Source organism: Hoplias malabaricus, chromosome 5, assembly GCF_029633855.1.
Source record: "Hoplias malabaricus isolate fHopMal1 chromosome 5, fHopMal1.hap1, whole genome shotgun sequence".
Lineage (NCBI taxonomy): Eukaryota > Metazoa > Chordata > Actinopteri > Characiformes > Erythrinidae > Hoplias > Hoplias malabaricus.
Window position 1 is genome coordinate 497,501 of NC_089804.1, and position 255,000 is coordinate 752,500.

The window sequence follows — 255,000 nt, forward strand, 5'->3', positions numbered from 1 at the left end:
CACACAGCACACAGATCACCCTGTACACACACACAGAACAAAGACCACCCTGTATACACACACAGACTACCCTGTACACACTCAGCACAGAGACCACCCTGTTCACACACACAGCACACAGACCACACTGTACACACACATAGGATACAGACCACACTGTACACACACACCGCATAGAGACCACACTGTACACACACAGAACAGAGACCACCCTGTACACACACACAGCACACAGACCACTCTGTACCCACACAGCACACAGACCACGCTGTACACAAACACAGCACACAGACCACCCTGTACACAAACAGCACACAGACCGCCCTGTACACATACACACACACACACACACGCACAGCACAGAGTCCACACTGTACATACACACAGCACAGAGACCACACTGTACACACACAGCACAGAGACCACCCTGTACACACACAGCACACAGGCCACTCTGTACACACACACAGCACACAGACCACCCTGTACACACACACAGCACAGAGACCACCCTGTACACACACAGCACACACACAACCCTGTACACAAACACAGCACACAGACCACCCTGTACACAAACAGCACACAGACCGCCCTGTACACATACACACACACAGACCACCCTGTACACATACACACACACACACACGCACAGCACAGAGACCACACTGTACACACACAGCACACAGACCACCCTGTACACAAACAGCACACAGACCGCCCTGTACACATACACACACACAGACCACCCTGTACACACACACACACACACACACTCACACACACAGCACACAGACCACCCTGTACACACACACACAACTAACAGACCACCCTGTACACACACAGCACAGAGACCACACTGTACACACACAGCACAGAGACCACCATGTACACACACAGCACACAGACCACACTGTACACACACACACACAGCTAACAGACCACTCTGTACACACTCAGCACAGAGACCACCCTGTACACCCTGTGTGATTGGCTGGTTTGGAGAGCTGTGTGTGATTGGCTAGTTTTGAGAGCTGTTTTTGCTTGGCCTGTTGGAGAGTTGTGTGTGATTGGCCGGTTTGGAGAGCTGTGTGTGATTGGCCTGTTGGAGAGCTGTGTGTGATTGGCCTGTTGGAGAGCTGTGTGTGATTGGCCTGTTGGAGAGTTATGTGTGATTGGCCTGTTGGACAGTTATGTGTGATTGGCCTGTTGGACAGTTATGTGTGATTGGCCTGTTTGAGAGTTGTGTGTGATTGGCCTGTTGGAGAGTTGTGTGTGATTGGCCTGTTGGAGAGTTATGTGTGATTGGCCTGTTGGAGAGATATGTGTGATTGGCCTGTTTGACAGTTGTGTGTGATTGGCCTGTTGGAGAGTTGTGTGTGATTGGCAAGTTTGGAGAGCTGTGTGTGATTGGCCAGTTTGGAGAGTTGTGTTTGATTTGCCTGTTGGAGAGCTGTGTGTGATTGGCCAGTTTGGAGAGCTGTGTCTGATTGGCAAATTTGTAGAGCTGTGTGTGATTGGCCTGTTGGAGAGCTGTGTGTGATTGGCCTGTTGGAGAATTGTGTGTGATTGGCGTGTTGGAGAGTTGTGTGTGATTGGCCTGTTGGAGAGTTGTGTGTGATTGGCAAGTTTGGAGAGCTGTGTGTGATTGGCCAGTTTGGAGAGTTGTGTGTGATTGGCCTGTTGGAGAGCTGTGTGTGATTGGCAAGTTTGGAGAGCTGTGTGTGATTGGCAAATTTGTAGAGCTGTGTGTGATTGGCCTGTTGGAGAGCTGTGTGTGATTGGCAAGTTTGGAGAGCTGTAAGTGATTGGCCTGTTGGAGAGCTGTGTTTGATTGGCCTGTTTGGAGAGCTGTGTATGATTGGCCTGTTGGAGAGCTGTGTGTGATTGGCCTGTTGGAGAGCTGTGTGTGATTGGCCTGTTGGAGAGTTATGTGTGATTGGCCTGTTGGAGAGTTATGTGTGATTGGCCTGTTGGAGAGTTGTGTGTGATTGGCCTGTTGGAGAGTTATGTGTGATTGGCCTGTTGGAGAGATATGTGTGATTGGCCTGTTTGACAGTTGTGTGTGATTGGCCTGTTGGAGAGTTGTGTGTGATTGGCCTGTTGAAGAGTTGTGTGTGATTGGCCTGTTGGAGAGTTGTGTGTGATTGGCCTGTTGGAGAGTTATGTGTGATTGGCCTGTTGGAGAGTTGTGTGTGATTGGCCTGTTGGAGAGATATGTGTGATTGGCCTGTTTGACAGTTGTGTGTGATTGGCCTGTTGGAGAGTTGTGTGTGATTGGCCTGTTGGAGAGTTGTGTGTGATTGGCCTGTTGGAGAGTTATGTGTGATTGGCCTGTTGGAGAGTTGTGTGTAATTGGCCAATTTGGAGAGCTGTGTGTAATTGGCCTGTTGGAGAGCTGTGTGTGATTGGCAAGTTTGGAGAGCTTTGTGTGATTGGCCAGTTTGGAGAGCTGTGTGTGATTGGCCTGTTGGAGAGTTGTGTGTGATTGGCCTGTTGGAGAGCTGTGTGTGATTGGCCTGTCGGAGAGTTGTGTGTGATTGGCCTGTTGGAGGGATGTGTGTGATTGGCCTGTTGGAAAGCTGTGTGTGATTGGCCTGTTTGAGAGTTGTGTGTGATTGGCCTGTTGGAGAGCTGTGTGTGATTGGCCTGTTGGAAAGCTGTGTGTGATTGGTCTGTTTGAGAGTTGTGTGTGATTGGTCTGTTGGAGAGCTGTGTGTGATTCATTTGTTTGGATGGCTCTGTGTGATTGGCCAATTTGGAGAGCTGTATGTGATTGGCTGGCTTGGAGAGCTGTGTGTGAGTGGCCAGTTTGGAGAGCTGTGTGTGATTGGCCTGTTGGAGAGCTGTGTGTGATTGGCCTGTTGAAGAGTTGTGTGTGATTGGCCTGTTGGAGAGTTATGTGTGATTGGCCTGTTGGAGAGTTATGTGTGATTGGCAAGTTTGGAGAGTTGTGTGTGATTGGCCTGTTGGAGAGCTGTGTGTGATTGGCCTGTTGGAGAGCTGTGTGTGATTGGCCTGTTGGAGAGCTGTGTGTGATTTGCCTGTTGGAGAGTTGTGTGTAATTGGCCTGTTGGAGAGCTGTGTGTAATTGGCCTGTTGGAGAGCTGTGTGTGATTGGCAAGTTTGGAGAGCTTTGTGTGATTGGCCAGTTTGGAGAGCTGTGTGTGATTGGCCTGTTGGAGAGCTGTGTGTGATTGGCCTGTTGGAGAGCTGTGTGTGATTGGCCTGTTGGAGAGCTGTGTGTGATTGGCAAGTTTGGAGAGCTGTGTGTGATTGGCCAGTTTGGAGAGTTGTGTGTGATTTGCCTGTTGGAGAGCTGTGTGTGATTGGCAAGTTTGGAGAGCTGTGTGTGATTGGCAAATTTGTAGAGCTGTGTGTGATTGGCCTGTTGGAGAGCTGTGTGTGATTGGCAAGTTTGGAGAGCTGTAAGTGATTGGCCTGTTGGAGAGCTGTGTTTGATTGGCCTGTTGGAGAGTTGTGTGTGATTGGCCGGTTTGGAGAGCTGTGTATGATTGGCCTGTTGGAGAGCTGTGTGTGATTGGCCTGTTGGAGAGCTGTGTGTGATTGGCCTGTTGGAGAGTTATGTGTGATTGGCCTGTTGGAGAGTTATGTGTGATTGGCCTGTCGGAGAGTTGTGTGTGATTGGCCTGTTGGAGAGTTATGTGTGATTGGCCTGTTGGAGAGATATGTGTGATTGGCCTGTTTGACAGTTGTGTGTGATTGGCCTGTTGGATAGCTGTGTGTGATTGGCCTGTTGGAGAGTTGTGTGTGATTGGCCTGTTGGAGAGTTGTGTGTGATTGGCCTGTTGGAGAGTTATGTGTGATTGGCCTGTTGGAGAGTTGTGTGTGATTGGCCTGTTGGAGAGATATGTGTGATTGGCCTGTTTGACAGTTGTGTGTGATTGGCCTGTTGGAGAGTTGTGTGTGATTGGCCTGTTGGAGAGTTGTGTGTGATTGGCCTGTTGGAGAGTTATGTGTGATTGGCCTGTTGGAGAGTTGTGTGTAATTGGCCAATTTGGAGAGCTGTGTGTAATTGGCCTGTTGGAGAGCTGTGTGTGATTGGCAAGTTTGGAGAGCTTTGTGTGATTGGCCAGTTTGGAGAGCTGTGTGTGATTGGCCTGTTGGAGAGTTGTGTGTGATTGGCCTGTTGGAGAGCTGTGTGTGATTGGCCTGTCGGAGAGTTGTGTGTGATTGGCCTGTTGGAGGGATGTGTGTGATTGGCCTGTTGGAAAGCTGTGTGTGATTGGCCTGTTTGAGAGTTGTGTGTGATTGGCCTGTTGGAGAGCTGTGTGTGATTGGCCTGTTGGAAAGCTGTGTGTGATTGGTCTGTTTGAGAGTTGTGTGTGATTGGCCTGTTGGAGAGTTGTGTGTGATTGGTCTGTTGGAGAGCTGTGTGTGATTCATTTGTTTGGATGGCTCTGTGTGATTGGCCAATTTGGAGAGCTGTATGTGATTGGCTGGCTTGGAGAGCTGTGTGTGAGTGGCCAGTTTGGAGAGCTGTGTGTGATTGGCCTGTTGGAGAGCTGTGTGTGATTGGCCTGTTGAAGAGTTGAGTGTGATTGGCCTGTTGGAGAGCTGTGTGTGATTGGCCTGTTGGAGAGCTGTGTGTGATTGGCCTGTTGGAGAGTTATGTGTGATTGGCCTGTTGGAGAGTTATGTGTGATTGGCAAGTTTGGAGAGTTGTGTGTGATTGGCCTGTTGGAGAGCTGTGTGTGATTGGCCTGTTGGAGAGCTGTGTGTGATTGGCCTGTTGGAGAGCTGTGTGTGATTGGCCTGTTGGAGAGTTGTGTGTAATTGGCCTGTTGGAGAGCTGTGTGTAATTGGCCTGTTGGAGAGCTGTGTGTGATTGGCAAGTTTGGAGAGCTTTGTGTGATTGGCCAGTTTGGAGAGCTGTGTGTGATTGGCCTGTTGGAGAGCTGTGTGTGATTGGCCTGTTGGAGAGCTGTGTGTGATTGGCCTGTTGGAGAGCTGTGTGTGATTGGCAAGTTTGGAGAGCTGTGTGTGATTGGCCAGTTTGGAGAGTTGTGTGTGATTTGCCTGTTGGAGAGCTGTGTGTGATTGGCAAGTTTGGAGAGCTGTGTGTGATTGGCCTGTTGGAGAGCTGTGTGTGATTGGCAAGTTTGGAGAGCTGTGTGTGATTGGCCTGTTGGAGAGCTGTGTTTGATTGGCCTGTTGGAGAGTTGTGTGTGATTGGCCGGTTTGGAGAGCTGTGTGTGATTGGCCTGTTGGAGAGCTGTGTGTGATTGGCCTGTTGGAGAGCTGTGTGTGATTGGCCTGTTGGAGAGCTGTGTGTGATTGGCCTGTTGGAGAGTTATGTGTGATTGGCCTGTTTGAGAGTTGTGTGTGATTGGCCTGTTGGAGAGTTGTGTGTGATTGGCCTGTTGGAGAGAAATGTGTGATTGGCCTGTTTGACAGTTGTGTGTGATTGGCCTGTTGGATAGTTGTGTGTGATTGGCCTGTTGGAGAGTTGTGTGTGATTGGCCTGTTGGAGAGTTGTGTGTGATTGGCCTGTTGGAGAGCTGTGTGTGATTGGCCTGTTGGAGAGAAATGTGTGATTGGCCTGTTTGACAGTTGTGTGTGATTGGCCTGTTGGATAGTTGTGTGTGATTGGCCTGTTGGAGAGTTGTGTGTGATTGGCCTGTTGGAGAGTTATGTGTGATTGGCCTGTTGGAGAGAAATGTGTGATTGGCCTGTTTGACAGTTGTGTGTGATTGGCCTGTTGGATAGTTGTGTGTGATTGGCCTGTTGGAGAGTTGTGTGTGATTGGCCTGTTGGAGAGTTGTGTGTGATTGGCCTGTTGGAGAGCTGTGTGTGATTGGCCTGTTGGAGAGTTATGTGTGATTGGCCTGTTGGAGAGATATGTGTGATTGGCCTGTTGGAGAGATATGTGTGATTGGCCTGTTTGACAGTTGTGTGTGATTGGCCTGTTGGAGAGTTGTGTGTGATTGGCCTGTTGGAGAGTTGTGTGTGATTGGCCTGTTAGAGAGTTATGTGTGATTGGCCTGTTGGAGAGCTGTGTGTGATTGGCCTGTTGGAGAGATATGTGTGATTGGCCTGTTTGACAGTTGTGTGTGATTGGCCTGTTGGAGAGTTGTGTGTGATTGGCCTGTTGGAGAGTTGTGTGTGATTGGCCTGTTTGACAGTTGTGTGTGATTGGCCTGTTGGAGAGTTGTGTGTGATTGGCCTGTTGGAGAGTTGTGTGTGATTGGCCTGTTAGAGAGTTATGTGTGATTGGCCTGTTGGAGAGCTGTGTGTGATTGGCCTGTTGGAGAGATATGTGTGATTGGCCTGTTTGACAGTTGTGTGTGATTGGCCTGTTGGAGAGTTGTGTGTGATTGGCCTGTCGGAGAGTTGTGTGTGATTGGCCTGTTGGAGAGTTATGTGTGATTGGCCTGTTGGAGAGTTGTGTGTAATTGGCCAATTTGGAGAGCTGTGTGTAATTGGCCTGTTGGAGAGCTGTGTGTGATTGGCAAGTTTGGAGAGCTTTGTGTGATTGGCCAGTTTGGAGAGCTGTGTGTGCTTGGCCTGTTGGAGAGTTGTGTGTGATTGGCCTGTTGGAGAGCTGTGTGTGATTGGCCTGTCGGAGAGTTGTGTGTGATTGGCCTGTTGGAGGGATGTGTGTGATTGGCCTGTTGGAAAGCTGTGTGTGATTGGCCTGTTTGAGAGTTGTGTGTGATTGGCCTGTTGGAGAGTTGTGTGTGATTGGCCTGTTGGAGAGCTGTATGTGATTCATTTGTTTGGATGGCTCTGTGTGATTGGCCAATTTGGAGAGCTGTATGTGATTGGTTGGCTTGGAGAGCTGTGTGTGAGTGGCCAGTTTGGAGAGCTGTGTGTGATTGGACTGTTGGAGAGCTGTGTGTGATTGGCCTGTTGGAGAGCTGTGTGTGATTGGCCTGTTGGAGAGCTGTGTGTGATTGGCATGTTTGGAGAGCTGTGTGTGATTGGCCTGTTGGAGAGCTGTGTTATTGGCCTGTTGGAGAGTTATGTGTGATTGGCCTGTTGGAGAGTTGTGTGTAATTAGCCTGTTGGAGAGCTGTGTGTAATTGGCCTGTTGGAGAGCTTTGTGTGAGTGGCCAGTTTGGAGAGCTGTGTGTGATTGGCCTGTTGGAGAGCTGTGTGTGATTGGCCTGTTGGAGAGTTATGTGTGATTGGCCTGTTGGACAGTTATGTGTAATTGGCCTGTTTGAAAGTTATGTGTGATTGGCCTGTTGGAGAGTTATGTGTGATTGGCAAGTTTGGAGAGCTGTGTGTGATTGGCCTGTTGGAGAGTTATGTGTGATTGGCCTGTTGGAGAGCTGTGTGTGATTGGCCTGTTGGAGAGCTGTGTGTGATTGGCCTGTTGGAGAGCTGTGTGTGATTGGCCTGTTGGAGAGCTGTGTGTGATTGGCCTGTTGGAGAGTTGTGTGTGATTGGCCTGTTGGAGAGCTGTGTGTGATTGGCAAGTTTGGAGAGCTGTGTGTGATTGGCCAGTTTGGAGAGCTGTGTGTGATTGGCCTGTTGGAGAGTTGTGTGTGATTGGCCTGTTGGAGAGCTTTGTGTGATTGGCCTGTTGGAGAGCTGTGTGTGATTCATTTGTTTGGATGGCTCTGTGTGATTGGCCAATTTGGAGAGCTGTATGTGATTGGCTGGCTTGGAGAGCTGTGTGAGTGGCCAGTTTGGAGAGCTGTGTGTGATTGGCCTGTTGGAGAGCTGTGTGTGATTGGCCTGTTGAAGAGTTGTGTGTGATTGGCCTGTTAGAGAGTTATGTGTGATTGGCCTGTTGGAGAGTTATGTGTGATTGGCAAGTTTGGAGCGCTGTGTGTGATTGGCCTGTTGGAGAGTTGTGTGTGATTGGCCTGTTGGAGAGTTATGTGTGATTGGCCTGTTGGAGAGCTGTGTGTGATTGGCCTGTTGGAGAGCTGTGTGTGATTGGCCTGTTGGAGAGCTGTGTGTGATTGGCCTGTTGGACAGTTATGTGTGATTGGCCTGTTGGAGAGTTGTGTGTGATTGGCCTGTTGGAGAGTTGTGTGTGATTGGCCTGTTGGAGAGTTATGTGTGATTGGCCTGTTGGAGAGATATGTGTGATTGGCCTGTTTGACAGTTGTGTGTGATTGGCCTGTTGGAGAGTTGTGTGTGATTGGCCTGTTGGAGAGCTGTGTGTGATTGGCCTGTTGGAGAGTTGTGTGTGATTGGTCTGTTTGAGAGTTGTGTGTGATTGGCCTGTTGGAGAGCTGTGTGTGATTGGTCTGTTGGAGAGCTGCGTGTGATTCACTTGTTTGGATGGCTCTGTGTGATTGGCCAATTTGGAGAGCTGTATGTGATTGGCTGGCTTGGAGAGCTGTGTGTGAGTGGCCAGTTTGGAGAGCTGTGTGTGATTGGCCTGTTGGAGAGCTGTGTGTGATTGGCCTGTTGGAGAGCTGTGTGTGATTGGCCTGTTGGAGAGTTATGTGTGATTGGCCTGTTGGAGAGCTGTATGTGATTGGCAAGTCTGGAGAGCTTTGTGTGATTGACCAGTTTGGAGAGCTGTGTGTGATTGGCCTGTTGGAGAGCTGTGTGTGATTGGCCTGTTGGAGAGCTGTGTGTGATTGGCCTGTTGGAGAGCTGTGTGTGATTGGCCTGTTGGAGAGCTGTGTGTGATTGGCCTGTTGGATAGCTGTGTGTGATTGGCCAGTTTGGAGAGCTGTGTGTGATTGGCCAGTTTGGAGAGTTGTGTGTGATTGGCCTGTTGGAGAGCTGTGTGTGATTTGCCTGTTGGAGAGCTGTGTGTGATTGGCAAGTTTGGAGAGCTGTGTGTGATTGGCCACTTTGGAGAGTTGTGTGTGATTTGCCTGTTGGAGAGCTGTGTGTGATTGGCAAGTGTGGAGAGCTGTGTGTGATTGGCCTGTTGGAGAGCTGTGTGTGATTGGCAAGTTTGGAGAGCTGTGTGTGATTGGCCTGTTGGAGAGCTGTGTGTGATTGGCAAGTTTGGAGAGCTGTGTGTGATTGGCCTGTTGGAGAGTTGTGTGTGATTGGCCTGTTGGAGAGTTATGTGTGATTGGCCTGTTTGAGAGTTGTGTGTGATTGGCCTGTTGGAGAGCTGTGTGTGATTGGCCTGTTGGAGAGCTGTGTGTGATTGGCCTGTTGGAGAGCTGTGTGTGATTGGCCTGTTGGAGAGCTGTGTGTGATTGGCAAGTTTGGAGAGCTTTGTGTGATTGGCCTGTTTGGAGAGCTGTGTGTGATTTGCCTGTTGGAGAGTTGTGTGTAATTGGCCTGTTGGAGAGTTGTGTGTGATTGGCCTCTTGGAGAGCTGTGTGTAATTGGCCTGTTGGAGAGTTGTGTGTGATTGGCCTGTTGGAGAGCTGTGTGTGATTGGCCTGTTGGAGAGTTGTGTGTGATTGGCCTGTTGGAGAGCTGTGTGTGATTGGCCTGTTGGAGAGCTGTGTGTGATTGGCCTGTTGGAGAGTTGTGTGTAATTGGCCTGTTGGAGAGCTGTGTGTAATTGGCAAGTCTGGAGAGCTGTGTGTGATTGGCCTGTTGGAGAGCTGTGTGTGATTGGCAAGTTTGGAGAGCTTTGTGTGATTGGCCTGTTTGGAGAGCTGTGTGTGATTGGCCTGTTGGAGAGTTGTGTGTAATTGGCCTGTTGGAGAGTTGTGTGTGATTGGCCTGTTGGAGAGCTGTGTGTGATTGGCAAGTCTGGAGAGCTTTGTGTGATTGGCCAGTTTGGAGAGATGTGTGTGATTGGCCTGTTGGAGAGTTGTGTGTGATTGGCCTGTTGGAGAGCTGTGTGTGATTGGCCTGTTGGAGAGCTGTGTGTGATTGGCCTGTTGGAGAGTTGTGTGTAATTGGCCTGTTGGAGAGCTGTGTGTGATTGGCAAGTCTGGAGAGCTTTGTGTGATTGGCCAGTTTGGAGAGCTTTGTGTGATTGGCCTGTTGGAGAGCTGTGTGTGATTGGCAAGTTTGGAGAGCTGTTTGTGATTGGCCTGTTGGAGAGCTGTGTGTGATTGGCAAGTTTGGAGAGCTGTGTGTGATTGGCCTGTTGGAGAGTTGTGTGTGATTGGCCTGTTGGAGAGCTGTGTGTGATTGGCCTGTTGAAGAGTTATGTGTGATTGGCCTGTTTGAGAGTTGTGTGTGATTGGCCTGTTGGAGAGCTGTGTTTGATTGGCCAGTTTGGAGAGCTTTGTGTGATTGGCCTGTTTGGAGAGCTGTGTGTGATTGGCAAGTTTGGAGAGCTTTGTGTGATTGCCCTGTTTGAGAGTTGTGTGTGATTGGCCTGTTGGAGAGCCGTGTGTGATTGGCCTGTTGGAGAGCTGTGTGTGATTTGCCTGTTGGAGAGCTGTGTGTGATTTGCCTGTTGGAGAGCTGTGTGTGATTGGCATGTTTGGAGAGTTGTGTGTGATTGGTCTTTTGGAGAGTTTTGTGTGATTGGCCGGTTTGGAGAGCTGTGTGTGATTGGCCTGTTGGAGAGTTGTGTGTGATTGGCCAGTTTGGAGAGCTGTGTGTGATTGGTCTGTTGGAGAGTTGCGTGTGATTGGCCTGTTGGAGAGCTGTCTGTGATTGGCCTGTTGGAGAGCTCTGTGTGATTGGCCTGTTGGAGAGCTGTGTGTGATTGGCAAGTTTGGAGAGCTTTGTGTAATTGGCCTGTTTGAGAGCTGTGTGTGATTGGCCTGTTGGAGAGCTGTGTGTGATTGGCCTGTTGGAGAGCTGTGTGTGATTGGCAAGTTTGGAGAGCTGTGTTTGATTGGCCTGTTGGAGAGCTGTGTGATTGGTCTGTTGGAGAGTTTTGTGTGATTGGCCGGTTTGGAGAGCTGTGTTTGATTGGCCTGTTGGAGAGCTGTGTGTGATTGGCCTGTTGGAGAGCTGTGTGTGATTGGCCTGTTGGAGAGCTGTGTGTGATTGGCAAGTTTGGAGAGCTTTGTGTAATTGGCCTGTTTGAGAGCTGTGTGTGATTGGCCTGTTGGAGAGCTGTGTGTGATTGGCCTGTTGGAGAGCTGTGTGTGATTGGCAAGTTTGGAGAGCTGTGTTTGATTGGCCTGTTGGAGAGCTGTGTGATTGGTCTGTTGGAGAGTTTTGTGTGATTGGCCGGTTTGGAGAGCTGTGTTTGATTGGCTAGTTGGAGAGCTGTGTGTGATTGGCCTGTTGGTGAGCTGTGTGTGATTGGCCTGTTGGAGAGCTTTGTGTGATTGGCCTGTTGGAGAGCTGTGTGTGATTGGCAAGTTTGGAGAGCTGTGTTTGATTGGCCTGTTGGAGAGCTGTGTGATTGGTCTGTTGGAGAGTTTTGTGTGATTGGCCGGTTTGGAGAGCTGTGTTTGATTGGCTAGTTGGAGAGTTTTGTGTGATTGGCCGGTTTGGAGAGCTGTGTGTGATTGGCCTGTTGGAGAGCTTTGTGTGATTGGCCTGTTGGAGAGCTCTGTGTGATTGGCCTGTTGGAGAGCTGTGTGTGATTGGCCTGTTGGAGAGTTATGTGTGATTGGCCTGTTTGAGAGTTGTGTGTGATTGGCCTGTTGGAGAGCTGTGTGTGATTGGCCTGTTGGAGAGCTGTGTTTGATTGGCCAGTTTGGAGAGCTTTGTGTGATTGGCCTGTTTGGAGAGCTGTGTGTGATTGGCAAGTTTGGAGAGCTTTGTGTGATTGGCCTGTTTGAGAGTTGTGTGTGATTGGCCTGTTGGAGAGCCGTGTGTGATTGGCCTGTTGGAGAGCTGTGTGTGATTGGCAAGTTTGGAGAGCTTTGTGTGATTGGCCTGTTTGGAGAGCTGTGTGTGATTGGCCTGTTGGAGAGCTGTGTGTGATTGGCCTGTTGGAGAGCTGTGTGTGATTGGCCTGTTGGAGATCTGTGTGTGATTTGCCTGTTGGAGAGCTGTGTGTGATTGGCATGTTTGGAGAGCTGTGTGTGATTGGCCTGTTGGAGAGCTGTGTGTGATTGGCAAGTTTGGAGAGCTGTGTTTGATTGGCCTGTTGGAGAGCTGTGTGATTGGTTTGTTGGAGAGTTTTGTGTGATTGGCCGGTTTGGAGAGCTGTGTTTGATTGGCTAGTTGGAGAGCTGTGTGTGATTGGCCTGTTGGTGAGCTGTGTGTGATTGGCCTTTTGGAGAGCTTTGTGTGATTGGCCTGTTGGAGAGCTGTGTGTGATTGGCAAGTTTGGAGAGCTGTGTTTGATTGGCCTGTTGGAGAGCTGTGTGATTGGTCTGTTGGAGAGTTTTGTGTGATTGGCCGGTTTGGAGAGCTGTGTTTGATTGGCTAGTTGGAGAGTTTTGTGTGATTGGCCGGTTTGGAGAGCTGTGTGTGATTGGCCTGTTGGAGAGCTTTGTGTGATTGGCCTGTTGGAGAGCTCTGTGTGATTGGCCTGTTGGAGAGCTGTGTGTGATTGGCCTGTTGGAGAGTTATGTGTGATTGGCCTGTTTGAGAGTTGTGTGTGATTGGCCTGTTGGAGAGCTGTGTGTGATTGGCCTGTTGGAGAGCTGTGTTTGATTGGCCAGTTTGGAGAGCTTTGTGTGATTGGCCTGTTTGGAGAGCTGTGTGTGATTGGCAAGTTTGGAGAGCTTTGTGTGATTGGCCTGTTTGAGAGTTGTGTGTGATTGGCCTGTTGGAGAGCCGTGTGTGATTGGCCTGTTGGAGAGCTGTGTGTGATTGGCAAGTTTGGAGAGCTTTGTGTGATTGGCCTGTTTGGAGAGCTGTGTGTGATTGGCCTGTTGGAGAGCTGTGTGTGATTGGCCTGTTGGAGAGCTGTGTGTGATTGGCCTGTTGGAGATCTGTGTGTGATTTGCCTGTTGGAGAGCTGTGTGTGATTGGCATGTTTGGAGAGTTGTGTGTGATTGGTCTTTTGGAGAGTTTTGTGTGATTGGCCGGTTTGGAGAGCTGTGTGTGATTGGCCTGTTGGAGAGTTGTGTGTGATTGGCAAGTTTGGAGAGCTGTGTGTGATTGGTCTGTTGGAGAGTTGCGTGTGATTGGCCTGTTGGAGAGCTGTCTGTGATTGGCCTGTTGGAGAGCTCTGTGTGATTGGCCTGTTGGAGAGCTGTGTGTGATTGGCAAGTTTGGAGAGCTGTGTGTGATTGGCAAGTTTGGAGAGCTTTGTGTGATTGGCCTGTTTGGAGAGCTGTGTGTGATTGGCCTGTTGGAGAGCTGTGTGTGATTGGCCTGTTGGAGAGCTGTGTGTGATTGGCCTGTTTGAGATCTGTGTGTGATTTGCCTGTTGGAGAGCTGTGTGTGATTGGCATGTTTGGAGAGTTGTGTGTGATTGGTCTTTTGGAGAGTTTTGTGTGATTGGCCGGTTTGGAGAGCTGTGTGTGATTGGCCTGTTGGAGAGTTGTGTGTGATTGGCCTGTTGGAGAGCCGTGTGTGATTGGCCTGTTGGAGAGCTTTGTGTGATTGGCCTGTTGGAGAGCTGTCTGTGATTGGCCTGTTGGAGAGCTCTGTGTGATTGGCCTGTTGGAGAGCTGTGTGTGATTGGCAAGTTTGGAGAGCTGTGTGTGATTGGCAAGTTTGGAGAGCTTTGTGTGATTGGCCTGTTTGGAGAGCTGTGTGTGATTGGCCTGTTGGAGAGCTGTGTGTGATTGGCCTGTTGGAGAGCTGTGTGTGATTGGCCTGTTGGAGATCTGTGTGTGATTTGCCTGTTGGAGAGCTGTGTGTGATTGGCATGTTTGGAGAGTTGTGTGTGATTGGTCTTTTGGAGAGTTTTGTGTGATTGGCCGGTTTGGAGAGCTGTGTGTGATTGGCCTGTTGGAGAGTTGTGTGTGATTGGCCTGTTGGAGAGCCGTGTGTGATTGGCCTGTTGGAGAGCTGTGTGTGATTGGCCTGTTGGAGAGCTGTGTGTGATTGGCCTGTTGGAGAGCTGTGTGTGATTGGCAAGTTTGGAGAGCTGTGTGTGATTGGCCTGTTGGAGAGCTGTGTGTGATTGGCAAGTTTGGAGAGCTGTGTGTGATTGGCCTGTTGGAGAGTTGTGTGTGATTGGCCTGTTGGAGAGTTATGTGTGATTGGCCTGTTTGAGAGTTGTGTGTGATTGGCCTGTTGGAGAGCTGTGTGTGATTGGCCTGTTGGAGAGCTGTGTGTGATTGGCCTGTTGGAGAGCTGTGTGTGATTGGCCTGTTGGAGAGCTGTGTGTGATTGGCAAGTTTGGAGAGCTTTGTGTGATTGGCCTGTTTGGAGAGCTGTGTGTGATTGGCCTGTTGGAGAGTTGTGTGTAATTGGCCTGTTGGAGAGTTGTGTGTGATTGGCCTCTTGGAGAGCTGTGTGTAATTGGCCTGTTGGAGAGTTGTGTGTGATTGACCTGTTGGAGAGCTGTGTGTGATTGGCCTGTTGGAGAGTTGTGTGTGATTGGCCTGTTGGAGAGCTGTGTGTGATTGGCCTGTTGGAGAGCTGTGTGTGATTGGCCTGTTGGAGAGTTGTGTGTAATTGGCCTGTTGGAGAGCTGTGTGTAATTGGCAAGTCTGGAGAGCTGTGTGTGATTGGCCTGTTGGAGAGCTGTGTGTGATTGGCAAGTTTGGAGAGCTTTGTGTGATTGGCCTGTTTGGAGAGCTGTGTGTGATTGGCCTGTTGGAGAGTTGTGTGTAATTGGCCTGTTGGAGAGTTGTGTGTGATTGGCCTGTTGGAGAGCTGTGTGTGATTGGCAAGTCTGGAGAGCTTTGTGTGATTGGCCAGTTTGGAGAGATGTGTGTGATTGGCCTGTTGGAGAGTTGTGTGTGATTGGCCTGTTGGAGAGCTGTGTGTGATTGGCCTGTTGGAGAGCTGTGTGTGATTGGCCTGTTGGAGAGTTGTGTGTAATTGGCCTGTTGTAGAGCTGTGTGTGATTGGCAAGTCTGGAGAGCTTTGTGTGATTGGCCAGTTTGGAGAGCTGTGTGTGATTGGCCTGTTGGAGAGCTGTGTGTGATTGGCAAGTTTGGAGAGCTGTTTGTGATTGGCCTGTTGGAGAGCTGTGTGTGATTGGCAAGTTTGGAGAGCTGTGTGTGATTGGCCTGTTGGAGAGTTGTGTGTGATTGGCCTGTTGGAGAGCTGTGTGTGATTGGCCTGTTGGAGAGTTATGTGTGATTGGCCTGTTTGAGAGTTGTGTGTGATTGGCCTGTTGGAGAGCTGTGTGTGATTGGCCTGTTGGAGAGCTGTGTTTGATTGGCCAGTTTGGAGAGCTTTGTGTGATTGGCCTGTTTGGAGAGCTGTGTGTGATTGGCAAGTTTGGAGAGCTTTGTGTGATTGGCCTGTTTGAGAGTTGTGTGTGATTGGCTTGTTGGAGAGCCGTGTGTGATTGGCCTGTTGGAGAGCTGTGTGTGATTGGCCTGTTTGGAGAGCTGTGTGTGATTGGCCTGTTGGAGAGCTGTGTGTGATTGGCCTGTTGGAGATCTGTGTGTGATTGGCCTGTTGGAGAGCTGTGTGTGATTGGCATGTTTGGAGAGTTGTGTGTGATTGGTCTTTTGGAGAGTTTTGTGTGATTGGCCGGTTTGGAGAGCTGTGTGTGATTGGCCTGTTGGAGAGTTGTGTGTGATTGGCCAGTTTGGAGAGCTGTGTGTGATTGGTCTGTTGGAGAGTTGCGTGTGATTGGCCTGTTGGAGAGCTGTCTGTGATTGGCCTGTTGGAGAGCTCTGTGTGATTGGCCTGTTGGAGAGCTGTGTGTGATTGGCAAGTTTGGAGAGCTTTGTGTAATTGGCCTGTTTGAGAGCTGTGTGTGATTGGCCTGTTGGAGAGCTGTGTGTGATTGGCCTGTTGGAGAGCTGTGTGTGATTGGCAAGTTTGGAGAGCTGTGTTTGATTGGCCTGTTGGAGAGCTGTGTGATTGGTCTGTTGGAGAGTTTTGTGTGATTGGCCGGTTTGGAGAGCTGTGTTTGATTGGCCTGTTGGAGAGCTGTGTGTGATTGGCCTGTTGGAGAGCTGTGTGTGATTGGCCTGTTGGAGAGCTGTGTGTGATTGGCAAGTTTGGAGAGCTTTGTGTAATTGGCCTGTTTGAGAGCTGTGTGTGATTGGCCTGTTGGAGAGCTGTGTGTGATTGGCCTGTTGGAGAGCTGTGTGTGATTGGCAAGTTTGGAGAGCTGTGTTTGATTGGCCTGTTGGAGAGCTGTGTGATTGGTCTGTTGGAGAGTTTTGTGTGATTGGCCGGTTTGGAGAGCTGTGTTTGATTGGCTAGTTGGAGAGTTTTGTGTGATTGGCCGGTTTGGAGAGCTGTGTGTGATTGGCCTGTTGGAGAGCTTTGTGTGATTGGCCTGTTGGAGAGCTCTGTGTGATTGGCCTGTTGGAGAGCTGTGTGTGATTGGCCTGTTGGAGAGTTATGTGTGATTGGCCTGTTTGAGAGTTGTGTGTGATTGGCCTGTTGGAGAGCTGTGTGTGATTGGCCTGTTGGAGAGCTGTGTTTGATTGGCCAGTTTGGAGAGCTTTGTGTGATTGGCCTGTTTGGAGAGCTGTGTGTGATTGGCAAGTTTGGAGAGCTTTGTGTGATTGGCCTGTTTGAGAGTTGTGTGTGATTGGCCTGTTGGAGAGCCGTGTGTGATTGGCCTGTTGGAGAGCTGTGTGTGATTGGCAAGTTTGGAGAGCTTTGTGTGATTGGCCTGTTTGGAGAGCTGTGTGTGATTGGCCTGTTGGAGAGCTGTGTGTGATTGGCCTGTTGGAGAGCTGTGTGTGATTGGCCTGTTGGAGATCTGTGTGTGATTTGCCTGTTGGAGAGCTGTGTGTGATTGGCATGTTTGGAGAGTTGTGTGTGATTGGTCTTTTGGAGAGTTTTGTGTGATTGGCCGGTTTGGAGAGCTGTGTGTGATTGGCCTGTTGGAGAGTTGTGTGTGATTGGCCAGTTTGGAGAGCTGTGTGTGATTGGTCTGTTGGAGAGTTGCGTGTGATTGGCCTGTTGGAGAGCTGTCTGTGATTGGCCTGTTGGAGAGCTCTGTGTGATTGGCCTGTTGGAGAGCTGTGTGTGATTGGCAAGTTTGGAGAGCTGTGTGTGATTGGCAAGTTTGGAGAGCTTTGTGTGATTGGCCTGTTTGGAGAGCTGTGTGTGATTGGCCTGTTGGAGAGCTGTGTGTGATTGGCCTGTTGGGGAGCTGTGTGTGATTGGCCTGTTGGAGATCTGTGTGTGATTTGCCTGTTGGAGAGCTGTGTGTGATTGGCATGTTTGGAGAGTTGTGTGTGATTGGTCTTTTGGAGAGTTTTGTGTGATTGGCTGGTTTGGAGAGCTGTGTGTGATTGGACTGTTGGAGAGTTGTGTGTGATTGGCCAGTTTGGAGAGCTGTGTGTGATTGGTCTGTTGGAGAGTTGCGTGTGATTGGCCTGTTGGAGAGCTGTCTGTGATTGGCCTGTTGGACAGCTCTGTGTGATTGGCCTGTTGGAGAGCTGTGTGTGATTGGCAAGTTTGGAGAGCTTTGTGTAATTGGCCTGTTTGAGAGCTGTGTGTGATTGGCCTGTTGGAGAGCTGTGTGTGATTGGCAAGTTTGGAGAGCTGTGTTTGATTGGCCTGTTGGAGAGCTGTGTGATTGGTCTGTTGGAGAGTTTTGTGTGATTGGCCGGTTTGGAGAGCTGTGTTTGATTGGCCTGTTGGAGAGCTGTGTGTGATTGGCCTGTTGGAGAGCTGTGTTTGATTGGCAAGTTTGGAGAGCTTTGTGTAATTGGCCTGTTTGAGAGCTGTGTGTGATTGGCCTGTTGGAGAGCTGTGTGTGATTGGCCTGTTGGAGAGCTGTGTGTGATTGGCAAGTTTGGAGAGCTGTGTTTGATTGGCCTGTTGGAGAGCTGTGTGATTGGTCTGTTGGAGAGTTTTGTGTGATTGGCCGGTTTGGAGAGCTGTGTTTGATTGGCTAGTTGAAGAGCTGTGTGTGATTGGCCTGTTGGAGAGCTGTGTGTGATTGGCCTGTTGGAGAGCTGTGTGTGATTGGCAAGTTTGGAGAGCTGTGTTTGATTGGCCTGTTGGAGAGCTGTGTGATTGGTCTGTTGGAGAGTTTTGTGTGATTGGCCGGTTTGGAGAGCTGTGTTTGATTGGCTAGTTGGAGAGTTTTGTGTGATTGGCCGGTTTGGAGAGCTGTGTGTGATTGGCCTGTTGGAGAGCTTTGTGTGATTGGCCTGTTGGAGAGCTGTGTGTGATTGGCCTGTTGGAGAGTTATGTGTGATTGGCCTGTTGGAGAGCTCTGTGTGATTGGCCTGTTGGAGAGCTGTGTGTGATTGGCCTGTTGGAGAGTTATGTGTGATTGGCCTGTTTGAGAGTTGTGTGTGATTGGCCTGTTGAAGAGCTGTGTGTGATTGGCCTGTTGGAGAGCTGTGTTTGATTGGCCACTTTGGAGAGCTTTGTGTGATTGGCCTGTTTGGAGAGCTGTGTGTGATTGGCAAGTTTGGAGAGCTTTGTGTGATTGGCCTGTTTGAGAGTTGTGTGTGATTGGCCTGTTGGAGAGCCGTGTGTGATTGGCCTGTTGGAGAGCTGTGTGTGATTGGCAAGTTTGGAGAGCTTTGTGTGATTGGCCTGTTTGGAGAGCTGTGTGTGATTGGCCTGTTGGAGAGCTGTGTGTGATTGGCCTGTTGGAGAGCTGTGTGTGATTGGCCTGTTGGAGATCTGTGTGTGATTTGCCTGTTGGAGAGCTGTGTGTGATTGGCATGTTTGGAGAGTTGTGTGTGATTGGTCTTTTGGAGAGTTTTGTGTGATTGGCCGGTTTGGAGAGCTGTGTGTGATTGGCCTGTTGGAGAGTTGTGTGTGATTGGCCAGTTTGGAGAGCTGTGTGTGATTGGTCTGTTGGAGAGTTGCGTGTGATTGGCCTGTTGGAGAGCTGTCTGTGATTGGCCTGTTGGAGAGCTCTGTGTGATTGGCCTGTTGGAGAGCTGTGTGTGATTGACAAGTTTGGAGAGCTTTGTGTAATTGGCCTGTTTGAGAGCTGTGTGTGATTGGCCTGTTGGAGAGCTGTGTGTGATTGGCCTGTTGGAGAGCTGTGTGTGATTGGCAAGTTTGGAGAGCTGTGTTTGATTGGCCTGTTGGAGAGCTGTGTGATTGGTCTGTTGGAGAGTTTTGTGTGATTGGCCGGTTTGGAGAGCTGTGTTTGATTGGCCTGTTGGAGAGCTGTGTGTGATTGGCCTGTTGGAGAGCTGTGTGTGATTGGCAAGTTTGGAGAGCTTTGTGTAATTGGCCTGTTTGAGAGCTGTGTGTGATTGGCCTGTTGGAGAGCTGTGTGTGATTGGCCTGTTGGAGAGCTTTGTGTGATTGGCAAGTTTGGAGAGCTGTGTTTGATTGGCCTGTTGGAGAGCTGTGTGATTGGTCTGTTGGAGAGTTTTGTGTGATTGGCCGGTTTGGAGAGATGTGTTTGATTGGCTAGTTGGAGAGCTGTGTGTGATTGGCCTGTTGGTGAGCTGTGTGTGATTGGCCTGTTGGAGAGCTTTGTGTGATTGGCCTGTTGGAGAGCTGTGTGTGATTGGCAAGTTTGGAGAGCTGTGTTTGATTGGCCTGTTGGAGAGCTGTGTGATTGGTCTGTTGGAGAGTTTTGTGTGATTGGCCGGTTTGGAGAGCTGTGTTTGATTGGCTAGTTGGAGAGTTTTGTGTGATTGGCCGGTTTGGAGAGCTGTGTGTGATTGGCCTGTTGGAGAGCTTTGTGTGATTGGCCTGTTGGAGAGCTCTGTGTGATTGGCCTGTTGGAGAGTTGTGTGTGATTGGCCAGTTTGGAGAGCTGTGTTTGATTGGTCTTTTGGAGAGTTTTGTGTGATTGGCCAGTTTGGAGAGCTGTATGTGATTGGCCTGTTGGAGAGCTCTGTGTGATTGGCCTGTTGGAGAGTTGTGTGTGATTGGCCAGTTTGGAGAGTTGTGTGTGATTGGCCAGTTTGGAGAGCTGTGTGTAATTGGCCAGTTTGGAGAGTTTTGTGTGATTGGCCTGTTTGGAGAGCTGTGTTTGATTGGCTAGTTGGAGAGCTGTGTGTGATTGGCCTGTTGGAGAGCTGTGTGTGATTGGCCTGTTGGAGAGCTGTGTGTGATTGGCCTGTTGGAGAGCTGTGCGTGATTGGCTGGTTTAAGAAAGCTTTGTATGATTGGCCAGGCTTGGAAGGCTGTGTGTGATTGGATGTAATAATATTATATGTAAAGTACAGAAATGGTTTGGTGTTGGAGATCATGTGTTTATCCTCTGAACTTTGTTCCCCTTTTAGGTGATTGGAATGCGGCCTGGGAAGGACGGACAGTCTCCGTATGTCTCCTGTGGTGCAAAGGTAACAGAAGCTTTGAGACCTTTTCCTGCGCTCTGTTTTCTCTCACCTCACTAACTCCACCCACCCCCCTTCAACTCCATTAACTTCACCCTCTTCATTACCCAGGGTCCCCTCAGGTGTTTCCCTCATGAATTTCATAGAAATATTGTTTCAGTTCTGGGAATATATCAGTAACACCTGGAAAGATGTTAATTTGGATCATTATGTCACTGATTATTTCTGGCAGTTTTGTAGTATATTAGCCTATGTTTAGCTGCTAATAGTCAGTTTGTACCTTGATATCAGATGGTGATTGGCTGAAGGATGTTCTGTATGTAAATCTGTAAGGAGTTTTTGCATGACATAATTGCTCAGGTGTAATGCATGTTATTTATGTCATATAAAAAAACTAGGGACATTCTACTGGAACATGGTTATTTTCCTAATACAGGATCTCGGTTAATGTTTATACACACCTCCTCCACTACAATTAATGCTGCTTTCAAGAGCTTATCTGAAGGTTGTATGTACCAGGGGGTCAAGGGCGTAGAATTAGCATGGATGGAAGTGACATGTCCCTATCAATATAGAGCAATTATTGAATTATCCCCAAGTATAATTTGATCTTCTCAAAAAAAAATCTTCTCAACATCTCATTACCCTAGAAGAGCAGAAAGTGTTAAATCATGTTCTCTACTCAAGTCCTATCTCCCCATAACACATATGGCCAATCAATCAATGTGGAGTATGGGATGGCAATTTGTTCCACTTGTGCATCTACGAGTTTCACGGTACACATGTGTGAGTGCACAGGGAAGACCCCTGGTGTAAAGCTTTTACCAACTGATGTCACAAAGCAGCTTCATCGAAATCCAGTAAAGACAAGTTCACCCAAAATAAATATAACTTTCTCTACTGTTCAGAAACAAAATTAGAAAATTGGTAAATCCCAGTTTCTTGAACAAAGCATAACTCTTCTGCTTTAACCCCACCCTCTCTAAGCCCCTCCTACTCCATCTAACTGCTTTATATTCAAAACCCCATCAAAATTTCCTCCCCATTTCCTTGTTTTAATCCCTCCCTCTGTCTCTATAAGCCTCTCTTCTCTGGTTTTGATGTCTTCTCTCCCATCATTTCATCCAGACTCTATTTCTTCTCAGAAATATAAAGTGGGAGAGGAAGAATGGGTGAGTCTGGAGTCTGTAGGAAAATTAGACTCTAGTAGACCAGAGTAGAATTCATTACAGTAGACTCCAATGAACCACAGTAACATCCGCTAGAGCAGTGGTTCTCAAACTGTGGTACGCCAAATGTACTACTTAGTTAAGGAATTTATTCCTAACTGGAAATCTAAATTTGTGTAAATTACATAAAGTTTCACATTTCCCATAACTGTGCCCCAATTAATTTGTTTATTAAAAAAAAAAAAAAAAAAAAAAAAAAAAAAAAAAAAAAAACACACCACACACACACACACACCATGCTACGCATTCACCGTAATAGATTATGTCTGTAAGGGAACGGCAGGTGGGATTCAGGGAGGGAACATGATCCCCCAAGTTTTTAGAGAAATCCGTGTAAAGAAAGTTTCAGCTGTTTACTGGACATAGGCAAAGGCTAGAGACAGACATGAGTAATTTGGATTTTATTTTAAAAAGGGCAAAGCAAAAACGTGAATAACCCTAAGACCAACCCCTGAGGAATACTCAGGAGCCCAGAAGGACTAATGTCAGGAATCACGGATGGCGGACTGACAAAGGCGGACGCACACGCTAAAACACAGACTTTATTAACAAAAGACTATAACAAAACAAAGACTTTAACAGAAAGGCAACACACAGGGAGCTAACAAAGACAGAGAAAGGGAGCTAAGCAGGCTAAACTAAAAATACAAAGAGCTGGACAGACTAAACCTAAAACGGAGAACTATAGCAAATGGGAAAGACAGACAGACTAAAGACCTAGACAGAGATATTTGACAGAGACCTAGACAGAGATACTTCACTAAGACCAAGAAAGCTATATAAACACAGATAGCTAACACTAAACATAACAGTGCTAAATCAGAAACTAAACACAGAGGGCTAGAGCAAACAAGACAGACAGACTTAATAACATGACAAAGGAAACGACTGAGACAGACAGACCTGACTGGGCAACATGACACAGCAACATTGGAAGAGGAACATGACTAGAAGAATGAAACGAATGACAGACAAACAAGAAGTGAGACAAGGGAACTTAAATACATGACACAGACAAGACACACCTGAGACAGATAACAAGGAGAGGGCGGAGACTTGGACAATAACAAACAGAGCCATGTGCTAAAAGAGCACATGGCGGGGAAAACAGACATGACAGGACGAGGGCGTGACAACTAAATCCAGAGGCAAATGCAGAGAAAACCTTAGCAAGAATTATGTACCAGCAAGACACAATAGAAGAAAAGAATCGGATGAGGGAAAACGTGGCTGTTCTTTGCATCATTACAGCATTCATTCTTCACCTACTGCTACTACTACAAATGTAGAGAACCACTGTGACCTGCTCCAAATGGAGCCTGTTAAAGCATGATACTGATATTACACTGACCTCTTCTTTTTTTTTGTTTTTTTCAAAATGCGTATTGCCTGTAAATTTTATATGTTCTCATAAATATAAAATTGTATTTAAAACATTCAGTTTTAATGACTCCCTATAGTCATTTGTATTCATGTATTCAGTTATTTTAGATCATTTTGTGTAAAACTGCAAATTTCAGATAAATAAAAAGCAACAAAAACATGCAGGGATTGAAGTAAGATTTTGCCTTATGCCCCCGACACAGTGGGAGAACCAGGGCCCATGTTTCTCTGGTAAAAATCATAGGTGGTACTTGGAGGTTTTGGTTTTATAACGGGTGGAACATGCTCTATAAAGTTTGGGAACCTCTGCACTAGACCACTATAACATCCACTAGACCCCATCAAACTCCACTGCACCACAGTAACATCCACTAGACCCCAACAGACTCCACTGGACCACTATAACATCCACTAGATCACATCAAACTCCACTGCACCACAGTAACATCCACTAGACCCCAACAGACTCCACTGGACCACTATAACATCCACTAGATCACATCAAACTCCACTGGACCACTGTAACATCCACTAGACCCCAACAGACTCCACTGGACCACTGTAACATCCACTAGACACCAACAGACTCCACTGGACCACTGTAACATCCACTAGACCCCAACAGACTCCACTGGACCACAGAAACATCCACTAGACCCCAACAGACTCCACTGCACCACAGTAAGATCCACTAGACCCCAACAGACTCCACTGAACCACAGTAACATCCACTAGACCCCAACAGACTCCATTGGACTACTGTAATATCCACTAGACCCCAACAGACTCCATTGGACCACTGTAACATCCACTAGACCCCAACATACACCATTCGACTAGGGTAACATCCACTAGATCCCAACAGACACCACTGAACCACAGTAACATCCACTAGATCACAGTAACATCCACTGGACCCCAGCAGACACTAGACCCCAACAGACTTTACTAGACCCCAGTAACATCCACTAGACCCCAGCAGACACTAGACTCCAACACACTCTACAAGACCCCAGTAACATCCACTAGACCCCAGCAGACTCCACTAGACCCCATCAGACACTAGACCACAAAAGACTCCACTAGACCCCAGTAACATCCACTAGACCCCAGCAGACACAACTAGACCCCAGCAGACACTAGACCCCAACAGACTCTGCTAGACCCAAGTAACATCCACTAGACCCCAGCACACTCTACTAGACCGCAGTAACACCCACTAAGACAGTGGACTATTTTAGACTACACTAAAGTTGTGAATATTCTTTCCCTCTCTTTCTTTCTCTCTCTCTCTGTGTCTTTCTCTCTCTCTCTCTGTGTCTTTCTCTCTCTCTCTCTCTGTAGAAGGAGGATAGTGAGCTGTTAGGAAACATGGCATACTTTCCTCCAAATGGGAGCTTTAACCTGATGTATTACCCTTATTACGGTAAACGAGCACAGGTGGGTTACACAGATCAGACACAAAACAGATCAGACACAGCACAGATCAGACATTACACAGGTCAAATACAACACAGTCCAGATGCAACACAGATCAGATAATACACAGGTCAAACACAACACAGTTGAGGCAAAACACAGATCAAATACAACACAGATCAGATACAACACAGGTCAGACACTTCACAGTTCAAACAACAAAGTTCAGACACAACACAGCTCAAACACAACACAGTTCAGACACTACACGGTTGAAACACAACACATATCAGACACAACACAGATCAGGCACAACACAGGTCAAACACAGCACAATTCAGACACAACACAGATCAGACACTTCACAGCTCAAAACATACAGTTCAGACACAACACAAATCAGGCACTACACAGATCAGGCACAACGCAGATCAGACACTACACAGATCAGGCACAATGCAGATCAGACACTACACCGTTCAAACACAACAAAAATCAGACACTACACAGGTCAAACACAACATAGTTCAGACACAACACAGTTCAGACACAACACAGATCAGACACAACACATATCAGGCACTACACATATGAGGCACAATGCAGATCAGACACAACACAGGTCAAACACAACATACTTCAGACACAAATCAGACACTACACAGTTCAAACAAAACACAGATCAGACACAACACAGATCAGACACTACACAGGTCAAACACAACATAGATCAGACACTACACAGGTCAAACACAACACAGATCAGACACAACACAGGTCAAACACAACATAGTTCAGACACAACACAGTTCAGACACAACACAGATCAGACACAACACATATCAGGCACTACACATATGAAGCACAATGCAGATCAGACACTACACCATTGAAACACAACACATATCAGACACAACACAGATCAAACACAACACAGTTCAGACACAACACAGATCAGACACTTCACAGTTCAAACCATACAGTTCAAACACAACGCAGATCAGGCACTACACAGTTCAGACTCAATGCAGATCAGACACAACACAAGTCAATCATAACACAGTTCAGACACAACACAGATCAGACACAATACAGATCAGACACTACACAGGTCAGGCACAACGCAGATCAGACACTACACAGATCAGGCACAATGCAGATCAGACACTACACCGTTCAAACACAACAAAAATCAGACACTACACAGGTCAAACACAATACAGATCAGACACAACAAAGATCAGACACTACACGGTTGAAACACAACACATATCAGACACAACACAGATCAGGCACAACACAGGTCAAACACAACACAATTCAGACACAACACAGATCAGACACTTCACAGTTCAAACCATATAGTTCAGACACAACACAAATCAGGCATTACACAGATCAGGCACAACGCAGATCAGACACTACACCGTTCAAACACAACACAGATCAGACACTCCACAGGTCAAACACAACATAGTTCAGACACAACACAAATTGGACACTACACAGTTCAAACAAAACACAGATCAGACACAACACAGATCAGACACTACACAGGTCAAACACTACACAGGTCAAACACAACATAGTTCAGACACAACACAGTTCAGACACAACACAGATCAGACACAACACATATCAGGCACTACACATATGAGGCACAATGCAGATCAGACACAACACAGGTCAAACACAACATACTTCAGACACAAATCAGACACTACACAGTTCAAACAAAACACAGATCAGACACAACACAGATCAGACACTACACAGGTCAAACACAACATAGATCAGACACTACACAGGTCAAACACAACACATATCAGGCACTACACATATGAAGCACAATGCAGATCAGACACTACACCATTGAAACACAACACATATCAGACACAACACAGATCAAACACAACACAGTTCAGACACAACACAGATCAGACACTTCACAGTTCAAACCATACAGTTCAAACATAACGCAGATCAGGCACTACACAGATCAGGCACTACACAGTTCAGACTCAATGCAGATCAGACACAACACAAGTCAATCATAACCCAGTTCAGACACAACACAGATCAGACACAACACAGATCAGACACTACACAGGTCAAACACAACACAGCTCAGACACAACACAGATCAGACACTACACAGGTCAAACACAACACAGTTCAGACACAACACAGATCAGACTCTGCACAGTTCAAACACAAAACAGATCAGGCGTAACACAGATCAAAAACTACACAGGTCAGACACAACACAGTTTAGGCACAACAGAGATAAGACTCTACACAGCTCAAACACAACCCAGATCAGACACAACACAGATCAGGCACAGCACAGATCAAACACTACAGAGGTCAAACACCACACAGTTCAGACACAACACAGGTCAAACACAACACAGATCATACACTTCACAGTTCAAGCACAACACAGTTCAAACACAACACAGATCAGACACTTCACAGTTCAAACATAACACAGATCAGACACTACACAGTTCAAACAGAACACAGATCAGATACACCACAGTTCAGACAGAACACAGATCAAACACAAAACAGTTCAGGCACAACACAGATCAGACACTACACAGGTGAAACACAACATAGTTCAGACACAACACAGTTCAGACACAACACAGATCAGACACAACACATATCAGGCACTACACATATGAGGCACAATGCAGATCAGACAAAACACAGGTCAAACACAACATAATTCAGACACAAATCAGACACTACACAGTTCAAACAAAACACAGATCAGACACAACACAGATCAGACACTACACAGGTCAAACACAACATAGATCAGACACTACACAGGTCAAACACAACACAGATCAGACACAACACAGGTCAAACACAACATAGTTCAGACACAACACAGTTCAGACACAACACAGATCAGACACAACACATATCAGGCACTACACATATGAAGCACAATGCAGATCAGACACTACACCATTGAAACACAACACATATCAGACACAACACAGATCAAACACAACACAGTTCAGACACAACACAGATCAGACACTTCACAGTTCAAACCATAGAGTTCAAACACAATGCAGATCAGGCACTACACAGATCAGGCACTACACAGTTCAGACTCAATGCAGATCAGACACAACACAAGTCAATCATAACACAGTTCAGACACAACACAAATCAGACACTACACAGGTCAAACACATCACAGTCCAGACACAACACAGATCAGACACTACACGGTTCAAATACAACACAGTTTAGACACAAAATAGATTGGACACTACACAGTTCAAACACAACACAGATCAGACACTACACAGATCACACACTACACAGTTAAAATACAACAGAGATCAGACACAAAACAGATTGGACACTACACAGTTCAAACACAACACAGATCAGACACTACACAGATCACACACTACACAGTTCAAACACAACACAGATCAGACACTACACAGATCACACACTACACAGTTCAAACACAATATAGATAAGACACTACACAGTTCAAATACAACACAGTTTAGACACAACTCAGATCACACACTACACAGTTTAAACACAACACAGTTTAGACACAAAACAGATTAGACACTACACAGTTCAAACACAACACAGTTTAGACACAAACAGATTGGACACTACACAGTTCAAACACAACACAGATCACACACTACACAGTTCAAACACAACACAGATCAGACACAGGACAGGTCAAACATAACAGAGATCAGACACTACACAGTTAAAACACAACACAGATCAGACACTACACAGATCACACACTACACAGTTCAAACACAACAGAGATCAGACACAAAACAGATTGGACACTACACAGTTCAAACAAAACACAGATCAGACACAACACAGTTCAAACACAACATAGATCAGACACAACACAGTTCAGACACAACTCAGATCAGACACTAAACAGTTCAAACACAACACAGATCAGACACAACACAGTTCAGACACAACTCACATCAGACACTAAACAGGTCAAACAAAACACAGTTCAGACACTACACAGTTGAAACACAACACAGATCAGACACTACACAGATCAGACACAACACAGTTCAGGCACAACACAGATCAGACACAACACAGTTCAGGCACAACACAGATCAGACACTACACAGGTCAAACACAACACAGATCAGACACTACACAGTTCAAACACAACACAGATCAGACATAACACAGGTCAGGCACAACACAGATGAGACACTACACCGTTCAAACACGACACAGTCCAATCACAACACAGATCAGATACTACACAGTTCAAACACAACGCAGATCAGACACAACACATATCGGACACTACAGAGGTCAAACACACCACAGTTCAGACACAACACAGATCAGACACTACCTAGATCAGACACTACACAGTTCGGACACAACACAGATCAGACACTTCACAGTTCAAACCATACAGTTCAAACACAACGCAGATCAGGCACTACACAGATCAGGCACTACACAGTTCAGACTCAATGCAGATCAGACACAACACAAGTCAATCATAACCCAGTTCAGACACAACACAGATCAGACACTACACAGGTCAAACACAACACAGCTCAGACACAACACAGATCAGACACTACACAGGTCAAACACAACACAGTTCAGACACAACACAGATCAGACTCTGCACAGTTCAAACACAAAACAGATCAGGCGTAACACAGATCAAACACTACACAGGTCAGACACAACATAGTTCAAACACAAAATAGTTCAGACACAACACAGTTTAGGCACAACAGAGATAAGAATCTACACAGCTCAAACACAACCCAGATCAGACACAACACAGATCAGGCACAGCACAGATCAAACACTACAGAGGTCAAACACCACACAGTTCAGACACAACACAGGTCAAACACAACACAGATCATACACTTCACAGTTCACGCACAACACAGTTCAAACACAACACAGATCAGACACTTCACAGTTCAAACATAACACAGATCAGATACACCACAGTTCAGACAGAACACAGATCAAACACAAAACAGTTCAGGCACAACACAGATCAGACACTACACAGGTGAAACACAACACAGATCAGACACAATATTGTTCAAACAAAAAACAGTTGAGACACAACACAGGTCAGGCACAACACAGATAAGACAATACACAGGTCAAACACACCACAGTTCAGACACAACACAGATCAGACACTACAAATTTCAAACACAACAGAGATCAGACACTACACAATTCAAACACAACACAGACCACACACTACACAGTTCAAACACAACACATCATACACTACACAGTTCAAACACAACACAGATCAAATACTGCACAGTTCAAACACAACACAGTCCAGACACAACACAGATCAGACACTACACGGTTCAAACACAACACAGTTTAGACACAAAACAGATTGGACACTACACAGTTCAAACACAACAGAGATCAGACACAACACAGATCAGACACTACACAGTTCAAACACAACACAGATCAAATACTGCACAGATCAAACACAACACAGTCCAGACACAACCAAGATCAGACACTACACAGTTCAAATACAACACAGTTTAGACACAAAATAGATTGGACACTACACAGTTCAAACACAACACAGTTCAGACACAAAACAAACCAAACACTATACAGTTCAAACACAACACAGATCAAAAATAACGCAGTTCAGACACAACACAGGTCAAACACAACACACATCAGACACTACACAGTTCAAACACAACACAGTTTAGACACAAAACAGATTGGACACTACACCGTTCAAACAAAACACAGATCAGACACAACACAGACCAAACACTATACACTTCAAACACAACACAGATCAGACACAACACAGTTCAGACACAACTCAGATCAGACACTAAACAGGTCAAACAAAACACAGTTCAGACACTACACAGTTGAAACACAACAAAGATCAGACACTACACAGATCAGACACAACACAGTTAGGCACAACACAGATCAGACATAACACAGGTCAGACACTAAACGGTTCAAACACAACACAGTTTAGACACAAAATAGATTGGACACTACACAGTTCAAACACAACAGAGATCAGACACATCACAGATCACACACTACACAGTTCAAACACAACAGAGATCAGACACAACACAGATCATACATTACACAGTTCAAACACAACATAGATCAGACACAACACAGATCAGACACTACACAGTTCAAACACAACACAGATCAAATGCTGCACAGATCAAACACAACACAGTCCAGACAAAACCAAGATCAGACACTACACAGTTTAAATACAACACAGTTTAGACACAAAACAGGTTGGACACTACACAGTTCAAACACAACACAGTCCAGACACAACCAAGATCAGACACTACACAGTTCAAACACAGCACAGATCAGACACAACACAGATCAGGCACAACACATATCAGATATTTCAGAGGTCAAACACATCACAGTCCAGACACAACACAGATCAGACACTACACAGTTCAAACACAACACAGTTTAGACACAAAACAGATTGGACACTACACAGTTCAAACACAACACAGATCAGACATAACACAGGTCAGACACTACACAGTTCAAACACAACACAGATCAGACACTACACAGATCACACACTACACAGTTCAAACACAACAGAGATCAGACCCTACACAGTTCAAACACAACACAGTTTAGACACAAAACAGATTGGACACTACACAGTTCAAACAAAACACAGATCAGACACAGCACAGACCAAACACTATACAGTTCAAACACAACACAGATCAGACACAACACAGTTCAGACACAACTCAGATCAGACACTAAACAGGTCAAACAAAACACAGTTCAGACACTACACAGTTCAAACACAACAGATAAGGCACAACACAGATCAGACACTACACAGGTCAAACACAACACAGATCAGACACAACACAGATCAGGCACAACACATATCAGATATTACAGAGGTCAAACACATCACAGTCCAGACACAACACAGATCAGACACTACACAGATCACACACTACACAGTTCAAACACAACAGAGATCAGACACTACACAGTTCAAATACAACACAGTTTAGACACAAAACAGTTTGGACACTACACAGTTTAAACACAACACAGATCAGACACAACACAGACCAAAGACTATACAGTTCAAACATAACACAGATCACAAATAACGCAGTTCAGACACAACACAGGTCAAACACAACACACATCAGACCCTACACAGTTCAAACACAACACAGTTTAGACACAAAACAGATTGGACACTACACAGTTCAAACAAAACACAGATCAGACACAGCACAGACCAAACACTATACAGTTCAAACACAACACAGATCAGACACAACACAGATCAGACACAACACAGATCAGACACTACACAGGTCAAACACAACACAGCTCAGACACAACACAGATCAGACACTACACAGGTCAAACACAACACAGTTCAGACACAACACAGATCAGACTCTGCACAGTTCAAACACAAAACAGATCAGGCGTAACACAGATCAAACACTACACAGGTCAGACACAACATAGTTCAAACACAAAATAGTTCAGACACAACACAGTTTAGGCACAACAGAGATAAGAATCTACACAGCTCAAACACAACCCAGATCAGACACAACACAGATCAGGCACAGCACAGATCAAACACTACAGAGGTCAAACACCACACAGTTCAGACACAACACAGGTCAAACACAACACAGATCATACACTTCACAGTTCACGCACAACACAGTTCAAACACAACACAGATCAGACACTTCACAGTTCAAACATAACACAGATCAGATACACCACAGTTCAGACAGAACACAGATCAAACACAAAACAGTTCAGGCACAACACAGATCAGACACTACACAGGTGAAACACAACACAGATCAGACACAATATTGTTCAAACAAAAAACAGTTGAGACACAACACAGGTCAGGCACAACACAGATAAGACAATACACAGGTCAAACACACCACAGTTCAGACACAACACAGATCAGACACTACAAATTTCAAACACAACAGAGATCAGACACTACACAATTCAAACACAACACAGACCACACACTACACAGTTCAAACACAACACATCATACACTACACAGTTCAAACACAACACAGATCAAATACTGCACAGTTCAAACACAACACAGTCCAGACACAACACAGATCAGACACTACACGGTTCAAACACAACACAGTTTAGACACAAAACAGATTGGACACTACACAGTTCAAACACAACAGAGATCAGACACAACACAGATCAGACACTACACAGTTCAAACACAACACAGATCAAATACTGCACAGATCAAACACAACACAGTCCAGACACAACCAAGATCAGACACTACACAGTTCAAATACAACACAGTTTAGACACAAAATAGATTGGACACTACACAGTTCAAACACAACACAGTTCAGACACAAAACAAACCAAACACTATACAGTTCAAACACAACACAGATCAAAAATAACGCAGTTCAGACACAACACAGGTCAAACACAACACACATCAGACACTACACAGTTCAAACACAACACAGTTTAGACACAAAACAGATTGGACACTACACCGTTCAAACAAAACACAGATCAGACACAACACAGACCAAACACTATACACTTCAAACACAACACAGATCAGACACAACACAGTTCAGACACAACTCAGATCAGACACTAAACAGGTCAAACAAAACACAGTTCAGACACTACACAGTTGAAACACAACAAAGATCAGACACTACACAGATCAGACACAACACAGTTAGGCACAACACAGATCAGACATAACACAGGTCAGACACTAAACGGTTCAAACACAACACAGTTTAGACACAAAATAGATTGGACACTACACAGTTCAAACACAACAGAGATCAGACACATCACAGATCACACACTACACAGTTCAAACACAACAGAGATCAGACACAACACAGATCATACATTACACAGTTCAAACACAACATAGATCAGACACAACACAGATCAGACACTACACAGTTCAAACACAACACAGATCAAATGCTGCACAGATCAAACACAACACAGTCCAGACAAAACCAAGATCAGACACTACACAGTTTAAATACAACACAGTTTAGACACAAAACAGGTTGGACACTACACAGTTCAAACACAACACAGTCCAGACACAACCAAGATCAGACACTACACAGTTCAAACACAGCACAGATCAGACACAACACAGATCAGGCACAACACATATCAGATATTTCAGAGGTCAAACACATCACAGTCCAGACACAACACAGATCAGACACTACACAGTTCAAACACAACACAGTTTAGACACAAAACAGATTGGACACTACACAGTTCAAACACAACACAGATCAGACATAACACAGGTCAGACACTACACAGTTCAAACACAACACAGATCAGACACTACACAGATCACACACTACACAGTTCAAACACAACAGAGATCAGACCCTACACAGTTCAAACACAACACAGTTTAGACACAAAACAGATTGGACACTACACAGTTCAAACAAAACACAGATCAGACACAGCACAGACCAAACACTATACAGTTCAAACACAACACAGATCAGACACAACACAGTTCAGACACAACTCAGATCAGACACTAAACAGGTCAAACAAAACACAGTTCAGACACTACACAGTTCAAACACAACAGATAAGGCACAACACAGATCAGACACTACACAGGTCAAACACAACACAGATCAGACACAACACAGATCAGGCACAACACATATCAGATATTACAGAGGTCAAACACATCACAGTCCAGACACAACACAGATCAGACACTACACAGATCACACACTACACAGTTCAAACACAACAGAGATCAGACACTACACAGTTCAAATACAACACAGTTTAGACACAAAACAGTTTGGACACTACACAGTTTAAACACAACACAGATCAGACACAACACAGACCAAAGACTATACAGTTCAAACATAACACAGATCACAAATAACGCAGTTCAGACACAACACAGGTCAAACACAACACACATCAGACCCTACACAGTTCAAACACAACACAGTTTAGACACAAAACAGATTGGACACTACACAGTTCAAACAAAACACAGATCAGACACAGCACAGACCAAACACTATACAGTTCAAACACAACACAGATCAGACACAACACAGTTCAGACACAACTCAGATCAGACACTAAACAGGTCAAACAAAACACAGTTCAGACACTACACAGTTCAAACACAACAGATAAGGCACAACACAGATCAGACACTACACAGGTCAAACACAACACAGATCAGACACAACACAGATCAGGCACAACACATATCAGATATTACAGAGGTCAAACACATCACAGTCCAGACACAACACAGATCAGACACTACACAGATCACACACTACACAGTTCAAACACAACAGAGATCAGACACTACACAGTTCAAATACAACACAGTTTAGACACAAAACAGTTTGGACACTACACAGTTTAAACACAACACAGATCAGACACAACACAGACCAAAGACTATACAGTTCAAACATAACACAGATCACAAATAACGCAGTTCAGACACAACACAGGTCAAACACAACACACATCAGACCCTACACAGTTCAAACACAACACAGTTTAGACACAAAACAGATTGGACACTACACAGTTCAAACAAAACACAGATCAGACACAGCACAGACCAAACACTATACAGTTCAAACACAACACAGATCAGACACAACACAGTTCAGACACAACTCAGATCAGACACTAAACAGGTCAAACAAAACACAGTTCAGACACTACACAGTTCAAACACAACAGATAAGGCACAACACAGATCAGACACTACACAGGTCAAACACAACACAGATCAGACACAACAAAGATCAGGCACAACACATATCAGATATTACAGAGGTCAAACACATCACAGTCCAGACACAACACAGATCAGACACTACACAGATCACACACTACACAGTTCAAACACAACAGAGATCAGACACTACACAGTTCAAATACAACACAGTTTAGACACAAAACAGTTTGGACACTACACAGTTTAAACACAACACAGATCAGACACAACACAGACCAAAGACTATACAGTTCAAACATAACACAGATCACAAATAACGCAGTTCAGACACAACACAGGTCAAACACAATACACATCAGACCCTACACAGTTCAAACACAACACAGTTTAGACACAAAACAGATTGGACACTACACAGTTCAAACAAAACACAGATCAGACACAGCACAGACCAAACACTATACAGTTCAAACACAACACAGATCAGACACAACACAGTTCAGACACAACTCAGATCAGACACTAAACAGGTCAAACAAAACACAGTTCAGACACTACACAGTTCAAACACAACAGATAAGGCACAACACAGATCAGACACTACACAGGTCAAACACAACACAGATCAGACACAACACAGATCAGGCACAACACATATCAGATATTACAGAGGTCAAACACATCACAGTCCAGACACAACACAGATCAGACACTACACGGTTCAAATACAACACAGTTTAGACACAAAATAGATTGGACACTACACAGTTCAAACACAACACAGATCAGACACTACACAGATCACACACTACACAGTTAAAATACAACAGAGATCAGACAAAAAAACAGATTGGACACTACACAGTTCAAACACAACACAGATCAGACACTACACAGATCACACACTACACAGTTCAAACACAACACAGATCAGACACTACACAGATCACACACTACACAGTTCAAACACAATATAGATAAGACACTACACAGTTCAAATACAACACAGTTTAGACACAACTCAGATCACACACTACACAGTTTAAACACAACACAGTTTAGACACAAAACAGATTAGACACTACACAGTTCAAACACAACACAGTTTAGACACAAACAGATTGGACACTACACAGTTCAAACACAACACAGATCACACACTACACAGTTCAAACACAACACAGATCAGACACAGCACAGGTCAAACATAACAGAGATCAGACACTACACAGTTAAAACACAACACAGATCAGACACTACACAGAGCACACACTACACAGTTCAAACACAACACAGATCAGACACAACACAGTTCAAACACAACATAGATCAGACACAACACAGTTCAGACACAACTCAAATCAGACACTAAACAGTTCAAACACAACACAGATCAGACACAACACAGTTCAGACACAACTCACATCAGACACTAAACAGGTCAAACAAAACACAGTTCAGACACTACACAGTTGAAACACAACACAGATCAGACACTACACAGATCAGACACAACACAGTTCAGGCACAACACAGATCAGACACAACACAGTTCAGGCACAACACAGATCAGACACTACACAGGTCAAACACAACACAGATCAGACACTACACAGTTCAAACACAACACAGATCAGACATAACACAGGTCAGGCACAACACAGATGAGACACTACACCGTTCAAACACGACACAGTCCAATCACAACACAGATCAGATACTACACAGTTCAAACACAACGCAGATCAGACACAACACATATCGGACACTACAGAGGTCAAACACACCACAGTTCAGACACAACACAGATCAGACACTACCTAGATCAGACACTACACAGTTCGGACACAACACAGATCAGACACTACCCAGATCAGATACAATTGCAGTTACATGTTTACATTGCCTTACTTACCAATAACTCTCAATGCCTCTTTTCACTCTCCCTGTGTCCCTCACATCACTCTGCTTCACACCCTGTTTATTTCTGCCCCTGTCCCCGCCCTTCCACACCCCATCTGTCTTTTTCTTCCCCACCCCCACCCCCAGGTGAACTACTCCCAGCCCCTGGTGGCGGTGAAGTTCCTGAACCTTACTCAGAACACAGACGTCAATGTGGAATGTAAAATAAACTCCAACACTATCAGAGAGTTTAGTGAGAGAGACAAGTTTGCCGGCAGGGTCTCCTTCAAAGTGCGCATCAACAACAACGAATAAATCACACACATACAAACACACACAAACAAACCCAGACACACACACACACACACACACAAACAAACCCACCCAGACACGCACACACACACACACACACACACAAACAAACAAACGCAGACACACACACACAATCACACGCAGACACCTATAAAGAGTTCAGCAATAGAGTTGAGGTCACCCACAGGGTCTCCTTCAGAGTGCGCATCAACCACAACGAATAAATCACACACAAATACACACACACGCACATACACACACACACTGACACGTTCTGTACCAGGAATCTGTCCTCTAACGGTTTGACAAAGAATAATGGGTGTTGTACTCGAGTCTGAATCTGTGTGTGTGTGTGTGTGTGTGGAATTAATTCCAAAGTTGAAGATAAATTCCATGGTAAATTTTCTCTGAAAAAGAAATAGAAACATTGCAGTGGTGTGGGGGTGTGGCCTGTTGATACTCTACTCTGATTGGTCACTGAACTGTATTTGTAATATTAATGTATTTATTCACATGTATATGAACTGCACATATCAATAACCAATGATCCACTATAGTATTGAGCAGTGAATGAATGCACTGAGTATAGCCATAGAGAGAGAGACAGAGAGAGAGAGAGAGAGAGAGAGAGAGAGAGAGAGAGAGAGAGAGAGAGGGAGAGAGAGAGACAAAGACAGAGAGAGAAACAGAGAAAGAGAGAGAGAGTAACAGAGAGAGAGCAAAGAGAAAGAGAAGAGTGTGTGAGAACCGAGAGAGAAAGAGAGAACACAGAAAGAGAAAACAGAGAGAAAAAAGACTTAATCCCAGTAAGTCAATATTTCAATGTTATTCTCTAATACCCTTTTGCTCTCTCTCTCTCTCTCTCTCTCTCTCTCTCTCACCCACCCTGATATATCTGTAATCTGTTAAATCTGTAATCCTAATCTGTACATTCTGCTCTTACCCCACCCCCTTCTGTTACACTCCAAACACACTTCTCTCCGTGTTCCCTCTCTCTCTCTCTCTCTCTCTCTCTCTCTCTCTCTCTCTCTCTCTCTCTCTCTCACTCACTCTGTTCTCTCTCTCTCTCTCTCTCTCTCTCTCTCTCTCTCTCTCTCTCTCTCTCTTTCTGTTCTCTCTCTGTGATTGTCTACTGTGTTCCTAAATGAGGTTTACAGATCTGTTTACATCTTTATTCAAACAAGTTATTTGTTTAATGTGTTTGTCCATCCATGTGTATTTATTTATGTATTGTTTTATTTATTTATTTATTTATTTATTTATGATTCATCTTTGCATGTTAACTTAACTTTGTTTTGGTCAGTGTAGATGTGTGAAGAGAGGGACGCTGCATTCGACTGAACCCTCGTAATGTTCAGAGGGGGCAGGGGCCGGGGGTTAGTGGGGTAAGGGTCAGCATGGAACGGAGTGGCAGGGGCTGGGATGGGGGAGGAAGGGACGCAATGACGGGGTCCAGGGGGTGGGGTGGCATAGTGGGGCACGTGTTGGGGATGAAGGGGCAGAGTGGTAGGGGCCCGGGGTGTGAGGGGGTGGTGTTCAGAGTTCCTAACCTCAGCCGACCAGTGCCCCGCTGTTCACTTTCACAGTCCCTTAGCTTTTTTACAAACTTTGGTTCAGGACATAAACAAACGGTGCATTCTCTCTGGGCTGTGTGTAAAAACTGAGAATCAGAACTAAATTTGAATATGGAATATTTTCTGATATGATTCAGGACGAGGGAATAATCACACATTTAAACTTAGATCCAGCTTCAGTCGACTGCAGCGTTTTCCATTAAATGCTGATAACTGATACATCACACACACACTCACACACACACACACACACACACACACTCCAACACTGTTCACAGCTTCACTCAAAGGGGACATATGCAAAACTCACGTTTTGAGTGCTTTTGTATTTCCACTTGGGTCTCTACTGCTCCTATAAACACTCCAAGTGCGAAAAATCCCCCACATCTATCTGTTTTCTGTGAATCAGGTGAAAGATTCGGGCGTCAGGAATCATATGCTTCTATAAGGCCGTTTGTATGGCTCCCTTGCTGTGACGTCACAATATGGAGATTTGCATAAAACCACCTTGGTACCACCCCTCACCTGCATAAACATGAAATTGGTGGGGTGTGGCCAGCAACAACTTATTTTCATAAAAGTGACAGAGTCCTCACTCTTTGTGAGAGTGATTTTGTGCAAAGGACTTCATGAACATGTTTTTTTATTTTAACCTGTTTAAAAGAGGTATAATATGTCCCCTTTAAACTAACACACACACACACACACACACACACACACACACACACAGAGTATTCAACACGGACACACACAACTCATATGCACACACACACTATACAAACACATGTGTGCACACGGAGTGAAAAGTGTAAACCTAAGCAATAGTGAGCTGTGTGTAAATAAAAGGGACAGAAATAAAGGAAGAAGGGATGAGTGACATTTAACTAAAAATGACATGAGAGAATTTGCCAAGATTTTTCAGTAGAAAACTGACAGAATGTTTTCTCTTTTTTTACCAAGCCCTCCATCAATTTACTAGCCTCTGTTAGTGCCAGTCAAATACTTTAATATATTAGAATTTTAATGTTAGTGCTCTCTGCTCTTTAACCTTACTAATTTTGTTTTAAATAATATTTTTTGTTAGATTTAGGATGTTTAGCACAGTGCTAATGTGAGTTAGCATTTGGATGTTTAGCAAATTTCTGATTCATGATTAGCTGGTGGTTAGCATACAGAATGTTAGCACATGGAAGGTTTGTATATGTTATTTTGTCAGTGGCTCCATTGCAGGTTAGCATACAGCCGCTAGCAGCGAGCTAGTTTGCAGACAAATGCTAGAGCAATGTTACTTAATCATTTAGACAAAAATTTAGATTAACAGATTTAGCTTTAGTTAGTCTAACACTGTTATCATAACAACATCAGCCTGCAGTTGCGCAGGTGGCCTGTGTGTGGTGCTGAACTGCGATTTCTCCTCCTTAATTATTTTTGCTACTTTTACCCTGATTCTGTTTTCTCTCTGATTGAGAATGCTGTGCTTTTGTTAAATTATTTGTTTGTTACCTGCAGTGTTTACTTTAACTGTGTGTGTTTCTCCACCTCCACGGGAGGCAGTGTGTAATGTTTACACAAGGCTAATGGTGATTAGCCTGAGCGCTAAGCTGAAGCTGCCAGTAGTTCCTGCAGAGAATTGTCAGGGTTCTCTGTTCTCTCCAGCTGTGGGTTCTCTCCAGCTGTGGGTTCTCTGGCCCCCGGTTCTCTGCCAGTGGGTTCTCAGACTTCTTTCTCTGCCACAAGCCAAACTGCCGCTGATGTGGAAAGTATTTTATGTTTTTATTGTTGAGAACATGGAGCTCTTAAGTATCCCATGGTAAAATGGAGCTCCAGGTTTTTTAGCTTCCCTTCACTAATGTCCCTGTGTGAGTAAACTGGCAGCTGTCGTGTGTAGAACCACATAAAGACCCACTGCATGTGAGCTAAAAGAGTGTGTTTGGGAACATCTAGCTGGGACTTTAATTGTATTATCAGATGGTTAAGAGAGTTTGTTAGTAAGATATATCCAAGCACAGGACACTTCATATGTTAGCAAACAGTTAGCATGGTGTCATTCAGAAGACAGTGGGGGATAGTGGGCTAAGAGGGTTAATGTGTATGCATTAGCAAATGGCAAACTTAGTGGTAAATATTCTAATGCTAACACACACTGCCAATCACGCACACAAACACGGTATATTTCACTGATGAACAAACACACACACACACACACACACACACACACACACTGTCTGTCCATGTGTATTCACAGTGCGAATGTGCATTTTCTTCCTTCCTTTCGGTTCTGTTGCGTAGAAACACTAACGGTAAACGTGTTCCTGAATATCCTGAGTAAACTGTAATTATTGCCTGAGATAAAAAAATGTGGATCCTATAATAAAACAATATCATTATCAATGAAAATGAAAGTATGAAATAAACAATTTGTGTTTTAAGAAACAAGACAAATGTGCTTTTTTTATTTGATTAATGCAATAAACAACCCGGTCTCACTCCTACTTGTGATATAGTCACATATAGAGTAGACTGCAATTTGTGACATAGTCGCATATTTTCAACATTTTATGTGACAATATCATAATCATAAGTGTATATGTAATTACCATAAAAACACTATGTGACAGTAACACGAAAACTCTTCCTCATTACAGGCGTCATTACTCGTAGCATAGAAAAAGCCATAATGTGAATTACGTAACATAGGTTCTTATTCCAACAAAGGCTTAAAGTATTTTATTATAATATTTCTCCTAAGCAATGCTTATTATTGGTGTCCTACTTTAGCTTTAACTCTAACGAGAACATTCCTTTCACTTAACATTTTTTTGACTAATTTTAGCAAATAATGAATTGGTAATATTATATTTTCCGTAATTAAAAATATTACAGTGGTATTAACGGATGATAATGACACCTGTAATAAAGCAGAATTTCCATGTTACTGTCGCATAACATAATGGATATGAGTGTTTTTATTGTAATTACCCATACATGTATAATTGTGATATAGTTGCATAACATTTTGAAAATATGCGACTATGTCACAAATTGCAATCTCCTATATATGTGACTATATCACATGTAGGTGTGATACCGGGTTGCAATAACACACACACACACACAGACAGTTTTTGGCTGAGATTTCTAAGAATCCCTAGCCTAACACCAGCTTGTGATTTGCACCATTCATTGTGAATGCCCATCTAGGGTAGGCTTTGGACCCACCGCTGCCTGAAATGGATAAGTGTTACAGACAATAAATGAATTAATAATAATAGTTGGTGTTACTACATCCTCTATTTTCTTTACACTGATATGATGCCATAAAGTGTATACACAGGCTTTGGTCCGTACAATGTGATATTTACCTGTGCACACATGTAGTTTGGCCATTCCTCTTCCTGTTTGCTGAGTTTGTTTGAAAGAAGCTGTTTTTTCTTGCCCTGGTTGTCTGTTATTTCTGTTCTTACCACATATGAACTGCCAACAAATTTATTCTATAGATTATGTCAGCAGGATTATTTACTACAGAGGGTTAACACTACAACTGCTGCCTATCCCTGCACAAACGTTTCTGGTGTAAGTTCCTAAATTAACCAAACACGGTAAGTACCTGCAATACCATGTCTACTGCTGGTTGTTTTGCCTGATCAGAGAAGGGCATGTTTAGAGAGGTGATTAAACTGGTCCAGAAGATGTCAGATGCAGTAATTTGCTCTGTTCCCATCCCAATGCGGCACAGTGCTGAAGCCTACAGCAGACTTTTGGTGATAACTGCTGGATGTCCAAGTGGTGTTAGGAAAATCAAGTGGGCTTCATAAATGAATGGTTACATTTTGAGGGCAAGCCTGGTCTTATAGGTAGGCATGGTGTCTACCCCACGTGGGAGGGTGCTGCCTTGCGTTCTTGCAGCATAGCACATAGTCTTTTAGTTAGTCAGCAGGGTAGTGTAAACAGCTGCTGACAATCCAGAGCCAGGACCAGGCAGACAGACAGACAGGCTAAACCGACCGTCTGCGAACTGCCTTGAGGCATCACCTAGGTTCAACTGAATTGAGACTGTCTTTCCCCCAAATTAAATGTTAATGTAGAAAAACCTCAATCAGCCCATTTTAACAACCTGATCAATATTAAATCATATTTAGATGATAGAAGAAACACCTCAGATCTAAAGTTTGGGATACTTAATATAAGATAGTTAAACTCAAAAGCAGTCATCATAAATTTATAAGTGATTGTAAATTTGACATTTTCTGTCTCACGGAAACATGGGTTAGACCAAATGAATATTGCACTAAATTAAGCCACCCCTGTAAACCATAATTATGTACATAGCCCAAGATTATCAGACAAAGGTAAAGTATGTGTAATTTACTAAAATACTCTAGATATCAGTCAAACAAACTGACACCTTCACTTCTTTCTAGGTTCTTTCCACTATCATTACAAATCTGGTAACAAAAAAGAATTATTATAAAATAATTTTTATTATGTGACATTAACAGACCACCAGGGCCTTACTCAGAATTTCTAAAATAATTCAGTGATTTCCCTGCAAACCCAGCTGTGTGCAATGATAAAGTTATAATTGTAGGATATATCAATATTCATAGCCAAGGCAGATGACCCATTAAAAAAAGCATTTACTTCAATCCTAGAGTCTGTTGGTATTATCCAAAATATAACAAGGCATACACACTACTGTAGTCACACTTTAGACTTAGTTTTGACACTAGGTCTTAACATAGACAAACCGAATATTATACCACACACCTCAGCAAACTCTGACCATTACCTAATTTCATATGAGCTACATCTTAGCCATAATATATGTATGTCCCCTTGCTGATGAAATGGTGATCAATCAAGCAGGAAGTGTTCTACTCTGCCTGGAAGGACAGCCTTATAGAGTATAGAAATGCCCACATTAAAGCTCGCTCAGCTTATCTGGCCGCGCTGATCTCCAATAATAAAAATAATCCTGGAGTACTGTTTAGTGTGTTTTCATGAATTACAAAAAAATCAGGCAGGTTCTGAACCACAATTTCTGGTGACTCTGTAGTTTTTATGGGCTTTTTTCATAATTAAATAAAAAATATTAGACAAAAAAATCACCACAGTATTAATTACAACTCGATTATCATCTGATGTGGATGATAGAAAACATAACATAGTTGTAGAAGAAAGATTTAAAGCCTTTTACCCACTCCCACAGTTAGAACAAGAGAAGATTATCACCTCCGCAAATTGTACAACTTGCACATGAAGTAATTCCCTCAAAATTACTCAAAGAACTTTCCAGTTAAACCTGGTTCAGCAGCAAAAAATCTTGGCGTCATAATTGACCCGGATTTATCATGTGATCAGCACATAGGCAGTTATCACTAGAACAGCTTTTTTACATCTTCACAACATCGGCAAGTAATGTGCTATCCCTGCAGGAGCAGAAATATTAGTACATGCCTTTATTACTTCAAGGCTTGACTACTGTAACACACTACTGTCAGGACGCACCAGCAGAACTTCAGCTAGTTTAAAATGCTGCAGCCAGGGTCCTTACTAAAACTAGAGAATGTGAACATATCAGTCCAGGTCTATCATCACTTCATTGGCTGCCTTTTAAATTCTGTATTGATCACAAAATTCTGTTATTAACATATAAAGCTCTACATTGGCTCACTCCTGAATACCTTCAAGATAATATTTCCTGTTATGAGTCTCCACGATTCCTCAGATCACAATGTACTGGATTTTAATAGCTCCCAGAATTCAGAAGGCCTCAGCTGGGGGAAGAGCTTTTACTTAGACTTAGACTTAGACTTGACTTTATTGATCCCACATCGGGGAAATTCACTTGTTACAGCAGCACATAAATATTAGGCATTGGACAAGAAGTGGGGAAAAAAAAACAGTAATGCAATAAAAACAATGGAGAAAAAGACTTAAAATCTTTACATACTCACAAACATATAACCCATACAACCAACCATACAGAGATGGTTGCACATGAGAAGTAATTGCACATGATTATTCGCATTGTTGGGAAAGCAAAGACAGATAGTGCAAAAAATATATATTCAGATAATATTATATATTACATATTGTGAGTGTTGTATAATCTAACAGCAGTAGGTATGAGTGACCTTCGGTATCTCTCCTTCCTACACTGTGGGTGTAACAGTCGTCTGCTAAAGGAACTGCTCAAGGGCCCCACTGTTGCATATCAGGGGTTAGAGGGGTTATCCACAATTTATATCAGTTTTGCTAACATTCTCCTCTCCCCCACCTCCTCTATGGACTCCAGAGGACTGTCTAAGACTGAGCCAGCCCTTCTGACCAGTTTATTTAGCCTCTTGTCGAAGGTGAATGAGGACAATTCTCTCCATGGTCTTCATTAGGTGAGAGGTTAGAGCTACTGGCCTGAAGTGGTTAGGTACCCTAGGGTGCGCAGTCTTTGGAACTAGAACCACACATGAAGTTTTCCATAGAAGTGGAACTCTTCTCAGACTGAGGCTCAGGTTAAAGATGTGCAGGAGTACCCCACAGAGCTGGTCTGCACAGTCCTTAAGCAGCCTGGGGTTTAGTGAATGTTTGGAGAGTGGAGGACAGTGAAACAGGATTAAACTCACCAGAAATTAAGAGCAGGGACTGAGGATGTGACGTCTGTAGTTTCAACACTACGGTGTGTCAGCACTCACAGGCTGTCGTAGCATCGGCCGACGGGGGGATGTATACAATTATCGCGATAACATGCGAGAATTCCTCCGAGAGATAATATGGCCGAATGCTAACTGCTAACAGTTAAATGTCCTTACTGCAGTACTGCTCTTTCACCCAAACGTGCCCTGAATTACACAATTTATGGCTCACAAACATCACTAAACCCCCTCCTTTCCTCTTACCACTTTCCTGTCCGCTCTCACAAGTTCAAAACCTTCCAAAGTGACGTGTGAGTCCGGTGTGAATTCATTCAGCCAGGTTTCTGTGAAGCACATAATGCTACACTCCAGCTATTCCCTCTGTTTTAAAATCTCCATGTTATGTTTGTAAGGGTAAATATGACAAAACAATATTTGTTATAATGAATTGCACATGTTCATATATTTTGTTCAAATTGTGAATTCACAAGTGCCCTGTGGATAAACTGGAATATTTCAGAGGAGTTGCTGATATGTTATTGATTAAAGCTTTAGTGGTGCGGCTCGTACCCGATATTGTGTATACTTACACTGAGTGTAACATGGCCAGAGGCCCCCACTGAGTCCAACCCCCCCTGGTTTAGTGGATTTAGCACAAATGCACAGTGGTGCAGTTTTTTTTTCTGAATGCATCAAGCTATTTTTTGTGTATTTGTTACGCACTCACATATTAAAGTAATTTCATAGTAATTTTACGCATGCAACCAACTTATTCATTTTAATACGTTTTAGTAGATGTTTACTATTATAGCAAAGCCCCTCACGGTAAGATCTGATTTCCTTCTGGGTTTGATGAATATTTGGTAAAGATTTTTTTTTTTAATTTCTTGGGGCTAAGCCCAATATCTTCTTGCAGTTTAGGCATGTCCCTGCTGGGCAACACTCATAGTACCACATCTGTCTCTGTGTAGATTACAGTGCTTTACCGACTGTCAGAGTCAATGTACAATTATAAAAATGGCACAAAAACTAAGGAAATTTGTGTTTGTAGATTATTTCTTTCTTGAAACAATGCTTCTTGACACTAAATTTGATCCCATTTGAGGCTGTTAATTTCCCTTTTTAATGGTGCCACATTTGAAAGGAACATGCATTTGTGGGATAAGCATTAGAGCTGAGTATGGAAAATAACAGGCTCCAACGGTGTAAGATTTACTGCCAAGGAGCATTGTTACAACAAAGAAATAATCTACAAATGCACATTTACTTACTTTTTTTGGTATGTTTACTTCAGAGTTTCTTCTAAATGATTGGGCACTGACTAATAATGTATTTATTTAGGTTTACTCTGTGGTGTGGTGAAGGGTGAGGTGGGTTTACTCTGTGGTGTGGTGAAGGGTGAGGTGGGTTTACTCTGTGGTGTGGTGAAGGGTGAGGTGGGTTTACTCTGTGGTGTGGTGAAGGGTGAGGTGTGTTTACTCTGTGGTGTGGTGAAGGGTGAGGTGGGTTTACTCTGTGGTGTGGTGAAGGGTGAGGTGGGTTTACTCTGTGGTGTGGTGAAGGGTGAGGTGGGTTAACTCTGTGGTGTGCTGAAGGGTGAGGTGGGTTTACTCTGTGGTATGGTGAAGGGTGAGGTGGGTTTACTCTGTGGTGTGGTGAAGGGTGAGGTGGGTTTACTCTGTGGTGTGCTGAAGGGTGAGATGGGTTTACTCTGTGGTGTGCTGAAGGGTGAGGTGGGTTTACTCTGTGGTGTGCTGAAGGGTGAGGTGGGTTTACTCTGTGGTGTGCTGAAGGGTGAGGTGGGTTTACTCTGTGGTGTGCTGAAGGGTGAGGTGGGTTTACTCTGTGGTGTGCTGAAGGGTGAGATGGGTTTACTCTGTGGTGTGGTGAAGGGTGAGATGGGTTTACTCTGTGGTGTGGTGAAGGGTGAGGTGGGTTTACTCTGTGGTGTGGTGAAGGGTGAGGTGGGTTTACTCTGTGGTGTGGTGAAGGGTGAGGTGGGTTTACTCTGTGGTGTGGTGAAGGGTGAGGTGGGTTTACTCTGTGGTGTGGTGAAGGGTGAGATGGGTTTACTCTGTGGTGTGGTGAAGGGTGAGGTGGGTTTACTCTGTGGTGTGGTGAAGGGTGAGGTGGGTTTACTCTGTGGTGTGCTGAAGGGTGAGGTGGGTTTACTCTGTGGTGTGGTGAAGGGTGAGGTGGGTTTACTCTGTGGTGTGGTGAAGGGTGAGGTGGGTTTACTCTGTGGTGTGGTGAAGGGTGAGGTGGGTTTACTCTGTGGTGTGGTGAAGGGTGAGGTGGGTTTACTCTGTGGTGTGGTGAAGGGTGAGGTGGGTTTACTCTGTGGTGTGGTGAAGGGTGAGGTGGGTTTACTCTGTGGTGTGGTGAAGGGTGAGGTGGGTTAACTCTGTGGTGTGCTGAAGGGTGAGGTGGGTTTACTCTGTGGTATGGTGAAGGGTGAGGTGGGTTTACTCTGTGGTGTGGTGAAGGGTGAGGTGGGTTTACTCTGTGGTGTGCTGAAGGGTGAGATGGGTTTACTCTGTGGTGTGGTGAAGGGTGAGATGGGTTTACTCTGTGGTGTGGTGAAGGGTGAGGTGGGTTTACTCTGTGGTGTGGTGAAGGGTGAGGTGGGTTTACTCTGTGGTGTGGTGAAGGGTGAGGTGGGTTTACTCTGTGGTGTGGTGAAGGGTGAGATGGGTTTACTCTGTGGTGTGGTGAAGGGTGAGGTGGGTTTACTCTGTGGTGTGGTGAAGGGTGAGGTGGGTTTACTCTGTGGTGTGCTGAAGGGTGAGATGGGTTTACTCTGTGGTGTGGTGAAGGGTGAGGTGGGTTTACTCTGTGGTGTGGTGAAGGGTGAGGTGGGTTTACTCTGTGGTGTGGTGAAGGGTGAGGTGGGTTTACTCTGTGGTGTGGTGAAGGGTGAGGTGGGTTTACTCTGTGGTGTGGTGAAGGGTGAGGTGGGTTTACTCTGTGGTGTGGTGAAGGGTGAGGTGGGTTTACTCTGTGGTGTGGTGAAGGATGAGGTGGGTTTACTCTGTGGTGTGCTGAAGGGTGAGGTGGGTTTACTCTGTGGTGTGCTGAAGGGTGAGGTGGGTTTACTCTGTGGTGTGGTGAAGGGTGAGATGGGTTTACTCTGTGGTGTGGTGAAGGGTGAGGTGGGTTTACTCTGTGGTGTGCTGAAGGATGAGGTGGGTTTACTCTGTGGTGTGGTGAAGGGTGAGGTGGGTTTACTCTGTGGTGTGGTGAAGGGTGAGGTGGGTTTACTCTGTGGTGTGCTGAAGGATGAGGTGGGTTTACTCTGTGGTGTGGTGAAGGGTGAGGTGGGTTTACTCTGTGGTGTGCTGAAGGATGAGGTGGGTTTACTCTGTGGTGTGGTGAAGGGTGAGGTGGGTTTACTCTGTGGTGTGGTGAAGGGTGAGGTGGGTTTACTCTGTGGTGTGGTGAAGGGTGAGATGGGTTTACTCTGTGGTGTGGTGAAGGGTGAGGTGGGTTTACTCTGTGGTGTGCTGAAGGATGAGGTGGGTTTACTCTGTGGTGTGGTGAAGGGTGAGGTGGGTTTACTCTGTGGTGTGCTGAAGGATGAGGTGGGTTTACTCTGTGGTGTGGTGAAGGGTGAGGTGGGTTTACTCTGTGGTGTGGTGAAGGGTGAGGTGGGTTTACTCTGTGGTGTGCTGAAGGATGAGGTGGGTTTACTCTGTGGTGTGGTGAAGGGTGAGATGGGTTTACTCTGTGGTGTGGTGAAGGGTGAGGTGGGTTTACTCTGTGGTGTGGTGAAGGGTGAGGTGGGTTTACTCTGTGGTGTGGTGAAGGGTGAGGTGGGTTTACTCTGTGGTGTGGTGAAGGGTGAGGTGGGTTTACTCTGTGGTGTGCTGAAGGATGAGGTGGGTTTACTCTGTGGTGTGGTGAAGGGTGAGGTGGGTTTACTCTGTGGTGTGGTGAAGGGTGAGGTGGGTTTACTCTGTGGTGTGGTGAAGGGTGAGGTGGGTTTACTCTGTGGTGTGGTGAAGGGTGAGGTGGGTTTACTCTGTGGTGTGGTGAAGGGTGAGGTGGGTTTACTCTGTGGTGTGGTGAAGGGTGAGGTGGGTTTACTCTGTGGTGTGGTGAAGGGTGAGGTGGGTTTACTCTGTGGTGTGGTGAAGGGTGAGGTGGGTTTACTCTGTGGTGTGCTGAAGGATGAGGTGGGTTTACTCTGTGGTGTGGTGAAGGGTGAGGTGGGTTTACTCTGTGGTGTGCTGAAGGGTGAGGTGGGTTTACTCTGTGGTGTGCTGAAGGGTGAGGTGGGTTTACTCTGTGGTGTGCTGAAGGGTGAGGTGGGTTTACTCTGTGGTGTGGTGAAGGGTGAGGTGGGTTTACTCTGTGGTGTGGTGAAGGGTGAGGTGGGTTTACTCTGTGGTGTGGTGAAGGGTGAGGTGGGTTTACTCTGTGGTGTGGTGAAGGGTGAGGTGGGTTTACTCTGTGGTGTGCTGAAGGGTGAGGTGGGTTTACTCTGTGGTGTGGTGAAGGGTGAGGTGGGTTTACTCTGTGGTGTGGTGAAGGGTGAGGTGGGTTTACTCTGTGGTGTGGTGAAGGGTGAGGTGGGTTTACTCTGTGGTGTGCTGAAGGATGAGGTGGGTTTACTCTGTGGTGTGGTGAAGGGTGAGGTGGGTTTACTCTGTGGTGTGGTGAAGGGTGAGGTGGGTTTACTCTGTGGTGTGGTGAAGGGTGAGGTGGGTTTACTCTGTGGTGTGGTGAAGGGTGAGGTGGGTTTACTCTGTGGTGTGGTGAAGGGTGAGGTGGGTTTACTCTGTGGTGTGGTGAAGGGTGAGGTGGGTTTACTCTGTGGTGTGGTGAAGGGTGAGGTGGGTTTACTCTGTGGTGTGCTGAAGGATGAGGTGGGTTTACTCTGTGGTGTGGTGAAGGGTGAGGTGGGTTTACTCTGTGGTGTGCTGAAGGGTGAGGTGGGTTTACTCTGTGGTGTGCTGAAGGGTGAGGTGGGTTTACTCTGTGGTGTGCTGAAGGGTGAGGTGGGTTTACTCTGTGGTGTGGTGAAGGGTGAGGTGGGTTTACTCTGTGGTGTGGTGAAGGGTGAGGTGGGTTTACTCTGTGGTGTGGTGAAGGGTGAGGTGGGTTTACTCTGTGGTGTGGTGAAGGGTGAGGTGGGTTTACTCTGTGGTGTGGTGAAGGGTGAGGTGGGTTTACTCTGTGGTGTGGTGAAGGGTGAGGTGGGTTTACTCTGTGGTGTGGTGAAGGGTGAGGTGGGTTTACTCTGTGGTGTGCTGAAGGGTGAGGTGGGTTTACTCTGTGGTGTGGTGAAGGGTGAGGTGGGTTTACTCTGTGGTGTGGTGAAGGGTGAGGTGGGTTTACTCTGTGGTGTGGTTTTGTCGTCTTGTTAAAAATCAAGATTGAACTAAAACTAATCCGAGAGGGGTGGGGTGGTGGGGGATGGGGGCCTTACTGCACTGAGAACAGAGTGTATTAATCCCAAGGTTTAATCCCATTGGCTTTAATCTGTCTCTCCCTCCCTCGTTCTCTCAGATTAAATCAGTACAGCAGTTAGCCCCTCCCTCCATCATCACACAGTATCCCCATTACAATAGACACCATGGAAAGAAGGATCCTTCCATATTCAGAAAACAGAGGGAGAGAGAAGAAAAGACATGAGTAGAGAAAGAAGACACACCCACATGCACACACACACACACTCATGTTGATACAAACAAACACACATACACACACACAGATACAGACGCACACACACTCATACTGATACACACACATGCACACAGATATACACACACGCACACACACTCAAACACACGCACGCACACACAGATACACACACACTCAAACACACATACTGATAAACACACACATACACACTCATACTGATACACATAAACACACACACACACACACACTCATACTGATACACACACACACACACTCATACTGATACACATACACGCACACACACACACACTCATACTGATACACACACGCACACACACACACTCATACTTATAAACACTCATACTGATACACACACACTTAAACACACACACTTATACACAAACGCACTTACACACACACTCAAACACACATACACACACACACACATACTGATACACAAATGTACTCACACACACACACATGTACACACACACAAACATTCATACTGATACACACACGCAGACACACACTCACACTCAAACACACACATACACTCATACTGATACACACACATACTCAAACACACACACACACACATACACACTCAAACATACACACTCTATGACTGATACACACACACACACACAAACATTCATACTGATACACACACGCACACACACACTCACACTCAAACACACACATACACACACTCATACTGATACACACACATACTCAAACACACACACACACACACATACACACTCAAACATACACACTCTATGACTGATACACACACACATGTACACACACTCATACTGATACACACGCACACACATACTGATACACACACACACACACACTCAAACACACTCATACACACACTCATACTGATAAACACACACATGCACACGCATACATACTCAAACACACACATACATACACACTCATACTGATACACACACACTCATACATACACACACTATGACTGATACACACTCACACTGATACACTCATACTGATACACAAACACGCACTCACACACTCAAACACGCGCACACACGCACTCAAACACAAAAACTCAAAAACCAAATTAACGGTGCATGCTGATGCTTATCTGCAACACATGCGCAAATACAGAGATTCTTTACACACCGCCAAGTCTAGGTATCTCTCAGGTCTTATTAATAGGCCTAATGCTAACCCCCGTAATCTCTTTACAACAATCTCTAAACTTTTCAAAGCCCCCGGCAGCAACATGACACCCTCCTCTGAACTCTGTAACTCCTCTTTACACTTCTTTGAAGATAAAATTTCCAATATTAATAACTCTCTTACGATCATCTCATCTAAATCCACCTTTCCTTTCTCACTGTCTCCACAGCCCTCAGTCTGTTCTATATCCACGCCCCGTTTTTCTGATTTCAGCCCAGTTATTCCTTCTCTTATCAGTGATATCATTACCCATTCTAAAGGTACCAACTGCTCTCTTGATCCCCTCCCTACCTCACTAACGAAAGCCTGCATGACTGCTTTGGTCCCTCATCTAACCTCTATTATTAACCAATCACTGTTTTCTGGCCATGTCCCCTCAGTTTACAAATTATCTGCAGTTACACCTTTCCTTAAAAAACCTGGTCTTGACCCAGCTAATCTAAATAATTTCCGTCCGATTTCAAATCTTCGATTTTTTTCTAAAATCCTTGAGCGTGTCGTAGCCACCCAGCTGACAACAAACCTAGAATCCAAAAACCTCCTCGACTCATTTCAGTCTGGTTTTCGCCCTCACCATAGTACTGAAACTGCCTTGGTCAAAGTTATCAATGATCTGCTGGTGGCTGCAGATATGGGAGCTCTAAGTATTCTGGTCCTCCTTGATTTAAGTTCTGCCTTCGACACAGTAAATCATGCCATCCTCCTTTCAAGACTGCGTGAGCTGGGTGTCACTGGCTCTGCCCTTGACTGGTTTAGATCTTACCTAACAGATCGAAAACAATTTGTCACACTTTCTGGACATAGTTCAACCATTTCATCCATCTCACAAGGAGTCCCACAAGGCTCTGTCCTTGGCCCATTATTGTTTATTGTCTATGTACTTCCCCTCGGCCATATTATCAGTCATTTCAATCTTGATTTTCACTGTTACGCTGATGACACACAGATTTACCTCCGGACCAATTCTTTCAACAACCCACCACTCTCCAAACTGGAACTATGTCTCTCAAAAATCAGGCACTGGATGACACAAAATTCACTGATGCTTAATAGTAATAAAACTGACCTAATCCTCATTGGCTCCAAATCTACCCTCAATAAAACTGGCTCCCTCACACTCTCAATTGATGATGTCACCCTGTCCCCCTCCACTGTGGTCCGAAATCTTGGTGTCACCCTTGACTCTTCACTCACGTTTCATTCCCATGTTAGTTCCATCATAAAAACCTCATTCTTCCACCTTCGCAACATTGCTACAATCCGTCCTTCTCTTCCCCAGTCTGCTTCTGAACGCCTCATCCATGCATTCATCACCAGCCGTCTTGACTATTGTAACTCTCTTCTTTCTGGCATTAGCTCCTCACTACTACATAAACTCCAAATGGTCCAGAACTCCGCTGCCCGTCTCCTCACCCACACCCGGTCCCACCAACCACATCACCCCAGTTCTCCACAACCTCCACTGGCTTCCTGTTAAATATCGTATTCAGTTCAAAATCCTCCTTCTCACCTACAAAGCTCTCAATAACCAAGCTCCCTCTTACTTATCGGACCTTCTTCAACCATACACGCCTAATCGCATTCTCAGATCTTCCTTAGCTGGTTTACTCACCATCCCCCCTTCTAAGCTGCGTAGTCTTGGAGATCGAGCCTTCTCCAGAAATGCCCCCCGCCTCTGGAACTCCCTTATTCCAGAAATTCAACAGTCAACATCTCTATCGCTATTTAAATCCAAACTTAAAACACACCTGTTTGCGGCTGCATTTAATCCCTCTGTTTCTGATTAGCCCTTGTTTGTTTTTACCCTTGTTCCTGTTTTGTATCATTGTATGTTATGTAGTGTTATGGATGTGATTGTCTTTATGTGTTCATCTGATTGTAACAGCGTCTTTGGGTTACTGAAAAGCGCTTTAAAAATTCCATTTATTATTATTATTATTATTCATACTGATACACACACACATACATACACACACACACACACACTCAAACACACTCATACACACACGCACACGCATACATACTCAAACACACACATACATACACACTCATACTGATACACACACACACATACATACACACACACACTCATACACACACTCACTGATACACACACACGCACACACACTCAAACACACACATGCACACGCATACATACTCAAACACACACACATACATACACACACACACATGTACACACATACACACTCGCACACACACTCAAACACATACACACACACTCATACACACAAGCACTCATACTGATACACAAACACACACTCAAACACACACGTGCACACACACACACTCAAACATACACATGCGCACTATATCGAATCGATTTCCCTTTCTGCTCTATGCATCTCGCCTGTGAGTTCAGTGATGTAATTTTCAAAGTCTTTTCTCATTTTCCAATTTGTGTTCGTGATCTAGAAGTTGCACCTGTAATAATTCAAGTCGTATGCGTACGTCTTTATAATTGTATGTTTTTTAGGTTGTATTCGTACAAAACACACAAAACAGACTTTTGTGTACAAATGAAATATTTATGTACAAAAGTATATGAGCATGAACATGTTTATTTTTCACCGTCATACTCCATAATCCCGGCATTGTCAGCCTTCAGCTGCGTAGTCAGGGAACCTGAGGGCTGTCTCTGGTGGGGCCCTGAGAAGCGGTGACTACTGGTTGGAGGTCTCAAGCCTTTTTGTGTACGTCTGCAGTTCTCCATGTGTGTTGTCTGGTCCTTCGGCGCTCTGGACGGTGGACTCTGTGGCTCGAGAAACGCTTGTTCCTGCGTAAATGCCGATGTCCAGGGATATTACTTCTGTTTTAGAAACTAATCTCAGATGTGTTCATTTGTTTGGCCAAACCAAGTTTACAATCCGTGGATCAGTTCAAGCATGGGAGATTTTGTGGAGCAATAAAGAATGAGTAAATGAAAGAAAAGAAAAGAAAAGAAAAGAAAAGAAATAATAATTAAAAATATTAGCTTTCTGCAAAAGGCTCAGTACTTAAAATGGAGTTCTGAGATTTTCTTGGTGGAGGATTGCTGTTGTAGATCTTGGAGTCGATTCTCCTTTGTTGAGGTTATGCCGTTGCAGTTCTCAACTCGACCTCCGACTCTGACTTTGTCTCTGAATCAGACTCTGACTGTAACTGACTGGCTCCATCTGTGTGCAGTGTTTTCATGGGTTACTTAGCTCCCTCTTCAAGGCAAGAGCCTGCACTCTGATTCAACCCTGAGGGTTTGGTTCACAGTGTTTCAGCCACAGTTTAGTCCTGAGGCTCCGCCTTTTGGATTTTGTGGGAACGGAGACAAAGGACCTTAGACCTTCACTAAGTCACTAATTATTCGTCCCATTTATTGAAGATTTGTGGATAAAACATACTTGAGTAGCTTTATCGATAGTCCATCGGTGTGTAATTTCACAGAGCATTGTGCATGGCATGTACACAAAACAGTTTTAGCACAAATACAGGATAACACAAGTAAAGTCATGTTACCAAACAGTTAGGATCTTCATCCAACTGTTTCCAACCAAGCGTTGCCTGTGAAAATAGAAATAAGAACAGGTTTATCTTTACAAATCTAGGTTATATCAGGGGTTTCAAGAATGTAAGGAGTTTGTGAAATGCTCCGACGTTGATTAACAAGATCAAAAGTCATAGGAAGGAAACATATATAAGAATTATTACAGACAACAGAACACCGGACTTCTTTTGATGTTGCGTGCTGTTGTAGCTCATGAATCTATTCTCCATGAATCTACAGGGAGGGCCATTTATATGGATACACCTTAATAAAATGGGAATGGTTGATGATATTAACTTCCTGTTTGTGGCACGTATGTGTAGGGGGGGGGACTTTTAAAGATGGGTGGTGACCAAGGCCATTTTGAAGTCAGCCATTTTGGATCCAACTTTTATTTTTTCAATGGGAAGAGGGTCATGTGACACATCAAACTTATTGCGAATTTCAAGAAAAACAATGGTGCTTGGTTTTAATGTAACTTTATTCATTCATGAGTTATTTACAAGTTTCTGACCACTTATAAAATGTGTTCAAAGTGCTGCCCATTGTGTTGGATTGTCAATGCAACCCTCTTCTCCCACTCTTCACACACTGTAACGGAAATTTATGTTACAACCAAGCACACCATTGCTTTTCTGGTGAAATTCCCAATAAGTTTGATGTGTCACATGACCCTCTTCCCATTGAAAAACAAAAGTTGGATCCAAAATGGCCACCATGGTCACCATCCATCTTGAAAAGATTCCCCCCTCCCATATACTAATGTGCCACAAACAGGAAGTTAATATCACCAACCATTCCCATTTTATTAAGGTGTATCCATATAAATGGCCCACACTGTAGATTGGTTCCATTCAAAAGTGTTGGGGGAATGTCTGCTCTGTGATGTTCTAGAAGGCAGCAGATGATGACTTGACCAAATGATTTGTTTGTGATCCTGGAACAGCCCACTACACACACACACACACACACACACACACACACACACACACACACTGTTCTGGCTGAGCCTCCATGGCTGAGGGAAGATGGACAGATTGATGAACATATAACATTCAGTGTTAGTTTTCTTTTTCATCTGACATTGGAAAGGCATGTACCCTGGGTCTGAAAGGATGTGGAGGGGAGAGAAGAACAGCTTGTGGCTGTGGGTCTGAAAGGATGTGGAGAAAAAGAATAGAAATTTAAAGTTGAAAGCTTTTTTTTAATTTAGTATTGTCCCCCGCTTCCATACTTTTCTCTGTATTGTCTCCCACTTCCAGTGTCCCACTTCCATACTGACGCCTGTACCATCCCCTGCTTTCAGACTGATGCCTGTACCATCCCCCGCTTCCATACTGACGCCTGTACCATCCCCCACTTCCAGACTGACGCCTGTACCATCTCCCACTTCCATACTGACGCCTGTACCATCCCCCATTTCCATACTGACGCCTGTACCATCCCCCGCTTCCATACTGACACTTGTACCATTCCCCGCTTCCATACTGACGCCTGTACAATCCCCCACTTCCATACTGACGCCTGTACCATCCCCCGCTTCCATACTGACGCCTGAACCATCCCCCGCTTCCAGACTGACGCCTGTACCATCCCCCGCTTCCAGACTGACGCCTGTACCATCCCCCGCTTCCATACTGATGCCTGTACCATCCCCCGCTTCCATACTGACCCCTGTACCATTCCCCGCTTCCATACTGACGCCTGTACCATCCTCTGCTTCCAGACTGACGCCTGTACCATCCCCCGCTTCCATACTGATGCCTGTACCATCCCCCGCTTCCATACTGATGCCTGTAACATCCCCCCTTTTCCAGTGTCCCCTGCTCCCATAGTGTCCCCTGTATTGTCCCCCACCTCCATAATGCTTCATGTATCACCCCCTGCTCCCATAGTGTCCCCTGTATTGTCCCCCACCTCCATAATGCCTCATGTATCACCCCCTGCTCCCATAGTGTCCCCTGTATTGTCCCCCACCTCCATAATGCTCCATGTATCACCCCCTGCTTCCATACTGTCCCCTGTATTGTCCCCTGCTTCCATAATGTCCCCTGTATTGTCTCTGCTGCTGTAGTGTCCCCTGCTTCCATACTGTCCCCTGTATTGTCTCCACTGCTGTAGTGTCCCCTGCTTCTATACTGACTCCTGTAGTGTCCCCGGCATCCATAGTGTCCCCTGTATTGTCCCCTGCTTCTATACTGTCCCCGGAATTGTCCACCATTTCTGTAGTGTCCCTTGTGATGTCTTCTGCTGCTGTGAGTAGTGTTGTGTCATCGCTAGTTTGTTTATGGCAAGTTCATCATGTGCCGCTGCTCCAGTTCCCTCTGTGTTCTGTGGTGAACTTCTCTGATGGTGTTAATGATGGTGTGGATGATTGGTTCTGCCTCTTCCTGTGTCGTAACACAGACGATACGCAGCAGCGCCGCCCTGCTGGGCATGGCTCTGAACACCAGGTGAGCCGCCTGCTGCAAGAACCAGGGGTGATGTGGTGCTAAAGCCTCCTCATAGGCCTCTGCACACAACACCCCCAAGCTGCGACCTCCATCACCTCCCTCAGCTCCATCCCCGGGACCTCCTTCCAGCAGCTTTTCCAGCAGCATCTGCAGCCATAACAGTGAACGATGGAGGCGCAGTAATGTCCGGCTGCCAGAGTCTGTTTGTCTGTCAAAGCTGACCACACCCCTCTGTAGCTCCGCCTCCAGCATGGACCGCACTGAGATGTAGGCATGGACCTGGGGATTTTGGGAAATCTTAGGATCATGAGCATTGCGGGCAGATTCCTCTTCCATCAGTCGACGAATCACAACAATCTTCTCCTGAACCTTCCCCGTAAATAAACTAAACAGAGGACCCAGAGCCTCCATAAACCTGGAATACACAACAATCACACAATTCAACACAACTCAGCATACATCAATCACAACACAACAATCACAGCAAACACACAACTCCACACACAATTACACAACATTCATAATACAACTCATACCATGATCACAACTCAACTCAAAGATGAAGCTGTTCCTTATTAAAGGTCAATTTAGCAGTGGACACTGGTGATTTGAAACTATCAGCTTATGGTAATGAGCACATGCTTAATTAGTGCATACTTAATGAGCTCCTCCCAGCAGAGCAGGTATGGCTCAAGCAGGATGTCAGAGGCGGGGTCAAGGGCAGTATTTAAATGAAGCAGCAGATGGGACACCTGGAAATTCTGCCCAGGACACACACCTTTTCCTATTTCATTGACATTATATTCATCTTCACTCCTAGGGGGAACAGGTCCTCTGGGTACAACAGTGTCCACCTGAGAGAGAGACAGAGAGACAGGGGACAGAGATAAACAAAATGTTTGTGTATAGTATCTGTATGTGTCCAGGGCGCCACGGTAGTGTCGCTGTCACAGCTCTAGGGTCCTGGGGTTGTGGGTTCAAGTCCATCTCCGTGTGAATGTCTGTGAGGAGGTGTGGAGAGTGGTGGGAGACTGGGGACCCTCCAGGGTGTGTGAGTGTGTGTTGTGTTGTGTTGTGAAGGACTGGGGACCCTCCAGGATGTGTGAGTGTGTGTCGTGTTGTGAAGGACTGGGGACCCTCCAGGGTGTGTGAGTGTGTGTCGTGTTGTGAAGGACTGGGGACCCTCCAGGGTGTGTGAGTGTGTGTTGTGTTGTGAAGAACTGGGGAGCCTCCAGGGTGTGTGAGTGTGTGTCGTGTTGTGAAGGACTGGTGCCCCCTCCAGGGTGTGTGAGTGTGTGTCGTGTTGTGAAGGACTGGTGCCCCCTCCAGTGTGTGTGAGTGTGTGTCGTGTTGTGAAGGACTGGTGCCCCCTCCAGGGTGTGTGAGTGTGTGTCGTGTTGTGAAGGACTGGCGCCCCCTCCAGTGTGTGTGAGTGTGTATCGTGTTGTGAAGGACTGGGGACCCTCCAGTGTGTGTGAGTGTGTGTTGTGTTGTGAAGTACTGGGGACCCTCCAGTGTGTGTGAGTGTGTGTCGTGTTGTGAAGGACTGGAGCCCCCTCCAGGGTATGAGAGTGTGTGTCGTGTTGTGAAGGACTGGTGCCCCCTCCAGGGTATGAGAGTGTGTGTCGTGTTGTGAAGGACTGGTGCCCCCTCCAGGGTGTGTGAGTGTGTGTCGTGTTGTGAAGCACTGGGGACCCTCCAGTGTGTGTGAGTGTGTGTCGTGTTGTGAAGGACTGGAGCCCCCTCCAGTGTGTGTGAGTGTGTGTCGTGTTGTGAAGGACTGGGGACCATCTAGGGTGTGTGAGTGTGTGTCGTGTTGTGAAGGAATGGGGACCATCTAGGGTGTGTGAGTGTGTGTCGTGTTGTGAAGGACTGGTGCCCCCTCCAGGGTGTGTGAGTGTGTGTTGTGTTGTGAAGGACTGGGGCTCCCTCCAGGGTGTGTGAGTGTGTGTCATGTTGTGAAGGACTGGGGACCCTCCAGGGTGTGTGAGTGTGTGTTGTGTTGTGAAGGACTGAGGACACTCCAGGGTGTGTGAGTGTGTGTGAGTGCGTGTCGTGTTGTGAAGGACTGGGGACCCTCCAGGATGTGTGAGTGTGTGTCGTGTTGTGAAGGACTGGGGACCCTCCAGGATGTGTGAGTGTGTGTCGTGTTTTGAAGGACTGGGGCCCCCTCCAGGGTGTGTGAGTGTGTGTCGTGTTGTGAAGGCCTGGGGACCCTCCAGGGTGTGTGAGTGTGTGTTATGTTGTGAAGGACTGGGGACCCTCCAGAGTGTGTGAGGGTGTGTGTGTGTGTGTGTTGTGTTGTGAAGGCCTGGGGACCCTCCAGGGTGTGTGAGTGTGTGTTGTGTTGTGAAGGACTGGGGCCCCCTCCAGGGTGTGTGAGTGTGTGTCGTGTTGTGAAGGACTGGGGACCCTCCAGGGTGTGTGAGTGTGTGTTGTGTTGTGAAGGACTGGGGCCCCCTCCAGGGTGTGTGAGTGTGTGTCGTGTTGTGAAGGACTGGGGACCCTCCAGGGTGTGTGAGTGTGTGTTGTGTTGTGAAGGACTGGGGCCCCCTCCAGGGTGTGTGAGTGTGTGTCGTGTTTTGAAGGACTGGGGCCCCCTCCAGAGTGTGTGAGGGTGTGTGAGTGTGTGTTGTGTTGTGAAGGACCGGGGACCCTCCAGGATGTGTGAGTGTGTGTCGTGTTTTGAAGGACTGGGGCCCCCTCCAGAGTGTTTGAGGGTGTGTGAGTGTGTGTTATAATGTGAAGGACTGGGGACCCTCCAGGATGTGTGAGTGTGTGTCGTGTTTTGAAGGACTGGGGCCCCCTCCAGAGTGTGTGAGGGTGTGTGAGTGTGTGTCGTGTTGTGAAGGCCTGGGGACCCTCCAGGGTGTGTGAGTGTGTGTTGTGTTGTGAAGGACTGGGGACCCTCCAGGATGTGTGAGTGTGTGTCGTGTTTTGAAGGACTGGGGACCCTCCAGGGTGGGTGAGTGTGTGTTATGTTGTGAAGGACTGGGGACCCTCCAGGATGTGTGAGGGTGTGTGAGTGTGTGTTGTGTTGTGAAGGACTGGGGACCCTCCAGGGTGTGTGAGTGTGTGTCGTGTTCTGAAGGACTGGGGACCCTCCAGGGTGTGTGAGTGTGTGTCGTGTTGTGAAGGACTGGGGACCCTCCAGGGTGTGTGAGTGTGTGTTGTGTTGTGATGGACTGGGGATCCTCCAGGGTGTGTGAGTGTGTGTTGTGTTGTGAAGGACTGGGGCCCCTCCAGGGTGTGTGAGTGTGTGTCGTGTTTTGAAGGACTGGGGCCCCCTCCAGAGTGTGTGAGGGTGTGTGAGTGTGTGTCGTGTTGTGAAGGACTGGGGACCCTCCAGGGTGTGTGAGTGTGTGTTGTGTTGTGAAGGACTCGGGACCCTCCAGGGTGTGTGAGTGTGTGTTGTGTTGTGAAGGACTCGGGACCCTCCAGGTTGTGTGAGTGTGTGTTATGTTGTGAAGGACTGGGGACCCTCCAGGGTGTGTGAGTGTGTGTTGTGTTGTGAAGGACTGTGAACACTCCAGGGTGTGTGAGTGTGTGTCGTGTTGTGAAGGCCTGGGGACCCTCCAGGGTGTGTGAGTGTGTGTCGTGTTGTGAAGGACTGGGGAACCTCCAGGGTGTGTGAGTGTGTGTTGTGTTGTGAAGGACTCGGGACCCTCCAGGGTGTGTGAGTGTGTGTCGTGTTGTGAAGGACTGGTGCCCCCTCCAGGGTGTGTGAGTGTGTGTCGTGTTGTGAAGGACTGGTGCCCCCTCCAGTGTGTGTGTGTGTGTGTGTGTCGTGTTGTGAAGGACTGGGGCTCCCTCCAGGGTGTGTGAGTGTGTGTCGTGTTGTGAAGGACTGGGGATGCTCCAGGGTGTGTGAGTGTGTGTCGTGTTGTGATGGACTGGTGCCCTCTCTAAGGTGTGTGAGTGTGTGTCGTGTTGTGAAGTACTGGGGCCCCCTCCAGGGTGTGTGAGTGTGTGTCGTGTTGTGAAGGCCTGGGGACCCTCCAGGGTGTGTGAGTGTGTGTCGTGTTGTGAAGGACTGAGGACACTCCAGGGTGTGTGAGTGTGTGTTGTGTTGTGAAGGACTGAGGACACTCCAGGGTGTGTGAGTGTGTGTCGTGTTGTGATGGACTGGGGCCCCTCCACGGTGTGTGAGTGTGTGTCGTGTTGTGAAGGACTGGGGCCCCTCCAGGGTGTGTGAGTGTGTGTTATGTTGTGAAGGACTGGGGACCCTCCAGGGTGTGTGAGTGTGTGTCGTGTTGTGAAGGACTGAGGACACTCCAGGGTGTGAGAGTGTGTGTCGTGTTGTGAAGCACTGGTGACCCTCCAGGGAGTTTCAGTGTGTGTCGTGTTGTGAAGGACTGAGGACACTCCAGGGTGTGAGAGTGTGTGTCGTGTTGTGAAGGACTGGTGACCATCCAGGGTGTGTGAGTGTGTGTCGTGTTGTGAAGGACTGAGGACACTCCAGGGTGTGAGAGTGTGTGTCGTGTTGTGAAGCACTGGTGACCCTCCAGGGAGTGTCAGTGTGTGTCGTGTTGTGAAGGACTGAGGACACTCCAGGGTGTGTGAGTGTGTGTCGTGTTGTGAAGCACTGGTGACCCTCCAGGGAGTGTGAGTGTGTGTCGTGTTGTGAAGGACTGGGGACCCTCCAGGGTGTGTGAGTGTGTGTCGTGTTGTGAAGGCCTGGGGACCCTCCAGGGTGTGTGAGTGTGTGTCGTGTTGTGAAGGCCTGGGGACCCTCCAGGGTGTGTGAGTGTGTGTCGTGTTTTGAAGGACTGGGGCCCCCTCCAGAGTGTGTGAGGGTGTGTGAGTGTGTGTTATGTTGTGAAGGGCTGGGGACCCTCCAGGGTGTGTGAGTGTGTGTCGTGTTTTGAAGGACTGGGGCCCCCTCCAGAGTGTGTGAGGGTGTGTGAATGTGTGTTGTGTTGTGAAGGCCTGGGGACCCTCCAGGATGTATGAGTGTGTGTCGTGTTTTGAAGGACTGGGGAACCTCCAGGGTGTGTGAATGTGTGTTGTGTTGTGAAGGACTGGGGACCCTCCAGGATGTGTGAGTGTGTGTCGTGTTTTGAAGGACTAGGGCCCCCTCCAGAGTGTGTGAGGGTGTGTGAATGTGTGTTGTGTTGTGAAGGCCTGGGGACCCTCCAGGATGTATGAGTGTGTGTCGTGTTTTGAAGGACTGGGGAACCTCCAGGGTGTGTGAATGTGTGTTGTGTTGTGAAGGACTGGGGACCCTCCAGGGTGTGTGAGTCTGTGTCGTGTTGTGAAGGACTGGGGACCCTCCAGGGTGTGTGAGTGTGTGTCGTGTTGTGAAGGCCTGGGGACCCTCCAAGGTGTGTGAGTGTGTGTTGTGTTGTGAAGGCCTGGGGACCCTCCAGGGTGTGTGAGTGTGTGTCGTGTTTTGAAGGACTGGGGCCCCCTCCAGAGTGTGTGAGGGTGTGTGAATGTGTGTTGTGTTGTGAAGGCCTGGGGACCCTCCAGGATGTATGAGTGTGTGTCGTGTTTTGAAGGACTGGGGAACCTCCAGGGTGTGTGAGTGTGTGTTGTGTTGTGAAGGACTGGTGCCCCCTCCAGGGTGTGAGAGTGTGTGTTGTGTTGTGAAGGACTCGGGACCCTCCAGGGTGTGTGAGTGTGTGTTGTGTTGTGAAGGACTGGGGACGCTCCAGGGTGTGTGAGTGTGTGTCGTGTTGTGAAGGACTGGTGCCCCCTCCAGGGTGTGAGAGTGTGTGTTGTGTTGTGAAGGACTCGGGACCCTCCAGGGTGTGTGAGTGTGTGTTGTGTTGTGAAGGACTGGGGACACTCCAGGGTGTGAGAGTGTGTGTCGTGTTGTGAAGGACTGGGGACCATCTAGGGTGTGTGAGTGTGTGTCGTGTTGTGAAGGACTGGGGCCCCTCCAGGGTGTGTGAGTGTGTGTTATGTTGTGAAGGACTGGGGACCCTCCAGGGTGTGTGAGTGTGTGTTGTGTTGTGAAGGACTGGGGACGCTCCAGGGTGTGTGAGTATGTGTCGTGTTGTGAAGGACTGGGGCCCCTCCAGGGTGTGTGAGTGTGTGTTGTGTTGTGAAGGACTCGGGACCCTCCAGGGTGTGTGAGTGTGTGTCGTGTTGTGAAGGACTGGGGCCCCTCCAGGGTGTGTGAGTGTGTGTCGTGTTGCGAATCACAGGGGACCCTCCAGGGTGTGTGAGTGTGTGTCGTGTTGTGAAGCACTGGGGACCCTCCAGGGTGTGTGAGTGTGTGTCGTGTTGTGAAGGACTGGGGACCCTCCAGGGTGTGTGAGTGTGTGTTATGTTGTGAAGGACTGGGGACCCTCCAGGGTGTGAGAGTGTGTGTGAGTGTGTGTTGTGTTGTGAAGGACTGGGGACCCTCCAGGGTGTGAGAGTGTGTGTCGTGTTGTGAAGGCCTTAGGACCCTCCAGGGTGTGTGAGTGTGTGTTGTGTTGTGAAGGACTCGGGACCCTCCAGGGTGTGTGAGTGTGTGTTGTGTTGTGAAGGACTCGGGACCCTCCAGGGTGTGTGAGTGTGTGTCGTGTTGTGAAGGACTCCGGACCCTCCAGGGTGTGTGAGTGTGTGTCGTGTTGTGAAGGACTCGGGACCCTCCAGGGTGTGTGAGTGTGTGTTGTGTTGTGAAGGACTCGGGACCCTCCAGGGTGTGTGAGTGTGTGTCGTGTTGTGAAGGACTCCGGACCCTCCAGGGTGTGTGAGTGTGTGTCGTGTTGTGAAGGACTCGGGACCCTCCAGGGCGTGTGAGTGTGTGTCGTGTTGTGAAGGACTCGGGACACTCCAGGGTGTGTGAGTGTGTGTTGTGTTGTGAAGAACTGTGGACACTCCAGGGTGTGTGAGTGTGTGTCGTGTTGTGAAGGACTGGGGCCCGTCCAGGGTGTGTGAGTGTGTGTCGTGTTGTGAAGGACTGGGGCCCCTCCAGGGTGTGTGAGTGTGTGTTGTGTTGTGAAGGACTGGGGCCCGTCCAGGGTGTGTGAGTGTGTGTCGTGTTGTGAAGAACTGTGGACACTCCAGGGTGTGTGAGTGTGTGTCGTGTTGTGAAGGACTCGGGACCCTCCAGGGTGTGTGAGTGTGTGTCGTGTTGTGAAGGACTGGGGCCCGTCCAGGGTGTGTGAGTGTGTGTCGTGTTGTGAAGAACTGTGGACACTCCAGGGTGTGTGAGTGTGTGTTGTGTTGTGAAGAACTGTGGACCCTCCAGGGTGTGTGAGTGTGTGTCGTGTTGTGAAGGCCTGGGGACCCTCCAGGGTGTGTGAGTGTGTGTCGTGTTGTGAAGGACTGGGAACCGTCCAGGGTGTGTGAGTGTGTGTCGTGTTGTGAAGGACTGGGGACCCTCCAGGGTGTGTGAGTGTGTGTCGTGTTGTGAAGGACTGGGAACCGTCCAGGGTGTGTGAGTGCGTGTCGTGTTGTGAAGGACTGGGGCCCGTCCAGGGTGTGTGAGTGTGTGTGAGTGTGTGTTATGTTGTGAAGGATTGGGGACCCTCCAGGGTGTGTGAGTGTGTGTCGTGTTGTGAAGGACTGGGGCCCGTCCAGGGTGTGTGAGTGTGTGTGAGTGTGTGTTATGTTGTGAAGGATTGGGGACCCTCCAGGGTGTGTGAGTGTGTGTCGTGTTGTGAAGGACTCGGGTCCATCCAGGGTGTGTGAGTATGTGTCGTGTTGTGAAGAACTGTGGACACTCCAGGGTGTGTGAGTGTGTGTTGTGTTGTGAAGGACTGGGAACTGTCCAGGGTGTGTGAGTGTGTGTCGTGTTGTGAAGGACTGGGAACCGTCCAGGGTGTGTGAGTGTGTGTTGTGTTGTGAAGGACTGGGGACCCTCCAGGGTGTGTGAGGGTGTGTGAGTGTGTGTTGTGTTGTGAAGGATTGGGGACCCTCCAGGGTGTGTGAGTGTGTGTCGCGTGGTGAAGGATTGGGGACCCTCCAGGGTGTGTGAGTGTGTGTCGTGTTGTGAAGGCCTGGGGACCCTCCAGGGTGTGTGAGTGTGTGTTGTGTTGTGAAGGACTGTGGACACTCCAGGGTGTGTGAGTGTGTGTTGTGTTGTGAAGGACTCGGGACCCTCCAGGGTGTGTGAGTGTGTGTCGTGTTGTGAAGGATTGGGGACCCTCCAGGGTGTGTGAGTGTGTGTCGTGTTGTGAAGGCCTGGGGACCCTCCAGGGTGTGTGAGTGTGTGTTGTGTTGTGAAGGACTGTGGACACTCCAGGGTGTGTGAGTGTGTGTTGTGTTGTGAAGGACTCGGGACCCTCCAGGGTGTGTGAGTGTGTGTCGTGTTGTGAAGCACTGGGGAACCTCCAGGGTGTGTGAGTGTGTGTTGTGTTGTGAAGGACTGGTGCCCCCTCCAGGGTGTGTGAGTGTGTGTCGTGTTGTGAATGACTGGTGCCCCCTCCAGGGTGTGTGAGTGTGTGTCGTGTTGTGAAGGACTGGGGAACCTCCAGGGTGTGTGAGTGTGTGTTGTGTTGTGAAGGACTCGGGATCCTCCAGGGTGTGTGAGTGTGTGTCGTGTTGTGAAGCACTGGGGAACCTCCAGGGTGTGTGAGTGTGTGTCGTGTTGTGAAGAACTGTGGACACTCCAGGGTGTGTGAGTGTGTGTCGTGTTGTGAAGGCCTGGGGACCCTCCAGGGTGTGTGAGTGTGTGTCGTGTTGTGAAGGCCTGGGGACCCTCCAGGGTGTGTGAGTGTGTGTCGTGTTGTGAAGGACTGGGAACCGTCCAGGGTGTGTGAGTGTGTGTCGTGTTGTGAAGGACTGGGGACCCTCCAGGGTGTGTGAGTGTGTGTTGTGTTGTGAAGGACTCGGGACCCTCCAGGGTGTGTGAGTGTGTGTTGTGTTGTGAAGGACTCGGGACCCTCCAGGGTGTGTGAGTGTGTGTTATGTTGTGAAGGACTGGGGACCCTCCAGGGTGTGTGAGTGTGTGTTGTGTTGTGAAGGACTGTGAACACTCCAGGGTGTGTGAGTGTGTGTCGTGTTGTGAAGGCCTGGGGACCCTCCAGGGTGTGTGAGTGTGTGTCGTGTTGTGAAGGACTGGGGAACCTCCAGGGTGTGTGAGTGTGTGTTGTGTTGTGAAGGACTCGGGACCCTCCAGGGTGTGTGAGTGTGTGTCGTGTTGTGAAGGACTGGTGCCCCCTCCAGGGTGTGTGAGTGTGTGTCGTGTTGTGAAGGACTGGTGCCCCCTCCAGTGTGTGTGTGTGTGTGTGTGTCGTGTTGTGAAGGACTGGGGCTCCCTCCAGGGTGTGTGAGTGTGTGTCGTGTTGTGAAGGACTGGGGATGCTCCAGGGTGTGTGAGTGTGTGTCGTGTTGTGAAGGACTGGGGCCCCCTCCAGGGTGTGTGAGTGTGTGTCGTGTTGTGAAGGCCTGGGGACCCTCCAGGGTGTGTGAGTGTGTGTCGTGTTGTGAAGGACTGAGGACACTCCAGGGTGTGTGAGTGTGTGTCGTGTTGTGAAGCACTGGTGACCCTCCAGGGAGTTTCAGTGTGTGTCGTGTTGTGAAGGACTGGTGACCATCCAGGGTGTGTGAGTGTGTGTCGTGTTGTGAAGGACTGAGGACACTCCAGGGTGTGAGAGTGTGTGTCGTGTTGTGAAGCACTGGTGACCCTCCAGGGAGTTTCAGTGTGTGTCGTGTTGTGAAGGACTGAGGACACTCCAGGGTGTGAGAGTGTGTGTCGTGTTGTGAAGGACTGGTGACCATCCAGGGTGTGTGAGTGTGTGTCGTGTTGTGAAGGACTGAGGACACTCCAGGGTGTGAGAGTGTGTGTCGTGTTGTGAAGCACTGGTGACCCTCCAGGGAGTGTCAGTGTGTGTCGTGTTGTGAAGGACTGAGGACACTCCAGGGTGTGTGAGTGTGTGTCGTGTTGTGAAGCACTGGTGACCCTCCAGGGAGTGTGAGTGTGTGTCGTGTTGTGAAGGACTGGGGACCCTCCAGGGTGTGTGAGTGTGTGTCGTGTTGTGAAGGCCTGGGGACCCTCCAGGGTGTGTGAGTGTGTGTCGTGTTGTGAAGGCCTGGGGACCCTCCAGGGTGTGTGAGTGTGTGTCGTGTTTTGAAGGACTGGGGCCCCCTCCAGAGTGTGTGAGGGTGTGTGAGTGTGTGTTATGTTGTGAAGGGCTGGGGACCCTCCAGGGTGTGTGAGTGTGTGTCGTGTTTTGAAGGACTGGGGCCCCCTCCAGAGTGTGTGAGGGTGTGTGAATGTGTGTTGTGTTGTGAAGGCCTGGGGACCCTCCAGGATGTATGAGTGTGTGTCGTGTTTTGAAGGACTGGGGAACCTCCAGGGTGTGTGAATGTGTGTTGTGTTGTGAAGGACTGGGGACCCTCCAGGATGTGTGAGTGTGTGTCGTGTTTTGAAGGACTAGGGCCCCCTCCAGAGTGTGTGAGGGTGTGTGAATGTGTGTTGTGTTGTGAAGGCCTGGGGACCCTCCAGGATGTATGAGTGTGTGTCGTGTTTTGAAGGACTGGGGAACCTCCAGGGTGTGTGAATGTGTGTTGTGTTGTGAAGGACTGGGGACCCTCCAGGGTGTGTGAGTCTGTGTCGTGTTGTGAAGGACTGGGGACCCTCCAGGGTGTGTGAGTGTGTGTCGTGTTGTGAAGGCCTGGGGACCCTCCAAGGTGTGTGAGTGTGTGTCGTGTTGTGAAGGCCTGGGGACCCTCCAGGGTGTGTGAGTGTGTGTTATGTTGTGAAGGACTGGGGACCCTCCAGGGTGTGTGAGTGTGTGTCGTGTTTTGAAGGACTGGGGCCCCCTCCAGAGTGTGTGAGGGTGTGTGAATGTGTGTTGTGTTGTGAAGGCCTGGGGACCCTCCAGGATGTATGAGTGTGTGTCGTGTTTTGAAGGACTGGGGAACCTCCAGGGTGTGTGAGTGTGTGTTGTGTTGTGAAGGACTGGTGCCCCCTCCAGGGTGTGAGAGTGTGTGTTGTGTTGTGAAGGACTCGGGACCCTCCAGGGTGTGTGAGTGTGTGTTGTGTTGTGAAGGACTGGGGACGCTCCAGGGTGTGTGAGTGTGTGTCGTGTTGTGAAGGACTGGTGCCCCCTCCAGGGTGTGAGAGTGTGTGTTGTGTTGTGAAGGACTCGGGACCCTCCAGGGTGTGTGAGTGTGTGTTGTGTTGTGAAGGACTGGGGACACTCCAGGGTGTGAGAGTGTGTGTCGTGTTGTGAAGCACTGGTGACCCTCCAGGGAGTGTGAGTGTGTGTCGTGTTGTGAAGGACTGGGGACCCTCCAGGGTGTGTGAGTGTGTGTCGTGTTGTGAAGGCCTGGGGACCCTCCAGGGTGTGTGAGTGTGTGTCGTGTTGTGAAGGCCTGGGGACCCTCCAGGGTGTGTGAGTGTGTGTCGTGTTTTGAAGGACTGGGGCCCCCTCCAGAGTGTGTGAGGGTGTGTGAATGTGTGTTGTGTTGTGAAGGCCTGGGGACCCTCCAGGGTGTGTGAGTGTGTGTCGTGTTTTGAAGGACTGGGGCCCCCTCCAGAGTGTGTGAGGGTGTGTGAATGTGTGTTGTGTTGTGAAGGCCTGGGGACCCTCCAGGATGTATGAGTGTGTGTCGTGTTGTGAAGGACTCGGGACCCTCCAGGATGTATGAGTGTGTGTCGTGTTTTGAAGGACTGGGGACCCTCCAGGGTGTGAGAGTGTGTGTTGTGTTGTGAAGGACTCGGGACCCTCCAGGGTGTGTGAGTGTGTGTTGTGTTGTGAAGGACTGGGGACGCTCCAGGGTGTGTGAGTGTGTGTTGTGTTGTGAAGGACTGGGGACCCTCCAGAGTGTGTGAGGGTGTGTGAATGTGTGTTGTGTTGTGAAGGACTGGGGACCCTCCAGGGTGTGAGAGTGTGTGTCGTGTTGTGAAGGACTGAGGACCCTCCAGGGTGTGTGAGTGTGTGTCGTGTTGTGAAGGACTGATGACCCTCCAGGGTGTGTGAGTGTGTGTCGTGTTGTGAAGGACTGGGGCCCCCTCCAGGGTGTGAGAGTGTGTGTCGTGCAGTGAAGGACTCGGGACCTTCCAGGGTGTGTGAGTGTGTGTGAGTGTGTGTTATGTTGTGAAGGACTGGTGCCCCCTCCAGGGTGTGTGAGTGTGTGTCGTGTTGTGAAGGACTCGGGACCTTCCAGGGTGTGTGAGTGTGTGTGAGTGTGTGTTATGTTGTGAAGGACTGGTGCCCCCTCCAGGGTGTGTGAGTGTGTGTTGTGTTGTGAAGGACTCGGGACCTTCCAGGGTGTGTGAGTGTGTGTTGTGTTGTGAAGGACTCGGGACCCTCCAGGGTGTGTGAGTGTGTGTTGTGTTGTGAAGGACTGGGGACCCTCCAGGGTGTGAGAGTGTGTGTTATGTTGTGAAGGACTGGTGCCCCCTCCAGGGTGTGTGAGTGTGTGTTGTGTTGTGAAGGACTGGGGACCCTCCAGGGTGTGTGAGTGTGTGTTATGTTGTGAAGGACTGGTGCCCCCTCCAGGGTGTGTGAGTGTGTGTTGTGTTGTGAAGGACTCGGGACCTTCCAGGGTGTGTGAGTGTGTGTGAGTGTGTGTTATGTTGTGAAGGACTGGTGCCCCCTCCAGGGTGTGTGAGTGTGTGTCGTGTTGTGATGGACTGGTGACCCTCCAGGGTGTGTGAGTGTGTGTTGTGTTGTGAAGGACTGGGGCCCCTCCAGGGTGTGTGAGTGTGTGTCGTTTTGTGAAGGACTCGGGACCCTCCAGGGTGTGAGTGTGTGTCGTTTTGTGATGGACTGGTGACCCTCCAGGGTGTGTGAGTGTGTGTTGTGTTGTGAAGCACTGGTGACCCTCCAGGGAGTGTGAGTGTGTGTCGTGTTGTGAAGGCCTGGGGACCCTCCAGGGTGTGTGAGTGTGTGTCGTGTTGTGAAGGACTGGGGACCCTCCAGGGTGTGTGAGTGTGTGTCGTGTTGTGAAGGCCTGGGGACCCTCCAGGGTGTGTGAGTGTGTGTCGTGTTGTGAAGGCCTGGGGACCCTCCAGGGTGTGTGAGTGTGTGTTATGTTGTGAAGGACTGGGGACCCTCCAGGATGTGTGAGTGTGTGTCGTGTTTTGAAGGACTGGGGCCCCCTCCAGAGTGTGTGAGTGTGTGTTGTGTTGTGAAGGACTGGGGACGCTCCAGGGTGTGTGAGTGTGTGTTGTGTTGTAAAGGACTGGTGCCCCCTCCAGGGTGTGAGAGTGTGTGTTGTGTTGTGAAGGACTGGGGACGCTCCAGGGTGTGTGAGTGTGTGTTGTGTTGTAAAGGACTGGTGCCCCCTCCAGGGTGTGTGAGTGTGTGTTGTGTTGTGAAGGACTGGGGACGCTCCAGGGTGTGTGAGTGTGTGTCATTTTGTGAAGGACTGGGGCCCCCTCCAGGGTGTGAGAGTGTGTGTCATGTTGTGAAGGACTCGGGACCATCCAGGGTGTTTGAGTGTGTGTCGTGTTGTGAAGGACTGGGGAACCTCCAGGGTGTGTGAGTGTGTGTTATGTTGTGAAGGACTGGGGACCCTCCAGGGTGTGTGAGTGTGTGTCGTGTTGTGAAGGACTGGGGACCCTCCAGGGTGTGTGAGTGTGTGTTATGTTGTGAAGGACTGGGGACCCTCCAGGGTGTGTGAGTGTGTGTCGTTTTGTGATGGACTGGGGCCCCCTCCAGAGTGTGTGAGGGTGTGTGAATGTGTGTTGTGTTGTGAAGGCCTGGGGACCCTCCAGGGTGTGTGAGTGTGTGTCGTTTTGTGATGGACTGGGGCCCCCTCCAGAGTGTGTGAGGGTGTGTAAATGTGTGTTGTGTTGTGAAGGCCTGGGGACCCTCCAGGGTGTGTGAGTGTGTGTCGTGTTGTGAAGCACTGGTGACCCTCCAGGGTGTGAGAGTGTGTGTTGTGTTGTGAAGGACTGGGGACCCTCCAGGGTGTGTGAGTGTGTGTTGTGTTGTGAAGGACTGGGGACCCTCCAGGGTGTGTGAGTGTGTGTCGTGTTGTGAAGGCCTGGGGACCCTCCAGGGTGTGTGAGTGTGTGTCGTGTTGTGAAGGACTGGGGACCCTCCAGGGTGTGTGAGTGTGTGTTATGTTGTGAAGGACTGGGGACCCTCCAGGGTGTGTGAGTGTGTGTCGTGTTGTGAAGGACTGGGGACCCTCCAGGGTGTGAGAGTGTGTGTCGTTTTGTGAAGGACTCGGGACCTTCCAGGGTGTGTGAGTGTGTGTGAGTGTGTGTTATGCTGTGAAGGACTGGTGCCCCCTCCAGGGTGTGTGAGTGTGTGTTGTGTTGTGAAGGACTGGGGACCCTCCAGGGTGTGTGAGTGTGTGTCGTTTTGTGATGGACTGGGGCTCCCTCCAGGGTTTGTGAGTGTGTGTTGTGTTGTGAAGGACTGGGGACCCTCCAGGGTGTGTGAGTGTGTGTCGTTTTGTGAAGGACTCGGGACCCTCCAGGGTGTGAGAGTGTGTGTCGTGTTGTGACGGACTGGTGACCCTCCAGAGTGTGTTAGTGTGTGTTGTGTTGTGAAGGACTGGGGCCCCTCCAGGGTGTGTGAGTGTGTGTCGTTTTGTGAAGGACTCGGGACCCTCCAGGGTGTGTGAGTGTGTGTCGTTTTGTGATGGACTGGGGCTCCCTCCAGGGTGTGTGAGTGTGTGTTATGTTGTGAAGGACTGGGGACACTCCAGGGTGTGTGAGTGTGTGTTGTGTTGTGAAGGACTGGGGACCCTCCAGGGTGTGTGAGTGTGTGTTGTGTTGTGAAGGACTGGGGACGCTCCAGGGTGTGTGAGTGTGTGTTGTGTTGTGAAGGACTGGGGACCCTCCAGGGTGTGTGAGTGTGTGTTGTGTTGTGAAGGACTGGGGACGCTCCAGGGTGTGTGAGTGTGTGTTGTGTTGTGAAGCACTGGTGCCCCCTCCAGGGTGTGTGAGTGTGTGTTGTGTTGTGAAGGACTGGGGACGCTCCAGGGTGTGTGAGTGTGTGTCATTTTGTGAAGGACTGGGGAACCTCCAGGGTGTGTGAGTGTGTGTCATGTTGTGAAGGACTCGGGACCCTCCAGGGTGTGTGAGTGTGTGTCGTGTTGTGAAGGACTGGGGAACCTCCAGGGTGTGTGAGTGTGTGTTGTGTTGTGAAGGACTGGTGCCCCCTCCAGGGTGTGAGAGTGTGTGTTGTGTTGTGAAGGACTGGGGACCCTCCAGGGTGTGTGAGTGTGTGTTGTGTTGTGAAGGACTGGGGAACCTCCAGGGTGTGTGAGTGTGTGTTGTGTTGTGAAGGACTTGTGCCCCCTCCAGGGTGTGAGAGTGTGTGTTGTGTTGTGAAGGACTGGGGACCCTCCAGGGTGTGAGAGTGTGTGTTGTGTTGTGAAGGACTGGGGACCCTCCAGGGTGTGTGAGTGTGTGTTGTGTTGTGAAGGACTGGTGCCCCCTCCAGGGTGTGTGAGTGTGTGTTGTGTTGTGAAGGACTGGGGACCCTCCAGGGTGTGAGAGTGTGTGTCGTGTTGTGAAGGACTGGTGACCCTCCAGGGTGTGTGAGTGTGTGTTGTGTTGTGAAGGACTGGTGCCCCCTCCAGGGTGTGTGAGTGTGTGTTGTGTTGTGAAGGACTGGGGACCCTCCAGGGTGTGAGAGTGTGTGTTGTGTTGTGAAGGACTGGGGACCCTCCAGGGTGTGTGAGTGTGTGTTGTGTTGTGAAGGACTGGTGCCCCCTCCAAGGTGTGTGAGTGTGTGTTGTGTTGTGAAGGACTGGGGACCCTCCAGGGTGTGTGAGTGTGTGTCGTGTTGTGAAGGACTGGGAACCGTCCAGGGTGTGTGAGTGTGTGTTATGTTGTGAAGGACTGGGGACCCTCCAGGGTGTGTGAGTGTGTGTCGTGTTGTGAAGGACTGGTGACCCTCCAGGGTGTGTGAGTGTGTGTCGTGTTGTGAAGGACTGGGGACCCTCCAGGGTGTGTGAGTGTGTGTTATGTTGTGAAGGACTGGGGACCCTCCAGGGTGTGTGAGTGTGTGTCGTGTTGTGAAGGACTGAGGACACTCCAGGGAGTGTGAGTGTGTGTTGTGTTGTGAAGGACTCGGGACCCTCCAGGGTGTGTGAGTGTGTGTTGTGTTGTGAAGGACTGAGGACACTCCAGGGAGTGTGAGTGTGTGTTATGTTGTGAAGGACTGGGGACCCTCCAGGGTGTGTGAGTGTGTGTCGTGTTGTGAAGGACTGAGGACACTCCAGGGAGTGTGAGTCTGTGTCGTGTTGTGATGGACTGGGGCCCCCTCCAGAGTGTGTGAGGGTGTGTGAATGTGTGTTGTGTTGTGAAGGCCTGGGGACCCTCCAGGGTGTGTGAGTGTGTGTCGTTTTGTGATGGACTGGGGCCCCCTCCAGAGTGTGTGAGGGTGTGTGAATGTGTGTTGTGTTGTGAAGGCCTGGGGACCCTCCAGGGTGTGTGAGTGTGTGTTGTGTTGTGAAGGACTGGTGCCCCCTCCAGGGTGTGTGAGTGTGTGTTGTGTTGTGAAGGACTGGGGACCCTCCAGGGTGTGAGAGTGTGTGTTGTGTTGTGAAGGACTGGGGACCCTCCAGGGTGTGTGAGTGTGTGTTGTGTTGTGAAGGACTGGTGCCCCCTCCAAGGTGTGTGAGTGTGTGTTGTGTTGTGAAGGACTGGGGACCCTCCAGGGTGTGTGAGTGTGTGTCGTGTTGTGAAGGACTGGGAACCGTCCAGGGTGTGTGAGTGTGTGTTATGTTGTGAAGGACTGGGGACCCTCCAGGGTGTGTGAGTGTGTGTCGTGTTGTGAAGGACTGGTGACCCTCCAGGGTGTGTGAGTGTGTGTCGTGTTGTGAAGGACTGGGGACCCTCCAGGGTGTGTGAGTGTGTGTTATGTTGTGAAGGACTGGGGACCCTCCAGGGTGTGTGAGTGTGTGTCGTGTTGTGAAGGACTGAGGACACTCCAGGGAGTGTGAGTGTGTGTTGTGTTGTGAAGGACTCGGGACCCTCCAGGGTGTGTGAGTGTGTGTTGTGTTGTGAAGGACTGAGGACACTCCAGGGAGTGTGAGTGTGTGTTATGTTGTGAAGGACTGGGGACCCTCCAGGGTGTGTGAGTGTGTGTCGTGTTGTGAAGGACTGAGGACACTCCAGGGAGTGTGAGTCTGTGTCGTGTTGTGATGGACTGGGGCCCCCTCCAGAGTGTGTGAGGGTGTGTGAATGTGTGTTGTGTTGTGAAGGCCTGGGGACCCTCCAGGGTGTGTGAGTGTGTGTCGTTTTGTGATGGACTGGGGCCCCCTCCAGAGTGTGTGAGGGTGTGTGAATGTGTGTTGTGTTGTGAAGGCCTGGGGACCCTCCAGGGTGTGTGAGTGTGTGTCGTTTTGTGATGGACTGGGGCCCCCTCCAGAGTGTGTGAGGGTGTGTGAGTGTGTGTCGTGTTGTGAAGCACTGGTGACCCTCCAGGGTGTGAGAGTGTGTGTTGTGTTGTGAAGGACTGGGGACCCTCCAGGGTGTGTGAGTGTGTGTTGTGTTGTGAAGGACTGGTGCCCCCTCCAGGGTGTGTGAGTGTGTGTTGTGTTGTGAAGGACTGGGGACCCTCCAGGGTGTGTGAGTGTGTGTCGTGTTGTGAAGGCCTGGGGACCCTCCAGGGTGTGTGAGTGTGTGTCGTGTTGTGAAGGACTGGGGACCCTCCAGGGTGTGTGAGTGTGTGTTATGTTGTGAAGGACTGGGGACCCTCCAGGGTGTGTGAGTGTGTGTCGTGTTGTGAAGGACTAATGACCCTCCAGGGTGTGTGAGTGTGTGTCGTGTTCTGAAGGACTGGGGCTCCCTCCAGGGTGTGTGAGTGTGTGTTGTGTTGTGAAGGACTGGGGACCCTCCAGGGAGTGTGAGTGTGTGTTGTGTTGTGAAGGACTCGGGACCTTCCAGGGTGTGTGAGTGTGTGTTATGTTGTGAAGGACTGGTGCCCCCTCCAGGGTGTGTGAGTGTGTGTTGTGTTGTGAAGGACTGGGGACCCTCCAGGGTGTGTGAGTGTGTGTTGTGTTGTGAAGGACTGGGGACCCTCCAGGGTGTGTGAGTGTGTGTCGTGTTGTGAAGGACTGGGGACCCTCCAGGGAGTGTGAGTGTGTGTTGTGTTGTGAAGGACTCGGGACCTTCCAGGGTGTGTGAGTGTGTGTTGTGTTGTGAAGGACTGGGGACCCTCCAGGGTGTGTGAGTGTGTGTCGTTTTGTGAAGGACTCGGGACCCTCCAGGGTGTGAGAGTGTGTGTCGTGTTGTGATGGACTGGTGACCCTCCAGAGTGTGTTAGTGTGTGTTGTGTTGTGAAGGACTGGGGCCCCTCCAGGGTGTGTGAGTGTGTGTCGTTTTGTGAAGGACTCGGGACCCTCCAGGGTGTGTGAGTGTGTGTCGTTTTGTGATGGACTGGGGCTCCCTCCAGGGTGTGTGAGTGTGTGTTATGTTGTGAAGGACTGGGGACCCTCCAGGGTGTGTGAGTGTGTGTTGTGTTGTGAAGGACTGGGGACGCTCCAGGGTGTGTGAGTGTGTGTTGTGTTGTGAAGGACTGGGGACCCTCCAGGGTGTGAGAGTGTGTGTTGTGTTGTGAAGGACTGGGGAACCTCCAGGGTGTGTGAGTGTGTGTTGTGTTGTGAAGGACTGGGGACGCTCCAGGGTGTGTGAGTGTGTGTCATTTTGTGAAGGACTCGGGACCCTCCAGGGTGTGTGAGTGTGTGTCGTGTTGTGAAGGACTGGGGAACCTCCAGGGTGTGTGAGTGTGTGTCATGTTGTGAAGGACTGGTGCCCCCTCCAGGGTGTGAGAGTGTGTGTTGTGTTGTGAAGGACTGGGGACCCTCCAGGGTGTGTGAGTGTGTGTTGTGTTATGAAGGACTGGGGACCCTCCAGGGTGTGAGAGTGTGTGTCGTGTTGTGAAGGACTGGGGACCCTCCAGGGTGTGTGAGTGTGTGTTATGTTGTGAAGGACTGGGGACCCTCCAGGGTGTGTGAGTGTGTGTCGTGTTGTGAAGGACTGGTGACCCTCCAGGGTGTTTGAGTGTGTGTCGTGTTGTGAAGGACTGGGGACCCTCCAGGGTGTGTGAGTGTGTGTTATGTTGTGAAGGACTGGGGACCCTCCAGGGTGTGTGAGTGTGTGTCGTGTTGTGAAGGACTGAGGACACTCCAGGGAGTGTGAGTGTGTGTTGTGTTGTGAAGGACTCGGGACCTTCCAGGGTGTGTGAGTCTGTGTCGTGTTGTGAAGGCCTGGGGACCCTCCAGGGAGAGTGAGTGTGTGTCGTTTTGTGATGGACTGGGGCCCCCTCCAGAGTGTGTGAGGGTGTGTGAATGTGTGTTGTGTTGTGAAGGCCTGGGGACCCTCCAGGGTGTGTGAGTGTGTGTCGTTTTGTGATGGACTGGGGCCCCCTCCAGAGTGTGTGAGGGTGTGTGAATGTGTGTTGTGTTGTGAAGGCCTGGGGACCCTCCAGGGTGTGTGAGTGTGTGTCGTTTTGTGATGGACTGGGGCCCCCTCCAGAGTGTGTGAGGGTGTGTGAGTGTGTGTCGTTTTGTGATGGACTGGGGCCCCCTCCAGAGTGTGTGAGGGTGTGTGAATGTGTGTTGTGTTGTGAAGGCCTGGGGACCCTCCAGGGTGTGTGAGTGTGTGTCGTGTTGTGAAGGACTGAGGACACTCCAGGGTGTGTGGGTGTGTGTTGTGTTGTGAAGGACTGGGGACCCTCCAGGGTGTGTGAGTGTGTGTTGTGTTGTGAAGGACTGGTGCCCCCTCCAGGGTGTGTGAGTGTGTGTTGTGTTGTGAAGGACTGGGGACCCTCCAGGGTGTGTGAGTGTGTGTCGTGTTGTGAAGGCCTGGGGACCCTCCAGGGTGTGTGAGTGTGTGTTATGTTGTGAAGGACTGGGGACCCTCCAGGGTGTGTGAGTGTGTGTCGTGTTGTGAAGGACTAATGACCCTCCAGGGTGTGTGAGTGTGTGTCGTGTTCTGAAGGACTGGGGCTCCCTCCAGGGTGTGTGAGTGTGTGTCGTGTTGTGAAGGACTGGGGACCCTCCAGGGAGTGTGAGTGTGTGTTGTGTTGTGAAGGACTGGGGACCCTCCAGGGTGTGTGAGTGTGTGTCGTTTTGTGAAGGACTCGGGACCCTCCAGGGTGTGTGAGTGTGTGTCGTGTTGTGAAGCACTGGTGACCCTCCAGGGTGTGAGAGTGTGTGTTGTGTTGTGAAGGACTGGGGACCCTCCAGGGTGTGTGAGTGTGTGTCGTGTTGTGATGGACTGGTGACCCTCCAGGGTGTGTGAGTGTGTGTTGTGTTGTGAAGGACTGGGGCCCCTCCAGGGTGTGTGAGTGTGTGTCGTTTTGTGAAGGACTCGGGACCCTCCAGGGTGTGTGAGTGTGTGTCGTTTTGTGATGGACTGGGGCTCCCTCCAGGGTGTGTGAGTGTGTGTCGTGTTGTGAAGCACTGGTGACCCTCCAGTGAGTGTGAGTGTGTGTCGTGTTGTGAAGGCCTGGGGACCCTCCAGGGTGTGTGAGTGTGTGTTATGTTGTGAAGGGCTGGGGACCCTCCAGGATGTGAGAGTGTGTGTCGTGTTTTGAAGGACTGGGGCCCCCTCCAGAGTGTGTGAGGGTGTGAGAGTGTGTGTTGTGTTGTGAAGGACTGGTGCCCCCTCCAGGATGTGAGAGTGTGTGTCGTGTTTTGAAGGACTGGGGCCCCCTCCAGAGTGTGTGAGGGTGTGTGAGTGTGTGTTATGTTGTGAAGGGCTGGGGACCCTCCAGGATGTGAGAGTGTGTGTCGTGTTTTGAAGGACTGGGGCCCCCTCCAGAGTGTGTGAGGGTGTTTGAGTGTGTGTTGTGTTGTGAAGGACTGGTGACCCTCCAGGGTGTGTGAGTGTGTGTCGTGTTGTGAAGGACTGAGGACACTCCAGGGAATGTGAGTGTGTGTTGTGTTGTGAAGGACTGGTGACCCTCCAGGGTGTGTGAGTGTGTGTCGTGTTGTGAAGGACTGGGGACCCTCCAGGGTGTGTGAGTGTGTGTCGTGTTGTGAAGGACTGAGGACACTCCAGGGAGTGTGAGTGTGTGTTGTGTTGTGAAGGACTCGGGACCTTCCAGGGTGTGTGAGTGTGTGTCGTGTTGTGAAGGCCTGGGGACCCTCCAGGGAGAGTGAGTGTGTGTCGTTTTGTGATGGACTGGGGCCCCCTCCAGAGTGTGTGAGGGTGTGTGAATGTGTGTTGTGTTGTGAAGGCCTGGGGACCCTCCAGGGTGTGTGAGTGTGTGTCGTTTTGTGATGGACTGGGGCCCCCTCCAGAGTGTGTGAGGGTGTGTGAATGTGTGTTGTGTTGTGAAGGCCTGGGGACCCTCCAGGGTGTGTGAGTGTGTGTCGTTTTGTGATGGACTGGGGCCCCCTCCAGAGTGTGTGAGGGTGTGTGAATGTGTGTTGTGTTGTGAAGGCCTGGGGACCCTCCAGGGTGTGTGAGTGTGTGTCGTGTTGTGAAGGACTGAGGACACTCCAGGGTGTGTGAGTGTGTGTCGTGTTGTGAAGCACTGGTGACCCTCCAGGGTGTGAGAGTGTGTGTTGTGTTGTGAAGGACTGGGGACCCTCCAGGGAGTGTGAGTGTGTGTTGTGTTGTGAAGGACTGGGGACCCTCCAGGGAGTGTGAGTGTGTGTTGTGTTGTGAAGGACTCGGGACCTTCCAGGGTGTGTGAGTGTGTGTGAGTGTGTGTTATGTTGTGAAGGACTGGTGCCCCCTCCAGGGTGTGTGAGTGTGTGTTGTGTTGTGAAGGACTGGGGACCCTCCAGGGTGTGTGAGTGTGTGTCGTTTTGTTAAGGACTCGGGACCCTCCAGGGTGTGTGAGTGTGTGTTGTGTTGTGAAGGACTGGGGCCCCTCCAGGGTGTGTGAGTGTGTGTCGTTTTGTGAAGGACTCGGGACCCTCCAGGGTGTGTGAGTGTGTGTCGTTTTGTGATGGACTGGGGCTCCCTCCAGGGTGTGTGAGTGTGTGTCGTGTTGTGAAGCACTGGTGACCCTCCAGTGAGTGTGAGTGTGTGTCGTGTTGTGAAGGCCTGGGGACCCTCCAGGGTGTGTGAGTGTGTGTTATGTTGTGAAGGGCTGGGGACCCTCCAGGATGAGAGAGTGTGTGTCGTGTTTTGAAGGACTGGGGCCCCCTCCAGAGTGTGTGAGGGTGTTTGAGTGTGTGTTGTGTTGTGAAGGACTGGGGACCCTCCAGGGTGTGAGAGTGTGTGTCGTGTTTTGAAGGACTGGGGCCCCCTCCAGAGTGTGTGAGGGTGTGTGAGTGTGTGTTATGTTGTGAAGGGCTGGGGACCCTCCAGGATGTGAGAGTGTGTGTCGTGTTTTGAAGGACTGGGGCCCCCTCCAGAGTGTGTGAGGGTGTTTGAGTGTGTGTTGTGTTGTGAAGGACTGGGGACCCTCCAGGGTGTGAGAGTGTGTGTTTTGTTGTGAAGGACTGGTGCCCCCTCCAGGGTGTGAGTGTGTGTGTCGTTTTGTGAAGGACTGGGGACCCTCCAGGGTGTGTGTGTGTGTGTTTTGTTGTGAAGGACTGGTGCCCCCTCCAGGGTGTGAGTGTGTGTGTGTGTGTGTTGTGTTGTGAAGGACTGGGGCTCCCTCCAGGGTGTGAGTGTGTGTGTCGTTTTGTGAAGGACTGGGGCTCCCTCCAGGGTGTGAGTGTGTGTGTCGTTTTGTGATGGACTGGGGCTCCCTCCAGGGTGTGTGAGTGTGTGTGTGTGTGTGTGTCGTGTTGTGAAGGACTGGGGCTCCCTCCAGGGTGTGTGAGTGTGTATCGTGTTGTGAAGGACTGGGGCCCTCTCCAGTGTGTGTGAGTGTGTGTCGTGTTGTGAAGGACTGGGGGCCCCCTCCAGGGTGTGTGTGTGTGTGTGTCGTGTTGTGAAGGACTGGGGCCCACTCCAGTGTGTGTGAGTGTGTGTCGTGTTGTGAAGGACTGGGGACGCTCCAGGGTGTGTGAGTGTGTGTCGTGTTGTGAAGGACTGGGGGCCCCCTCCAGGGTGTGTGTGTGTGTGTGTGTCGTGTTGTGAAGGACTGGGGCTCCCTCCAGGGTGTGTGAGTGTATATCGTGTTGTGAAGGACTGGGGCCCTCTCCAGTGTGTGTGAGTGTGTGTCGTGTTGTGAAGGACTGGGGGCCCCCTCCAGGGTGTGTGTGTGTGTGTGTCGTGTTGTGAAGGACTGGGGCCCTCTCCAGTGTGTGTGAGTGTGTGTCGTGTTGTGAAGGACTGGGGACGCTCCAGGGTGTGTGAGTGTGTGTCGTGTTGTGAAGGACTGGGAACCGTCCAGGGTGTGTGAGTGTGTGTTGTATTGTGAAGGACTGGGGACCCTCCGTGGTGTGTGAGTGTGTGTCGTGTTGTGAAGGACTGTGGACCCTCCAGGGTGTGAGAGTGTGTGTCGTTTTGTGATGGACTGGGGCTCCCTCTGGGGTGTGTGAGTGTGTCGTTGTGTTGTGAAGGACTCGGGACCCTCCAGGGTGTGTGAGTGTGTGTCATGTTGTGAAGCACTGGGGACCCTCCAGGGTGTGTGAGTGTGTCGTTGTGTTGTGAAGGACTCGGGACCCTCCAGGGTGTGTGAGTGTGTGTCGTGTTGTGAAGCACTGGGGACCCTCCAGGGTGTGTGAGTGTGTGTCGTGTTGTGATGGACTGGGGCCCCTCCAGGGTGTGTGAGTGTGTGTTATGTTGTGAAGGACTGGGGACCCTCCAGGGTGTGAGAGTGTGTGTCGTGTTGTGAAGGACTCGGGACCCTCCAGGGTGTGTGAGTGTGTGTCGTGTTGTGAAGGACTGGGGACCCTCCAGGGTGTGTGAGTGTGTGTTGTGTTGTGAAGGACTGGTGCCCCCTCCAGGGTGTGAGAGTGTGTGTTGTGTTGTGAAGGACTGAGGACACTCCAGGGAGTGTGAGTGTGTGTTGTGTTGTGAAGGACTGAGGACACTCCAGGGTGTGTGAGTGTGTGTCGTGTTGTGAAGGACTGGGGACTCTCCAGGGTGTGTGAGTGTGTGTCGTGTTGTGAAGGCCTGGGGACCCTCCAGGGTGTGTGAGTGTGTGTCATGTTGTGAAGGACTCGGGACCCTCCAGGGTGTGTGAGTGTGTGTTGTGTTGTGAAGGACTGGGGACCCTCCAGGGTGTGTGAGTGTGTGTTGTGTTGTGAAGGACTGGGGACCCTCCAGGGTGTGTGAGTGTGTGTTATGTTGTGAAGGACTGGTGCCCCCTCCAGGGTGTGTGAGTGTGTGTTGTGTTGTGAAGGACTCGGGACCTTCCAGGGTGTGTGAGTGTGTGTGAGTGTGTGTTATGTTGTGAAGGACTGGTGCCCCCTCCAGGGTGTGTGAGTGTGTGTCGTGTTGTGATGGACTGGTGACCCTCCAGGGTGTGTGAGTGTGTGTTGTGTTGTGAAGGACTGGGGCCCCTCCAGGGTGTGTGAGTGTGTGTCGTTTTGTGAAGGACTCGGGACCCTCCAGGGTGTGTGAGTGTGTGTCGTTTTGTGATGGACTGGTGACCCTCCAGGGTGTGTGAGTGTGTGTTGTGTTGTGAAGCACTGGTGACCCTCCAGGGAGTGTGAGTGTGTGTCGTGTTGTGAAGGCCTGGGGACCCTCCAGGGTGTGTGAGTGTGTGTCGTGTTGTGAAGGACTCGGGACCCTCCAGGGTGTGAGAGTGTGTGTCGTGTTGTGAAGGACTGGGGACCCTCCAGGGTGTGTGAGTGTGTGTCGTGTTGTGAAGGACTCGGGACCCTCCAGGGTGTGAGAGTGTGTGTCGTGTTGTGAAGGCCTGGGGGCCCTCCAGGATGTGTGAGTGTGTGTCGTGTTTTGAAGGACTGGGGCCCCCTCCAGAGTGTGTGAGGGTGTGTGAATGTGTGTTGTGTTGTGAAGGACTGTGGACCCTCCAGGGTGTGTGAGTCTGTGTCGTGTTGTGAAGGCCTGGGGACCCTCCAGGGAGTGTGAGTGTGTGTCGTGTTGTGAAGGACTGAGGACACTCCAGGGTGTGTGAGTGTGTGTCGTGTTGTGAAGCACTGGTGACCCTTCAGGGAGTGTGAGTGTGTGTCGTGTTGTGAAGGCCTGGGGACCCTCCAGGGTGTGTGAGTGTGTGTCGTGTTGTGAAGGACTGGGGACCCTCCAGGGTGTGTGAGTGTGTGTCGTGTTGTGAAGGCCTGGGGACCCTCCAGGGTGTGTGAGTGTGTGTTATGTTGTGAAGGACTGGGGACGCTCCAGGGTTTGTGAGTGTGTGTTGTGTTGTGAAGGACTGGTGCCCCCTCCAGGGTGTGAGAGTGTGTGTTGTGTTGTGAAGGACTGGGGCCCCTCCAGGGTGTGTGAGTGTGTGTCGTTTTGTGAAGGACTCGGGACCCTCCAGGGTGTGTGAGTTTGTGTCGTTTTGTGATGGACTGGGGCTCCCTCCAGGGTGTGTGAGTGTGTGTTATGTTGTGAAGGACTGGGGACACTCCAGGGTGTGTGAGTGTGTGTTGTGTTGTGAAGGACTGGGGACCCTCCGGGGTGTGTGAGTGTGTGTTGTGTTGTGAAGGACTGGGGACGCTCCAGGGTGTGTGAGTGTGTGTTGTGTTGTGAAGGACTGGGGACCCTCCAGGGTGTGTGAGTGTGTGTTGTGTTGTGAAGGACTGGGGACGCTCCAGGGTGTGTGAGTGTGTGTTGTGTTGTGAAGGACTGGTGCCCCCTCCAGGGTGTGTGAGTGTGTGTTGTGTTGTGAAGGACTGGGGACGCTCCAGGGTGTGTGAGTGTGTGTCATTTTGTGAAGGACTGGGGAACCTCCAGGGTGTGTGAGTGTGTGTCATGTTGTGAAGGACTCGGGACCCTCCAGGGTGTGTGAGTGTGTGTCGTGTTGTGAAGGACTGGGGGCCCCCTCCAGGGTGTGTGTGTGTGTGTGTCGTGTTGTGAAGGACTGGGGGCCCCCTCCAGGGTGTGTGTGTGTGTGTGTCGTGTTGTGAAGGACTGGGGGCCCCCTCCAGGGTGTGTGTGTGTGTGTGTCGTGTTGTGAAGGACTGGGGCCCTCTCCAGTGTGTGTGAGTGTGTGTCGTGTTGTGAAGGACTGGGGCCCTCTCCAGTGTGTGTGAGTGTGTGTGTCGTGTTGTGAAGGACTGGGGGCCCCCTCCAGGGTGTGTGTGTGTGTGTGTCGTGTTGTGAAGGACTGGGGCCCTCTCCAGTGTGTGTGAGTGTGTGTCGTGTTGTGAAGGACTGGGGACGCTCCAGGGTGTGTGAGTGTGTGTCATTTTGTGAAGGACTGGGGAACCTCCAGGGTGTGTGAGTGTGTGTCGTGTTGTGAAGGACTGGTGACCCTCCAGGGTGTGTGAGTGTGTGTCGTGTTGTGAAGGACTGTGGACCCTCCAGGGTGTGTGAGTGTGTGTTATGTTGTGAAGGACTGGGGACCCTCCAGGGTGTGTGAGTGTGTGTCGTGTTGTGAAGGACTGGTGACCCTCCAGGGTGTGTGAGTGTGTGTCGTGTTGTGAAGGACTGGGGACCCTCCAGGGTGTGTGAGTGTGTGTTGTGTTGTGAAGGACTCGGGACCTTCCAGGGTGTGTGAGTGTGTGTGAGTGTGTGTTATGTTGTGAAGGACTGGGGACCCTCCAGGGAGAGTGAGTGTGTGTCGTTTTGTGATGGACTGGGGCCCCCTCCAGAGTGTGTGAGGGTGTGTGAATGTGTGTTGTGTTGTGAAGGCCTGGGGACCCTCCAGGGTGTGTGAGTGTGTGTCGTTTTGTGATGGACTGGGGCCCCCTCCAGAGTGTGTGAGGGTGTGTGAATGTGTGTTGTGTTGTGAAGGCCTGGGGACCCTCCAGGGAGTGTGAGTGTGTGTCGTGTTGTGAAGGACTGAGGACACTCCAGGGTGTGTGAGTGTGTGTCGTGTTGTGAAGCACTGGTGACCCTCCAGGGTGTGAGAGTGTGTGTTGTGTTGTGAAGGACTGGGGACCCTCCAGGGTGTGTGAGTGTGTGTTGTGTTGTGAAGGACTGGGGACCCTCCAGGGTGTGTGAGTGTGTGTCGTGTTGTGAAGGCCTGGGGACCCTCCAGGGTGTGTGAGTGTGTGTCGTGTTGTGAAGGACTGGGGACCCTCCAGGGTGTGTGAGTGTGTGTTATGTTGTGAAGGACTGGGGACCCTCCAGGGTGTGTGAGTGTGTGTCGTGTTGTGAAGGACTGATGACCCTCCAGGGTGTGTGAGTGTGTGTCGTGTTCTGAAGGACTGGGGCTCCCTCCAGGGTGTGTGAGTGTGTGTCGTGTTGTGAAGGACTGGGGACCCTCCAGGGTGTGAGAGTGTGTGTCGTTTTGTGAAGGACTCGGGACCTTCCAGGGTGTGTGAGTGTGTGTGAGTGTGTGTTATGTTGTGAAGGACTGGTGCCCCCTCCAGGGTGTGTGAGTGTGTGTTGTGTTGTGAAGGACTGGGGACCCTCCAGGGTGTGTGAGTGTGTGTCGTTTTGTGAAGGACTCGGGACCCTCCAGGGTGTGAGAGTGTGTGTCGTGTTGTGATGGACTGGTGACCCTCCAGGGTGTGTGAGTGTGTGTTGTGTTGTGAAGGACTGGGGCCCCTCCAGGGTGTGTGAGTGTGTGTCGTTTTGTGAAGGACTCGGGACCCTCCAGGGTGTGTGAGTTTGTGTCGTTTTGTGATGGACTGGGGCTCCCTCCAGGGTGTGTGAGTGTGTGTTATGTTGTGAAGGACTGGGGACACTCCAGGGTGTGTGAGTGTGTGTTGTGTTGTGAAGGACTGGGGACCCTCCAGGGTGTGTGAGTGTGTGTTGTGTTGTGAAGGACTGGGGACGCTCCAGGGTGTGTGAGTGTGTGTTGTGTTGTGAAGGACTGGGGACCCTCCAGGGTGTGTGAGTGTGTGTTGTGTTGTGAAGGACTGGGGACGCTCCAGGGTGTGTGAGTGTGTGTTGTGTTGTGAAGGACTGGTGCCCCCTCCAGGGTGTGTGAGTGTGTGTTGTGTTGTGAAGGACTGGGGACGCTCCAGGGTGTGTGAGTGTGTGTCGTGTTGTGAAGGACTGGGAACCGTCCAGGGTGTGTGAGTGTGTGTCGTGTTGTTAAGGACTGGGAACCGTCCAGGGTGTGTGAGTGTGTGTCGTGTTGTGAAGGACTGGTGCCCCCTCCAGGGTGTGTGAGTGTGTGTCATTTTGTGAAGGACTGGGGAACCTCCAGGGTGTGTGAGTGTGTGTCATGTTGTGAAGGACTCGGGACCCTCCAGGGTGTGTGAGTGTGTGTCGTGTTGTGAAGGACTGGGGGCCCCCTCCAGGGTGTGTGTGTGTGTGTGTCGTGTTGTGAAGGACTGGGGGCCCCCTCCAGGGTGTGTGTGTGTGTGTGTCGTGTTGTGAAGGACTGGGGCCCTCTCCAGTGTGTGTGAGTGTGTGTCGTGTTGTGAAGGACTGGGGCCCTCTCCAGTGTGTGTGAGTGTGTGTGTCGTGTTGTGAAGGACTGGGGGCCCCCTCCAGGGTGTGTGTGTGTGTGTGTCGTGTTGTGAAGGACTGGGGCCCTCTCCAGTGTGTGTGAGTGTGTGTCGTGTTGTGAAGGACTGGGGACGCTCCAGGGTGTGTGAGTGTGTGTCATTTTGTGAAGGACTGGGGAACCTCCAGGGTGTGTGAGTGTGTGTCATGTTGTGAAGGACTGGGGCCCTCTCCAGTGTGTGTGAGTGTGTGTCGTGTTGTGAAGGACTGGGGGCCCCCTCCAGGGTGTGTGTGTGTGTGTGTCGTGTTGTGAAGGACTGGGGCCCTCTCCAGTGTGTGTGAGTGTGTGTCGTGTTGTGAAGGACTGGGAACGCTCCAGGGTGTGTGAGTGTGTGTCGTGTTGTGAAGGACTGGGGACGCTCCAGGGTGTGTGAGTGTGTGTCGTGTTGTGAAGGACTGGGAACCGTCCAGGGTGTCTGAGTGTGTGTCGTGTTGTTAAGGACTGGGAACCGTCCAGGGTGTGTGAGTGTGTGTCGTGTTGTGAAGGACTGGGGCTCCCTCCAGGGTGTGTGAGTGTGTGTTATGTTGTGAAGGACTGGGGACACTCCAGGGTGTGTGAGTGTGTGTTGTGTTGTGAAGGACTGGGGAACCGTCCAGGGTGTGTGAGTGTGTGTCGTTTTGTGATGGACTGGGGCTCCCTCCAGGGTGTGTGAGTGTGTGTTATGTTGTGAAGGACTGGGGACACTCCAGGGTGTGTGAGTGTGTGTTGTGTTGTGAAGGACTGGGGACCCTCCAGGGTGTGTGAGTGTGTGTTGTGTTGTGAAGGACTGGGGACGCTCCAGGGTGTGTGAGTGTGTGTTGTGTTGTGAAGGACTGGGGACCCTCCAGGGTGTGTGAGTGTGTGTTGTGTTGTGAAGGACTGGGGACGCTCCAGGGTGTGTGAGTGTGTGTTGTGTTGTGAAGGACTGGTGCCCCCTCCAGGGTGTGTGAGTGTGTGTTGTGTTGTGAAGGACTGGGGACGCTCCAGGGTGTGTGAGTGTGTGTCATGTTGTGAAGGACTGGGGCCCCCTCCAGGGTGTGTGTGTGTGTGTGTCGTGTTGTGAAGGACTGGGGCCCTCTCCAGTGTGTGTGAGTGTGTGTCGTGTTGTGAAGGACTGGGAACGCTCCAGGGTGTGTGAGTGTGTGTCGTGTTGTGAAGGACTGGGAACCGTCCAGGGTGTGTGAGTGTGTGTCGTTTTGTGATGGACTGGGGACCCTCCAGGATGTGAGAGTGTGTGTCGTGTTTTGAAGGACTGGGGCCCCCTCCAGAGTGTGTGAGGGTGTTTGAGTGTGTGTTGTGTTGTGAAGGACTGGGGACCCTCCAGGGTGTGTGAGTGTGTGTCGTTTTGTGATGGACTGGGGCTCCCTCCAGGGTGTGTGAGTGTGTGTGTGTGTGTGTCGTGTTGTGAAGGACTGGGGCTCCCTCCAGGGTGTGTGAGTGTGTATCGTGTTGTGAAGGACTGGGGCCCTCTCCAGTGTGTGTGAGTGTGTGTCGTGTTGTGAAGGACTGGGGGCCTCCTCCAGGGTGTGTGTGTGTGTGTGTCGTGTTGTGAAGGACTGGGGCCCACTCCAGTGTGTGTGAGTGTGTGTCGTGTTGTGAAGGACTGGGGACGCTCCAGGGTGTGTGAGTGTGTGTCGTGTTGTGAAGGACTGGGGGCCCCCTCCAGGGTGTGTGTCGTGTTGTGAAGGACTGGGGCTCCCTCCAGGGTGTGTGAGTGTATATCGTGTTGTGAAGGACTGGGGCCCTCTCCAGTGTGTGTGAGTGTGTGTCGTGTTGTGAAGGACTGGGGGCCCCCTCCAGGGTGTGTGTGTGTGTGTGTCGTGTTGTGAAGGACTGGGGCCCTCTCCAGTGTGTGTGAGTGTGTGTCGTGTTGTGAAGGACTGGGAACGCTCCAGGGTGTGTGAGTGTGTGTCGTGTTGTGAAGGACTGGGGACGCTCCAGGGTGTGTGAGTGTGTGTCGTGTTGTGAAGGACTGGGGACCCTCCAGGGTGTGAGAGTGTGTGTTTTGTTGTGAAGGACTGGTGCCCCCTCCAGGGTGTGAGTGTGTGTGTCGTTTTGTGATGGACTGGGGCTCCCTCCAGGGTGTGTGAGTGTGTGTGTGTGTGTGTCGTGTTGTGAAGGACTGGGGCTCCCTCCAGGGTGTGTGAGTGTGTATCGTGTTGTGAAGGACTGGGGCCCTCTCCAGTGTGTGTGAGTGTGTGTCGTGTTGTGAAGGACTGGGGGCCCCCTCCAGGGTGTGTGTGTGTGTGTGTGTCGTGTTGTGAAGGACTGGGGCCCACTCCAGTGTGTGTGAGTGTGTGTCGTGTTGTGAAGGACTGGGGACGCTCCAGGGTGTGTGAGTGTGTGTCGTGTTGTGAAGGACTGGGGGCCCCCTCCAGGGTGTGTGAGTGTATATCGTGTTGTGAAGGACTGGGGCCCTCTCCAGTGTGTGTGTGTGTGTGTCGTGTTGTGAAGGACTGGGGCTCCCTCCAGGGTGTGTGAGTGTATATCGTGTTGTGAAGGACTGGGGCCCTCTCCAGTGTGTGTGAGTGTGTGTCGTGTTGTGAAGGACTGGGGGCCCCCTCCAGGGTGTGTGTGTGTGTGTGTCGTGTTGTGAAGGACTGGGGCCCTCTCCAGTGTGTGTGAGTGTGTGTCGTGTTGTGAAGGACTGGGGGCCCCCTCCAGGGTGTGTGTGTGTGTGTGTCGTGTTGTGAAGGACTGGGAACGCTCCAGGGTGTGTGAGTGTGTGTCGTGTTGTGAAGGACTGGGGACGCTCCAGGGTGTGTGAGTGTGTGTCGTGTTGTGAAGGACTGGGAACCGTCCAGGGTGTGTGAGTGTGTGTCGTGTTGTGAAGGACTGGGAACCGTCCAGGGTGTGTGAGTGTGTGTCGTGTTGTGAAGGACTGGGAACCGTCCAGGGTGTGTGAGTGTGTGTTGTATTGTGAAGGACTGGGGACCCTCCGGGGTGTGTGAGTGTGTGTCGTGTTGTGAAGGACTGTGGACGCTCCAGGGTGTGTGAGTGTGTGTCGTGTTGTGAAGGACTGGGGCCCCTCCAGGGTGTGTGAGTGTGTGTCGTGTTGTGAAGGACTGTGGACCCTCCAGGGTGTGAGAGTGTGTGTCGTTGTGTTGTGAAGGACTCGGGACCCTCCAGGGTGTGTGAGTGTGTGTCGTGTTGTGAAGCACTGGGGACCCTCCAGGGTGTGTGAGTGTGTCGTTGTGTTGTGAAGGACTCGGGACCCTCCAGGGTGTGTGAGTGTGTGTCGTGTTGTGAAGCACTGGGGACCCTCCAGGGTGTGTGAGTGTGTCGTTGTGTTGTGAAGGACTCGGGACCCTCCAGGGTGTGTGAGTGTGTGTCGTGTTGTGAAGCACTGGGGACCCTCCAGGGTGTGTGAGTGTGTGTCGTGTTGTGATGGACTGGGGCCCCTCCAGGGTGTGTGAGTGTGTGTTATGTTGTGAAGGACTGGTGCCCCCTCCAGGGTGTGTGAGTGTGTGTTGTGTTGTGAAGGACTGGGGACCCTCCAGGGTGTGAGAGTGTGTGTCATGTTGTGAAGGACTCGGGACCCTCCAGGGTGTGTGAGTGTGTGTTGTGTTGTGAAGGACTGGTGCCCCCTCCAGGGTGTGAGAGTGTGTGTCGTGTTGTGAAGCACTGGTGACCCTCCAGTGCGTGTGAGTGTGTGTCGTGTTATGAAGGCCTGGGGACCCTCCAGGGTGTGTGAGTGTGTGTTATGTTGTGAAGGGCTGGGGACCCTCCAGGATGTGAGAGTGTGTGTCGTGTTTTGAAGGACTGGGGCCCCCTCCAGAGTGTGTGAGGGTGTGTGAGTGTGTGTTGTGTTGTGAAGACTGGGGCTCCCTCCAGGGTGTGAGTGTGTGTGTCGTTTTGTGAAGGACTGGGGACCCTCCAGGGTGTGTGAGTGTGTGTTGTGTTGTGAAGACTGGGGCTCCCTCCAGGGTGTGTGTGTGTGTGTCGTCTTGTGAAGGACTGGGGCCCTCTCTAGTGTGTGTGAGTGTGTGTCGTGTTCTGAAGGACTGGGGCTCCCTCCAGGGTGTGTGAGTGTGTGTGTGTGTGTGTCGTGTTGTGAAGGACTGGGGCTCCCTCCAGGGTGTGTGAGTGTGTATCGTGTTGTGAAGGACTGGGGGCCCCCTCCAGGGTGTGTGTGTGTGTGTGTCGTGTTGTGAAGGACTGGGGCCCTCTCCAGTGTGTGTGAGTGTGTGTCGTGTTGTGAAGGACTGGGGGCCCCCTCCAGGGTGTGTGTGTGTGTGTGTCGTGTTGTGAAGGACTGGGGCCCTCTCCAGTGTGTGTGTGTGTGTGTCGTGTTGTGAAGGACTGGGGGCCCCCTCCAGGGTGTGTGTGTGTGTGTGTCGTGTTGTGAAGGACTGGGGCCCTCTCCAGTGTGTGTGCGTGTGTGTCGTTTTGTGATGGACTGGGGCTCCCTCCAGGGTGTGTGTGTGTGTGTGTCGTGTTGTGAAGGACTGGGGCTCCCTCCAGGGTGTGTGAGTGTGTATCGTGTTGTGAAGGACTGGGGGCCCCCTCCAGGGTGTGTGTGTGTGTGTGTCGTGTTGTGAAGGACTGGGGCCCTCTCCAGTGTGTGTGAGTGTGTGTCGTGTTGTGAAGGACTGGGGGCCCCCTCCAGGGTGTGTGTGTGTGTGTGTCGTGTTGTGAAGGACTGGGGCCCTCTCCAGTGTGTGTGTGTGTGTGTCGTGTTGTGAAGGACTGGGGGCCCCCTCCAGGGTGTGTGTGTGTGTGTGTCGTGTTGTGAAGGACTGGGGCCCTCTCCAGGGTGTGAGTGTGTGTGTCGTTTTGTGATGGACTGGGGCTCCCTCCAGGGTGTGTGTGTGTGTGTCGTGTTGTGAAGGACTGGGGCTCCCTCCAGGGTGTGTGTGTGTGTGTCGTGTTGTGAAGGACTGGGGCTCCCTCCAGGGTGTGTGAGTGTGTATCGTGTTGTGAAGGACTGGGGGCCCCCTCCAGGGTGTGTGTGTGTGTGTGTCGTGTTGTGAAGGACTGGGGCCCTCTCCAGTGTGTGTGAGTGTGTGTCGTGTTGTGAAGGACTGGGGGCCCCCTCCAGGGTGTGTGTGTGTGTGTGTCGTGTTGTGAAGGACTGGGGCCCTCTCCAGTGTGTGTGTGTGTGTGTCGTGTTGTGAAGGACTGGGGGCCCCCTCCAGGGTGTGTGTGTGTGTGTCGTGTTGTGAAGGACTGGGGGCCCCCTCCAGGGTGTGTGTGTGTGTGTGTGTCGTGTTGTGAAGGACTGGGGCCCTCTCCAGTGTGTGTGTGTGTGTGTCGTGTTGTGAAGGACTGGGGCCCTCTCCAGTGTGTGTGAGTGTGTGTCGTGTTGTGAAGGACTGGGAACCCTCCAGGGTGTGTGAGTGTGTGTCGTGTTGTGAAGGACTGGGGCCCCTCCAGGGTGTGTGAGTGTGTGTCGTGTTGTGAAGGACTGGGAACCGTCCAGGGTGTGTGAGTGTGTGTATCGTGTTGTGAAGGACTGGTGCCCTCTGTAGGGTGTGTGAGTGTGTGTCGTGTTGTGAAGGACTGGGGACCCTCCAGGGTGTGTGAGTGTGTGTTATGTTGTGAAGGACTGGTGCCCCCTCCAGGGTGTGAGAGTGTGTGTCGTTTTGTGATGGACTGGGGCTCCCTCTGGGGTGTGTGAGTGTGTCGTTGTGTTGTGAAGGACTCGGGACCCTCCAGGGTGTGTGAGTGTGTGTCGTGTTGTGATGGACTGGGGCCACTCCAGGGTGTGTAAGTGTGTGTTATGTTGTGAAGGACTGGGGACCCTCCAGGGTGTGTGAGTGTGTGTCGTGTTGTGAAGGACTGGGGACCCTCCAGGGTGTGTGAGTGTGTGTCGTGTTGTGAAGGACTGGGGACCCTCCAGGGTGTGTGAGTGTGTGTTGTGTTGTGAAGGACTGTGGACCCTCCAGGGTGTGTGAGTGTGTGTCGTGTTGTGAAGGACTGGTGCCCCCTCCAGGGTGTGAGAGTGTGTGTTGTGTTGTGAAGGACTGGGGACCCTCCAGGGTGTGTGAGTGTGTGTCGTGTTGTGAAGGACTGGGGACTCTCCAGGGTGTGTGTGTGTGTGTGTGTCGTGTTGTGAAGGACTGGGGCCCTCTCCAGGGTGTGAGTGTGTGTGTCGTTTTGTGATGGACTGGGGCTCCCTCCAGGGTGTGTGAGTGTGTGTTGTGTTGTGAAGGACTGGGGACCCTCCAGGGTGTGAGAGTGTGTGTCATGTTGTGAAGGACTCGGGACCCTCCAGGGTGTGTGAGTGTGTGTTGTGTTGTGAAGGACTGGGGCCCCTCCAGTGAGTGTGAGTGTGTGTCGTGTTGTGAAGGCCTGGGGACCCTCCAGGGTGTGAGAGTGTGTGTCGTGTTGTGAAGCACTGGTGACCCTCCAGTGCGTGTGAGTGTGTGTCGTGTTGTGAAGGCCTGGGGACCCTCCAGGGTGTGTGAGTGTGTGTTATGTTGTGAAGGGCTGGGGACCCTCCAGGATGTGAGAGTGTGTGTCGTGTTTTGAAGGACTGGGGCCCCCTCCAGAGTGTGTGAGGGTGTGTGAGTGTGTGTTGTGTTGTGAAGACTGGGGCTCCCTCCAGGGTGTGAGTGTGTGTGTCGTTTTGTGAAGGACTGGGGACCCTCCAGGGTGTGTGAGTGTGTGTTGTGTTGTGAAGACTGGGGCTCCCTCCAGGGTGTGTGTGTGTGTGTCATCTTGTGAAGGACTGGGGCCCTCTCTAGTGTGTGTGAGTGTGTGTCGTGTTCTGAAGGACTGGGGCTCCCTCCAGGGTGTGTGAGTGTGTGTGTGTGTGTGTCGTGTTGTGAAGGACTGGGGCTCCCTCCAGGGTGTGTGAGTGTGTATCGTGTTGTGAAGGACTGGGGGCCCCCTCCAGGGTGTGTGTGTGTGTGTGTCGTGTTGTGAAGGACTGGGGCCCTCTCCAGTGTGTGTGAGTGTGTGTCGTGTTGTGAAGGACTGGGGGCCCCCTCCAGGGTGTGTGTGTGTGTGTGTCGTGTTGTGAAGGACTGGGGCCCTCTCCAGTGTGTGTGTGTGTGTGTCGTGTTGTGAAGGACTGGGGGCCCCCTCCAGGGTGTGTGTGTGTGTGTGTTGTGTTGTGAAGGACTGGGGCTCCCTCCAGGGTGTGTGAGTGTGTGTGTGTGTGTGTCGTGTTGTGAAGGACTGGGGCTCCCTCCAGGGTGTGTGAGTGTGTATCGTGTTGTGAAGGACTGGGGGCCCCCTCCAGGGTGTGTGTGTGTGTGTGTCGTGTTGTGAAGGACTGGGGCCCTCTCCAGTGTGTGTGAGTGTGTGTCGTGTTGTGAAGGACTGGGGGCCCCCTCCAGGGTGTGTGTGTGTGTGTGTCGTGTTGTGAAGGACTGGGGCCCTCTCCAGTGTGTGTGTGTGTGTGTCGTGTTGTGAAGGACTGGGGGCCCCCTCCAGGGTGTGTGTGTGTGTGTGTCGTGTTGTGAAGGACTGGGGCCCTCTCCAGTGTGTGTGTGTGTGTGTTGTTTTGTGATGGACTGGGGCTCCCTCCAGGGTGTGTGAGTGTGTGTGAGTGTGTGTTATGTTGTGAAGGACTGGGGACCCTCCAGGGTGTGAGAGTGTGTGTCGTGTTGTGAAGGACTGGGGACCCTCCAGGGTGTGTGAGTGTGTGTCGTGTTGTGAAGGACTGGGGACCCTCCAGGGTGTGTGAGTGTGTGTTGTGTTGTGAAGGACTGTGGACCCTCCAGGGTGTGTGAGTGTGTGTCGTGTTGTGAAGGACTGGTGCCCCCTCCAGGGTGTGAGAGTGTGTGTTGTGTTGTGAAGGACTGGGGACCCTCCAGGGTGTGTGAGTGTGTGTCGTGTTGTGAAGGACTGGGGACTCTCCAGGGTGTGTGTGTGTGTGTGTGTCGTGTTGTGAAGGACTGGGGCCCTCTCCAGGGTGTGAGTGTGTGTGTCGTTTTGTGATGGACTGGGGCTCCCTCCAGGGTGTGTGTGTGTGTGTGTGTGTGTGTCGTGTTGTGAAGGACTGGGGCTCCCTCCAGGGTGTGTGAGTGTGTATCGTGTTGTGAAGGACTGGGGGCCCCCTCCAGGGTGTGTGTGTGTGTGTGTCGTGTTGTGAAGGACTGGGGCCCTCTCCAGTGTGTGTGAGTGTGTGTCGTGTTGTGAAGGACTGGGGGCCCCCTCCAGGGTGTGTGAGTGTGTTTGAGTGTGTGTTATGTTGTGAAGGACTGGTGCCCCCTCCAGGGTGTGTGAGTGTGTGTTGTGTTGTGAAGGACTGGGGACCCTCCAGGGTGTGAGAGTGTGTGTCATGTTGTGAAGGACTCGGGACCCTCCAGGGTGTGTGAGTGTGTGTTGTGTTGTGAAGGACTGGGGCCCCTCCAGTGAGTGTGAGTGTGTGTCGTGTTGTGAAGGCCTGGGGACCCTCCAGGGTGTGAGAGTGTGTGTCGTGTTGTGAAGCACTGGTGACCCTCCAGTGCGTGTGAGTGTGTGTCGTGTTGTGAAGGCCTGGGGACCCTCCAGGGTGTGTGAGTGTGTGTTATGTTGTGAAGGGCTGGGGACCCTCCAGGATGTGAGAGTGTGTGTCGTGTTTTGAAGGACTGGGGCCCCCTCCAGAGTGTGTGAGGGTGTGTGAGTGTGTGTTGTGTTGTGAAGACTGGGGCTCCCTCCAGGGTGTGAGTGTGTGTGTCGTTTTGTGAAGGACTGGGGACCCTCCAGGGTGTGTGAGTGTGTGTTGTGTTGTGAAGACTGGGGCTCCCTCCAGGGTGTGTGTGTGTGTGTCGTCTTGTGAAGGACTGGGGCCCTCTCCAGTGTGTGTGAGTGTGTGTCGTGTTCTGAAGGACTGGGGCTCCCTCCAGGGTGTGTGAGTGTGTGTGTGTGTGTGTCGTGTTGTGAAGGACTGGGGCTCCCTCCAGGGTGTGTGAGTGTGTATCGTGTTGTGAAGGACTGGGGGCCCCCTCCAGGGTGTGTGTGTGTGTGTGTCGTGTTGTGAAGGACTGGGGCCCTCTCCAGTGTGTGTGAGTGTGTGTCGTGTTGTGAAGGACTGGGGGCCCCCTCCAGGGTGTGTGTGTGTGTGTGTCGTGTTGTGAAGGACTGGGGCCCTCTCCAGTGTGTGTGTGTGTGTGTCGTGTTGTGAAGGACTGGGGGCCCCCTCCAGGGTGTGTGTGTGTGTGTGTCGTGTTGTGAAGGACTGGGGCCCTCTCCAGTGTGTGTGTGTGTGTGTCGTTTTGTGATGGACTGGGGCTCCCTCCAGGGTGTGTGTGTGTGTGTGTGTGTGTGTCGTGTTGTGAAGGACTGGGGCTCCCTCCAGGGTGTGTGAGTGTGTATCGTGTTGTGAAGGACTGGGGGCCCCCTCCAGGGTGTGTGAGTGTGTATCGTGTTGTGAAGGACTGGGGGCCCCCTCCAGGGTGTGTGTGTGTGTGTGTCGTGTTGTGAAGGACTGGGGCCCTCTCCAGTGTGTGTGAGTGTGTGTCGTGTTGTGAAGGACTGGGGGCCCCCTCCAGGGTGTGTGTGTGTGTGTGTCGTGTTGTGAAGGACTGGGGCCCTCTCCAGTGTGTGTGTGTGTGTGTCGTGTTGTGAAGGACTGGGGGCCCCCTCCAGGGTGTGTGTGTGTGTGTGTCGTGTTGTGAAGGACTGGGGCCCTCTCCAGGGTGTGAGTGTGTGTGTCGTTTTGTGATGGACTGGGGCTCCCTCCAGGGTGTGTGTGTGTGTGTCGTGTTGTGAAGGACTGGGGCTCCCTCCAGGGTGTGTGTGTGTGTGTCGTGTTGTGAAGGACTGGGGCTCCCTCCAGGGTGTGTGAGTGTGTATCGTGTTGTGAAGGACTGGGGGCCCCCTCCAGGGTGTGTGTGTGTGTGTGTCGTGTTGTGAAGGACTGGGGCCCTCTCCAGTGTGTGTGAGTGTGTGTCGTGTTGTGAAGGACTGGGGGCCCCCTCCAGGGTGTGTGTGTGTCGTGTTGTGAAGGACTGGGGCCCTCTCCAGTGTGTGTGTGTGTGTGTCGTGTTGTGAAGGACTGGGGGCCCCCTCCAGGGTGTGTGTGTGTGTGTCGTGTTGTGAAGGACTGGGGGCCCCCTCCAGGGTGTGAGTGTGTGTGTGTCGTGTTGTGAAGGACTGGGGCCCTCTCCAGTGTGTGTGTGTGTGTGTCGTGTTGTGAAGGACTGGGGCCCTCTCCAGTGTGTGTGAGTGTGTGTCGTGTTGTGAAGGACTGGGAACCCTCCAGGGTGTGTGAGTGTGTGTCGTGTTGTGAAGGACTGGGGCCCCTCCAGGGTGTGTGAGTGTGTGTCGTGTTGTGAAGGACTGGGAACCGTCCAGGGTGTGTGAGTGTGTGTATCGTGTTGTGAAGGACTGGTGCCCTCTGTAGGGTGTGTGAGTGTGTGTCGTGTTGTGAAGGACTGGGGACCCTCCAGGGTGTGTGAGTGTGTGTTATGTTGTGAAGGACTGGTGCCCCCTCCAGGGTGTGAGAGTGTGTGTCGTTTTGTGATGGACTGGGGCTCCCTCTGGGGTGTGTGAGTGTGTCGTTGTGTTGTGAAGGACTCGGGACCCTCCAGGGTGTGTGAGTGTGTGTCGTGTTGTGATGGACTGGGGCCACTCCAGGGTGTTTAAGTGTGTGTTATGTTGTGAAGGACTGGGGACCCTCCAGGGTGTGTGAGTGTGTGTGAGTGTGTGTTATGTTGTGAAGGACTGGGGACCCTCCAGGGTGTGAGAGTGTGTGTCGTGTTGTGAAGGACTCGGGACCCTCCAGGGTGTGTGAGTGTGTGTCGTGTTGTGAAGGACTGGGGACCCTGCAGGGTGTGTGAGTGTGTGTTGTGTTGTGAAGGACTGTGGACCCTCCAGGGTGTGTGAGTGTGTGTCGTGTTGTGAAGGACTGGTGCCCCCTCCAGGGTGTGAGAGTGTGTGTTGTGTTGTGAAGGACTGGGGACTCTCCAGGGTGTGTGTGTGTGTGTGTGTCGTGTTGTGAAGGACTGGGGCCCTCTCCAGGGTGTGAGTGTGTGTGTCGTTTTGTGATGGACTGGGGCTCCCTCCAGGGTGTGTGTGTGTGTGTGTGTGTGTGTGTGTCGTGTTGTGAAGGACTGGGGCTCCCTCCAGGGTGTGTGAGTGTGTATCGTGTTGTGAAGGACTGGGGGCCCCCTCCAGGGTGTGTGTGTGTGTGTGTCGTGTTGTGAAGGACTGGGGCCCTCTCCAGTGTGTGTGAGTGTGTGTCGTGTTGTGAAGGACTGGGGGCCCCCTCCAGGGTGTGTGTGTGTGTGTGTCGTGTTGTGAAGGACTGGGGCCCTCTCCAGTGTGTGTGTGTGTGTGTGTGTCGTGTTGTGAAGGACTGGGGGCCCCCTCCAGGGTGTGTGTGTGTGTGTGTCGTGTTGTGAAGGACTGGGGCCCTCTCCAGTGTGTGTGTGTGTGTGTCGTGTTGTGAAGGACTGGGGCCCTCTCCAGTGTGTGTGAGTGTGTGTCGTGTTGTGAAGGACTGGGAACCCTCCAGGGTGTGTGAGTGTGTGTCGTGTTGTGAAGGACTGGGGACGCTCCAGGGTGTGTGAGTGTGTGTCGTGTTGTGAAGGACTGGGAACCGTCCAGGGTGTGTGAGTGTGTGTATCGTGTTGTGAAGGACTGGTGCCCTCTGTAGGGTGTGTGAGTGTGTGTCGTGTTGTGAAGGACTGGGGACCCTCCAGGGTGTGTGAGTGTGTGTTATGTTGTGAAGGACTGGTGCCCCCTCCAGGGTGTGAGAGTGTGTGTCGTTTTGTGATGGACTGGGGCTCCCTCTGGGGTGTGTGAGTGTGTCGTTGTGTTGTGAAGGACTCGGGACCCTCCAGGGTGTGTGAGTGTGTGTCGTGTTGTGAAGCACTGGGGACCCTCCAGGGTGTGTGAGTGTGTGTCGTGTTGTGATGGACTGGGGCCACTCCAGGGTGTGTGAGTGTGTGTTATGTTGCGAAGGACTGGGGACCCTCCAGGGTGTGTGAGTGTGTGTGAGTGTGTGTTATGTTGTGATGGACTGGGGACCCTCCAGGGTGTGAGAGTGTGTGTCGTGTTGTGAAGGACTCGGGACCCTCCAGGGTGTGTGAGTGTGTGTCGTGTTGTGAAGGACTCGGGACCCTCCAGGGTGTGTGAGTGTGTGTCGTGTTGTGATGGACTGGGGCCACTCCAGGGTGTGTGAGTGTGTGTTATGTTGTGATGGACTGGGGACCCTCCAGGGTGTGAGAGTGTGTGTCGTGTTGTGAAGGACTCGGGACCCTCCAGGGTGTGTGAGTGTGTGTCGTGTTGTGAAGGACTCGGGACCCTCCAGGGTGTGTGAGTGTGTGTCGTGTTGTGAAGGACTGGGGACCCTCCAGGGTGTGAGAGTGTGTGTCGTGTTGTGAAGGACTCGGGACCCTCCAGGGTGTGTGAGTGTGTGTCGTGTTGTGAAGCACTGGGGACCCTCCAGGGTGTGTGAGTGTGTGTCGTGTTGTGAAGGACTCGGGACCCTCCAGGGTGTGTGAGTGTGTGTTGTGTTGTGAAGGACTCGGGACCCTCCAGGGTGTGTGAGTGTGTGTTGTGTTGTGAAGGACTCGGGACCCTCCAGGGTGTGTGAGTGTGTGTCGTGTTGTGAAGGACTCGGGACCTTCCAGGGTGTGTGAGTGTGTGTCGTGTTGTGAAGCACTGGGGACCCTCCAGGGTGTGTGAGTGTGTGTCGTGTTGTGAAGGACTCGGGACCCTCCAGGGTGTGTGAGTGTGTGTCGTGTTGTGAAGGACTCGGGACCCTCCAGGGTGTGTGAGTGTGTGTCGTGTTGTGATGGACTGGGGCCACTCCAGGGTGTGTGAGTGTGTGTTATGTTGTGATGGACTGGGGACCCTCCAGGGTGTGAGAGTGTGTGTCGTGTTGTGAAGGACTCGGGACCCTCCAGGGTGTGTGAGTGTGTGTCGTGTTGTGAAGGACTCGGGACCCTCCAGGGTGTGTGAGTGTGTGTCGTGTTGTGAAGGACTGGGGACCCTCCAGGGTGTGAGAGTGTGTGTCGTGTTGTGAAGGACTCGGGACCCTCCAGGGTGTGTGAGTGTGTGTCGTGTTGTGAAGCACTGGGGACCCTCCAGGGTGTGTGAGTGTGTGTCGTGTTGTGAAGGACTCGGGACCCTCCAGGGTGTGTGAGTGTGTGTTGTGTTGTGAAGGACTCGGGACCCTCCAGGGTGTGTGAGTGTGTGTTGTGTTGTGAAGGACTCGGGACCCTCCAGGGTGTGTGAGTGTGTGTCGTGTTGTGAAGGACTCGGGACCTTCCAGGGTGTGTGAGTGTGTGTCGTGTTGTGAAGCACTGGGGACCCTCCAGGGTGTGTGAGTGTGTGTCGTGTTGTGAAGGACTCGGGACCTTCCAGGGTGTGTGAGTGTGTGTTGTGTTGTGAAGGACTCGGGACCCTCCAGGGTGTGTGAGTGTGTGTTGTGTTGTGAAGGACTCGGGACCCTCTAGGGTGTGTGAGTGTGTGTCGTGTTGTGAAGGACTCGGGACCCTCCAGGGTGTGTGAGTGTGTGTTGTGTTGTGAAGGACTCGGGACCTTCCAGGGTGTGTGAGTGTGTGTTGTGTTGTGAAGGACTCGGGACCCTCCAGGGTGTGTGAGTGTGTGTTGTGTTGTGAAGGACTCGGGACCCTCTAGGGTGTGTGAGTGTGTGTCGTGTTGTGAAGGACTCGGGACCCTCCAGGGTGTGTGAGTGTGTGTTGTGTTGTGAAGGACTCGGGACCCTCCAGGGTGTGTGAGTGTGTGTTGTGTTGTGAAGGACTCGGGACCCTCCAGGGTGTGAGAGTGTGTGTCGTTTTGTGAAGGACTCGGGACCCTCCAGGGTGTGTGAGTGTGTGTGAGTGTGTGTTATGTTGTGAAGGACTGGGGACCCTCCAGGGTGTGAGAGTGTGTGTTATGTTGTGAAGGACTGGGGACCCTCCAGGGTGTGTAAGTGTGTGTTATGTTGTGAAGGACTGGGGACCCTCCAGGGTGTGTGAGTGTGTGTGAGTGTGTGTTATGTTGTGAAGGACTGGGGACCCTCCAGGGTGTGAGAGTGTGTGTCGTGTTGTGAAGGACTCGGGACCCTCCAGGGTGTGTGAGTGTGTGTCGTGTTGTGAAGGACTGGTGCCCCCTCCAGGGTGTGAGAGTGTGTGTTGTGTTGTGAAGGACTGGGGACCCTCCAGGGTGTGTGAGTGTGTGTCGTGTTGTGAAGGACTGGTGCCCCCTCCAGGGTGTGAGAGTGTGTGTTGTGTTGTGAAGGACTGGGGACCCTCCAGGGTGTGTGAGTGTGTGTCGTGTTGTGAAGGCCTGGGGACACTCCAGGGTGTGTGAGTGTGTGTCGTGTTGTGAAGGACTGAGGACACTCCAGGGTGTGTGAGTGTGTGTCGTGTTGTGAAGGACTGGGGACTCTCCAGGATGTGTGAGTGTGTGTCGTGTTGTGAAGGCCTGGGGACACTCCAGGGTGTGAGAGTGTGTGTCATGTTGTGAAGGACTGAGGACACTCCAGGGAGTGTGAGTGTGTGTGAGTGTGTGTTATGTTGTGAAGGACTGGTGCCCCCTCCAGGGTGTGTGAGTGTGTGTTGTGTTGTGAAGGACTGGTGACCCTCCAGGGTGTGTGAGTGTGTGTTATGTTGTGAAGGACTGGGGACCCTCCAGTGAGTGTGAGTGTGTGTCGTGTTGTGAAGGCCTGGGGACCCTCCAGGGTGTGTGAGTGTGTGTTATGTTGTGAAGGACTCGGGACCCTCCAGGATGTGAGAGTGTGTGTCGTGTTTTGAAGGACTGGGGCCCCCTCCAGAGTGTGTGAGGGTGTGTGAGTGTGTGTTGTGTTGTGAAGGACTGGGGACCCTCCAGGGTGTGAGAGTGTGTGTCATGTTGTGAAGGACTGGGGAACCTCCAGGGTGTGTGAGTGTGTGTTGTGTTGTGAAGACTGGGGCTCCCTCCAGGGTGTGAGTGTGTGTGTCGTTTTGTGAAGGACTGGGGACCCTCCAGGGTGTGTGAGTGTGTGTTGTGTTGTGAAGACTGGGGCTCCCTCCAGGGTGTGTGTGTGTGTGTCGTGTTGTGAAGGACTGGGGCCCTCTCCATTGTGTGTGAGTGTGTGTCGTGTTCTGAAGGACTGGGGCTCCCTCCAGGGTGTGTGAGTGTGTGTCGTGTTGTGAAGGACTGGGGACGCTCCAGGGTGTGAGTGTGTGTGTCGTTTTGTGATGGACTGGGGCTCCCTCCAGGGTGTGTGTGTGTGTGTGTGTGTGTGTCGTGTTGTGAAGGACTGGGGCTCCCTCCAGGGTGTGTGAGTGTGTTTCGTGTTGTGAAGGACTGGGGGCCCCCTCCAGGGTGTGTGTGTGTGTGTGTCGTGTTGTGAAGGACTGGGGCCCTCTCCAGTGTGTGTGAGTGTGTGTCGTGTTGTGAAGGACTGTGGGCCCCCTCCAGGGTGTGTGTGTGTGTGTGTCGTGTTGTGAAGGACTGGGGCCCTCTCCAGTGTGTGTGTGTGTGTGTCGTGTTGTGAAGGACTGGGGGCCCCCTCCAGGGTGTGTGTGTGTGTGTGTGTCGTGTTGTGAAGGACTGGGGCCCTCTCCAGTGTGTGTGTGTGTGTGTGTGTGTCGTGTTGTGAAGGACTGGGGCCCTCTCCAGTGTGTGTGAGTGTGTGTCGTGTTGTGAAGGACTGGGAACCCTCCAGGGTGTGTGAGTGTGTGTCGTGTTGTGAAGGACTGGGGACGCTCCAGGGTGTGTGAGTGTGTGTCGTGTTGTGAAGGACTGGGGCCCCTCCAGGGTGTGTGAGTGTGTGTCGTGTTGTGAAGGACTGGGAACCGTCCAGGGTGTGTGAGTGTGTGTATCGTGTTGTGAAGGACTGGTGCCCTCTGTAGGGTGTGTGAGTGTGTGTCGTGTTGTGAAGGACTGGGGACCCTCCAGGGTGTGTGAGTGTGTGTTATGTTGTGAAGGACTGGTGTCCCTCCAGGGTGTGAGAGTGTGTGTCGTTTTGTGATGGACTGGGGCCACTCCAGGGTGTGTGAGTGTGTGTTATGTTGTGAAGGACTGGGGACCCTCCAGGGTGTGTGAGTGTGTGTGAGTGTGTGTTATGTTGTGAAGGACTGGGGACCCTCCAGGGTGTGAGAGTGTGTGTCGTGTTGTGAAGGACTCGGGACCCTCCAGGGTGTGTGAGTGTGTGTCGTGTTGTGAAGGACTCGGGACCCTCCAGGGTGTGTGAGTGTGTGTCGTGTTGTGAAGGACTGGGGACCCTCCAGGGTGTGTGAGTGTGTGTTGTGTTGTGAAGGACTGGGGACCCTCCAGGGTGTGAGAGTGTGTGTCGTGTTGTGAAGCACTGGTGACCAACCAGGGAGTGTGAGTGTGTGTTGTGTTGTGAAGGACTGAGGACACTCCAGGGTGTGTGAGTGTGTGTCGTGTTGTGAAGGACTGGGGACCCTCCAGGGTGTGAGAGTGTGTGTCGTGTTGTGAAGGACTCGGGACCCTCCAGGGTGTGTGAGTGTGTGTCGTGTTGTGAAGGACTGGGGACCCTCCAGGGTGTGTGAGTGTGTGTTGTGTTGTGAAGGACTGTGGACCCTCCAGGGTGTGTGAGTGTGTGTCGTGTTGTGAAGCACTGGTGACCAACCAGGGAGTGTGAGTGTGTGTTGTGTTGTGAAGGACTGAGGACACTCCAGGGTGTGTGAGTGTGTGTCGTGTTGTGAAGGACTGGGGACCCTCCAGGGTGTGAGAGTGTGTGTCGTGTTGTGAAGGACTCGGGACCCTCCAGGGTGTGTGAGTGTGTGTCGTGTTGTGAAGGACTGGGGACCCTCCAGGGTGTGTGAGTGTGTGTTGTGTTGTGAAGGACTGTGGACCCTCCAGGGTGTGTGAGTGTGTGTCGTGTTGTGAAGCACTGGTGACCCTCCAGGGAGTGTGAGTGTGTGTCGTGTTGTGAAGGACTCGGGACCCTCCAGGGTGTGTGAGTGTGTGTTGTGTTGTGAAGGACTCGGGACCCTCCAGGGTGTGTGAGTGTGTGTTGTGTTGTGAAGGACTCGGGACCCTCCAGGGTGTGTGAGTGTGTGTTGTGTTGTGAAGGACTCGGGACCCTCCAGGGTGTGTGAGTGTGTGTTGTGTTGTGAAGGACTCGGGACCCTCCAGGGTGTGTGAGTGTGTGTTGTGTTGTGAAGGACTCGGGACCTTCCAGGGTGTGTGAGTGTGTGTCGTGTTGTGAAGCACTGGGGACCCTCCAGGGTGTGTGAGTGTGTGTCGTGTTGTGAAGGACTCGGGACCTTCCAGGGTGTGTGAGTGTGTGTTGTGTTGTGAAGGACTCGGGACCCTCCAGGGTGTGTGAGTGTGTTGTGTTGTGAAGGACTCGGGACCCTCCAGGGTGTGTGAGTGTGTGTTGTGTTGTGAAGGACTCGGGACCCTCTAGGGTGTGTGAGTGTGTGTCGTGTTGTGAAGGACTCGGGACCCTCCAGGGTGTGTGAGTGTGTGTTGTGTTGTGAAGGACTCGGGACCCTCCAGGGTGTGTGAGTGTGTGTTGTGTTGTGAAGGACTGGTGCCCCCTCCAGGGTGTGAGAGTGTGTGTTGTGTTGTGAAGGACTGGGGACCCTCCAGGGTGTGAGAGTGTGTGTCGTGTTGTGAAGGACTGGGGACCCTCCAGGGTGTGAGAGTGTGTGTCGTGTTGTGAAGGACTGGGGACCCTCCAGGGTGTGAGAGTGTGTGTCGTGTTGTGAAGGACTGGGGACCCTCCAGGGTGTGTGAGTGTGTGTCGTGTTGTGAAGGACTGGGGACCCTCCAGGGTGTGAGAGTGTGTGTCGTGTTGTGAAGGACTGGGGACCCTCCAGGGTGTGAGAGTGTGTGTCGTGTTGTGAAGCACTGGTGACCCTCCAGGGTGTGTGAGTGTGTGTCGTGTTGTGAAGGACTGGGGACCCTCCAGGGTGTGAGAGTGTGTGTCGTGTTGTGAAGCACTGGTGACCCTCCAGGGTGTGTGAGTGTGTGTCGTGTTGTGAAGGACTGGGGACCCTCCAGGGTGTGAGAGTGTGTGTCGTGTTGTGAAGCACTGGTGACCCTCCAGGGTGTGTGAGTGTGTGTCGTGTTGTGAAGGACTGGGGACCCTCCAGGGTGTGAGAGTGTGTGTCGTGTTGTGAAGGACTGGGGACCCTCCAGGGTGTGAGAGTGTGTGTCGTGTTGTGAAGGACTGGGGACCCTCCAGGGTGTGTGAGTGTGTGTCGTGTTGTGAAGGACTCGGGACCCTCCAGGGTGTGTGAGTGTGTGTCGTGTTGTGAAGGACTCGGGACCTTCCAGGGTGTGAGAGTGTGTGTCGTGTTGTGAAGGACTGGGGACCCTCCAGGGTGTGTGAGTGTGTGTCGTGTTGTGAAGGACTCGGGACCCTCCAGGGTGTGTGAGTGTGTGTCGTGTTGTGAAGGACTCGGGACCTTCCAGGGTGTGTGAGTGTGTGTTGTGTTGTGAAGGACTCGGGACCCTCCAGGGTGTGTGAGTGTGTGTTGTGTTGTGAAGGACTGGGGCCCCTCCAGGGTGTGTGAGTGTGTGTGAGTGTGTGTTGTGTTGTGAAGGACTGAGGACACTCCAGGGTGTGTGAGTGTGTGTTGTGTTGTGAAGGACTGGGGCCCCTCCAGAGTGTGTGAGTGTGTGTGAGTGTGTGTTGTGTTGTGAAGGACTGAGGACACTCCAGGGTGTGTGAGTGTGTGTTGTGTTGTGAAGGACTGAGGACACTCCAGGGTGTGTGAGTGTGTGTTGTGTTGTGAAGGACTGGGGCCCCTCCAGAGTGTGTGAGTGTGTGTAGTTTTGTGAAGGCCTGGGGACTTTCCAGGGTGTGTGAGTGTGTGTCGTGTTGTGAAGGACTGGGGCCCCTCCAGGGTGTGTGAGTGTGTGTTGTGTTGTGAAGGACTGGGGCCCCTCCAGAGTGTGTGAGTGTGTGTGAGTGTGTGTTGTGTTGTGAAGGACTGGGGACTCTCCAGGGTGTGTGAGTGTGTGTCGTGTTGTGAAGGACTTGGGCCCCTCCAGGGTGTGTGAGTGTGTGTTATGTTGTGAAGGACTGGGGACCCTCCAGGGTGTGTGAGTGTGTGTTGTGTTGTGAAGGACTCGGGACCCTCCAGGGTGTGTGAGTGTGTGTTGTGTTGTGAAGGACTCGGGACCCTCCAGGGTGTGTGAGTGTGTGTCGTGTTGTGAAGGACTGGGGACCCTCCAGGGTGTGTGAGTGTGTGTGAGTGTGTGTCGTGTTGTGAAGGACTGGGGCCCCTCCAGGGTGTGTGAGTGTGTGTGAGTGTGTGTTGTGTTGTGAAGGACTGTGGACCCTCCAGGGTGTGTGAGTGTGTGTGTGTGTGTGTTGTGTTGTGAAGGACTGGGGACCCTCCATGGTGTGTGAGTGTGTGTCGTGTTGTGAAGGCCTGGTGACCCTCCAGGGTGTGTGAGTGTGTGTTGTGAAGGCCTGGGGACCCTCCAGGGTGTGTGAGTGTGTGTCGTGTTGTGAAGGACTGGGGCCCCTCCAGGGTGTGTGAGTGTGTGTGAGTGTGTGTTATGTTGTGAAGGACTGGGGACCCTCCAGGGTGTGTGAGTGTGTGTTGTGTTGTGAAGGACTCGGGACCCTCCAGGGTGTGTGAGTGTGTGTTGTGTTGTGAAGGACTCGGGACCCTCCAGGGTGTGTGAGTGTGTGTCGTTTTGTGAAGGACTGGTGCCCCCTCCAGGGTGTGTGAGTGTGTGTTGTGTTGTGAAGGACTGGGGACCCTCCAGGGTGTGAGAGTGTGTGTCGTGTTGTGAAGCACTGGGGACCCTCCAGGGTGTGTGAGTGTGTGTCGTGTTGTGAAGCACTGGGGCCCCTCCAGGGTGTGTGAGTGTGTGTCGTGTTGTGAAGGACTGGTGCCCCCTCCAGGGTGTGTGAGTGTGTGTTGTGTTGTGAAGGACTGTGGACCCTCCAGGGTGTGTGAGTGTGTGTTGTGTTGTGAAGGACTGTGGACCCTCCAGGGTGTGTGAGTGTGTGTCGTGTTGTGAAGGCCTGGGGACCCTCCAGGGTGTGTGAGTGTGTGTCGTGTTGTGAAGGACTCGGGACCTTCCAGGGTGTGTGAGTGTGTGTTGTGTTGTGAAGGCCTGGTGACCCTCCAGGGTGTGTGAGTGTGTGTCGTGTTGTGAAGCACTGGTGACCCTCCAGGGTGTGTGAGTGTGTGTCGTGTTGTGAAGGACTCGGGACCTTCCAGGGTGTGTGAGTGTGTGTGAGTGTGTGTTGTGTTGTGAAGGACTGGGGATCCTCCAGGATGTGTGAGTGTGTGTAGTGTTTTGAAGGACTGGGGCCCCCTCCAGAGTGTGTGAGTGTGTGTTGTGTTGTGAAGGACTGGGGACCCTCCAGGGTGTGTGAGTGTGTGTTATGTTGTGAAGGACTGGGGATCCTCCAGGATGTGTGAGTGTGTGTAGTGTTTTGAAGGACTGGGGCCCCCTCCAGAGTGTGTGAGGGTGTGTGAGTGTGTGTTGTGAAGGACTCGGGACCCTCCAGCGTGTGTGAGTGTGTGTCGTGTTGTGAAGGCCTGGGGACCCTTCAGTGTGTGTGAGTGTGTGTCGTGTTGTGAAGGACTCGGGACCCTCCAGGGTGTGTGAGTGTGTGTCGTGTTGAGAAGGACTCGGGACCCTCCAGGGTGTGAGAGTGTGTGTTGTGTTGTGAAGGACTCGGGACCCTCCAGGGTGTGTGAGTGTGTGTCGTGTTGTGAAGCACTGGGGACCCTCCAGGGTGTGTGAGTGTGTGTCGTTTTGTGAAGAACTGTGGACACTCCAGGGTGTGTGAGTGTGTGTCGTGTTGTGAAGAACTGTGGACACTCCAGGGTGTGTGAGTGTGTGTCGTGTTGTGAAGGACTGGGGCCCCCTCCAGGGTGTGTGAATCCTGGAGAGATGACATTCCTGAACTGTCCCTGTGTGTGTGTCTGTGTGTGTGTGTGTGTGTATGTGTGTGTGTAGAGTGTATAGTGTGTTTATGTGTGTGTGTGTGTAGAGTGTATTGTGTGTGTATGTGTGTGTGTGTGCAGAGTGTATAGTGTGTTTATGTGTGTGTGTGTGTGTAGAGTGTATTGTGTGTGTGTACCTTGGTGTCTGAGGGAGGATGGAGACAGGGAATCCAGGAGAGCTGACAGTCCCAGTCCTGAACTGTCCCTGTGTGTGTGTGTGTGTGTGTGTGTGTGTGTGTGTGTGTAATGTGTATACCTTGGTGTCTGAGGGAGGATGGAGACAGGGAATCCAGGAGCGCTGACAGTCCCAGTCCTGAACTGTCCCCTGAGCTGAAAAGGACACAGTGAGAAGAATAATTCAGATATTTTTAGTGTTATTATGATGTTTATGTTTATTGTCTGTTCATTGTTGTCTGTTGATTGTACACTACTCTGTGTATCGTGTCTTGGGTTTAGTTGTATATCATTGTTTTGCTGTTTTCAGTCATTTATTTTGATGTTGATTTTATCTTTTAATTGTGAAGCTGTCTGTTAATAAAGGCCTTTATCACCACATTGAGTACACAGTAATGCCTCTCTGGCGCCCCTCTGTGTTCAGGGGCTTATTCAGTGATGTATTAAAAGAGGAGGAAGGAGAAGTTGGAGCGTTTTGTCCTGAGTTTCAGAGGTAAACGTTGCGATACGCAGTGGTCTTCCACTGTGACACTGGTCACTGCTACAATATTAACTCAGCGCTGTAACTGGTGCTAAAGGTTCGAATGGAGCTCCAGGTTTTAATGCAATATTAAACATTTCCTCGTAGAGAAATGAACTCAGGTGGCGTTGTTCCCTTCACATTAAGGTGCCAGTGAGTGCCAGTTGGAATATTCTGGCCTTTACTGACCGTTTCAGTGCAGGACCTATTAAAAATAAGGAACCGGTTGAGTCCCTTCACCCAAAAGATTCAGTCGAGAAGAAACAGTTAAAGAATTACTCACGGAGCCACAGTGACATCAGAAACAACAGCAGCACCATCAGCGTCAACAGGGACAGCAGATACTGCCGATACACCCTCATCCTCACACACACAAAACTACACAAGCTTCAGTATCACTGCCACCATACTGACCATAATACTTCACACACACACACACACACACAACCATCACCGTCACCAAATAAATCTATACAACTAAGCTCACACACACACTAACTCTCTTACTAATATCTCAGTGTTTGAGGTTAAAGTCCTCTCTAAAATGACCTTTGACTTGCAGCACACACACACACACACACACACACACACACACACACACACACACACACACACACAGAGTAACATTGCTGACAACCTCAGCCTGAAGGAGTGTATCAGTGTTAGTTCAGTGCTGTCTCTTGTTTCTGAAAACAGAATGAGAGTCACAGCAGGGAGCGAATGTAATGCTCCTGGAGTCAGGCTTGAGACCAATGGAGAAACAGAGACATTTTAGAAGCTCAACTTTTATTATGGAAAAGAGACAAATAATTTAAAGCACTTTGTACAAAGCTCAGAGTAGAAAAGTTTTCTCAGGAAAGGCGCTCTGTCCGAGTTCCAGGCTCTAAATTCTTTGTGTTGTTTAAATTCTTTACTTGGCCTCAGATAAAAATGGAGAAAAATCCCCAAAATGGTCCTTTTACAAACAGACACACACTATCTCTAACTGTAGACTGATGCCCCCCCCCCCCCCCGGCGTTAGGGATCCCCCCTCGGTCCCCCGGTGTTAGGGGTCTACGAAGGACACCATGATGTAGCGAGTGCCGTTTGTGGTGGGTAATCCCTCGTGGAAGTGTGTGAGACGTCCAGGGTGCATTAAAGACCAGCCCTTCCTCGGAGATTCAACTTTACAGTTGTACCTCAAAAAACGGGAGCCACCGCCCTGTAACACACACACACACACACACACACACACACACACACTGAACTCACTGCAGAAATGTGTTATGTCCCAAAGTCTGTTGTGGAGCTAATCATCTGGATTTATGCTTTGTGTGTGTGTGTGTGTGTGTGTGTGTGAGAGAGTAAGTTAGTGTGAGAGTGTGTGTGTGTGTGTGTGAGAGAGTAAGTTAGTGTGAGAGTGTGTGTGTGTGTGAGAGAGAGAGAGTGAGAGAGAGAATGAGGACAGTGTGAGAGTGTGTGTGTGTGTGTGAGAGAGAGTGAGGACAGTGTGTGTGAGAGAGTGTGTGTGTGATAGAGAGAGAAATTTAGTGTGAACATGTGTGTGAGTGTGAGAGAGAGTGAGGACAGTGTGTGTGTGTGTGTGAGAGAGAGAGAATGAGGAGTGTGAGAGAGTGTGTGTGTGTGTGTGTGTGTGATAGAGAGAGAAAGTTAGTGTGAACGTGTGTGTGAGTGTGAGAGAGAGTGAGGACAGTGCATGTGTGAGAAATTTAGTGTGAGCGTGTGTATGTGTGAGAGAGTGTGTGTGTGTGTGTGAGAGAAAATTTGTGTGAGCGTGTGTGTGGACAGTGTGTGTGTGTGTGAGTTAGTGTGAGCGTGTGTGAGAGACAGGACAGTGTGTGTGAGAGTAAGGAAAGAGAGTGTGAGTGTGTGTGTGTGTGTATGAGAAAGTTTGTGTGAGAGAGTGTGTGTGTGTGTGTGTGAGAAAGAGTGTGTGTGAGAGAGAGTGTGTGTGTGAAAAAGTGTGTGTATGTAAGTTAGTGTGAGCGTGTGTGTGTAAGTTACTGTGAGCTTGTGTGTGTGAGAGAGAAAGTTAGTGTGAGCGTGTGTGTGTGAGAGAGTGTGTGTGTGTGTGTAAGTTAGTGTGAGCACGTGTGTGAGAGAGAGAAAGTTAGTGTGAGCGTGTGTGTGAGAGTGTGAGGACAGTGTGTGTGTTATACCTGGTAGTCCTTTCCTTTGTTATTTAAAGCGATGTTGATGGTAAAGGTGGAGGAGTCGTGATGCGGACGGAGAGACGGCTGCTCGTCTGGACGATAACGAACTACGAAGTTCATCACAGCTTTACCCTGTCTCACACACACACACATATAAAACATGCATTTACATTGGTGTTAGTGGAAAGCACTACATTAGCGTTTCTGTACATACTCTCAGTGTACATAGTGTGTGTGTGAGTCAGTGTGTGCTGGGGGTTACCTTGGGGTAGTACCCGGGGTACAGTTTCTCTGTAACTGGGGCGATGATCTCCTGGAGGAATTTCAGCCACTCTTTCTCAAACTGGATCTGATTCATGTGAATATCCACAGTGGGAACGTTCTCATAGCCCCCCGTCAATCGCTCGTCCTGGACAGAGAGAGGGTGAGAGAGTTACCTCCACCTACCCCCAACCCTACACCACCCAGTCTCACTGACTCTTACCCCTACACCACCCACTCTCACTGACTCTTACCCCTACACCAAACACTCTCACCTACCCTTACCCCTACACCACCCACTCCCACCACTCCTCCACCTACTGTCACCGACCCTTACACCTACACCACTCCTCCACCTACTGTCACCGACCCTTACACCTACACCACCCCTCCACCTACCCCCACCCCTACACCACCCACTCTCACCGACCCTTACCCCTACACCACCCACTCTCACTGACTCTTACCCCTACACCACCCAGTCTCACCGACCCTTACCCCTACACCACCCAATCTCACCTACCCCTACAGCACCGACCCTTACCCCTACACCACCCACTCTCACTGACTCTTACCCCTACACCACCCACTCTCACTGACTCTTACCCCTACACCACCCACTCTCACCGACCCTTACCCCTACACCACCCACTCTCACTGACTCTTACCCCTACACCACCCAGTCTCACCGACCCTTACCCCTACACCACCCAATCTCACCTACCCCTACAGCACCGACCCTTACCCCTACACCACCCACTCTCACTGACTCTTACCCCTACACCACCCAGTCTCACCGACCCTTACACCTACACCACCCACTCTCACCTACCCCTACAGAACCGACCCTTACCCCTACACCAAGCACTCCCACCACTCCTCCACCTACCCCCACCCTACACCACCCACTCCCACCACTCCTCCACCTACCCCCACCCCTACACCACCCACTCTCACCGACCCTTACCCCTACACCACCCACTCTCACTGACTCTTACCCCTACACCACCCAGTCTCACCGACCCTTACCCCTACACCACCCACTCTCACCTACCCCTACAGCACCCACTCTCACTGACTCTTACCCCTACACCACCCAGTCTCACCGACCCTTACACCTACACCACCCACTCTCACCTACCCCTACAGAACCGACCCTTACCCCTACACCAAGCACTTCCACCACTCCTCCACCTACCCCCACCCTACACCACCCACTCCCACCACTCCTCCACCTAACACCACCCCTACACCACCCACTCCCACTTACCCCTACAGCACTGATCTTTACCCCTACACCACCCACTCCCACTTACCCCTACAGCACTGATCTTTACCCCTACACCACCCACTCCCCTTACCCCTTCCCGTACTCCACCTACCCCACCAATCCTCCACCTACTCCCACCGTACACTACTCCTCCACCTAACACACCCCCACACCACCCACTCTCACCTACCCCTACAGCACCAACCTTTACCCCTACACCACCCACTCCCCTTACCCCTTCCACCTACCCCTACAGCACTGACCCTACCCCTACACCACCCCCAACCCCAAGTCACAGTGTAGAACCGAGACTGACCTGGTGTCGTCCCCCGGACCACTGTCCGAAATCCTCCATGGTCTCCACCAGGTCATCACACATCCGCTCGGAGAACACGGGGAACCAGTAAACGTCAGGACAGGGCTCCTCCACCACGGCCTCTCCGTCCTCAAAGATCTTCGAGTAGTTCTCATGAACATACTTCTCCCTCCAGTCCTACAGAAAACACCCGCCCTGAGAGCAGTAAACATACCCGCCCGGAGATATGTGTGTGTGTGTTTGTGAAACAGCATGGGTATGGGTGTGTGTGTGTGTGTGTGTGGTGTGTGAAACAGCGTGTGTGTGTGTGTGTGTGAGAAACAGCGTGTGTGAGAGTGTGTGTGTGTGTGTGTGTGAAACAGCGTGTGTGAGAGAATGTGTGTGTGTGTGTGTGTGTGTGAAACAGCGTGTGTGAGAGAGAGAGTGTGTGTGTGTGTGTGTGTGAAACAGTGTGTGTGAGAGAGTGTGTGTGTGTGTGTGTGTGTGTGTGAAACAGCGTGTGTGAGAGAGTGTGTGTGTGTGTGTAAAACAGCGTGTGTGAGAGAGTGTGTGTGTGTGTGTGTGTGTGAAACAGCGTGTGTGAGAGAGTGTGTGTGTGTGTGAAACAGCGTGTGTGAGAGAGTGTGTGTGTGTGAAACAGCGCGTGTATGTGTGTGTGAAACAGTGTGGGTGTATGTGTAACAGCGTGGGTGTGTGTGACTGTGTGTGAAACAGCGTGTGTGTGTGTGAAACAGCATGGGTGTGTGTGTGTGTGAAACAGCGTGTGTGTGGGGGTGTGTGAGAAACAGCGTGTGTGAGAGAGTGTGTGTGTGAGAAACAGCGTGTGTATGTGTGTGTGAAACAGTGTGGGTGTATGTGTAACAGCGTGGGTGTGAAACAGCGTGGGTGTGGGTGTGTGTGTGTGTGAAACAGCGTGGGTGTGGGTGTGTGTGTGTGTGAAACAGCGTGGGTGTGGGTGTGTGTGTGTGTGAAACAGCGTGGGTGTGTGTGTGTGTGTGTGAAACAGCGTGGGTGTGGGTGTGTGTGTGTGTGAAACAGCGTGGGTGTGGGTGTGTGTGAAACAGCGTGGGTGTTGGTGTGTGTGTGTGAAACAGCGTGGGTGTTGGTGTGTGTGTGTGAAACAGCGTGGGTGTTGGTGTGTGTGTGTGAAACAGCGTGGGTGTTGGTGTGTGTGTGTGAAACAGCGTGGGTGTTGGTGTGTGTGTGTGAAACAGCGTGGGTATGTGTGTGTGAAACAGCGTGGTTGTGAGAAACAGCATGTGTGTGTGTGTGTGTGTGAAAAAGCGTGTGAGAGAGAAACAGCGTGGGTGTGTGTGTGTGTGAAACAGCGTGGGTGTGTGTGTGCGTGAAACAGCGTGGGTGTGTGTGTAACAGCGTGGGTGTGTGTGTGTGTGAAACAGTGTGTGTGTATGTGTGAGAGAAACAGCGTTGGTGTGTGTGTGTGTGTGTGTGTGTGTGTGTGAGAAACAGCATGGGTGTGTGTGTGAAACATTGTTGGTGGGTGTGTGTGTGAGAAACAGCATGGGTGTGTGTGTGTGTGTGTGAAACAGCGTGTGTGTGTGTGTGAAACAGCGTGGGTGGGTGTGTGTGTGTCAGAAACAGCGTGGGTGTGTGTGTGAAACAGCGTGGGTGGGTGTGTGTGTGTGTACCATGGGGTTGTCGAATATCTGCCACATGTCGGGGTGCAGTCGGCTGATGTTGTAGTTGTTGGTGTTGATCAGCCTTCCAAATTCGTATCTATTTGACACAAACATAAACACACCCTGCAAGACACACACACACACCAGATCTCTTTATTATGGAAATGAAGAATAATAATATGGTGTGTGTCAGTGAGTGAGTTGTGTGTGTGTGTTGTGTCAGTGGTGTGAGTGGTGTGTGGGCGGTGTGAGAGGGGTGTGTGTGAGTGTCTGGTTCTGACCTGGTCTCTGACGGTTCGACAGAAAACCATGTCCGGGTCCTGACCCTCCTGGTAGAAGAGAGACACCCCGCTCAGACGAGAACGCAGAATGTCTCCACGGATCAGGAACACCTGAGTTATATACGGGACGTTCCACACTCCACTACAGCAGAGAGAGAGAGAGAGAGAGAGAGAGACAGAGACACAGAGAGGTCTGAAAGGTCTCATCCAGAGTCATTCAGGGCTAAAGTGTGCATGTGTAAAGGGTTAGGTTACTCTAGACTCAACCTCTCTCTTTCTCTGACACACACACACACAGAGGAACTCACATTCGTTTGGCCTGTACAATGTCTATGTAATCCTCAGAGCGAGAATAAAACCCCTCTGGACTCAGAGCACCCCAAAAATTAGACCACAACTTTCCATGACGAGACATCATCGGAGCAATCACAGACCTGGGGGGGGGGGAGAGAGAGAGAGAGAGAGAGAGAGAGAGAGAGAGACTTTTGACTTTCAACACACCTTTAATACAAAATTATATACAAATAAAACCAGTAACCAAGTTTAAAGACACAACTAATTGAAATAAGAGAAAATAGAACATAAATAAATAAATAAATAAATCCAGTCACAGATTCAACACGAAACCAGCCAGACAATCGGGTTCACAGAGCAGGCCCCCAGCCCCCCACACGGCAAAGAAATAGTCCACATTATCAGTCACAGAGTAGTAGCTGAACTCCACAGTGAGCCTCTTCAGAATTAAACCCCTGACCATCATGACGGGGTCAGTACCCCCAGTACCGTTCATTTTGTTTTTCCTGGTGCACCAGATGGCCAGTTTCGCAGCACCGTATAGAAAATTTAAAATCACTACTCTGTCCTTATTGGAAGCTGAGTACTCAGGACCATAAAATAAAAGACCATCAGTAAAAGAGCCTAAAAAGTTCATGCCCCACTCTTTAACCACACCCAGGATGGGGTGTAGCCGGGCACACAGCAAGAACAAGTGGGACAAGGTCTCGGTCTCACCACAGAAATGACAACCGTCCCTAAGTGCGGGATCAATCCGTGCCACGTGTCTGTTTGTGGCTATAATCCCATGCACAACCCTCCACTGGAGGTCACCCATCCTTTTCTCGGTGGGTCTTTTGTACAGGGACCGCCAGCTACGTTTAGGGAAAGCATCAGTTGGAACAACCTCAACCCACCCAGACTACTTCACATCTCTCAGGCTGCGGAGATGGATTGTTTTAACACAAGCCTGGTACAGGGCCCGCTTGTGTAGAACACTGAAAAAACCAAGAGCAGGAGTGTCCCCTGCCCCTCCTGCCATTCCTCCCGGTCCCTGTCCATCACCAGCTCAGGGAACGTGACTTGCTGACTCAGATGTTGTTCCACAGGGGTGCCATCCAGGTACTCACAGGCAGTAGCAGAGAGGTCAGCCCTCAGCCGGTCCAGCAGCTGCTGAGCTAACCGCACCGACCTCAGACCGACCATCTCAGCCAACCGCTCCGCAGGCACCCAGTCCCCACCCCTCCGCAGGTCACGAACCTTAACAAGTCCACTTTCCAGCAGGGCAGTCCTCAAAGCTCCTGAGACCAATTGTAACGAAGGAAAAGAGGCGTTGTGGAACAGTGGTTCCTCAAAGATCCATGCTGAAGGCACTGTGGAAAAAGAGAACAGGCACCATGCCTCCAGCGCTGCTGTGTAAAATAGGGTCAACCCCGTCAAATCCACCCCTTCCAGCAGAAGGGAGAACAGGTGTCGGTCCAGCTCCAGACCATCATCACGCTGCAATAGAGCACAGGCCACGACCTTCGTCGATAATTCCATGTCCCCCCTCTTGCACAGGCAGAGACAGGACGGCTGCTCTGAGCCAGTGTTGTCCCGACCAGAAAAAGTTCACCAGTATTTTCTGGATGTTGTCGATCAGTTGTCTAGGTGGGTTGAGAACAGTGAACCTGTGCCAAAAAGCTGACGCAACGAGGTTGTTCACGACCAACCCACGACCCCTGTACGATAACTGGGGGAGCATCCAGGACCATGAAGACAACCTGGCACAAACTTTCTCCACAACACCTTCCCAGTTCTTTGCTATTGCTGCTTCAGTGCCCAGCCAAACCCCTAAAGTCTTATCCCAGTTAAGTTTAGCGGAGGTGGCCTTGCTGTAAACTTGCAGTGTGTCTTGCAGGGATACAACATCCTGGTCATTTTTTACTATAACTGTGATGTCATCAGCATAGGCAGAGACTTTATATAAAACGTTCATTATATCTAAACCTGACAGTCTTTTCCTAATTAAAATCAAAAGGGGTTCCACTGCAAGTGAGTAGAGCTGTCCAGACAAAGGACAGCCCTGCCATATCCCCCTACTGACAGGAACAGGAACACTCAGACCCCCTCCCGCCTTAATCAGACAGGAGGCCCCTGAGTAGAGCAGTTTCACCCAAGATATAAAAACATCCCCAAAACCAAAAGCACGTAGAGCTGTAAAAAGATAATCGTGATCTACACGATCAAATGCTTTTCCTGGTCCAGGGATAAAAATCCAAACTCTAAATGAAACATCTTTGCAAAGTCACATAAGTCCCTAATTAAAAACAGATTGTCATAGATGCAGCATCGAGGCACACAGTAAGACTGATCTTTATGAACAATCATACACCTTTAAGTCTGTTTGCTATACAGCGGGAGAGTATCTTATAGTCAGAACATAACAGTGAAACAGGTCTCCAGTTCTTTAAAAGGCAGAGGTCTCCCTTCTTCGGGAGGAGGGATAAAATGGCGCACTGACACACTACTCGGGAGCACCTCAGCATCAAGGCCGGCCAGCAGAACCTCGTACAAGTCCCTCCCGAGGATCCCCCAGAAAGCCTTGTAGAAGTCCACCGGCAGACCACCGAAACCAGGCGCTCTCCCAGACGAGAGCTGAGTTACAGCTGCAGTGAGCTCCTCAAACGTCAAAGTCGCATCCAGAACTTGCTTGTGTTGATCATCGAGTTGAGGGAGATCTTCGAGCAGGGTCCTGGAGCACTGCTGATCCCGAGCGCCTGCTGTGTAGAGTTCGGAATAAAAGTCCACAGCCATTCTCCTCACCTCCACCGGGTCTGCAGTGACGGTTCCGTCAGCTTTACGGACACACACCAGTGATTTATGTTGATGAGTAGGTTTCTCTAGATTAAAAAAGAAGGCAGTAGGAGCATCCATGTCCCGCGCCGACATGAACCTGGACCGCACCAGAGCTCCCTTTGCCTTCTCCTTTAAAATATCACTCAATTCCTGTAACTTTGCTGTGAGATCAGCCCGAAGATCCAGTGAATTCTGAAGAATCATGATGTTATGTATTGTAGAGATGTCCTGTTCCAGTTTTCTCACTGCCGCCCTCAGTTTGGAGGTGGAATAGGCGGTGAAGTCCTGACAAAGTTTTTAATTTGGGCCTTCCCCACTTCCCACCATTGCAGAAGGTTCACATAATCACCTTTTTTACCGACCCACTCTCCCCAAAACAATTAAAAATGATCACAAAATGCTAAAAGTGTCTTATTAAAATACCACATTGGGCTGCCAGAGGTCTGAGGAGCAACAGAAAAGACCACAGTACATAAATGATGATCAGAGAAAGAGGTGGGCTGAATGGTAGACTGACTGATCATGTTACGAGCACCATCAGAAATATAAAAACGGTCCAAACGGGCCGCATACACACCCCCTTCAAAAACCCTGACCCAGGAGTACTGTCTGAGAGAAGGGTGTTTTTCCCTCCAAACATCAACTAAATTAAACCCAGATAAAACAGTGGCCAAACGATGAGGCTCTTCCCCGTTTCTGTCGTTAACAAAGTCCAAAGTGCAGTTCCAATCCCCTCCCAACACAACAGTGCCGTCTGAAGGTACAGACTGCAGTAACTGCTCCAGCCTCACAAACAGCTCACCTCTTTCTGCACCTCTGTTTGGGGCATACACATTAATAAAAATAAACACATGATCACAGAGTCTGGCTTTAACCATGAGAAGTCGTCCAGCTACTACTTCATCTACAGACAGAACGTCCACTTTAGTGGACTGAGAGAAAAGAATAGCAACCCCTGCGCTAACGTTCGAACCGTGGCTAAGAAAACATTCCCCTTTCCACCACAGGCCCCACTCAGAGGCTGAGGCGGCATCACTGTGTGTTTCTTGTAAAAAAACATACATTTAATTTCTTAAGAGAAAAAAATTCATGAAAAAGGGCCTGTTTATCTTTGTCTCAAAAACCATTAACGTTTAAAGAGCCCACCCTTAGAAAACCCATGATAATAGAAAAGAGAGAGAGACAGTAATAGAGCAAGAAACAAGCAGAAAGATTAAGAGAGACTCTCTTCCTACGTGTTCCGTTTTCAGACATTTTTACGAATAGAACCACGACACCAGACTTAGCATTATTTACTTTCCTTTTTTTTTAATCTCTGCTCACCTGAGCTGTTACCCCACCGCTCACCCGAGCTGCTACCCCACCGCTCACCCGAGCTGCTACCCCACCGCTCACCCGAGCTGCTACCCCACCGCTCACCCGAGCTGCTACCCCACCGCTCACCCGAGCTGCTACCCCACCGCTCACCCGAGCTGCTACCCCACCGCTCACCCGAGCTGCTACCCCACCGCTCACCCGAGCTGCTACCCCACCGCTCACCCGAGCTGCTACCCCACCGCTCACCCGAGCTGCTACCCCACCGCTCACCCGAGCTGTTACCCCACCGCTCACCCGAGCTGCTACCCCACCGCTCACCCGAGCTGCTACACCACCGCTCACCCGAGCTGTTACACCACCGCTCACCCGAGCTGCTACCCCACCGCTCACCCGAGCTGCTACCCCACCGCTCACCCGAGCTGCTACCCCACCGCTCACCTGAGCACCAGACTCAGTGCCTATATCCACACCACAAACAACCTCCATATTCACCTGACTTTCAACTGAATAAAGAAGACACCAGCACAAAAGTTTCCAAAACCTGAATAACATTCTCCACCAGTTTAGCAACTAGCCGCTCCTCCCTCACAAACACCACCACGGCTTTATTCATCCACGACGCAGCACGTCCTCCACCGTGGCCTGGGCCTGGGGGACGCACCTGAACCCGTTCGCACGGGAGAGAGACGGATTATCGATAACACTAGTGTTAACATGAAAGTGTGAACACTAAGAAAAACACCAGGAGTAAAATGTAACTATAAAAAAGGAAAAAGAGCACAAGCTCAACGCCACACACACCACCGCTCTCACAGACTCCCAGCAAGCAGAGAGAGAGAGAGAGAGAGACAGGAACACAGAGAGTCAGAGAAAGAGAGACAGGTAGAGAGAGAGAAAGTCAGAGAGAGAGACAGAGAGAGTCAGAGAAAAAGAGAGAGAGAGAAAGAGCCACAGACAGAGAACTTAGAGAGACAGATAGAGAGAGACAGAGAGAAGTGTGTGTGTGTGTGTTCTCACTTGTTTTCTTCAATGAGGATCCTGAGTGTGTCTTTGTTGGTCAGAGCCACATCAGAGTCGATACTGAAGAAGTATTCACACGAGGGGTCTCTCCTACATGCCTCACTGAAACACACACACACAATTTGTTCATTATTTCACAAAAAAATTGAACTGTGTATTTTCATTTGTGTGTGTGTGTGTGTGTGTCAGTCAGTACATTGTTGTGAATAAACAAGTGTAAATATGTGTGTGTGTGTGTGTGTGTGTGTCGTACACAGCCATGGTCCTAGCCTGGCCATGCTGCAGGTTCTCCTCTGGTCCAACGATGCGGATGTCAGTGAAAAGCGAATGATGACGATTCCAGAAACGCTCCACATGCTGCTCATGATAAACCACCTATAAACACACACACACACACACATACAAAAATTTATTATTTTACAAATAAATTGTACTGTGTATATTCTTTTGTGTGTGTGTGCGTGTGTGTGCATGTGTGTGTGTATACATTGTTTTGTATAAACAGGTGTAAATGTGTGTGTGTGTGTGTACATTGTTTTGTATAAACAGGTGTGTGTGTGTGTGTGTGTGTGTGTATGTACATTGTTGTAAATAAACAGGTGTAAATGTGTGTGTACATTGTTGTAAATAAACAGGTGTAAATGTGTGTGTACATTGTTGTAAATAAACAGGTGTAAGTGTGTGTGTGTGTGTGTGTGTGTACATTGTTGTGTATAAACAGGTGTAAATGTGTGTGTGTGTGTACATTGTTGTAAATAAACAGGTGTAAGTGTGTGTGTGTGTGTGTGTACATTGTTGTGTATAAACAGGTGTAAATGTGTGTGTGTGTGTACATTGTTGTAAATAAACAGGTGTAAATGTGTGTGTGTGTGTGTGTGTACATTGTTGTAAATAAGCAGGTGTAAATGTGTGTGTGTGTACATTGTTGTAAATAAACAGGTGTAAGTGTGTGTGTGTGTGTGTGTGTGTGTGTGTGTATGTACATTGTTGTGTATAAACAGGTGTAAATGTGTGTACATTATTGTAAATAAACAGGTGTAAGTGTGTGTGTGTTTACATTGTTGTGTATAAACAGGTGTAAATAAGTGTGTGTGTGTGTGTGTACATTGTTGTAAATAAACAGGTGTAAATGTGTGTGTACATTGTTGTGTATAAACAGGTGTACATGTGAGTGTACATTGTTGTAAATAAACAGGTGTGTGTGTGTGTGTGTGTATGTACATTGTTGTGTATAAACAGGTGTAAATGTGTGTGTACATTGTTGTGTATAAACAGGTGTAAATGTGTGTGTACATTGTTGTGTATAAACAGGTGTAAATGTGTGTGTACATTGTTGTAAATAAACAGGTGTAAATGTGTGTGTGTGTGTACATTGTTGTAAATAAGCAGGTGTAAATGTGTGTGTGTGTACATTGTTGTAAATAAACAGGTGTAAGTGTGTGTGTGTGTATGTACATTGTTGTGTATAAACAGGTGTAAATGTGTGTGTACATTATTGTAAATAAACAGGTGTAAATGTGTGTGTGTGTGTGTGTACATTGTTGTAAATAAGCAGGTGTAAATGTGTGTGTGTGTACATTGTTGTAAATAAACAGGTGTAAGTGTGTGTGTGTGTGTGTACATTGTTGTGTATAAACAGGTGTAAGTGTGTGTGTGTGTGCCTGCGTACGTTGTTGTGTATAAACAGGTGTGTGTGTGTGCCTGCGTACGTTGTTGTGTATAAACAGGTGTGTGTGTGTGCCTGCGTACGTTGTTGTGTATAAACAGGTGTGTGTGTGTGCGCGTACGTTGTTGTGTATAAACAGGTGTGTGTGTGTGTACATTGTTGTGTATAAACAGATGTATGTGTGTGTGTGTGTGTGTGTATGTACATTTTTATGTATAAACAGGTGTGTGTGTGTGTACATTGTTGTAAATAAACAGGTGTAAATGTGTGTGTGTGCGTACACTTGTGTATAAACAGGTGTGTGTGTGTGAGCGTACATTGTTGTGTATAAACAGGTGTGTGAGCGTACATTGTTGTGTATAAACAGGTGTGTGAGCGTACATTGTTGTGTATAAACAGGTGTGTGAGCGTACATTGTTGTGTATAAACAGGTGTGTGAGCGTACATTGTTGTGTATAAACAGGTGTGTGAGCGTACATTGTTGTGTATAAACAGGTGTGTGAGCGTACATTGTTGTGTATAAACAGGTGTGTGAGCGTACATTGTTGTGTATAAACAGGTGTGTGAGCGTACATTGTTGTGTATAAACAGGTGTAAATGTGTGTGTGTGTACATTGTTGTAAATAAACAGGTGTAAGTGTGTGTGTGTGTATGTACATTGTTGTGTATAAACAGGTGTAAATGTGTGTGTACATTATTGTAAATAAACAGGTGTAAATGTGTGTGTGTGTGTGTGTACATTGTTGTAAATAAGCAGGTGTAAATGTGTGTGTGTGTACATTGTTGTAAATAAACAGGTGTAAGTGTGTGTGTGTGTGTGTACATTGTTGTGTATAAACAGGTGTAAGTGTGTGTGTGTGTGCCTGCGTACGTTGTTGTGTATAAACAGGTGTGTGTGTGTGCGCGTACGTTGTTGTGTATAAACAGGTGTGTGTGTGTGTACATTGTTGTGTATAAACAGATGTATGTGTGTGTGTGTGTGTGTGTATGTACATTTTTATGTATAAACAGGTGTGTGTGTGTGTACATTGTTGTAAATAAACAGGTGTAAATGTGTGTGTGTGCGTACACTTGTGTATAAACAGGTGTGTGTGTGTGAGCGTACATTGTTGTGTATAAACAGGTGTGTGAGCGTACATTGTTGTGTATAAACAGGTGTGTGAGCGTACATTGTTGTGTATAAACAGGTGTGTGAGCGTACATTGTTGTGTATAAACAGGTGTGTGAGCGTACATTGTTGTGTATAAACAGGTGTGTGAGCGTACATTGTTGTGTATAAACAGGTGTGTGAGCGTACATTGTTGTGTATAAACAGGTGTGTGAGCGTACATTGTTGTGTATAAACAGGTGTGTGAGCATACATTGTTGTGTATAAACAGGTGTGTGAGCATACATTGTTGTGTATAAACAGGTGTGTGTGTGTACATTGTTGTGTATAAACAGGTGTATGTGTGTGAGCGTACATTGTTGTGTATAAACAGGTGTGTTTGTGTGTGTGCGTGCGTACATTGTTGTGTATAAACAGGTGTATGTGTGTGAGCATACATTGTTGTGTATGTGTGTGAGCATACATTGTTGTGTATATACAGGTGTATGTGTGTGAGCATACATTGTTGTGTATAAACAGGTGTGTGTGTGTACATTGTTGTGTATAAACAGGTGTATGTGTGTGAGCGTACATTGTTGTGTATAAACAGGTGTGTTTGTGTGTGTGCGTGCGTACATTGTTGTGTATAAACAGGTGTATGTGTGTGTGTGTACATTGTTGTGTATAAACAGGTGTATGTGTGTGAGCGTACATTGTTGTGTATAAACAGGTGTGCGTGCGTACGTTGTTGTGTATAAACAGGTGTGTGTGTGTGAGCGTACATTGTTGTGTATAAACAGGTGTGTGTGTGTACATTGTTGTGTATAAACAGGTGTGTGAGCGTACATTGTTGTGTATAAACAGGTGTGTGAGCGTACATTGTTGTGTATAAACAGGTGTGTGAGCGTACATTGTTGTGTATAAACAGGTGTGTGAGCGTACATTGTTGTGTATAAACAGGTGTGTGAGCGTACATTGTTGTGTATAAGCAGGTGTGTGAGCGTACATTGTTGTGTATAAACAGGTGTGTGAGCGTACATTGTTGTGTATAAACAGGTGTGTGAGCATACATTGTTGTGTATATACAGGTGTATGTGTGTGAGCATACATTGTTGTGTATAAACAGGTGTGTGTGTGTACATTGTTGTGTATAAACAGGTGTATGTGTGTGAGCGTACATTGTTGTGTATAAACAGGTGTGTTTGTGTGTGTGCGTGCGTACATTGTTGTGTATAAACAGGTGTATGTGTGTGTGTGTACATTGTTGTGTATAAACAGGTGTGTGTGTGTGTACATTGTTGTGTATAAACAGGTGTGTGTGTGTACATTGTTGTGTATAAACAGGTGTGTGTGTACATTGTGGTGTATAAACAGGTGTGTGAGCGTACATTGTTGTGTATAAACAGGTGTGTGAGCGTACATTGTTGTGTATAAACAGGTGTGTGAGCGTACATTGTTGTGTATAAACAGGTGTGTGTGTGTACATTGTTGTGTATAAACAGGTGTGTGTGTACATTGTTGTGTATAAACAGGTGTATGTGTGTGAGCGTACATTGTTGTGTATAAACAGGTGTGTTTGTGTGTGTGCGTGCGTACATTGTTGTGTATAAACAGGTGTATGTGTGTGTGTGTACATTGTTGTGTATAAACAGGTGTGTTTGTGTGTGTGCGTGCGTACATTGTTGTGTATAAACAGGTGTATGTGTGTGTGTGTACATTGTTGTGTATAAACAGGTGTGTGAGCGTACATTGTTGTGTATAAACAGGTGTGTGAGCGTACATTGTTGTGTATAAACAGGTGTGTGAGCGTACATTGTTGTGTATAAACAGGTGTGTGTGTACATTGTTGTGTATAAACAGGTGTGTGTGTACATTGTTGTGTATAAACAGGTGTGTGTGTGTGTACATTGTTGTAAATAAACAGGTGTAAATGTGTGTGTGTGCGTACACTTGTGTATGAACAGGTGTGTTTGTGTGTGTGCGTGCGTACGTTGTTGTGTATAAACAGGTGTGTGTGTGCGTGCGTACGTTGTTGTGTATAAACAGGTGTGTGTGTGTGAGCGTACATTGTTGTGTATAAACAGGTGTGGGTGTGTGAGCGTACATTGTTGTGTATAAACAGGTGTGTGTGTGTACATTGTTGTGTATAAACAGGTGTGTGTGTGTGTACATTGTTGTGTATAAACAGGTGTGTGAGCGTACATTGTTGTGTATAAACAGGTGTGTGAGCGTACATTGTTGTGTATAAACAGGTGTGTGTGTGTACATTGTTGTGTATAAACAGGTGTGTGTGTGTACATTGTTGTGTATAAACAGGTGTGTGAGCGTACATTGTTGTGTATAAACAGGTGTGTGAGCGTACATTGTTGTGTATAAACAGGTGTGTGAGCATACATTGTTGTGTATATACAGGTGTATGTGTGTGAGCATACATTGTTGTGTATAAACAGGTGTGTGTGTGTACATTGTTGTGTATAAACAGGTGTATGTGTGTGAGCGTACATTGTTGTGTATAAACAGGTGTGTTTGTGTGTGTGCGTGCGTACATTGTTGTGTATAAACAGGTGTATGTGTGTGAGCATACATTGTTGTGTATATACAGGTGTATGTGTGTGAGCATACATTGTTGTGTATATACAGGTGTATGTGTGTGAGCATACATTGTTGTGTATAAACAGGTGTGTGTGTGTACATTGTTGTGTATAAACAGGTGTATGTGTGTGAGCGTACATTGTTGTGTATAAACAGGTGTGTTTGTGTGTGTGCGTGCGTACATTGTTGTGTATAAACAGGTGTGTTTGTGTGTGTGCGTGCGTACATTGTTGTGTATAAACAGGTGTATGTGTGTGTGTGTACATTGTTGTGTATAAACAGGTGTGTGTGTGTACATTGTGGTGTATAAACAGGTGTGTGAGCGTACATTGTTGTGTATAAACAGGTGTGTGAGCGTACATTGTTGTGTATAAACAGGTGTGTGAGCGTACATTGTTGTGTATAAACAGGTGTGTGTGTGTACATTGTTGTGTATAAACAGGTGTGTGTGTGTACATTGTTGTGTATAAACAGGTGTATGTGTGTGAGCGTACATTGTTGTGTATAAACAGGTGTGTTTGTGTGTGTGCGTGCGTACATTGTTGTGTATAAACAACAGGTGTATGTGTGTGTGTGTACATTGTTGTGTATAAACGTGTGTGTGTGTGTACATTGTTGTGTATAAACAGGTGTGTGTGTGTGTACATTGTTGTGTATAAACAGGTGTGTGAGCGTACATTGTTGTGTATAAACAGGTGTGTGAGCGTACATTGTTGTGTATAAACAGGTGTGTGAGCGTACATTGTTGTGTATAAACAGGTGTGTGAGCGTACATTGTTGTGTATAAACAGGTGTGTGTGTGTACATTGTTGTGTATAAACAGGTGTGTGTGTGTGTACATTATTGTAAATAAACAGGTGTGTGAGCGTACATTGTTGTGTATAAACAGGTGTGTGAGCGTACATTGTTGTGTATAAACAGGTGTGTGTGTGTACATTGTTGTGTATAAACAGGTGTGTTTGTGTGTGTGCGTGCGTACGTTGTTGTGTATAAACAGGTGTGTGAGCGTACATTGTTGTGTATAAACAGGTGTGTGAGCGTACATTGTTGTGTATAAACAGGTGTGTGAGCGTACATTGTTGTGTATAAACAGGTGTGTGAGCGTACATTGTTGTGTATAAACAGGTGTGTGAGCATACATTGTTGTGTATATACAGGTGTATGTGTGTGAGCATACATTGTTGTGTATAAACAGGTGTGTGTGTGTACATTGTTGTGTATAAACAGGTGTATGTGTGTGAGCGTACATTGTTGTGTATAAACAGGTGTGTTTGTGTGTGTGCGTGCGTACATTGTTGTGTATAAACAGGTGTATGTGTGTGTGTGTACATTGTTGTGTATAAACAGGTGTGTGTGTGTGTACATTGTTGTGTATAAACAGGTGTGTGTGTGTACATTGTTGTGTATAAACAGGTGTGTGTGTGTACATTGTTGTGTATAAACAGGTGTGTGAGCGTACATTGTTGTGTATAAACAGGTGTGTGAGCGTACATTGTTGTGTATAAACAGGTGTGTGAGCGTACATTGTTGTGTATAAACAGGTGTGTGAGCGTACATTGTTGTGTATAAACAGGTGTGTGAGCGTACATTGTTGTGTATAAACAGGTGTATGTGTGTGAGCGTACATTGTTGTGTATAAACAGGTGTATGTGTGTGAGCGTACATTGTTGTGTATAAACAGGTGTGTGTGTGTACATTGTTGTGTATAAACAGGTGTGTGTGTGTACATTGTTGTGTATAAACAGGTGTATGTGTGTGAGCGTACATTGTTGTGTATAAACAGGTGTGTGTGTGTAAATTGTTGTGTATAAACAGGTGTGTGAGCGTACATTGTTGTGTATAAACAGGTGTGTGAGCATACATTGTTGTGTATATACAGGTGTATGTGTGTGAGCATACATTGTTGTGTATAAACAGGTGTGTGTGTGTACATTGTTGTGTATAAACAGGTGTGTGTGTGTACATTGTTGTGTATAAACAGGTGTATGTGTGTGAGCGTACATTGTTGTGTATAAACAGGTGTGTTTGTGTGTGTGCGTGCGTACATTGTTGTGTATAAACAGGTGTGTGTGTGTAAATTGTTGTGTATAAACAGGTGTGTGTGTGTGCGTACATAGTTGTGTATAAACAGGTGTATGTGTGTGCGTACATTGTTGTGTATAAACAGGTGTGTGTGTACATTGTTGTGTATAAACAGGTGTGTGTGTGTGCGTACATAGTTGTGTATAAACAGGTGTGTTTGTGTGTGTGCGTGCGTACATTGTTGTGTATAAACAGGTGTGTGTGTGCGTGTGTACATTGTTGTGTATAAACAGGTGTGTGTGTGTGCGTACACTTGTGTATAAACAGGTGTGTTTGTGTGTGTGCGTGCGTACATAGTTGTGTATAAACAGGTGCGTTTGTGTGTGTGCGTGCGTACACTGTTGTGTATAAACAGGTGTGTGTGTGCGTACATTGTTGTGTATAAACAGCTGTGTGTGTGCGTACACTGTTATATATAAACAGGTGTGTGTGTGTGCGTACACTGTTGTATATAAACAGGTGTGTGTGTGTGCGTACACTGTTGTTTATAAACAGGTGTGTTTGTGTGTGTGCGTACATTGTTGTGTATAAACAGGTGTGTGTGTGTACATTGTTGCGTATAAACAGGTGTGTTTGTGTGTGTGTGCGTGCGTACATTGTTGTGTATAAACAGGTGTGTTTGTGTGTGCGTACACTGTTGTGTATAAACAGGTGTGTTTGTGCGTGCATACACTGTTGTGTATAAACAGGTATGTGTGTGCGTACACTGTTGTGTATAAACAGGTGTGTTTGTGTGTGTGTGCGTGCGTACATTGTTGTGTATAAACAGGTGTGTGTGTGCGTACATAGTTGTGTATAAACAGGTGTATGTGTGTGCGTACACTGTTGTGTATAAACAGGTGTGTTTGTGTGTGTGTGTGTGCGTACACTGTTGTGTATAAACAGGTATGTGTGTGCGTACACTGTTGTGTATAAACAGGTGTGTTTGTGTGTGTGTGTGCGTGCGTACATTGTTGTGTATAAACAGGTGTGTGTGTGCGTACATAGTTGTGTATAAACAGGTGTATGTGTGTGCGTACACTGTTGTGTATAAACAGGTGTGTTTGTGTGTGTGTGTGTGCGTACACTGTTGTGTATAAACAGGTGTGTTTGTGTGTGTGCGTGCGTACATTGTTGTGTATAAACAGGTGTGTGTGTGTGTGTGCGTACACTGTTGTGTATAAACAGGTGTGTTTGTGTGTGTGCGTGCGTGCGTACATTGTTGTGTATAAACAGGGGTGTGTGTGTACATTGTTGCGTATAAACAGCTGTGTTTGTGTGTGTGTGCGTGCGTACATTGTTGTGTATAAACAGGTGTGTTTGTGTGTGTGCGTGCGTACATTGTTGTGTATAAACAGGTGTGTGTGTGTGTGTGCGTGCGTACATTGTTGTGTATAAACAGGTGTGTGTGTGTGTGTGCGTACACTGTTGTGTATAAACAGGTGTGTTTGTGTGTGTGCGTGCGTACATTGTTGTGTATAAACAGGGGTGTGTGTGTACATTGTTGCGTATAAACAGGTGTGTTTGTGTGTGTGTGCGTGCGTACATTGTTGTGTATAAACAGGTGTGTGTGTGTGCGTACATAGTTGTGTATAAACAGGTGTATGTGTGTGCGTACACTGTTGTGTATAAACAGGTGTGTTTGTGTGTGTGCGTGCGTACATTGTTGTGTATAAACAGGTGTGTGTGTGTGCGTACATAGTTGTGTATAAACAGGTGTGTTTGTGTGTGTGCGTGCGTACATTGTTGTGTATAAACAGGTGTGTGTGTGTGTGTGCGTACACTGTTGTGTATAAACAGGTGTGTGTGTGTGTGTGCGTACACTGTTGTGTATAAACAGGTGTGTGTGTGTGTGTGCGTACATTGTTGTGTATAAACAGGTGTATGTGTGTGCGTACACTGTTGTGTATAAACAGGTGTGTTTGTGTGTGTGCATGCGTACATTGTTGTGTATAAACAGGTGTGTTTGTGTGTGTGCGTGCGTACATTGTTGTGTATAAACAGGTGTGTGTGTGTGTGTGCGTACACTGTTGTGTATAAACAGGTGTGTGTGTGTGTGTGCGTACACTGTTGTGTATAAACAGGTGTGTGTGTGTGTGTGCGTACATTGTTGTGTATAAACAGGTGTATGTGTGTGCGTACACTGTTGTGTATAAACAGGTGTGTTTGTGTGTGTGCATGCGTACATTGTTGTGTATAAACAGGTGTGTGTGTGCGTGTGTACATTGTTGTGTATAAACAGGTGTGTGTGTGCGTGTGTACATTGTTGTGTATAAACAGGTGTGTGTTTGCGTGTGTACATTGTTGTGTATAAACAGGTGTGTGTGTGTGCGTGTGTACATTGTTGTGTATAAACAGGTGTGTTTGTGTGTGTGCGTGCGTACACTTGTGTATAATCAGGTGTGTTTGTGTGTGTGCGTGCGTACATAGTTGTGTATAAACAGGTGTGTTTGTGTGTGTGCGTGCGTACATAGTTGTGTATAAACAGGTGTATGTGTGTGTGTGCGTACATTGTTGTGTTTCAACAGGTGTATTTGTGTGTGTGCGTGCGTACATAGTTGTGTATAAACAGGTGTGTTTGTGTGTGTGCGTACACTGTTGTGTATAAACAGGTGTGTGTGTGTGCGTACACTGTTGTATATAAACAGGTGTGTGTGTGTGCGTACACTGTTGTTTATAAACAGGTGTGTGTGTGTGTGTGCGTGCGTACATAGTTGTGTATAAACAGGTGTGTTTGTGTGTGTGTGTGCGTACATTGTTGTGTATAAACAGGTGTGTGTGTGTGCGTACATTGTTGTGTATAAACAGGTGTGTGTGTGTGCGTACACTGTTGTGTATAAACAGGTGTGTGTGTGTGTGTGTGTGCGTACATTGTTGTGTATAAACAGGTGTGTGTGTGTGCGTACACTGTTGTGTATAAACAGGTGTGTTTGTGTGTGTGCGTGTGTACATTGTTGTGTATAAACAGGTGTGTGTGCGTGCGTACACTGTTGTGTATAAACAGGTGTGTGTGTGCGTACACTGTTGTGTATAAACAGGTGTGTGTGTGCGTGTGGGTGTACATTGTTGTGTATAAACAGGTGTGAGTGTACATTGTTGTGTATAAACAGGTGTGTGTGTACATTGTTGTGTATAAACAGGTGTGTGTGTACATTGTTGTGTATAAACAGGTGTGTGTAGATTGTTGAGTATAAACAGGTGTGTGTGTACATTGTTGAGTATAAACAGGTGTGTGTGTGTATACATTGTTGTGTATAAACAAGTGTGTGTAGATTGTTGAGTATAAACAAGTGTGTGTGTGTACATTTTTGTAAATAAACAGGTGTGTGCGCGTACATTGTTGTGTATAAACAGGGGTGTGTAGATTGTTGAGTATAAACAGGTGTGTGTAGATTGTTGTGTATGAACAGGTGTGTGTGTACATTGTTGAGTATCAACAGGTGTGTGTGTATACATTGTTGTGTATAAACAGGTGTGTGTGTGTGTACATTGTTGAATATAAACAGGTGTAAACGTGTGTGTGTGCGTACATTGTTGTGTATAAACAGGTGTGTGTGTGTGTGTACATTGTTGTGTATAAACAGATGTATGTGTGTGTGTGTGTGTGTGTGTATGTACATTTTTATGTATAAACAGGTGTGTGTGTGTGTACGTTGTTTAATATAAACAAGTGTATGTGTGCGTACATTGTTCTGTATAAACAGGTGTGTGTGTGTGTGTTTGCGAACATTGTTCTGTATAAACAGGTGTGTGTGTGTGCATTGTTGTGCATAAACAGGTGTGTTTGTGTGTGTGTACATTGTTGTGTATAAACAGGTGTGTGTGTGTGTGTGTGTATTGTTGTGTATAAACAGGTGTATGTGTGTGTCCGTACATTGTTGTGTATAAACAGGTGAATGCGTGTGTGGGGGTAATCCTGGGTTGCCAGTCTCTCTAGAAATTCCTCAATGAAAGGTGTGTGTTGTTCTATAAACACTGCGACATAAACCAGCGGCATTTCCTTGTCCTACAGTGAACACACACGTAAACACACATTACAATAACATTAACCTTTATAACCACACTGTAAATACAGTCAGACATTCCACAGCGTCTGTTACAATCACACTATTAAAACATACTTTTCTGTTATTTGTTTTGATCTTTCATTCTAAATATCACTCAAAATCTTTCCCAAACTTTGTTCTGGATCAAGACCACATCTAGAATACATCACTGACCGGTACATCGTCGAAGTAGAGCAGGTCATCGTCACAGATCCCACAGCCACCCTCATACGTCCATGCCGTCGGAACGTAGTTACCCAGATAATTCAACTGGAGCTGGACAGACACGTCACTAAGTCAGTCACATCCACACTCGCAGCAGAATGAACAGACAATAGACACACAGCAGCAGAATGAGAACAGTGTAGAAGAGGGTAACATCTACCTTTGTTGGTCCGTTTCCGTGGATAACAACTGGAAGTGTATCGTATGCAACGTTCCTCACTCGAACTTTAGATTTCTCAAACTTCAGCACCACCTCCTCTGTAACAGACAGGTTCCTGTATTTAAACATTACGTGGATCCCAATGGACGTCCAGAACCGGTGTCACTACACACTGCTCACTGTGCTCATTTCCAGCTATTTGTGTGTGTGTGTGTGGTCTGCTGTCCACTAGGAGCTTTTTACTGAAGAATACCCCTCAAACCCATCATCAAACCCCACTACACACATTGTTCTGTGCACAACAGACACAAAAATACACTGTAGGTGAAACAAGACCCTGCATCTGGTTTAAAGCACCACATCCAATAACCCGGGTCAGAAATAGAGGGCAATCTCACCAATGGCACCGTTCAGGTTCTGGAAAATCCGGGATTTATGATCCAGAGTCATGTTGAGCTTAGTCTGGGAGAGAAAGACAGAGGGACACTCAGAGCTGCCCATATTTTCACCACTCTTGTTTATTGTAACCAGGAGTCACAATTCACTCCATACCATTTAATAATAATATCAATAATAGCTACGTTAATGACAATAATAAGAAGAAGAAAAAAAAGAAAAAAAAAACCCAATAAGCGCAGCGCTGCAGTGAGTCAGTGCTGTTACTCTGACAGGGTTCTATAGATGGTACTGACTCTGTGCTCTTTGTCCAGGTAGATGTGTGTGTAGAACAACTGATCATCATCGTCATCTCGAAGATTCCACTGCTGCACAATCTCATAGATGTCAGGTGCATAGCCGATAAATCCTACACACACACACACACACACACACACACACACACACACACACACACACACACACACACACACACACAAACACACAAACACACACACAAACACACACACAAACACACACACACACACAACAATAGCCCCAAACTCTTGGAGAATGTGATTTTAAAACATTAAACATGATAAAGACTTTTAATAAACTTACATTCACTCTCTCTCTCTCTCTCACACACACACACACACCTCCAGAGTTGAGGTATCGTTTCCCAGAGTGGACGGCTGGGTATTTGGGAGCGAGTTTCTGATTGGGCCAACAGAACCCCTCCGCAGAGAAAACAACTCTGTGTTTAAAACGAGAAAACTTCCTCAGCACTTCCTCCGGACCTCCCGCAAAGATTACATCATAACTACAAACAGACAGAGACATAAAGATGTCCATTATTTTCACTGGTAACTACATACACTGTACTAAAAATATACATAGTACATATACACAGCGTACATTGTATAAACTGCCACAGTCCCATTATGCTCAAAATGTAGAGTGCACTATACTCACCCAATACTAACCGTGTACTCTTACTATTCTCGCCAAAATACTTAGTGTACTCTCATTGTACTCACCAAAAATACTAGTGGTGTGCTCTCACCATACTCAGCAAAATACTAACAGTGTGCTCTCACCATACTCAGCAAAATACTAACAGTGTGCTCTTTCTATTCTCGCCAGAATACTTAGTGTACTCTCACCAAACTATTCGTCAAAATACTATCATTGTCCTCTCGCTATACTCAAAACACTAAAAAAATATTCTCGCTATACACACCAAAATAAAAACTGTGTACTCTCATTACACTCACTAAAATTCTAACAATGTAATCTCACTATACTCACAAAACTGTTTAATATACGCTCGCTATACTCAGCAAAATACTAACAGTGTACTCTCACTGTGTTCACCAATGTACTCATCAACATACTTAGAGTGCACTCTCATGAATATATTCACAGTGTACTCTCACAATTCTCACCGATTTTAATACAACATACTATCACTTTACTCACCAATATACTCAGTGTAATCTCACTATACACAATTCGACTTTGTGTACTCACACTAGTGCACACACACCACATTACGCACCTGTCCACAAACAAGATGACAGTGTTTTCTTTGTCTTTGTGTTTCTCCATCTCTTTCTTCAGCCACCGAACCTTCTGGCCTCCACCCACTGTTTTAGCAACATCTCCGCCTCTCCACTCCTCCCCCAGTCCTAAAACCTGTAAAGATATAGAATAAACATTACATATCTTCTCACAAAAGTTGCAGAACTGTACATTTGTAAATAACCTAAATTCAAAAGAGCTAAACTGTGACTGATAAATAAAGAGTGAGAAAGAGAAAGATTAGGAGAAGCACTAATCCCACTGCATGGAATCGGGTCGACTCCGCTCTCTATTTCCATGGTCCCTTTTCCATCAGCACACCTTAACCGAAATGAAATGGAACGAACGCAGGTTTTGAAAACCGCAGCAATGAGGGCGGTAAAGGCGCTGTTTACTCATTGTGTATTGGGGTGTTGTTGTCATTTTTGGAACGGAACATGGCCCCACCCCCAGTTTTCATGTTGCACAAAAAGTACCAAATTTGTCCAGTGGAAAGGCATAAGAGCAGAGGAGAATCTAGTTGAAACAGGTTCCATGCAGTGGAAAAGCACCATTATATAATCCAATCAAACCTTCACTGTGTAGCTGAACTCCCGTGCTGTCCGCATAAACCTGTTAAAGCCGTCTGTCTCCTCTGTAGCAGCAGTTATCACCATCAGTTCATCTATGGAGGAAGAGAGAGATGGAGAGAGAGAGAGAGAGAGAGAGAGAGAGAGAGAGAGAGAGAGAGAGAGAACCCTGGGGTAAATCTGAACTAAACATCTGAAAGAAATGGGGATGTTACTCAGTGTGTTACTGTCTCTCTGTGTGTGTAGTATCACTGTGTTTAGTGTGTGTAACTGTCTCTGTGTGTGTAATATCCTTGTGTATAGTGTGTGTTACTGTCTCTGTGTGTGTAATATCACTGTGTATAGTGTGTGTAATATCACTGTGTATAGTGTGTGTTACTGTCTCTGTGTGTGTAGTATCGCTGTGTAGAGTGTGTGTAACTGTCTCAGTGTGTGTAGTATCGCTGTGTAGAGTGTGTGTAACTGTTTCAGTGTGTGTAGTATCGCTGTGTAGAGTGTGTGTAACTATCTCAGTGTGTGTTACTGTCTCTGTGTGTGTAGTATCACTGTGTATAGTGTGTGTTACTGTCTGTGTGTGTAGATCCACTGTGTATAGTGTGTGTAACTGTCTGTGTGTGTAGATCCACTGTGTATAATGTGTGTAACTGTCTGTGTGTGTAGATCCACTGTGTATAATGTGTGTAACTGTCTCAGTGTGTGTAGTATTACTGTGTATAGTATGTGTAACTGTCTCACTGTGTATAGTGTGTGTAACTGTCTCACTGTGTGTAGTATCACTGTGTATAGTGTGTGTAACTGTCTCACTGTGTGTAGTATCACTGTGTATAGTGTGTGTAACTGTCTCAGTGTGTGTAGTATTACTGTGTATAGTATGTGTAACTGTCTCACTGTGTATAGTGTGTGTAACTGTCTCACTGTGTGTAGTATCACTGTGTATAGTGTGTGTAACTGTCTCACTGTGTGTAGTATCACTGTGTATAGTGTGTGTAACTGTCTCACTGTGTGTAGTATCACTGTGTATAGTGTGTGTAACTGTCTCACTGTGTGTAGTATCACTGTGTATAGTGTGTGTAACTGTCTCACTGTGTGTAGTATTGCTGTGTATAATGTGTGTTACTGTCTCAGTGTGTGTAATATCACTGTGTATAGTGTGTGTAACTGTCTCAGTGTGTGTAGTATCACTATGTTTATTGTGTGTAACTGTTTCAGTGTGTGTAGTATCACTGTGTGTGTAGTATCACTGTGTTTAGTGTGTGTGTAACTGTCTCAGTGTGTGTAATATCACTGTGCATAGTGTATGTTACTGTCTGTGTGTAATATCACTGTGTATAGTGTGTGTTACTGTCTGTGTGTAGTATCACTGTGTATAGTGTGTGTAACTGTCTCAGTGTGTGTAATGTCACTGTGTATAGTGTGTGTAACTGTCTATGTGTGTGTAAAATCACTGTGTATAGTGTGTGTGTAACTGTCTCAGTGTGTGTTACTGTCTGTGTGTGTGTAGTATCACTGTGTATAGTGTGTGTAACTGCCTCAGTGTGTTACTGTCTCTCTGTGTGTAGAACCACTGTGTATAGTGTGTGTAACTGTCTCAGTGTGTGTAGTATCACTGTGTATAGTGTGTGTAACTGTCTCTGTGTGTGCAGTATCACTGTGTATAGTGTGTGTAACTGTCTCAGTGTGTGTAATATCACTGTGTATAGTGTGTGTAACTGTCTCAGTGTGTGTAATATCACTGTGTATAGTGTGTGTAACTGTCTCAGTGTGTGTAATATCACTGTGTATAGTGTGTGTAACTGTCTCAGTGTGTGTAGTATCGCTGTGTATAGTGTGTGTAACTGGCTCAGTGTGTGTGGTATCACTGTGTATAGTGTGTGTAACTGTCTCAGTGTGTGTAGTAGTATTACTGTGTATGGTGTGTGTGTGTAACTGTCTCATTGTGTGTAGTATTACTGTGTATATTGTGTGTAACTGTCTCAGTGTGTGTAGTATCACTGTGTATAGTGTGTGTAACTGCCTCAGTGTGTTACTGTCTCTCTGTGTGTAGAACCACTGTGTATAGTGTGTAACTGTCTCACTGTGTAGTATCACTGTGTATAGCGTGTGTAACTGTCTCTCTGTGTGTAACTGTCTCTGTGTGTAGTATCACTGTGTATAGTGTGTGTTACTGTCTCTGTGTGTGTAGTATCACTGTGTATAGTGTGTGTTACTGTCTCTGTGTAGTATCACTGTGTATAGTGTGTGTAACTGTCTCAGTGTGTGTAGAACCACTGTGTATAGTGTGTGTAACTGTCTCAGTGTGTGTAATATCACTGTGTATAGTGTGTGTAACTGTCTCACTGTGTGTAGTATCACTGTGTATAGTGTGTGTAACTGTCTCACTGTGTGTAGTATCACTGTGTATAGTGTGTGTAACTGTCTCACTGTGTGTAGTATCACTGTGTATAGTGTGTGTAACTGTCTCACTGTGTGTAGTATCACTGTGTATAGTGTGTGTAACTGTCTCACTGTGTGTAGTATCACTGTGTATAGTGTGTGTAACTGTCTCACTGTGTGTAGTATCACTGTGTATAGTGTGTGTAACTGTCTCACTGTGTGTAGTATCACTGTGTATAGTGTGTGTAACTGTCTCACTGTGTGTAGTATCACTGTGTATAGTGTGTGTAACTGTCTCACTGTGTGTAATATCACTGTGTATAGTGTGTGTTACTGTCTCTGTGTGTAATATCACTGTGTATAGTGTGTGTTACTGTCTCTGTGTGTAATATCACTGTGTTTAGTGTGTGTAACTGTCTCAGTGTGTGTAGTATCACTGTTTTGTGTGTGTAACTGTCTCAGTGTGTGTAATATCACTGTGTATAGTGTGTGTTACTGTCTCTGTGTGTAATATCACTGTGTTTAGTGTGTGTAACTGTCTCAGTGTGTGTAGTATCACTGTTTTGTGTGTGTAACTGTCTCAGTGTGTGTAATATCACTGTGTATACTGTGTGTAACTGTCTCAGTGTGTGTAATATCACTGTGTATATTGTGTGTAACTGTCTCGGTGTGTGTAATATCACTGTGTATACTGTGTGTAACTGTCTCAGTGTGTGTAATATCACTGTGTATATTGTGTGTAACTGTCTCGTGTGTGTAATATCACTGTGTATAGTGTGTGTTACTATCTCACTGTGTGTAGTATCACTGTGTATAGTTTGTGTTACTGTCTCAGTGTGTGTAATATTACTTTGTATATTGTGTGTAACTGTCTCAGTGTGTGTAATATCACTGTGTATAGTGTGTGTTACTGTCTCTGTGTGTAATATCACTGTGTATAGTGTGTGTTACTATCTCACTGTGTGTAGTATCACTGTGTATAGTTTGTGTTACTGTCTCTATGTGTAGTATCACTGTTTATAGTGTGTGCAACTGTCTCTGTGTGTGTAATATCACTTTGTATATTGTGTGTAACTGTCTCAGTGTGTGTAATATCACTGTGTAGTGTGTGTTACTGTCTCAGTGTGTGTAATATCACTGTGTATAGTGTGTGTAACATCACTGTGTATAGTGTGTGTTACTGTCTCAGTGTGTGTAATATCACTGTGTATAGTGTGTTACTGTCTCAGTGTGTGTAATATCACTGTGTATAGTGTGTGTTACTGTCTCAGTGTGTGTAATATCACTGTGTATAGTGTGTGTTACTGTCTCTGTGTGTGTAATATCACTGTGTATAGTGTGTGTTACTGTCTCTGTGTGTGTAATATCACTGTGTATAGTGTGTAACTGTCTCTGTGTGTTTAGTATCACTGTGTATAGTGTGTGTGTGTAACTGTCTCAGTGTGTGTTTGAGAGATGGGCTGTATAGTTTGTATAAACAGTGTGTGTAGTATAACTGTAGCAGAAAAACCTCACTAGTAATAGCTGACGTCTCGAGTTAGCTGTACAGTTCCACCTTAAATATCTAAGATAATATATTCCTACTGCAGCATTTAAGGTGGAACTGTAGTGTGAACAGAACTCTGCAGAATGAGAATCTGAGCTGAGCTCCATGTCACAGAAGAGTGAGGAGAGGGGGGTAATCTCTGAGTGTGGAACTCTTCTGAAGGAGAATGAGGCTCTAAATGTAACTAGAGTCCAGCAGCTCCTCTGATATCACTGCAGACTGGTGCAGAGCTGCTACAGAGCGGCGCTAGTCGCCTGGGAATGAAGCGCTGCTCTGTTTTATCTGTGTTCTGATGAAGTATCAGGGTGTTGTCGTAGGGGGAGATTTAACCACTGCGCCCTGTAACTCAGCTCCAAACAGGACACTCACAAACAAGGGGGAGGGGGAAAATAAAAAACAAATGAGATTGGAGAATGTTTAAAAAAAGGATGACAGTTTTCGGAGAGAGATTAATGTAACGTTTGCTCATTTTCCTGAAGCCACTGGGACAAGCACAGACCCAGCTCAGGTTATTAATCAGACTGATGATTTATCGGGGGCCTGGGCAGACCTGAGGGCATAACAAACACCGAGTCATCTCTGTTCTGAGGTAGTTTAGTGGTCGTTGTGTGCGTTAGTTGTGGTAGTTTGTGTTGTATGAGTTAGTTGTCTGTTACCTGTTCTCCCTCCGGGCAGCAGCGCGAAGATCCCGATCAGACACACACTCACGAGCCACATCCTGATCCCGCACACAAACTAACACTCTACAACACTACGGTACACAGTGCAACACAACCGCGTCCGGTAAACACACAATAACACACAGTAAAGTACAGTAACACGCTTTAAAACAACATAACCGCCTCCCGTGACCACCACGCCTACCGTAACACACTAAAACACAGTAACACGCTTAAAACAGCACAAACCGCGGAGACTCCCGTTGTTATGGTGATCAAATAGTAAAAAAAAGAACAACACAATCGCGTACATACACACCGCGGAGAGACTCCTCTTTTGCCCGAACTTTCCCCAGACCACTACAGCCTGTGAAAAACCCAACTTCCGGTCCTCCAGCCAATCCTGCAACAGGAAACACAGAGCCCCAGAAAATGACCAGCCAGAGAGGGGGGAAAGGAAGTGCACGGACCAATCAGAGTTAGATATGGATATTACACGTACTCCTAAATCTCCGCCCTCAGACTCCCGGAAAATAGCGGTGCCACGTTTCAGCGGCTCAGCTTTCCCCTGTGCACTGCTTTTTATTGCCCGGTCTCCCGGTATTAATACTGAAATACTAAACTACTGAAATACCTACCACCTACCAGTACTGAATCACTCCCCGGTCTCCCGGTATTAATACTGAAATACTAAACTACTGAAATACCTACCACCTACCAGTACTGAATCACTCCCCGGTCTCCCGGTATTAATACTGAAATACTAAACTACTGAAATACCTACCACCTACCAGTACTGAATCACTCCCCGGTCTCCCGGTATTAATACTGAAATACTAAACTACTGAAATACCTACCACCTACCAGTACTGAATCACTCCTCTGTCTCCCGGTATTAATACTGAAATACTAAACTACTGAAATACCTACCACCTACCAGTACTGAATCACTCCTCTGTCTCCTGGTATTAATACTGAAATACTAAACTACTGAAATACCTACCACCTACCAGTACTGAATCACTGCCCGTTCTCCCGGTATTAATACTGAAATACTAAACTACTAAAATACCTACCACCTACCAGTACTGAATCACTCCCCGGTCTCCTGGTATTAATACTGAAATAATAAACTACTGAAATACCTACCACCTACCAGTACTGAATCACTGCCGTTCTCCCGGTATTAATACTGAAATACTAAACTACTAAAATACCTACCACCTACCAGTACTGAATCACTCCCCGGTCTCCTGGTATTAATACTGAAATACTAAACTACTGAAATACCTACCAACTACCAGTACTGAATCACTCCTCGGTCTCCCGGTATTAATACTGAAATACCTACCACCTACCAGTACTGAATCACTCCTCGGTCTCCTGGTATAAATACTGAAATACTAATCTACTGAAATACCTACCACCTACCAGTACTGAATCACTCCTTGGTCTCCCGGTATTAATACTGAAATACTAAACTACTGAAATACCTACCACCTACCAGTACTGAATCACTCCTCTGTCTCCCGGTATTAATACTGAAATACTAAACTACTGAAATACCTACCACCTACCAGTACTGAATCACTCCTCTGTCTCCCGGTATTAATACTGAAATACTAAACTACTGAAATACCTACCACCTACCAGTACTGAATCACTCCTCTGTCTCCCGGTATTAATACTGAAATACTAAACAACTGAAATACCTACCACCTACCAGTACTGAATCACTGCCCGTTCTCCCGGTATTAATACTGAAATACTAAACTACTAAAATACCTACCACCTACCAGTACTGAATCACTCCCCGGTCTCCTGGTATTAATACTGAAATAATAAACTACTGAAATACCTACCACCTACCAGTACTGAATCACTGCCGTTCTCCCGGTATTAATACTGAAATACTAAACTACTAAAATACCTACCACCTACCAGTACTGAATCACTCCCCGGTCTCCTGGTATTAATACTGAAATAATAAACTACTGAAATACCTACCAACTACCAGTACTGAATAACTCCTCGGTCTCCCGGTATTAATACTGAAATACTAAACTACTGAAATACCTACCACCTACCAGTACTGAATCACTCCTCTGTCTCCCGGTATTAATACTGAAATACTAAACTACTGAAATACCTACAACCTACCAGTACTGAATCACTGCCCGTTCTCCCGGTATTAATACTGAAATACTAAACTACTGAAATACCTACCACCTACCAGTACTGAATCACTCCTCTGTCTCCCGGTATTAATACTGAAATACTAAACTACTGAAATACCTACCACCTACCAGTACTGAATCACTGCCCGTTCTCCCGGTATTAATACTGAAATACTAAACTACTGAAATACCTACCACCTACCAGTACTGAATCATTCCCCGGTTTCCTGGTATTAATACTGAAATAATAAACTACTGAAATACCTACCAACTACCAGTACTGAATCACTCCTCGGTCTCCCGGTATTAATACTGAAATACCTACCACCTACCAGTACTGAATCACTCCTCGGTCTCCTGGTATAAATACTGAAATACTAATCTACTGAAATACCTACCACCTACCAGTACTGAATCACTCCTTGGTCTCCCGGTATTAATACTGAAATACTAAACTACTGAAATACCTACCACCTACCAGTACTGAATCACTGCCGTTCTCCCGGTATTAATACTGAAATACTAAACTACTAAAATACCTACCACCTACCAGTACTGAATCACTCCCCGGTCTCCTGGTATTAATACTGAAATAATAAACTACTGAAATACCTACCAACTACCAGTACTGAATAACTCCTCGGTCTCCCGGTATTAATACTGAAATACTAAACTACTGAAATACCTACCACCTACCAGTACTGAATCACTCCTCGGTCTCCTGGTATAAATACTGAAATACTAAACTACTGAAATACCTACCACCTACCAGTACTGAATCACTCCTCTGTCTCCTGGTATTAATACTGAAATACTAATCTACTGAAATACCTACCACCTACCAGTACTGAATCACTCCTTGGTCTCCCGGTATTAATACTGAAATACTAAACTACTGAAATACCTACCACCTACCAGTACTGAATCACTCCTCTGTCTCCCGGTATTAATACTGAAATACTAAACTACTGAAATACCTACCACCTACCAGTACTGAATCACTCCCCGGTCTCCTGGTATTAATACTGAAATAATAAACTACTGAAATACCTACCAACTACCAGTACTGAATAACTCCTCGGTCTCCCGGTATTAATACTGAAATACTAAACTACTGAAATACCTACCACCTACCAGTACTGAATCACTGCCCTGCCTCCTGTTATTAATACTGGAATACCTACCACCTACCAGTACTGAATCACTGCCCGTTCTCCCGGTATTAATACTGAAATACTAAACTACTGAAATACCTACCACCTACCAGTACTGAATCACTCCTTGGTCTCCCGGTATTAATACTGAAATACTAAACTACTGAAATACCTACCACCTACCAGTACTGAATAACTCCTTGGTCTCCCGGTATTAATACTAAACTACTGAAACTACTGGAATACCTATTACATACCAGTACTGAATAACTCCCCGGTCTCCTGGTATTAATACTGAAATACTAAACTACTGAAATACCTACCACCTACCAGTACTGAATCACTCCTCTGTCTCCTGGTATTAATACTGAAATACTAAACTACTGAAATACCTACAACCTACCAGTACTGAATCACTCCTTGGTCTCCCGGTATTAATACTGAAATACTAAACTACTGAAATACCTACAACCTACCAGTACTGAATCACTCCTTGGTCTCCCGGTATTAATACTGAAATACTAAACTACTGAAATACCTACCACCTACCAGTACTGAATCACTCCTCTGTCTCCTGGTATTAATACTGAAATACTAAACTGCTGAAATACCTACAACCTACCAGTACTGAATCACTCCTTGGTCTCCCGGTATTAATACTGAAATACTAAACTACTGAAATACCTACCACCTACCAGTACTGAATCACTCCTCGGTCTCCTGGTATTAATACTGAAATACTGGGAGATCTGGCAACCCGTTTGGCTGTTTCTGTACCCGTTTGGAAGCTGTTTTGATCGCTCGGTCAAAATCCGGTCACAAAAAAGGACGCATTTTTATTATGCAACATTTACAGACCACCAGGGCCTTACTTAGAATTTCTGAAAGAATTCAGCGATTTTGCTACAAACCTAGCGGTGTGCAATCATAAAGTTATAATTGTAGGAGATTTCAATATCCATTTTGAGAAGGAAAGTGACCCACTAAAAAAGGCATTTACCTCAATCTTAGACTCTATTGGTATTACTCAAAATGTAACAGGGCCTACACACTACTGCAGCCACACTTTAGACTTAGTTCTGACACTAGGTCTTAACATTGACAAAATTAATATCTTACCGCAATCCTCAGCAATCTCCGATCATTACTTAATTTCATATGAGCTACGTTTTATCCATAATATATGTAAGAACCCTCGCTATTCTACAAGGCGTATAATAAAACCATCTACCGCCCTACAATTTATAGAAAACCTACCAGAACTATCGACCCCAGTTCCAACTCCATCAGACCAAATGGACCTAGATGTACTAACTGATTACCTAGAAAATACCTGTCGATCTACTTTAGAAAAGGTAGCACCACTTAAACATAAAAGTATAAGACAGAAAAAGCTCGCACCATGGTATAACGATAAGACCCGTACTTTAAAACAAACATTACGAAAACTAGAGCGGAAATGGCGATCAACCAAGCTTGAAGTGTTCCATTCTGCCTGGAAGGACAGCCTTATAGAGTATAGAAATGCCCTCACTAAAGCTCGCTCAGCATATCTGGCCTCGCTGATCTCCCATAATAAAAATAATCCGAGAGCACTGTTTAGTGTGTTTTCTAGAATTACAAAAAATCAAGCAGGTTCTGAACAACTAATTCCAGCAACTCTCACCAGTAAAGATTTTATGGACTTTTTTAATAATAAAATTGAGAATATTAGACAACAAACTCTAGCCACAGGATCAAATCCATCCTGGCTGCCACCTGATGTGAATGAAATAAAACATAATATAACTGTAAAAGAAAGACTTGAAACCTTTTGCCCACTCCCACAATTAGAACTAGAGAAGATTATCACCTCCGCAAACTGTACAACTTGCACACTTGATGCAATTCCCACAAAGTTGCTCAAAGAAGTACTACCAGCTATTATTGATCCTCTTTTAACTATAGTAAACTCATCGCTTAGTCTGGGCCATGTACCCAAAGCTTTTAAACTAGCAGTTATTAAACCTATGATCAAGAAACCAAATCTTGATGCTAGTACACTGTCTAATTACAGGCCTATTTCTAATTTGCCATTTCTGTCTAAGATCTTAGAAAAAGCTGTGGCCCAACAACTTAGTTCATATCTACATAAGAATCATATATATGAAAAATTCCAATCTGGATTCAGGCAACATCATAGTACAGAGACAGCTCTAGTCAAGATAACAAATGATCTTCTTCTTGCCTCTGATCAAGGCCACGTATCCCTGTTGGTGCTTCTTGACCTAAGCGCAGCCTTCGATACAATAGACCACAATATTCTCATAGAAAGGTTAGAAAACATGGTTGGAATCACAGGGACAGCCCTATTATGGTTTAAATCTTACTTAACGGAACGTTATCAATTCGTAAAAGTAAACAATCTAAATTCAAATTATTCTAAAGTAAGATTTGGAATTCCACAAGGCTCTATTTTAGGACCATTATTATTTACATTATACATGTTACCGCTAGGCACAGTTATAAGAAACCATGACATTAACTTTCACTGTTACGCAGACGACACACAATTGTATATTTCAGCCAAGCCCGATGACAAACACAGATTAAAGAAAATAGAGGACTGTGTAAAAGACGTGAAAGGCTGGATGTTGCGTAATTTCCTCCTCCTAAACAGCAACAAAACAGAGGTCCTGCTTTTGGGTCCAAAAGTGACAAGAAATAAATTATCAGACTTAATTTTAAATCTAGCTAACTTTCCAGTTAAACCTGGTTCAGCAGCAAAAAATCTTGGTGTCATAATTGACCCGGATTTATCATTTGATCAACACATAGGTAGTATCACTATGACAGCTTTTTTACATCTTCGCAATATTGCTAAGATTAGAAATGCCTTATCCCTCCAGGACGCAGAAACATTAGTACATGCCTTTATTACTTCAAGGCTTGACTACTGTAACGCACTACTGTCAGGATGCACCAGCAGCAATTTAAGAAAACTTCAACTAGTTCAAAATGCTGCAGCTAGGGTCCTCACTAAAACTAGAAAATTTGAACATATCAGCCCAGTTTTATCATCACTTCATTGGCTGCCTGTTAAATTCCGCATTGACTACAAAATTTTGTTATTAACATATAAAGCTCTACATGGGCTTGCTCCTGAATATCTTCAAGATACAATTTCCTATTATGAGCCCCCACGTTCACTCAGATCACAGAATACTGGATTTTTAAATGTTCCCAGAATTCAGAAGGCCTCAGCTGGGGGAAGAGCCTTTTCTTATAAAGCCCCCCAACTCTGGAATGATCTTCCAGAAAATGTTCGGGACTCAGACACAGTCGCAATCTTCAAATGTAGGCTAAAAACTCATTTGTTTAGTTTATCATTTGGTAGCTAATGCTCCCCCATAGATAAAGGCGGCAGATCCGGGGGGTCCATGGACACAGGGAATTATAGTAAACTGAGATGCTGGTGCTGTCGTCCCGCCGTTTCTCGCAATCACTCAGGTTTGTTGACGTGGAGCGGAGGGATGCCAGTGTTTCAGGATGCTCCCGTGTCTGTGTGTCCTCCTGGTTCTCTCCTTTTAGTTAATGCTGTCATAGTCAGATCTGCCGGAGTCATTAGCCACACTCTGGAAATTTTCATATTTTCTACTTTACAAACACAAAACAGTTCAAAACTAATTCCATCCCTTTACATCTTTCCGAGTAAACGACTGCCCACCTGTCTGTCTGGACACTGATGGATGACTGTCGAGATCCTCCTCCACGCTTCAGACCAGCTGCCCACGCTCCAGCAACCACCAAGTGCCTTGAAGCTGTCCCTACACTGAAGTTCTCATGGACTACTAACTATCATCACCAGTAGATTGACCAGAGGAGGATGGGTCACCCCTTGTGAGCCTTGGTTCCTCCCAAGGTTTCTTCCTCAGCTGGGGGAGTTTTTCCTTGCCACTGTCGCCCCTGGCTTGCTCACTTGAGGGTTTTACATTTGTCTTTACATTTCATGTCAAATCTTGTCTTACTGGAATTCTGTGAAGCTGCTTTGTGACAACATCAGTTGTGAAAAGCGCTATATAAATAAAAATTTGAAATTTGATTTGAAATACTAAACTACTGAAATACCTACCACCTACCAGTACTGAATCACTCCTCTGTCTCCTGGTATTAATACTGAAATACTAAACTACTGAAATACCTACCACCTACCAGTACTGAATCACTCCTTGGTCTCCCGGTATTAATACTGAAATACTAAACTACTGAAATACCTACCACCTACCAGTACTGAATAACTCCTTGGTCTCCCGGTATTAATACTGAAATACTAAACTACTGAAATACCTACCACCTACCAGTACTGAGTCACTCCTCGGTCTCCTGGTATAAATACTGAAATTCTAAACTACTGAAATACCTACCACCTACCAGTACTGAATCACTCCTCGGTCTCCCGGTATTAATACTAAACTACTGAAACTACTGGAATACCTATTACATACCAGTACTGAATAACTCCCCGGTCTCCTGGTATTAATACTGAAATACTAAACTACTGAAATACCTACCACCTACCAGTACTGAATCACTCCTCTGTCTCCTGGTATTAATACTGAAATACTAAACTGCTGAAATACCTACAACCTACCAGTACTGAATCACTCCTTGGTCTCCCGGTATTAATACTGAAATACTAAACTACTGAAATACCTACCACCTACCAGTACTGAATCACTCCTCGGTCTCCTGGTATTAATACTGAAATACTAAATTACTGAAATACCTACCACCTACCAGTACTGAATCACTCCTCTGTCTCCTGGTATTAATACTGAAATACTAATCTACTGAAATACCTACCACCTACCAGTACTGAATCACTCCTTGGTCTCCCGGTATTAATACTGAAATACTAAACTACTGAAATACCTACCACCTACCAGTACTGAATCACTGCCGTTCTCCCGGTATTAATACTGAAATACTAAACTACTGAAATACCTACTACCTACCAGTACTGAATCACTCCCCGGTCTCCTGGTATTAATACTGAAATAATAAACTACTGAAATACCTACCAACTACCAGTACTGAATAACTCCTCTGTCTCCTGGTATTAATACTGAAATACTAAACTACTGAAATACCTACCACCTACCAGTACTGAATCACTCCTCGGTCTCCTGGTATAAATACTGAAATACTAAACTACTGAAATACCTACCACCTACCAGTACTGAATCACTCCTCGGTCTCCCGGTATTAATACTAAACTACTGAAACTACTGGAATACCTATTACATACCAGTACTGAATAACTCCCCGGTCTCCTGGTATTAATACTGAAATACTAAACTACTGAAATACCTACCACCTACCAGTACTGAATCACTCCTCTGTCTCCTGGTATAAATACTGAAATACTAAACTACTGAAATACCTACCACCTACCAGTACTGAATCACTCCTCGGTCTCCCGGTATTAATACTAAACTACTGAAACTACTGGAATACCTATTACATACCAGTACTGAATAACTCCCCGGTCTCCTGGTATTAATACTGAAATACTAAACTACTGAAATACCTACCACCTACCAGTACTGAATCACTCCTCTGTCTCCTGGTATTAATACTGAAATACTAAACTACTGAAATACCTACCACCTACCAGTACTGAATCACTCCTCGGTCTCCTGGTATTAATACTGAAATACTAAACTACTGAAATACCTACCACCTACCAGTACTGAATCACTCCTCGGTCTCCTGGTATTAATACTAAACTACTGAAACTACTGGAATACCTATTACATACCAGTACTGAATAACTCCCCGGTCTCCTGGTATTAATACTGAAATACTAAACTACTGAAATACCTACCACCTACCAGTACTGAATCACTCCTCGGTCTCCTGGTATTAATACTGAAATACTAAACTACTGAAATACCTACCACCTACCAGTACTGAATCACTCATCGGTCTCCTGGTATAAATACTGAAATACTAAACTACTGAAATACCTACCACCTACCAGTACTGAATCACTCCTCGGTCTCCTGATATTAATACTAAACTACTGAAACTACTGGAATACCTATTACATACCAGTACTGAATAACTCCCCGGTCTCCTGGTATTAATACTGAAATACTAAACTACTGAAATACCTAACACATACTAGAGTACAGAATCACAGCCTGGTTGTCTGTTATTAATACTGAAATACTCAACTTCTGAAAGTGTTCTCCCCATGTTCACATGTGTTTCCTCCTGGTGTCTGGTGTCCTCCAACTGGCTGAAGTGAACACCCCTGTCTGTACTTTACCGGCTGAAGTGAACAACGGTGACAAGATTTTATCACATTATGTGACCCACCCTGAAGATAGCAGCTCATTTTTATTAAAGTACAGCAGGAGGAACATCAGAGTGTGAACTCTACACAGGATCATTAGCCTCTTCAACTAAGTAAATACAGTCCTTCAGCATACACTTGTCCTAAACAGACAAACACACACACACACAGAGCTCAAAGTACAGACAAAGCTATATATACACACAAACACACATATCACTGAGTAGTTGTTGCAACAGAATCTCTTTTCTTAGGTTTGTGAAGGGATTTGTTTTATTTATTTATTTTTAATTAATGTTACACTTATATAGCATCTTTCTAGAAACCTAAGGACACTTTACAATCAACACAACATTCAATCCACACACACACACACTTTTTTGTGTTTAGGTGCATATTTTTGTGAGAAACGTGAGGTGACCCTCCAGAAGTGGTGAGTGCTGCACTTTACTGAACTGTCTTTGGATAAATATCACATTTGGTGTAAGAGAATATGAAATCACCTGAGTAAAAACAGATTCTTCAGTCTTTAGAAACAGGTCCAGTTCATTTAACAACAGAACTCTATTCACATCTATTTAGAATGCCAGTCCCTAGTTCATCTGTAGGACATATTTAACAAGTGTGTGTGTGTTTTCTTTAGCTGAATAATGAAGGAATCTGCAGTGGGTGACAGTATTGATTATCAGGATGAGTTTGACAGCAAGGATACCAGTGCATTCTATAGACAAGGTGTGTTTCTCTTCAATTATTTTTATCATAAATATTGACAACTGCGTTCATCCTCCATGCAGGGTAGTCCCTGAGTTTTCTGATAAGATTGTGTATTGTTGAGTGTGACAAATCACCTTCAGTGAGGAACTGAAAAATATTGTTTTTGAAAGTGGATTTTTACAAAAAAGTAGATTCTATTTGTATTTCACATTGTGTTCCAGCATATTTTATAAATACAATATTATATATTTCATATATAGGGTCTTACTTACATACTGAAATATATATTGTTTATAAATATATCACATGTCAGAAGCTTCCTGGCCCACTTACCCCACCATGAACCTTTCTGCAGCCAACATGAATATTTAATCGGCTGTTTAAAATCCAATCAAATATATTACAACAAGCACTGTAACCTTTTTAGGTTTAGATACACACATGCTGTGTGTAGTCTACAAGGGACAATGTATCTGGTTTGGTTTCAAACCTTTATTCAACAAGACCTCTGATCAACAATGCAGAGCTGTAATGGTTTGTTTTCTCTTACAGTGCATGTGAACCCTTGCACTAGATATTCACTTCTGTATTTCCTTCATTTGGTTTATGCTTGATTTTCTGCTCAGAGATAAGTGTGGTCCAACCTCAGGATCTTCTGGTGTGAAAGACACAGGTTTTAATCATTTATCTATGGTGGGTAAAACTCACAAAATATGATATTTCTCAATTTTCTTTGAGCCCCGCTCCGGGTGACTGTCTGTGAAGAGTTTGGTGTGCTCACGCTGTGTCTGTGTGTGTTTCCTCTGGGTGCTTCGGTTTTCTCCCACAGTCCAAAAACAAATGTTGGTAGGTGGATTGGTGATTCAAAAGTGTCCATAGGTCTGAGTGTGTGAGTAATGGACTGGCGCCCCCTCAAGGGTGTGTTCCTGCCTTGTGCCCAGCGATTCCAGGTAGGCTCCAGAATACAAACACTAATTCTGGTCAATTGGGGACATTTTGTAGTGTGCATTAAAAAGGTGATTTTGTTTATTTAATTCTCTTAGATATTGTAATTGTGTCTTTATTTAAGTGGTAAAAAAAATGTGCAGTGTTTTCATTGAACTACTTGTGTTTTGCAAATATAAACTGATTTATAACCTGGCTTCTGCATCACACTCCAAAACACTGGGACAGGAGTAAATTAAGACTGAAAAATGTAAAGGATATTCCTGTCCCAATATTTTGAAGCTCGTCCTGCAATGGACTGATGCCCCTCAACTGTCTGTTCCTACACTGTGCCCAGTGCCACGTGGTTAAAAAATGTTTTGAATAATTTTAGAATGTTTTGAGGCATTGTGTACTGTGTTCACAGACAGCAGTTTTGGGAAATTTTGTTGAGCCCATGCAGTAATTTCCACTACAGAAACTTGTCTGTTTTTAATTCAGTGCCATCTGAGTGCTAGAAGTCTACCGCCAAATACTGGTTTTAGTCTGTGTCTCTTTTGTTTAGAGATTTCATTGTTTTTTCATGCAGTTTTTCGGAGAGCAGTGAACCCGTCCCTTTTTCTCTTTAATTAAGAAAGTCTCAGCCAGTCTGTCTTTAGTATCATTGCAAACCTGTGTCAGTCTTGTGTGGCTGGCATCAAATTCAAAATGGGCAAATGTTTTTCAACAAACAATTTCAGCATATTAAACATGGTCATTGTCATATTTTCCATAAAATACATGGCTTAAAAAATTAGCAAATCCTTGCCTTCTATTAACCAGAAAATAGGAGTGCAGACGAAAGCTTTTTACTTAAAGTCCACGAATCAGAATTCAGAAAACAGGTTAAAATCAGTCATCCAAACATCATGGAAACTGTAGTCCATCAGTATGGCAGGGGCAGGAAGAGAGAGAAATTCTGTTCTTGTTTACATTTTGCACAATTATTTTGTGTCTTTTGCACACATACTCAGTGTTTTCTTCAGAGTTTATATTTTTCTAAGAAGAACATGTTATTTTATTAAATAACACTATATTTCCCTGATCTGTAACTTCTCGCTGACTGTGAGCAAAACGTTGAGCTGTAAATCCTGCATCGTTCCAGTCATGTATTTTCATTATAGTATGCCTCTGTGTATGTGTGCATGTGTATGTGTGCATATGTGTGTGTGTGTATGTGTTTCAGAAGTGTCTAGGATCACTGCAGGACCACCTGGTGGTTGTTCTCGCTGGTGTGTTTGTGTGTTTGGTGTTTCAGCTGGTCTTCTTTTAATTCTCATCATCTCCATATCTGTGACAAGTGAGTAACACACACACACACATCATGAACATTATAGAAGACAAAAAATACTTAAAATGTATTTAAATATGAATAAATAAATGCACACAGTCCAAACACATACAATCTATAGGTGAGAAACTGTCTATAGGTGAGTGTGTGAGTGACTGTAAAACTGTCTATAGGTGAGTGTGTGAGTGACTGTTAAACTGTCTATAGGTGAGTGTGTGAGTGACTGTTAAACTGTCTATAGGTGAGTGTGTGACTGACTGTGTGAAACTGTCTATAGGTGAGTGTGTGAGTGACTGTTAAACTGTCTATAGGTGAGTGTGTGAGTGACTGTTAAACTGTCTATAGGTGAGTGTGTGAGTGACTGTTAAACTGTCTATAGGTGATTGTGTGAGTGACTGTTAAACTGTCTATAGGTGAGTGTGTGAGTGACTGTGTGAATCTGTCTGTAGGTGAGTGTGTGAGTGACTGTGAAACTGTCTATACGTGAGTGTGTGAGTGACTGTTAAACTGTCTATAGGTGAGTGTGTGAGTGACTGTTAAACTGTCTATAGGTGAGTGTGTGAGTGACTGTTAAACTGTCTATAGGTGAGTGTGTGAGTGACTGTGTGAATCTGTCTATAGGTGAGTGTGTGAGTGACTGTTAAACTGTCTATAGGTGAGTGTGTGAGTGACTGTTAAACTGTCTATAGGTGAGTGTGTGAGTGACTGTTAAACTGTCTATAGGTGAGTGTGTGAGTGACTGTGTGAATCTGTCTGTAGGTGAGTGTGTGAGTGACTGTGAAACTGTCTATAGGTGAGTGTGTGAGTGACTGTGAAACTGTCTATAGGTGAGTGTGTGAGTGACTGTTAAACTGTCTATAGGTGAGTGTGTGAGTGACTGTTAAACTGTGTATAGGTGAGTGTGTGAGTGACTGTTAAATTGTCTATAGGTGAGTGTGTGAGTGACTGTTAAACTGTCTATAGGTGAGTGTGTGAGTGACTGTTAAACTGTCTATAGGTGAGTGTGTGAGTGACTGTTAAACTGTCTATAGGTGAGTGTGTGAGTGACTGTTAAACTGTCTATAGGTGAGTGTGTGAGTGACTGTGTGAAACTGTCTATAGGTGAGTGTGTGACTGACTGTGTGAAACTGTCTATAGGAGAGTTTGTGGGTGACTGTTAAACTGTCTATAGGTGAGTGTGTGAGTGACTGTTTAACTGTCTATAGGTGAGTGTGTGACTGACTGTGTGAAACTGTCTATAGGTGAGTGTGTGAGTGACTGTGTGAAATTGTCTATAGGTGAGTGTGTGACTGACTGTTAAACTGTCTATAGGTGAGTGTGTGAGTGACTGTTAAACTGTCTATAGGTGAGTGTGTGAGTGACTGTTAAACTGTCTATAGGTGAGTGTGTGAGTGACTGTTAAACTGTCTATAGGTGAGTGTGTGACTGACTGTGTGAAACTGTCTATAGGTGAGTGTGTGAGTGACTGTGTGAAACTGTCTATAGGTGAGTGTGTGAGTGACTGTGTGAAACTGTCTATAGGTGAGTGTGTGACTGACTGTGTGAAACTGTCTATAGGTGAGTGTGTGAGTGACTGTGTGAAACTGTCTATAGGTGAGTGTGTGAGTGACTGTGAAACTGTCTATAGGTGAGTGTGTGAGTGACTGTTAAACTGTGTATAGGTGAGTGTGTGAGTGACTGTTAAACTGTGTATAGGTGAGTGTGTGAGTGACTGTTAAACTGTCTATAGGTGAGTGTGTGAGTGACTGTTAAACTGTCTATAGGTGAGTGTGTGAGTGACTGTTAAACTGTCTATAGGTGAGTGTGTGACTGACTGTGTGAAACTGTCTATAGGAGAGTTTGTGGGTGACTGTTAAACTGTTTATAGGTGAGTGTGTGAGTGACTGTGAAACTGTCTATAGGTGAGTGTGTGAGTGACTGTTAAACTGTCTATAGGTGAGTGTGTGACTGACTGTGTGAAACTGTCTATAGGTGAGTGTGTGAGTGACTGTGTGAAACTGTCTATAGGTGAGTGTGTGAGTGACTGTGAAACTGTCTATAGGTGAGTGTGTGAGTGACTGTTAAACTGTGTATAGGTGAGTGTGTGAGTGACTGTTAAACTGTGTATAGGTGAGTGTGTGAGTGACTGTGAAACTGTCTATAGGTGAGTGTGTGAGTGACTGTTTAACTGTCTATAGGTGAGTGTGTGAGTCACTGTTAAACTGTCTATAGGTGAGTGTGTGAGTGACTGTGTGAAACTGTCTATAGGCGAGTGTGTGACTGACTGTGTGAAACTGTCTATAGGAGAGTTTGTGGGTGACTGTTAAACTGTCTATAGGTGAGTGTGTGAGTGACTGTTAAACTGTCTATAGGTGAGTGTGTGACTGACTGTGTGAAACTGTCTATAGGTGAGTGTGTGAGTGACTGTTAAACTGTGTATAGGTGAGTGTGTGAGTGACTGTTAAACTGTCTATAGGTGATTGTGTGAGTGACTGTGTGAAACTGTCTATAGGTGAGTGTGTGAGTGACTGTGAAACTGTCTATAGGTGAGTGTGTGAGTGACTGTTAAACTGTCTATAGGTGAGTGTGTGACTGACTGTGTGAAACTGTCTATAGGAGAGTGTGTGAGTGACTGTTAAACTGTCTATAGGTGAGTGTGTGACTGACTGTGTGAAACTGTCTATAGGTGAGTGTGTGAGTGACTGTGTGAAACTGTCTATAGGTGAGTGTGTGACTGACTGTTAAACTGTCTATAGGTGAGTGTGTGAGTGACTGTTAAACTGTCTATAGGTGAGTGTGTGAGTGACTGTTAAACTGTCTATAGGTGAGTGTGTGAGTGACTGTTAAACTGTCTATAGGTGAGTGTGTGAGTGACTGTTAAACTGTCTATAGGTGAGTGTGTGAGTGACTGTTAAACTGTCTATAGGTGAGTGTGTGAGTGACTGTTAAACTGTCTATAGGTGAGTGTGTGACTGACTGTGTGAAACTGTCTATAGGTGAGTGTGTGAGTGACTGTGTGAAACTGTCTATAGGTGAGTGTGTGAGTGACTGTGAAACTGTCTATAGGTGAGTGTGTGAGTGACTGTTAAACTGTGTATAGGTGAGTGTGTGAGTGACTGTTAAACTGTGTATAGGTGAGTGTGTGAGTGACTGTTAAACTGTCTATAGGTGATTGTGTGACTGACTGTGTGAAACTGTCTATAGGTGAGTGTGTGAGTGACTGTGAAACTGTCTATAGGTGAGTGTGTGAGTGACTGTTTAACTGTCTATAGGTGAGTGTGTGAGTGACTGTTAAACTGTCTATAGGTGAGTGTGTGAGTGACTGTGTGAAACTGTCTATAGGCGAGTGTGTGACTGACTGTGTGAAACTGTCTATAGGAGAGTTTGTGGGTGACTGTTAAACTGTCTATAGGTGAGTGTGTGAGTGACTGTTAAACTGTCTATAGGTGAGTGTGTGACTGACTGTGTGAAACTGTCTATAGGTGAGTGTGTGAGTGACTGTTAAACTGTGTATAGGTGAGTGTGTGAGTGACTGTTAAACTGTCTATAGGTGATTGTGTGAGTGACTGTGTGAAACTGTCTATAGGTGAGTGTGTGAGTGACTGTGAAACTGTCTATAGGTGAGTGTGTGAGTGACTGTGAAACTGTCTATAGGTGAGTGTGTGAGTGACTGTTAAACTGTCTATAGGTGAGTGTGTGAGTGACTGTGTGAATCTGTCTATAGGTGAGTGTGTGAGTGACTGTGTGAAACTGTCTATAGGTGAGTGTGTGAGTGACTGTTAAACTGTGTATAGGTGAGTGTGTGAGTGACTGTTAAACTGTCTATAGGTGAGTGTGTGAGTGACTGTTAAACTGTCTATAGGTGAGTGTGTGAGTGACTGTTAAACTGTCTATAGGTGAGTGTGTGAGTGACTGTTAAACTGTCTATAGGTGAGTGTGTGAGTGACTGTTAAACTGTCTATAGGTGAGTGTGTGACTGACTGTGTGAAACTGTCTATAGGAGAGTTTGTGGGTGACTGTTAAACAGTTTATAGGTGAGTGTGTGAGTGACTGTGAAACTGTCTATAGGTGAGTGTGTGAGTGACTGTTAAACTGTCTATAGGTGAGTGTGTGAGTGACTGTTAAACTGTCTATAGGTGAGTGTGTGAGTGACTGTGTGAAACTGTCTATAGGCGAGTGTGTGACTGACTGTGTGAAACTGTCTATAGAAGAGTTTGTGGGTGACTGTTAAACTGTCTATAGGTGAGTGTGTGAGTGACTGTTAAACTGTCTATAGGTGAGTGTGTGACTGACTGTGTGAAACTGTCTATAGGTGAGTGTGTGAGTGACTGTTAAACTGTGTATAGGTGAGTGTGTGAGTGACTGTTAAACTGTCTATAGGTGAGTGTGTGAGTGACTGTGTGAATCTGTCTATAGGTGAGTGTGTGAGTGACTGTGTGAAACTGTCTATAGGTGAGTGTGTGAGTGACTGTGAAACTGTCTATAGGTGAGTGTGTGAGTGACTGTTAAACTGTCTATAGGTGAGTGTGTGAGTGACTGTTAAACTGTCTATAGGTGAGTGTGTGAGTGACTGTTAAACTGTGTATAGGTGAGTGTGTGAGTGACTGTTAAACTGTCTATAGGTGAGTGTGTGAGTGACTGTTAAACTGTCTATAGGTGAGTGTGTGAGTGACTGTTAAACTGTCTATAGGTGAGTGTGTGACTGACTGTGTGAAACTGTCTATAGGAGAGTTTGTGGGTGACTGTTAAACTGTTTATAGGTGAGTGTGTGAGTGACTGTGAAACTGTCTATAGGTGAGTGTGTGAGTGACTGTTAAACTGTCTATAGGTGAGTGTGTGAGTGACTGTTAAACTGTCTATAGGTGAGTGTGTGAGTGACTGTGTGAAATTGTCTATAGGTGAGTGTGTGATTGACTGTTAAACTGTCTATAGGTGAGTGTGTGACTGATTGTGTGAAACTGTCTATAGGTGATTGTGTGACTGACTGTGTGAAACTGTCTATAGGTGAGTGTGTGAGTGACTGTTAAACTGTCTATAGGTGAGTGTGTGATTGACTGTTAAACTGTCTATAGGTGAGTGTGTGACTGACTGTGTGAAACTGTCTATAGGTGATTGTGTGACTGACTGTGTGAAACTGTCTATAGGTGAGTGTGTGACTGACTGTGTGAAACTGTCTATAGGTGAGTGTGTGAGTGACTGTTAAACTGTCTATAGGTGAGTGTGTGAGTGACTGTGTGAATCTGTCTATAGGTGAGTGTGTGAGTGACTGTGTGAAACTGTCTATAGGTGAGTGTGTGAGTGACTGTGAAACTGTCTATAGGTGAGTGTGTGAGTGACTGTTAAACTGTCTATAGGTGAGTGTGTGAGTGACTGTTAAACTGTCTATAGGTGAGTGTGTGAGTGACTGTTAAACTGTGTATAGGTGAGTGTGTGAGTGACTGTTAAACTGTCTATAGGTGAGTGTGTGAGTGACTGTTAAACTGTCTATAGGTGAGTGTGTGAGTGACTGTTAAACTGTCTATAGGTGAGTGTGTGACTGACTGTGTGAAACTGTCTATAGGAGAGTTTGTGGGTGACTGTTAAACTGTTTATAGGTGAGTGTGTGAGTGACTGTTAAACTGTCTATAGGTGAGTGTGTGAGTGACTGTGAAACTGTCTATAGGTGAGTGTGTGAGTGACTGTTAAACTGTCTATAGGTGAGTGTGTGAGTGACTGTTAAACTGTCTATAGGTGAGTGTGTGAGTGACTGTGTGAAATTGTCTAAAGGTGAGTGTGTGATTGACTGTTAAACTGTCTATAGGTGAGTGTGTGATTGACTGTTAAACTGTCTATAGGTGAGTGTGTGGGTGACTGTTAAACTGTCTATAGGAGAGTTTGTGAGTGACTGTTAAACTGTCTATAGGTGAGTGTGTGAGTGACTGTGTGAAACTGTCTATAGGTGAGTGTGTGACTGACTGTGTGAAACTGTCTATAGGAGAGTTTGTGGGTGACTGTTAAACTGTCTATAGGTGAGTGTGTGAGTGACTGTTAAACTGTCTATAGGTGAGTGTGTGACTGACTGTGTGAAACTGTCTATAGGTGAGTGTGTGAGTGACTGTTAAACTGTCTATAGGTGAGTGTGTGAGTGACTGTGTGAAACTGTCTATAGGTGAGTGTGTGAATGACTGTTAAACTGTCTATGGGTGAGTGTGTGAGTGACTGTGTGAAACTGTCTATAGGTGAGTGTGTGAGTGACTGTGTGAAACTGTCTATAGGTGAGTGTGTGACTGACTGTGTGAAACTGTCTATAGGAGAGTGTGTGAGTGACTGTTAAACTGTCTATAGGTGAGTGTGTGAGTGACTGTTAAACTGTGTATAGGTGAGTGTGTGAGTGACTGTTAAACTGTCTATAGGTGAGTGTGTGAGTGACTGTTAAACTGTCTATAGGTGAGTGTGTGACTGACTGTGTGAAACTGTCTATAGGAGAGTTTGTGGTTGACTGTTAAACTGTTTATAGGTGAGTGTGTGAGTGACTGTGTGAAACTGTCTATAGGTGAGTGTGTGAGTGACTGTTAAACTGTCTATACGTGAGTGTGTGAGTGACTGTGAGAAACTGTCTATAGGTGAGTGTGTGAGTGACTGTTAAACTGTCTATAGGAGAGTGTGTGACTGACTGTGTGAAACTGTCTATAGGTGAGTGTGTGAGTGACTGTGAAACTGTCTATAGGTGAGTGTGTGACTGACTGTTAAACTGTCTATAGGTGAGTGTGTGAGTGACTGTTAAACTGTCTATAGGTGAGTGTGTGAGTGACTGTGTGAAACTGTCTATAGGCGAGTGTGTGACTGACTGTGTGAAACTGTCTATAGGAGAGTTTGTGGGTGACTGTTAAACTGTCTATAGGTGAGTGTGTGAGTGACTGTTAAACTGTCTATAGGTGAGTGTGTGACTGACTGTGTGAAACTGTCTATAGGTGAGTGTGTGAGTGACTGTTAAACTGTGTATAGGTGAGTGTGTGAGTGACTGTAAAACTGTCTATAGGTGATTCTGTGAGTGACTGTGTGAAACTGTCTATAGGTGAGTGTGTGAGTGACTGTGAAACTGTCTATAGGTGAGTGTGTGAGTGACTGTGAAACTGTCTATAGGTGAGTGTGTGAGTGACTGTGTGAAACTGTCTATAGGTGAGTGTGTGAGTGACTGTGAAACTGTCTATAGGTGAGTGTGTGAGTGACTGTGTGAAACTGTCTATAGGAGAGTTTGTGGGTGACTGTTAAACTGTCTATAGGTGAGTGTGTGAGTGACTGTTAAACTGTCTATAGGTGAGTGTGTGAGTGACTGTTTGAAACTGTCTATAGGAGAGTTTGTGGGTGACTGTTAAACTGTCTATAGGTGATTGTGTGAGTGACTGTAAAACTTTCTATAGGTGAGTGTGTGAGTGACTGTGTGAAACTGTCTATAGGTGAGTGTGTGAGTGACTGTTAAACTGTCTATAGGTGAGTGTGTGAGTGACTGTTAAATTGTCTATAGGTCACACACTCACCTATAAACTGTCTATAGGTGAGTGTGTGAGTGACTGTGAAACTGTCTATAGGTGAGTGTGTGAGTGACTGTTAAACTGTCTATAGGTGATTGTGTGAGTGACTGTAAAACTTTCTATAGGTGAGTGTGTGAGTGACTGTGTGAAACTGTCTATAGGTGAGTGTGTGAGTGACTGTTAAACTGTCTATAGGTGAGTGTGTGAGTGACTGTTAAATTGTCTATAGGTCACACACTCACCTATAAACTGTCTATAGGTGAGTGTGTGAGTGACTGTTAAACTGTCTATAGGTGAGTGTGTGAGTGACTGTTAAACTGTGTATAGGTGAGTGTGTGAGTGACTGTTAAACTGTCTATAGGTGAGTGTGTGAGTGACTGTTAAACTGTCTATAGGTGAGTGTGTGAGTGACTGTTAAACTGTCTATAGGTGAGTGTGTGACTGACTGTGTGAAACTGTCTATAGGAGAGTTTGTGGGTGACTGTTAAACTGTTTATAGGTGAGTGTGTGAGTGACTGTGAAACTGTCTATAGGTGAGTGTGTGAGTGACTGTTAAACTGTCTATAGGTGAGTGTGTGAGTGACTGTTAAACTGTCTATAGGTGAGTGTGTGAGTGACTGTGTGAAACTGTCTATAGGTGAGTGTGTGATTGACTGTTAAACTGTTTATAGGTGAGTGTGTGATTGACTGTTAAACTGTCTATAGGTGAGTGTGTGATTGACTGTGTGAAACTGTCTATAGGAGAGTTTGTGAGTGACTGTTAAACTGTCTATAGGTAAGTGTGTGAGTGACTGTGTGAAACTGTCTATAGGAGAGTTTGTGGGTGACTGTTAAACTGTCTATAGGTGAGTGTGTGAGTGACTGTTAAACTGTCTATAGGTGAGTGTGTGACTGACTGTGTGAAACTGTCTATAGGTGAGTGTGTGAGTGACTGTTAAACTGTCTATAGGTGAGTGTGTGAGTGACTGTGTGAAACTGTCTATAGGTGAGTGTGTGATTGACTGTGTGAAACTGTCTATAGGAGAGTGTGTGATTGACTGTGTGAAACTGTCTATAGGCGAGTGTGTGACTGACTGTGTGAAACTGTCTATAGAAGAGTTTGTGGGTGACTGTTAAACTGTCTATAGGTGAGTGTGTGAGTGACTGTTAAACTGTCTATAGGTGAGTGTGTGACTGACTGTGTGAAACTGTCTATAGGTGAGTGTGTGAGTGACTGTTAAACTGTGTATAGGTGAGTGTGTGAGTGACTGTTAAACTGTCTATAGGTGAGTGTGTGAGTGACTGTGTGAATCTGTCTATAGGTGAGTGTGTGAGTGACTGTGTGAAACTGTCTATAGGTGAGTGTGTGAGTGACTGTGAAACTGTCTATAGGTGAGTGTGTGAGTGACTGTTAAACTGTCTATAGGTGAGTGTGTGAGTGACTGTTAAACTGTCTATAGGTGAGTGTGTGAGTGACTGTTAAACTGTGTATAGGTGAGTGTGTGAGTGACTGTTAAACTGTCTATAGGTGAGTGTGTGAGTGACTGTTAAACTGTCTATAGGTGAGTGTGTGAGTGACTGTTAAACTGTCTATAGGTGAGTGTGTGACTGACTGTGTGAAACTGTCTATAGGAGAGTTTGTGGGTGACTGTTAAACTGTTTATAGGTGAGTGTGTGAGTGACTGTGAAACTGTCTATAGGTGAGTGTGTGAGTGACTGTTAAACTGTCTATAGGTGAGTGTGTGAGTGACTGTTAAACTGTCTATAGGTGAGTGTGTGAGTGACTGTGTGAAATTGTCTATAGGTGAGTGTGTGATTGACTGTTAAACTGTCTATAGGTGAGTGTGTGACTGATTGTGTGAAACTGTCTATAGGTGATTGTGTGACTGACTGTGTGAAACTGTCTATAGGTGAGTGTGTGAGTGACTGTTAAACTGTCTATAGGTGAGTGTGTGATTGACTGTTAAACTGTCTATAGGTGAGTGTGTGACTGACTGTGTGAAACTGTCTATAGGTGATTGTGTGACTGACTGTGTGAAACTGTCTATAGGTGAGTGTGTGACTGACTGTGTGAAACTGTCTATAGGTGAGTGTGTGAGTGACTGTTAAACTGTCTATAGGTGAGTGTGTGAGTGACTGTGTGAATCTGTCTATAGGTGAGTGTGTGAGTGACTGTGTGAAACTGTCTATAGGTGAGTGTGTGAGTGACTGTGAAACTGTCTATAGGTGAGTGTGTGAGTGACTGTTAAACTGTCTATAGGTGAGTGTGTGAGTGACTGTTAAACTGTCTATAGGTGAGTGTGTGAGTGACTGTTAAACTGTGTATAGGTGAGTGTGTGAGTGACTGTTAAACTGTCTATAGGTGAGTGTGTGAGTGACTGTTAAACTGTCTATAGGTGAGTGTGTGAGTGACTGTTAAACTGTCTATAGGTGAGTGTGTGACTGACTGTGTGAAACTGTCTATAGGAGAGTTTGTGGGTGACTGTTAAACTGTTTATAGGTGAGTGTGTGAGTGACTGTTAAACTGTCTATAGGTGAGTGTGTGAGTGACTGTGAAACTGTCTATAGGTGAGTGTGTGAGTGACTGTTAAACTGTCTATAGGTGAGTGTGTGAGTGACTGTTAAACTGTCTATAGGTGAGTGTGTGAGTGACTGTGTGAAATTGTCTAAAGGTGAGTGTGTGATTGACTGTTAAACTGTCTATAGGTGAGTGTGTGATTGACTGTTAAACTGTCTATAGGTGAGTGTGTGGGTGACTGTTAAACTGTCTATAGGAGAGTTTGTGAGTGACTGTTAAACTGTCTATAGGTGAGTGTGTGAGTGACTGTGTGAAACTGTCTATAGGTGAGTGTGTGACTGACTGTGTGAAACTGTCTATAGGAGAGTTTGTGGGTGACTGTTAAACTGTCTATAGGTGAGTGTGTGAGTGACTGTTAAACTGTCTATAGGTGAGTGTGTGACTGACTGTGTGAAACTGTCTATAGGTGAGTGTGTGAGTGACTGTTAAACTGTCTATAGGTGAGTGTGTGAGTGACTGTGTGAAACTGTCTATAGGTGAGTGTGTGAATGACTGTTAAACTGTCTATGGGTGAGTGTGTGAGTGACTGTGTGAAACTGTCTATAGGTGAGTGTGTGAGTGACTGTGTGAAACTGTCTATAGGTGAGTGTGTGACTGACTGTGTGAAACTGTCTATAGGAGAGTGTGTGAGTGACTGTTAAACTGTCTATAGGTGAGTGTGTGAGTGACTGTTAAACTGTGTATAGGTGAGTGTGTGAGTGACTGTTAAACTGTCTATAGGTGAGTGTGTGAGTGACTGTTAAACTGTCTATAGGTGAGTGTGTGACTGACTGTGTGAAACTGTCTATAGGAGAGTTTGTGGTTGACTGTTAAACTGTTTATAGGTGAGTGTGTGAGTGACTGTGTGAAACTGTCTATAGGTGAGTGTGTGAGTGACTGTTAAACTGTCTATACGTGAGTGTGTGAGTGACTGTGAGAAACTGTCTATAGGTGAGTGTGTGAGTGACTGTTAAACTGTCTATAGGAGAGTGTGTGACTGACTGTGTGAAACTGTCTATAGGTGAGTGTGTGAGTGACTGTGAAACTGTCTATAGGTGAGTGTGTGACTGACTGTTAAACTGTCTATAGGTGAGTGTGTGAGTGACTGTTAAACTGTCTATAGGTGAGTGTGTGAGTGACTGTGTGAAACTGTCTATAGGCGAGTGTGTGACTGACTGTGTGAAACTGTCTATAGGAGAGTTTGTGGGTGACTGTTAAACTGTCTATAGGTGAGTGTGTGAGTGACTGTTAAACTGTCTATAGGTGAGTGTGTGACTGACTGTGTGAAACTGTCTATAGGTGAGTGTGTGAGTGACTGTTAAACTGTGTATAGGTGAGTGTGTGAGTGACTGTAAAACTGTCTATAGGTGATTCTGTGAGTGACTGTGTGAAACTGTCTATAGGTGAGTGTGTGAGTGACTGTGAAACTGTCTATAGGTGAGTGTGTGAGTGACTGTGAAACTGTCTATAGGTGAGTGTGTGAGTGACTGTGTGAAACTGTCTATAGGTGAGTGTGTGAGTGACTGTGAAACTGTCTATAGGTGAGTGTGTGAGTGACTGTGTGAAACTGTCTATAGGAGAGTTTGTGGGTGACTGTTAAACTGTCTATAGGTGAGTGTGTGAGTGACTGTTAAACTGTCTATAGGTGAGTGTGTGAGTGACTGTTTGAAACTGTCTATAGGAGAGTTTGTGGGTGACTGTTAAACTGTCTATAGGTGATTGTGTGAGTGACTGTAAAACTTTCTATAGGTGAGTGTGTGAGTGACTGTGTGAAACTGTCTATAGGTGAGTGTGTGAGTGACTGTTAAACTGTCTATAGGTGAGTGTGTGAGTGACTGTTAAATTGTCTATAGGTCACACACTCACCTATAAACTGTCTATAGGTGAGTGTGTGAGTGACTGTTAAACTGTCTATAGGTGAGTGTGTGAGTGACTGTTAAACTGTCTATAGGTGATTGTGTGAGTGACTGTAAAACTTTCTATAGGTGAGTGTGTGAGTGACTGTGTGAAACTGTCTATAGGTGAGTGTGTGAGTGACTGTTAAACTGTCTATAGGTGAGTGTGTGAGTGACTGTTAAATTGTCTATAGGTCACACACTCACCTATAAACTGTCTATAGGTGAGTGTGTGAGTGACTGTGAAACTGTCTATAGGTGAGTGTGTGAGTGACTGTTAAACTGTCTATAGGTGATTGTGTGAGTGACTGTAAAACTTTCTATAGGTGAGTGTGTGAGTGACTGTGTGAAACTGTCTATAGGTGAGTGTGTGAGTGACTGTTAAACTGTCTATAGGTGAGTGTGTGAGTGACTGTTAAATTGTCTATAGGTCACACACTCACCTATAAACTGTCTATAGGTGAGTGTGTGAGTGACTGTTAAACTGTCTATAGGTGAGTGTGTGAGTGACTGTTAAACTGTGTATAGGTGAGTGTGTGAGTGACTGTTAAACTGTCTATAGGTGAGTGTGTGAGTGACTGTTAAACTGTCTATAGGTGAGTGTGTGAGTGACTGTTAAACTGTCTATAGGTGAGTGTGTGACTGACTGTGTGAAACTGTCTATAGGAGAGTTTGTGGGTGACTGTTAAACTGTTTATAGGTGAGTGTGTGAGTGACTGTGAAACTGTCTATAGGTGAGTGTGTGAGTGACTGTTAAACTGTCTATAGGTGAGTGTGTGAGTGACTGTTAAACTGTCTATAGGTGAGTGTGTGAGTGACTGTGTGAAACTGTCTATAGGTGAGTGTGTGATTGACTGTTAAACTGTTTATAGGTGAGTGTGTGATTGACTGTTAAACTGTCTATAGGTGAGTGTGTGATTGACTGTGTGAAACTGTCTATAGGAGAGTTTGTGAGTGACTGTTAAACTGTCTATAGGTAAGTGTGTGAGTGACTGTGTGAAACTGTCTATAGGAGAGTTTGTGGGTGACTGTTAAACTGTCTATAGGTGAGTGTGTGAGTGACTGTTAAACTGTCTATAGGTGAGTGTGTGACTGACTGTGTGAAACTGTCTATAGGTGAGTGTGTGAGTGACTGTTAAACTGTCTATAGGTGAGTGTGTGAGTGACTGTGTGAAACTGTCTATAGGTGAGTGTGTGATTGACTGTGTGAAACTGTCTATAGGAGAGTGTGTGATTGACTGTGTGAAACTGTCTATAGGTGAGTGTGTGATTGACTGTGTGAAACTGTCTATAGGAGAGTGTGTGAGTGACTGTTAAACTGACTATAGGTGAGTGTGTGAGTGACTGTGTGAAACTGTCTATAGGTGAGTGTGTGAGTGACTGTGTGAAACTGTCTATAGGTGAGTGTGTGACTGACTGTGTGAAACTGTCTATAGGAGAGTGTGTGAGTGACTGTTAAACTGTCTATAGGTGAGTGTGTGAGTGACTGTGTGAAACTGTCTATAGGTGAGTGTGTGAGTGACTGTGTGAAACTGTCTATAGGTGAGTTTGTGATTGACTGTGTGAAACTGTCTATAGGAGAGTTTGTGAGTGAGTGTTAAACTGTCTATAGGTGAGTGTGTGAGTGACTGTGTGAAACTGTCTATAGGTGAGTGTTTGAGTGACTGTGTGAAACTGTCTATAGGTGAGTGTGTGAGTGACTGTGTGAAACTGTCTATAGGTGAGTGTGTGAATGACTGTTAAACTGTCTATGGGTGAGTGTGTGAGTGACTGTGTGAAACTGTCTATAGGTGAGTGTGTGAGTGATTGTGTGAAACTGTCTATAGGTGAGTGTGTGACTGACTGTGTGAAACTGTCTATAGGAGAGTTTGTGGGTGACAGTTAAACTGTCTATAGGTGAGTGTGTGACTGACTGTTAAACTGTCTATAGGTGACTGTGTGAGTGACTGTTAAACTGTGTATAGGTGAGTGTGTGAGTGACTGTTAAACTGTCTATAGGTGAGTGTGTGAGTGACTGTTAAACTGTCTATAGGTGAGTGTGTGAGTGACTGTGTGAAACTGTCTATAGGTGATTGTGTGAGTGACTGTTAAACTGTCTATAGGTGAGTGTGTGAGTGACTGTGTGAAACTGTCTATAGGTGAGTGTGTGACTGACTGTGTGAAACTGTCTATAGGAGAGTTTGTGGGTGACTGTTAAACTGTCTATAGGTGAGTGTGTGAGTGACTGTTAAACTGTCTATAGGTGAGTGTGTGAGTGACTGTGTGAAACTGTCTATGGGTGAGTTTGTGATTGACTGTGTGAAACTGTCTATAGGAGAGTTTGTGAGTGAGTGTTAAACTGTCTATAGGTGAGTGTGTGAGTGACTGTGTGAAACTGTCTATAGGTGAGTGTGTGAGTGACTGTGTGAAACTGTCTATAGGTGAGTGTGTGACTGACTGTGTGAAACTGTCTATAGGTGAGTGTGTGAGTGACTGTGTGAAACTGTCTATAGGTGAGTGTGTGAATGACTGTTAAACTGTCTATGGGTGAGTGTGTGAGTGACTGTGTGAAACTGTCTATAGGTGAGTGTGTGAGTGACTGTGTGAAACTGTCTATAGGTGAGTGTGTGACTGACTGTGTGAAACTGTCTATAGGAGAGTTTGTGGGTGACTGTTAAACTGTCTATAGGTGAGTGTGTGACTGACTGTTAAACTGTCTATAGGTGACTGTGTGAGTGACTGTTAAACTGTGTATAGGTGAGTGTGTGAGTGACTGTTAAACTGTCTATAGGTGAGTGTGTGAGTGACTGTGTGAAACTGTCTATAGGTGATTGTGTGAGTGACTGTTAAACTGTCTATAGGTGAGTGTGTGAGTGACTGTGTGAAACTGTCTATAGGTGAGTGTGTGACTGACTGTGTGAAACTGTCTATAGGAGAGTTTGTGGGTGACTGTTAAACTGTCTATAGGTGAGTGTGTGAGTGACTGTTAAACTGTCTATAGGTGAGTGTGTGAGTGACTGTTTGAAACTGTCTATAGGAGAGTTTGTGGGTGACTGTTAAACTGTCTATAGGTGATTGTGTGAGTGACTGTAAAACTTTCTATAGGTGAGTGTGTGAGTGACTGTGTGAAACTGTCTATAGGTGAGTGTGTGAGTGACTGTTAAACTGTCTATAGGTGAGTGTGTGAGTGACTGTTAAATTGTCTATAGGTCACACACTCACCTATAAACTGTCTATAGGAGAGTTTGTGAGTGACTGTTAAACTGTCTATAGGTGAGTGTGTGAGTGACTGTTAAACTGTCTATAGGTGAGTGTGTGAGTGACTGTGTGAAACTGTCTATAGGTGAGTGACTGTGTGAAACTGTTTATAGGAGAGTTTGTGGGTGACTGTTAAACTGTCTATAGGTGAGTGTGTGAGTGACTGTTAAACTGTCTATAGGTGAGTGTGTGAGTGACTGTGTGAAACTGTCTATAGGTGAGTTTGTGATTGACTGTGTGAAACTGTCTATAGGAGAGTGTGTGAGTGACTGTTAAACTGTCTATAGGTGAGTGTGTGAGTGACTGTGTGAAACTGTCTATAGGTGAGTGTGTGAGTGACTGTGTGAAACTGTTTATAGGAGAGTTTGTGGGTGACTGTTAAACTGTCTATAGGTGAGTGTGTGAGTGACTGTGTGAAACTGTTTATAGGAGAGTTTGTGGGTGACTGTTAAACTGTCTATAGGTGAGTGTGTGAGTGACTGTGTGAAACTGTCTATAGGTGAGTTTGTGATTGACTGTGTGAAACTGTCTATAGGAGAGTTTGTGAGTGAGTGTTAAACTGTCTATAGGTGAGTGTGTGAGTGACTGTGTGAAACTGTCTATAGGTGAGTGTGTGAGTGACTGTGTGAAACTGTCTATAGGTGAGTGTGTGACTGACTGTGTGAAACTGTCTATAGGTGAGTGTGTGAGTGACTGTGTGAAACTGTCTATAGGTGAGTGTGTGAATGACTGTTAAACTGTCTATGGGTGAGTGTGTGAGTGACTGTGTGAAACTGTCTATAGGTGAGTGTGTGAGTGACTGTGTGAAACTGTCTATAGGTGAGTGTGTGACTGACTGTGTGAAACTGTCTATAGGAGAGTTTGTGGGTGACTGTTAAACTGTCTATAGGTGAGTGTGTGACTGACTGTTAAACTGTCTATAGGTGACTGTGTGAGTGACTGTTAAACTGTGTATAGGTGAGTGTGTGAGTGACTGTTAAACTGTCTATAGGTGAGTGTGTGAGTGACTGTTAAACTGTCTATAGGTGAGTGTGTGAGTGACTGTGTGAAACTGTCTATAGGTGAGTGTGTGAGTGACTGTTAAACTGTCTATAGGTGAGTGTGTGAGTGACTGTGTGAAACTGTCTATAGGTGAGTGTGTGACTGACTGTGTGAAACTGTCTATAGGAGAGTTTGTGGGTGACTGTTAAACTGTCTATAGGTGAGTGTGTGAGTGACTGTTAAACTGTCTATAGGTGAGTGTGTGAGTGACTGTGTGAAACTGTCTATAGGTGAGTGTGTGACTGACTGTGTGAAACTGTCTATAGGTGAGTGTGTGACTGACTGTGTGAAACTGTCTATAGGAGAGTTTGTGGGTGACTGTTAAACTGTCTATAGGTGAGTGTGTGAGTGACTGTGTGAAACTGTCTATAGGTGAGTGTGTGACTGACTGTGTGAAACTGTCTATAGGAGAGTTTGTGGGTGAATGTTAAACTGTCTATAGGTGAGTGTGTGAGTGACTGTTAAACTGTCTATAGGTGAGTGTGTGAGTGACTGTGTGAAACTGTCTATAGGTGAGTTTGTGATTGACTGTGTGAAACTGTCTATAGGAGAGTTTGTGAGTGAGTGTTAAACTGTCTATAGGTTAGTGTGTGAGTGACTGTGTGAAACTGTCTATAGGTGAGTGTGTGAGTGACTGTGTGAAACTGTCTATAGGTGAGTGTGTGACTGACTGTGTGAAACTGTCTATAGGTGAGTGTGTGAGTGACTGTGTGAAACTGTCTATAGGTGAGTGTGTGAATGACTGTTAAACTGTCTATGGGTGAGTGTGTGAGTGACTGTGTGAAACTGTCTATAGGTGAGTGTGTGAGTGACTGTGTGAAACTGTCTATAGGTGAGTGTGTGACTGACTGTGTGAAACTGTCTATAGGAGAGTTTGTGGGTGACTGTTAAACTGTCTATAGGTGAGTGTGTGACTGACTGTTAAACTGTCTATAGGTGACTGTGTGAGTGACTGTTAAACTGTGTATAGGTGAGTGTGTGAGTGACTGTTAAACTGTCTATAGGTGAGTGTGTGAGTGACTGTTAAACTGTCTATAGGTGAGTGTGTGAGTGACTGTGTGAAACTGTCTATAGGTGATTGTGTGAGTGACTGTTAAACTGTCTATAGGTGAGTGTGTGAGTGACTGTGTGAAACTGTCTATAGGTGATTGTGTGACTGACTGTGTGAAACTGTCTATAGGAGAGTTTGTGGGTGACTGTTAAACTGTCTATAGGTGAGTGTGTGAGTGACTGTTAAACTGTCTATAGGTGAGTGTGTGAGTGACTGTTTGAAACTGTCTATAGGAGAGTTTGTGGGTGACTGTTAAACTGTCTATAGGTGATTGTGTGAGTGACTGTAAAACTTTCTATAGGTGAGTGTGTGAGTGACTGTGTGAAACTGTCTATAGGAGAGTTTGTGGGTGACTGTTAAACTGTCTATAGGTGAGTGTGTGAGTGACTGTTAAACTGTCTATAGGTGAGTGTGTGAGTGACTGTGTGAAACTGTCTATGGGTGAGTTTGTGATTGACTGTGTGAAACTGTCTATAGGAGAGTTTGTGAGTGAGTGTTAAACTGTCTATAGGTGAGTGTGTGAGTGACTGTGTGAAACTGTCTATAGGTGAGTGTGTGAGTGACTGTGTGAAACTGTCTATAGGTGAGTGTGTGACTGACTGTGTGAAACTGTCTATAGGTGAGTGTGTGAGTGACTGTGTGAAACTGTCTATAGGTGAGTGTGTGAATGACTGTTAAACTGTCTATGGGTGAGTGTGTGAGTGACTGTGTGAAACTGTCTATAGGTGAGTGTGTGAGTGACTGTGTGAAACTGTCTATAGGTGAGTGTGTGACTGACTGTGTGAAACTGTCTATAGGAGAGTTTGTGGGTGACTGTTAAACTGTCTATAGGTGAGTGTGTGACTGACTGTTAAACTGTCTATAGGTGACTGTGTGAGTGACTGTTAAACTGTGTATAGGTGAGTGTGTGAGTGACTGTTAAACTGTCTATAGGTGAGTGTGTGAGTGACTGTGTGAAACTGTCTATAGGTGATTGTGTGAGTGACTGTTAAACTGTCTATAGGTGAGTGTGTGAGTGACTGTGTGAAACTGTCTATAGGTGAGTGTGTGACTGACTGTGTGAAACTGTCTATAGGAGAGTTTGTGGGTGACTGTTAAACTGTCTATAGATGAGTGTGTGAGTGACTGTGTGAAACTGTCTATAGGTGAGTGTGTGAGTGACTGTTAAACTGTCTATAGGTGAGTGTGTGAGTGACTGTTAAATTGTCTATAGGTCACACACTCACCTATAAACTGTCTATAGGAGAGTTTGTGAGTGACTGTTAAACTGTCTATAGGTGAGTGTGTGAGTGACTGTTAAACTGTCTATAGGTGAGTGTGTGAGTGACTGTGTGAAACTGTCTATAGGTGAGTGACTGTGTGAAACTGTTTATAGGAGAGTTTGTGGGTGACTGTTAAACTGTCTATAGGTGAGTGTGTGAGTGACTGTTAAACTGTCTATAGGTGAGTGTGTGAGTGACTGTGTGAAACTGTCTATAGGTGAGTGACTGTGTGAAACTGTTTATAGGAGAGTTTGTGGGTGACTGTTAAACTGTCTATAGGTGAGTGTGTGAGTGACTGTGTGAAACTGTCTATAGGTGAGTTTGTGATTGACTGTGTGAAACTGTCTATAGGAGAGTGTGTGAGTGACTGTTAAACTGTCTATAGGTGAGTGTGTGAGTGACTGTGTGAAACTGTCTATAGGTGAGTGTGTGAGTGACTGTGTGAAACTGTTTATAGGAGAGTTTGTGGGTGACTGTTAAACTGTCTATAGGTGAGTGTGTGAGTGACTGTGTGAAACTGTCTATAGGTGAGTGTGTGAGTGACTGTGTGAAACTGTCTATAGGTGAGTGTGTGACTGACTGTGTGAAACTGTCTATAGGAGAGTTTGTGGGTGAGTGTTAAACTGTCTATAGGTGAGTGTGTGAGTGACTGTGTGAAACTGTCTATAGGTGAGTGTGTGAGTGACTGTGTGAAACTGTCTATAGGTGAGTGTGTGACTGACTGTGTGAAACTGTCTATAGGTGAGTGTGTGAGTGACTGTGTGAAACTGTCTATAGGTGAGTGTGTGAATGACTGTTAAACTGTCTATGGGTGAGTGTGTGAGTGACTGTGTGAAACTGTCTATAGGTGAGTGTGTGAGTGACTGTGTGAAACTGTCTATAGGTGAGTGTGTGACTGACTGTGTGAAACTGTCTATAGGAGAGTTTGTGGGTGACTGTTAAACTGTCTATAGGTGAGTGTGTGACTGACTGTTAAACTGTCTATAGGTGACTGTGTGAGTGACTGTTAAACTGTGTATAGGTGAGTGTGTGAGTGACTGTTAAACTGTCTATAGGTGAGTGTGTGAGTGACTGTTAAACTGTCTATAGGTGAGTGTGTGAGTGACTGTGTGAAACTGTCTATAGGTGAGTGTGTGAGTGACTGTTAAACTGTCTATAGGTGAGTGTGTGAGTGACTGTGTGAAACTGTCTATAGGTGAGTGTGTGACTGACTGTGTGAAACTGTCTATAGGAGAGTTTGTGGGTGACTGTTAAACTGTCTATAGGTGAGTGTGTGAGTGACTGTTAAACTGTCTATAGGTGAGTGTGTGAGTGACTGTTAAACTGTCTATAGGTGAGTGTGTGAGTGACTGTTTGAAACTGTCTATAGGTGAGTGTGTGAGTGACTGTTAAACTGTCTATAGGTGAGTGTGTGAGTGACTGTGTGAAACTGTCTATAGGTGAGTGTGTGAGTGACTGTTAAACTGTCTATAGGTGAGTGTGTGAGTGACTGTGTGAAACTGTCTATAGGTGAGTGTGTGACTGACTGTGTGAAACTGTCTATAGGAGAGTTTGTGGGTGACTGTTAAACTGTCTATAGGTGAGTGTGTGAGTGACTGTTAAACTGTCTATAGGTGAGTGTGTGAGTGACTGTTAAACTGTCTATAGGAGAGTTTGTGGGTGACTGTTAAACTGTCTATAGGTGAGTGTGTGAGTGACTGTGAAACTGTCTATAGGTGAGTGTGTGAGTGACTGTTAAACTGTCTATAGGTGAGTGTGTGAGTGACTGTTTGAAACTGTCTATAGGAGAGTTTGTGGGTGACTGTTAAACTGTCTATAGGTGATTGTGTGAGTGACTGTAAAACTTTCTATAGGTGAGTGTGTGAGTGACTGTGTGAAACTGTCTATAGGTGAGTGTGTGAGTGACTGTTAAACTGTCTATAGGTGAGTGTGTGAGTGACTGTTAAATTGTCTATAGGTCACACACTCACCTATAAACTGTCTATAGGAGAGTTTGTGAGTGACTGTTAAACTGTCTATAGGTGAGTGTGTGAGTGACTGTTAAACTGTCTATAGGTGAGTGTGTGAGTGACTGTGTGAAACTGTCTATAGGTGAGTGACTGTGTGAAACTGTTTATAGGAGAGTTTGTGGGTGACTGTTAAACTGTCTATAGGTGAGTGTGTGAGTGACTGTTAAACTGTCTATAGGTGAGTGTGTGAGTGACTGTGTGAAACTGTCTATAGGTGAGTGACTGTGTGAAACTGTTTATAGGAGAGTTTGTGGGTGACTGTTAAACTGTCTATAGGTGAGTGTGTGAGTGACTGTGTGAAACTGTCTATAGGTGAGTTTGTGATTGACTGTGTGAAACTGTCTATAGGAGAGTGTGTGAGTGACTGTTAAACTGTCTATAGGTGAGTGTGTGAGTGACTGTGTGAAACTGTCTATAGGTGAGTGTGTGAGTGACTGTGTGAAACTGTTTATAGGAGAGTTTGTGGGTGACTGTTAAACTGTCTATAGGTGAGTGTGTGAGTGACTGTGTGAAACTGTCTATAGGTGAGTGTGTGAGTGACTGTGTGAAACTGTCTATAGGTGAGTGTGTGACTGACTGTGTGAAACTGTCTATAGGAGAGTTTGTGGGTGAGTGTTAAACTGTCTATAGGTGAGTGTGTGAGTGACTGTGTGAAACTGTCTATAGGTGAGTGTGTGAGTGACTGTGTGAAACTGTCTATAGGTGAGTGTGTGACTGACTGTGTGAAACTGTCTATAGGTGAGTGTGTGAGTGACTGTGTGAAACTGTCTATAGGTGAGTGTGTGAATGACTGTTAAACTGTCTATGGGTGAGTGTGTGAGTGACTGTGTGAAACTGTCTATAGGTGAGTGTGTGAGTGACTGTGTGAAACTGTCTATAGGTGAGTGTGTGACTGACTGTGTGAAACTGTCTATAGGAGAGTTTGTGGGTGACTGTTAAACTGTCTATAGGTGAGTGTGTGACTGACTGTTAAACTGTCTATAGGTGACTGTGTGAGTGACTGTTAAACTGTGTATAGGTGAGTGTGTGAGTGACTGTTAAACTGTCTATAGGTGAGTGTGTGAGTGACTGTTAAACTGTCTATAGGTGAGTGTGTGAGTGACTGTGTGAAACTGTCTATAGGTGAGTGTGTGAGTGACTGTTAAACTGTCTATAGGTGAGTGTGTGAGTGACTGTGTGAAACTGTCTATAGGTGAGTGTGTGACTGACTGTGTGAAACTGTCTATAGGTGAGTGTGTGACTGACTGTGTGAAACTGTCTATAGGAGAGTTTGTGGGTGACTGTTAAACTGTCTATAGGTGAGTGTGTGAGTGACTGTTAAACTGTCTATAGGTGAGTGTGTGAGTGACTGTGTGAAACTGTCTATAGGTGAGTGTGTGACTGACTGTGTGAAACTGTCTATAGGTGAGTGTGTGACTGACTGTGTGAAACTGTCTATAGGAGAGTTTGTGGGTGACTGTTAAACTGTCTATAGGTGAGTGTGTGAGTGACTGTGTGAAACTGTCTATAGGTGAGTGTGTGACTGACTGTGTGAAACTGTCTATAGGAGAGTTTGTGGGTGACTGTTAAACTCTCTATAGGTGAGTGTGTGAGTGACTGTTAAACTGTCTATAGGTGAGTGTGTGAGTGACTGTGTGAAACTGTCTATAGGTGAGTTTGTGATTGACTGTGTGAAACTGTCTATAGGAGAGTTTGTGAGTGAGTGTTAAACTGTCTATAGGTGAGTGTGTGAGTGACTGTGTGAAACTGTCTATAGGTGAGTGTGTGAGTGACTGTGTGAAACTGTCTATAGGTGAGTGTGTGACTGACTGTGTGAAACTGTCTATAGGTGAGTGTGTGAGTGACTGTGTGAAACTGTCTATAGGTGAGTGTGTGAATGACTGTTAAACTGTCTATGGGTGAGTGTGTGAGTGACTGTGTGAAACTGTCTATAGGTGAGTGTGTGAGTGACTGTGTGAAACTGTCTATAGGTGAGTGTGTGACTGACTGTGTGAAACTGTCTATAGGAGAGTTTGTGGGTGACTGTTAAACTGTCTATAGGTGAGTGTGTGACTGACTGTTAAACTGTCTATAGGTGACTGTGTGAGTGACTGTTAAACTGTGTATAGGTGAGTGTGTGAGTGACTGTTAAACTGTCTATAGGTGAGTGTGTGAGTGACTGTTAAACTGTCTATAGGTGAGTGTGTGAGTGACTGTGTGAAACTGTCTATAGGTGATTGTGTGAGTGACTGTTAAACTGTCTATAGGTGAGTGTGTGAGTGACTGTTAAACTGTCTATAGGTGAGTGTGTGAGTGACTGTGTGAAACTGTCTATAGGTGAGTGTGTGAGTGACTGTGTGAAACTGTCTATAGGAGAGTTTGTGGGTGACTGTTAAACTGTCTATAGGTGAGTGTGTGAGTGACTGTTAAACTGTCTATAGGTGAGTGTGTGAGTGACTGTTTGAAACTGTCTATAGGAGAGTTTGTGGGTGACTGTTAAACTGTCTATAGGTGATTGTGTGAGTGACTGTAAAACTTTCTATAGGTGAGTGTGTGAGTGACTGTGTGAAACTGTCTATAGGTGAGTGTGTGAGTGACTGTTAAACTGTCTATAGGTGAGTGTGTGAGTGACTGTTAAATTGTCTATAGGTCACACACTCACCTATAAACTGTCTATAGGAGAGTTTGTGAGTGACTGTTAAACTGTCTATAGGTGAGTGTGTGAGTGACTGTTAAACTGTGTATAGGTGAGTGTGTGAGTGACTGTTAAACTGTGTATAGGTGAGTGTGTGATTGACTGTGTGAAACTGTCTATAGGAGAATTTGTGAGTGACTGTGTGAAACTGTCTATAGGTGAGTGTGTGAGTGACTGTTAAACTGTCTATAGGTGAGTGTGTGAGTGACTGTGTGAAACTGTCTATAGGTGAGTGTGTGAGTGACTGTTAAACTGTGTATAGGTGAGTTTGTGAGTGACTGTGTGAAACTGTCTATAGGTGAGTGTGTGAGTGACTGTTAAACTGTCTATACGTGAGTGTGTGAGTGACTGTGTGAAACTGTCTATACGTGAGTGTGTGAGTGCCTGTTAAACTGTCTATAGGTGAGTGTGTGAGTGACTGTTAAACTGTGTATTGGTGAGTGTGTGAGTGACTGTGTTAGTGTGAGATGCTCTATAACCGACTGGTGCTCTTTCCAGGGTATGTTTTTGCCCAGTGGATCTGGGCGCACCACAACCCAGAACTGGATTAGTTTTTACAGACGACTGAATGAAATACATGTGTGTGTTTGTGTGTAGAAGTGCAGGTGGACAGGAAGTTATTTTCTGTGGAGAATGAAATCATCAATGTGACTTTGTTTCTTCAGTCAGTCAGCTTCAAACTACAGCAACTTTATAAAAAAGGTACACTCTACTCTCATTTGTTTTTTTGTGTGCATTTGCAGTTTGTTTTTTTAATATTTCTGAATATCATTTGATTGTGTTGGGATTGTTTACTGTGATTTTCCTTGTGCTGTATTTTGTGTTATTATCATGGTGTTGGTTTTGTGTGGATTGTGACTGTGTGTGTTTGTGATTGATGATTTTGTTTTATTTATGGTGACTGTGTGTACAAGGTGAGGATGTGGAAGAGAAGCTGCAGGTTCTACAGGACGCACTGAGCACGCTTAAGGTCCAGACTCAGGACAGTGAGTCTTCACCTGAGGAAACTTCACACAATTTACTCTATTCACTTTCAGAAAAACTCTCCTTTAAAATCATTGCATTAAAACTTTAGTATAAAAATTAAAAATGTTCATAATTTTAACAGTAAGTAATAAAACTTTCAATACAATTACAATACAAAAAAATATAGTTTAATAACTTTACATCCTATTGTTTAACTCTTTTCTGTTTGTTGTAGTATTATGGGGTGGAGTGTGGGGCATATGAAGTGGTTTTAACCAATGTACAGAAATATTAAATATAAAGTTGTCCTCCAAAGTGAGGAGGTGGTGGTGGGGCAAAAAATAATCCTACACATATAGCTGCAGGATTAAAATTTTTATTGCCTGTCTGTGAGGAGTGTGGAGTGTTCTCCCCGTGTCTATGTGGGTTTCCTCCCACTCTCCAAAAACACAGGTTGGTAGGTGGATGGACGACTCAAAAGTGTCCGTAGGTGTGTGAGTGAATGTGTGAGTGTGTGTCGCCCTGTGAAGGACTGGCATCCCCTCCAGGGTGTGTTCCTGCCTTGTGCCTAGTGATTCCGGGTAGGCTCCTGACCCACCACCGCCCTGAACTCGATAAGGGCTACAGACAGTGAATCAATGAATGAATGTTATTTATATAACTGCAGATACATACATACATTCATCTATAAATGACTACAGTAATTGTACAAGATATTTTCCATCTCAGAAATAATTCAGGGCTTAAAATCATTCTGTCCCCTAAGGACCTGTAATGTGTCCTTTTTTTTATTTATGTCCCCTCTCCTCATTCTCCTTAGAGTGTCCTTAAGGCCTGGAAGAAGAGGGAGAGCATTCACTTATAGGCCTTGATCACTGTGTTCTGAGACTTATCCTATACATTCCTCACACTAGGATTCAGCTGAAGGTTGATCCCGAGTATTCTGTTACCGGAGCAGCTTCTGTTTTATATGAAGTCTTCTCCAAAAACTTTTAATTCAAACTCATTTACTTGCCTTTGACCAACATATTTATAACTACACACACTATAAATAAGTATAATATTAAATATCATAATAATTAACCATATATAAATAAACACATCATAAATAATTACAGCTATATTAACAAACATATTCAATTAATTTAAATTCTAAAGGTATACAATAAGTTTAATGACAGATATTAAAACTATTTTAATGATTATATTAGTATTTAGTGACTTTATTTGCCATGATATAAGTACATTATTCAGTAAATGAAATAGATTAATGAGTACTGTATTAACTACATAAGTAAACACTATTGATATTTTTAATGTTGTACCAGTTGATGTTTCATACTGAGGAGGTGTTTCTTTCTTTATGCCCAAGTGTCCACTGATGTCCAGAACAATCAGAAAATGGTGGCTCAGTTGAAATGTGTCATCAACAAGATGAAGAACAATGGTGAATGGACACTTCAGAAAGTCTGACACTGAACTTTTCATCGGGGCATTCACTTTCTATCAAAACAAGAGCAAAAGAGAAAAGAAAAAGGCAACATGGGGCGTGTGTGTGTGTGGGGGGTGTGTCTGTGTGTATGTGCATGTGTGTGTGTGTGTGTGTGTGTGTTAGTGTGTGAGTGTGTGTGTGTGTGTGTGTGTGTGTGTGTTAGTGAGTGAGTGAGTGAGTGTGTGTGTGTGTGTGTATGCATGTGTGTGTTAGTGAGTGAGTGAGTGAGTGTGTGTGTGTGTGTGTGTATGCATGTGTGTGTTAGTGAGTGAGTGAGTGAGTGTGTGTGTGTGTGTGTGTGTGTATGCATGTGTGTGTTAGTGAGTGAGTGTGTGTGTGTGTGTGTATGCATGGGTGTGGTAGTCAGTGAGTGTGTGTGTGTGTGTGAATGCATGTGTGTGTTAGTGAGTGAGTGAGTGAGTGAGTGTGTGTGTGTGTGTGTGTGTTTATGCATGTGTGTGTTAGTGAGTGAGTGAGTGAGTGTGTGAGTGTGTGTGTGTGTGTGTGTGTATGCATGTGTGTGTTAGTGAGTGAGTGAGTGTGTGTGTGTGTGTGTGTGTGTGTATATGCATGTGTGTGTTAGTCAGTGAGTGAGTGTGTTTGTGTGTGTGTGCATGCATGTGTGTGTTAGTGAGTGAGTGAGTGTGTGTGTGTGTGTGTGTGTGCATGTGTGTGTTAGTGAGTGAGTGAGTGTGTGTGTGTGTATGCATGTGTGTGTTAGTGAGTGAGTGAGTGTGTGTGTGTGTGTGTGTGCATGTGTGTGTTAGTGAGTGAGTGAGTGAGTGTGTGTGTGTGTGTTAGTGAGTGAGTGAGTGTGTGTGTGTGTGTGTGTGTGTGTGTGTTAGTGAGTGAGTGAGTGTGTGTGTGTGTGTGTGTGTGTGTATGCATGTGTGTGTTAGTGAGTGAGTGTGTGTATGTGTGTATGCATGTGTGTTAGTCAGCGAGTGAGTGTGTGTGTGTGTGCATGCATGTGTGTTAGTGAGTGAGTGAGTGTGTGTGTGTGTGTGTGTGTGTGTGTGTGTGTGTGTGTGTTAGTGAGTGAGTGAGTGAGTGTGTGTGTGTGTGTGTGTGTGTGTGTGTATGCATGTGTGTGTTAGTCAGTGAGTGAGTGTGTTTGTGTGTGTGTGCATGCATGTGTGTGTTAGTGAGTGAGTGTGTGTGTGTGTGTGTGCATGTGTGTGTTAGTGAGTGAGTGAGTGTGTGTGTGTGTGTTAGTGAGTGAGTGAGTGTGTGTGTGTGTGTGTGTGTGTGTGTGTGTGTGTGTGTGTGTGAAAGGGGGATTTGGGTAATGGTTGATGTGGTTGGGATTCCTGTCCCTGTCCAGTTACTAATGGAAAAATTTTTCAGTGAAATTTTGCTGCAAACAACCACCCAGTGCCTAGTCACTAAGATTCTCTCTCTCTCCGTGTGTGTGTATATGTGTGTGTGTAGACACTAAGGAACAATGCTGTCCACTGGAATGGATGCCCTTCTCCTCCCATTGTTATTATTTTTCGAATTATGGAATGTCTTGGCACCAGGCTCGAGACAAGTGTGAGAGCATGAGAGCAGAGCTGCTGATCCTAAAGAGCAGTGAGGAGAAGGTCAGTCTGCTCATAAACCACTCTCCGTCACTGGATTGTGTAGTGTTCGCCACTTTTCCGAATACTCTGACTTTACCCACAGCTATTTAGTGGTATTCAGAAACACAAACTGAAATTTCATCCATTAAACTCACAAAGCAACATCATCATCATCATCATCACAGAAGGTGCTGCACATTGACAGCTCTGTGGTTGGGTACCGTCCACATTTGAACTAATACGGGTGCCTGGAATTCACCAAAACCTGTATTTAGAAGGAGCTCGTATTTTCAGTTTCTAAAGTGTACCTGGGCAGCACGGTGGCGCAGCAGGTAGTGTCTCTGTGACAGCCCCAGGGACCTGGAGGTTGTGGGTTCAATTCCTGCTCCGGGTGACTGTCTGTGAGGAGTGTGGTGTGTTCTCCCTGTGTCTGCGTGGGTTTCCTCCGGGTGACTGTCTGTGAGGAGTGTGGTGTGTTCTCCATGTGTCTGCGTGGGTTTCCTCTGGGTGACTGTCTGTGAGGAGTGTGGTGTGTTCTCCCTGTGTCTGCGTGGGTTTCCTCCGGGTGACTGTCTGTGAGGAGTGTGGTGTGTTCTCCATGTGTCTGCGTGGGTTTCCTCCGGGTGACTGTCTGTGAGGAGTGTGGTGTGTTCTCTCTGTGTCTGCGTGGGTTTCCTCCAGGTGACTGTCTGTGAGGAGTGTGGTGTGTTCTCCCTGTGTCTGCATGGGTTTTCCCCAGGCGCTACGGTTTCCTCCCACGCTCCAAAAACACATGTTGGTAGGTGGATTCGAGAGTCAAAAGTGTCCGTAGGTGTGAGTGTGTGTAGCCCTGTGAAGGACAAGTGCCCCTCCTTGCACCCAGTGATTCTGGGTAGGTTCCGGGTCCATTCTGATGTTTTGTCACAGAGAAAATAAAGACTGATCATTAACTGTGTCTCTGGTTTTGGGCTCTATGTTCCTTTGAAGGAGCAGACCTTGTCATAAATAAGCCTAATGTTTCATTTATATGATCCCTCTTTCCAGAAAAACAGGCTCCAGGGGGAATCTGAGGCTCGTGGACACTGGAGGCTTATGAGAAAAATTAAACCATATTCATATGATGCTACACCTATCACTGTATAAAAGATGTGGCACTTTGTGTGTGTGTGTGTGTGTGTGTGTGTGTGTGTGTGCGTGTGTGTGTGCGTGTGTGTGTGCGTGCGTGTGTTTTGTAGAATTTTGTGATCCAGCGTACAAAGCCGTATTACTATTGGCTGGGGCTGAGTGATGAGAGAACGGGGCAGTGGGAGTGGCTGGACGGAACACCATTGACACTGGTCCAGAGGTCAGTGAGTAGCTGTTAGAGACCCATGTTCTGATACATGTCTGATTAAAGTAACACTAGGTAATATTTGTACATATAAATACCAGCTTCTAAATCACTGTGATGCTTCACTGAGCTGTATGTGGTAGGATAGGGCCTCTGATGTTGCTACTCAACACTGCAAAATATGCCCTATGGAACCCTTGGAGGAGTGCAGGACAGTGATGTAAAAGTAAATTACACTCTGAAACTGCAGGGGGAGCCCAGGAGCAACTCTTACACAGTGTTCTTTATATAGTGTAACCATGGTGTACAATATGTGTATAACGTATGTAAATGTGACAAGTGTGTGTGTGTGTGTGTGTGTGTGTGTGTATAAAATGTGTGTTTATAATTTGTGTGCATGTATACAACCTATGTGTGTATCATATCCATCCATCCATCCATATTATATATATATATATATATATATATATATATATATATATATATATATATATATATATATATATATGACGTGTGTTTATACTGAGTGTATAACATGTCTGTGTTCATAATGTGTCTATTTGTGTGTGTGTATGTACAGTGAGTGGATGCCTGGTCAGCCAGATGACTGGAAAAATCATGGTCTCGGGGGAGGAGAAGACTGTGCTCATTTCCACAGAGATGGGAGATACAATGATGATCACTGCTCCAGAGATTATAGATTCATCTGTAAAACACATGCACTCACCTTTCCATAATACACAAATACACACACACACACACACACGCCTTTCCATAACACACAGACATACACTCACCTTTCCATAAAACACACGCATACACACACACACACACACACACACACACACACACCTTTCCATAACACACACACATACACTCACCTTTCCATAATACACATACACACACACCTTACCTTAACACAAATACACACACACATGCACACCTTACCTTAACACAAATACACACACACATGCACACCATAACACAGATACACACATATCCACACACTTCACCACAACACACACACACACAGACACATATACGCAGCAAATTCCTTTATAAATAAATGAATAAATAAAGATTTCTGTTAATATTATTGAGCTGTGTGTGTTTTTGTGATATTAAGTGAGTCAGTCCTGGTGGGGTCTGTGGGGTGTTGTGTCCTTCCATGAAGCTGGACCCTCATATGATCAGAAACTGTATAAAATATAATTTCTGTTGTTAGTGTTGCTTTTGTGCTGGTACCGTTTTAAAAAAAAATAAATGTTATGTTTTCTTGCTTGTTCCGTAAATGCAGCCCCCACATCAGCATCCAGATCACACCAAGGTGGGCTTATTCTTCATTCTTCTTATTCTATCCTGTTGGGCTGTTTAGAAAAACATGTGTCCTCAGCAATATAGATTTTAGAGCTTTGTTTTAGAACTGTTGAGACCTACTGTCCACTACAATGGACGTTTAAAAAAAAACTTTGTTTTTATGGAGTGTTGTTTTTGAGTGCATCACAGACTGTAAACAGCATTCTTATGTTTTTCCATTAATGGAACATAATTTGGGAAAGAAAGGGTTCATATGTGATGTCAGACAGCCCTTAGGTGGTCTCATTCCTTCGTGTTCAGCCCACCGATCTGTATATATCATTCAGAATCACAAACACTTCTGAATGATTTGATTTCTTGACTGATTGACCTGCACCCAGTGTCCATTCTTACAGCTCATAATTTTCATCCACTGTTGAAGGGTTTGCCTTATATACAGATGCCCTCCAGCGTTGGGAACACGCTGGGTTAAATGTATGGGCTATACACTCTCTGAAGCAAGCTTTTTTTTTTTTGATAATTGCTTATTTTATTAAGGTGTGTCATTTTTGTTAAAGATGTGATGTGGGCGGAGTTTGTGTTCAGTCCATCATCACATGAGGCAGAAATGAAGTCTACTGAAATTACATGAGTCAATACATGGGGGAAACAACTTTGATTTTCATTCCTTTATGAAGTCCATTGATACTTGATCAAAACTACATAAACATGAAAAACCAGGTGATCAAAGCAGAATGGAACTTGTTGAATGAGTTGGGTTTCTATGTTCATGTCAAACACCTGCACAATGTGAATCAAAAAGTCAAATTATCTTGTGCAATTGTTTAGGGTTAGGGTTAAACATTGGTCCAGTCAGCAGGGTGAGTACATAACCCTACACAATTAAGACTGTAGATGCATTTGGTGTAAGGTTAGGGTTAACTAAATGAGCATTTGTATTGTAATTTCCCCCACTTACCCCTAATGACTTGTTTTCTGCCCCCCATTTCATTAATGATATAAAACAGCGTTCTCAGTTTAGCTTTGTCTTTTTTTCTCTAGTCATAATTTAAAGGGTAGTCCTGGGTAGTCTGCTCTTTAAAGGGTAGTTCTGTAATCTGCTCCTTCAAACACATGACCCCAGGAAACTCTCCCCATTGGCTGCCCATCTTGAGCTGGCCAATCCAGTGATAGTTCTCAGATTCACTGAAGGGGGGCATTTCCATCTGGCAACTTTACATTTTTCTTGGGTTTATACAAAATAATTTGTATTTTTGTTTAAGAAAAGCATTATTATTATTTTTTTCCATTAGTTGTATAATAAACAGGATATTTTTCAACAGATTTTCTCTAATGCAAGTGTGTATTTTGCAATAGTAATCCAAGTGCTTTGCTTTTCCCCCCCTGAATATTATGTGTTCACACAGTTTCTAGACCTGTCTTTCAGGGATTGCCATCCTGCTCAGGCTTTGGCCCAAAGAATCCCTCCTTCCTGTCTGGAGGTCTAAACCTAAGTCTGTTTAAGTTGTAGTCTGTCCTGTGAGGTGCAGCTCTTCTCATAGCCTTGCTTTAGTTCTCAATGTTCAAACACACAGCATATGACGCTACACATTGGTTGCCTCCAATTATCCATTACAATCCTATCTTCCCTCTATGTCTGATAGGCCTTCCTACATGTCCCAAAGACTGCCTGTAGCATTGTTCAAAAATATAACACATGACAGAGTATATTAAATGTAATTTTGAAAAGTTAGCAATGTTAAATAAATTATGTACTGGTCAAAATGGTTTACTTGTGTAAACTTTCCAATTTGAAGCCACATGCGTATTCACCATCAGCATGATTATAATGCTTTGGAATACGTAAAGAAGCTATCTGCTGTATTGGAACTGCAGCCAAAAACTGTCTGTGAGGAAATGCATTGCATGAGACCTATCTATCAGGGTTGACTGGAAGTTTAACATTTCAGGGTCATTTGAATGTATGCAACTTTTGTTTACTAGCCCAGACCTAATACTGAGCTTCTTGTACCTGGCTCTTTGGGTCTGGGTTTGCTCCCAGCTTCTCAATTTAGAACAGAGCACATGATTTCACAAAATCTAGCAGATGGTGTATGTACTAAGCTACAGGGATGCTGGGATATAATTTGCATATTCACAGCTGGTCTCAAACACACACACTCACACAAAAAACAACTTTGAGTGGCTTCAAAGTGGCTCTGGTAGTGCAGTGGCAAGGCACTATTCTGTCATACTATAGGTTGCTGGTTCAAACCTAGCTCAGTACAACTTGCTCATGAAAGCACTGTATTTTTGATGTTTTGATGAACTTGGGTCCACAACCCATGCCACAGACCAGTACAAGAAATCTGGTGGATGGTGTATTAACTAAAACACATCTGGCCTCCAACACAACAAAGTATTCACCATCAGGGTAATTATTATGAAGTGAAATATCAGGCCTGTCAAAGGTTGCTGGTCCAAACTCTCCTCAATACAGCTTGCACATTAGCACACAAGTATTTTGATGTTCCTTTGAAGAAAAGGATAATAAACAAAAAAAAAATCTAAATTTTGTCCTCACTAGTATCTATATATCAGTGTGCTCAAGATGTATTTTGCTGGGTTTGAACCAGCAACCTTTAGTGTGAGAGAGTAGTTCTTTACCACTGCACTACCAGAGACACTTTGTAGCCCCTCAAAGTTGTTTTTTTGTCTTTGGGGCCAGATGTGGCTATGGAAATTATTTCCCAAATACAGGAATGCTAAGAAGTCATTTGCCTATCCACATATGATTGGGCCACAAGGTAATATATTCATCTTTATTCACCCTCACTGTGATTAGTATGAGTTAGAGATGAGGTCTATCAAGACGTGCCTAGGATCAGGATCAGGATCAGGAGGGGGTGGGCTAATGGTAGAAGCTTGACAAGGCTGTTGAGTGCTCTGGTTTCAGAGGTTTAACTCTTGTCCACTATCAGTTCACAACCCATTGGAGTTCCAGTGTAGTAGAAGCTTGGGTTTGGTTAGGAGCTTGGGCTGCGCACTTTCCCTGAGTGTTTTGTGCGTGCTGCACAGTCTCTCTTAGTGTTTTGTGCCACTTGTCTTGTGCTTGGTGGTCTCAGGAGGTCCAATCTAGTACGGAGCTGTCGGTTAAACATGGCAAATGCCGGAGTAACCTTTGTAGTGGCATGTGTGGTGTTTCTGTATGCTAACAGGAATGTATTAAGTCGATGGTTAAGAGATTGACCTGAGTGCCTCAATGGTTTTCTCTGCCATTGTGCTTTTCATCACTGCCACCTCTGGCCACTTGCTATGAGCATCCACAACAATAAGGAACATGTGATCCTCTAGAGGCCCAGCATAATCTATATGGATTCTCTGCCATGGCTCATCTGGAAAGTCCCATGGACGTAGATGGGCTAATTGTGGCACATTTCTCTGTGGGTCAGTTCGTGTGCACTTTCGCACTTGGGCTGAAGTCACCGGAGCATCGGGCACCTCCTTAAAGTAGAAGATTTCTGCTTGTTGGTGTTCTGCATGCTTTATGGGCAAGGGAAGCCTAGACAAGCCATCAGCATTGCAGTGAAATTCAGACCTCCGGTACTTGATGTCATACATATATGCAGACAATAATAAGGCCCATCGCTGCATGCAGCTGGCTGCAAGTGATGGAATGCCAGCCTGGCTAACAAAGATTGAAATCAGTGGTCTGTGATCAGTAAGCAGAATGAATTTGTGCCCAAAAAGAAATTGATGGAATTTCTTGACAACAAATACAATTGCTGTAATACAATTGGTTCTCCCTCCAGTAGGGGTGTCACCCAATAACCATCAGAGGTTTCTGAGACTGACATTACCTTCAAATATTCATCATCAGTTTTGTCACTCCGCTGACTCCTCCACTTGATATACCTGCTTTTTTTGAGGTTTTCTGAAACCAACTTTGCTCTGTTCAGTGGTTTTGTTCGAAACTGGCTTCTTTGTTTTGCATGCTCATTCAATATGCCCATATTTTCCACAATGTCTACAGGTCATGTCTTTACACCAGCATTTCTGTGCTTGATGACCAGATCTACCACAGCGGTAGCATGGATTGTTCACCTTGGGTTTTGTTTTTCACTGTGCACTTTGTGTACTTGCACAGATCCACTTAGCTGTTGAGCTTCTTTGGCTGCCATTTCCATGGAAGTGCTCACTTCAATTGCCCTTTCTAGCGTTAAGCTGCTCTCTGTCAAAAGACGCTTCTGAATGGTCTCACTGCGCGAGCCACAAACTAACCTGTCTCTTATGGTGTCGTTCAAAGTACGTCCAAAGTCACAGTGTTCTGACAGCTGCTTCAGAACTGCAACAAACTGTGATATTGACTCTCCCTCTTGCGGATTTCGTTTGTGAAATCTGATTCTTTCAGCTATGATGAGGGGCTTTGGAAAGTAATGCATTTTCAGTGTATTTACAATACTATCATAGGAGCAATCACCAGGTTTCTCAGGTTGCAGTAGGCTACGCAGCAGATTGTAGGTTTTGCTACCCATTATGCTGAGAAATGTGGGCACTACCAGTTCAGGCTTAATGCTATTGGCCAGTACAAAGAACTCAAGACGTTCTGTGTATGAGCTCCAAGACTCCACAGACTCTTCAAATAGCCCAATGTGTCCAACTACACCCGCCATTTTGTTCTTTCTTTTTATTTATGTGTTTTCAACGTGCATGTATATAGGATTAGCAGTGCCTTACGTTCTTACTGCCGCAAGTGTTTACCCTGTATGCTCTGAACTCCCGTCAGCGCCGTCCCTGAACAGCGTCCCTGCGGCACAGCCTAGCTGCCAAGCGCTAGCTCCACATGGATGAATTTGCGTGTAAAATGCACAACGAGTAGTTCAGTTGGTCCTCAACTGTGCTCCAGAACTTTCTGTACCTAACTTTTATCCTCGTCGCCAGTTTTATTGTATCGTAGCAATTAATTCACTTAACAACCAATAAACAGAGGGAGGCTTGAGTTCAGGTTCCCACATTGGTTCTTTTTACTGAGGTTGTTTTTCTTTTATAAACTACAATACCCAAGCATAGATCTACAATTGCCTGGTAAAGGACAGGATGGAATAAGGGTCAAAATGCATGAACAATACACAAACTCTGAGTGTTTTTTTTGCATGCTGCGTGCTCTCTTTGAGTATTTTGTGCGCGCTCTCTCTGAGTGTTTTGTGCGTGCTCCCTCTGAGTGTTTTGTGCGCGCTCTCTCTGAGTGTTTTGTGCATGCTGCGCGCTCTCTCTGAGTGTTTTGTGCGCACTCTCTCTGAGTGTTTTGTGCGCACTCTCTCTGAGTGTTCTGTGCGTGCTCTCTCTGAGTGTTTTGTGCGTGCTGTGCGCTCTCTCTGAGTGTTTTGTGCATGCTGCGTGCTCTCTCTGAGTGTTTTGTGCGTGCTGCGCGTTCTCTCTGAGTGTTTTGTGCGTGCTGCGTGCTCTCTTTGAGTGTTCTGTGCGCGCTCTCTTTCAGTGTTTTGTGCATGCTGCGCGTTATCTCTGTTTTGTTTGAGCTGCGTGCTCTCTCTGAGTGTTTTGTGCGTGCTGCGCATTCTCTCTGAGTTTTGTGCGTGCTCTCTCTGAGTGTTTTGTGCGTTCTGTGTGCTCTCTCTGAGTGTTTTGTGCGTTCTGTGTGCTCTCTCTGAGTGTTTTGTGCGTGCTGCGCGCTCTCTCTGAGAGTTTTGTGCGTGCTGCGCGCTCTCTCTGAGTGTTTTGTGCATGCTGCATGCTCTCTCTGAGTGTTTTGTGCGTGCTGCGTACTCTCTCTGAGTGTTTTGTGCGTGCTCTCTTTCAGTCTTTTGTGCGTGCTGCGCGTTATCTCTGAGTGTTTTGTTCGAGCTGCGTGCTCTCTCTGAGTGATTTGTGCATACTGCGTGCTCTCTTTGAGTGTTTCATGCGCGCTCTCTTTCAGTGTTTTGTGCGTGCTGCGCGTTATCTCTGAGTGTTGTGTGCGTGCTGAGTGCTTCCTCTGAGTGTTTTGTGTGCACTCTCTTTCAGTGTTTTGTGCGCACTCTCTTTCAGTGTTTTGTGCGTGCTGCGCATTCTTTCTGAGAGTTTTGTGTGCACTCTCTTTCAGTGTTTTGTGCGGGCTGCGCATTCTTTCTGAGAGTTTTGTGCGCAATCTCAATCAGTGTTTTGTGCGTGCTGCACATTCTCTCTGAGTGTTTTGTGCATGCTGCGCGCTCTCTCTGAGTGTTTTGTGCGTGCTGCGCGCTCTCTCTGAGTGTTTTGTGCGTGCTGCGCGCTCTCTCTGAGTGTTTTGTGCGTGCTGCGTGCTCTCTCTGAGTGTTTTGTGCGTGCTGCGCGCTCTCTCTGAGTGTTGTGTGCGTGCTGAGTGCTCCCTCTGAGTGTTTTGTGTGCACTCTCTTTCAGTGTTTTGTGCGCACTCTCTTTCAGTGTTTTGTGCGTGCTGTGCATTCTTTCTGAGAGTTTTGTGCGCACTCTCTTTCAGTGTTTTGTGCGGGCTGCGCATTCTTTCTGAGAGTTTTGTGCGCACTCTCTTTCAGTGTTTTGTGCGTGCTGCACATTCTCTCTGAGTGTTTTGTGCATGCTGCGCGCTCTCTCTGAGTGTTTTGTGCGTGCTGCGCGCTCTCTCTGAGTGTTTTGTGCGTGCTGCGCGCTCTCTCTGAGTGTTTTGTGCGTGCTGCGTGCTCTCTCTGAGTGTTTTGTGCGTGCTGCGCGCTCTCTCTGAGTGTTTTGTGTGTGCTCTCTCTGAGTGTTTTGTGCGCGCTCTCTTTCAGTGTTTTGTGCGTGCTGTGCGCTCTCTCTGAGTGTTTTGTGTGTGCTGTGCACTCTCTCGGAGTGTTTTGTGCATGCGGCATGCTCTCTCTGAGTGTTTTGTGCGTGCTGCGCATTCTCTCTGAGTGTTTTGTGCACGCTGCGTGCTCTCTCTGAGTGTTTTGTGCGCGCTGCGCTTTATCTCTGAGTGTTTTGTGCGCACTGCGTTTTATCTCTGAGTGTTTTGTGCATGCTGCATGCTCTCTCTGAGTGTTTTGTGTGCGCTCTCTTTCAGTGTTTTGTGCATGCTGCACATTCTCTCTGAGTGTTTTGTGCATGATGCGTTCTCTCTGAGTGTTTTGTGCATGCTGCGCGTTATCTTTGAGTGTTTTGTTCATGCTGAGCGCTCCCTCTGAGTGTTTTGTGCGTGCTGCATGCCCTCTCTGAGTGTTTTGGGCATGCTGCGCGCTCTCTCTGAGTATTTTGTGCGTGCTCTCTCTGAGTGTTTTGTGCGCGCTCTCTTTCAGTGTTTTGTGCGTGCTGGGCGATCTCTCTGAGTGTTTTGTGCGTGCTGTGCGCTCTCTCTGAGTGTTTTGTGTGTGATGTGCACTCTCTCGGAGTGTTTTGTGCATGCGGCATGCTCTCTCTGAGTGTTTTGTGCGTGCTGCGCATTCTCTCTGAGTGTTTTGTGCACCCTGCGTGCTCTCTCTGAGTGTTTTGTGCGTGCTGCGTGCGTACTCTCTCTGAGTATTTTGTGTGCGCTCTCTTTCAGTGTTTTGTGCATGCTGCGCGCTCCCTCTGAGTGTTTTGTGTGTGCTGCATGCTCTCTCTGAGTGTTTTGTGCATGCTGCGTGCTCTCTCTAAGTGTTTTGTGCATGCTGAGCGCTCCCTCTGAGTGTTTTTGCGTGCTGCATGCTCTCTCTGAGTGTTTTGTGTGTGCTGAGTGCTCCCTCTCAGTGTTTTGTGTGTGCTGCATGCTCTCTCTGAGTGTTTTGTGTGTGCTGTGCACTGTCTCGGAGTGTTTTATGCGTGCTGCGCATTCTCTCTGAGTGTTTTGTGCGTGATGCGCGCTCTCTCTGAGTATTTTGTGCGCGCTCTCTTTCAGTGTTTTGTGCGTGCTCTCTCTGAGTGTTTTGTGCGCGCTCTCTCTCAGTGTTTTGTGCGTGCTGGGCGATCTCTCTGAGTGTTTTGTGTGTGCTGTGCGCTCTCTCTGAGTGTTTTGTGTGTGATGTGCACTCTCTCGGAGTGTTTTGTGCATGCGGCATGCTCTCTCTGAGTGTTTTGTGCGTGCTGCGCATTCTCTCTGAGTGTTTTGTGCACCCTGCGTGCTCTCTCTGAGTGTTTTGTGCGTGCTGCGTGCGTACTCTCTCTGAGTATTTTGTGTGCGCTCTCTTTCAGTGTTTTGTGCATGCTGCGCGCTCCCTCTGAGTGTTTTGTGTGTGCTGCATGCTCTCTCTGAGTGTTTTGTGCGTGCTGCGTGCTCTCTCTGAGTGTTTTGTGCATGCTGAGCGCTCCCTCTGAGTGTTTTTGCGTGCTGCATGCTCTCTCTGAGTGTTTTGTGCATGCTGAGTGCTCCCTCTGAGTGTTTTTGCGTGCTGCATGCTCTCTCTGAGTGATTTGTGTGTGCTGAGTGCTCCCTCTGAGTGTTTTGTGTGTGCTGCATGCTCTCTCTGAGTGTTTTGTGTGTGCTGTGCACTGTCTCGGAGTGTTTTATGCGTGCTGCGCATTCTCTCTGAGTGTTTTGTGCGTGATGCGCGCTCTCTCTGAGTATTTTGTGCGCGCTCTCTTTCAGTGTTTTGTGCGTGCTCTCTCTGAGTGTTTTGTGCGCGCTCTCTTTCAGTGTTTTGTGCGTGCTGGGCGATCTCTCTGAGTGTTTTGTGTGTGCTGTGCGTTCTCTCTGAGTGTTTTGTGTGTGATGTGCACTCTCTCGGAGTGTTTTGTGCATGCGGCATGCTCTCTCTGAGTGTTTTGTGCGTGCTGCGCATTCTCTCTGAGTGTTTTGTGCACCCTGCGTGCTCTCTCTGAGTGTTTTGTGCGTGCTGCGTGCGTACTCTCTCTGAGTATTTTGTGTGCGCTCTCTTTCAGTGTTTTGTGCATGCTGCGCGCTCCCTCTGAGTGTTTTGTGTGTGCTGCATGCTCTCTCTGAGTGTTTTGTGTGTGCTGAGTGCTCCCTCTCAGTGTTTTGTGTGTGCTGCATGCTCTCTCTGAGTGTTTTGTGTGTGCTGAGTGCTCCCTCTCAGTGTTTTGTGTGTGCTGCATGCTCTCTCTGAGTGTTTTGTGTGTGCTGCGTGCTCTCTCTGAGTGTTTTGTGCGCGCTCTATTTCAGTGTTTTGTGCGTGCTGCGTGCTCTCTCTGAGTATTTTGTGCGTGCGGCACGCTCTCTCTGAGTGTTTTGTGTGTGCTGCGTGCTCTCTCTGAGTGTTTTGTGCGTGCTCTCTTTCAGTGTTTTGTGCATGCTGCGCGCTCTCTCTGAGTATTTTGTGCGTGCGGCACGCTCTCTCTGAGTGTTTTGTGCATGCTGCGCCCACTCTCTGAGTGTTTTGTGTGTGCTGTGCACTCTCTCGGAGTGTTTTATGCGTGCTGCGCATTCTCTCTGAGTGTTTTGTGCGTGATGCACGCTCTCTCTGAGTGTTTTGTGTGTGCTGCGTGCTCTCTCTGAGTGTTTTGTGCGTGCTCTCTTTCAGTGTTTTGTGCATGCTGCGCGCTCTCTCTGAGTATTTTGTGCGTGCGGCACGCTCTCTCTGAGTGTTTTGTGCATGCTGCGCCCACTCTCTGAGTGTTTTGTGTGTGCTGTGCACTCTCTCGGAGTGTTTTATGCGTGCTGCGCATTCTCTCTGAGTGTTTTATGCGTGATGCGCGCTCTCTCTGAGTATTTTGTGCGCGCTCTCTTTCAGTGTTTTGTGCGTGCTCTCTCTGAGTGTTTTGTGCGCGCTCTCTTTCAGTGTTTTGTGCGTGCTGGGCGATCTCTCTGAGTGTTTTGTGCGTGCTGTGCGCTCTCTCTGAGTGTTTTGTGTGTGATGTGCACTCTCTCGGAGTGTTTTGTGCATGCGGCATGCTCTCTCTGAGTGTTTTGTGCGTGCTGCGCATTCTCTCTGAGTGTTTTGTGCACCCTGCGTGCTCTCTCTGAGTGTTTTTGCGTGCTGCATGCTCTCTCTGAGTGTTTTGTGCATGCTGAGTGCTCCCTCTGAGTGTTTTTGCGTGCTGCATGCTCTCTCTGAGTGTTTTGTGTGTGCTGAGTGCTCCCTCTCAGTGTTTTGTGTGTGCTGCATGCTCTCTCTGAGTGTTTTGTGTGTGCTGAGTGCTCCCTCTCAGTGTTTTGTGTGTGCTGCATGCTCTTTCTGAGTGTTTTGTGTGTGCTGCGTGCTCTCTCTGAGTATTTTGTGCGTACGGCACGCTCTCTCTGAGTGTTTTGTGTGTGCTGCATGCTCTTTCTGAGTGTTTTGTGTGTGCTGCGTGCTCTCTCTGAGTGTTTTGTGCGTGCTCTCTTTCAGTGTTTCGTGCGTGCTGCGTGCTCTCTCTGAGTATTTTGTGCGTGCGGCACGCTCTCTCTGAGTGTTTTGTGTGTGCTGCGTGCTCTCTCTGAGTGTTTTGTGCGTGCTCTCTTTCAGTGTTTTGTGCATGCTGCGCGCTCTCTCTGAGTGTTTTGTGCATGCTGCGCCCACTCTCTGAGTGTTTTGTGTGTGCTGTGCACTCTCTCGGAGTGCTTTATGCGTGCTGCGCATTCTCTCTGAGTGTTTTGTGCGTGATGCGCGCTCTCTCTGAGTATTTTGTGCGCGCTCTCTTTCAGTGTTTTGTGCGTGCGGCACGCTCTCTCTGAGTGTTTTGTGCGTGCTGCGCATTCTCTCTGAGTGTTTTGTGCACGCTGCGTACTCTCTCTGAGTGTTTTGTGCGCACTGCGTGTTCTCTCTGAGTGTTTTGTGCGTGCTGCGTGCGTGCTCTCTCTGAGTGTTTTGTGCGCGCTGCGCTTTATCTCTGAGTGTTTTGTGCGCACTGCGTGCTCTCTCTGAGTGTTTTGTGCGTGCTGCGTGCGTGCTCTTTCTGAGTGTTTTGTGTGTGCTCTCTTTCAGTGTTTTGTGCATGCTGCGCATTCTCTCTGAGTGTTTTGTGCGTGCGGCGCGCTCTCTCTGAGTGTTTTGTGTGTGCTCTCTCTGAGTGTTCTGTGCGCGCTCTCTTTCAGTGTTTTGTGCGTGCTGTGCGCTCTCTCTGAGTGTTTTGTGTGTGATGTGCACTCTCTCGGAGTGTTTTGTGCATACGGCATGCTCTCTCTGAGTGTTTTGTGTGTGCTGTGTACTCTCTCTGAGTGTTTTGTGCGTGCTGCGCATTCTCTCTGAGTGTTTTGTGCACGCTGCGTGCTCTCTCTGAGTGTTTTGTGCGCGCTGCGTGCTCTCTCTGAGTGTTTTGTGCGCACTGCGTGCTCTCTCTGAGTGTTTTGTGCGTGCTGAACGCTCTTTCTGAGTGTTTTGTGCGTGCTCTCTGTGAGTGTTTTGTGCATGCTACGCGCTCTCTCTGAGTGTTTTGTGTGTGCTGCGCGCTCTCTCTGAGTGTTTTGTGCGTGCTGCGTGCTCTCTCTGAGTTTTTTGTGCGCACTGCGTGCTCTCTCTGAGTGTTTTGTGCGTGCTGCGTGTGTGCTCTCTCTGAGTAATTTGTGCACGCTGCGCGTTATCTCTGGGTGTTTTGTGCATGCTGCGTGCTCTCTCTGAGTGTTTTGTGTGCGCGCTCTCTTTCAGTGTTTTGTGCGTGCTGCACATTCTCTCTTAGTGTTTTGTGCATGATGCGCGCTCTCTCTGAGTGTTTTGTGAATGCTGAGCGCTCCCTCTGAGTGTTTTTTGCGTGCTGCATGCTCTCTCTGAGTGTTTTGTGTGTGCTCTCTCTGAGTGTTTTGTGCGCGCTCTCTTTCAGTGTTTTGTGCGTGCGACACGCTCTCTCTGAGTGTTTTGGGCATGCTGCGCGCTCTCTCTGAGTGTTTTGTGCGTGTTCTCTCTGAGTGTTTTGTGCGCACTCTCTTTCATTGTTTTGTGCGCGCTGAGCGCTCTCTCTGAGTGTTTCGTGCATGCTGCGCTTTATTTCTGAGTGTTTTGGGCGATCTCTCTGAGTGTTTTGTGCGTGCTGCGTGCTCTCTCTGAGTGTTTTGTGTGTGCTGAGTGCTCCCTCTCAGTGTTTTGTGTGTGCTGCATGCTCTCTCTGAGTGTTTTGTGTGTGCTGCGTGCTCTCTCTGAGTGTTTTGTGCGCGCTCTCTTTCAGTGTTTTGTGCATGCTGCGTGCTCTCTCTGAGTATTTTGTGCGTGCGGCACGCTCTCTCTGAGTGTTTTGTGTGTGCTGCGTGCTCTCTCTGAGTGTTTTGTGCATGCTGCGCGCTCTCTCTGAGTATTTTGTGCGTGCGGCACGCTCTCTCTGAGTGTTTTGTGCATGCTGTGCCCACTCTCTGAGTGTTTTGTGTGTGCTGTGCACTCTCTCGGAGTGTTTTATGCGTGCTGCGCATTCTCTCTGAGTGTTTTGTGCGTGATGCGCGCTCTCTCTGAGTATTTTGTGCGCGCTCTCTTTCAGTGTTTTGTGCGTGCGGCACGCTCTCTCTGAGTGTTTTGTGCGTGCTGCGCATTCTCTCTCTGAGTGTTTTGTGCACGCTGCGTACTCTCTCTGAGTGTTTTGTGCGCACTGCGTGTTCTCTCTGAGTGTTTTGTGCGTGCTGCGTGCGTGCTCTCTCTGAGTGTTTTGTGCGCGCTGCGCTTTATCTCTGAGTGTTTTGTGCGCACTGCGTGCTCTCTCTGAGTGTTTTGTGCGTGCTGCGTGCGTGCTCTTTCTGAGTGTTTTGTGTGTGCTCTCTTTCAGTGTTTTGTGCATGCTGCGCATTCTCTCTGAGTGTTTTGTGCGTGCTGCGCGCTCTCTCTGAGTGTTTTGTGTGTGCTCTCTCTGAGTGTTTTGTGCGCGCTCTCTTTCAGTGTTTTGTGCGTGCTGTGCGCTCTCTCTGAGTGTTTTGTGTGTGATGTGCACTCTCTCGGAGTGTTTTGTGCATACGGCATGCTCTCTCTGAGTGTTTTGTGTGTGCTGTGTACTCTCTCTGAGTGTTTTGTGCGTGCTGCGCATTCTCTCTGAGTGTTTTGTGCACGTTGCGTGCTCTCTCTGAGTGTTTTGTGCGCGCTGCGCTTTATCTCTGTGTGTTTTGTGCGCGCTGCGCTTTATCTCTGAGTGTTTTGTGCGCACTGCGTGCTCTCTCTGAGTGTTTTGTGCGTGCTGTGTGCGTGCTCTCTCTGAGTATTTTGTGCGCGCTCTCTTTCAGTGTTTTGTGCGTGCGGCACGCTCTCTCTGAGTGTTTTGTGCACGCTGCGTGCTCTCTCTGAGTGTTTTGTGCGCGCTGCGCTTTATGTCTGAGTGTTTTGTGCGCACTGCGTGCTCTCTCTGAGTGTTTTGTGCATGCTGCGTGCTCTCTCTGAGTATTTTGTGCACGCTGCGCGTTATCTCTGGGTGTTTTGTGCATGCTGCGTGCTCTCTCTGAGTGTTTTGTGTGCGCGCTCTCTTTCAGTGTTTTGTGCTAGCTGCACATTCTCTCTGAGTGTTTTGTGCGTGATGCGCGCTCTCTCTGAGTGTTTTGTGCGTGATGCGCGCTCTCTCTGAGTGTTTTGTGAATGCTGAGCGCTCCCTCTGAGTGTTTTTTGCGTGCTGCATGCTCTCTCTGAGTGTTTTGTGTGTGCTCTCTCTGAGTGTTTTGTGCGCGCTCTCTTTCAGTGTTTTGTGCGTGCGACACGCTCTCTCTGAGTGTTTTGGGCATGCTGCGCGCTCTCTCTGAGTGTTTTGTGCGTGTTCTCTCTGAGTGTTTTGTGCGCACTCTCTTTCATTGTTTTGTGCGCGCTGAGCGCTCTCTCTGAGTGTTTCGTGCATTCTTCGCTTTATTTCTGAGTGTTTCGTGCATGCTTCGCTTTATTTCTGAGTGTTTTGTGCGCACTGCGTGCTCTCTCTGAGTGTTTTGTGCGCGCTGCGCTTTATCTCTGAGTGTTTTGTGCGCACTACATGCTCTCTCTGAGTGTTTTGTGCGCGCTGCGCTTTATCTCTGAGTGTTTTGTGCGTGCTCTCTCTGAGTGTTTTGTGTGTGCTCTCTCTGAGTGTTTTGTGCGCGCTCTCTTTCAGTGTTTTGTGCGCACTGCGTGCTCTCTCTGAGTGTTTTGTGTGTGCTCTCTCTGAGTGTTTTGTGCGCGCTCTCTTTCAGTGTTTTGTGCGCACTGCGTGCTCTCTCTGAGTGTTTTGTGCATGCTGCATTCTCTCAGAGTGTTTTGTGCGTGATGCGCGCTCTCTCTGAGTGTTTTGTGCATGCTGCACGTTATCTTTGAGTGTTTTGTTCATGCTGAGTGCTCTCTCTGAGTATTTTGTGCACGCTGCGCGTTATCTCTGAGTGTTTTGTGCATGCTGCGCGCTCTCTCTGAGTGATTTGTGCGCGCTCTCTTTCAGTGTTTTGTGCGTGCTGCGCGCTCTCTCTGAGTGTTTTGTGCGCACTGCGTGTTCTCTCTGAGTGTTTTGTGCGTGCTGCGTGCGTGCTCTTTCTGAGTGTTTTGTGTGTGCTCTCTTTCAGTGTTTTGTGCATGCTGCGCATTCTCTCTGAGTGTTTTGTGCGTGCTGCGCGCTCTCTCTGAGTGTTTTGTGTGTGCTCTCTCTGAGTGTTTTGTGCGCGCTCTCTTTCAGTGTTTTGTGCGTGCTGTGCGCTCTCTCTGAGTGTTTTGTGTGTGATGTGCACTCTCTCGGAGTGTTTTGTGCATGCGGCATGCTCTCTCTGAGTGTTTTGTGCGTGCTGCGTGCTCTCTCTGAGTGTTTTGTGCGCGCTGCGCTTTATCTCTGAGTGTTTTGTGCGCACTGCGTGCTCTCTCTGAGTGCTTTGTGCGTGCTGCCTGCGTGCTCTCTCTGAGTATTTTGTGCGCGCTCTCTTTCAGTGTTTTGTGCGTGCGGCACGCTCTCTCTGAGTGTTTTGTGCGTGCAGCGTGTGTGCTCTCTCTGAGTATTTTGTGTGCGCTCTCTTTCAGTGTTTTGTGCGTGCGGCACGCTCTCTCTGAGTGTTTTGTGCGTGCTGCGTGCTCTCTCTGAGTGTTTTGTGCGCGCTGCGCTTTATCTCTGAGTGTTTTGTGCGCACTGCGTGCTCTCTCTGAGTGCTTTGTGCGTGCTGCCTGCGTGCTCTCTCTGAGTATTTTGTGCGCGCTCTCTTTCAGTGTTTTGTGCATGCGGCACGCTCTCTCTGAGTGTTTTGTGTGTGCTGTGTACTCTCTCTGAGTGTTTTGTGCGTGCTGCGCATTCTCTCTGAGTGTTTTGTGCACGCTGCGTGCTCTCTCTGAGTGTTTTGTGCATGCAGCGTGTGTGCTCTCTCTGAGTATTTTGTGTGCGCTCTCTTTCAGTGTTTTGTGCGTGCGGCACGCTCTCTCTGAGTGTTTTGTGTGTGCTGTGTACTCTCTCTGAGTGTTTTGTGCGTGCTGCGCATTCTCTCTGAGTGTTTTGTGCGCGCTGCGCTTTATCTCTGAGTGTTTTGTGCGCACTGCGTGCTCTCTCTGAGTGTTTTGTGCGTGCTGCGTGCGTGCTCTCTCTGAGTATTTTGTGCGCGCTGCGCGTTATCTCTGAGTGTTTTGTGCATGCTGCGTGCTCTCTGAGTGTTTTGTGCGTGCAGCGTGCGTGCTCTCTCTGAGTATTTTGTGTGCGCTCTCTTTCAGTGTTTTGTGCGTGCGGCACGCTCTCTCTGAGTGTTTTGTGTGTGCTGTGTACTCTCTCTGAGTGTTTTGTGCGTGCTGCGCATTCTCTCTGAGTGTTTTGTGCGCGCTGTGCTTTATCTCTGAGTGTTTTGTGCGCACTGCGTGCTCTCTCTGAGTGTTTTGTGCGTGCTGCGTGCGTGCTCTCTCTGAGTATTTTGTGCGCACTCTCTTTCAGTGTTTTGTGCGTGTGGCACGCTCTCTCTGAGTGTTTTGTGTGTGCTGTGTACTCTCTCTGAGTGTTTTGTGCGTGCTGCGCATTCTCTCTGAGTGTTTCGTGCACGCTGCGTGCTCTCTCTGAGTGTTTTGTGCGCGCTGCGCTTTATCTCTGAGTGTTTTGTGCGTGCTGCGTGCGTGCTCTTTCTGAATGTTTTGTGTGTGCTGCGCATTCTCTCAGTGTTTTGTGCATGATGCGCTCTCTCTCTGAGTGTTTTGTGCATGCTGCGCGTTATCTTTGAGTGTTTTGTTCATGCTGAGCGCTCCCTCTGAGTGTTTTGTGCGTGCTGAGCGCTCTTTCTGAGGGTTTTATGCGTGCTGCGTGTTCTCTCTGAGTGTTTTGTGCACGCTGAGCGCTCTCTCTTGGTGTTTTGTGCGCGCTGCCCTTTATCTCTGAGTGTTTTGTGCGCACTGCGTGCTCTCTCTGAGTGTTTTGTGCGTGCTGCGTGCGTGCTCTCTCTGAGTATTTTGTGCGCGCTGCGCGTTATCTCTGAGTGTTTTTGTGCATGCTGCGTGCTCTCTCTGAGTGTTTTGTGCGTGCAGCGTGCGTGCTCTCTCTGAGTATTTTGTGTGCGCTCTCTTTCAGTGTTTTGTGCGTGCGGCACGCTCTCTCTGAGTGTTTTGTGTGTGCTGTGTACTCTCTCTGAGTGTTTTGTGCGTGCTGCGCATTCTCTCTGAGTGTTTTGTGCGCGCTGCGCTTTATCTCTGAGTGTTTTGTGCGCACTGCGTGCTCTCTCTGAGTGTTTTGTGCGTGCTGCGTGTGTGCTCTCTCTGAGTATTTTGTGCGCACTCTCTTTCAGTGTTTTGTGCGTGTGGCACGCTCTCTCTGAGTGTTTTGTGTGTGCTGTGTACTCTCTCTGAGTGTTTTGTGCGTGCTGCGCATTCTCTCTGAGTGTTTTGTGCACGCTGCGTGCTCTCTCTGAGTGTTTTGTGCGCGCTGCGCTTTATCTCTGAGTGTTTTGTGCGTGCTGCGTGCGTGCTCTTTCTGAATGTTTTGTGTGTGCTCTCTTTCAGTGTTTTGTGCATGCTGCGCATTCTCTCTGAGTGTTTTGTGCATGATGCGCTCTCTCTCTGAGTGTTTTGTGCATGCTGCGCGTTATCTTTGAATGTTTTGTTCATGCTGAGCGCTCCCTCTGAGTGTTTTGTGCATGCTGAGCGCTCCCTCTGAGTGTTTTGTGCGTGCTGAGCACTCTTTCTGAGGGTTTTATGCGTGCTGCGCGTTCTCTCTGAGTGTTTTGTGCACGCTGAGCGCTCTCTCTTGGTGTTTTGTGCGCGCTGCCCTTTATCTCTGAGTGTTTTGTGCGCACTGCGTGCTCTCTCTGAGTGTTTTGTGCGTGCTGCGTGCGTGCTCTCTCTGAGTATTTTGTGCGCGCTGCGCGTTATCTCTGAGTGTTTTTGTGCATGCTGCGTGCTCTCTCTGAGTGTTTTGTGCGTGCAGCGTGCGTGCTCTCTCTGAGTATTTTGTGTGCGCTCTCTTTCAGTGTTTTGTGCGTGCGGCACGCTCTCTCTGAGTGTTTTGTGTGTGCTGTGTACTCTCTCTGAGTGTTTTGTGCGTGCTGCGCATTCTCTCTGAGTGTTTTGTGCGCGCTGCGCTTTATCTCTGAGTGTTTTGTGCGCACTGCGTGCTCTCTCTGAGTGTTTTGTGCGTGCTGCGTGTGTGCTCTCTCTGAGTATTTTGTGCGCACTCTCTTTCAGTGTTTTGTGCGTGTGGCACGCTCTCTCTGAGTGTTTTGTGTGTGCTGTGTACTCTCTCTGAGTGTTTTGTGCGTGCTGCGCATTCTCTCTGAGTGTTTTGTGCACGCTGCGTGCTCTCTCTGAGTGTTTTGTGCGCGCTGCGCTTTATCTCTGAGTGTTTTGTGCGTGCTGCGTGCGTGCTCTTTCTGAATGTTTTGTGTGTGCTCTCTTTCAGTGTTTTGTGCATGCTGCGCATTCTCTCTGAGTGTTTTGTGCATGATGCGCTCTCTCTCTGAGTGTTTTGTGCATGCTGCGCGTTATCTTTGAATGTTTTGTTCATGCTGAGCGCTCCCTCTGAGTGTTTTGTGCATGCTGAGCGCTCCCTCTGAGTGTTTTGTGCGTGCTGAGCGCTCTTTCTGAGGGTTTTATGCGTGCTGCGCGTTCTCTCTGAGTGTTTTGTGCGTGCTGCGTGCTCTCTCTGTGTGTTTTGTGCACGCTGAGCGCTCTCTCTTGGTGTTTTGTGCGCGCTGCGCTTTATCTCTGAGTGTTTTGTGCACACTGCGTGCTCTCTCTGAGTGTTTTGTGCGTGCTGCGTGCGTGCTCTCTCTGAGTATTTTGTGCGCGCTGCGCGTTATCTCTGAGTGTTTTGTGCATGCTGCGTGCTCTCTCTGAGTGTTTTGTGTGCGCTCTCTTTCAGTGTTTTGTGCGTGCTGCACATTCTCTCTGAGTGTTTTGTACATGATGCGCTCTCTCTCTGTGTGTTTTGTGCATGCTGCGCGTTATCTTTGAGTGTTTTGTTCATGCTGAGCGCTCCCTCTGAGTGTTTTGTGCGTGCTGCATGCCCTCTCTGTGTGTTTTGTGCATGCTGCGCGTTATCTTTGAGTGTTTTGTTCATGCTGCGCGCTCTCTCTGAGTATTTTGTGCGTGCTCTCTCTGAGTGTTTTGTGCGCGCTCTCTTTCAGTGTTTTGTGCGTGCTGGGCGAACTCTCTGAGTGTTTTGTGCGTGCTGTGCGCTCTCTCTGAGTGTTTTGTGTGTGATGTGCACTCTCTCTGAGTGTTTTGTGCATGCGGCATGCTCTCTCTGAGTGTTTTGTGCATGCTGCGCGTTATCTTTGAGTGTTTTGTTCATGCTGAGCGCTCCCTCTGAGTGTTTTGTGCATGCTGAGCGCTCCCTCTGAGTGTTTTGTGCGTGCTGAGCGCTCTTTCTGAGGGTTTTATGCGTGCTGCGCGTTCTCTCTGAGTGTTTTGTGCGTGCTGCGTGCTCTCTCTGTGTGTTTTGTGCACGCTGAGCGCTCTCTCTTGGTGTTTTGTGCGCGCTGCCCTTTATCTCTGAGTGTTTTGTGCGTGCTGCGCATTCTCTCTGAGTGTTTTGTGCGCGCTGCGCTTTATCTCTGAGTGTTTTGTGCGCACTGCGTGCTCTCTCTGAGTGTTTTGTGCGTGCTGCGTGCGTGCTCTCTCTGAGTATTTTGTGCGCACTCTCTTTCAGTGTTTTGTGCGTGTGGCACGCTCTCTCTGAGTGTTTTGTGTGTGCTGTGTACTCTCTCTGAGTGTTTTGTGCGTGCTGCGCATTCTCTCTGAGTGTTTTGTGCACGCTGCGTGCTCTCTCTGAGTGTTTTGTGCGCGCTGCGCTTTATCTCTGAGTGTTTTGTGCGTGCTGCGTGCGTGCTCTTTCTGAATGTTTTGTGTGTGCTCTCTTTCAGTGTTTTGTGCATGCTGCGCATTCTCTCTGAGTGTTTTGTGCATGATGCGCTCTCTCTCTGAGTGTTTTGTGCATGCTGCGCGTTATCTTTGAGTGTTTTGTTCATGCTGAGCGCTCTCTCTGAGTGTTTTGTGCATGCTGAGCGCTCCCTCTGAGTGTTTTGTGCGTGCTGAGCGCTCTTTCTGAGGGTTTTATGCGTGCTGCGCGTTCTCTCTGAGTGTTTTGTGCGTGCTCTCTCTGTGTGTTTTGTGCACGCTGAGCGCTCTCTCTTGGTGTTTTGTGCGCGCTGCGCTTTATCTCTGAGTGTTTTGTGCACACTGCGTGCTCTCTCTGAGTGTTTTGTGCGTGCTGCGTGCGTGCTCTCTCTGAGTATTTTGTGCGCGCTGCGCGTTATCTCTGAGTGTTTTGTGCATGCTGCGTGCTCTCTCTGAGTGTTTTGTGTGCGCTCTCTTTCAGTGTTTTGTGCGTGCTGCACATTCTCTCTGAGTGTTTTGTGCATGATGCGCTCTCTCTCTGTGTGTTTTGTGCATGCTGCGCGTTATCTTTGAGTGTTTTGTTCATGCTGAGTGCTCCCTCTGAGTGTTTTGTGCGTGCTGCATGCCCTCTCTGAGTGTTTTGGGCATGCTGCGCGCTCTCTCTGAGTATTTTGTGCGTGCTCTCTCTGAGTGTTTTGTGCGCGCTCTCTTTCAGTGTTTTGTGCGTGCTGGGCGAACTCTCTGAGTGTTTTGTGCGTGCTGTGCGCTCTCTCTGAGTGTTTTGTGTGTGATGTGCACTCTCTCTGAGTGTTTTGTGCATTCGGCATGCTCTCTCTGAGTGTTTTGTGCGTGCTGCGCATTCTCTCTGAGTGTTTTGTGCGCGCTGCGCTTTATCTCTGAGTGTTTTATGCGCACTGCGTGCTCTCTCTGAGTGTTTTGTGCGTGCTGCGTGCGTGCTCTCTCTGAGTATTTTGCGCGCGCTCTCTTTCAGTGTTTTGTGCGTGTGGCACGCTCTCTCTGAGTGTTTTGTGTGTGCTGTGTACTCTCTCTGAGTGTTTTGTGCATGCTGCGCATTCTCTCTGAGTGTTTTGTGCACGCTGCGTGCTCTCTCTGAGTGTTTTGTGCGCGCTGCGCTTTATCTCTGAGTGTTTTGTGCGCACTGCGTGCTCTCTCTGAGTGTTTTGTGCGTGCTGCGTGTGTGCTCTTTCTGAGTGTTTTGTGCATGATGCGCTCTCTCTCTGAGTGTTTTGTGCATGCTGCGCGTGCCCTCTGAGTGTTTTGTGTGTGCTGCATGCTCTCTCTGAGTGTTTTGTGCGTGCTGCGTGCTCTCTGAAGAATTTTCTGAAGAGATCTGGAGATCTGGCAACCCGTTTGGCTGTTTCTGTACCCGTTTGGAAGCTGTTTTGATCGCTCGGGTTTTCCTGTTTACTCGTTTCCATTGTTATTTCTATATTTACATCTGTTTTTATAACCTACTAACCATCCATAGATCTATCTTTTAGATTGTCTCCGCAGGAATATTCATTACAGAGGCACTAAAACTGCCACCGGACCCTGGAGTAACGTTCTTGGTGTAAGTTACTAAAATTCACTAAAAGCGGTAAGTACCTGCAATTCCATGGCTACTACTGGCTGTTTTGCCTGCTCAGAGTGTGGCATGTTTAGTTTAACGCCCTTTTCCACCTCTAGCGATAAATATAGTGGTTGTATTTGTAGTAAGTGTCAGCTAGTTAGCTCTCTGGTGGATAAAGTGGACCAGCTAGAAGTGCGCATCCGGAGCTTATTATTGTTGAGGGATAAACAGCGAGATTCAGTGTTAGCAACTCCGGGTGCCTTAGGGAGAGTTAGCACCCCCACGACTCTGGCGTTAGAGCCCTCACAGCGGGGTGAATGGGTGACGTCTCGGCGTCATAGCCGGAAAGCTAAGGCTGATGCTAACGCTGAGGCCAAAGCTAGCCCACCGGGACACCACGCTCCTCTGATTCGCGTGTCAAACAGGTTTGCCCTGCTCAGCGAAGCACCCGCTGAGGAGCCTGTTAAGAGTGCTCTGGTTATAGGAGACTCTATTGTTCGGCACGTGAAATTAGCTACTCCTTTAGGGGCGCCGGCAGTAACAGTTAGCTGTTTATCGGGAGCCAGAGCGCCGGATATTAGTGGCAACCTTAGACTGTTAGCTAATAGGAGATATTCGAGGGTAGTCATTCATGTAGGGGCCAATGATATTCGTCTGCGGCAGTCTGAGGTAACTAAGGGTAATATTAGAGAGGTGATTAAACTGGCCCAGACGATGTCCGATGCCGTAATCTGCTCTGGCCCCATACAAATGCGGCGTGGCGACGAAGCTTACAGCAGACTTTGGGCGTTAAACTGCTGGATGTCCAAGTGGTGTTCCGAAAATCAAGTGGGCTTTATAGACAATTGGTTACGTTTTGAGGGCAAGCCTGGTCTTATAGGTAGGGATGGTATCCACCCCACGCGGGAGGGTGCTGCCTTACTTTCTTGCAGTATAGCACATAGTCTTTTAGTTAGTCAGCAGAGTAGTGTAGATAGCTGCTGACAATCCAGAGCCGGGACCAGGCCGCAGACAGACAGGCTAAACCGACCGTCTGCGAACTGTCTTGAGACGTCACCCAGGTTCAACTGTATTGAGACTGTGTCTTTCCCCCGAACTAAATGTAAAAGTAGAAAAACAAAATCAGCCTGTTTCAGCAACCTAATCAATATTAAATCATACACAACACCTAGCAACAACACCTCAGAACTAAAATTTGGGTTACTCAACATAAGATCACTAAACTCAAAAGCACTCATCGTAAATGATATTATAAGTGATCATAAATTCAATGTTTTCTGTCTCACGGAAACGTGGGTTAAACCAAATGAATATTTAGCACTAAATGAAGCCACCCCCCTAGGCTATAATTATGCACATAGCCCAAGAATATCAGGCAAAGGAGGTGGAGTATGTGTAATTTACCAAAATACCCTAGAAATTAGTCTTAAACAATGTGACACCTTCTCTTCTTTTGAGGTTCTCTCCACTATTATTACAAATCCGGTCACAAAAAAGGACGCATTTTTATTATGCAACATTTACAGACCACCAGGGCCTTACTTAGAATTTCTGAAAGAATTCAGCGATTTTGCTACAAACCTAGCGGTGTGCAATCATAAAGTTATAATTGTAGGAGATTTCAATATCCATTTTGAGAAGGAAAGTGACCCACTAAAAAAGGCATTTACCTCAATCTTAGACTCTATTGGTATTACTCAAAATGTAACAGGGCCTACACACTACTGCAGCCACACTTTAGACTTAGTTCTGACACTAGGTCTTAACATTGACAAAATTAATATCTTACCGCAATCCTCAGCAATCTCCGATCATTACTTAATTTCATATGAGCTACGTTTTATCCATAATATATGTAAGAACCCTCGCTATTCTACAAGGCGTATAATAAAACCATCTACCGCCCTACAATTTATAGAAAACCTACCAGAACTATCGACCCCAGTTCCAACTCCATCAGACCCAATGGACCTAGATGTACTAACTGATTACCTAGAAAATACCTGTCGATCTACTTTAGAAAAGGTAGCACCACTTAAACATAAAAGTATAAGACAGAAAAAGCTCGCACCATGGTATAACGATAAGACCCGTACTTTAAAACAAACATTACGAAAACTAGAGCGGAAATGGCGATCAACCAAGCTTGAAGTGTTCCATTCTGCCTGGAAGGACAGCCTTATAGAGTATAGAAATGCCCTCACTAAAGCTCGCTCAGCATATCTGGCCTCGCTGATCTCCCATAATAAAAATAATCCGAGAGCACTGTTTAGTGTGTTTTCTAGAATTACAAAAAATCAAGCAGGTTCTGAACAACTAATTCCAGCAACTCTCACCAGTAAAGATTTTATGGACTTTTTTAATAATAAAATTGAGAATATTAGACAACAAACTCTAGCCACAGGATCAAATCCATCCCGGCTGCCACCTGATGTGAATGAAATAAAACATAATATAACTGTAAAAGAAAGACTTGAAACCTTTTGCTCTCCCACAATTAGAACTAGAGAAGATTATCAACTCCGCAAACTGTACAACTTGCACACTTGATGCAATTCCCACAAAGTTGCTCAAAGAAGTACTACCAGCTATTATTGATCCTCTTTTAACTATAGTAAACTCATCGCTTAGTCTGGGCCATGTACCCAAAGCTTTTAAACTAGCAGTTATTAAACCTATGATCAAGAAACCAAATCTTGATGCTAGTACACTGTCTAATTACAGGCCTATTTCTAATTTGCCATTTCTGTCTAAGATCTTAGAAAAAGCTGTGGCCCAACAACTTAGTTCATATCTACATAAGAATCATATATATGAAAAATTCCAATCTGGATTCAGGCAACATCATAGTACAGAGACAGCTCTAGTCAAGATAACAAATGATCTTCTTCTTGCCTCTGATCAAGGCCACGTATCCCTGTTGGTGCTTCTTGACCTAAGCGCAGCCTTCGATACAATAGACCACAATATTCTCATAGAAAGGTTAGAAAAGATGGTTGGAATCACAGGGACAGCCCTATTATGGTTCAAATCTTACTTAACGGAACGTTATCAATTCGTAAAAGTAAACAATCTAAATTCAAATTATTCTAAAGTAAGATTTGGAATTCCACAAGGCTCTATTTTAGGACCATTATTATTTACATTATACATGTTACCGCTAGGCACAGTTATAAAAAACCATGACATTAACTTTCACTGTTACGCAGACGACACACAATTGTATATTTCAGCCAAGCCCGATGACAAACACAGATTAAAGAAAATAGAGGACTGTGTAAAAGACGTGAAAGGCTGGATGTTGCGTAACTTCCTCCTTCTAAACAGCAACAAAACAGAGGTCCTGCTTTTGGGTCCAAAAGTGACAAGAAATAAATTATCAGACTTAATTTTAAATCTAGCTAACTTTCCAGTTAAACCTGGTTCAGCAGCAAAAAATCTTGGTGTCATAATTGACCCGGATTTATCATTTGATCAACACATAGGTAGTATCACTAGGACAGCTTTTTTACATCTTTGCAATATTGCTAAGATTAGAAATGCCTTATCCCTCCAGGACGCAGAAACATTAGTACATGCCTTTATTACTTCAAGGCTTGACTACTGTAACGCACTACTGTCAGGATGCACCAGCAGCAATTTAAGAAAACTTCAACTAGTTCAAAATGCTGCAGCTAGGGTCCTCACTAAAACTAGAAAATTTGAACATATCAGCCCAGTTTTATCATCACTTCATTGGCTGCCTGTTAAATTCCGCATTGACTACAAAATTTTGTTATTAACATATAAAGCTCTACATGGGCTTGCTCCTGAATATCTTCAAGATACAATTTCCTATTATGAGCCTCCACGTTCACTCAGATCACAGAATACTGGATTTTTAAATGTTCCCAGAATTCAGAAGGCCTCAGCTGGGGGAAGAGCCTTTTCTTATAAAGCCCCCCAACTCTGGAATGATCTTCCAGAAAATGTTCGGGACTCAGACACAGTCGCAATCTTCAAATGTAGGCTAAAAACTCATTTGTTTAGTTTATCATTTGGTAGCTAATGCTCCCCCATAGATAAAGGCGGCAGATCCGGGGGGTCCATGGACACAGGGAATTATAGTATACTGAGACGCTGGTGCTGTCGTCCCGCCGCTTCTCGCGATCACTCAGGTTTGTTGACGGTGGAGCGGAGGGATGCCAGTGTTTCAGGATGCTCCCGTGTCTGTGTGTCCTCCTGGTTCTCTCCTTTTAGTTAATGCTGTCATAGTCAGATCTGCCGGAGTCATTAGCCACACTCTGGAAATTTTCATATTTTCTACTTTACAAACACAAAACAGTTCAAAACTAATTCCATCCCTTTACATCTTTCCGAGTAAACGACTGCCCACCTGTCTGTCTGGACACTGATGGATGACTGTCGAGATCCTCCTCCACGCTTCAGACCAGCTGCCCACGCTCCAGCAACCACCAAGTGCCTTGAAGCTGTCCCTACACTGAAGTTCTCATGGACTACTAACTATCATCACCAGTAGATTGACCAGAGGAGGATGGGTCACCCCTTGTGAGCCTTGGTTCCTCCCAAGGTTTCTTCCTCAGCTGGGGGAGTTTTTCCTTGCCACTGTCGCCCCTGGCTTGCTCACTTGAGGGTTTTACATTTGTCTTTACATTTCATGTCAAATCTTGTCTTACTGGAATTCTGTGAAGCTGCTTTATGACAACATCAGTTGTAAAAAGCGCTATATAAATAAACTTGATTTGATTAATTAGGTCAATTGACAACATGATTGGGTATAAAAAGAGCTTCTCAGAGTGTTAGTGTCTCTCTGAAGCCAAGATGGTAAAAGGATCACCAATTCCACCATTGTTGCGCAGAAAGATTTCAGACTTTTCAGTTATCATCATCAACCGTGCACAACATCATCAAAAGATTTAGAGAATCTGGAACAATTGCTGTGCGTAAGGGTCAAGGCTGTAAAACTCTACTGGATGCTCGTGATCTCCGGGCCCTTAAACATCACTGCACCTCAAACAGGAATGCCACTGTCAAGGAAATAACAGAATGGGCTCAGGAATACTTCCAGAAAGCATTGTCAGTGAACACAATCCACTGTGCCATCTGCCGTTGCCAGCTGTAACTCTACAGTGCAAAGAGGAAGCCATTTCTAAGCAAGCTCCACAAGCTCAGACATTTGCACTGGCCCAGGGGTCTTTTAAAATGGAGTGTGGCAACATGGAAGACTGTTCTGTGGTCAGATGAGTCACAATTTGAAGTTCTTTATGGAACACTAGGACGCCATGTCATCCGGAACAGACAGGACAAGGATAACCCAAGTGGTTATTAACGCTCCGTTCAGAAGCCTGCATCACTGATGGTATGGGGTTGCATGAGTGCTTGTGGCATGGGCAGCTTGCATGTCTGAAAAGGCACCATTAATGCAGAGAACTATGTTCAGGTTCTAGAACAACATATGCTCCCATCTAGACATCATCTCTTTCAGGAAAGACCCTGCCTTTTTCAACAAGATAATGCCAGACCACATTCTGCAGCAATCACAACATCATGGCTATGTAGGAGAAGAATCCGGGGACTGAAATGGCAGCCTGCAGTCCAGATCTTTCACCTATAGAGAACATCTGGCAATCATAAAAAGGAAGGAGCGACAAAGAAGGCCCAAGACGATTGAACAGTTAGAGGCCTGTATTAGACATGAATGGGAGAGCATTCCTATTTCTGAACTTGAGAAACTGGTCTCCTCTGTCCCCAGACGTCTGTTGAGTGTTGTAAGAAGAAAGGGGGATGCCACACAGTGGTAAAAAATAGCCTTGTCCCAACTTTTTTGGGATTTGTTGACTCCATGAAATTTTGAAACAACATATTTTTCCCTTAAAATGATACATTCTCTCAGTTTAAACTTTTGATCTGTGATTTGTGTTCTATTCTGAATAAAATATTAGATGTTGGTACCTCCACATCATTGCATTCAGTTTTTATTCACAATTTGTTTAGTGTCCCAACTTTTTTGGAATCCGGTTTGTAATAACAATTAGCCCTGTGAAGGACTGGTGCCCCCTCCAGGGTGTATTTCTGCCTTGCGCCCAATGATTCCAGGTAGGCTCTGGACCCAAGGCGACCCTGATCTGGGTAAGCGGTTACAGATAATGAATATATGAATAATAACAATTATATTGACCATGATTCTCTTTCTAAAAGCAATAAAGGAAAATATATCCAAGGGGGTGAATGTTTTATAGGCACTTCATTGTGCATTGAAGAAATGCTTCTGAACACAAGAAACAGGATTATGTCTTTTTTTTTTGCTGAAATAATGCATACAAGTTTTAATGCAAAATTGGGTATTTAATTGTGTTCCTGCAGTTTCAGCCCCAATGCTCCTCATTTGCTAAAATAGGAATCAAACCATGCCATCCAGTCATTATTTATACCTGAAAATTCATACAACTCCTCAGTAGAAGTTGTTAACTCTTCCATAGCCTCAGTGAATGGCCCGTTTTCTGCTGTGTGATTAGAAATGAAAGTGCAGCAGTGATCACCAAACCTGTGACATACACCTCCCTTTTCAGACAAAATCGTATCTAGGGCAGTTCGGTTCTGATATGTCATTTGTGAAGTGTAATGCGACTGTTCCCCCAGAATTTTCAGTGTGTCACGAGTCACATTAGCCAGACGTTGTTGATTATACCATATGAAATTTATCCAATCCACATTTTTGTTCATCGTTACCCATATGAAAACAGACTCAAACCCTGATGCTATAGGGTTCCGTGCTTTAAATTCCCACGTGGAATGCCTATTGCATCTAAGTAGATCAAACGGTCCCCCAAGAAAACTCCCTTTGCCCTGTGAATCCCCTTTTATTCAGAAGGTCAGACAATTTGGATCCAGGAAAAATAAGTGTTGGTTCTGCCAAGATAACCAGAGCACATGTACCTGTCCAGTTTGAAGGAAGGGTCGATCTAAGATGACCTCCGTTACCACACCGCCAAAATATGTCAGCCCTTGGTCTCTGCTGGGTCAACAGGAGCGTGTAGCATGGGGGATAGAGAGTATACATGTTCTGAAATGTAGTTGTGTGATCAGACCCCAGTTGAAAAATCTTTGATTTTGATCAACCACCCACATGACGGAGCAATGCCCTGGAAAATGTCCCACTTCTATTGCACAGGGGCGCAAGCGGTTTGCTACAACACACATTACATCTTTTGACAAGTTTCTAGTGTAACACTCATGGGGAACATTCAAATTGTCAACATAATCATCTGGGTTTTCAATCATCTCTGTAGGGGACAACTTTAAGAATGACTTAAGCCAGGTGGGACATTCACGATGTATAACTGAATAGTTGAACGTTTGGGAGCCAGCTGCTAGAGCATAATCTCTTGGACACATAAAGCCCCCCTTTATTGACTGATCTAGGATGTCTTCATCCTTACACATTTTACCTTTATTCCCCTCCAGTAAGCATTCTATCTTTAATGGATCTGGATGCATTTTTCTCATGTATTTGGCACAAGTGGAAGCATTGTAAGGAAACAGCATGATAATTGGAACGTCCCGTGCCCCCATACAGACATAACATGATGAATTTGTGGCTGTTGTGACAGTGTATTTAGCTTTTTGATACCAAAGATTTGTACCTGAACGTATGGTGCCGCTGGGATAGCCTGAACCTGGAAATGACCCAGCCAATGCTGGTGCCAACAACATCACCCAAATGATTAACAGTTGGTAATCTTTCATTCTTGCTTCGCGGTGTCGCTGTCGTCCCTCTGTAAGGTTGGTGCCTTTTTGCAGTGCGACAATCCACTGTGCCATCTGCCGTTGCCAGCTGTAACTCTACAGTGCAAAGAGGAAGCCATTTCTAAGCAAGCTCCACAAGCTCAGACATTTGCACTGGCCCAGGGGTCTTTTAAAATGGAGTGTGGCAACATGGAAGACTGTTCTGTGGTCAGATGAGTCACAATTTGAAGTTCTTTATGGAACACTAGGACGCCATGTCATCCGGAACAGACAGGACAAGGATAACCCAAGTGGTTATTAACGCTCCGTTCAGAAGCCTGCATCACTGATGGTATGGGGTTGCATGAGTGCTTGTGGCATGGGCAGCTTGCATGTCTGAAAAGGCACCATTAATGCAGAGAACTATGTTCAGGTTCTAGAACAACATATGCTCCCATCTAGACATCATCTCTTTCAGGGAAGACCCTGCCTTTTTCAACAAGATAATGCCAGACCACATTCTGCAGCAATCACAACATCATGGCTATGTAGGAGAAGAATCCGGGGACTGAAATGGCAGCCTGCAGTCCAGATCTTTCACCTATAGAGAACATCTGGCAATCATAAAAAGGAAGGAGCGACAAAGAAGGCCCAAGACGATTGAACAGTTAGAGGCCTGTATTAGACATGAATGGGAGAGCATTCCTATTTCTGAACTTGAGAAACTGGTCTCCTCTGTCCCCAGACGTCTGTTGAGTGTTGTAAGAAGAAAGGGGGATGCCACACAGTGGTAAAAAATAGCCTTGTCCCAACTTTTTTGGGATTTGTTGACTCCATGAAATTTTGAAACAACATATTTTTCCCTTAAAATGATACATTCTCTCAGTTTAAACTTTTGATCTGTGATTTGTGTTCTATTCTGAATAAAATATTAGATGTTGGTACCTCCACATCATTGCATTCAGTTTTTATTCACAATTTGTTTAGTGTCCCAACTTTTTTGGAATCCGGTTTGTAATAACAATTAGCCCTGTGAAGGACTGGTGCCCCCTCCAGGGTGTATTTCTGCCTTGCGCCCAATGATTCTAGGTAGGCTCTGGACCCACGGCGACCCTGAACTGGGTAAGCGGTTACAGATAATGAATATATGAATAATAACAATTATATTGACCATGATTCTCTTTCTAAAAGCAATAAAGGAAAATATATCCAAGGGGGTGAATGTTTTATAGGCACTTCATTGTGCATTGAAGAAATGCTTCTGAACACAAGAAACAGGATTATGTCTTTTTTTTTTTGCTGAAATAATGCATACAAGTTTTAATGCAAAATTGGGTATTTAATTGTGTTCCTGCAGTTTCAGCCCCAATGCTCCCCATTTGCTAAAATAGGAATCAAACCATGCCATCCAGTCATTATTTATACCTGAAAATTCATACAACTCCTCAGTAGAAGTTGTTAACTCTTCCATAGCCTCAGTGAATGGCCCGTTTTCTGCTGTGTGATTAGAAATGAAAGTGCAGCAGTGATCACCAAACCTGTGACATACACCTCCCTTTTCAGACAAAATCGTATCTAGGGCAGTTCGGTTCTGATATGTCATTTGTGAAGTGTAATGCGACTGTTCCCCCAGAATTTTCAGTGTGTCACGAGTCACATTAGCCAGACGTTGTTGATTATACCATATGAAATTTATCCAATCCACATTTTTGTTCATCGTTACCCATATGAAAACAGACTCAAACCCTGATGCTATAGGGTTCCGTGCTTTAAATTCCCACGTGGAATGCCTATTGCATCTAAGTAGATCAAACGGTCCCCCAAGAAAACTCCCTTTGCCCTGTGAATCCCCTTTTATTCAGAAGGTCAGACAATTTGGATCCAGGAAAAATAAGTGTTGGTTCTGCCAAGATAACCAGAGCACATGTACCTGTCCAGTTTGAAGGAAGGGTCGATCTAAGATGACCTCCGTTACCACACCGCCAAAATATGTCAGCCCTTGGTCTCTGCTGGGTCAACAGGAGCGTGTAGCATGGGGGATAGAGAGTATACATGTTCTGAAATGTAGTTGTGTGATCAGACCCCAGTTGAAAAATCTTTGATTTTGATCAACCACCCACATGACGGAGCAATGCCCTGGAAAATGTCCCACTTCTATTGCACAGGGGCGCAAGCGGTTTGCTACAACACACATTACATCTTTTGACAAGTTTCTAGTGTAACACTCATGGGGAACATTTAAATTGTCAACATAATCATCTGGGTTTTCAATCATCTCTGTAGGGGACAACTTTAAGAATGACTTAAGCCAGGTGGGACATTCACGATGTATAACTGAATAGTTGAACGTTTGGGAGCCAGCTGCTAGAGCATAATCTCTTGGACACATAAAGCCCCCCTTTATTGACTGATCTAGGATGTCTTCATCCTTACACATTTTACCTTTATTCCCCTCCAGTAAGCATTCTATCTTTAATGGATCTGGATGCATTTTTCTCATGTATTTGGCACAAGTGGAAGCATTGTAAGGAAACAGCATGATAATTGGAACGTCCCGTGCCCCCATACAGACATAACATGATGAATTTGTGGCTGTTGTGACAGCGTATTTAGCTTTTTGATACCAAAGATTTGTACCTGAACGTATGGTGCCGCTGGGATAGCCTGAACCTGGAAATGACCCAGCCAATGCTGGTGCCAACAACATCACCCAAATGATTAACAGTTGGTAATCTTTCATTCTTGCTTCGCGGTGTCGCTGTCGTCCCTCTGTAAGGTTGGTGCCTTTTTGCAGTGCGACACGTGGATCCAGGGTGCGCGTCCCTCAACCTTCACCGCAGTTTCAGTAGTGAGCAGGACTTGGAAAGGCCCCAACCACCGTTGATTTTTCCAGTGCTTACGCCTGTGATCCCTTATCACCACCCAGTCTCCTGGTTTCAGAGAGTGCTGCCTGTGAGTGAACAGAACGCAAGATTGTTAGTAATTTCTTACAATAGGACAACATGTGATCTTCCAAGAGTCCCATATTGTCCACGTAGCCTGGTGGATCCAAACCCCATCTCGGTGGCCTGCCAAACAAAATTTCAAAATGTGTTAAACCAGTTTTGGTTCTGGCTCGCATCCAGATATACATCAAAACCAGTGGTAATGCCTGCTCCCAATTGAGTCCTGTTTCTACACAACATTTCTGAAGCTTGCTTTGATTGTTGCATTTTCTCTCTCGACTGCTCCTGCACTCTGTGGATGATATGCACAGTGTAATTTCACATCAATGCCCAATTTCTCTTCTAGCTGAGTGAGTGTTGTGCTGATAAAAGCTGGTCCATTGTCACTCCCAACGTGGAATAATGTGCTGAATCAAAGCTTTGGCCACTGCCTGAGCGTCTTGTTTGCTGGTAGAGAAACATTCAACCCATATAGAAAACATAACCAGTGCGAGATGAAAAGGTATTGTCTGGTGGTAGTGGATGAGTTCAATGAAATCCATCTGCAAATGTTCAAATGGCTCACTGGGTGGAGGATGTGACCCTGGTGTTATTTTAATGCATTGAGCTGTATTGTGCTGGGCGCATACAAGACATTTTTCACAAAATCTTTGTGCAAAAATAGTGAACCCTCTTGTGTACCAGATTTGCTGTACTGCAGATACCATAGCCCCCTTAGATGCATGATCTCTCCCATGAGACAATTTTGCAAAATAGGGAAAATAAGCAGAGGGTAGGCAAGGCCTACCATCTAAAGCTTGCCACATTCCGTCCTTGAAAACACAGCCTGCTTTGCGCCAAGCAGAACGCTCTGCCTCTGATGCCTGCGAGGTTAAATCTGTGTGAGAGAGTGTGGGGCTCCGGAACACAGGATTCCTGGAAAAGAGAAAACATTAGGTCATTACCAGCTGCTTTTTTCGCTGCTTCATCTGCAAAAGCATTTCCTCGTGCCACTTCTGAAGTGTCTTTTGTGTGAGCCTGGCATTTAATCACAGCAACAGCTTTTGGTAACAGGAGTGCTATAAGTAGTGCTGCCACCAATGTGTGATGTGCAATGTGTTTCCCTGTGGATGTCAGAATTTCTGTAGGACCATATCATTCCAAAATCAAACACACAGGAATATGTATATTTGGAGTCAGTCCAAATATTTCCAGTCTTACCCTCAGCCAGTTTGCATGCTTCTGTGAGAGACACCGATTCTGCTGCCTGCGCTGATAGAGAACTTGAATGCCTGCCAGAGCACAAACACTCATGCAAGGTCACAACTGCAAATCCCACTCTGTTTTTTCCAAAGTCATTGCGAGACGCAGATCCGTCCATATACAAATAGAGATCAGTGTTATGAATTGGAACATCAGTTAAATCAGGCCTGGGAGAACACACCTGTGAAACGGCTGCTAAACAGTCATGAGGTTCTCCATCATCTGATGTAGGGAGCAAAGTTGCTGGATTTAAAATGGCACAACGCTGAATTGTGACATTGGGTGATTCGAGCAGCATAACATGATACCGCAACCACCTCGCTGCTGACAAGTGAGATGTTTTCTGCTCCAACAAAATCATTGAGACTGCATGTGGAACCAACAATGTCAGAGGGCTGTAACACACAAGATCTCGGGAAGCTAAAACCGCTCTCTCTGCTGCTGCTACTGCACGCAGACACTTAGGCAACCCTTGTGCTATAGAATCAAGTTTACTAGAGAAATACGCCACTGGGCGCTTACGACCCCCATGCTCTTGCAGCAACACAGAAGTCATGAAACCATTTTTCTCTTCCACTGTTTGAAAGAAAGGTTTGTTAGGATCTGGTAAACCCAAAGTAGGTGTTTGTGTTAAAGCAGATTTCAAATCTGTGAAAGCAAAATCAGCTTCAGGAGTCCATTCAAATTTGTCGTGAGCGGATAATCCTTTCCCATGAATTAGAGCAGATAATAGTGCCTCTCTTAGAATCCACTGTCTACAGTAGGATGTCATACCCAGAATACTCATCAGATGCCTTTTAGTCACAGGTTTTGGAATTTGCCAAACTGCCTGCACATGTGAGGACGACAGTGATTTCCTCCCTGCAGATATGCCAAGTCCTAAAAAACACTTTTTTTTTTTACTGACAGTGTCCCCTCTCTGCTAAGAAACACAACAGTGCTATTGTGTCTTCTCTGCATGTCTCTGCATTAGGTGAACAAACCAACAAATCATCAACATATTGTACAAGTGCACTTCCCCCTGGAAAAACAAAATCTTCCCAATCAGCCTTAAGGGCTGCATTAAAAATGGTTGGAGACTCCGCGTACCCCTGGGGCAGGCGTGTCCATGTCCACAATTTACCCTTAAATGAAAAAGCAAACCAGTACTGGCTTTTGGTTTCTGTACCCGTTTGGAAGCTGTTTTGATCGCTCGGGTTTCCCTGTTTACTCGTTTCCATTGTTATTTCTATATTTATATCTGTTTTTATAACCTACTAACCATCCATAGATCTATCTTTTAGATTGTCTCCGCAGGAATATTCATTACAGAGGCACTAAAACTGCCACCGGACCCTGGAGTAACGTTCTTGGTGTAAGTTACTAAAATTCACTAAAAGCGGTAAGTACCTGCAATTCCATGGCTACTACTGGCTGTTTTGCCTGCTCAGAGTGTGGCATGTTTAGTTTAACGCCCTTTTCCACCTCTAGCGATAAATATAGTGGTTGTATTTGTAGTAAGTGTCAGCTAGTTAGCTCCCTGGTGGATAAAGTGGACCAGCTAGAAGTGCGCATCCGGAGCTTATTATTGTTGAGGGATAAACAGCGAGATTCAGTGTTAGCAACTCCGGGTGCCTTAGGGAGAGTTAGCACCCCCACGACTCCGGCGTTAGAGCCCTCACAGCGGGGTGAATGGGTGACGTCTCGGCGTCATAGCCGGAAAGCTAAGGCTGATGCTAACGCTGAGGCCAAAGCTAGCCCACTGGGACACCACGCTCCTCCGATTCGCGTGTCAAACAGGTTTGCCCCGCTCAGCGAAGCACCCGCTGAGGAGCCTGTTAAGAGTGCTCTGGTTATAGGAGACTCTATTGTTCGGCACGTGAAATTAGCTACTCCTTTAGGGGCGCCGGCAGTAACAGTTAGCTGTTTATCGGGAGCCAGAGCGCCGGATATTAGTGGCAACCTTAGACTGTTAGCTAATAGGAGATATTCGAGGGTAGTCATTCATGTAGGGGCCAATGATATTCGTCTGCGGCAGTCTGAGGTAACTAAGGGTAATATTAGAGAGGTGATTAAACTGGCCCAGACGATGTCCGATGCCGTAATCTGCTCTGGCCCCATACCAATGCGGCGTGGCGACGAAGCTTACAGCAGACTTTGGGCGTTAAACTGCTGGATGTCCAAGTGGTGTTCCGAAAATCAAGTGGGCTTTATAGAAAATTGGTTACGTTTTGAGGGCAAGCCTGGTCTTATAGGTAGGGATGGTATCCACCCCACGCGGGAGGGTGCTGCCTTACTTTCTTGCAGTATAGCACATAGTCTTTTAGTTAGTCAGCAGAGTAGTGTAGATAGCTGCTGACAATCCAGAGCCGGGACCAGGCCGCAGACAGACAGGCTAAACCGACCATCTGCGAACTGTCTTGAGACGTCACCCAGGTTCAACTGTATTGAGACTGTGTCTTTCCCCCGAACTAAATGTAAAAGTAGAAAAACAAAATCAGCCTGTTTCAGCAACCTAATCAATATTAAATCATACACAACACCTAGCAGCAACACCTCAGAACTAAAATTTGGGTTACTCAACATAAGATCACTAAACTCAAAAGCACTCATCGTAAATGATATTATAAGTGATCATAAATTCAATGTTTTCTGTCTCACGGAAACGTGGGTTAAACCAAATGAATATTTAGCACTAAATGAAGCCACCCCCCTAGGCTATAATTATGCACATAGCCCAAGAATATCAGGCAAAGGAGGTGGAGTATGTGTAATTTACCAAAATACCCTAGAAATTAGTCTTAAACAATGTGACACCTTCTCTTCTTTTGAGGTTCTCTCCACTATTATTACAAATCCGGTCACAAAAAAGGACGCATTTTTATTATGCAACATTTACAGACCACCAGGGCCTTACTTAGAATTTCTGAAAGAATTCAGCGATTTTGCTACAAACCTAGCGGTGTGCAATCATAAAGTTATAATTGTAGGAGATTTCAATATCCATTTTGAGAAGGAAAGTGACCCACTAAAAAAGGCATTTACCTCAATCTTAGACTCTATTGGTATTACTCAAAATGTAACAGGGCCTACACACTACTGCAGCCACACTTTAGACTTAGTTCTGACACTAGGTCTTAACATTGACAAAATTAATATCTTACCGCAATCCTCAGCAATCTCCGATCATTACTTAATTTCATATGAGCTACGTTTTATCCATAATATATGTAAGAACCCTCGCTATTCTACAAGGCGTATAATAAAACCATCTACCGCCCTACAATTTATAGAAAACCTACCAGAACTATCGACCCCAGTTCCAACTCCATCAGACCCAATGGACCTAGATGTACTAACTGATTACCTAGAAAATACCTGTCGATCTACTTTAGAAAAGGTAGCACCACTTAAACATAAAAGTATAAGACAGAAAAAGCTCGCACCATGGTATAACGATAAGACCCGTACTTTAAAACAAACATTACGAAAGCTAGAGCGGAAATGGCGATCAACCAAGCTTGAAGTGTTCCATTCTGCCTGGAAGGACAGCCTTATAGAGTATAGAAATGCCCTCACTAAAGCTCGCTCAGCATATCTGGCCTCGCTGATCTCCCATAATAAAAATAATCCGAGAGCACTGTTTAGTGTGTTTTCTAGAATTACAAAAAATCAAGCAGGTTCTGAACAACTAATTCCAGCAACTCTCACCAGTAAAGATTTTATGGACTTTTTTAATAATAAAATTGAGAATATTAGACAACAAACTCTAGCCACAGGATCAAATCCATCCCGGCTGCCACCTGATGTGAATGAAATAAAACATAATATAACTGTAAAAGAAAGACTTGAAACCTTTTGCTCTCCCACAATTAGAACTAGAGAAGATTATCACCTCCGCAAACTGTACAACTTGCACACTTGATGCAATTCCCACAAAGTTGCTCAAAGAAGTACTACCAGCTATTATTGATCCTCTTTTAACTATAGTAAACTCATCGCTTAGTCTGGGCCATGTACCCAAAGCTTTTAAACTAGCAGTTATTAAACCTATGATCAAGAAACCAAATCTTGATGCTAGTACACTGTCTAATTACAGGCCTATTTCTAATTTGCCATTTCTGTCTAAGATCTTAGAAAAAGCTGTGGCCCAACAACTTAGTTCATATCTACATAAGAATCATATATATGAAAAATTCCAATCTGGATTCAGGCAACATCATAGTACAGAGACAGCTCTAGTCAAGATAACAAATGATCTTCTTCTTGCCTCTGATCAAGGCCACGTATCCCTGTTGGTGCTTCTTGACCTAAGCGCAGCCTTCGATACAATAGACCACAATATTCTCATAGAAAGGTTAGAAAACATGGTTGGAATCACAGGGACAGCCCTATTATGGTTTAAATCTTACTTAACGGAACGTTATCAATTCGTAAAAGTAAACAATCTAAATTCAAATTATTCTAAAGTAAGATTTGGAATTCCACAAGGCTCTATTTTAGGACCATTATTATTTATATTATACATGTTACCGCTAGGCACAGTTATAAAAAACCATGACATTAACTTTCACTGTTACGCAGACGACACACAATTGTATATTTCAGCCAAGCCCGATGACAAACACAGATTAAAGAAAATAGAGGACTGTGTAAAAGACGTGAAAGGCTGGATGTTGCGTAACTTCCTCCTCCTAAACAGCAACAAAACAGAGGTCCTGCTTTTGGGTCCAAAAGTGACAAGAAATAAATTATCAGACTTAATTTTAAATCTAGCTAACTTTCCAGTTAAACCTGGTTCAGCAGCAAAAAATCTTGGTGTCATAATTGACCCGGATTTATCATTTGATCAACACATAGGTAGTATCACTAGGACAGCTTTTTTACATCTTCGCAATATTGCTAAGATTAGAAATGCCTTATCCCTTCAGGACGCAGAAACATTAGTACATGCCTTTATTACTTCAAGGCTTGACTACTGTAACGCACTACTGTCAGGATGCACCAGCAGCAATTTAAGAAAACTTCAACTAGTTCAAAATGCTGCAGCTAGGGTCCTCACTAAAACTAGAAAATTTGAACATATCAGCCCAGTTTTATCATCACTTCATTGGCTGCCTGTTAAATTCCGCATCGACTACAAAATTTTGTTATTAACATATAAAGCTCTACATGGGCTTGCTCCTGAATATCTTCAAGATACAATTTCCTATTATGAGCCCCCACGTTCACTCAGATCACAGAATACTGGATTTTTAAATGTTCCCAGAATTCAGAAGGCCTCAGCTGGGGGAAGAGCCTTTTCTTATAAAGCCCCCCAACTCTGGAATGATCTTCCAGAAAATGTTCGGGACTCAGACACAGTCGCAATCTTCAAATGTAGGCTAAAAACTCATTTGTTTAGTTTATCATTTGGTAGCTAATGCTCCCCCATAGATAAAGGCGGCAGATCCGGGGGGTCCATGGACACAGGGAATTATAGTATACTGAGACGCTGGTGCTGTCATCCCGCCGCTTCTCGCGATCACTCAGGTTTGTTGACGGTGGAGCGGAGGGATGCCAGTGTTTCAGGATGCTCCCGTGTCTGTGTGTCCTCCTGGTTCTCTCCTTTTAGTTAATGCTGTCATAGTCAGATCTGCCGGAGTCATTAGCCACACTCTGGAAATTTTCATATTTTCTACTTTACAAACACAAAACAGTTCAAAACTAATTCCATCCCTTTACATCTTTCCGAGTAAACGACTGCCACCTGTCTGTCTGGACACTGATGGATGACTGTCGAGATCCTCCTCCACGCTTCAGACCAGCTGCCCACGCTCCAGCAACCACCAAGTGCCTTGAAGCTGTCCCTACACTGAAGTTCTCATGGACTACTAACTATCATCACCAGTAGATTGACCAGAGGAGGATGGGTCACCCCTTGTGAGCCTTGGTTCCTCCCAAGGTTTCTTCCTCAGCTGGGGGAGTTTTTCCTTGCCACTGTCGCCCCTGGCTTGCTCACTTGAGGGTTTTACATTTGTCTTTACATTTCATGTCAAATCTTGTCTTACTGGAATTCTGTGAAGCTGCTTTGTGACAACATCAGTTGTGAAAAGCGCTATATAAATAAATTTGATTTGATTTGATTTGATTTTGGGATGAACCGGAATGCTGAAAAATGCATTTGCTAGATCAGTTACAGAAAAATGAGTACTATTTGCAGGTACCTGTGATAGGATTGTGTGTGGATTTGGAACCTCTGGCGCACAGGTGAATGGCGGAGTTTACAGCTTGTAAATCCTGTACAAACCTCCATTCCTCAGGTTCCCCCGGAGTTTGGACCGGAGATTCAGGACACGGAACGATCACCCTAGCCTCAACGAGTGAGTCAAATACCGGGCTGATACCCTCTACATCGTCACGTTTTAGAGGATACTGACATTTTTTTGGTCGGTAATCGCTTTTTGGAGTGACCACGACTGGTTGGGCAGACTTTATTAATCCGACGTCATATTTGTTTTTTGCCCATAGACACTCAGAAATCATTGTCAACTCCCCAGTAGGAACTGAAACCCCTACACAGCTCTGGCCTGTGTGCGTCTGCAGGTCGACGAGCTGAACAGTTCGAAAAACAGAAACCATAGCTGTGTATGGGATTTGGAAAACCCCTGTCCCCCTGCTTCTCTGTACCCCACCATCAGTATTTTCCCAATTTCCCAAAAGGGTACATCTATACAACCATGGACCCAAATCCACCCACTCATTCTCACAGGACTTTGTCAATGAAACATGGGCTATAGTGCGCTCAATTCAGCACTTTTTTTTCAATTACTGAATCAAACAAATGCCTCTGTGAGGGTGAGAGAAGGACCTGTGCAGCAGAACGTCCATTTTCTCAGAAAATGTAATTCAAAGTCAGTTTCTCATTTAAAACCCACATGTCCCATTTTGATTCAAACTCACTGTGAGGGCCTTCATGCACATAAGCTGTACAGTGAAGGTCCTCTGCTAACATCACATCGATGTTTGTGAGGCGGTCAGTGGATATTGGAAATTTAGCTTGTACAGTGATCAATAAGTCATCAACTAATATTAAATTAGCTAGTTTCCACTCAATTATACAAAGGCTGGCCATATGCCTGCTTTACCATTGTATAATCCACTGAGTCCTCCGCACAAACCTCAATGCCATTAGAGGATGCCTTCAAAGAAATTTTCAATTTACACATTAAATCCCTTCCCAAGAGATTAATTGGACACACTTCTGAAAACAAAAATGCATGTGAGAAAGTTTCCCCAGTTTGTAAAGAACACTTTAAAGGTTCTGTGACAAATTCTGTGGTTTTGGTACCTGATGACTATTGATGTTATCGCTTTCCGTGTAAGCTCAGGCTTTTCAGGGAAGTGTGAAGCTCTAAGAGTGGATGTTGTGGCCCGTGAATCAACTACAAAACTAAGCTCTCTCCCTGCCACTGTCATGGTTATTCTAGGCATGGCTGTGTAAGCATTAGTTTGTGTTAATAATAAAAGTTGTTCACTTATCGTTTCTGATGTTCGTCCAGGCACTCCATCCCCGCCCAGCTCCTCCACCCCCAAGGCCTCCTCTCAGTCGGAAGGCTCCATTGCTTGCAGGGCTTGTCTCTGGTCTCCATGTCTGTTGGGACAGTCTCTTATGAAGTGATCAGGGCTTCCACAGATGAAACACCCTGCACCTCCGCCAGCGTTGCCATAGCCTCTTCCGCGTCCTCGTCCCCTGCCTTGGCCTCCGCGCCATCCCTCACCTCTTTGATTGTGGTCCGATGCCAGATTCCACAATGCCAGCTGTGCATCAACCAGTTTGCGCTCCTCTTTTTCTCATTGTTTTTCTCTGGCGTTCAGAACTTCTTCGGCATGCTCTGCATACTTTTCCACCTCTTTCAATCGGCTCACGTCCACATCTAAACAGTTGGTTTCAACACAGGTGCGTAGATCTGGGCGTAATCCGCACACGAAGTGATATTTCAGCTGACTTTCCCAGGCTGTTATGTCCGCAGTTTCCCAGTCCTCCGTTGGTGGTCCGCCGCCTCCGTGTTTCCTTCCAGGAGGCTGGAAAGGAAGGACCGCGCGGATTCGCCTGGTTGTTGTTTGCACTCTGCAATTTTTCGCGGGTCATATTGGCGCGGATACCTCCCTTTTGATGTGTTCACACAGTGCATCAAATTTGGGGAGATATGCCTGACCCAACTCTGTCCTGCTGGGTTGAATGTCCACTCCAGTCATGAGATCTCCTTGCACTCTCGTCCAGTCAACTCCCATCAGGACGGCCAGCACTCTTCCCAGCTCATGCAGGCTTGGACGGAAAGTCTCACAATTGTTTTAAGCATTTGCAGAATTCCTCTCCCGCATCAGTGACCTTGGGGAGAGAACCGGGGAGAGAACCGGGGAGAGAACCTCAAGCATCGGCGTGCTAAACTGGTTCATGGCCTCGACTGGGCCGGGAATCCCATCCTCTTCGTCGTTGTCCCTGGAGCGGAGTTTCATGCTTACTGGAGCAATCTCCTTTTTTCTGGCTTTGGGCTTTACGCTTGGCACTGTGATGCTCTCAAGTGTGTCTGGAGGGGAAGAGCCTGGGAACAGTGGCTCTTCTTCCTCCTCAGTCTCGTCCTCCTTCACCCTTATCTCTCGTGCTGCTTGGATGGGAGGGTCTCTTGGTGGAATCTGAAGCTGTTGTTGAGCGGTTGGTTGCGTCTCGGCAGCTGGAGGGAGTTCAGGTGAATGCGGAGGTAGAGGAGGTGCTGAGGCCTGGCTGGGTGATGTGGATTCACGTCCAGGTCCCAGTTGATCTTCAGATATAGGCCGTACTCAGGAGGGGGTGGACGGGCCAGAACAGGCACGGGAGTACATGGAAGAACAGCACAAACATTTGCACAATTGTTAGATATGGGTGAAATAGCACACACATTTGATTTAACATCCTCATTAACTTCTCTCTTCTTTGCATTTCTTTTCTTTTTCTGAATTCTTTTATCTGCTTCTCCCTTCCACATTTGTTGCGCCTGCCGGTCCACTACAAACAGCTCTGGAAGTTTTTTACAACACCCACTAATCTGAATATTCTGTCTGAGTGTTTCAGTCTCCTGCTCTTTGTGTCAATTCATCTGTCAACCGTTCCAACTGATTTGGACTGAACATACAACTAGAGCTCAAATTTGTGAAATTCTCACCTTTTATTTGCTGGCTGTATGTGGGAATCTTTATCAAGGAGTGGTCAGATGTTCAAAGCCACAACTCGATTCCCACCTTCGTCACCAAAATTCTTGTTTATTCTTAGTATTGTGAAGATGATGCTGAAAACGACTTCTACACCAACACCATTCTTTTGTTGCAAATGATCAGGTCTATTACAATGAAAAGAACAGCATCTTAATGAGCCCCAGTCGACCACTTGATATTTTCACGCCATCCTCAACTTATAGGTTGGTTTGTCTACATGAGGTCAATGTTATGGCTTTTATTTACTTCATTTCCTCTTGTAGTAAAGAGAACTTCGTCCTGCCACCTCCAGTAAAAAAAAAAAAACAACTTACCCCAACATCCCATTCTCGTAGGCACAAATTCAACAACGTCATTCCTTTTACTGCAAACTTAACATGCATGTGGACATTAAATGTACATCAGCACTGGCCCTTGTTTTGACAAATGTCTGAGCTCAAGGAGTCTGGACTCCATTTGTACGAGTGAAGTTACACATTGCCTGAACAATAAGCACGTGTGAGTTGCCCTGTATAAGAGCATCTGCTAAATGCTGTAACTGAGGACCCAGAGAATACAGCTTGCTGCTTTAATCTGTAGCTTGAGAGAGGCATTGTTCAGCTCAAACTCAATTATGATGGTAAACTGAGCCCAGTGCCATCCCCTGCTGGACACTACCTCAAGATACTGAATTGTTGGCTGAAAGTGGAATACCTCACTAACTTGGTTTAGTTTAATCTTGAAAGTTGGTGCAGCTATGAGCTTGGTCTTTACGTCAGTAAATCAAATGTTGCACTGGGCTCAGTATATCTAGCTAACCACAAGCCAGCCTGTTACACTATGCTCAGCAAGGTTTAAGTTCTCTGGTTAAAAGGACTCCAGGTTTGAACACACACAGAAATTAAGGACTATCCATATCTTTTGATAAGTGAGGTCAGGTGTAGAGTAGCCATAGCTCCTCTTCCTGAAGTCAGGATCAGGAGTTTAGCCCGCTTTATTAAACTCAGCACAACCAACGGACACTTCAGTAAAGACACCACAGAGACGTCTGTCAGGGAAAATAAAGTTTATTGAGAAGCACAGCAGGGAGATGGAGCAGCTGGAGTCCATGAGCTCATGCACAAACTTCACAGCAAAGTTCTTCAGACGACCACGAACTCTGCAACAGTACAAGACAACTTTAGGACCTCACTCCTCCACCAGACACCAGCCTCCACATTACATTCTCTCCCAGACCTGGAGTACCCTCCTACCCTGCACTAGACTGGAACATCTCAGGGGGAACCTCCTGAAACCAAGTCCACCTTCAGAAACAGATCAGAGCTCAGTTCAGGAAGATCCCCCCACTGAGATCACTCCACAGTCCCTCCATCTGAGAGAAGAGCTGAAGTGAGGGTCAGCAGCGCTGGAGGAGACCACCCCAGTACTGACCAGACCCTCAGGAGGGTCATTACCACCACACTCCTCTCCCTCTCCTCCAGCAGTGACCCCCACTCAGATCACTCTCCTTCACCTGGACCTCAGTGTTTCAGAGCGGGATTAGGATCAGAACCTTTCTCTGAGTCTGGAGATTTTTTCACTGCTTCCACTTCTGGTTTAAAAACCTGCTCCCAGTCAAAATATTCTGTCTCTACTTCTTGTCCAGAACCTGAACCATCAGTCCATCTCTCCTACAGCTTCCCCACAGAACGACGGGCTCCTGGACACAACACACCTCTCATTACACAGGGTCAGCAGAGTCAAACACCAGACACCAAGAATCCACAGGACATCCTTAACATGCCACAGCTGCACAGTTTAGCACCCCCTAGTGACCCACTGTGGTTCTACTGCAGCATTTACAGAGACAGACCCTTTAACCAATAAGATCTAATAACTCACCTCTGTAGCTCCTGATCACTCTCGACAACTGCAGCCCCTTGGCTCGCACCTGCTCAGACTCAGCTGGAAAACACAGCACTGCAGAGAGACACATACATGAGAACAGGAGCGTAACACTAGGAGAGAAGCCCCACCCCCCCAGCTCTGAGACAGACCCCAAGCTGCTGAGTAACAGAGGTCTAGCCTCCTCCGGTTCTGAGAGATAAAAATCTGTGGTGGAACTGTTCAGAACCTCTAGCTTCTCTCAGAACAGGAACCAAAGGGTGGACCACCCTCTCCTTCTCTTTCTAAAGACATGGGTTCTGAAAGATGTAGACTTACAGTGAGAGATGAAGGCCAAAAGAAGAGCCACCACCAAGAGCTTACACTGAACCATGATGAGAACCTGAAGAACCTACATAGCAGAAGGAACACACTGAAGAACCTTCCTCAGGAGCGCAGTTAAATAGCAGCACTGATGGGCCTCAGGTGGACTTCAGTAATCAGACACACAGCGCCCCCTGCTGGAGAACACACACAGTCAGCAGACTCCTGCAGGGGGTGCTCTCTCCACACTGCCTCCCTTTTCTATGAAGGTATTGGAACAGATCTAAAAGTCTAGTTGGATTAAGTTTGGAAATTGGGTTTTTCAAAATAGATATTTAGTTTTTAGTCTTTAATCTGGATTCTTTAATCAAATCTAAACAGGATTCAAGGCTACAACCAGGTTTTTCACAACTATAAGTACAAACCTTTTGATAGTTTTGATAAATACCAGGAGGATAGTGTCCCACACTGAGAGGAGAATTAAAGTTGGACAGATTCTGAGGACACTCTTTGTACAGAAACGTCTTGAAAATAAACCTGTTACTTAAAATTGACTAAAAATTTTTACAGTTTTCACACACACACACACACACACACACACACACATACTCACTCACAAATGCACACACACACACACACACATACTCACTCACAAATGCACACACACACACACACACACACACACACACACACACACACTCACAAACTCACAAATACACACACACAGTGTGACATGTCCCAGGGGGTTATGGGTAATGTAGTTCTTTTGTTTGCCGGCACAATGAAGGCAATAAAGCACACCTGAAATGGCAACGTGTGTGTATGTATTTGTGTATTTGTGAGTAAGTGTGTGTGTGTGTGTGTGTGTGTGTGAGGAGAGAGAGAGAGAGAGAAACAGAGAGAGATTAATTAATGAAGGCCCATCCACCTGAGGCCCATCAGTGCTGCTATTTAACTGCACTCCTGAGGCAGGTTCTTCAGTGTGTTCCTCCTGTTCTGTGGGTTCTTCAGAGTGTTCCTCCTGCTCTGTGGGTTCTTCAGAGTGTTCCTCCTGCTCTGTGGGTTCTTCAGATTCTCATCATGATTCAGTGTAATCGCTTGGGAGTAGCTCTTCTTTTGGCCTTCATCTCTCACTGTAAGTCCAAATTCTTTAGAGCTCATGTCTTTAGAAAGAGAAGGAGAGGGTGGTCTGCCCTTCGGTTCCTGCTCTGAGAGAAGCTGGAGGTTCTGAGTAGTTCTACCACAGCTCTCTCTCAGAATCAGAGAAGGTTAGACACCTGTCTCTCAGCAGATCTGTTTCTCAGAGCTGGGGTGGCTTCTCTCCTAGTGTTATGCTCATGTCTGTGTCTCTCTGCAGTGCTGTGTTTTCCAGCTGAGTCTGAGCAGGTGCGAGCCAAGGGGCTGCAGTTGTCGAGAGTGATCAGGAGCTACAGAGGTGAGTTATTAGATCTTATTGGTTAAAGGGTCTGTCTCTGTAAATGCCGCAGTAGAACCACAGTGGGACACTGCGGGGTGCTAAACTGTGCAGCTGTGGCATGTTAAGGGTGTCCTGGTTCTTGGTGTCTGGTTTGTCTGACTTTGCTGACCCTGTGTAATGAGAGTTGTGTTGTGTCCAGGAGCCCGTGGTTCTGTGGAGAAGCAGTGGGAGAAATTGATTGATGGTTCTGGTGCTGGACAGGAATTAGTGAAAGGATCTCCAGACTCAAAGCAAGGTTCTGTTGAACCAGAAGTGGAAGTATTGAAAGGATCTCCAGACTCAAAGCAAGGTTCTGTTGTGGAAGTACTGAAAGGATCTCCAGACTCAAAGCAAGGTTCTGTTGTGGAAGTACTGAAAGGATCTCCAGACTCAAAGCAAGGTTCTGTTGTGGAAGTATTGAAAGGATCTCCACACTCAAAGCAAGGTTCTGTTGAACCAGAAGTGGAAGTATTGAAAGGATCTCCAGACTCAAAGCAAGGTTCTGTTGTGGAAGTACTGAAAGGATCTCCAGACTCAAAGCAAGGTTCTGTTGTGGAAGTACTGAAAGGATCTCCAGACTCAAAGCAAGGTTCTGTTGTGGAAGTACTGAAAGGATCTCCAGACTCAAAGCAAGGTTCTGTTGTGGAAGTACTGAAAGGATCTCCAGACTCAAAGCAAGGTACTTATCCTAATCCCGCTCTGAAACACTGAGGTCCAGGTGAAGGAGAGGGATCTGAGTGGGGGTCACTGCTGGAGGAGAGGGAGTGGAGTGTAGTGGTAATGACCCTCCTCTGAGGGTCTGGTCAGTACTTGGGTGGTTCAGCTCTTCTCTCAGATGGAGGGACTATGGAGTGATCTCAGTGGGGGGGATCTTCCTGAACTGAGCTCTGATCTGTTTCTGAAGGTTCCCCCCTGAGATGTTCTGGTCTAGTGGAGGGTACTCCTGGGAGAGAGAACCTAATGTAATGTGGAGGCTGATTTCTGCTGGAGGAGTGAGGTCCTAAAGCTGTGTCTTGTTCTGTTGCAGGGGTTGTGGTCGTCTGAAGAATTGTGGTGTGAAGTTTGTGCATGAGCTCATGGACTCCAGCTGCTCCACCTCCTTGCCGTGCTTCTCAATAAACTTTATTTTCCCTGACAGACGTCTCTGTGGTGTCTTTACTGAAGTGTCCATTGTTTGTGCTGAGTTTAATAAATCAGGCTAAACTCCTGATCCTGACTTCAGGGGGAGAAGCTATGGCTAAAACTAGGGTGTTCAGCAACACAGGATTCTACTTTTCAGATATGTAGTGTCCTCCTGAAGTCGGTGAAGATGTTTGGGCTTACATTGGCTGGCTACCAGACCCTGCTTTGTGGTGTAAACACCCCACAGTACTTTTGGCTGGATAAGCTAACCCCAGAGCTGGTCGTAGTACAACAGAACTAAAGTTGTTCATATAATTGGAGCTCAGAGGACCTCAGTTACTGAGGGGGACAGAAACCTAAGCTTAGGGTTAAACTCAACAATTCTGACTCAAACTGCTCCACACTCAGCAGTGGAGGGTCTACAGCTCAGGGTCAGACACAGACCTGCTCATGGTGCTTCTGGGGTTATCGGTCACTTTAGGAGACAGTTGTTTATCAATGTGAAGCTGCGTCCAGGACCAGGTAAAGTCGTGTTGACTTATGTTTTGTTAAAACCGGTGGGTCTCTGGGTGTGGTGCACAGTGCCTCCAGTTTTAAGGTGGAAATTTGACACAGGAGTAGGTTTGTGGTTTAAACAGTGGTGTCTCCTCTGTCTGCTGTTGTGTCAGTGCAGGACTCCAGAGTCCAGATCGTGTGTGTGTGTTCACTGTGGATTGTGTGGTTTATAACATGGTGTGAGAGGAGCTCAAGGGAAGGTCTAACATAGTAAACAGACTCACAGCTGCGATGGTTAAGGTCTCTGCCACAGACAGGTTAAATGTGGAATACATTGTTGTATGTCATACAATGACTAATAAGTGTGCATCACTGTTTCCTGCAGTGAACACACACACTAGGTGCTGTGCACACACCCAGAGGAGGGTGCAGCCAGCATTAGTGTTTTTAGTTTGGAGCTGTGCTCTGCTGCTGTCGGTACCATCCAGCAGGGGGCAGAATGATCTGTTTGGGTGTGATCAGTGCTCCTCACAGCAGAGAGCTATGGTTCCTACTGACACTCGGTGGCCTGGAGGTGGAGCTGCTTTAAAAAAATGATTTAAAATTTGAAAAATATGCTTTTCCTGGAAATTGTTTATTGATCTTGGGATGAAATTACTGACTGCTCCTTTAATAAACACAGTGCTGGTCATGTGATCAGAACAAGCTTTATTAGTGACCGTGGAACAGAGGGGCTACTACACTAAAATATTTCCATAAACTTCAAAGCGCTACTTGATTTTTAAAATATTATTCACAGCAGTCAGACAAATGTATGGATTATTATGAGCTAAGCCACCGTGCTCCAGAGAGTGACAGACAGACCCTTTAACACGGTTTCCTTAGATCTATATCATACACTCACACACACACACACACTGTCCACTAGAGGCCAGTGTTTAGGTTTGAATTACACACTTATACACAGTGTCCACTAGGGGGAGATATATAGGATCCAGCGTGGCGAACAATGCACAGTGATTGAGGCTGAACACCATCAGATTCTAATAGCAATGTTCCTCTAGAGTCTTCAGTTCAAGGAACTTTTTATATTTTCATATTTTATTTTTTTTTCTCTCTTTCTCTCTCTCTGTCTCTCCCTCTCTTGCATGCTGGGAGTTGTGTGAGAGTGATGTGGGGTGAGACTGTGCTGGTGAGAGCTGGCTGATTGTTTCACATTTCCTTCTATTTTTCTACACATTTTTGGTGAGTACTTGTACATTTGGTTGTTGGAGTTGGTGTCAGTGCTGGGAGCGGAGAGATGGGGTCTCTTGTAGAGACACCATCTTTGTCCCTCCGCCATGGTTGTAGATGTGTTACTGAGGGTAATGTCATGGTGGAGGATGTACTTGACAGAAGTGAGGAGTGCAGTGCTGTAGAGAGGCAGGAGCCAATGGTTACTGATTCACAGATGGATGAGGGCCTTTCTGATGAGGGTGATGTTGGGTCTCAGAGCACTCTTAGTGAACTGGACTCCTCTCAGGTAGAGCCCAGTGGAGATGCTGAGGCTGAATCACAGGGACCTACTCAGGTGGATCGGTCACTGTACAGTTTACAGGAGGTGAATCATTTTCTGGATGAAACATATGGTAAAAAGATCAATGTTACAGACAGATGTAGATAAGTTTGTGAGGTCAGTGGCGACGCTTCAGAGGGTCATCGAGTGTGGGCCTTGACGCCTTGAGTTAAGAGAGAGGTTTTCGGTTGAAGAAGCATATTACCTATTGTTGGAAGAGTGCAAAGGTGGCGAAGAGAGTCTTCTACCTGCCAGTGATCAGGTGCCACACGGTCTCTTTCTTCATCTTTGCTGTTTCTCAATTTTCTAGTTTTCTCTTTAAATTCACACGGGGAAGTTTTGAGAGTGGGTTCTTTTAATATTAACAGAAGTGGAGACAGACGTAAGTGTGCTTTAGTGTTCCACAGTGTACAACTGAAGGGACTGCATGTCTTTTTTATTCAGGAAACACATAGCGATGTGCAGAATGAATATGACTGGGCAATGGAGTGGGAGGGGCAGCAGGTTCTTAGTCATGGGATTCTCTCCCTCGTCAGGAGCCGGGATTTTACACACAGTGGAGGTGGTGAAGAGTCGCCTCGTAGTGGTTAAAGCTGAAATTGAAAGCTCTTATTTTTATTTCATAAACATCTATGCCCCCAATGTGGGACATGAACCTATTGTGTTCTTTAATGCACTGAGGGATGTTTTGAGGCAGTGCGCTAATGATGGGTGTTTTGTTGTTGGGGGAGACTGGAACTGTACAGTGGATTTCACTGTAGACCCAACTATGGAGGAACCCCACGTAGAGTCCGCTGTGTCTGTCCAGGCTCCTAGAAGAGTTTGAGCTGTTGGACGTGTGGAGGGTGAAGAACTCTTCAGTGAGACAGTACACCTGGATGAAGGTCTCAGATGGTAGATTCAGTGCTGCCCGTCTGGATTTATGTGTCCAAGCATTTTAGCAGTAGAATCACTGATAGCACCATTTCTCCTTTGGGGTTCTCTGCCCATCACTTAGTTTCAGTCACAATTAGTCTGTCACACTTTTCTAGTACCTTTTCATACTGGCATTTTAAAGTGAAACATCTGCATGATGTTGAATTTTGTGCTAAATTTAAATGCTTTTGGGAACAGTGGAGGAAGGAGAGGGAGCGGTTTGATTATTTGAGGCAGTGGTGGGAGGTTGGAAAAGCACAAATACGGATATTTTGCCAGCAGTACACTGCTAGGTCCAGTATTAAGATTAAGCAGGTGATTCGGGATCTGGAGAAAGATATACAGTCTCTGGAGCTTGGTCTGACTCCGGACTGTGACCCCAGTGTTGTCAGGAATCTACAACGCAAAAAGACAGAGCTGAGTTCTTTCCTTGATGAAAGGGTGAAGGGAGCATGGTTAGGTCCCGTTTCTGTTTTCTTGCAGACATGGATGTCCCAAGTGCTTTCGTCTTTAACCTGGAACGTTCAGCTGCAGCACGAGAGGATGGCCGGTCTTCATCTCCCAGATGGGCGAGTGTCTACTGACAATAAGGACATGCGCAGACATGCGGTAGACTTTTACTCTGCCCTGTACACTGCTGAACACTGCCACTCTGACTGTGCTGCCCAGCTTCTGGAGGGACTGACTCAGCTGGAATCTGATGCCAGAACTGCTCTGGACTCCTTGCAAGAATTTACTGCGGCGTTTGGTCAGCTTCACACTGGACGATCCCAAGGAGTTGATGGACTTCCAGCTGACTTTTATAAACACTTTTGGGAATGTCTTGGGGGTGATTTTTATGATGTAATTTGTGAATGCAGTAGGGATGGTGTTTTACCTGATTCGTGTTTGTGTGCTGTCTTATCGTTATGGCCAAAGAATGGGGATTTGTCACTTTTAAAGAACTGGAGACCAGTCGCTCTTTTAACCACAGACTATAAGACTTTCTCTCTGCCGTAGTGCATAAGGATCAGTCTTATTGTATCCCAGGCAGAACTATTATGGATAATTTGTTCTTGGTGCGGGACATTCTGGATCTTTGTAAGGGTTCTGGGAGATCTGTTGGGTTGATCGCTCTCGATCAAGAGAAGGCTTTTGATCGAGTTGATCACCAGTACCTTTTGAATGTTCTTAGTGTTTGGGGTTGGGGATGTTTTTTCAGGCTGGGTGAGGCTGCTGTATTCTGGGGCCTCCTATATGGTGAAGGTGGGAGGTGGGCTGAGCAGATCAATTGGGGTCTCCCATGGCATTAGGCAGGGGTGTCCGATGTCTGGTCAGTTGTACAGTTTGGTTATTGAACCGTTGCTTTTCCGTCTCAGAGAGAGGATAGTGGGGTTTCATGTTGCACAAATACATCAGTGTCCAAGCATTGCACTTTCTGCCTACGCTGATGATGTAACTGTTTTTATTAATGATGAGCAGGATGTGAGGTCTTTGTCTGAGGCTTTAAAGCTGTATGAGAAGGCTTCTTCAGCTAAAGTCAATTGGGATAAAAATGAGGCATTATGGGCTGGCCAGAGGAAGGCACCTTCCCTTCCAGGCAGCTTGAGGTGGGCTACAGAGGGCTTGAAGGTGCTGGGGGTGTTTCTTGGGACAGATGAGTTCCGGAAACAGAACTGGAATGGCGTAGTGGAGAGAATGCGCACCAAATTTTCTCTGTGGAAATTGTTGCTTCCCCAGTTGTCCTATAGGGGGAGGGTGCTTTTTGCCTCCACCCTTTGGCATAGATTCAGTGTTCTACAGCCACCAGCCAGACTGGTGCAGGAGGTACAGAGACTGTTGGTGACGTTCTTCTGGACGGGTCAACACTGGGTCAGATCCGCCGCCCTGTATCTGCCAGTCCAAGAGGGAGAACAGGGTTATGGCCTTTCGTCTGCAGGTTGCTCAGAGACTGATGTGCCAAGAGCATCCTGCATGGATGGATGCTGGGATTACAATGAGCTGATGGTCTGAACTTTGATCTCCATCTTTTCCTCATGGACTTGAGAGAAGATGAACTTAGAGGACTTACTCCGTTTTACAGATCGGTAAGGAGGCCTGGAGAGTCTTTGTAATTTTATGTCGACTGATACACCTGCCGGCACCTGGTTAATTGAAGAGCCATTGTTTTTAAATTCCTTTGTATGATCACATTTGTTGTCCTCAAATACTGTGCACTGTGCAATACCGTCTGCTGGCTGCAGGATTCTCAAAGCTGGGCCACTTGGTGACTACCACAGTGTAGACAGTGAGGGAGAGAACTGGTCTCACTTCCAGGCATCTGTTGGATCAGCTTGTGGCTGAGATAAGGTGATCTTTGCCTGCAGACGCTGGACCTTTCTGACCAATCTGCCCAAAAAGCGGATGTTGGGTAGAGGTGCAGTGGAAGTGAGGGCTGTGTTTGAGGGACTGGTGGCTGCGTGACTGAGATTGGAGCATGCGTAATACAGACTGACTGGGAACTTGACAGAGTTTGAATCCATTTGGGGAATAAATAAAGAGTTGAGGAAAATGATGATTTGATGTTGACTTTTTAGACTTCTCTCTATTATAATCTTTTTTTAATGTAAATATGAATTATTACACTGTTTTGTAATGTCTCTATTTTTTTTTTGGGGGGGGCTATAATAAAGGTGTTTTCAATCTCTCTCTGTGGTTCTGTCTCCCTCTCTCTCTCTCTCTCTCTCATTCATTGTTTTTTGACGGTCTTGGGTTGAGGAGCGTTTCCGAGGATGGAGTCGAGCTGAGCCACCAGATCTGGAGTTAATAACGACAGAACCTGAGAGAGAAAAAGAAAGAGAACATAGAGAGAGAGCAGTGAAGAGCAATCCCTGTAGAAGTGTGTGTGTGTGTTTGTGTGAGTTACCTTGAGGGCCCCGAGGTTCTCCAGGAGCTGTTGTGTAGTGGAGACTCCGATCAGGATGGAGCTGACCCCCTCACTCCTCATACACCACGCTGAGGGACAGAGAACACAGCGTCACACTGCTCCCTAGTGGCCTGCTGTGTGTGTGTTGGTAAGTATGACTTACGGGGACAAAATTCCTGAATACATACCGTCATTACAGGGACACTTGGGTTACAAGGACACTTTTGGTGTCCCCGTAAGTCTTGAATGTTTAAAGCTGTATTTTTAAACCTGTGACTATTTTCACAAAGTAAAACTAGACTGGATCTGTAGATACATCCAAGACACATCTATTACAATAGCTGAATAGTACACCGTGTAAACGGGCTGTTATGCTGGTTTATAAAAAGTATCCTTTAAACCTCAGACCGGGTTTGTGTTTAGGTTGTGTATCGGTGGAATCCTGGTTTTCGCGCCTGCGCCATACCCGCAAGCAGCAGAACTTTTCCTGGGAACGGAGCTACAGACTTCCTCAGGAGGGGCCTTTTCCCACAATCCTTTGCCTGGTATGTATTTTCCACTAATATATCATTACCAACCACGGATTATATTTTAAATATAGCTACATAACTATGAACAAATTTACATCATGACACTTCAAACAGTGTCGATTTTTGTTTAATATGCAAATGAGCTAGTATTAGAGAAGTAAAATATCTGGATCTAACGAGGTAGTTCATAAAACACATCACAACAGACACGATACAACAAATGAAAGTTTTCCTCAGTCATATTTTTAAATAATTATTAGCTTAGTTTTTCCTTTTTTATTTTGTTTTAATTATTTATTTATTTATTTATTTTTTGTGATGATTAGCTGTGCCTATATTATTTTCACTAAACTGGGATAAGTGAAGGTCTTTTTATTTTGAACTCGGGGCAATTGAGTCTATTTAACATTGCAATAAAAGCAAGTGGGGTTGTTTTATCTTGAGAAAATGGACAGTTGAGATGTTTTAGCCTGAATCGGTACATTGATTTAGAAAATTGAGAGGTGCAGCAAGTTAGCAATAGTTGGGGTCAGCACCGGAAGTGAGTTTACAGATGAACGGTCTCTATGGGCTGGGGAAACGTCTCCAGTGAGAGGAAAGACTGAAACAGCACATTTTCCTCAATAAAAAACTGTTGTATACTGAGGGGGCAGCGCTGGGAAAGATGAAATACGCTATAAGATCTGTACTGACGCTTAAATAAATAACTTTACAATTATATACATATCACCTAAAACAAAGTTTCGTCCTCCACATAGTCATATGGAAAACCGCCTTTGATGTTGGTGTTTTAATCGCCTGACATTTTACACATCTTGTAGATTTGGTGTGTTTATTTACATCTATGGAAACTTATTTAAAATCATCTCATTGGTTTCTTCAGATAACACCACTGAGGGTGTGTATTTAATTTAGTGTATAAATATGTCAACAGAATCGTGTATATTAATTAATTTACAGCTTAATATAACATTATAATATTTACACTGTATAGATTTAAAATATTAAATTGTTTTGTCCCATTCTGTTTTGCCTTTTTTTGGGTTACAGCAACATGACTCAACCCAAAGAACCATGCATGTAGTATTATTTCTTTGGGAACTGATCAGCAAAACATAATTGAAGAAAGATACATAAATGAGTACAAAGGTCAGAATTCTCTCTCTTAAATGTTTAATTGAGATGTCAATGTATAAAATAATGGTATAACGCCTCTAACTTTTATGTTATGTTTATCTCTGTAGATGTCAGAAGACAAGATTCCTGTAACAACATTCTCCAAGAAGATCTCAGATCCAGGTTCACAGGTACACACCTAAAGCCAAAAGTTGTTAATTGTTCTTAAACCGTGTCCAGTATTTGTATAAATCAGTGAAGTAGTGTGTGTATGTGTGTACCTGACTAACGACTGGTGTGTGAGAACGTATTTGGGTTTGTAAGGTCTGAACATGTCGGTTGTTATAGTGTAGACAAAATGTGTGATTGTTAACTTTTTGCTTGGTTTCAATTAGGGTTACTTCTACTAGATATTTTTGCAGCACTCATGTTGAAATACTCTATAAAGACTGTGTTATGTACTTTCCTCACTAGATAAATGCTGACCCTCCATTTGCTTCAAGAAATGTCACAGCTATGGATCATCCAGAGTCAGAAATCCCGGTAAATAAATATTTCATTTTTTGCAGTCAATACCTAAAGATTATCACGGTCATGGAACTTTGGCTGACAGTTAATTAATGCATAAATAATTGCCCTCACCTTAAATATATGCCATTAGGTAATTTCTGTTATAACAGAGAGACATGCCAATACCCTTTAATCTATTAAATCTATTGTAATTTCTCCGTACCAAGTACATTTAATTGAAAATGGTGTGATTTATTTATTTTCTTTATTATTATTTTAGTTTTTTGTAGACCCCAGCACATAGTGGTATTGTGAGAACAGGATTTGGTTTGTGAGAACTGAATGTCCAATTTGGAGGGTGGGATGAAAGGACATGGTCAGTTTTTAAGAGATGTATTTAAAGGTGCTTTCTTATTTAGCTCCTACGTATTGTACACAAGGGGCATGTATTGAATTCCCTTCGTTGTATCAATTAAATATAGGCACTACAGGTTTTCATAATGTGCAGTAAGTCTTGTGTTAATTTAACCCTAAAGTACATGTCGTTCTTTGTCTTGATGCCAATTCAGAACTCACTGGGTCCTGTGAAGACTGTCACTGGTGAGCGTGCTGAACCACATGCACAGGTAAGTCTTTAAATTGTTCTGTATTAGTCTGAATCAGTGAAGTAGTGTGTGTGTGTGTGTGTGTACCTGACTAAGGGCTGGTTTGTGAGAACATGACTGGGTTTGTAAGGGCTGAATGAGACATTGTTTAGAGTTTATTGCTCCTAACTAAACCATGGTATGCTTCAAATGATAATTGCATTTGCTTCAATAAATGTGACATCATGTGATTGTCTGCAGTCAGATGTATTATTTATATATCTATATAAACTGTTGTCCTGTACTTGACAAAGGCAGTAGTGAGGGATGTGGGCTTGTACACCTGACTTAAGACTGCTTTATAAGAACACTGTTTGGTTTGTGAGGACTTGGTACTTCATTATACAAAAAATACAATGATTATTACAGTACTTTTTTAAAACAGATTTTGATATCCATGTTCATTATTATTACTATTCATATACTACTCCATTATTTGTAACTTACATAATTTGCAGACCCAGACCTGCTTCTTTTGTTAGTTGTTTTATTCTGATTAGTGTGATATTTATAAAGACAGGTTATTAAATACTTGTTTTCTCTAAACAAAGATCAGAGCTGTTTACAGTTTACAAATACACTAAAATCTGAATCTATTGCATATGCACTATGCTCTGTGTGACTGAATTAGTAATTTTGTATGAGTACTATTCATGGTGCTACAATGAGATAATGGAAGAGTTCTTAATGTTTATTGAAGGAGCTGAAACAACTGGAAACCACCGTTTTGGTGATATAAGTAGATTTCACTTTGACTTTAGGGAGATGATGATAATGTAGCAAAGGCCTTTAGCCTGTTGCCCATGCTAAACATATGCCCCTCATTATTATTCTATATTTATCTCACCTCACCCACACTGATAATTGCACTTTTAAACTGTTTTACAGAGGATATTACTGTATCATAGAGTCTTTAATTGGGCTGTTTAAAATGTTCAAGGCATCACTGATGCCTGTATTCAAAGCGAGTCCCATTACTGTACCTAATAACTTGACGCATGCATGTTAAATCTCATTTTATATACTTATAAATATAAGGAAATAGTGTTACATGTATATTTATATGTGCATTTGGCATTTAAAAAGATTTACACTTTTCTGACATACAGCTTCCTCTTTTTTACTTTTTTGCAGTGTGTGAAGCATCATTTGGTTGTGGAAAAATGCTCAGTTTGCTTTGGACCATTTGTACCGATTAGATGGACTGGACTTGGATGTAAACGTAAGTTATATTGCATGTTTCATATGTGCCTCACAATCCATTCAGTGCCTTCATGTGTGTCTAGGTACCCAATCTGATCATTGTAAATTCAGGTTCCTTAAATTGCCTCCTTTGTTTTATGCTTTTTCAGTCTGTTCTGGTGTCTGGTGAAAACCACTTCAGATGACCAGAGGCCAGAATCATGGGTAGGGTCAATTTAATTCTAAACTGATCTACAAACTCCCAAATCAAAGTTTGAATTGCTAAGTCAAAAATTCACAAACCCATTTAGCCAGTTGTGTGGTGGAATATTATACAAGTAATACCCCAGCTGTAGACATACATAATTTCTATCTTCTGTGTGATGTGATATAACAGTGAAATGCTATGATCTTTTGCAACTGGTGTGGTATAATCATACTAATGTTATGGGCTAGTAGTACTACTTGGGGATGAATAACATGAGAGATTGACATGCACTCTTAGATCTTTCTCAGTTTTCTTATTTGCCAGGATATTATTGAAACCAGTGATGAGAGTCTTTCTTCTGGGGATGAATTTATACCAAACTCTGAGGAAGGTGCTGATTCTTCTGAGTTGGAGAATGACAACAATGCAACGTCCTCGGACGTGGGGCAGATGCTTGTGCTTAAGAAGACAATAGCAGATAAAACTATTCAGGACCCAACGAAAGAGCACTCTGTGGATTTGGGTGAAATGTTTAATTGCTCGTTAGACAATATTTCTGAAAAGATGCATAGCAAGGCAGCATGTATGGAACTGACATCAATACAGGTCCATTCAAGCAACAAAAATTACTGTTTTGTCTGCAAAAAGCCACAAACCAAACTTGCCCAGCATTTCAGAGTACATGAACGCAAAGAGTCAGAAGTTGCTAAAGTCCTTTCCCTTCCCAAAGGTTCAAGAAAACGGAAAATAATGCTATAAAAGCTTAGAAACAAGGGCAATTTTCAACATAATAGTGCTGCAATATCACAGGGATTGGGCTCTTTAAAAGAGAAACGAAAGTCCGGAACTAAGGGTGATTCAACTAAATATGATTCTGCATGTATTGTAGTGGCATGTTTGTTAGGAAGGCACTATGGAGGCATGCAAGGAGATGCCATTAGAGGCCTGACTCAGATGAAGAAAATCATGGCAAGAGGCAAATCCTTAGATTAGGTGCAGCATGCTCTTCACTGATGCCAAACATATCAGAGGGAGTTTGTAGAATGTTGAGAAACATGAATCAGGATGAGATCACAGCAGCTGTGAGAAATGACTAATGCATTTTACAGTTGGCCCAGTCCTTGTTTAGCAAACATGACCATGATACTACAAAACATGAGTATGTAAGACAAAAACTCCGTGAACTAGGAAGACTGTCATTACCCTTCACAATAAAGCATCAATTCATAACTTGGAAGAAGCAATAAAACCAGCCAATTTTGAAAAAGTGATCTTATGTGTCAAGGAAACAGCAGGATATGATCAGGAGAGGAACACCTATAGTTCACCAAGCCTTGCACTAAAACTTGGGCACTCCTTGCACAAAGTCTGTGATATAATTCACTGTAGAGCACTGATGTCAGATGATGATGAGCTGAGGAAATCAGCCAATCATTGCCCTGACAATTTTGCAGGAAAGCAAATTCAATAAACCTTCAACAATTCCCGTAGCCGAGGATGTACAGAAATTGCACAAACACCTTGAGTGTAAGGCACAACATGCAATCTGTGAATTCTAGAATGTTCCATCACCAAGTGTATATGCAGAGATAGCCAAAGTCACGTTAACACAGGTGATCTTATTCAACAGGAGGCGTGATCAAGCAAAAGTCCATGATGTTGCTCAGGGTCTTACAGCATTGGAACAGAAACTCTGGCAGAATTTTAGCAGAGTTGAGTTGAAGCGCAAACGAGAACACGGTAGCTGTTCTCCTTACCCCTGACATGGTGCAAGCACTCTCAATGATTGCTGAAAAAAGACAGGACTGTCATGTTCCTAGAGAAAATATTTTTCTTTTTGGGATTCCCAAATATTTACGTCATTGTAGGGGACAGGACTGCCTTCGATATTTTGCTGGTGGCTGGGGTGCAAAATATCCTGGACACCTTAGATCAACTCAACTGAGGAAACATGTGGCTACGGTTTCCCAGATCTTGAATTTAAAGAACAATGAACTTGACCAGCTTGCTGACTTCATGGGTCACGATATCAGAATTCACAGGGTATACTACCGATTGCCAGAATCCACTGTGCAAGTGGCCAACATTTCTAAACTGTTAATTGCCATGGAGAAAGGCCAGCTACCCAAACTCAGGGGGGAAGCTCTGGATGAAATTTCAGGTATTTATTTTTAGATGGATTTCATATTTGTGAAAAATAAATGGATGTAGTAGCTTTCATGATCACCCATTTGTATAAAGGTTTTTTTATTATTATTATTAGTTTTTAATATAAAGCACCATGATAGAAATAGCAGAGAAAGTAATAGTCAAATGATACCTTTTATAGCAAAGAAGTTTTGTACAAGTTAATGTTTTTCAGATTTAAGTGTCACAGACAGCAGTAGTGATGAGGATTTTGAAAACAGATCTTCAGACAAATTTTCAGGTAGTTATACCTTTACTAATCAATGTAAGATTTACTCATAGCATTACATTTCACTTTTGACAAAGATTTTTATAAATTCATGTTTTTAAATAATAATAATAATAATTATATTGACCATGATTCTCTTTATAAAAGCAATAAAGGAAAAAATATCCAAGGAGTGAATGTTTTATAGGCAATTTATTGATAAATTGCATTGAAGAAATGCTTCTGAGCACAAGAAACAGGATTGTGTCTGTTTTTTTGCTGAAATAATGCATACAAGTTTTAATGCAAAATGTTGATGCTTCCTAATTAGTCTAAAAAACTGGGTATTTAATTGTGCTCCTGCTATTAGGAATTTAATCTATTTACAGTTTTTACAAACAAGTCCCTGAGGTGTGTATTTAAACACTGTGTGCTTATAAATAATTACAGTTGCTGGTCCCTTTTTTGTTATTTACTGTTGTGTGTAGGTGAAACTATGTCCTGCAGTTATGAAATAAGCAATCAGCCTAAAGCTGCCAGTGCCAAGAAATCTTCCCTAGAAGGTAAGACTGATCAGATTGGTGGTTGATTTTCTCCAAACTAAGTACAAAACCCAGATGCACTGACTGTAATTAGAGAGTATATTATTAAATCATAAAATTATGATTTTGAATATTACTGAGAAATTACTTTCATCTTTTCAACATGATGGTAGTATGCTTCATACTTTTCTGTAATTTGCTATTAAAATTTAAGAATTGTGGATACTCACTTAAAAAGTGCATTGCACTTTAATGCTCAGCTTGAGCAAGTTATTTGCCATGTGTCTGTACAGAATATAACAGTTGTTTATGTTTATTCATTGAATAACATAAGCTGGGGGTTAATGTTACTTGTTTTACGTCTAGAACCAGCTTTTAAAACAAGAAATGTATACTACAGGTAGCTGTGTATTCTAAATAACTTTTGGCTTTCTAATTGTTAGACGGTGTACCTGAGACGACTGTAACAAGGAGGACAGTGGTTTGGAGGCCATGGACAACAAAGGAGGTTCATGCTGTATCGAGGCATTTCAAACCCCACATATTCAAAGGACACTTGGCTTCAAAACTGGAGTGTGAAAAATGCAAGAAAGCAGAATATCCCATTTTAGAAGGGTGAACCATCCTAAACATTCGTGACTATGTTAGGAACAAAGGGTGCAGTTTCCAAAAGCAGACTGAATATTAAGGTGGCTAACAAAAACAGCTCAGCTATTGTCAGTAATATGCAAATTTATTGCAAGTAATCCTAATGCAGTGTAAGTTTCTGTAATCACATGACCCCCTTTCTTGCTGGTCTCCTTATACGTGAACTACTGTGACACCAGAAGATTTAATATGCTACATTTAAGGGTCATTTCCATTTTTATCTGCTGAAGAGAATTGTTTTAAAATTTTTAGATATGCTCTTTAAAGATACCATGTTCTTGTTGAACAACCAAGCCAGTAGTTCACAATAATATGAATGTCTTCCACTATTGCAATGTTTTTAAATTTAGCTGGTTTATTTGAGTCATTCAGTGAAGTGCCATATGTAAATTATTATTCAGTGGGAAGAGCCGTGTAGGGCGGCACGGTGGTGCAGCAGGTAGGTGTCGCAGTCACACAGCTCCAGGGACCTCCAGGTTGTGGGTTCGATTCCCGCTCCGGGTGACTGTCTGTGAGGAGTGTGGTGTGCTCTCCCTGTGTCTGTGTGGGTTTCCTCCGGGTGACTGTCTGTGAGGAGTATGGTGTGTTCTCCCTGTGTCTGTGTGGGTTTCCTCCGGGTGACTGTCTGTGAGGAGTGTGGTGTGTTCTCCCTGTGTCTGTGTGGGTTTCCTCCAGGTGCTCTGGTTTCCTCCTACGCTCCAAAAACACACGTTGGTAGGTGGATTGGCGACTCAAGTATCCGTAGGTGTGAGTTGTGAGTGAATGTGTGTGTGTCTGTGTTGCCCTGTGAAGGACTGGCACCCCCTCCAGGGTGTATTTCCTCCTTGCGCCCAGAGCAGTGGGTCCAGGTAGGCTCTGGACCCACCGCGACCCTGAACTAGATAAGGGTTACAGATAATGAATGAATGAATGAAAGAGCCATGTATATAGTACTTTTGCACTGCATGGCCTCGGCCTGACTCGATGCACTTTTACTTGGTTATTTTTTCACTAGCACAGCTTCCCAACAAAATGGATCCAGTTTTGTTGCAAAAGCTAATCTTTAATGGGAACTGTAGGCTTTGAAATCCACAACAACAGTAGTTATGTTAGGCCTGGTTTACTTGGCATGTATTCACATTTTGATTTTGTGTTTTGTATTTTTAATTTTTTTTTTTTGTTGTTTGTTTGTTAGTTATTTTTCTTTTGGACTGAACGCCGCTCCATGCCCAGTTCTCACAGTCGAGTTTTCCTTGTTGAAGTGTCAGGCTCTCGCTGGATTATTTCATTGGCCACCAACTCAAGACTCAAAAAACAGAGACTAAAAGAATAGTACTCAGTTCTACGACCAGGTACCAGATTTGTGCCAAAAGACAGCTATTCAGAAGGAAGAGCCACATGTACATTGTTATTCAGTAGGGTGGGCCACATGTAGACTGTTACTTGAAACAATAGTCTGTTTTTACTCAGTTAATCAGTTTAATTCCCTATAAAGGTTGACTTTGACCTGTTTTTAAAATGAATATCTTTTAGTCCAAGTGTGACAAATGAAATAGCGTTGAACAATTTCTAAATAAAATTCTCTAATGCTTGGCCTTCTCTCATGTTGCTTTCAATTTGTTTTTGAATATTAACTTCACAGTAATTATTAAAAATGCCATTGTATTTATTCCATTCTACAGTATTTTTTACCTCCAAAAATGTTGCACCGGTAAATCCCCAAAGACTTCATAGAATATGAAAAGGTTTTGTTTGTTTTTTTTCTCTTATTGCACATAATTTTATCCATGACTTTAACTTTTACAAGGCATTTTTAAGGTAATTTTCTTTTAAAATAGAAAATTGTGTATTATTATTTATTAATTGTTGAATGTTTTGCTGATGGGTTCAGTAATGCAGCATTTTCATTCTGCTTTTTTCTCCTCTGTGACTGCAGTTTTACATTTCTGTAACTAAACACTGGGGTCATGCTGTCAGTGAAGAGTTTATTCACATTACAGTGGTAATGCTGACTTTTAGTGCATGTATCTCACAAAATAGTACTTTATGTAGGTAATGTGTTATGGGTATGGTGTACATTCAAGCAGTTATTTAAAAAAACTAATCTGACTGAAGACAGATTGACCAAAACAAAGCTGTTTTTAAAATATTGGTTACATTTGACTGGCAGAATATTTGTCGTTTTAAGTCTGTATTGACAGTATCTGTTCATGTTTGTGTGTTGTGTATGGGGTCTGTGCTTATAAACCATCTATGTCCTTATTAACACTACTCAGGTCATGTCCCCATAAGGTTGTAAAATGTCAGGGATGTGGTTGTACGTGATTTGTAAGTAAATACAGTGATTTTAAGTTGGATGTATCATTAGCAGGTTTAAAGATTGTTTTTGGAGTTACTTACACGTTCGTAGCATACGTGGAAAGTGGTGTCCCTATAATGCAGGTGTTCCCATACACTGTGTGTGTGTGTATATGTGTGTGTGTGTACCTATGGCGAGTTGTGCAGCGCTGCAGCCGAGTTTCTGAGCCAGTGTTTGTGTTTCTTTGATCTTCATCATCTGCCGCCGTCCTTCATCACTCTGCACCTTCTCTTTCAGATACTCATAGCCCTCCACACACACACACATTATACACAAATTACACACAGCTACATACACATTACTCATTATATATATATATATATATATATATATATATATATAACTGCACACACACACACACCTTCAGAGCAGCACGGGAAGATTCTGGGATCCCGTCGCAGTATTTCCCTGTTATCACACCACAGGCTAATGGAGACCAGGTCATCACACCTACACCTGCACACACACACAGACATAAATCGTTTTGTGTGTGTGTGTATGGTATGGGGTGTGTTAGAGTTTATGTATCTATATAGAGTGTACAGTTTGTATTGTGTATTCAGAAGGTGTGTGTGTTACTTACCAATTTTGTGGAACAGTTCTGGTAGCTGCACTTCCACTTTCTCTCTCTGAAAGTAGTGATACTCGGCTTGTTCACACAGCGGAGGGATCAGATTAAACTGCCTCGCCACCGAGTACGCCTCCTACACACACACACATGCACACACAGGTTAAAAGTACAAATAGAAAATAGTGTGTGGAGGCAAATGTCTGTGTGTGTGTGTGGGTACAGTGTGTGTACTGTGTGTATGAACAGTGTGTGTGCTGTGTGTACTGTATGTATGTGAACAGTGTGTGTGTATAGTGTATGTGTATGAACTGTGTGTGTGTATTGTGTGTATGAACTGTGTGTGTACTGTATGTATGTAAATAGTGTGTGTTTATGAAGTGTGTGTACTGTGTGTATGAACTGTGTGTGTGTGTGTGCATTGTGTGTAAGAACAGTGTATGTGTGTGTGTGCGTGTGTGTGTGTGTATGTGTATAAACTGTGTGTGTGTGCTGTGTGTATGAACAGTGTGTGTGTGTGGGGGGGGGTACAGTGTGTAGTGTGTGTGTGTATTGTGTGTAGACAGTGCGTGTGTGTGTGTACATTGTGTGTAAGAACAGTGTGTGTGTGTGTGTGTGCTGTGTGTGTACTGTATGTATGTGAACAGTCTGTGTGTGTGTGTGGGGGGGGGTACAGTGTGTGTGTATGTGTATAAACTGTGTGTGTGTACTGTGTGTATGAAAAGTGTGTGGGGGGGGTACAGTGTGTAGTGTGTGTGTGTATTGTGTGTATGAACAGTGTGTGTGTGTGTGTGTACATTGTGTGTAAGAACAGTGTGTGTGTGTGTACTGTATGTATGTGTACAGTGTGTGTGTGTGTATAGTGTATGTGTATAAAGTGTGTGTGTGGGGGGGGGGGGGTACAGTGTGTGTGTACTGTGTGTATGAAAAGTGTGTGGGGGGGGTACAGTGTGTAGTGTGTGTATGAACAGTGTGTGTGGGTACAGTGTGTGTGTGTGCATTGTGTGTAAGAACAGTGTGTGTGTACTGTATGTATGTGAACAGTGTGTGTGTGGGTACAGTGTGTGTGTAGGAGCCACAAATAAGTTTCGACGTCTGAAGGGTAAAGCTGGTGAACAAATGATGGCGGATTTGCCGCTGGAGGATCCTGCCTGACCTTCCTCCCTTCACAAATGTGGGATTAGACTACTTCGGTCCAATTGAAGTAAGGCGAGGAAGAAGCACTGTCAAAAGGTATGTAGTTCTTTTCACTTGTATGCCTAGTAGAGCAATACATTTGGAAGTTGCTTACTCATTGGACACTGATTCATGCATTCATGCTTTGAGAAGATTTGTGTGCAGGAGAGGTCAGGTGAAGCACATCAGGTCAGACAATGGGACGAACCTGGTGGGGGCTCATGCGGAGCTAAGAAAGGCCCTGATGTCACTGCACGAGGGAAAGATCCGAAATACCCTGCTTCCTAAAGGAATTGAATGGAGCTTCAACCCACCAGCCGCATCACATCACGGCGGAGTCTGGGAAAGGCTCATACGCTCCGTCTGGCAAGTGCTGAACCCCACACTCCATCAGCAATGTATTGATGATGAAGGTCTTCAGACCATATTTTGTGAGGCAGAGGCAATCCTTTCCACAGTGTCCTCAGACCCACATGACTTGGAACCGCTAACCCCCAACCACATCCTCCTGCTCAAATCTATGCCCATTTTGCCTCCTGGAACCTTTCTGAAGTCCGATCTCTATGCCAGACGCCGCTGGAAACAGGTCCAGTATATAGCAGACCTCTTCTGGCGTAGATGGACCAAAGAATACCTCCTTTTACAGCAAGAAAGACAAAAATGGACAGTTGTAAAGAAGAATCTACATGCTGGAGACATTGTCCTAGTGGTGGACCCCACTGCTCCTCGAGGGTCCTGGCCAATGGGAAGAGTGCTGGAGACCAGGCCTGATAGCAAGGGATTAGTCCGGTCAGTAAAGCTCCAGACAAAGACGTCTGTCCTTGAGAGACCCATTACCAAGCTGTGCCGAATTCTTGGTGGATGAGTGACCAGTGTCTTCTGATCACATTAGAAAGGAATGTAATGTATACACATTCTCATTATTATTATTATTATTATTATTCATTCTAGAAAAGCCCTTAAGTGTCTACTAATTTAATTAATTATTATTTACGGCTCCTCTTGTAAATGTTAATATTAATTGATTTAAGATCAATTAAGGGGCCGGTGTGTAGAAGCCACAAATACGTTTTGATATTTTGTTGATATTTGTGGGTTTTTTTTTGCTGTTTTGTGAGTGTGCACCCTCTATAGGTGATGGGTGCTACCCTATAAATTAGAGAATAAGGTGCATGATGGGAGGAGGGCAGACCAGCGATACCGCCATTGACCTCAGTTACAGGTGGCGGACTGTGTTTTAGCTCGTGACAAGGCCTGCAGCCATTGGGGCCCACCCGCCGTGTCCAACGGCTATCAATGCAATTTTATGCTCCCATTGCATCTTTATTTTGTATTTCTATTTATTTGTAATAAAGTTACCATCAACATTCTGCAACAAACTCTCTCCTTAAATTTATTGGAACCCAACTGCGAGTCTGACACTGAATCTGTCCTCTCCTGCGTGGTAAAGACAATTAAAAGTGGAAGCAAGGGGTTATAGGATGAACTTGAACTGTTTTTACCACTACAGTGTGTGTGTGTGTGTGGGAACAGTGTGTGGGTACTGTGTGTGTGTGTGTGTGTGGGAACAGTGTGTGGGTACTGTGTGTGTGTGTGTGTGTACTGTGTGTGGGAACAGTGTGTGGGCACTGTGTGTGTGTGTATTGTGTGTATGAACAGTGTGTGTGTGTGAACAGTGTGTGGGTACAGTGTGTGTGTGTATTGTGTGTATGAACAGTGTGTGTGTAGACAGTGTGTGTGTGTGTGCACTGTGTGTTAGAACAGTGTGTGTGTGTGTACAGTGTGTGTGTGGGTACAGTGTGTGGGTACAGTGTGTATTGTGTGTATGAACAGTGTATATGTGTACTGTATGTATGTGAACAGTGTGTGTGTGGGTACAGTGTGCACTGTGTGTAAGAACAGTGTGTGTGTGTGGGAACAGTGTGTGGGTACTGTGTGTGTGTGTGTGTACTGTGTGTATGAACAGTGTGTGTGTGTGGGTACAGTGTGTGTGTGTGTGTGTATTGTGTGTATGAACAGTGTGTGTGTAGACAGTGTGTGTGTGTGTGTGTACTGTGTGTTAGAACAGTGTGTGTGTGTGTACAGTGTGTGTGTGGGTACAGTGTGTGGGTACAGTGTGTATTGTGTGTATGAACAGTGTATGTGTGTACTGTATGTATGTGAACAGTGTGTGTGTGGGTACAGTGTGCACTGTGTGTAAGAACAGTGTGTGTGTGTGGGAACAGTGTGTGGGTACTGTGTGTGTGTGTGTGTACTGTGTGTATGAACAGTGTGTGTGTGTGGGTACAGTGTGTGTGTGTGTGTGTGTATTGTGTGTATGAACAGTGTGTGTGTAGACAGTGTGTGTGTGTGTGTGTACTGTGTGTGTATAAACAGTGGATATGTGTGTGTACAGTGTGTGTGTTGGATGTACTCTCACCATGATCTCCATTGCGCTCCAGCGTGAGGTTCCCCAGTACATCGCCAAGCCCTGGTTAATCACAAACGTCATCGCCCTCACCACCTCTACACACACACACAAACGTGTACCACAAACACAAGCAAACACAACCACACACACAGATAAACAAAAACATAACCCCTGATTAATCACCACCTCTACACAAACCCCGTACTCACAGACCAGACACACACACACACACACCACACTCTCACATCACACACACACACCACACTCTCACATCACACACACACACACCACACTCTCACATCACACACACACACACCACACACACACCACTCACACACACACACCCCGTACTCACAGACCAGACACACACCCACACCACACTCTCACATCACACACACACACACACACACACACACACAGAGTTACTGACCCTCCATGGGGGTGTTGATGTCTGTTCGGTTTGCGAAGACAATGTCCACGTAGTCCATCTGTAATCGGGAGAGAGATCCTCTGAGCCCTGGGGACACACACTCAGCCTCAGACTTCACCTTAGCTCTCAGTATTTATCATTAATCAATATTAATGATCTGTATTCTTCACTAATCAGTATTAATGATCTGTATTCTTCATTAATCAATATTACTAAACCCAAAAAGAGTTCACGAGTCGTACCTTCAATAATGTGTTTCCTGGACAATCCCCTCTCTGTCTCCGCCCTTCAGAGAAAACATTCTTTTACAAACAAACATACACACTCTACACACACACACACACTCACACTTTCTCTCTACACACAGACTCTCACTCTATATACACACACACACACTTTCTCTCACTCTACACACACACAATCTCTCAACACAGACATTCTCACTCCACACACACTCTCACTCTACACACACACTCTCACTCTATACACACACACACACACACACTCTCACTCTATACACACACACACACACACCCTCTCACTCTACACACACACACACACTCACTTTCACTGTACACACACACTTTCTCTCACTCTCACTCTACACACGCACACACTTTCTCTCACTCTACACGCACACACACACACTTTCTCTCACTCTACACGCACACACACACACTTTCTCTCACTCTACACACACACACACACACACACATTCTCTCACTCACTACACACGCACACACCTTCTCTCACTCTATACACGCACACACATTTTCTCTCACTCTCACTCTACACACAAACTTTCTCTCTCACTCTACACACGCTCACACACACTCACTTTCACTCTCACTCTACACACACACCAACTCTCTCTCCCTCTACACACACACACACACTTTCTCTCACTCTCACGCTACACACACACGCTTTCACTCTCACTCCACACACACACACACACACACACACACACATTCTCTCATTCTACACAAACACACACATACACTTTCACCCTCACTCCACACACACACATTTTCTCTCACCCTACACGCACACACTTTATCTCACTGTCACTCTACACACACACACACTTTCTCTCACACTACACACACACACTTTCTCTCACACTACACACACACTTTCTCTCACACTACACACACACACTTTCTCTCACTCTCACACTACACACACAAACACACTTTCTGTCACTTTCACTCTACACACACACACACACACACACTTTCTCTCACCCTCACTCTACACACACACACACACACACACACTTTCTCTCACTGTCACTCTACACACACACACACTTTCTCTCACTTTCACTCTACACACACACACACACTTTCTCTCACTTTCACTCTACACACACACACTTTCTCTCACTCTCACTCTACACACACACACTTTCTCTCACTCTCACTCTACACACACACACACACACTTTCTCTCACTCTCTCTACACACACACACACTTTCTCTCACTCTCACTCTACACACACACACACACACACTTTCTCTCACTCTCACTCTACACACACACACACACACTTTCTCTCACTCTCACTCTACACACACACACACACACTTTCTCTCACTTTCACTCTACACACACACACACACACTTTCTCTCACTCTCACTCTACACACACACACACTTTCTCTCAGTCTCACTCTACACACACACACACACTTTCTCTCACTCTCACTCTACACACACACACACACACTTTCTCTCACTCTCACTCTACACACACACACACACACTTTCTCTCACTCTCACTCTACACACACACACACACTTTCTCTCAGTCTCACTCTACACACACACACACACTTTCTCTCACTCTCACTCTACACACACACACACACACTTTCTCTCACTCTCACTCTACACACACACACACACTTTCTCTCACTCTCACTCTACACACACACACACACACTTTCTCTCACTCTCACTCTACACACACACACTTTCTCTCACTCTCACTCTACACACACACACACACTTTCTCTCACTCTCACTCTACACACACACACACACTTTCTCTCACTCTCACTCTACACACACACACACACTTTCTCTCACTTTCACTCTACACACACACACACTTTCTCTCACTCTACACACACACACACACACTTTCTCTCACTTTCACTCTACACACACACACACTTTCTCTCACTGTCACTCTACACACACACACACTTTCTCTCACTGTCACTCTACACACACACAACTCACTGTCCACCCCAGTAGATCTTTGTAGTGATTACAAAACTGGATCGCCTGAAACAAAAAATACACATTACACACACAGTATACACAATTCATTAACACACACAGACACACACACACAGCTACCTCCATCCTTTTTTCTTGATAATATTCCCCAGTGTTGTCTCTGCTCTACAGAAACAGAGAGAGAACAATGTTAGAAACCAGTCCACCTTAAATCATGAAGCTTACCTGAATATAAACACTGGGGAATTTAAAATCATTAATTGACCTTCCTGAGGCGTAGATCTCTGCCGTGTCAAACAGATTAACACCGTTCTCATACGCTACACTTAACACACTCTCAGCCACCTGTAACACACACACACACACTACAGCAATAAAGTAACAACTCTCATATTCAGAAACAAAAATCAGAGTGTGTGTGTAAAAGGGAGAGAGAGAGAACTGACCTCATCAGAAATTTGGGAGCCAAATGTTACCCAGGTACCTGAAAGACACACACACACACACACACACACTACATGTCAGCAAACAGCACAAAAAAACACAAGTGTGTGTATATGTATATGTGTGTATGTATATATGTGTGTGTGTGTGTGTGTATGTATATGTGTGTGTGTGTGTGAGACTCACCCAGTCCCATACAAGACACTCGTAACCCACACTTTCCCAGATTCCTGCAAATGGGCCATGAATCAATAATCAATCAGTGAGTGTGATCAGTTAAACAGCTCTATAATAATATCACATCAATAATATGATAAAGTTTTCTGATATTAATATTGGATCAATAATGTCACACAGCAAACAATAACAACAAAAAAGGGCGGTTGTGGGTCCGGAGTCTACCCAGAACCACTGGGCACAAGGCAGGAACACACCCTGGAGGCGGCACCAGTCCTTCACAGAGCGACACACACTCACACATTCACTCACACCTACAGACACTTTTGAGCCACAGCAATACATATCCACTCTATAATCAATCAGAGAGAAGATCCTTCAGCATCCCTACACACGCACCATAAATATACTGTAAATTTACGAGAGATGTTTTATTAGAACTGTGTAAACTTATTGTAAACATACAGTCAACAGTTAAAGAATGTCAACTTAAAATAAATGCATGGTGAATGAACTAAACACTAAACACAATGTAAACCCATTGTAAACACTGAACACAGTGTAAACCCATTGTAAACACTGAACCTACTGTAAACACTGAACACAGTGTAAACTCACTGTAAACACTGAACACAGTGTGATCTCACTGTAAACACTAAACACAGTGTAATCTCACTGTAAACAATGAACACAGTGTAAACCCATTGTAAACACTAAACACAGTGTAAACTCACTGTAAACACTGAACACAGTGTAATCTCACTGTAAACAATGAACACAGTGTAAACCCATTGTAAACACTAAACACAGTGTAAACTCACTGTAAACATTAAACACACTGTAAACCCATTGTAAACACTGAACATACTGTAAACACTAAACACAGTGTAATCTCACTGTAAACACTAAACACAGTGTAAATTCATTGTAAACACTGAACATAGTGTAAACTAACTGTAAACACTGAACACGGTGTAATCTCACTGTAAACAATGAACACAGTGTAAACCCATTGTAAACACTAAACACAGTGTAAACTCACTGTAAACACTAAACACAATGTAAACTCACTGTAAACACTGAACAGTGTAAACCCATTGTAAACACTAAACACAGTGTAAACTCACTGTAAACACTAAACACAGTGTAAACCTATTGTAAACACTAAACACAGTGTAAACTCACTGTAAACACTGAACACAGTGTAAACCCATTGTAAACACTGAACACAGTGTAAACTCACTGTAAACACTAAACACAGTGTAAACCCATTGTAAACACTGAACACAGTGTAAACTCACTGTAATCACTGAACACAGTGTAAACCCATTGTAAACACTGAACACAGTGTAAACTCACTTTAAACACTAAACACAGTGTAAACTAGTCAAATCTTTTTTACAAACCTTAGTTACTCTATATTAATCAGTAGCACAGCTTGTTAGAACACTCCCTGGGCACTAAAAATGGCTGTTCGCTGCTCCGGGTGTGTGTGTTCACTGCCCCTAATCACTAGTGTGAGTGGGTTCACTGCCAGGAATGGGTTAAATGCAGAGGTCAAATTTCATTGTACGGTTGTGTCACTAATTCAATAATTTTTGAAGTTCAAGTTGATGCATTGAGAGTTTACACTCAAAATAATAAACAATAAATTTTTTCCAAGATATGCCTGGTTTCTAACACCCAGAGAGAGAGAGAGAAAGGGAGGGAGAGAGAGGGAGAGAGAGAGAGAGAAAGGGAGTGAGGGAGAGAGATGAATAGCTGTGGTGTCAATGAGCACTGAACTCACTAACCTCTCACTAGAAAGGGAGCAGGACTCAGGTGTGTATGTGTGTGTTGTGACTCACCTGTAGGGCATGCAGGTGAGGCTGGCTGTGCTGTCTTTGATGGACAGGTCACACTCTCTCAGGTACAGCTCCAGTCTCCGCCTCTCCATCAGCCTCCGAGCAGCCTCCAGGATCTGAGCTGACGGGTCGTCACGGCAACCGCTCTGCCCCTGCCCCTGGACGTCTCTGGAACGTGCCCCAAATCGTCCCAGGACCTCCACCACCCCTGAGCCCTTCATCTTCCGACTGTTGAAGCCGTAGAGGTCATTCACCGTGAACTTTGACCCCTTTGGCCCGGCCCCCAACCCTGCAGCACCTGCACGACCTGCAAACATCTCTCTCTCTCTCTCTCTGCCACACACACACACACCCACTCACTAAATATACACTATACAAACAACTCACAAAGTAAACACAACACACACACACAAACACACGCACACACATACACACTAAATATACACTATACAAACACTCACAAAGGAAACACTACACACACTAAATATACACTATACAAACACTCAGAGTAAACACTACACACACACATTTAAATATACACTATACAAACACTCACAAAGGAAACACTACACACACTAAATATACACTATACAAACACTCAGAGTAAACACTACACACACTCATTTAAATATACACTATACAAACACTCACAGAGTAAACACTACACACACACATTTAAATATACACTATACAAACACTCACAGAGTAAACACTACACACACACACACACACTAAATAAACACTATACAATCACACACAGACTAAACACTACACACACACAGAAATACACACACGCTAAATATACACTATACAAACACTCAGAGTAAACACCACACACACTCATTAAAATATACACTATACAAACACAGAGTAAACACTACACACACACACACTAAATATACACTATACAAACACTCACAAAGTAAACACTACACACACTAAATATACACTATACAAACACTCAGAGTAAACACTACACACACACTAAATATACACTATACAAACACTCACAGAGTAAATGCTACACACATGCACACACACACACACTAAATATACACTCTACAAAGAACTCACAGAGTAAACACTACACACACAAACACTAAATATACACTATACAATCACACACAGACTAAACACTACACACACACAGAAATACACACACACTAAATATACACTATACAAACACTCAGAGTAAACACCACACACACTCATTAAAATATACACTATACAAACACTCACAGAGTAAACACTACACACACACACACTAAATATACACTATACAAACACTCACAAAGTAAACACTACACACACTAAATATACACTATACAAACACTCAGAGTAAACACTATACACACACACTAAATATACACTATACAATCACACACAGACTAAACACTACACACACACAGAAATACACACACACACACACTAAATATACACTATACAAACACTCAGAGTAAACACCACACACACTCATTAAAAATATACACTATACAAACACTCACCGAGTAAACACTACACACACACACACTAAATATACACTATAAAATCACACACAGACTAAACACTACACACACACAGAAATACACACACACACACACACATTAAATATACACTATACAAACACTCACAGAGTAAACACTACACACACACTCATTAAAATATACACTATACAAACAACTCACAGAGTAAACACTACACACACACACTAAATATACACTATACAAACACTCAGAGTAAACATTACACACACACATTCATTAAAATATACACTATACAGACAACTCACACAGTAAACACTACACACACACACTAAATATACACTATACAAACACTCACACAGTAAACACTACACACACTAAATATACACGATGCAAACACTCAGAGTAAACACTACACACACACTCATTAAAATATACACTATACAAACACTCACAGACTAAACACTACACACACACAGAAATACACACACACTAAATATACACTATACAAACACTCACAGAGTAAACACTACACACACGCACACACACACACACACTAAATATACACTATACAAACACTCACAGAGTAAATACTACACACATGCACACACACACACACACTAAATATACACTCTACAAAGAACTCACAGAGTAAACACTACACACACATAAACACTAAACATACACTATACAAGCACTCACAGAGTAAACACTACACACACACACAAATATACACTACACACACACACACAAATAAAAATAAACACCACACACACGCTCCACTGAGGTTTAGAAGTTCAACACACGCCAACTCTCCTGAAGCCCACTGTCACCTTCCAGCTGTGTGTGTGTGTGTGTGTGTGTGTGAGTGAGAGAGAGAGAGAGAGAGAGAGAGAGAATATATATCCTCCACTCTGGGTAATCCCCCATTCACACACACACACACACACACACACAGAGTGGATCCTCCTCTCATTGGTTGTGGTTTTGATTGACAGGTCATGATTACACCCCTCATCATCATCATCATCATCATAACCTTCTGATATGGGCAGATTAGGCCAT

At 46.3% G+C, this 255,000-nt stretch overlaps 6 protein-coding genes and 1 long non-coding RNA gene across 12 annotated transcripts in view; 3 read left to right on the forward strand and 4 right to left on the reverse strand.

The window, feature by feature from the left end:
• The window catches only part of atp1b2a (ATPase Na+/K+ transporting subunit beta 2a), a 70,228-nt gene extending 32,438 nt beyond the window's left edge, over nt 1-37,790 (forward strand). Inside the window, exons 5-7 of the mRNA XM_066671081.1 lie at nt 20,028-20,087; nt 24,038-24,133; nt 37,062-37,790. Of these exons, the coding sequence (XP_066527178.1) occupies nt 20,028-20,087; nt 24,038-24,133; nt 37,062-37,229 (324 nt within the window). The 3' untranslated portion in view covers nt 37,230-37,790. The remainder of the gene's footprint in view (nt 1-20,027; nt 20,088-24,037; nt 24,134-37,061) is intronic.
• A 20,214-nt stretch (nt 37,791-58,004) lies between these two features.
• On the reverse strand, nt 58,005-108,401 carry gltpd2a (glycolipid transfer protein domain containing 2a). The gene is made up of 4 exons (XM_066670158.1): nt 108,247-108,401; nt 107,526-107,599; nt 58,936-59,132; nt 58,005-58,693 (listed from the first exon to the last, which is right to left on the reverse strand). Exons 1-4 carry the CDS (start codon nt 108,323-108,325, stop codon nt 58,111-58,113), a joined length of 933 nt encoding a protein of 310 aa, XP_066526255.1. The 5' UTR covers nt 108,326-108,401; the 3' UTR covers nt 58,005-58,110.
• A 341-nt stretch (nt 108,402-108,742) lies between these two features.
• Nucleotides 108,743-138,704, reverse strand: plod3 (procollagen-lysine, 2-oxoglutarate 5-dioxygenase 3). 3 transcript variants are annotated; one of them, XM_066670998.1, is made up of 19 exons: nt 138,591-138,704; nt 138,273-138,367; nt 133,701-133,792; nt 133,106-133,242; nt 132,204-132,367; nt 131,862-131,974; nt 131,568-131,631; nt 131,170-131,267; nt 130,959-131,060; nt 130,613-130,744; nt 119,586-119,707; nt 119,330-119,434; nt 114,193-114,318; nt 113,885-114,026; nt 113,613-113,726; nt 111,964-112,140; nt 110,379-110,525; nt 110,123-110,248; nt 108,743-109,164 (listed from the first exon to the last, which is right to left on the reverse strand). In XM_066670998.1, exons 2-19 carry the CDS (start codon nt 138,331-138,333, stop codon nt 109,009-109,011), a joined length of 2,178 nt encoding a protein of 725 aa, XP_066527095.1. In that variant the 5' UTR covers nt 138,334-138,367; nt 138,591-138,704; the 3' UTR covers nt 108,743-109,008. The 3 variants fall into 3 exon arrangements, with proteins under 3 accessions (XP_066527095.1, XP_066527096.1, XP_066527094.1); XM_066670999.1 differs by having other exon boundaries at nt 138,587-138,639; XM_066670997.1 differs by having other exon boundaries at nt 138,273-138,698.
• A 9,483-nt stretch (nt 138,705-148,187) lies between these two features.
• asgr1a (asialoglycoprotein receptor 1a) lies at nt 148,188-180,301 on the forward strand. The gene is made up of 9 exons (XM_066672639.1): nt 148,188-148,379; nt 148,590-148,678; nt 150,810-150,923; nt 174,707-174,811; nt 175,024-175,095; nt 176,448-176,522; nt 177,999-178,150; nt 179,344-179,453; nt 180,019-180,301. The coding sequence occupies exons 2-9, from the start codon at nt 148,597-148,599 to the stop codon at nt 180,173-180,175; spliced, it is 867 nt and encodes a 288-aa protein (XP_066528736.1). The 5' UTR covers nt 148,188-148,379; nt 148,590-148,596; the 3' UTR covers nt 180,176-180,301.
• A 43,091-nt stretch (nt 180,302-223,392) lies between these two features.
• LOC136697907 (uncharacterized) lies at nt 223,393-224,750 on the reverse strand. Its single transcript, XR_010802757.1, has 4 exons — nt 224,630-224,750; nt 224,309-224,386; nt 223,980-224,126; nt 223,393-223,586 (listed from the first exon to the last, which is right to left on the reverse strand). It is a non-coding gene; the product is annotated as an uncharacterized lncRNA (long non-coding RNA).
• An 841-nt stretch (nt 224,751-225,591) lies between these two features.
• LOC136697772 (uncharacterized) lies at nt 225,592-227,252 on the forward strand. 4 transcript variants are annotated; one of them, XM_066673023.1, is made up of 5 exons: nt 225,592-225,749; nt 225,972-226,049; nt 226,231-226,380; nt 226,516-226,749; nt 227,098-227,252. In XM_066673023.1, the coding sequence occupies exons 1-5, from the start codon at nt 225,695-225,697 to the stop codon at nt 227,112-227,114; spliced, it is 534 nt and encodes a 177-aa protein (XP_066529120.1). In that variant the 5' UTR covers nt 225,592-225,694; the 3' UTR covers nt 227,115-227,252. The 4 variants fall into 4 exon arrangements, with proteins under 4 accessions (XP_066529120.1, XP_066529118.1, XP_066529119.1 ...); XM_066673021.1 differs by having other exon boundaries at nt 226,231-226,335; nt 226,399-226,749; XM_066673022.1 differs by having other exon boundaries at nt 226,231-226,335; nt 226,444-226,749.
• A 5,612-nt stretch (nt 227,253-232,864) lies between these two features.
• On the reverse strand, nt 232,865-252,771 carry LOC136696359 (voltage-gated potassium channel subunit beta-2-like). Its single transcript, XM_066670707.1, has 14 exons — nt 252,458-252,771; nt 250,620-250,663; nt 250,436-250,473; nt 250,255-250,334; nt 250,110-250,154; nt 249,990-250,034; nt 247,981-248,024; nt 247,739-247,825; nt 247,318-247,403; nt 243,738-243,858; nt 243,516-243,610; nt 243,283-243,403; nt 233,042-233,130; nt 232,865-232,954 (listed from the first exon to the last, which is right to left on the reverse strand). The coding sequence occupies exons 1-14, from the start codon at nt 252,769-252,771 to the stop codon at nt 232,865-232,867; spliced, it is 1,299 nt and encodes a 432-aa protein (XP_066526804.1).
• Between the last annotated feature and the right edge of the window lie 2,229 nt (nt 252,772-255,000).

Excerpts from the sequence above, each read along its gene's own strand:
- gltpd2a (XM_066670158.1), bottom strand. The coding sequence starts at position 108,325 with ATGAGGGTGTATCGGCAGTATCTGCTGTCCCTGTTGACGCTGATGGTG. Across the intron at positions 59,133-107,525 it reads ATCCTCCCTCAGACACCAAG|GTGGACACTGTTGTACCCAG; the intron begins GTATACACATTA and ends TCTCTCTCTCAG. Across the intron at positions 58,694-58,935 it reads TGCTGGGAGGAGCTCATTAA|GTTTATGGAGGCTCTGGGTC; the intron begins GTATGCACTAAT and ends TGTGTATTCCAG.
- plod3 (XM_066670998.1), bottom strand. The coding sequence starts at position 138,333 with ATGTGGCTCGTGAGTGTGTGTCTGATCGGGATCTTCGCGCTGCTGCCC. Across the intron at positions 133,243-133,700 it reads AGTTCAGCTACACAGTGAAG|GTTTTAGGACTGGGGGAGGA; the intron begins GTTTGATTGGAT and ends ATATCTTTACAG. Across the intron at positions 112,141-113,612 it reads AGATATTCGACAACCCCATG|GACTGGAGGGAGAAGTATGT; the intron begins GTACACACACAC and ends TGTTTTCTGTAG.
- asgr1a (XM_066672639.1), top strand. The coding sequence starts at position 148,597 with ATGAAGGAATCTGCAGTGGGTGACAGTATTGATTATCAGGATGAGTTT. Across the intron at positions 150,924-174,706 it reads CATCTCCATATCTGTGACAA|AAGTGCAGGTGGACAGGAAG; the intron begins GTGAGTAACACA and ends GTTTGTGTGTAG. Across the intron at positions 178,151-179,343 it reads TAAAGAGCAGTGAGGAGAAG|AATTTTGTGATCCAGCGTAC; the intron begins GTCAGTCTGCTC and ends TGTGTTTTGTAG.
- LOC136697772 (XM_066673020.1), top strand. The coding sequence starts at position 225,695 with ATGATTCAGTGTAATCGCTTGGGAGTAGCTCTTCTTTTGGCCTTCATC. Across the intron at positions 225,750-225,971 it reads TTTGGCCTTCATCTCTCACT|TGCTGTGTTTTCCAGCTGAG; the intron begins GTAAGTCCAAAT and ends GTCTCTCTGCAG. Across the intron at positions 226,050-226,230 it reads AGTGATCAGGAGCTACAGAG|GAGCCCGTGGTTCTGTGGAG; the intron begins GTGAGTTATTAG and ends TGTTGTGTCCAG.
- LOC136696359 (XM_066670707.1), bottom strand. The coding sequence starts at position 252,771 with ATGTTTGCAGGTCGTGCAGGTGCTGCAGGGTTGGGGGCCGGGCCAAAG. Across the intron at positions 250,335-250,435 it reads GCTCCCAAATTTCTGATGAG|GTGGCTGAGAGTGTGTTAAG; the intron begins GTCAGTTCTCTC and ends TGTGTGTTACAG. Across the intron at positions 233,131-243,282 it reads CGCTGCACAACTCGCCATAG|CGTGGTGTATGAGGAGTGAG; the intron begins GTACACACACAC and ends TCTGTCCCTCAG.